The sequence below is a fragment of the Hyla sarda genome, chromosome 10 (genome assembly GCF_029499605.1).
Source record: "Hyla sarda isolate aHylSar1 chromosome 10, aHylSar1.hap1, whole genome shotgun sequence".
In the NCBI taxonomy this organism is placed as follows: Eukaryota; Metazoa; Chordata; class Amphibia; order Anura; family Hylidae; genus Hyla; species Hyla sarda.
Genome location: NC_079198.1, coordinates 11696561 through 11941061, shown reverse-complemented (window position 1 = coordinate 11941061; position 244501 = coordinate 11696561). Strand labels below are relative to the sequence as shown.

At 42.6% G+C, this 244501-nt stretch overlaps 13 protein-coding genes across 16 annotated transcripts in view; 6 read left to right on the top strand and 7 right to left on the bottom strand.

The window, feature by feature from the left end:
- LOC130293927 (chemerin-like receptor 1) overlaps window positions 1–2754 on the top strand; it is a 10472-nt gene extending 7718 nt beyond the window's left edge. Inside the window, exon 2 of the mRNA XM_056543220.1 lies at window positions 1646–2754. Coding sequence (XP_056399195.1) covers window positions 1651–2754 — 1104 coding nt within the window. The 5' untranslated portion in view covers window positions 1646–1650. The remainder of the gene's footprint in view (window positions 1–1645) is intronic.
- A 14661-nt stretch (window positions 2755–17415) lies between these two features.
- Window positions 17416–18674, top strand: LOC130293931 (chemerin-like receptor 1). The gene has a single exon (XM_056543226.1). The coding sequence runs from the start codon at window positions 17438–17440 to the stop codon at window positions 18461–18463; it is 1026 nt and encodes a 341-aa protein (XP_056399201.1). The 5' UTR covers window positions 17416–17437; the 3' UTR covers window positions 18464–18674.
- Window positions 18675–20082: 1408 nt separating this feature from the next.
- On the top strand, window positions 20083–34195 carry LOC130293928 (chemerin-like receptor 1). Its single transcript, XM_056543221.1, has 3 exons — window positions 20083–20122; window positions 26067–26181; window positions 32555–34195. Exon 3 carries the CDS (start codon window positions 32584–32586, stop codon window positions 33664–33666), a length of 1083 nt encoding a protein of 360 aa, XP_056399196.1. The 5' UTR covers window positions 20083–20122; window positions 26067–26181; window positions 32555–32583; the 3' UTR covers window positions 33667–34195.
- A 12901-nt stretch (window positions 34196–47096) lies between these two features.
- LOC130294306 (chemerin-like receptor 1) lies at window positions 47097–57476 on the bottom strand. The gene is made up of 4 exons (XM_056543921.1): window positions 57329–57476; window positions 53829–54352; window positions 51094–51124; window positions 47097–48160 (listed from the first exon to the last, which is right to left on the bottom strand). The coding sequence occupies exons 1-4, from the start codon at window positions 57474–57476 to the stop codon at window positions 47604–47606; spliced, it is 1260 nt and encodes a 419-aa protein (XP_056399896.1). The 3' UTR covers window positions 47097–47603.
- A 15237-nt stretch (window positions 57477–72713) lies between these two features.
- On the bottom strand, window positions 72714–74023 carry LOC130293929 (chemerin-like receptor 1). The gene has a single exon (XM_056543222.1). It carries the CDS (start codon window positions 73987–73989, stop codon window positions 72949–72951), a length of 1041 nt encoding a protein of 346 aa, XP_056399197.1. The 5' UTR covers window positions 73990–74023; the 3' UTR covers window positions 72714–72948.
- Window positions 74024–82204: 8181 nt separating this feature from the next.
- On the bottom strand, window positions 82205–104438 carry LOC130294305 (uncharacterized). Its single transcript, XM_056543919.1, is given in 3 exon segments — window positions 82205–82534; window positions 82537–83259; window positions 103434–104438. Coding segments are annotated over 3 exon segments (2058 nt in total).
- Window positions 104439–110756: 6318 nt separating this feature from the next.
- On the bottom strand, window positions 110757–111785 carry LOC130294304 (C3a anaphylatoxin chemotactic receptor-like). The gene has a single exon (XM_056543918.1). It carries the CDS (start codon window positions 111783–111785, stop codon window positions 110757–110759), a length of 1029 nt encoding a protein of 342 aa, XP_056399893.1.
- Window positions 111786–126659: 14874 nt separating this feature from the next.
- On the bottom strand, window positions 126660–127697 carry LOC130294303 (C3a anaphylatoxin chemotactic receptor-like). The gene has a single exon (XM_056543917.1). It carries the CDS (start codon window positions 127695–127697, stop codon window positions 126660–126662), a length of 1038 nt encoding a protein of 345 aa, XP_056399892.1.
- A 1331-nt stretch (window positions 127698–129028) lies between these two features.
- On the bottom strand, window positions 129029–209706 carry LOC130293934 (N-formyl peptide receptor 3-like). 2 transcript variants are annotated; one of them, XM_056543228.1, is made up of 5 exons: window positions 209201–209706; window positions 175173–175304; window positions 149892–150018; window positions 141472–142191; window positions 129029–129215 (listed from the first exon to the last, which is right to left on the bottom strand). In XM_056543228.1, exons 4-5 carry the CDS (start codon window positions 142158–142160, stop codon window positions 129080–129082), a joined length of 825 nt encoding a protein of 274 aa, XP_056399203.1. In that variant the 5' UTR covers window positions 142161–142191; window positions 149892–150018; window positions 175173–175304; window positions 209201–209706; the 3' UTR covers window positions 129029–129079. The 2 variants fall into 2 exon arrangements, with proteins under 2 accessions (XP_056399203.1, XP_056399204.1); XM_056543229.1 differs by lacking the exons at window positions 149892–150018; window positions 175173–175304; window positions 209201–209706 and adding an exon at window positions 147416–147503.
- On the bottom strand, window positions 151156–152204 carry LOC130293932 (C3a anaphylatoxin chemotactic receptor-like). Its single transcript, XM_056543227.1, has one exon. It carries the CDS (start codon window positions 152127–152129, stop codon window positions 151194–151196), a length of 936 nt encoding a protein of 311 aa, XP_056399202.1. The 5' UTR covers window positions 152130–152204; the 3' UTR covers window positions 151156–151193.
- On the top strand, window positions 176077–185782 carry LOC130294302 (C3a anaphylatoxin chemotactic receptor-like). The gene is made up of 3 exons (XM_056543916.1): window positions 176077–176137; window positions 179390–179462; window positions 184825–185782. Exons 1-3 carry the CDS (start codon window positions 176077–176079, stop codon window positions 185780–185782), a joined length of 1092 nt encoding a protein of 363 aa, XP_056399891.1.
- On the top strand, window positions 205984–218330 carry LOC130293930 (C3a anaphylatoxin chemotactic receptor-like). Of its 3 annotated transcripts, none has more exons than XM_056543224.1 (4): window positions 205984–206072; window positions 214330–214470; window positions 215286–215358; window positions 217366–218330. In XM_056543224.1, exons 3-4 carry the CDS (start codon window positions 215291–215293, stop codon window positions 218321–218323), a joined length of 1026 nt encoding a protein of 341 aa, XP_056399199.1. In that variant the 5' UTR covers window positions 205984–206072; window positions 214330–214470; window positions 215286–215290; the 3' UTR covers window positions 218324–218330. The 3 variants fall into 3 exon arrangements, with proteins under 3 accessions (XP_056399199.1, XP_056399200.1, XP_056399198.1); XM_056543225.1 differs by lacking the exon at window positions 205984–206072 and adding an exon at window positions 210357–210491 and having other exon boundaries at window positions 214330–214453; XM_056543223.1 differs by lacking the exon at window positions 205984–206072 and adding an exon at window positions 210357–210491.
- Window positions 218331–241714: 23384 nt separating this feature from the next.
- On the top strand, window positions 241715–242599 carry LOC130294301 (C3a anaphylatoxin chemotactic receptor-like). Its single transcript, XM_056543915.1, has one exon. It carries the CDS (start codon window positions 241715–241717, stop codon window positions 242597–242599), a length of 885 nt encoding a protein of 294 aa, XP_056399890.1.
- The last annotated feature ends 1902 nt before the right edge of the window (window positions 242600–244501 follow it).

Sequence of the window (244501 nt, the reverse complement as noted above, 5' to 3'; positions counted from 1 at the left end):
CTGACTGCATAGTAGGTGGCATGGTACTGAAGTTCTGTTACTTTGTAGGTAGCATGGTATTAAAGGGTTACTTGGTATAAGTCATGGTACTGACATTCTACTTGGAAAGCGACATGGTAATGAATAGAGTTGAGCGCGAATATTCGAAATCCGAATTTTTACCGCGAATATCGCCACTTCACGATTTTGTGAATATTTAGAATATAGTGATATATATTCGTAATGACGAATATTATGTTTTTAATGCTAATTTATGTGAATATTTATGCAAATATTTATGCGAATATCAGCACATCCTGACTGGACACTGATCCCTCCCTTATTTTAGGAGAAAGATATAATCGCGTATGTGCACTATGCAAATTTCATTACGAACGTTCGCATGAAAAAAAATTAAGGGAACGAACATAGCGAATATGTGAATTTCGCGAACATAGGACGAATATTTGTCCATATATACGCGAAATATCGCAAATTCGAATATGGCCCCTGCCGCTCATCACTAGTAATGAAGTGCTACTTACTTGGTAAGGGGTGGTTAGGTACTGAAGTTTCACCTGGGGATTTAATAGGCGCAATAGGAATATTTTAATTTACCTAGAGGAATACTTTAATTTACTTAGGTGACTTAAAATATTCCTATTACGCCTATTAAATCCCGAGGTGAAACTTTAGTACCTAAACACCCCTTAGCAATGATCAACCCAGCCCCCCTGTTGCACAATTTTCCTGCTTGTTGCAGAAGTTCCTTGTGTCTGTTTTCCCTTCCATAACTCTGTCTCTGTCTTGGGACACATAAAGGGGTACTCCACTGGAAAACATTTTATCAAAATCAACTGGTGCCATGAAGTTAAACAGATTTGTAAATTACTTCTATTTAAAAGTCTTAATCCTTCCAGCACTTATCAGCTGCTATCTGCTCCACAGGAAGTTCTTTTCTTTTTTCTTTTCCTTTCTGTCTGACCACAGTGCTCTCTGCTGACACCTCTGTCCATATCAGGAACTGTCCAGAGCAGCATAGGTTTGCTATTTGGATTTGCTCCTACTCTGGACAGTTCCTGACATGGACAGAGGTGTCAGCAGAGAGCACTGTGGTCAGACAGAAAGGAAATTAAAAAAAGAAAAGAACTTCCTCTAGAACTTACAGCAGCTGAAAAGTACTGGAAGGGTTAATATTTTTAAATAGAAGTAACTTACAACTCTGTTTAACTTTATGGCACCAGTTGATTAAAAACAATAATAATAATGTTTTCCCGTACCCCTTTAACATACACATGCACATAGGATATCTACCGTACCAACTCTACTATTTGATAATATGAATGTTTCGGAACATTCTGGGCAGTGTAGTACTGGACACAACTTTTAAGAGACAACTTTTCATTGTAATCTTTTTTCTATAGTATTTGTCTATATATTATTTATATTGTTCATTGGACAGTATATTGTGTTATTAGACATTATGGTGCAATATAGATATGTAGCAGAGCTGAATGCATCAGTTAAGTCTGGAAGAACCCTCCGAAGCACCGTGATAACTTTGTGTTGTCTGTGCACACATTCAGCTCTGCTACAGCCGAAAATAAATGTCTTTTTTTTCTACCTTAAAATGATCTATACTAAGCCTAAACTTGTCCTGTTACAGACTACATGAGAATGGAAAATTCCACTTTTTTCCCATCCTCACCCAACCCTTTGGCACTGCAGTTGGAGGAGGGAGAAGAAGAGTATGCCCCCATGGAAGACATGCCCTCAGAGCTGGAGACCACACTCCGGTACCTCTCCATTATCATTTACAGCATATCATTCCTACTGGGAACCACAGGCAATGGCTTGGTGATCTGGATTGCTGGATTTAGGATGAAGAGGACGGTGAACACTGTTTGGTTTTTGAACCTTGCCATTGCCGATTTCATCTTCACCTTCTTCTTACCGTTGAGTATCGCCTACACGGCCCTTGGATTCCATTGGCCCTTTGGGACCTTACTATGTAAACTTAATAGCACCGTGGCTTTCTTGAACTTATTTGCCAGTGTCTTCCTCTTGACTATTATCAGCGCTGACCGTTGCGTCTCCATCGTAAGACCCGTATGGGCACAAAACCATAGGACCACCAGGCTAGCCAGTGCCATAGCACTAGCCATTTGGCTGGGCGCCTTTTGCCTCTGCTCCCCATACTTGGCCTTTAGGGATACCATAAGAGATCCCGAAACCAATGTGACCCATTGCTATAACAATTATGCCTTTTCCAATGACTTCGATGACTTGGAGGTGGTGGCCCTCAGATCCATGAGGCACCAGGTGATGATCTCTGTCCGTTTTCTGTTCGGGTTCTTGCTCCCTTTCGGGCTGATCTTGGTTTTTTATTCCTTAATGGCCCTTAAGTTGAGGAGGAGTCAACTCTCTTGGTCCAGTCGACCATTCAAGGTGATGGCCACTGTGGTAGCTGCTTTCTTCCTTTGTTGGTTCCCTTACCACATCCTTTCAGTCTTGGAAGTCGTCATGCACCACTGGGACAACAAAGGGTTGAAATCAGCAGTTCTTATAGGAAGTCCTCTAGCAACGAGCCTGGCGTTCTTCAACAGCTGCCTGAATCCTTTCTTATACGTCTTCTTGGGGAGGGACTTCAAGGAGTCCTTGCGTAGGTCCATCCTTTTGGCCTTTGAAAGCGCATTTAGTGAAGAACATGGCAAAAATAACTATAGCCAAGGGAAGTCGCGATCGGTGTCCGACCAAGAGTCTCAGTTTACCTGACTGAGCCTGGACTCTGTGCCTTGAGTTTACGGTCGGAAGGAATTATAAATTTCTTGACTTATCTCCATATTTCCCTGGTCCGATTAGATCTAGGGATCACAACAGGGTTCATACCAGGCTAGGGTTGCCACCTGGCCATATTTCTCCAACCAATCCTCTAACTCCCAGAATGTTGCATCATATACTATACCAATGTTTCCCAACCAGAGTGCCTCCAGCTGTTGCAAAACTACAACTCCCAGCATGCCCGGACAGCCGTTGGCTGTCCGGGCATGTTGGGAGTTGTAGTTTTGCAACAGCTGGAGGCAACCCTGAATGGAAAACATTGACCTATACTATATACTACTATATAGTCCAACATGCTGGGAGTTGTTGTTTTGCAACAGCTGGAGGCACCCCTGGTTGGAAAACACTGACCTATACTATACACTACTATGTAGTCCAATATGCTGGGAGTTTGTAGTTTTGCAACAGCTGGAGGCACCCCTGGTTGGCAAACACTGACCTATACTATATACTACTATATAGTCCAACATGCTGGGAGTTGTAGTTTTGCAACAGCTGGAGGCACCCCTGGTTGGAAAACATTGACCTATACTATATACTACTAAATAGTTCAACATGCTGGGAGTTTGTAGTTTTGCAACAGCTGGAGGCACCCCTGGATGGAAAACAATGACCTATACTATATACTACTATATAGTCCAACATGATGGGAGTTTGTAGTTTTGCAACAGCTGGAGGCACCCCTGGTTGGGAAACACTGACCTATACTATATACTACTATATAGTCCAACATGCTGGGAGTTGTGGTTTTCGTTTGGGGCAGCTGATGAGCCACAGGCTGTATCAGGGCATGCTGGGAGTTGTAGTTAGTAACTAACTGAAACTCCTGAATTTAATTAAAAAAAAAAGCGATCAAAAAGTCACATCAAAACAAAAATGGTCTTGTTCAAAACTACAGATCACGGCGCAAAAAAGTGACCCTCATAAGGAAAAATAAAAAAGTTATAGGGGTCAGAATAGGACAAAATTTCCCCCACGTATGTGTATCCTGTGATGTCACGCATATATAATTAATTATGCAAATTAATTAATGGAAAAAGGGGAACATGGGGGGGGGGGATAATGGCACAAGGGGATTAAGTATTGGATTAGTATAAAAGTAAGCACACGCCATTATGAAAATAAGTAATGTTATTACTTATTTTGTCAGCGGATACCCGTCGCGTAAGTTTTGCGCAAATTTACGTGCGAGGGGTATCCGGTGACATACTTTCACCCTGTAGGGGTACTGTCGGGAAAAAGGTTGAGACAGGGATCAAGTCCTAAAATAAAGAAGTGCGGGAACTCACCCAAGATTTTCCACTCAAGAGCTGATCCTGCTAATGGGAACAGTGCTCCTGCTTTGGAAAAAGTGCAGGAACTCCGTTCCCATGCGTTCCTGCAGGACTTGAGCTCTAGGTTGAGAACCACTGGTGTAGACGCATGTTAAAGAAGTTACTATGGGGACGGGGAGTTTTCCTATTGGTCATGTCCCGGAGGATCATCACAGCAAGTAAATATGAGAAGCAATTACTGTAATTGAAAAAGGAAAATAACAAAGACTTTAATATAAATATAAATCTTCTTCTTGCTGTGCAGACAGTTGCTGATTTTTGAATAAAGGAAATTATACTGTGGTGTCCAAGTCAACTGACCGTGTCGAGTTTGTGTCTAAGACAAATATATATATAGTCACTGTGTACATACATTACATTACTTATCCTGTACTGATCCTGAGATATATCCTATATTATACTCCAGTGCTGTACTCACTATTCTGCTGGTGAGGTCACTGTGTACATACATTACATTACTTATCCTGTACTGATCCTGAGATATATCCTATATTATACTCCAGAGCTGTACTCACTATTCTGCTGGTGGGGTCACTGTGTACATACATTACATTACTTATCCTGTACTGATCCTGAGATATATCCTATATTATACTCCAGAGTTGTACTCACTATTCTGCTGGTGGGGTCACTGTGTACATACATTACATTACTTATCCTGTACTGATCCTGAGATATATCCTATATTATACTCCAGAGTTGTACTCACTATTCTGCTGGTGGGGTCACTGTGTACATACATTACATTACTTATCCTGTACTGATCCTGAGTTATATCCTGTATTATACTCCAGAGCTGTACTCACTATTCTGCTGGTGAGGTCACTGTGTACATACATTACATTACTTATCCTGTACTGATCCTGAGTTATATCCTGTATTATACTCCAGAGCTGTACTCACTATTCTGCTGGTGAGGTCACTGTGTACATACATTACATTACTTATCCTGTACTGATCCTGAGTTATATCCTGTATTATACTCCAGAGCTGTACTCACTATTCTGCTGGTGGGGTCACTGTGTATATACATTACATTACTTATCCTGTACTGATCCTGAGTTATATCCTGTATTATACTCCAGAGCTGTACTCACTATTCTGCTGGTGAGATCACTGTGTACATACATTGCATTACTTATCCTGTACTGATCCTGAGTTATATCCTGTATTATACTCCAGAGCTGTACTCACTATTCTGCTGGTGGGGTCACTGTGTACATACATTACATTACTTATCCTGTACTGATCCTGAGTTATATCCTGTATTATACTCCAGAGCTGTACTCACTATTCTGCTGGTGAGGTCACTGTGTACATACATTACATTACTTATCCTGTACTGGTCCTGAGTTATATCCTGTATTATACTCCAGAGCTGTACTCACTATTCTGCTGGTGAGATCACTGTGTACATACATTACATTACTTATCCTGTACTGATCCTGAGTTATATCCTGTATTATACTCCAGAGCTGTACTCACTATTCTGCTGGTGGGGTCACTGTGTACATACATTACATTACTTATCCTGTACTGATCCTGAGTTATATCCTGTATTATACTCCAGAGCTGTACTCACTATTCTGCTGGTGAGGTCACTGTGTACATACATTACATTACTTATCCTGTACTGATCCTGAGTTATATCCTGTATTATACCCCAGAGCTGTACTCACGATTCTGCTGGTGAGGTCACTGTGTACATACATTACATTACTTATCCTGTACTGATCCTGAGTTATATCCTGTATTATACTCCAGAGCTGTACTCACTATTCTGCTGGTGGGGTCACTGTGTACATACATTACATTACTTATCCTGTACTGATCCTGAGTTATATCCTGTATTATACTCCAGAGCTGTACTCACTATTCTGCTGGTGAGATCACTGTGTACATACATTACATTACTTATTGTGTACTGATCCTGAGTTATATCCTGTATTATACTCCAGAGCTGTACTCACTATTCTGCTGGTGGGGTCACTGTGTACATACATTACATTACTTATCCTGTACTGATCCTGAGTTATATCCTGTATTATACTCCAGAGCTGTACTCACTATTCTGCTGGTGAGGTCACTGTGTACATACATTACATTACTTATCCTGTACTGATCCTGAGTTATATCCTGTATTATACTCCAGAGGTGTACTCACTATTCTGCTGGTGAGATCACTGTGTACATACATTACATTACTTATCCTGTACTGATCCTGAGTTATATCCTGTATTATACTCCAGAGCTGTACTCACTATTCTGCTGGTGGGGTCACTGTGTACATACATTACATTACTTATCCTGTACTGATCCTGAGTTATATCCTGTATTATACCCCAGAGCTGTACTCACGATTCTGCTGGTGAGGTCACTGTGTACATACATTACATTACTTATCCTGTACTGATCCTGAGTTATATCCTGTATTATACTCCAGAGCTGTACTCACTATTCTGCTGGTGGGGTCACTGTGTACATACATTACATTACTTATCCTGTACTGATCCTGAGTTATATCCTGTATTATACTCCAGAGCTGACACAAACATGAAGTGTCTTTCCAGACGAGCATCTCCAAGTGTTTGGAAACGCGATTCATTCCCTTTCATGCATCGGTGATGAGTTAAGGTTTGACCCAGTAGATAAAGTTCGATCCGAGAAGCATTTATCCATGAACGAGGTCAAGGACATGTTTCCCTCCAACTAAATTTAAAACTAAAGATTATCCAATTATAGGGAGCTCTTGAGGACTGTACATTTTGTTTTGTAATTAATTTACAAATCTGTAGAACTTTCTGGCACTAGTTGATTTATAAAAAAAATCTACTGGTGCCACCGGAGTACCCCTTTAAGTAGTAAACGTTAAACAAACCAGAATATGTTTTATAAATTAGATTTTTCATAGTTGCCCCTTTTTGCTTTGCCCACTCTTCGTATTCTATCAGCTTCATGGCGTAGTCACCTGGAATGAAGGAGTCCTTAGAGGGTCCGAGCAATAGTTGGTTTTAGTTTGCTGTAATTGTGGAGGTCATGTATCCAGGCTATGTTAGAAAAGAACCCCTTTAAAGGGGTACTCCGGCCCTAAGACATCTTATCCCTTATCCAAAGCATAGGGGATAAGATGTCTGATCGCGGGGGTCCCGCCGCGTCACCCCCCGCCCCCGCTATGCAAGTCTATGGGAGGGGGCGTGACGGCCGTCACGCCCCCTCCCATAGACTTGCATAGCGGGGGCGGGGCGTTACGTCACACGGGGGTGGAGTCGTGACATCAAAATATTCCGGCCCCGTGGTCGGCACCCGGCAGTTTCTGAGCTGGCAGCGCGGCGTGCAGCTCAAAGAGGTGGGTGTCGAATGCAAGATCACGGGGGTCCCCAGCGGTCGGGACCCCCGCGGTCAGACATCTTATCCCCTATCCTTTGAATAGGGGATAAGATGTCTTAGGGACGGAGTACCCCTTTAATATAGATTGAAGTCAACCCTTCCAGCCTGTTACATAGTATAGGGAGAGGTATAAGCAGTACAGAGAAGTCATCATGAGTGTATAGGGAGATGTATTAGCAGTGGAGAGGGAAGTGCTTCTGGGTGCATAGGGAGAGGTATTAGCAGTAGAGAAGGAAGTGCTCATGTGTGCATAGGGAGAGGTATTAGCAGTAGAGAGGGAAGTGCTCATGGGTGTATAGGGAGAGGTATTAGCAGTAGAGAAGGAAGTGCTCATGGGTGTATAGGGAGAGGTATTAGCAGTAGAGAAGGAAGTGTTCATGGGTGTATAGGGAGAGGTATTAGCAGTAGAGAAGGAAGTGTTCATGGGTGTATAGGGAGAGGTATTAGCAGTAGAGAAGGAAGTGCTCATGTGTGTATAAGGAGAGGTATTAGCAGTAGAGAGGGAAGTGCTCATGGGTGTATAGGAAGAGGTATTAGCAGTAGAGAGAGGGTAGTGCTCATGGGTCTATAGGAAAAGACATCAGCAGTAGAGAGGAAAGTACTCATGGGTGTATAGGGAGAGGTATTAGCAGTAGACAGGAAAGTGATCATGCCGCTGTACAGAGCATTGGTGAGACCTCACTTGGAGTATTGTGCGCAGTACTGGAGACTGTCTCTACAGAAGGATATAAATACATTGGAGAGAATACAGGGAAGATAAAACTTACCAGGAAAAGATAAAGGACCTTAAAAGGAGTACTGGAGTTAAAAACATTTTTTTTAAATCAACTGGTGCCAGAAAGTTAAACAGATTTGTAAATTACTTCTATTTAAAAATCTTAATCCTTCCAGTACTTATCAGCTGCTGAATACTACAGAGTAAGTTGTGTAATTATTTCCAGTCTGACCACAATGCTCTCTGCTGACACCTCTGTCCATGTCAGGAACTATCCAGAGCAGGAGCAAATCCCTATAGCAAACCTCTCCTGCTTTGGACAGTTCCTGACAAAGACAGAGGTGTCAGCAGACAGCAGTGTGGTCAGACTGGAAAGAACTACACAACTTCCTCTGCAGTATACAGCAACTGATAAGTACTGGAAGGATTAGGATTTTTAAATATGATATAATAGAAACTTTTATATACATAAAGGGAATCAATTGGAGAAGAGGGTATATAACAGAAGAGAAAGGGGCAAAGGTTTCTGCAGTTTCTGAGAGAGTAGTGGATGCATGGAATAGCCTTCCCGCAGAAGTGGTAGCTGCAAATACAGTGAAAGAGTTTAAAGAAGAAGTCCCATGCCCGACAGTGCAGAAAAACTTATCCTCAAGGGGATAAGGGGATAAGTTTTAGATTGTGGGGGGGTTGGGCGCTGTCTTTCATATAAGATAGGGATAGGTATAAGGCTATCCTTCATATAAGATGGAGATAGACAAAAGGCTATCCTTCATATAAGATAGGGATAGGTATAAGGCTATCCTTCATATAAGATAGAGATAGACATAAGGCTATCTTTCATATAAGATAGAGGTAGACATAAGGCTATCCTTCATATAAGATAGAGATAGACAAAAGGCTATCCTTCATATAAGATAGACATAAGGTTATCCTTCATATAAGATAGAGATAGGCATAAGGCTATCCCACATATAAGATATTGATAGGTATAAGACTATCCTTCATATAAAATAGGGATAGGCATAAGGTTATCCTTCATATAAGACAGAGGTAGACATAAGGCTATCCTTCATATAAGATAGGGATAGGCATAAGGCTATCCTTTATATAAGATAGAGATAGACATAAGGCTATCCTTCATATAAGATAGGGATAGGTATAAGGCTATCCTTTATATAAGATAGAGATAAGCATAAGGCTATCCTTCATATAAGATAGAGATAGACATAAGGCTATCCTTTATAAAAGATAGAGATAGGCATAAGGCTATCCTTCATATAAGATAGAGATAGACATAAGGCTATCCTTCACATAAGATAGGGATATGCACAAGGCTATCCTTTATATAAGATAGAGATAGACATAAGGCTATCCTTCATATACGATAGAGATAGACATAAGGCTACCCTTCATATAAGATAGAGATAGGCATAAGGCTATCCTTCATATAAGATAGGGCCAGGGACAATTCATAATATTCAGAATATTCCAATATATATAAAATGCTTGGAAGGGGATTTCCATTAGAAAGTAAATTTTTGCGGTGTCAGGCTTCTAGTGAAATGTTTATGTAACGTTTGGGTGTCTAAATAAAAAAAAACACAGTCACCTCGCCCTATTCCCACGGTGACTCTGGTACTCCGGATCCTGGCCGCACGGTACAGTGATACCAGCCGCTTGCATTGTCCGGGTGACTTTGAAGTGAAGGAACAGGGAGCTGCTGATTCTGAAAGGACAAGACAAGATCCACCGGAGATTTCTGCAGAAGCCAAGCAGAACCGGCTACAGGAACTAAACACTGGTGGATTATTCCTGATCAGCAGTTTTGTTGTTTTCTATTATGCCTTAGTTCCCGGATTTAACTTAAAGGGGTACTTCACTGGAAAACTTTTTATTTAAATCAACTGGTGCCAGAAAGTTAAACATATTTGTAAATTATTTCTATTAAAAAATCTTAATCCTTACAGTACTTATCAGCTGCTATTTGCTCCACAGGAAGTTATTTTCTTTTTGAATTTCCTTTCTGTCTGACCACAGTGCTCTCTGCTGACACCTCTTTCCATATCAGGAACTGTCCAGAGCAGGAGCAAATCCCCATAGCAAACCTCTCCTGCTCTGGACAATTCCTGACATGGATAGAGGTGTCAGCAGAGAGCACTGTGGTCAGACAGAAAGGAAATTCAAAAAGAAAAGAACTCCTTACGTCACACCCCCTCAAAGCAAGTCTATGGGGGGGGGGGCATGACGCCATCACGCCCCCTTCCAGAGGCTTGCATTGAGGGGGCAGGGCATGTCGTCATGAGGGGGTGGGGCTATGAAGTCACGAGCTCCCGGCTCCAGTGTTCAGAACAGTTTGTTCCAAACGCTGAGCAGCGGAGTACTACTTTAAAAGGGAATTTGTCTGCTTTAATGGGTGGAGCAATTACTGGGTGGGAGAGAGATCCACAGGGAAGCAGGGGACTGTAGTTTAAATCACAGAAAAGCATGGAAGGGAGCCTAGCTGTGCAGCAATGGGTGGGGTGGTTGATGTGTGGGAGGGAGAAAAGTGCCCTCACACTTACACATAAGGGATCCTAGGACTTGTAGTTGGAGGGAGGGAACTCCAACAGGAAATAGCCTTTTCACAAAGAGAAAGCAGCAACATTATGTTGAACTCACAACAAAACAAGTATAGTAGCAGCAGTATACAGATAGAGCTGGAGGGGGAGGTATATAACTACTATATATCCTGATCCCATGGACATAGCAGCAGTAGTATACAGATAGGGGGAGATTTATCAAAACCTTTCCAGAGGAAAAGTTGCTAAGTTGCCCATAGCAACCAATCAGATTTGCAGGGGCCTTTTCAAAAATGAAAGTAGTGATCTGATTGGTTGTTAGGGGCAACTCAGCAACTTTTCCTCTGGACAGGTTTTGATAAATCTCCTCCATAGGGTTGGAGGGGAGATGCATAACTACTATAAATCCTGATCATATAGAAATAGCAGCAGCATACAGATCTGGGAGGGGAGGGGTCTGGTAGGTGATGACAGACCTTTTACACACTTTAAGCCAAGTAGCCCTTTGGGGAGGGGAGGGGGTCAGACTGGTGATCACATGATCAAGTTACGCTCATAAAACGCATAGATGCAGCTGTGCTGGAATAGAAAAGATTGTGCTGTATGACTATTATTGGTGAGTGTGCATGACATGGGCAAAAGAGAAAACCGAAGTGCTTCTTTTATGGGGTAAAAAAATTAAAGGCATATTCCAGTGGAAAACTTTTTTTTTTTTTTTAAATCAACTGGTGCCAGAAAGTTAAACAGATTTGTAAATTATATGTAGTATATAATCACTGGCGCAGGGATGGTTCCCTTTTAGGCAGCCAAGATACAACAATGAGGGTCCTGGCTGGGGCCCAAATAAAAGGAATAAGCTCAAGGATAAATTATGTTTGTGTATCGGCGCACATAAAAGGAACACACATATTAGAAAGGAAAAACACTAATGTAAATAACCAAGACACCTCACCCCCCCCCCCCCCCAGAAAATATATAATCTCAGTGAATATATATTGAATAAGGATGAATCTAGCCTATTACAAAAGAGCTTGAAATTTGCCCCCTCAAATACGTTTAATAAATTCGAAGCCTTTGTTGGCATCAAAAAATTTATGCGTAACTTATCTCTAAAAAAATATTTCATTAGGAACCCTGTTAGTATGAACAAAGAAGTAGAACCATCTAAAATCCAACATACTAGCTTAAGCAACAAATCCTTATTTCATCCCTATACTGAATATTCAAACTCATTTAGAGTTTTTGAAAATATGGTCACTCGCGACATTCGGCGGTATAAGGACAAAGGAAATAAGACATATAAATCTAACTTAACAAAAAAAGAACAAAAAGCCATCAGAGCGTTACAAGATAATAATGATATCATAGTCCGACCGGCGGACAAAGGCGGCAGTATAGTTGTACAAAACATCCAAGATTACCATTCTGAAGCACTCCGTCTATTGCAGGATGAAACAACATACAAAAAACTCCCCAGTGACCCCATTTTGGAATATAGCAAAAAATTAGTGGGACTGGTACAAAAAGGGAAAAACTGTGGGATTATAAATAAAAAAGAAGCAGATTTTATTATGATAAAACACCCCCGTATTGCAGCATTTTATCATATTCCCAAAATACACAAGTCTACTACAAAGCCCCCGGGGGACGCCCTATTATATCAGGGATTGACTGTCTTACATCCAACTTGTCGAAGTATGTGGACCTTCAGCTACAAAAATATGTGGTCCAACTTCCAACATACCTGAAGGACACTACACATATTCTCCAGGTACTTGGAGAGATAACCTGGAAACCTGAATACATCTTAGGGACCCTGGACGTTACGTCCTTATATACTATAATAGAACATGAAAAAGGGCGCCAAGCAGCAGAGCACTTTATGTATAGAGACACTTCCCTGCCCCAAGAATAAACTAATTTCATCGGGGAGTGCATTTCATTTATACTCCAACATAATTACTTTTTATACCATGATGACTTTTATCTTCAGACGTGGGGCGCCGCCATGGGGACCAGATTTGAGACCGGGATATTCTAACCTGTATATGGGGTTGTGGGAGAAATCCAATATCCTCCCAGCATCCGGCCTGGCGTCAAATCTGGTCCTCTGGAGGCGTTTTATTGATGACATCCTTTTTATATGGAATGGTCCGGAAAACCTTTTAAATGAATTTTTAACTAATTTAAATAAAAACAAATTTTATCTTACCTTCACGCCCACTATTAGTTGGACAGAAATTAATTTTTTGGACCTAACAGTTTTTATAGAAGATAACCAATTGAGGACAAAAACCTATAATAAAAAAAACTACTGATAGCAACAGCTACATAGACTTGAGTAGTTGTCACCTCCCCAGCTGGCTTAGAAATATACCGAGAAGCCAGTTCATCAGATTGCGGAGAAACTGTACGGATGTGGTCGAATACAAAAAGGAAGCTGAGAGTTTACAAAATTATTTTGTACAGAAGGGATATGAAAAGGAAATGTTATTGACAGTTGCTGAACAAGTAGAAAAAATGGATCGAAGCATTTTATTAACTAAAAAACGGAAGGAAATATTAATAGAGACTACCGAAAATATCAAAGTACCAATTATTACTACTTACAATAATAAGAGTTATCTATTTAAGAAATGGTAAAAAAACATTGGGAAATTCTGAAAGGTGACAGAATTGTGGGACAATTGCTACCAAAACACCCCACTTTTATTTTTAAGAAAACATCTAATATAGGGAATAGGGTGGCACCAACTATCAAAAATAAGCCCTGTAAAGACCAGGTTACGTTCTTCCAGGAAAACGGGTTTTTTCCAGGTCGGTCATGTAAATGTTGCAAAAAAACTGAATTAAAAAGAACTCCAATGCGTGAAGTGGAAAGTTGGGATGGCTCCTTTAGAAGCACCATAAAGTCGCACATAAATTGCAAATCTAAAGATGTTATTTATGGCATTCAATGCCCGTGTGGCAAAATGTATGTGGGACGGACTAAACGCATTTTGTCCACTCGAATTGGAGAACATATTTATAATATAGAGAGGAAATTTTTGGGCCATCCACTCTCTAAACATTTTGTGGAGAAGTACGATGTGTCTTTTGCACAATCTACATTTTTTGGACTAGAAAAAGTAAAAAAACATTGGCGAGGTGGAAATCATGTGGCAAACATGTCAAGAACGGAGAGCCGCTGGATTTTTAATCTAAATACAATATCCCCATACGGTTTAAATATCGATCTAGAACTATTTGCCTTTTTATGATATATTTTTTTTTGAAGAATGTCCAATTAAAAATGAAAAATAAAAATATTCCTTATGATAGTTCGGTTATCTGTCAGAGTGGCACTATTGATATATAGGACATTTTTACCCTTCATTTTTAACCTTTTAATCTTTTGTTTCAGCAACAAATTTTCTAGATGGGAACATGTTCCCACTGTGCGTTTTTTGCTTGCGTTTTGAATGCGTTTTGTATAGCAAAGGTCCTGAAGTATTGCGTATATGAATGTGCAAATGCTAGAATTGGAGCCTGGGACATAGATTGATTAATACACTATTCATAAAGATTAGACACGGTGCATACACTCTACTAGAAACTGGCAATCTGGAAAGTATGGTTGCCAGAGAGGCGAACATGAATACTGGGTCGGCCCGGATTAACATCCATAGTTTGCATAAATACCAGGAGCCAGTAGTGACACTTCATCTCTGACGAAGGTCAGCGTACTGACCGAAACGCGTTAGATGATTCTTTGGCTCCTGCGCCTTGCTGTAGCTGCAATCGTGATGTCCCGTTCAGTAATCAGATCTCCATGCAAACTATCACAGCGTGGTCGCACCGGTGAGACGCTCACGGCCGGAGCAGATCTCCCGGCGCCTTCACCCGCTGTCCACCTGGACTGCCTTTCATACTGTCTCTCTGGGGGCTCCTGGAAGGACTGTGTTCAGTACCCACACTATACCTTTGGACGAACAACGCTCCGTGGATCAATCTATGCAAACCAGCTTTCAGACCACAGGTACCTTTGACCACTTACAGCGCCTAATACATGGTACCATATACAGATTTACACCTTACTATTACTGTTTACATGTAAACATATTGTATTATATACGAATCACTTAATCATATTTATTTTACAAATATATGTAGTGAGTGAGACAGAAGTTTTCCGTCAACTACGGTCATTGAGGTGGGGGGTCGGCACCTATCTTCATCATAGCTCAACACTAACAAGATAAAAGTAAGTTCTTTTGCTACAGTATTTAACAGTACAAAATCGATACAATCCTATGACATAGATACAGTATCTGGATTGTTTACTCAAAAGCCGTCCTTTTAATTTCTCTGCCTAGTGAACGAAACCAACACCAGCTCACTCCTCAAAATCTTCTTATCTCATCCAGATGCTAATAAACCAACTGCATTAGTAAGTTTGTTCCCATATGTGTGTTCCTTTTATGTGCGCCGATACACAAACCTAATTTATCCTTGAGATTTGTAAATTACTTCTATTAAAAAAATCTTAATCCTTCCAGTACTTATTAGCTGCTGAAGACCACTGAGGAATTCCTTTTCTTTTTGGAACACAGAGCTCTCTGCTGACATCAAGAGCACAGTGCTCTCTGCTGACATCTCTGTCCATTCTAGGAACTGTCCAGAGCAGCATATGTTTGCTATGGAGATTTTCTCCGACTCTGAACAGTTCTTAAAATGGACAGAGATGTCAGCAGAGAGCACTGTGCTCGTGATGTCAGCAGAGAGCACTGTGTTCCAAAAAGAAAATAATTTCCTCTGTAGTATTCAGCAGCTAATAAGTACTGGAAGGATTAAGATTTTTTTTAATAGAAGCAATTTACAAATCTGTTTAACCTTATGGCACCAGCTGATTTAAAAAAAAAAAAAAAAAAAAAAGTTTTCCACCGGAGTACCCCTTTAAGCTTTATCTTGTAATCAAGTACTAAATGCCACAATATATAAAATGCATTGAAAGGGGATTTCCATGCGAATGTAAATTTTTGCGGTGTCAGCCTTCTAGTGAAAAGTTTCTTTCATGTTTGGGCGTCTATATATTCGGAGGACTCAGAAGTAGAAATCAGAAGGTCCTGAAGATAAACAAGTAAGTACCCAATGTAAAATACAATGTAGGATTGGGGGGGGGGGGGTGAACAAATTGTTATTATAAACGCATGAGGATAGGTAACAGAGCACTCCAGCCTGGGATGGTTTACCGGGTGAGTGCTCCGTTACCTATCTTCATGCGTTTATACTTACCATTACCTTGTTATTCGACGTGAGCACCTCCCATGATTCCCCGGTTTAGTTACAGCATGCCCCTATAATCCCTATTAAGCAAGCGGGGACATTTTTAGCTAAAACGGTGCTGATTTGTATTCTGTCTACTTCCGTTTGGTGTGGTACAAACCAAATCGTTACTTTTCTACTTGTTCTCCTGATCGTCCAATTTAGACCCTGTCCAATTTCACATTTTTTACATCTCTCTGTGACAAAATGAACCAAACGAAGGGCTTACTTATAAGGAAAGAAACATAGTATATTCCTCTACATAATAAATCCCCCATCAAATCACACTGAGACAGTCTGCGCTTCCGGATGGCCGTTTATGCGATGGCCCCGTCATACAAAAGCATCATATGTTGAAATTATCGTATGTTGGGGCCATTGTAGTCCGGGGGATTACTGTAGTTGTCTGTCAGTGTTTATATGCACACAGAGGTATCGGGAGAAGCAATGGCTTTTTCCAAGTGGTCAAAAAATTCTCCCCTTATTAGGAGCAGCAACAGGTTTTGTGTCTGGAAAGTGAAGAAGCAATGGCTGTGAAACAAGCTGTGAAAAATTATTCCCATTTTGGGACTAAGCTACAGGATTGGCCCGCTAAAAAGTGCTAAAAATTGACAACCCCCCTCCCCCCCTCACAATTAACTTCTAATAAAAACAGATTTTGCACTGACTGAACAGAGGCTGAACGTTCTCTGCTGCTTTACTACATTTATTATACATGTGGCTCCTAATCTTATCTGTATTGTTCACTGTTCACATTCCCTCAAAGAGATCTTCACCTAACACCTTCTATCTCTATAAGCTATATGCATAGGTCTGACATCACCCCTATACTGCCTCCTGATTGCCTATGAGAGCTGTTTGAAAGGCATTATGGGATTCCTCAAGGTCATGTAACCCTATCTCCTCCTTTCTGCCATGGTGCTGTACTTGTTGTTTTTTAAGAAGGTACTACAAAACTAAACTACCTGATGTTTAAGGTCCTAGCTGAACCGAAATTTTAGTGACCTCACCATCTCTAGCAATATGATTTGGTTAGGGGGGTGATTCTACTGTGGGGTAATGTCAACCTAGCACTCACTTTCATGAAGAATAATGGTTAAAATAATAAGGTTTGGCCAATGTTTGGATTTCCTGAATGCTTTATGTAGACACTACTGATAAACCAAGGATAAACAAAATGACTGTAGCAAACAGTTGTCTGACATTACACTGGAACTGATTGATGAACTGTATTTGTTTTTTTTTTATAATTGTGACAAGTTTTCATTTTTATGTTTTTTTTTTCCCAAAGAACTGTTCCACCATCCACTTTTCGAGTCATGGAGAACATTACAGCATTGTATCCAACCTCCAACGTCACACTCCTGGGTAGCACTTCTCGCAATATCACTAAATATGAAGATTACGGCCATGAGGACTATGTAAAATCCCCTCTGGATTACTTCACTTTGGTGGTCTATTCTTTGGCTTTTCTACTAGGGACAACTGGGAACGGCCTGGTCCTCTGGTTCACTATCTTCAAGATGAAGAAGACGGTCAACGTCATTTGGTTCCTTCATTTATCTATCGCTGACTTCACTTTCACCTTGTTTCTCCCCTTGAGCATCATTTACTTGGCCAATGACCTAAACTGGGTCTTCGGGACCTTCATGTGTAAATTGCACAGGACAATATTCTTTATAAATCTATTTGCAAGCGTCTTCCTGCTCGCCGTCATCAGTATAGATCGTTGTATATCTGTAATCTTTCCAGTTTGGTGTCAAAACCACCGAACACCAAGACTGGCTTCCTTCGTTGTCACAGCTGTTTGGATCCTGGCTATTATACTTAGCTTACCATACTTTATATTTCGAGACACCATTGCGTATAATGATGGCTACCGTTGCTATAACAACTTTGCACTTGGAGACTCAGAAGATATTGGTATATCCCGGCACAAGGGGACAATCATATACCGATTCATTATGGGATTTTTAATTCCTTTCACCATCATTGTCACGTGTTATACTGTGATTGGCATGCGTATCCATCGAAACCACATGACCAGCTCCACCAAGCCCTTCAAAGTCCTAGTTGCTGTGATAGTTTCTTTCTTCATCTGTTGGGTTCCTTATCATATCTTCTCCTTTCTGGAATTGTATTCAATTTATCACTATGATGGACATGAGTATGATACAATTAGTGTTGGGATCCCTCTCGCCACCAGCCTGGCCTTCATGAACAGCTGTGTCAATCCTTTTCTCTATGCTTTTATTGGTCGGGACTTTAAGAAAAAATTTTGGTGGTCCATGCAGTCTATATTAGAGAGAATTTTCAATGAGGACCCAAGAGAAGGGTTATGTTAATGTAAGTCTAACTCTCAGGTTGTCTCCTTGAAGGAATCACTATCCTATCTGAAGGTCATTATGGATTACAATGTTTTCCATATGAATAATGCCTGGACTGAATGACTGAATAAGGATTTGAAGACCATTTGAAAGGAAAAATCAGCCCAAAATCAGAGTTTCCTTCAAGGGGTACTCTGATGGAAAACTTTCAAAACATTTTTCAAACCAACTGGTGGCAGAAAGTTAAACAGATTTGTAAATGACTTCTATTAAACATTCTTAAACCTTCCAGTACTTATTAGCTGCCGAATACTACAGAGGAAATTCTTTTTTTTTTTTTTGGAACACAGAGCTCTCTGCTGACACCTCTGTCCATTTTAGGAACTGTTCAGAGCAGCATATGCTTGCTATGGGGATTTTCTCCTACTCTGGTAGTTTTTAAAATGGACAGAGATGGCAGCAGAGAGCACTGTGCTCGTGATGTCAGCAGAGAGTTCTGTGTTCCAAAAAGAATTTCCTCTGTAGTATTCAGCAGCTAATAAGTACTGGAAGGATTAAGATTTTTTTTTTTAGAAGTCATTTACAAATCTGTTTAACTTTCTAGCACCAGTTGATTTAAAAAAAAAAGAAAAAAAAAAGGTTTCCACCGGAGTATCCCTTTAATGTTCTGGTGGCTTCAGGTGTATATTTTTAGGAAGTTTTTTACATTTATTTTATAAAAGGCATAACAAAATGGCAATGACGTGTTTCAAGGGCAATTCCCCCTTCATCAGATTGAATGACATAAGCACAGTCCTGTATAGTGCACTGTATGTAAGTATCCAAAATATAAACAAAGAAAGGGAAAGAACAATAAACCAAGATATTGGTGAATTTATCCAATAAGTAACAAGTGGCTAATTATATATAACCCCAAATGAAGGCCTAATATGGTGACCTCCAAAATACAGAAAACAGAGTAAACGGAGAAAATAATCACAAAAACACAAATGTATAGAAAAAGTAAATGACTAAAAAGGAGAAGATACATAGAAATAGTGACATCCCTGGGGCTCCACAAATGTATATAATAAATGACATATTGTAAATATGGGCATGTATAGGATCACGAATAAAAAGTTAATGAAAGTGACCAATCAGGGCAAAGTGACACAAAAATATAAAGTGCAGAATTGCATGTACCCCATATACCCTAGAATTACAAGGTAATACGTGTACCCAGACCTCAAGGTATATATATGTAGAGAAGGAAAGCTAGTTAGATATGCTTAAAGGGGTACTCCGGCGCTAAGACATCTTATCCCCTATCCAAAGGATAGGGGATAAGATGCCTGATGGTGGGGGTCCCGCCACTGGGGACCCCTCCTGATCTTCCACGCAACACCCCGCTAGTATCAGTCCCTGGAGCATGTTCGCTCCGGGTCTGATTACTGGCGATCACGGGGACCGAGCATAGTGACATCACGGCTCCACCCCCTTGTGACGTCACACTCCGCCCCCTCAATGCAAGCCTATCGGAGGGGGCGTGACAGCTGTCACACCCCTCCAATAGACTTGCATTGAGGGGGTGGAGCGTGACATCACACAGGGGCGGAGCTGTGATGTCACTATGCTCCGTCCTCGTGGTCAAGATGGACTCAGCCTGAGGACCCCCAGCGGTTCCGGAAGCCGCTAAAGGTGGGTGCTGCATGGTAGATCCCGGGGGTCCTCAGCAGCAGGACCCCGGCGATCTGACATCTTATCCCCTATCCTTTGGATAGGGGATAAGATGTCTTAGCAACGGAGTACCCCTTTAAACAATTTATTAGTAAAATACAATTGAAAGTATGTCCAAGCAGGGCCCTTGCTGTGGACTATATACTAATTTGTACTCAAAATTCATACATGAACGAAATGAACTGTTAAAATTATTTAAAATTATTTAAAAGTCATACATTAATTAATGTACATACATTATTAATTAGTAGCAAAGTAAATTCGTAGCAACATTGATAGTTTGTAACAAGAGGCTGGTGCTGTGCACCACTCACCGCACCGCACCAGCCTCTTGTTATAAACTATCAATTTTGCTACAAATTTACTTTGCTACTAAATACCATGGATACAATATCAGCATATTGAACTACTTGCGGGTGGCTGTATTGAGGATTTTTTACAACATTTTTTACAACATATATACCTCCAATGACTTTTAATTCCTTTTTATGTCGTTCATGTATGAATTTTGAGTACAATTAAGTATATAGTCCACAGCAAGGGCCCTGCTTGGACATACTTTCAATTGTATTTTACTAATAAATTGTTTATGCACATCTAACTAGCTTGTCCATCTCTATATATATATACCTTGAGGTCTGTCTCCTCTTTTCTATTGCATATTTTTATTGTTTGGCACGTAAGGTACGTGCATCACAAGTACCTCGGTATATATACATATAGTGTGAGCCCCCCAATCTCTTTTTTTCTCCTAATGTGTGTACCCATTCCCATATCCATCTCACCATTCGGATGCCGATTCACCAATCTACTAATTCATCTATCAATCCCTGAACCTATCCATCTATCCATCTACCCACCCACTCATTTATTTACCCATCCGTTCTACATCCATCACCTGCATAAGCCAAAAAGTGGTGGACTCACTCAGCTGCTAGGCCCAGGAGTGATGCTTGAGGTTTCACCCCCTTTATTGGGTGGTGTGTCTGTCCATTTTGCCATCCAGCTACCCATTCACATATCCATCCACTTATCCATCCAACTACCGATTCATCCATTCATCTATCACTCTACCCACCACCCATCTATCCATTTAACTGTCTCACGATTCACATGTATATTCACCCATCAAGCCATTTATCATCAATCCATATACCTTTTCATTCATGTATTATTTTATCCATCTACCCATCCACTCGTCCATTTATCCATTCATTCATCCATCTACCCACCCACTTATCGATTTACCCACCCATTTATCAATTTACCCATCCATTCTACAGGGTAGAGGATAAGTAGCTGATCTTGTGGCGGGTCCGACCGCCGAGACCCCTCAGTAATCTCTGGAATGGGACCCAGCTCTTAGGAGCGCCTGCTGCAGATGGCCCGCGCTCCAATAATTTCTATGGAAGCACTGAAAAAAGATCCGAGTACAGCACTCGGGCATCACTGTCGCTCCCATAGAATGTATAAAGTGTGTGCCTTCTACAGGTGGACTACACTCGCTCCTCTGAAGTTCTCTTTCAAAGGGGTACTCCGCCCCTAGACATCTTATCCTCTATCCAAAGGATAGGGGCTAAGAAGTCTGATCGCAGAGGTCCCACCACTGGGGGACCCCCTCGATCTCACCTGCGGCACCCTAGACATTCGGTGCACTTCACTCCGTGCTGGAGGTCTCACCCCCATAATTTGGTGGTGTGTCTGTCCATTTCTCCATCCATCTACCCATTCACATATCCATCCACTTATCCATCCAACTACCGATTCATCCATCCATCTATCCATTTAACCATCTCACGATTCACATGTATATTCACCCATCAAGCCATTTATCATCAATCCATGTACCTTTTTATTCATATATTATTATTTCATCCATCTACCCATCCACTCGTCCATTTACCCATTCATTCATCCATCTACCCATCCACTCATCGATTTACCCGCCCATTTATCAATTTACCCATCCATTCTACAGGGTAGAGGATAAGTAGCTGATCTCGTGGCGGGTCCGACCGTGGGGACCCTCAGTAATCTCTGGAATGGGACCCAGCTCTTAGGAGCGCCTGCTGCAGATGGCCCGCGTTCCATTAATTTCTATGGAAGCGCCGAAAAAAGATCCGAGTACAGCACTCGGGCATGACTGTCGCTCCCATAGAATGTATAAAGTGTGTGCCTTCTACAGGTGGACTACATGTGCTCCTCTGAAGTTATTTTTTAAGGGGGTACTCCACCCCTAGACATCTTATCCCCTATCAAAATAATAGGGGCTAAGATGTCTGATCGCAGAGGTCCCACCGCTGGTGGACCCCCTTGATCTCGCCTGTGGCACCCCAGACATCCGGTGGACTTCACTCCGTGCTGGATGACTGGTGATGCAGGGCGGAGGCTTGTGACATCACAACCACGCTCCCTCAATGCAAGTCTATGGGAGGGGGCGTGACGGATGTCACGCCCCCTCCCATAGACTTGCATTGAGGGGCGTGGCCATGATGTCACGAGCCTCCGGCGCTGCATCTGACACTCTAAACAAATGCCGGGTGCAGCAGGTAGATCCTTTGGATAGAGGATATGGTGTCTAGGGGCGGAGTACCCCTTTCATTTTTTTGGGGCTTCCCATCGTCAGAAGGGTATGGTGGACACTTATAAATAGTGAAAGCCCCAATGGAATTCCTATTCTTGTTCATACTCTAATTCCATAATTTTGACCCTGACTTCTTGGCTCTATAGCGGTGTCTCCAAACTGTGGACCTCTAGATGTTGCAAAACTAGTTTTGCAACATCTGGAGGTCCACAGTTTGGAGACCTCTTGTCTATAGTAACGGAAAAATTCTCTGTGTGTGACATGATTTTGTAATAATCTGCGACACCTCACAGCAAGAGCAGTTGGTATTACTGCAACACCGCTGAATACAGAAGTAGCAGAGCCGAGGCTGTCGATGAGCAATATCTTGGGTAAATTGTCTGTATTCCGCCAATGCAACTCATTATAATTGTGCCGAAAAAGCAGCAGTTCAAGCATTACTGTCACTTACTTAAACTTTGGACGTGTCAGAAGTTCAGATTGCATCAGTCCTAAAACCGTCTGTGATAGTAAAATATAACGATCCATAGATTATAATGGAGTGAATCAGACGGATCGGGCAACCGACCAGGGAGTAGACGAAATGTCAAAGGTCCAAATAATTGACAGTGACGCCTTAGTATAGTGTGATAAAGGGAATCCTGCTATAGGTGCACATCCAGTCATCTATACTTGCGTTAGCTGTGGACAGTATTACACAACATGAAGCAAAATAGGAAACCGAAGCGTGACACAATGTCCTCCATGGTGTCGTCAGGCACATGGAACAATTCCAGCATACCGTATGTAGTTGTTGGAGTTGTGTAAGTCTGAGCAGACTTTAGACGAACAACAGATCTTCATAGCATCATACTGTTACTGACCAAATCCTGTATACTGAGACCAATAATACCAATAACACCAGTATGCAAGGAGAAATATTATCACCATACATATTATCATCATACTGTTACTGACCAAATCCTGTATACTGAGACCCATATTACCAATAATACCAGTATGCAGGGAGAAATATTATCACCATACATATTACCATCATACTGTTACTGACCAAATCCTGTATACTGAGACCAATAATACCAATAACACCAGTATGCAAGGAGAAATATTATCACCATACGTATTATCATCATACTGTTACTGACCAAATCCTGTATACTGAGACCAATATTACAAATAATACCAGTATGCAAGGAGAAATATTATCACCATACATATTATCATCATTGAGCAGTGGATGTGAGAATGAGTAAGCAGCAGAACAGGGGGATTTGTGAACATAAAATGACATAAACCATCTGCATGAGTAGGATATAGAAGCTTTACTTTTTTTGTGATATGACAGGAACACTTTAACTTTTTATACAGCACCAAACTTAAAACAAAAAAATAAAAGCGGAATTTTGGGGTTTCTTCTTCCAGTTCAATTTGTAACCCTGACAACAAATAATTTGTTATGATAGGTTACATGCACCCCAAAAATTGTGTTATTGAAAGATACTACTTACCCAGAAAAATAAACTGCCATCAGTGGCGGATCCAGGGGGGGTCCCTCACATTCAGGACATCTCTGTGTCCCGAAAGATCTTTTCGGGACACAAGGATGTCCCGGCTACCTTTCTTCGGCCCCACATTAACTTTAAAAACGTAGGGGCCGCCAGGAGGTAGTGCACGCAGGGACGTCACTGACGTCCAGTGCATATGCCCGTAGGAGCAGAGCGAAGCAGAGCGGAGCAGCGAGGACATGTGCATGGTAAGTATACAGCTCCCTGTATATCGCTGAAGGCTGTATGTCTGTGGGGGAACTATACTGCCAACCTAATTTGGGGAACTAAACTACCAACCTAATTTGTCGGAACTAAAACCTAATGTGGGGGAACTATACTGCCTACCTAATGTGGGGAACTACAACCTAATGTGGGGGAACTATACTGCCAACCTAATGTGGGGGAACTACAACCTAATGTGGGGGAACTATACTGCCTATCTACTGTGGGGGAACTACAACCTAATGTGGGGGAACTATACTGCCAACCTAATGTGGGGGAACTATACTGCCAACCTAATGTGGGGGAACTACAACCTAATGTGGGGGAACTATACTGCCTATCTACTGTGGGGGAACTACAACCTAATGTGGGGGAACTATACTGCCAACCTAATGTGGGGGAACTACAACATAATGTGGGGGAACTATACTTCCTATCTACTGTGGGGGAACTACAACCTAATGTGGGGGAACTATCCTGCCAACCTAATGTGGGGGAACTATCCTGCCAACCTAATGTGGGGGAACTATCCTGCCAACCTAATGTGGGGGGAACTACAACCTAATGTGGGGGGAACTATACTGCCAACCTAATGTGGGGGGAACTATACTGCCAACCTAATGTAGGGGAACTATACTGCCAGCCTAATGTGGGGGAACTATATTGCCAGCCTAATTTCGGGCAACTACAACCTAATGTGGGGGAACTATACTGCCAACCTAATGTTGGGGAACTATACTGCCAACCTAATGTGGGAGAACTACAACCTAATGTGGGGGAACTATACTGCCAAATTAATGTGGGGGAACTATGCTGCCAACCTAATGTGGGGGAACTATGCTGCCAACCTAATGTGGGGGAACTGCAACCTAATGTGGGTGAACTACAACCTAATGTGGGGGAACTATACTGCCAACCTAATGTGGGGGAACTATGCTGCCAACCTAATGTGGGGGAACTATACTGCCAACCTAATGTGGGGGTACTATGCTGCCAACCTAGTGTGGGGGAACTGGGAACTATGCTGCCTACCTAGTGTGGGGGAACTATGCTGCCTACCTAGTGTGGGGGAACTATGCTGCGTACTTAAAAGGGTACTCCACTGCCCCAGCATTCTGAAGATTTTGTTCCGAACCCTGGGTGCGGGCTGCGGGGGTTGGGACCTCATAGCCACGCCCCTTGTGACGTCACACCACGTCCCCTCAATGCAAGTCTATGGGAGGGGGAGTGTCGACCAGCGCAGGATACTCTGATAGTGCCCCTCCCCAGACTAGACACAGCATCCGCCCCTGACTGCCATATGACTACATTTACAGAAAACAACAATTAATTAATTAATTCTGTCTTACTGTGTGGACAAAAAAGCCCCAAATTGTTACATAGTTACATAGTTACATAGTACGGTCGAAAAAAGACATATGTCCATCAAGTTCAACCAGGGAATTAAGGGGTAGGGGTGTGGCGCGATATTGGGTCCTTAACAGCAAAACAGGTTCTGTGGGAGGAAGCAAAAAGAGGATTTCCTATTGACTCTGCGTTCTTGCTGATTCAGGATCCTGATGTAACGTCTGACGTCACGACTCAGTTTCTATATATTTGACGGATCTGGAGAATATTTTTAGAAGCACCTGAAAAGCAAAAAGCCAGAAGCTCCTCAAGATAAGAGAGTAAGTAACCAATGTGTCTATAATAATGTATCTGAGGGGAGAGGAGAGCCCACAAGTTACTATTCTTTAGAGCAGTGGTCTTCAACCTGCGGACCTCAAGATGTTGCAAAACTACAACTCCCAGCATGCCCGGACAGCCAACGGCTGTCCGGGCATGCTGGGAGTTGTAGTTTTGCAACATCTGGAGGTCCGCAGGTTGAAGACCACTGCTTTAGAGTGTTCAGTTATTACAGCTTCTCTTCTATCATACAGGATAATATTGTTACAATGTAACTAGTAGTGACCATGTTTAATGTTAGGTGTAGATATAGCAGAGCTGAACTTGTCATTTTAAGTTTTGAGTAGATAATGCAGTAGGTTTTAACTGCAGTCCTATGTAAGACTGCAGATGTCCTAACACACACTGGGATTTATTATTATTATTCAAATTATTATCATTATTATAATTTATTTTTATTTTTTTTGCCATGCTTTTACTGGTTTTCCAGCCTGACAGTCTGAATTGCTTATTTATTTATTTTTTGCACAATTTTATTTATACTTAATTTATTTATTCATTTATTTGCTTATTTTTTTTTATTTAGTTATTTTTGCAGTGTGCACTCACTTTTTTGTATTTTTAAAAAATTTTTTTAGCACTCAGACTGGGTGAGGCTAGTGAGCCCATATAGAATAATTTCATTTCTCATTTGCATAACAAAAAACAAAACAAAAAAAAAAAAAAAAAACATTTTGTTGAAAAAAATAAAAAAAATGCAATAGGTTTTACCTGCAGTCTAATGTAAGACTGAAGTTGTCGTAACACACAATGGACATTTATCATGGGTTTTGCACATCTATTTTTTTGCTATGCATTGAGAAGTTTTCCAGCCTGGCAGTCTGGATTGTTTTTGCCCAATCATATTTGTGTTTTTTATTTATTTACTTATTTCTTTCTTTATTTACTTATTTCTTTCTTCCTTTATTTGCCTGTTTATTCATTTTTGCAATTTGCACTCAAGATATAATTTTTTTAGTTTATTTATTTATGTATTTATTTATTTCTTTATGTATTTATTTATTGATCATGTATTTATGTTTTATTTTTTTATGTATTTATTTCTTTATGTATTTATTTATTGATCATGTATTTATGTTTTTTTTCTTTATGTATTTATTTATTTATGTATTTATTGATCATGTATTTATGTTGTATATCTTTATGTATTTATTTCTTTATGTATTTATTTATTGATCATGTATTTATGTTTTATTTCTTCATGTATTTATTTCTTTATGTATTTATTTATTGATCATGTATTTATGTTTTATTTCTTTATGTATTTATTTATGGATCATGTATTTATGTTTTATTTATTTATGTATTTATTTATATATTTATTTATTGATCATGTATTTATGTTTTATTTCTTTATGTATTTATTTATTGATCATGTATTTATGTTTTATTTCTTTATGTATTTATTTCTTTATGTATTTATTGATCATGTATTTATGTTTTATTTCTTTATGTATTTATTTATTGATCATGTATTAATGTTTTATTTTTTTATTTCTCTATTTATTTCTGTATTTATTTATTGATCATTTATTTGCTTATTTTTTTTTAGCTCTCAGTTCCTTATTTTTTTTGTATTTTTGCACTCAGACTGGGCGTGGCATAGTGTGCGAAGATCGATTTGTTTCATTTGTCTTCTGTGTAAAAAAACAAAAACACTTTTGCGCGAAACAATTGTGAACCGCTGCTTAAGTGGTGTGGCCTTACCCCCCCCCCCCCCCCTCGTCAGTTTGCTGGGAGTTGCCGGGCATGCTGGGAGTTGTAGTTTTGCAACAGCTGGAGGTCTGCAGTTTGGAGGCCACTGGCCTTCAATACCTAGTCCTGCTTTCAGTTGGAGACAGTTGTATCCATTCTAGGCAATGCCTGATATATTGTTGCAAACTATCAGAGAGATTTATGTTGCTGCTGATGTGTTTAACCTCATTGTCCAGATCATTGTCCAGATCATTGTTCAGATCATTGTCCAGATCATTGTCCAGACCGGATACAGTCACAAGACAAGGCTCAGTATGTACAGGGTTTGCATCCTATGGCTATGATCACACATTTTCAACCGTCCTTTGTACAAAAAAAAATCAGCCTATAAACAATAAAAAAAAAAAAAAACATAAAAAAACACTTTTTCCTATAAAAATAAAGCACACAATGCAAAAAATAACGAAATAATTTTGTACATTGTTTCTGTGTATTTAGCCGGCTTCCTTATTCATATAATTGGCGCACGCCGTCATAAATTTGGCGCATTGCAAACTATTTTCCTGTGGCAAAGTCTCTCTTTTCAGCTATTTCTAAGTGACTATTTGTGTGCCCAAAACACCCTTTTTGGAAAAAAAAATATTCTGGATTACTTGTGAGCCAAAAATGCGTCACTTTTACCTTAAAATTCCCCCTAAAGTAAAATTTTGTAAGGTATTTAGGTTTTTCAGGGAAAATATAATTTTTCTGTTTTTTTTTGTCTTTTTTTTTTGCGCACACATTTTTGTGTAAAAAGTTTATTACAAAAATCCCTTTTATTTTCCCCCATTGTATTAATAGCCACTATTTTAGAAAATTAATTAGTTTTTTTTCGAGCAAAAGGTGACTACATTTAGAAAAAACAAGAGCATAACCCTTTTTTTTCTATTTACAAAAGAAGATGAGACAAAAAAAATAATAAAAATAGCGCAGACATGGCTTGTCTATAAACCAAGAGGGTTTTCAATCGCAGACCACAAATTAGAAGTTGATAATATTAAAAGAAAACAAATAAAAATAAACCCCAAAAATAAACCCCAATAAACCCTCAAAAAATTTGCAGAACTTTTTATTTATACAGAGATTAAATATTATTAATAATGTAAAAATGTTTTTAGGTTCTGTTCACACTTAGGTTCTATTGGTATTTCTATATACTTTTTGATGGGACAAAAAAAGCAGCATTATTAAAAGGAAAACCCACATGGACCCAATTAAAGTCAATACTTTCCATGTTGTAATCGTTCACTAGTGTGAACAGAACCTAAATTACGTACTGACAGCGGATTTTTTCTTATTTGTTATATATATATATATATATATATATATTTATATATATTTTTTATATTAAAATATTATAGTATATTATAAATATAAATATTGTAACTATAAATATAAAAATACCAATATAAATATAATTATAAAAATAATATATATATATATATATATATATATATAAATATAATGGAAATATTGTAAAATAGTTATTTTAACCCCTTAAGGACCAATGACGTACCGGTACGTCATTGGTCCTGCTCTTCTGATATAACGCGGGGTTACACAGTAACCCCGCGTCATATCATGGCGGGCCCGGCGTCATAGTGAAGCCGGGACCCGCCTCTAATAGCGCGCAGCGCCGATCGCGGCGCCGCGCGCTATTAACCCTTTAGCCGCGCGCTCAAAGCTGAGCCGCGCGGCAAAAAGTGAAAGTGAAAGTTCCCGGCTAGCTCAGTCGGGCTGTTCGGGATAGCCGCGGCTAATCGCGGCATCCCGAACAGCTGACAGGACAGCGGGAGGGCCCCTTCCTGCCTCCTCGCTGTCCGATCGCCGAATGACTGCTCAGTGCCTGAGATCCAGGCATGAGCAGTCATGCGGCAGAATCGTTGATCACTGGTTTCTTATGAGAAACCAGTGATCAACATAGAAGATCAGTGTGTGCAGTGTTATAGGTCCCTATGGGACCTATAACACTGCAAAAAAAAAGTGAAAAAAAAAAGTGAATAAAGATCATTTAACTCCTCCCCTATTAAAAGTTTGAATCACCCCCCTTTTCCAATAAAAAAAAAAACACAGTGTAAATAAAAATAAAAATAAACATATGTGGTATCACCGCGTGCGGAAATGTCCGAATTATAAAAATATATCATTAATTAAACCGCTCGGTCAATGGCGTGCGCGCAAAAAAATTCCAAAGTCCAAAATAGTGCATTTTTGGTCACTTTTTATATCATTTAAAAATGAATAAAAAGTGATCAATAAGTCCTATCAATGCAAAAATGGTACCGTTAAAAACTTCAGATCACGGCGCAAAAAATGAGCCCTCATACCGCCCCATACACGGAAAAATAAAAAAGTTATAGGGGTCAGAAGATGCCAATTTTAAACGTATTAATTTTCCTGCATGTAGTTATGATTTTTTCCAAAAGTCCGACAAAATCAAACCTATATAAGTAGGGTATCATTTTAATCGTATGGACCTACAGAATACATATCAGGTGTCATTTTTACCGAAAAATGTACTACGTAGAAACGGAAGCCCCCAAAAGTTACAAAACAGCGTTTTTTTCAATTTTGTCGCACAATGATTTTTTTTTCCCGCTTCACCATAGATTTTTGGGCAAAATGACTGACGTCATTACAAAGTAGAATTGGTGGCGCAAAAAATAAGCCATCATATGGATTTTTAGGTGTAAATTTGAAAGAGTTATGATTTTTTAAAGGCAAGGAGCAAAAAACGAAAATGCAAAAACGGAAAAACCTCCGGTCCTTAAGGGGTTAAATACAATAAAACCATTCTGCATTCAAATGAAGAACCAGCCTCATATAGCAGAGTCTTGCGCACTTTGTGTAATATTACGACAAAGCACAAAGCTTAGTTGCAAAAGAAGGTCCCTAAGACAATATTAGCGTTAGACTCGCAAAAACAAAGAATTTGATGATTTATTACAACAGGTTCCCTAGTAGGAAACTGACACATTTCCCCATAAACCACAAAAGATGTGTTATTGTTTTTTTTTGTTCCATCCACATCCTTTTTCCATCCATCCCCTAAGGTCAGGACTTTAATACAGTGCTCAGTTGATAAAGTCCATTAAATGCTGCCACCTAAAGGCACTTCTACTGCACTGCAATGTCTTGCATAACTTTGTAGCAAATCAATTAAAGGGGTTATCCAGGAAAAAACCTTTTTTTTTTTATATATCAACTGGCTCCAGAAAGTTAAACAGATTTGTAAATTACTTCTATTAAAAAATCTTAATCCTTTTAGTACTTATGAGCTGCTGAAGTTGAGTTGTTCTTTTCTGTCTAAGTGCTCTCTGATGACATGTGTCTCGGGAACTGCCCAGTTTAGAAGCAAATCCCAATAGCAAACCTATTCTACTCTGTGCAGTTCCCGAGACAGACAGACAGACAGATAGAGATGTCAGCAGAGAGCACTGTTGCCAGATAGAAGCTGATAATTATTGCAAGGATTAAGATTTTTTAATAGAAGTAATTTACAAATCTGTTTAACTTTCTGGAGCCAGTTGATATATATATATATATATATATATATATATAAAAAAAAGTTTTTTTTTCCTGGAATACCCCTTTAAATTCATATTCACTGAGTTCTAGTGCCCGGATGGTGACAGACAAAAAAAATATTACATCCTTTTTAAGAACTGCTCAAAGGGGTGTACAGGCACCTCTTAAAAAGCTTGGTAGATTTTTATCTAGCACACTTCAAAGTGTTGCTGCCATTTAAAGGGCTACTCCACTGCCCCATCTTTCAGAACATTTTGTTCTCAACGCTGGGTGCGGGCTGCAGGGGGTCGTGATGTTGTGATGCCACGCAAGTATAGACTTGCATTGAAGAGGCATGACCGTGACATCCTGACCCCGGCAAATTTTTGCACCAAAAAAAAAGGCATGTGCCAAAATGAAAAGATTTCCTCCCAAAGAAAACTGAAGAAGAGCACATAATAAATTCTCCCCATGTTCCCTCTAAAACCCCATAGTATTTTTCTCAGATTTTGTGGGACCAAAACACGTCAGATCAACATGTCCAACATTTAAAGGTGTACGCTTCTGCCCCAGCGTTCGGAACATTTTGTTCTCAATGCTGGGCAGAAGAGTACACCTTTAAATGTTGGACATGTTGATCAGACGTGTTTTTGGTCCCACAAAATACTATGGGGTTTTAGAGGGAACATGGTGAGAATTTATTATGTGTCAGTTCTTTTGGGGAGACAATCTTTTAATTTTGGCACATGCCTTTTTTTTTGGGTGCAAAAATTTGCAACTATTTTTACACCAATTTCCCAAAAATAGGAGTCACTTGGTAGGAGGGAAGGGCTTCCATGGCACAATAGATTTACCATTTACATCAGAAATAGGTAAAAATTTTATCTAAAAGTGACTCTAGGTTTTACCTGGCATAAAGGTTAGTTTAAAGCTAAGGGTGTGTGGACGGCCAATAATGGAGGCGTGCTCTTCCTAAACCAAAAATAAATTACTATATTACCTGTCTGACACTAGATTTAACCTAACCCAAGTTTTTGAATTATTTGTAAATTATTTTTTTTTTTGCATTTACAGTTTTTGTTCCACCATCCACCACTGAAGTCATGGAGAACATCACAGCATCGTATCCAACCTTCTATGGCATTTCCGATCCAACCTCCAATGTCACTTCCAATCCAACCACCAATGTCACTGACTATGATTATTATGACTATGAGGACTATGTAAAATCCCCTCTGGATTACTTCACTTTGGTGGTCTATTCTTTGGCTTTTCTACTAGGGACTACTGGGAACGGCCTGGTCCTCTGGTTCACTATCTTCAAGATGAAGAAGACGGTCAACGTCATTTGGTTCCTTAATTTATCCATCGCTGACTTCACTTTCACCTTGTTCCTCCCCTTAAGCATCATTTACTTGGCCACAGACCTCAGCTGGGTCTTCGGGACCTTCATGTGTAAGCTGAACAGTACGGTAGCTTTCATAAATCTGTTTGCAAGCGTCTTCCTGCTCGCCGTCATCAGTATAGATCGTTGTATCTCCGTCATCTTCCCGGTTTGGTGTCAAAATCACCGAACACCAAGACTGGCTTCCTTCGTTGTCACAGGTGTTTGGATCCTGGCTATTATACTTAGCTTACCATACTTTATATTTCGAGACACCATTACGTATAATGATGGCTACCGTTGCTATAACAACTTTGCACTTGGAGACTCAGAAGATATTGGTAAATCCCGGCACAAGGGGACAATCATATACCGATTCATTATGGGATTTTTAATTCCTTTCACCATCATTGTCACGTGTTATACTGTGATTGGCATGCGTATCCATCGAAACCACATGACTACCTCCACCAAGCCCTTCAAAGTCATACTCGCTGTGATAGTTTCTTTCTTCATCTGTTGGGTTCCTTATCATATCTTCTCCTTCTTGGAATTGTTTGCACTCTACCGAAGGGATGGCTACTTGGTTCAAGAAGTTCGTCTTGGGATTCCTCTTACCTCCAGCCTGGCATTCATGAACAGCTGTGTCAATCCTTTTCTCTATGTTTTTATTGGCCGGGACTTTAAGGAAAAATTCTGGCGGTCCATGCACTCCATATTTGAGAGAGCTTTCAACGAGGATTCAGAGAATAAAGACCTCAAGAGCAAGACCAAGTCTACATCTGACTCCCAACTGTTCTAGTTCAAAGTCACCTTCACATCTAAAATTCATTTTGGACTGAATGGCTTAAAAAGACAATCCATGACTATTACTGTGCCTGGTCTGTAAAGGATTAGTAATTTGGTGTTTGGTCCTGTATTCCTGGTTAAAGGCCCCCATCATATTGTCAAAAAGTGTGAGACACTTTCTAACTGGAAAAATCAAACTTTGAGATATCTTTTAATTCCTACCACTTTAACGCACATACAGATGGGATCATGGACAAGTTGCCCTAATAAAAAACAAAGCACACGGAGCGCTCCCTGTGTGGAATCAACAATGGAAATACACTGGGTGGAGATCTCTTCAGAAACTCGCTCACCTGGCTGTGTTGTGCTGGAGAGGCACAACACTCACAAACGTGTGTGAAGATGATACCGATTGCAGCGGCTTCCCATGCTGGCTAGCAAGCGTGAAGACAGTGAAGAGCGAAGATACACACAGGAAGGTGGAAGCTGAGGTCGCGCTGTCGAGGAAGGAAGGTAGGTCCAGGACTATAGTAGCAATTACTTTTATTCATGTAACATGAGCATGCGACACGTTTCAAAACCAATTCATTTTTTTTTCATCAGGCATCTGCCTGATGAAAAAAACGGATTGGTTTTGAAACGCGTTGCTTGCTCATGTTACATGAATAAAAGTAATTGCTACTATAGTCCTTGACCTACCTTCCTTCCTCGACAGCGCAACTTCACGTTGCCCTGATGGTTGGCGACCTTAAAGAGGTTAGATAGGTTTTCGGATAATAAGCTGCTCACCGGTTGTCCCCCAGCTGTGACATCACGTGATCATGTGCAATTGGTAGAGAAATTAGCAGTAAGTGTTCAATTCCCATAAAGCGCCACCACAGGAGAAACGAGGTAGCACACATTCCCTGTTGATATTAGTGCATGTATGGTTGTGCATGAAGAGTCCTCCAGAGTAACAGACACTGTAGCTGCTTAGTACTCCGGCTGACTGTGTTAAATGTCTGTGATAAATGTTGTGAATGTATTTTAAGAATGCTAAATTGTATAACAAATTAATTTGTTGTACAATTTAGCATTCTTAAAATACATTCACGATTATAAAAATATGTTCTCCTTCTTTTAGATTTTAATTTGATATGATACTTAAACAAAAAAAAAGTGAATACATGATTAAAAAAATATTTTAAATCAAATAATTATGATTTGCTTTTCTTACCTTATGTTCCTCCTGCTATGAAAATCTACCGGTTCCTCGCTGTATATAAGATTATATATGGGGTTTGCACTTCCTCACCTGCTTATCTCGGTGTCTGAGACATTTATCACAGATGCTTATATAGACAAGTTATGATGAAATCGCCATTTTCTTACATTCTTACAGAAGTTTCTTCCCCCAGGAAATCCCTTTTGTAACATCTTTAGAGTCTAGAAAATGTAGGCTGCTGTTACGCCGAGCGCTCCGGCTCCTCCTCCGGAACTCTTGCGGCGTCTTCTGCCCTGCAGCGCTCCGGTCGGCAGCGCTGACCGGAGACACTGCTCTGTTGCGCCCGCTCGCGGATCGCATCCCGTCCCATTCACCTGTCCCGGTCTCCTGCTGGGTGCCAGTGCGCGGGGCCCCGCTCTCTAGGGCGCGTGCGCGACGGGGCTCTCAGATTTAAAGGGCCAGCGCACCGCTAATTGGTGCTTGGCCCAATCACCCTAATTAGCTTCCATCTGCTCCATGTATATAAAAACCCACTTCCCCTTCCTGTCCTTGACGGATCTTGTCGCCTTAGTGCCCTGAGAAAGCGTTTAGTGTGTTCCCAAGCCTGTGTACCCAGACCCTCTGCTGTTTCCCCTGACTACGACTCTTGCTGCCTGCCCTGACCTTCTGCTACGTCCGACCTTGCTCTTGCCTTGTCCCTGTGTACTGCGCCTGTCTCAGCTGTCAGTTGGGGTTGAGTCGCTATCGTATGGAACGACCTGGGGGTTACCTGCCGCTTCAAGTCCATCCCGCTTTGCGGCGGGCTCTGGTGAAAACCAGTAACCCCTTAGATTCCATTCCTCTGGTACGGCCCACACCATCACCACACTGACACAGAGGATCCACCTCCAGTGTCCATACCATACCAGTCCGGATCCTGACAGTAGATCCAGACATGGATCCCGCTGAGGTACCGCTGCCTAGTGTCGCTGACCTAACCACGTTGGTCACCCTACAATCACAACAGATCGCGCAACAAGGACAGCAGCTGACTCAACTGACCGTTATGCTGCAACAGCTTCTGCCACAATTACAGCAATCATCTCCTCCGCCAGCTCCTGCATCTCCTCTGCAGTGAGTGGCTGCTCCCAGCTTCCGCCTGTCTCTACCGGACAAAGTTTGATGGGGACTCTAAACAGTGCCGTGGATTCCTGTCCCAGTGTTCCCTACACCTGGAGATGATGTCGGACCAATTCCCTACCGAATGGTCTAAGGTGGCTTTCGTGGTCAGCCTCCTGTCTGGAAAGGCCTTGTCATGGGCCACACCGCTCTGGGACCGCAACGATCCCGCCACCGCTACTTTCCAGTCCTTCTTCTCAGAAGTATGTAGTGTTTTTGAGGAGCCAGCCGGGCCTCCTCAGCCGAGACTGCTTTGCTGAACCTCGTCCAAGGGAGTTCTTCTGTGGGCGAATACGCCATCCAGTTCCATACCCTCGCCTCTGAGCTATCCTGGAACAATGAGGCCCTCTGCGCGACCTTCAAGAAAGGCTTATCCAGTAACATCAAAAATGTCCTGGCCGCACGAGAAATTCCTGCAAATCTGTCTGAACTAATCCATTTGGTCACCCGCATAGACATGCGTTTCTCGGAAAGATGCCATGAACTTTGACAGGAAAAGGATCTTGTTCGCACCAGGCGGTTTCTCTCCCCGGCTCCTCTCTTCTAACGTCCTTTGCAATCTGTTCCTGTGCCTTCCGCCGAGGAGGCTATGCAAGTGGATCGGTCCCGCCTGACCCTACAAGAGAGGACTCGCCTCCGTAATGAGAATTTGTGCCTGTACTGTGCTAGTACCGAACACTTCCTAAAAGACTATTCCATCCGCCCTCCGCGTCAGGAGAAACGCACGCACCTACTTCACAAGGGTGAAATGACTCTTGGTGGGAATTCTGCCTCTCCACGTCTGACTGTACCTGTGCGGATTTCTCCTTCCGCCAACTCCTCCTTCTCAGCAGTGGCCTTCTTTATTTTGGCCTCTTTCGTTAATAAGTTCAGTATCCCAGTAACCAGTCTCGTCAAACCGCTCTTTATCTCTTCTGTTAACGGAGAAAAATTGGACTGCACTGTGCGCTACCGCACTGAACCCCTGTCCATGAGCATTGGACTTCACCATGAAAAAATTGAATTTTTCGTTCTGCCTAACTGCACCTCTGAAGTTCTTCTCGGCCTGCTGTGGCTCCAACGTCATGCTCCTACCCTCGACTGGACCACCGGGGAGATCAAAGGTTGGGGTCCTTCTTGTCCCAAATGATGCCTCACATCTGCTCCCACTTGTCAAACCCCTGAGGCTCCACCTTTACCGGGCCTTCCCAAGGCTTACCAGGACTTTTCAGATGTTTTTTGCAAAAAGCAAGCAGAGACCTTACCTCCTCATAGACCTTATGATTGTCCCATTGACCTCCTTCCTGGTACCACTCCACCCCATGGCAGGATTTAACCTCTGTCAGTCCCAGAGACTCAAGCCATGTCTGAGTATATCCAGGAGAACTTAAAGAGAGGTTTTATTCGGAAGTCCTCATCCCCTGCTGGAGCGGGGTTCTTCTTTGTTTCTAAAAAGGATGGATCCTTGCGACCATGTATTGACTACCGCGGTTTAAATAAAATTACCATAAAAAAACGCTATCCCCTGCCCTTGATCTCTGAACTCTTTGACCGTCTTCGCGGAGCAAGTATCTTCACCAAATTGGACTTAAGGGGCGCGTATAATCTTATTCGCATCCGGAAAGGTGATGAGTGGAAGACCGCTTTCAATACCAGAGATGGACATTTTGAATATCTAGCTATGCCCTTTGGGCTTTGCAACACCCCTGCAGTCTTCCAGGACTTCGTTAATGAGATCATTCGGGACTTATTGTATACCTGTGTTGTGGTTTACTTGGATGACATCTTGATTTTTTCCTCTAACCTAGAGGAACACCGTCGTCATGTCCGTCAAGTGCTCCAAAGACTTCGTGAAAACGACCTGTATGCTAAATTTGAAAAATGTCTCTTTGAATGCAACAGTCTTCCTTTCCTAGGTTACCTAGTCTCTGGCCAAGGGCTTCAAATGGACCCAGATAAACTGTCAGCGGTTTTGGATTGGCCACGCCCTTCTGGACTCCGCGCTATCCAACGCTTCCTGGGATTTGCCAACTGTTACCGACAGTTTATTCCCCACTTCTCCACCATAGTGGCCCCTATTAAGGCTCTGACCAGGAAGAATGCTAATCCTAAGTCGTGGCCTCCACAAGCGGATGAGGCCTTCAATTGTCTCAAAACTGCCTTCACTTCTGCACCAGTTCTGTCCAGACCTGATCCATTGAAGCCATTCTTCCTGGAAGTTGACGCTTCCTCAGTCGGAGCCGGAGCCATACTTCTTCAAAGAAACGCTTCCGGACGTAACATTACTTGTGGTTTTTTCTCTAAAACTTTCTCTCCGACAGAAAATAATTACTCTATTGGAGATCGTGAACTTCTGGCCATCAGGTTAGCACTCGAGGAGTGGAGACATCTTTTGGAGGGTTCCAAACACCTCATTGTCATTTACACTGGCCACAAGAATCTCTCTTACCTCCAGCCCGCTCAGCGTCTGAATCCTCGCCAGGCTAGATGGTCGTTGTTTTTTGCCTGCTTTAACTTCGAGATACACTTCCGTCCCGCTGACAAGAATGTCAGAGCTGACGCCCTTTCTCGTTCCTCTGATGCCTCCGAATCTGAAGCCCCTCTGCAGCATATCGTACCGCCTGAGTGCCTGGTCTCCTCTGCTCCAGCCTCACTGGGGCAAACACCCCCTGGAAAGACTTTTGTTCCTCCACACCTTCACCTCAAGATCCTCAAATGGGGGCATTCCTCTCACCTGGCTGGTCATGCTGGCATTAAAAAGCCCATTCAGCTAATTTCCCGTCTGTATTGGTGGCCTACACTAGAGGGTGACGTTACTGATTTCTTTCGGGCCTGTACTGTTTGTGCCCGGGATAAAACTCCTCGCCAGAAGCCTGCTGGACTCCTCCTTCCTTTGATCATCCCTGAGCAACCATGGTCCCAAATTGCCATGGATTTCATTACTGATCTTCCAGTATCCCATGGCAATACCGTCATCTGGGTGGTCGTTGATCATTTTTCCAAAATGGCTCACTTAATTCCGCTTCCAGGCCTTCCTTCTGCGCCACAGTTGGCGAAGCAATTTTTTCCTGCCATTTTTCGTCTTCACGGGCTTCCCACGCATATCGTCTCGGATAGAGGCGTTCAATTTGTGTAGAAATTTTGGAGAGCTCTCTGTATCCAATTAAAGATCAAATAAAATTTCTCGTCCTCCTATCACCCCCAATCCAATGGACAAGTAGAGAGAGTAAACCAGATTCTTGGTGACTACTTGCGACATTTTGTCTCCTCCCGCCAAGATGATTGGGTCGACCTTCTGCCCTGGGCTGAATTCTCGTACAATTTAAAAAATTCGGAATCCTCTGCCAAATCCCCATTCTTTGTGGTGTACAGCCGTCACCCTCTGCCCCCCCCCCCCACCCATTCCCACTTCTTCTGGAGTTCCTGCCTTAGATGAAGTAACCCGGGACTTCTCTGTTATCTGGAAGGAGACTCAAAAGTCGCTCCTACTCGCCTCGTCTCGTATGAAGAGACATGCAGATAAGAAGAGAAGAACTCCTCCGGTCTTCGCTCCTGGTGACAAAGTGTGGCTCTCTGTCAAAAATATCCGGTTTCGTGTTACTAGCTACAAGCTACGTTACCTTGGACCATTTAAAGTCAAAAGTCAAATCAACTCTGTCTCCTACAAGCTTCATCTTCCTCCTTCTCTTCGTATTCCTAACTCCTTTCATGTTTCCCTTCTCAAACCTCTCGTTCTTAACCACTTTTCCCCCAAGTTTCCTGCTCCTGTCTCTGGCTCCTCTGATGTCTTCACGGTAAAAGAAATCCTCGCCTCCAAGGTTGTCAGAAGTAAAAAAAAAATTCTCGTTGACTGGGAGAATTGTGGTCCAGAAGAGAGGTCTTGGGAGCCTGAGGACAATATCCTTGACAAGGAGCTCATCCATAGGTTCCTGGGCTTCAATAGGGGGGAGACCAAAGGGGGGATACTGTTACACCGAGCGCTCCGGCTCCTCCTCCGGAGCGCTCGCGGCGTCTTCTGCCCTGCAGCGCTCCAGTCGGCAGCGCTGACCGGAGACGCTGCTCTGTTGCGCCCGCTCGCGGATCGCATCCCGTCCCACTCACCTGTCCTGATCTCCTGCTGGGTCCCGGTGCGCTCAGCCCCGCTCTCTAGGGCGCGCGCGCGCCGGGGCTCTCAGATTTAAAGGGCCATCGCACCGCTAATTGGTGCCTGGCCCAATCACCCTAATTAGCTTCCATCTGCTCCATGTATATAAAAACCCACTTCACCTTCCTGTCCTTGCCAGATCTTGTTGCCTTAGTGCCCTGAGAAAGCGTTTAGTGTGTTCCCAAGCCTGTGTACCCAGACCCTCTGCTGTTGCCCCTGACTACGACTCTTGCTGCCTGCCCTTACCTTCTGCTACGTCCGACCTTGCTCTTGCCTTGTCCCTGTGTACCGCGCCTGTCTCAGCTGTCAGTTGGGGTTGAGTCGCTATCGGGTGGAACGACCTGGGGGTTACCTGCCGCTGCAAGTCCATCCGCTTTGCGGCGGGCTCTGGTGAAAACCAGTAACCCCTTAGATTCCGTTCCCCTGGTACGGCCCACGCCATCACCTCACTGACACAGAGGATCCACCTCCAGTGTCCTCACTGCATACCAGTCCGGATCCTGACAGCTGCTATATAAGAAACGTATATATGAAATATTAATGGGGTCATCATAAGGCTATGTCAGCATGTCCTTCACAGACCATGATATTATGCTAATATACTTAAAGGGATACTCCGCTCCTAGCGCTGATATTAAATCAAAAATGTATAAAAAATAGATAAAATGTATCATAGATGTCAAAAACATAATTGTATGTAGTAAGACAATATCACCAGATGAGGGCGCTGCAGCATATTAAGGCATGTGACAGACTTCTTTTCAGGGTTCTTACATCAGAATTTTCCAAGCAGTGTGCTGGCATTCTGAGAGTTGTAGTTTTGCAACAGCTGGAGGCACACAAATCTTCAGATTTGTAAATTACTTCTATTTAAAAATCCTAACTGCTGTATGCTCCAGAGGAAGTTGTGTAGTTCTTTTCAGTCTGACCACAGTGCTTTCTGCTGACACCGCTGTCCATATCAGGAACTGTCCGGAGCAGGAGAGGTTTGCTATAGGGATTTTCTCCTACTCTGGACAGTTCCTGACACGAACAGAGGTGTCAGCAGAGAGCACTGTGGTAAAGCTGGAAAAAATACACAACTTCCTCTGGAGCATACAGCAGCTGAAAAGTACTGGAAGGGTTAAGATAACAAAAAATAGATACATTCATAGGTGTACGGTGAATAAAAAAAAATATTTTTAATGATATTTACACTTTTTCAGTCCCCATAGGAGAATATTATAAGCAACCATTAGATTGCTTATACTGTACACTGAAACTTAGTTATGACTTGGATCAATTCAAGGCGTTGTATTATGAGTAGAACTAGTACAAGACCTTTAAGTGAAGACATATTGTGCCCATCTCCTTTTAAAGGAGAAGGCTCATGGAAAAAAAATTCCTGTATGAATCCCCGGCTCTCCTCCACGCCCCCTCTATATATCTCTATGGGTAACCTGAAGATAGCTGAACGTCTCTCCCATAGAGATATATGATGGAGGCATGTTAACCCCACTTTGGGGCGAGGGTTGTGATGTGCCGCTATGGAGGAGCGCCGGGGCTCCATACTGGAGATTTTAGGGGGCCTCCGCGGTCTAAAACGTATCCCCTCTCCTATGGATAGTTGATGAGTTTTTTCCACGAGACTTCTCCTTTAATTTTTTATTTTATTTTTTATAATAAAATATGTCTCCAAAACACAAATGATAGCTATTTCTTTCTTTATATAACCTTTTCATTAGCAATTAAAATGCGACTTCTTATGACATGTATCTTTATGGCTGCACATTCTAGTGGCCATATATATATATATATATATATATATATATATATATATATATATATATATATATTAAGAAATACCTACAATGTGTTGTAAAGATGGCTGTAATCCTGTATTATGTGGGTTATGATCCTTTGTTTTATAAGGAATTGCCGTGCGATAGGAGTTAAAGGGGTACTCCGTCCAGGACATCTTATCCGCTACCCAAAGGATAGGGGATAAGATGTCAGATCGCGGGGGTCCCGCCACTGGAGACCCCTGGGATCTCGGCTGCAGCACCCCGTTATCATTACTGCACAGAGCAAGCTCGCTCTGTGAGTAATGATGGGCGATACAGGGGCTGGAGAATCGTGACATCATGGCTCCGTCCCCTCGTGATGTCACAGTCCGCCCCCTTAATGCAAGTCTATGGGAAGGGGCTTGACGGCCGCCACGCCCCCTCTCATAGACTTGTATTGAAGGGGCGGAGCCGTGACATCACGATGCTCCGGCCCCTGTATCACCCGTCATTACGCACAGAGCGAGCTTGCTCTGTGCAGTAATGATAACGGGGTGCTGCAGCCAAGATCCCGGGGGTCCCCATCTTACATCTTATAAGATTTCCTGGGGCGGAGTACCCCCTTTTATGTTTGTCATCATTTTGGACTTCATTTTCTTTCTTTCTTTCTATGTTTACTCAGTATAGGCATACTGATAGGATGACTTCTACCACAGACTTAATGGGGTACTCCGGTGCTCCACAAAATGTTCAGAACGCTTGGAGCCAGGGGGCCGTGATCGTGATGTCACGGCCGCGCCCCCTTGTGACGTCACTTAACGCCCCCTCCATTCAGGTCTATACGCCCCCTCCCATAGACATGAATGGAGGGGGCGTGGCCATGATGTCACACTCAATACCGCAGGAATCTGGCGCTTGTTTATAATGCTGTGGGAGATTGTGGGGGGGCAGCATCCTTTGAATAGGCGATAAGATGTCTATCAGCAGAGTACCCCTTTAAAACATCTTTGGCCCCTCACTTCTGTAACCCATCCCCCACCTTTTTAGTAGCACAACCCCCATCCTTTATATTGCTGGACTGCTTCTACTGCCAATGTTCTACTGTGCCCACTGCTGCCCATATTTGGGTTATAAATGAGGACAGGGATAGAGATAACATTGGGTAGAAACTAACAAACAAAGCACAAATTAAATTCAGACCCCAAATCAGACCAGAAGCCTCCCCGACCCCTTTTAAAGGGGTACTCCGCTGCTCAGCGTTTGGAAGAAACTGGTCCGAATGCTGGAGCTGGTGCCGGGAGCTCGTGGCCCCGCCCCCTCTTGATATAATGCCCACCCCCTCAATGCAAGTCTATGGGAGGGGGCATGACAGCCATCACACCCCCTCCCATAGACTTGCATTGAGGGGGCAGGGCGTGACATCAGGAGGGGACGGGACTATGACGTCATGAGCTCCCGACACCGGCTCCAGCATTCGGAACAGTTTGTTCAGAACGCTGAGCAGCAGAGTACCCCTTTAATACAAAGCTCTCCATTATATAGACTCCTGCTCATGGTCCCCTCTCTCACATAAACTCATGACCCCATCTCTTCCATAGACTCCTCTCATGGTAGCCCTCTCATATAGACTCAGCTGATGGCCCCCCTGTCACATATACTCTGTTTATGCCCCCCCCCCCTTCTAAGGCTAGGTTACCACACCTATCCAGTGTGATATACATCGGCAGCCTAGAAGAATGGAATGCGTATATCACAGCGGGAGCCCACCGGACCCATTCAATAAAATGTGCCAGACATATTCTAGAAGGAATACATTTTGGTACAAGTATTTTGCAAGTTTATTCTCTTTTTTTTTTTTTGTGGGACTCAAAAGCATAGTCGTAGTCAGCCACGCTTTTAAGTCCCACTAAAAAAATATGTATATATATATTTGCAAATATGCCATTTACATTGGGTTTACATCAGGTGGATAGGATCCATGAAAAACAGGACTTTTTCGAAAAAATGACAGTCCAGACCACAAGGCATGTTACTGTAGGTTGGGCTTGGGGCCTCCAGATGTGCTGGACTCTAGCTCCAGAGCCAGAGTCCAGCACATCTGGAGGCCCCAAGCCCAACCTACAGTAACATGCCTTGTGGTCTGGACTGTCATTTTTTCGAAAAAGTCCTGTTTTTCATGGATCCTATCCACCTTATGTCTACCCAATACCGAAGTGACATTGAGCCACTTGAGAAGGACACCGCGGCCAGCTGACCTCCAACCTTGTCACGATCCTATATGCACATCACGGTGTTGTGCCCACAACACAACAAACTCTGGTAAGCAGACTACACACCCATTGGGGGCACCCGCTTACCTCTACACTAGGCGCGCACCGTTGTTTTCTTTTTCTATTCACATGTACATTGGGTTTGACACATTCAAACAACTAGGTGGCGGCGTCCTGCGGTGGTTTATGGCAGCATCCCATTCTCCTAGGCCGTCGACATATACCACAGAAATGTGGGCTAGATTGATGTGAACATAGCCTTACATAGACACTTCACTCATGGCTCCCTATCACATATGGGGGAGATTTATCAAAACCTGTCCGGAGGAAAAGTTACTGAGTTGCCCATAGCAACCAATCAGATTGTTTCTTTCATTTCTGAAAAGGCCTCTGGAAAATGAAAGTAGAGATCTGATTGGTTGCTATGGGCAAGGCAGCAACTTTTCCTCTGGACAGGTTTTGATAAATCTCCCCCCATAGACTCTGCCCATGGCTCTTCTTTCACATAGATTGACATTACGACCCCCATTTATTTCTTAAATAGATTCTGCTCAGGGCCCCTTTCTCTTACCTAGACTCTGCTCATGGCCGCCATCTCATATGGACTATAGCATGTGGGCCCCTTTCTTTCACTGTTGCTTGGTGACAGGGGGTTAACCTCTGGGGCCTACACTGAGCATTAAAATGGATGACAGCCCCCCATTCTTCTTGGCAACATGCCGGCGGTACCAATGTTTGGACAATGTTCCGGCTTTTATCACTTATGCCTTTTGGTTTCCTATCACAATAGCTAACAGTTTGGGTGTCTCTACGACCCTTATAAAATTGCCCCGTGTACACCCAATAAAAAAATTTTTTTTGGTTGTTTTCAAAGTTTTCTTGCAGTTGTAGTGAGGATAACAAAAGGCAGAACTAAATTATCACAAAAAAAAGTTTATTTATATTGATACACATTTCTGAGCTAGGTCATACAACACAAATATTTACAATATTTCCTTTAAAGTAATAGTGTCCCTGTAAACACCTTTTGTAAACTGTAATAAAAAAAAATCTATAATTAAAAAATAACACAAGTTCTATCAAACGTATATCAACCAAAGTTTTAGCATTTGTGTCTTTCTAAGTTTAAGAAAAATTGCATACATTTCAATTAAAGAGGTACTCCGCTGCTAGACATCTTATCCTCTATCCGAAAGATAGGGGATAAGATGTCTGATTGTGGGGTTCCCGCCGCTGAGACCTCTCGCGATCTCCCGCAGCACCCGGTGTTATAAACAAACAGTGGGTTCCTGCGGCAGTGGTTGTGACATCACGCCCAAGCCCATCGTGATGCCCTTTAAGCCTTTTTGACCTGAGTAAAATATGTATTTGTGGTCATGGCATAATATGAAAACATAGCCATTGACCCTCTACCTATCCCTACTTACCTAAAGCTGATTGAAGGGACATCACCATTTAGGACCATCACCAGGTAACCAGAGCAATGATCAGCTATGGACAGTGTTTGTTTCTGGAGGACCCAGCACATCCTTTCATGCGCCTATTTCAATAGGAACGATGGCGCTGCAGGGGAATTAAATATTTTTCGGCTAGGTTCCTCTACCGATTGCAGCTGATAACTTGGGGGTCACAACAGCTGGAACCATTCGAGCCACTTGGTCTATTTAAGGGAACCTGTGACGAGACTTTACAACGTATATAGCATGGCGATGTGTTATATATGGTAAATACTTCTTCCTCACCCTCCCTAGGGGACATTCCTGCCTGCAGGGATGGTGAGAATATTATTTTTGAAAGTTTGCTCCTCCAGCCCCGTAAATGGTCTCCTAGACGGGGAGCTATACTCATCAAGTCCTGCTGCTCCAACTTTAATCACACACCCTCAGCATAATTGATGTAGGGGGATGATTACAGCAGGGGCAGTAAGGTGAGTATAGCTCCCCGTCTAGGGGACTATTTACGGGGCTGGAGGGGGACACTGTCAAACTGCATATCCTAATCATCTCTACTGGCAGGAACGTCCCCTGGGGATGGTGAGGAAGAGGATTATACCATATATAAAGCATTGCCATGCGATATATATGGTAAAGTCTGATGACAGGTACCCTTCAACCTCAATTGATATGGGGGTAATCCCTCCTTGAAAGAACCAAACTAATTTCTAATATTTTAAAGGGAACCTATCATCACTTCCATGCTACCTAAACCATGAGTCCTTGGATGGTCTTCGGTGGCCTATCCTGAAACAGGGACAGATCTTTCTTTTGAGGCCAGTAGGGTGGGAAGTAGCCAACTGGGACCTCCCTGATAACTCATATTTAAGGTAGCATGAAAGTGATGAGGTGACAGGTTCCCTTCAAGTAGTACAAAAGGTTTCTTCCAGTAATGACATGTATGGGAACCTTCAAAGCCAATCCAGAAGTTCCACAGTCCCCCCCCCCCCCCCCCATTTAAGACTCTCATCAGTCAGCCGGAGTACTAAGCAGCTACAGTGTCTGTTACTCTGGAGGACTCTTCATGCACAGCCATACATGCACTAATATCAACAGGGAATGTGTGCAACCTCGTTTCTCCTGTGGTGGCGCTTTATGGGAATTGAACACTTACTGCTAATTTCTCTACCAATTGCACATGATCACGTGATGTCACAGCTGGGGGACAACCGGTGAGCAACTTATTCTCCGAAGACCTATCTAACCTCAGGCCAACCATCAGGGCAACTTGAAGTTGCGCTGTCGAGGAAGGAAGGTAGGTCAAGGACTATAGTAGCAATTACTTTTTTTCATGTAACATGAGCACGCAACGCGTTTCAAAACCAATCCGTTTTTTTCATCAGGCAGATGCCTGATGAAAAAAAACGGATTGGTTTTGAAACGTGTTGCATGCTCATGTTACATGAATAAAAGTAATTGCTACTATAGTCCTGGACCTACCTTCCTTCCTCGACAGCGCGACCTCAGCTTCCACTTTCCTGTGTGTATCTCCGCTCTTCACTGTCTTCACGCTTGCTAGCCAGCGTGGGAAGCCGCTGCAATCGGTATCATCTTCACACACGTTTGTGAGTGTTGTGCCTCTCCAGCACAACACAGCCAGGTGAGCGAGTTCTGAAGAGATCTCCACCCAGTGTATTTCCATTGTTGATTCCACACAGGGAGCGCTCCGTGTGCTTTGTTTTTTATTAGGGCAACTTGTCCATGATCCCATCTGTATGTGCGTTAAAGTGGTAGGAATTAAAAGATATCTCAAAGTTTGATTTTTCCAGTTAGAAAGTGTCTCACACTTTTTGACAATATGATGGGGGCCTTTAACCAGGAATACAGGACCAAACACCAAATTACTAATCCTTTACAGACCAGGCACAGTAATAGTCATGGATTGTCTTTTTAAGCCATTCAGTCCAAAATGAAGTTTAGATGTGAAGGTGACTTTGAACTAGAACAGTTGGGAGTCAGATGTAGACTTGGTCTTGCTCTTGAGGTCTTTATTCTCTGAATCCTCGTTGAAAGCTCTCTCAAATATGGAGTGCATGGACCGCCAGAATTTTTCCTTAAAGTCCCGGCCAATAAAAACATAGAGAAAAGGATTGACACAGCTGTTCATGAATGCCAGGCTGGAGGTAAGAGGAATCCCAAGACGAACTTCTTGAACCAGGTAGCCGTCCCTCCGGTAGAGTGCAAACAATTCCAAGAAGGAGAAGATATGATAAGGAACCCAACAGATGAAGAAAGAAACTATCACAGCCAGTATGACTTTGAAGGGCTTGGTGGAGGTGGTCATGTGTTTTTGATGGATACGCATGCCAATCACAGTATAACACGTGATAATGACGGTGAAAGGAATTAAAAATCCCATAATGAATCGGTATATGATTGTCCCCTTGTGCCGGGATATACCAATATCTTCTGAGTCTCCAAGTGCAAAGTTGTTATAGCAATGATAGCTTTTATTATATTCAGTGGTGTCTCGAAATATAAAGTATGGTAAGCTAAGTGTCACGATGCCGGCTGGCAGGTAGTGGATCCTCTGTGCCAGAGAGGGATTGGCGTGGACCGTGCTAGAGGATCGGTTCTAAGTCACTACTGGTTTTCACCAGAGCCCGCCGCAAAGCGGGATGGTCTTGCTGCGGCGGTAGTGACCAGGTCGTATCCCCTAGCAACGGCTCAACCTCTCTGGCTGCTGAAGATAGGCGCGGTACAAGGGAGTAGACAGAAGCAAGGTCGGACGTAGCAGAAGGTCGGGGCAGGCAGCAAGGATCGTAGTCAGGGGCAACGGCAGGAGGTCTGGAACACAGGCTAGGAACACACAAGGAAACGCTTTCACTGGCACTAAGGCAACAAGATCCGGCGAGGGAGTGAAGGGGAAGTGAGGTGATATAGGGAAGTGCACAGGTGTAAAGACTAATTGGAACCACTGCGCCAATCAGCGGCGCAGTGGCCCTTTAAATCGCAAAGACCCGGCGCGCGCGCGCCCTAGGGAGCGGGGCCGCGCGCGCCGGGACAGAACTGACGGAGAGCGAGTCAGGTACGGGAGCCGGGGTGCGCATCGCGAGCGGGCGCTACCCGCATCGCGAATCGCATCCCGGCCAGAGGCGGTATCGCAGCGCCCCGGGTCCGTGGAACCGACCGGAGCGCTGCAGTGAGAGGAGTGTAGCGAGCGCTCCGGGGAGGAGCGGGGACCCGGAGCGCTCGGCGTAACAGTACCCCCCCCCTTGGGTCTCCCCCTCTTCTTGGAGCCTGAGAACCTGAGGACCAGACTTTTGTCCAGGATATTGTCCTCAGGTTCCCAGGACCTCTCTTCTGGACCACAACCCTCCCAATCCACTAAAAAGAAGGTTTTCCCTCTGACCTTTTTAGATGCCAAAATTTCCTTGACGGAGAAGACGTCCGAGGAGCCGGAGACAGGAGTGGGGGGAACAGATTTGGGAGAGAAACGGTTAATGATAAGTGGTTTAAGAAGAGAAACATGAAAGGCATTAGGAATACGAAGAGAAGGAGGAAGAAGAAGTTTGTAAGAGACAGGATTAATCTGGCGCAAAATCTTGAAAGGACCAAGATAGCGTGGTCCCAACTTATAGCTAGGGACACGGAAGCGGACATATTTGGCGGAGAGCCATACCTTGTCTCCAGGGGAAAAAATGGGAGGAGCTCTTCTTTTCTTATCCGCGAATCTCTTCATGCGTGAAGAAGCCTGTAAGAGAGAATTTTGGGTCTCTCTCCATATGATGGAAAGATCACGAGAAATTTCATCCACAGCGGGCAGACCAGAGGGCAAGGAGGTAGGGAGGGGGGGAAGAGGGTGACGGCCGTACACCACGAAAAACGGGGATTTGGAGGAAGATTCAGAGATTCTGAAATTATACGAGAATTCGGCCCAAGGTAGAAGATCTGCCCAGTCATCCTGGCGGGAGGAAACAAAATGTCGTAAATAGTCACCCAAGATCTGGTTAATTCTTTCTACTTGTCCATTGGATTGAGGATGGTATGCAGAAGAAAAATTTAATTTAATCTTGAGTTGTTTACAGAGAGCCCTCCAGAATTTAGACACAAATTGGACGCCTCTATCCGAGACGATCTGCGTAGGCAACCCGTGAAGACGAAAAATGTGTACAAAAAATTGTTTAGCCAACTGAGGCGCTGAAGGAAGACCAGGAAGAGGGATGAAATGTGCCATTTTGGAAAATCGATCAACGACCACCCAAATAACAGTGTTGCCATGGGATGGGGGTAAGTCAGTAATAAAATCCATACCAATCAGAGACCAAGGTTGTTCGGGGACAGGCAGAGGAAGAAGAAAACCAGCGGGCTTCTGGCGAGGAGTCTTATCCCGGGCACAGATAGTGCAGGCTCGCACAAAGTCCACCACATCAGTCTCTAGAGTCGGCCACCAATAGAAGCGAGAGATGAGTTGCACAGATTTCTTGATGCCCGCATGACCTGCGAGATGGGAGGAGTGACCCCATTTGAGGATTCCGAGGCGTTGGCGTGGAGAAACAAAGGTCTTTCCTGGAGGAGTTTGCCTGATGGAGGCTAGAGAAGTGGAAATCAGGCAGTCAGGAGGAATGATGTGTTGAGGTGAGAGTTCAATTTCAGAAGCATCTGAGGAACGAGAGAGAGCATCGGCCCTAATGTTCTTATCAGCAGGCCGAAAGTGAATTTCAAAATTAAATCGGGCAAAGAACAGAGACCACCTGGCCTGACGAGGATTCAGCCGTTGGGCAGACTGGAGGTAGGAGAGGTTCTTGTGATCGGTGTAAATAATAATTGGGAATCTTGATCCCTCCAGCAGATGCCTCCATTCCTCAAGTGCTAATTTAATGGCTAGAAGCTCTCGATCCCCGATGGAGTAGTTCCTCTCCGCCGGAGAGAAGGTCCTAGAAAAAAAACCACAAGTAACAGCATGCCCGGAAGAGTTTTTTTGCAGAAGGACAGCTCCAGCTCCCACTGAGGAGGCATCAACCTCCAATAGGAAGGGTTTAGATGGGTCAGGTCTGGAGAGCACGGGAGCCGAAGAGAAGGCAGACTTGAGTCGTTTAAAGGCGTCTTCCGCTTGAGGAGGCCAAGACTTGGGATCGGCATTTTTTTTGGTTAAAGCCACAATAGGAGCCACAATGGTAGAAAAATGTGGAATAAATTGCCTGTAATAATTGGCGAACCCCAAAAAACGTTGGATGGCACGGAGTCCGGAGGGGCGTGGCCAATCTAAGACGGCAGAGAGTTTATCTGGGTCCATTTGTAGTCCCTGGCCAGAGACCAAGTATCCTAGAAAAGGAAGAGATTGGCATTCAAACAGACATTTCTCAATTTTAGCATAGAGTTGATTGTCACGAAGTCTCTGAAGAACCATACGGACATGCTGGCGGTGTTCTTCTAGATTGGCCGAAAAAATTAGGATATCATCAAGATATACAACAACACAGGAGTATAACAGATCACGAAAAATTTCATTAACAAAGTCTTGGAAGACAGCAGGGGCGTTGCACAGGCCAAAGGGCATGACCAGATACTCAAAGTGTCCATCTCTGGTGTTAAATGCTGTTTTCCACTCATCCCCCTCTCTGATGCGGATGAGGTTATAGGCGCCTCTTAAGTCCAATTTAGTAAAGATGTGGGCACCTTGGAGGCGATCAAAGAGTTCAGAGATGAGGGGTAAGGGGTAGCGGTTCTTAACCGTGATTTTATTAAGTCCGCGGTAGTCAATGCAAGGACGTAGAGAGCCATCTTTTTTGGACACAAAGAAAAATCCGGCTCCGGCAGGAGAGGAGGATTTACGGATAAAGCCCTTTTTTAGATTCTCCTGGACGTATTCAGACATGGCAAGAGTCTCTGGGGCAGAGAGAGGATAAATTCTGCCCCGGGGTGGAGTAGTGCCCGGGAGGAGGTCGATAGGACAATCATAAGGCCTGTGAGGAGGTAGAGTCTCCGCTTGTTTTTTGCAGAAAACATCCGCGAAGTCCATATAGGCCTTAGGGAGACCGGTTACTGGAGAAAGCACAGAGTCACGGCAAGGGTTACTGGGAACCGGTTTTAGACAGTCCTTGGAACAAGAGGGCCCCCAACTCTTGATCTCCCCAGTGGACCAATCCAGGGTTGGGGAATGAAGTTGAAGCCAGGGAAGTCCAAGGAGAATTTCCGAGGTGCAATTGGGGAGGACCAAAAGTTCAATCCTCTCGTGATGAGATCCGATGCTCATTAGAAGGGGCTCCGTGCGGAAACGTATGGAACAGTCCAATCTTTCATTGTTTATACAATTGATGTAAAGGGGTCTGGAGAGACTGGTCACTGGGATGTTGAACCTGTTGACGAGAGAGGCCAAAATAAAATTTCCTGCAGATCCAGAGTCCAAGAAGGCCACAGAAGAGAAGGAGAAGGCAGAGGCAGACATCCGCACAGGCACAGTAAGACGTGGAGAAGCAGAGTGGACATCAAGGATTGTCTCACCTTTGTGCGGAGTCAGCGTACGTCTTTCCAGGCGGGGAGGGCGGATAGGACAATCCCTCAGGAAGTGTTCGGTACTAGCACAGTACAGGCAGAGGTTCTCCATGCGGCGTCGTGTCCTCTCTTGAGATGTCAGGCGAGACCGGTCGACCTGCATAGCCTCCACGGCGGGAGGCACAGGAACAGATTGCAGGGAACCAGAGGAGAGAGGAGCCGAGGAGAAGAAACGCCTCGTGCGAACAGAGTCCATATCTTGGCGGAGCTCCTGACGCCTTTCGGAAAAACGCATGTCAATGCGAGTGGCTAGGTGAATAAGTTCATGAAGATTAGCAGGCATTTCTCGTGCGGCCAGAACATCTTTAATGTTGCTGGATAGGCCTTTTTTAAAGGTCGCGCAGAGGGCCTCATTGTTCCAGGATAATTCAGAAGCAAGAGTACGGAATTGTACGGCATACTCGCCAACGGAAGAATTACCCTGGACCAGGTTCAACAGGGCAGTCTCAGCAGAAGAGGCTCGGGCAGGTTCCTCAAAGACACTTCGAATTTCCGAGAAGAAGGAGTGTACAGAGGCAGTGACGGGGTCATTGCGGTCCCAGAGTGGTGTGGCCCAAGCCAGGGCTTTTCCAGACAGCAGGCTGACTACGAAAGCCACCTTAGACCTTTCAGTGGGGAACTGGTCCGACATCATCTCCAAGTGTAATGAACATTGGGAAAGGAAGCCACGGCACAACTTAGAGTCCCCATCAAATTTATCCGGCAAGGATAGTCGTAGTCCAGAAGCGGCCACTCGCTGCGGAGGCGGTGCAGGAGCTGGCGGAGGAGATGATTGCTGGAGCTGTGGTAGTAACTGTTGTAGCATAACAGTCAGTTGAGACAGCTGTTGGCCTTGTTGCGCTATCTGTTGTGACTGCTGGGCGACCACCGTGGTGAGGTCAGCGACAACTGGCAGAGGAACTTCAGCGGGATCCATGGCCGGATCTACTGTCACGATGCCGGCTGGCAGGTAGTGGATCCTCTGTGCCAGAGAGGGATTGGCGTGGACCGTGCTAGAGGATCGGTTCTAAGTCACTACTGGTTTTCACCAGAGCCCGCCGCAAAGCGGGATGGTCTTGCTGCGGCGGTAGTGACCAGGTCGTATCCCCTAGCAACGGCTCAACCTCTCTGGCTGCTGAAGATAGGCGCGGTACAAGGGAGTAGACAGAAGCAAGGTCGGACGTAGCAGAAGGTCGGGGCAGGCAGCAAGGATCGTAGTCAGGGGCAACGGCAGGAGGTCTGGAACACAGGCTAGGAACACACAAGGAAACGCTTTCACTGGCACTAAGGCAACAAGATCCGGCGAGGGAGTGAAGGGGAAGTGAGGTGATATAGGGAAGTGCACAGGTGTAAAGACTAATTGGAACCACTGCGCCAATCAGCGGCGCAGTGGCCCTTTAAATCGCAAAGACCCGGCGCGCGCGCGCCCTAGGGAGCGGGGCCGCGCGCGCCGGGACAGAACTGACGGAGAGCGAGTCAGGTACGGGAGCCGGGGTGCGCATCGCGAGCGGGCGCTACCCGCATCGCGAATCGCATCCCGGCCAGAGGCGGTATCGCAGCGCCCCGGGTCCGTGGAACCGACCGGAGCGCTGCAGTGAGAGGAGTGTAGCGAGCGCTCCGGGGAGGAGCGGGGACCCGGAGCGCTCGGCGTAACACTAAGTATAATAGCCAGGATCCAAACACATGAGACAACGAAGGAAGCAAGTCTTGGTGTTCGGTGATTTTGACACCAAACCGGGAAGATGACGGAGATACAACGATCTATACTGATGACGGCGAGCAGGAAGACGCTTGCAAACAGATTTATGAAAGCTACCGTACTGTTCAGCTTACACATGAAGGTCCCGAAGACCCAGTTGAGGTCAGTGGCCAAGTAAATGATGCTTAAGGGGAGGAACAAGGTGAAAGTGAAGTCAGCTATAGATAAATTAAGGAACCAAATGACGTTGACCGTCTTTTTCATCTTGAAGATAGTGAACCAGAGGACCAGGCCGTTCCCAGTAGTCCCTAGTAGAAAAGCCAAGGAATAGACCACCAAAGTGAAGTAATCCATAGGGGATTTTACATAGTAATCATAGTCATAATAATCATAGTCAGTGACATTGGTGGTTGGATTGGAAGTGACATTGGAGGTTGGATCGGAAATGCTATAGAAGGTTGGATACGATGCTGTGATGTTCTCCATGACTTCAGTGGTGGATGGTGGAACAAAAACTGTAAATGCAAAAAAAAAAAAAATTTACAAATAATTCAAAAACTTGGGTTAGGTTAAATCTAGTGTCAGACAGGTAATATGGTAATTTATTTTTGGTTTAGGAAGAGCACGCTTCCATTATTGGCCGTCCACACACCCTTAGCTTGAAACTAACCTTTATGCCAGGTAAAACCTAGAGTCACTTTTTGATAAAATTTTTACCTATTTCTGATGTAAATGTTAAATCTATTGGGTGATGGAAGCCCTTCCCTCCCACCAAGTGACTCCTATTTTTGGGAAATTGGTGTAAAAATTGTTGCAAATTTTTGCACCAAAAAAAAAAAAGGCATGTGCCAAAATTAAACGATTTTCTCCCCAAGAGAACTGACACATAATAAATTCTCCCCATGTTCCCTCTAAAACCCCATAGTATTTTGTGGGACCAAAAACACGTTTGATCAACATGTCCAACATTTAAAGGTGTTCTCTTCTGCCCAGCATTGAGAACAAAATGTTCCGAACGCTGGGGCAGAAGCGTACACCTTTAAATGTTGGACATGTTGATCTGACGTGTGTTTTGGTCCCACAAAATCTGAGAAAAATACTATGGGGTTTTAGAGGGAACATGGGGAGAATTTATTATGTGCTCTTCTTCAGTATTCTCGGGGAGAAAATCTTTTAATTTTGGCACATGCCTTTTTTTTTGGTGCAAAAATTTGCGGGGGTCAGGATGTCACGGTCATGCCTCTTCAATGCAAGTCTATACTTGTATTGAGAAGATGTGACATCACAAGCGTCGTGGCCGTGGCATCACGAAATCACGACCCCCCGCAGCCCGCACCCAGCGTTGAGAACAAAATGTTCTGAACGATGGGGCAGTGGAGTAGCCCTTTAAATGGCAGCAACACTTTGAAGTGTGCTAGATAAAAATCTACCAAGCTTTTAAAGAGGGGCCTGTACACCCCTTTGAGCAGTTCTTAAAAAGGATGTAATATTTTTTTTCTGTCACCATCCGGGCACTAGAACTCAGTGCATATGAATTTAAAGGAAAAAACTTTTTTTTATATGTATCAACTGGCTCCAGAAAGTTAAACAGATTTGTAAATTACTTCTATTAAAAAATCTTAATCCTTGCAATAATTATAAGCTTAAGAAGTTGAGTTGTTGTTTTCTGTCTGGCAACAGTCCTCTCTGCTGACATCTCTATCTGTCTGTCTCGGGAACTGCAATAGATTAGGTTTGCTATGGGGATTTGCTTCTAAACTGGGCGGTTCCCGAGTCACGTGTCATCAGAGAGCACTTAGACAGAAAAGAACAACTCAACTTCAGCAGATCATAAGAACTGAAAGGATTAAGATTTTTTAATAGAAGTAATTTACAAATCTGTTTAACTTTCTGGAGCCAGTTGATATATAAAAGAAAGTTTTTTTCCTGGATAAGCCCTTTAATTGATTTGCTACAAAGTTATGCAAGACATTGCAGTGCAGTAGAAGTGCCTCTAGATGGCAGCATTTAATGGACTTTATCAACTGAGCACTGTATTAAAGTCCTGACCTTAGGGGATGGATGGAAAAAGGATGTGGATGGAACAAAAAAAAAAAAAACAATAACACATCTTTTGTGGTTTATGGGGAAATGTGTCAGTTTCCTACTAGGGAACCTGTTGTAATAAATCATCAAATTCTTTGTTTTTGCGAGTCTAACGCTAATATTGTCTTAGGGACCTTCTTTTGCAACTCAGCTTTGTGCTTTGTCGTAATATTACACAAAGTGCGCAAGACTCTGCTACGGTATGTGAGGCTGGTTCTTCATATGAATGCAGAATGGTTTCGTTGTATTTATTTCCATTATATATATATATATATTTATTTTTTTATAATTATTTTTATATTTATATTAGTATTTTTATATTTATAGTTACAATATTTATATTTATAACATACTATAATATTTTAATATTAAAAAAAAATATATATATATATAACAAATAAGAAAAAATCCGCTGTCAGTACGTAATTTAGGTTCTGTTCCCACTAGTGAACGATTACAACATGGAACGTATTGACTTTAATTGGGTCCATGTGGGTTTTCCTTTTAATAATGCTGCTTTTTTTGTCCCATCAAAAAGTATATAGAAATACCAATAGAACCTAAGTGTGAACAGAACCTAAAAACATTTTTACATTATTAATAATATTTAATCTCTGTATAAATAAAAAGTTCTTAAAATTATTGATGTTTTTGGGGTTTATTTTTATTTATTTATTTTCTTTTAATATTATCAACTTCTAATTTGTGGTCTGCGATTGAAAACCCTCTTGGTTTATAGACAAGCCATGTCTGCGCTATTTTTATTATTTTTTTTTGTCTCATCTTCTTTTGTAAATAGAAAAAAAAAGGGTTATGCTCTTGTTTTTTCTAAATGTAGTCACCTTTTGCTCGAAAAAAACTAATTACTTTTCTAAAATAGTGGCTATTAATACAATGGGGGAAAATAAAAGACATTTTTGTAATAAACTTTTTACACAAAAATGTGTGCGCAAAAACAAAAAAGAAAAAAAAACAGAAAACTTATATTTTCCCTGAAAAACCTAAATACCTTACAAAATGTTACTTTAGGGGTAATTTTAAGGTAAAAGTGGTGCATTTTTGGCTCACAAGTAATCCAGAATATTTTTTTCCCAAAAAGGGTGTTTTGGGCACACAAATAGTCACTTAGAAATAGCTGAAAAGAGAGACTTTGCCACAGGAAAATAGTTTGCAATGTGCCAAATTTATGATGGCGTGCGCCAATTATATGAATAAGGAAGCCGGCTAAATACACAGAAACAATGTACAAAATTATTTAATAATTTTTTGCATTGTGTGCTTTATTTTTATAGGAAAAAGTGTTTTTTATGGGTCTTTTTAAAATTGTTTATAGGCTGAATTTTTTTTGTACAAAGGACGGTTGAAAATGTGTGATCATAGCCATAGGATGCAAACCCTGTACATACTGAGCCTTGTCTTGTGACTGTATCCGGTCTGGACAATGATCTGGACAATGATCTGGACAATGATCTGGACAATGATCTGGACAGTGAGGTTAAACACATCAGCAGCAACATAAATCCCTTTGATAGTTTGCAACAATATATCAGGCATTGCCTAGAATGGATACAACTGCCGTTGGCTGTCCGGGCATGCCGGGAGTTGTAGTTTTGCAACAAAGCTGAGTTTGTGTTTTGACACACCTCTAGAGGGGGAAGGTTTGAATATTGTCAAATATTTCTTTACATTTTCCTGTGTCTAATTTAAGAAATTGTGCATGCCACAATGCAAAATTGGGTGGATTTTTAAAACTGACGAGGGGGGGGGGGGGGGGGTAAGGCATCAATTAACTTCTCCCATCCCACACCACTTAAGCAGTGGTTCACAATTATTTTGCGCAAAAGTGTTTTTTTTACACAGATTTTTTTTACACAGATGACAAATGAAACAAATCGATCTTCGCACACTGTGCCACGCCCAGTCTGAGTGCAAAAATACAAAAAAAATAAGGAAGTGAGGGCTAAAAAAAAGATAAGCAAATAAATGATCAATAAATAAATACAGAAATAAATAGAGAAATAAAAATATAAAACATAAATACATGATCAATAAATAAATACATTAAGAAATAAATACATAAATAAATAAAACATAAACACATGATCAATAAATAAATAAATACATAAATAAATAAATACATAAAAAAATTAAACATAAATACATGATCAAAAAATAAATACATAAAGAAATAAATACATAAATAAATAAAACATAAACACATGATCAATAAATAAATAAATACATGAATAAATAAATACATGATCAATAAATAAATACATAAATAAATAAATTTAACATAAATAAACTAAAAAAAAATTATATCTTGAGCGCAAATTGCAAAAATGAATATACAGGCAAATAAATAAAGAAATAAATAAGTAAATAAAGAAATAAAACACAAATATGATTGAGCAAAAACAATCCAGACTGCCAGGCTAGAAAACTTCTCAATGCATAGCAAAAATATAGATGTGCAAAACCCATGATAAATTCCCATTGTGTGTTACAACAACTTCAGTCTTACATTAGACTGCAGGTAAAACCTATTGCATTTTTTTTATTTTTTTTGCACAAAATGTTTTTTTTATTTTTTTTTTGTTATGCAGATGATAAATGAAACGATTCTATCTGGGCTCACTAGCCTCACCCAGTCTGAGTGCTAAAAATGTTTTAAAAATGTACAAAAAAAGTGAGTGCACACTGCAAAAATAACTAAATAAAAAAAATAAGCAAATAAATGAATAAATAAATTAAGTATAAATAAAATTGTGCAAAAAAAAAAAAAAAAAGCAATTCAGACTGTCAGGCTGGAAAACCAGTCAAAGCATGGCAAAAAAAATAAAAAATATGATAATAATGATAATAATTTGAATAATAATAATAAATCCCAGTGTGTGTTAGGACATCTGCAGTCTTACATAGGACTGCAGTTAAAACCTACTGCATTATCTTCTCAAAACTTAAAATGACAAGTTCAGCTCTGCTATATCTACACCTAACATTAAACATGGTCACTAGTTACATTGTAACAATATTATCCTGTATGATAGAAGAGAAGCTGTAATAACTGAACGTTACTATGAATACAAGGAAACTAATGAATTGATTGGCTGTTGCAGCGATTCGGGATTCCCGATTGTCTGACATGTTTTCCCATGCCTAGACACTGTATTAGCACTACACTGCACTAGCGCGGTTATGGCATTTACATTGGTTCATATTGATGCGTCCGGTGAGTGTATTGTTTCCCCTTCCATTGCAATTATGTAAATATCAATTCGATCTGAATTAATTTGTGGCGAATCGCTATTAAAAATGTCTATTTCCGGGCTACAGGGAGCCTCAATAGGGGTGTAGAACACTTTGCTGTAACACACATAGGGTGTGTGCTGGGTTAGTGAAATAATACTGTTATCCAGTATGACATGCAGATTCTTTTGGAAATGTCCTTTATGCCATGAGAATGTAGTGACAAGAGTTACCTTCCATTCTGGACTTCTTACCTGGATTTTGTATAGCAATAATGTATTAAAATTATATTAAATATTATTTAAAAATTTACAAGTCACTTTTCATAAATTATAAAACATCTTTAAACAAAGTCTGCAAACTGCAAGGCTCTTATAACAGCGATCAGATAAGTTGTTACATGATGTACATTACAGACAGAGCTGTAGCTAGCTCTTTTTTGCTCCAGAGTTGAGAGCAGAATTTTTTTTTAATGTTTCTTATGTAGATTACACTACGGTTTTATGCAGTGACTTACAAATGAAATGTTCACTGATCAGAGTCATTCTCATCAACAATTGCAGGGGGGTGGCTTGCCTATGGAGGAGTGAAGACGTGCTAGCGGTGTCGTATCGATGGAAAGGCAGCAGTGGGGCATTGAATTATATGTTACACTCTGATCCAAAGTTCTGCTTGGTCCCGAACAACCAACTATAGTAAGTGTTCACCTTTACATATGCAGTATTACACTATGGAGCACTCTTTATATCTGTTTAGATAGATAGATAGATAGATAGATATGAGATAGATAGATATGAGATAAACAGATATGAGAGATAGATAGATAGATATGAGATAGATAGATAGATATGAGATAAATATGAGATAGATAGATAGATAGATAGATAGATATGAGATAGATAGATAGAAAGATAGATAGATATGAGATAGATAGATATGAAATCGATAGATCGATATAAAATAGATAGATATTAGATAGATAGATAAATATGAGAGAGACAGATGAGTTTTCTTACCTTTCTATTGTTCAGCACCAGGATCCCTTCCGTGGGTCAGTGAGTATAGAAGATTCTTTGTCTATACCCAGCTCTTCTCTATATATACGTCTCTGACCAGATCCATCTGACATTTCTGCTAAGTGCCTTCAGATAACAAAGTAGTGAATAATTGTTCTTTATTATTACTTATTTAGTAATTAATACCACATCCTCTGAATTATACAGAGAAATTCTCCTTAATGTATTTGTTTATACATAGTTAAAAAAAAAAAAAGTGGTTTCTTGTCTGGAATTACATGGAGTCCAGCACTTGTATCCCAAGCTCCAAAGCTCCTGGGCTGAAATCAGATGAAATCGGCAAAAGACTGAACAACATTATATTTCACCAAGATCCCTGGAGACCAGGCAAATTATGGGCAAAATATGATGTGGTGCCGGGGTGTTGCAATGGTGTAGCAGGTTCTGGTGGTATTAACCCTGTGGGGTAAGGTGTTATTATTTGTGATGCCAGGATGGGGTTGTTTTCTGTATAAGGCCCTGCCGACAACCAACCCAAAAATGGCAGGCAAGAAAGGAATATCCACAGCAGGAATTGTGACATAACTGGAACTTTTACTTAAACGTCTTATGAAACAGTCTTTACAAATATGCAGTTTCTCTAGAGGCAACTTGGATGCAGGATACCTCACAGGCTTGCTGGGACTTGTAGTATTGAGATGATTTATGCCAGCCACTGTGCTACTAATATTATTCTTGAGTTGAGTAGTAGTCACTAGAATTGTAGATAGAGCTTGATAACTCACGTTTTGAAGTGGCTGCAGGTTCCTTTGGCTTTGGCCTAGCTAAGATGAATTTTGATAGTACAGGTATTGTGCTTGCTTTGTATCAAGGAACTCAGAGAGAGAATTTAGAGACAACAGCCCCTTATATACTAGGGAGGCTCGCCTAAAGTCCATTGGTTGCAAAGCCTGTGGTTCCTGTAACGACCTTGGTGCCGCCTGCCACAACAAGACCATCCTGCTTTTCGGCAGACTCTGGTGAAAACCAGCGGCACCTTAGACTCCGCTCCCTGGCATGACTTTCGTCATGATCCACACAGGCCCATGGGATCCACCACCTTCCGTGACCCTTACAATAAAAATTGGAGTAAAGAAGCAGAGATCGTATTGCATCTGTTCTGTCAGCATAATATCTGTTTTCATTGGAAGTTAAATGGTCACTCTTATTCAAACTAATTTTGCTATTGCACTCTTATGATAAATAAAAAAATCGTTCTAATGTACTTTGTTTAATTTGTACTTTATTTGTGTTTAAAAAAGCTGCCACTAGGTGTCTCCCTACTAGTCCAGAGCACATTTCCCCCTATCTCTTGCACAGACTTTGGACTCCTCCTGGCCTGGCAGAAGTCCAAAATCAGGAAATGCAGTCTGGAGTGCTGAGGGTGTGTGTGTGTGGGGCGGTGAGCTGGGAGGATTATACAATTTAACAAGATCATAAGGGTACTCTTTAACCCCTTAAGGACTCAGGGTTTTTCAGTTTTTGCACTTTCGTTTTTTCCTCCTTACCTTTTAAAAATCATAACCCTTTCAATTTTCCACCTAAAAATCCATATTATGGCTTATTTTTTGCGTCACCAATTCTAATTTGCAGTGACGTTAGTCATTTTACCCAAAAAAGAAACGGAAAAAAAATAATTATGCGACAAAATCGAAGAAAAATCGCCATTTTGTAACTTTTGGGGGCTTCCGTTTCTACGCAGTGCATATTTTGGTAAAAATGACACCTTACTATTATTCTGTAGGTCCATACAATTAAAATGATCCCCTACTTATATAGGATTGATTTTGTAGTACTTCTGGAAAAAATCATAACTACATGCAGGAAAATTTATACGTTTAAAAATGTCATATTCTGACCCCTTTAACTTCTTTATTTTTCCACGTACAGGGCGGTATGAGGACTCATTTTTTGCGCTGTGATCTGAAGTTTTTATCGGTATGATATTTGTTTTGTTCGAACTTTTTGATCACTTTTTATTCATTTTTTAATGGTATAAAAAGTGACCAAAAATACGCTTTTTTGGACTTTGGAATTTTTTTGTGCGTACGCCATTGACCGTGCTGTTTAATTAATGATATATTTTTATAGTTTGGACATTTACGCATGCAGCGATACCACATATGTTTATTTTTTATTTTTTTACACTGTTTTATTTACACTGTTTTATTTTTTTTTATGATTCAAACTTTTATTAGGGAAGGGTTTTTGTTAAGTCATTTAACAATGACCTTTATTAACACTTTTTTGTAACTTTTTTTTTGCAGTGTTATAGGTCCCATAGGGACCTATAACACTGCACACACTGATCTCTCATGCTGATCACTGGCGTGTATTAACACGCCTGTGATCAGCATTATCGACGCTTGACTGCTCCTGCCTGGTTCTCAGGCACGGAGCAGTCATTCGACGATCGGACACCGAGGAGGCAGGTAAGGGCCCTCCCGGTGTCCTGTAAGCTGTTCGGGACGCCGCGATTTCACCACGGCAGTCCCGAACAGCCCGACTGACCAGCCGGGATAGTTTCACTTTCACTTTAGAAGCGGCGGTCAGCTTTGACCACCGCTTCTAAAGGGTTAATACCGCACATTGCCGCGATCGGTGATGTGTGGTATTAGCCGCGGGCCCCGGCCGTTGATGAGCGCCGGGACCGACGCGATGTGATGCAGGGTCGCAGCTTCATATCGCGGGAGCCGGCGCAGGACGTAAATATACATCCTGCGTCGTTAAGGGGTTAAGTGTGACCGTTTTTATTTGTTTCACACTAATTGTAAAAAAGCCGCCTTGAGAGTTTTGTGTTACTTTTCTGCACTTTCTATGACGCCAATTCTGTTGCTTCGCCCCAAAATGGGAATGATTTTTTACAACTTTTAAAAAGCCATTGCTTTCCAGGCACAAAACCTGTTGCTGCTCCAATATTGGATTATTTGCGTAACACTTGGAAAAAGCCGAGCTGCGCAAAAATCATCATCCTGCTGCACCTTCTTGATAAATAAGACGCACGCTTGTCAAACCCACCACCCAAATAAATGTGGGAAAATAGATCTACCATAGACATCCTTTGATAAATCTGGGCCACAGTTACACATGCTATATATATGAAGTTAAGGAACATCCAATAAGGCAGTGATGAAAAAATAATATATAACTTTTATTCTGATTCTTTTTCTAAAATACGAGAATTAAAAAGTTCATAGCTAGCAGTATAGTTGGTCAACACAGGACCGTGCTCATGAGATGGGTATGGGGTAACAGGTGAATACCTATATCTAAATAGTCCTACCTCATCCTAGGACTATCCCTCACTACATTTAGTGTGGGTGGGGGTGGGGTTTGGTGATTTCCACTCGCAGGTGGTAAGCTAATTAATCTCTCATACTCCTGTCCAACGCGTTTCTCCCACTTGTTTTAAGGGTTCATCAGGGAACCGAGGAGGGAATAATAGGCTACCAGTATATAATCTTATCACACAAGGGTACATAGAAATAGGTATATATGGACTAAATTCAGATCAGTAGTTAGTCAAGATCAGTAGATGGTCAAATACAGACCAGATAAACACTAGATAGAAGAGATGGATATGTCAGTCAGTCACTGGCAAGTTGGAACCACAGTTGATGTCCAGATTGGTAAGTTTACAGTCCGAAATAGTCATTCAGAGTGATGTGTACACCGTCAAAGAGTCCAGAGTCAATCTAATAACCGCAACCCACCATGTCATAACTTTAAATTCAGTAAAACATATAAATTATCTATATATAACACCACAGCCATATAGGTCCTGTGTTGACCAACTATACTGCTAGCTATGGACTTTTTAATTCTCGTATTTTAGAAAAAGAATCAGAATAAAAGTTATATATTATTTTTTCATCACTGCCTTATTGGATGTTCCTTAACTTCATATATATAGCATAATATTTCTCTCCAAGGGCATCTTTATCAATACACCCTGATAGTGAGAAGTCTCATGGGGAAAGGGGTGTTCTTATTGAAGAATAATTCCCCAGTGATATATTAGTAATTCACAGTTACACATGATAACAGATCAGCAGAGCACTAGGAGCCAAATTAACTTTCATTTATGTGGTTATGAATTTATACATAAAAGTTATCTACATAATTATATAGATCTGTCTTCACTCTTCAGGATGACCATTTGTCCAATCTTCTTCAGTCCTAGTGAAAAGTAAATTAGGGGAAAAAAAAAACATTCTACAAAACATATAAAGTGCTTAAAGGGGTCAATGCCAGAGTTTGACTGTATTTTTAAACCAGATTAATAAAATGAATTTCTTTTTAAATTTCACCGCCACTTACAGTCAGACCTTGGTAAACTTTCTAGACCTCACAATTAGTATTAAAGACAAACAAATCCACACGCACCTACAGCAAACCCACAGATAGTAACAGTTTTATTAGAATGGACAGTTGCCACTTACCTGTGTGGCTGAGAAATATTCCCCGTAGTCAGTTTCTAAGATTGAGGAGGAATTGCGCAGAGATCGAACAATATGATCAGGAAGCTAAACAACTAAAAGAAACATTTATTAATAAAGACTACGAGGAAGAACAATTACTACAAACACAAACAAGAAATATGAGAAATCAATAGAGGAGCCTTCATCGTTACAGAGCCTAAAAAAGTAGAAAATAACAGTGACAGTAAGCAGGACTCCATAAAAATACCCAAAATTACACAGTACGGCAAACACAGCTTTTTATTCCAAAAAATAGTAAAGCGACATTGGCATCTCCTGCATAGTGACACTAGTAGGAGAACTAATTCCTTCTGCCCCCTCGTTCGTCTATAGAAAGGCACAAAATATTGGAAATGACATGGCCCCTACCATTAAACAACCTGGGAGACATTCACAAAGGGAAAATACTACGAAAAAGAACTTTTTGCAACTACAAGATGGATTTTTTTCCATGTAAACAATGTAAGGTGCAAATCTATGAATAACAACATTAAGGGCTCCACATTTTTGGCATAGAAAAAGTTGCTCCTCATTGGAGAGGGGGCAACTATATTGCACAACTTTCCAGGATGGAATCCAAGTGGATTTTCAATTTAAATACAATTAAAACTTTTTTGGCTTCTTATAAAAATATATTATTATCTGCCTAATATCTGAAAAAAACTATTTACTCTAAATCTAGGAAGCTACATATGCATCTTGGGCGATGCAATAAATATACTACAAACTATTAATAAACAGATATGGACCTTTCGCTGAATGTGTACTGAAAGAACATCAAAGGGTTAACACTGAACTTGATCCAACCGAGTGCTATAAGAACACACGACATCTCCACTACTACCATTCCAGATGAAGGAAACCGATGTGTAGTTTCCGAAACGCGTTGAAGGTATTGTGAAGCTTGAAAGCCACCGTAGTGACGTCACTACTCCTTGCCAGGAAGATCAGGCAACACGGACATTGGACGCAGCTTGGTTGAGACCGCACCAGATACCGCAACAGGACTGCAATCAGAACGCAACAAACGAGGAGGAATACCTAGACACAGTCATTGGAGGTACTCATAATAATGTGTATATAGATACATATAGTGCATCTTTTTTTTCTGGCAACAGCTGGAGGTCTCCAGAATATGCATAGCATTGTTCAGTATCTACAATCTAAAGATTGCTGTAAATAGTCCCCTATGGCAGTGGTTCTCAACCTGGGGTACTTAGCAGTTCTCCAGGGGGTACTTGAAAAAAAATCAGAAATGGCAGCCACAGCCACTGGTTACTGGTCCGGAAATGGTCGGCTGACGTCACTGCATCGTGGAGCAGGAGGACAGCAAAGGGAAAACGCGGGCACTGGGCTGCTGTGGGAAGTAACTACCATCAGCTTTGCTGCTCCACTGCCCATTGCAGACCAGGGACCTACTGTTATTAGCCATAGCAATAGGTCCCCAGACCAGAGGAGCTGTGGAGCACCAAGGCAGGAGAGTTTTGTGGCCTACAACTATATATGGGGGCACAGTGGGGGCCTAACAATTTTATGGGGATGCAAAGCGGGTGCTATTACTGTGTGTGACAATAAACATGGGGAGTTTGTAAATAGGTGGGTATTGGACTGCAGAAAGGAACTTAAAATGTTTGTTTGGCTGGTTCTGTGGAGAAGTCTTGTATGGAAGAAAACTTAATGGCGGTCTAGGCCAGATAGTGAAGAAAAGAAAAGTAAACAACTCTGGTTAGAGAAGACGTCACCTGTAAATCGGGGGACAGGGGAGGTAGGGAGAGGAACAGGGGGTCTGTTGTAAAGGAAAGTAAAGCATATGAATTATACTATAATCATTACAAAATGTGGGGGTACAATTTTTTTGGGAATGGGCTGTCAAGGGGTACTCAGGCAAAAAAGATTGAGAACCACTGCCCTATAAGGACATAAAAAGTGTAAATAAAAAAAGTTTAAAACATATTTGGTATCACCGGGTAGTAAAATGTCCAAACTATTAATATATAATGTAAATTATCCCAAACGGTGAATGGTGAAATGTAAAAAAAAGTCCAAAATTGCTGCGTTATTGTGACATCACATTCTAAAAAATGTAATAAAAAGTGATCAAAAAGTGACTTTTTTTCTTTTCTTCTTATTTTCTTCCTCCTTTTTTTCCCTCTCTTTCTTTTTCTCTTCTTTTCCTTTTTTCTCTTTTTCTTTTCTTAATTTTTTTCTTTCTTTTTTTCCCTTTTTTTTTCTTTTTTCTTTGTTCTCTTTCTTTTTTTCTTTAGTTTTTTCATTCTGATCCCATTTTTCCTGCTCAGTGTCGTGATATAATATTAATTGGTATTTTTTTTCTCTGTAGGCTATCTTATGGCACGAAACACTTTTTTCACATAAAGACACTTGTGGGTGATGACATCTAGACCACGCTGACCTGTTCCTGGTGTTTAATTTTTGTATATGTATGTAATGTAACAAATGGCTATATTACAATGAAAAATAATGTTAATTGTAAAACAGCGGTTCCCCATAATCACAAGCCCTGATTATTTGTAGTAATAAAAACCTTTTATTTTGTACTTTTGACCATACCCTCTTTCTTTAGATATAGATAGAAGCATCTAATTCCTATGCATTCTCAGGATCGCATCGTAATGCACAGTTTTTCTGTGACATCGATGTCTGATCCCTGCGCATGCGCATGAACGCTCCGGGATCCATAGCGCAAGTCAGTTACTGACGCGCATGGACAGGAGGCAGTCAGATCAGCCTGCAAGTATGCGGGGAGCTGATGCATGCACAATATGCAGACAAGGACTAGTGAGGGTACGGGCATGATTCCTCCTATCAAAAGGAGGAAGTGAGTGATGTCACATGCGCGCAGGCGCTGTGACAATGTTTACAAATAGGGAGACTCGTGATGCCGGTGAATCGCTGTTACAAACATCATAGGCTTTTAAAACACTTTTTGTTATTATAGCACCAGACACTTTATGATGTTAAACACTTGAGGATGCATCTCTTCATATAATTGGATTGTTGTTAAACTATTGTTCTTACTATGACCACACGATCACATGTGTAAATGAACCAATGAGAATATTTTGGGGATGTGGCTTTTTAATAATTGTAAGCACTTACACAAATGTTTGTACCATATATATATATATATATATATATATATATATATATATATATTGTGGTGAGTAAGGAAGGAAGGAATAGCACTACTTGCGATTGATACAGAAATGATAGGGTTAAACTCCAAACGAACAGCTCACACGGAGGCGGGTCCGAAAAGGCCGTCAGCTATGGTGGTGCTGGGAAGATCCGGACATGGGAGAAAATCAATGTGCATAGAAGATAAGCTCAAAAACAAAATACCCGCACTCACCATTAGGTTAGCGACAGCCGGCTCCTAGGAATATATGATGGTTAGACCAACGGAACGGGGACCATGATGTAACGAGCGCTCAGGTGTGAGGCGATAACCGGTTATTTTGCGCTATATGCGCTTCATCCGGCCTCCATGAGGCCGGATGAAGCGCATATAGCGCGAAATAACTGATTATCGCCTCACACCTGAGCGCCCGTTACATCATGGTCCCGATGGTCCGTTGGTCTAACCATCATATATTCCTAGGAGCCGGCTGTCGCTAACCTAATGGTGAGTGCGGGTATTTTGTTTTTGAGCTCATCTTCTATGCACACATATATATATATATATATATATATATATATATATATATGCATTATGTTAACGTGTTATTCATGTTTGACAAAGGCTAAACTATAGCCGAAATGTTGCACTGCTGGTAACCAGTAAAAGACCACAGCTTTCTTTATATGTTGGAGTCTTCTGTTTCGGTGCTGTGACCAACTTTTGCTTGGATGTTGACATACTGGACTGATTATCCGGACGGTCACTTGCACAACAGCTGTCCTCCACCTTTTCTACAAAAAGTTACATATACGCAAAGGTGGTACCAATAAAGAGTACAGATCACGGCGTAAAAAATGAGCCCCATACATCCCTGTATATGGAAAAATTAGAAAGTTGTAGGTGGTCCAAATAGAGGGATTTTTAACATATTAATTTTGTTTCAAAAGTTTTTGATTTTTTTAAAGCCCCACAATAATAGAAAAGCATATAACATGGGTGTCACGATTCGGCTTACAGGTTGTGGATCCACTGTGTCAGCGAGGGATTGGCGTGGACCGTACTGGTGGACCGGTTCTAAGAGACTACTGGTGTTCACCAGAGCCCGCCGCAAAGTGGGATGGTCTTGCTGCGGCAGTAGCAACCAGGTCGTATCCACTAGCAACGGCTCAACCTCGCTGACTGCTGAGAAGGCGTGGGACAGAAGGACTAGGCAGAGGCAAGGTCAGACGTAGCAGAAGGTCGGGGCAGGCGGCAAGGTTCGTAGTCAATGTGGATAGCAGGAGATCAGGTAACACAGGCTTGGACAACACTAAACGCTTTCACTGGCACAAGGCAACAAGATCCGGCAAGGGAGTGCAGGGGAAGTGAGGTGATATAGCCAGGGAGCAGGTGGAAGCTAATTAAGCTAATTGGGCCAGGCACCAATCATTGGTGCACTGGCCCTTTAAGTCTCAGAGAGCTGGCGCGCGCGCCCTGGAGAGCGGAGCCGCACGCGCCAGCACATGACAGCCGGGGACCGGGACAGGTAAGTGACTTGGGATGCGAATCGCATCCCCGCCGGCAATGTCAGTGCAGCGCTCCCGGTCAGCGGGTCTGACCGGGGCGCTGCAGGGAGAGAGACGCCGTGAGCGCTCCGGGGAGGAGCAGGGACCCGGAGCGCTCGGCGTAACAGTACCCCCCCTTAGGTCTCCCCCTTTTTTTGTCCGGCAACTGCTTAACCTGGGACGAGGACACTGGGAGTGAATGTAGGGTTTCCTCAAAGGCAGGCAGTACAGCAGGAGTGGGAATGGGGAGGGAGGGCAGGGGGTGAAGCATGGCACGGGACAGGGTGTCACCAGGACGGGGGCCATGAGGAGGCAAGGCACAGTTCAGATAAGCCTTGGGGGGACCAGGTGTACGAGGAGGCACTGAGGCTTGCCTGACGGGACTGGGAAGGGGGGAGAGGCATTTCTTATGGCAAGCAGAGTCCCAGTTCTTGATCTCCCCGGTGGTCCAGTCAAGGGTGGGAGAATGAAGCTGGAGCCATGGCAGACCGAGGAGGACCTCAGAGGTGCAGTTGGGAAGGACGAAAAATTCAATAATTTCGTGATGGGGTCCAATGCACATTAAGAGGGGTTTTGTGCGGTAACGCACGGTGCAATCCAATCTAACTCCGTTGACCGCGGAAATGTAGAGCGGCTTGACGAGACGGGTCACCGGGATGCAGAATTTATTCACCAAAGAATCCAAAATAAAATTCCCAGAGGCACCAGAGTCCAAGCAGGCCACGGCTGAGAGGGAGGAGTTGGCAGAAGGAGAAATCCGCACGGGCACCGTGAGACGTGGAGAAGCAGACTTTGAACCAAGAGACGCCACACCCACGTGAGCTGGGTGCGTGCGTTTCCTAGACGTGGAGGACGAATAGGGCAATCCACCAAGAAATGCTCGGTACTGGCACAGTACAGACAAAGATTTTCTTCCCTACGGCGATTCCTCTCTTCCTGGGTCAGGCGAGACCGATCCACTTGCATGGCCTCCTTGGCGGGAGGCCCAGGCGTAGATTGCAAAGGATACTGTGGGAGAGGTGCCCAGAGATCTAAGTCTTTTTCCTGACGGAGCTCCTGATGTCTCTCAGAAAAACGCATGTCAATGCGGGTGGCCAAATGGATAAGTTCTTGCAGGTTGGCAGGAATCTCTCGTGCGGCCAGCACATCCTTGATGTTACTGGATAGGCCTTTTTTAAAGGTCGCGCAGAGAGCCTCGTTATTCCAAGATAATTCGGAAGCAAGAGTACGAAATTGGATGGCGTACTCGCCTACTGAAGAATTACCCTGGACCAGGTTCAGCAGGGCAGTCTCGGCAGAAGAAGCTCGGGCTGGTTCCTCGAAGACACTACGGACTTCAGCGAAGAAGGACTGGACTGTGGCTGTGGCAGGATCATTGCGGTCCCAGAGCGGTGTGGCCCAAGACAAGACCTTTCCTGAAAGAAGGCTCACTACGAACGCCACCTTAGACCGTTCTGTAGGAAACAAGTCCGACAACATCTCCATATGCAGGGAACATTGAGACAAAAATCCACGGCAGAGTCTAGAGTCCCCATCAAATTTGTCCGGCAGGGACAAGCGGATGCTAGGAGCGGCCACTCGCTGCGGAGGAGGTGCAGGAGCAGGCGGAGGAGATGGTTGCTGCTGTAGCAGAGGTAGAAGTTGCTGTAACGTGGCGGTCAACTGCGACAGCTGCTGTCCTTGTTGGGCAATCTGCTGCGATTGCTGAGCGACCACCGTGGTAAGGTCAGTGAGACTTGGCAGCGGCACCTCAGCGGGATCCATGGCCGGATCTACTGTCACGATTCGGCTTACAGGTTGTGGATCCACTGTGTCAGCGAGGGATTGGCGTGGACCGTGCTGGTGGACCGGTTCTAAGAGACTACTGGTGTTCACCAGAGCCCGCCGCAAAGCAGGATGGTCTTGCTGCGGCAGTAGCAACCAGGTCGTATCCACTAGCAACGGCTCAACCTCGCTGACTGCTGAGAAGGCATGGGACAGAAGGACTAGGCAGAGGCAAGGTCAGACGTAGCAGAAGGTCGGGGCAGGCGGCAAGGTTCGTAGTCAATGTGGATAGCAGGAGATCAGGTAACACAGGCTTGGACAACACTAAACGCTTTCACTGGCACAAGGCAACAAGATCCGGCAAGGGAGTGCAGGGGAAGTGAGGTGATATAGCCAGGGAGCAGGTGGAAGCTAATTAAGCTAATTGGGCCAGGCACCAATCATTGGTGCACTGGCCCTTTAAGCGTCAGAGAGCTGGCGCGCGCGCGCCCTAGAGAGCGGAGCCGCGCGCGCCAGCACATGACAGCTGGGGACCGGGACGGGTAAGTGACTTGGGATGCGATTCGCGAGCGGGCGCGTCCCGCTATGCGAATCGCATCCCCGCCGGCAATGTCAGTGCAGCGCTCCCGGTCAGCGGGTCTGACCGGGGCGCTGCAGGGAGAGAGACGCCGTGAGCGCTCCGGGGAGGAGCAGGGACCCGGAGCGCTCGGCGTAACAGTGGGTATCATTTTAATCCTATTGACCCACAAAATAAAGGAAACATGCAATTTTTACCATAAAAGTGTACTGCATAAAAATGAAACCTTTTCAATTTCCCCCACGCAAATAATACATTTTTGGTTGCGCCATACATTTAATGGTAAAATGATTCGATGTCATTAGGAAGGAAAATTGGTTGCGCAAAAAATTAGCCCTCATATGGGTCTGTGGATGAAAATATAATTTTTAGAATGCGAGGAGGAAAAAACGAAAATGCATAAATAAAATTGGCCTGGTCCTTAAAGGGTACCTCTCATCAAATAAACTTTTGATATATTTTAAATTAATGAATGTTGAATAACTTTCCAATAGCATGTTAATGAAAAATATGCTTCTTTCTATTGTATTTTTTCCGATCAGTCCTGGCAGCAAGCATTTCTGACTCACGCTGGAGTCCTAAACACTCAGAGCTGCCAGCCTGCTTTGTTCACAGCCAAACAGGCTGTGAACAAAGCAGGCTGGCAGCTCTGAGTGTTCTCCTTTGTGAACAAAGCAGACTGGCAGCTCGTAGTGTTTAGGACTCCAGCATGAGTCTGAAATGCTTGCTGCCAGGACTGGTAGGGAGACCCCTAGTGGTCATTTCTTCAAAGTGGAAAATTAAATAGAAAGAAGCATATTTTTTAATAACATGCAATTGTAAAGTTATTCTGCATATATTAATCTATAATATATCAAAAGTTTTTTTGATGAGAGGTACCCTTTAAGGGGTTAAGTGCACATAAATACAGTCAAATATACCATAATATATTAAAACCTTTATTTAAACATTATTACATGAAAATGTCTTAGTCACTCTCCTGTGTAAGCGCAAAACAGGTAGGTTTTCGTTTTCTGGGATACCACGATGTTAATACAAGAAGGGAAAAAAATGCTTATAAATCTACATTTTAGTGTAAAAAAGAATACAAAAAAAGTATGACATCATTAGGTGCTGTTCATTCTGTGATTTGATCTTCTTCTCCAACCTGTAGACCTCCAAATGGTGCAGTCTTGAAGGTCCATAGTTTGGAGACCACAGTTCTGCTGTATGTAATGTTACTGTAAACTCTGAAGAGCAGTACATCTTTCTTGTTTCTCAGACGCTGACTTGTCCTCTTCTATAAATGCTTTTTCTAATGTAGCCTGGAAGGAGCCCCAGAATTTTTCCTTAAAATCTCGACCAATGAAGACGTAGAGGATGGGGTTAATACAAGAATTCAGAACTATCAGGAGATTGGTGATTAAAAACCCATAATAAACTGAATAAAAGTCAAACAGACGACCTTCAAATGTAAGGAGAAGGGTAAACAGTCTGATAGGGAACCAACAGATAAAGAACGCGATGATGACAGCCGCAATGGTTTTAAGAGGCCGAGAAGATGCAAAGATGCGTTTCTTTTTGGAGTACAAGACGATCACAATGTAGCAGGAGACAATGATAATGAAAGGTAAAAGGAAGAATAAGACTAAGTCCAACATTGTCTTCATGGCCCAGTCAGATTCGTCTATTTTTAAAGTACATATCATCAGTTCATGAATTTCAGCTATGTCTGAGTATACTATAAAGGGTAACGACAGAGCAATAGAACCTATCCAAATGATCAGGACAATGATGAAAGCCAATCTTGGCCTCCGGTGGTTGTGGCACCATACGGGGAGCATCACACAGATGCATCGGTCCAAACTGATGACTGTGATCTGGAGGACGCTGACAATCAAATTAATACACAGTACCAATTGGGTTAGCTTGCACGTAAATGTTTCAAATGCCCAATATTTCAATAAAATTTGTGTGATGTTCAAAGGAAGCAAAAATGTGAAGGAGAAATCAGCCAGGGCTAAGCTGAGGAACCATATAACATTGACGGTCTTCTGGATCCTGAAGATGCCGAACCAGATGACGAGACCATTTCCAATGATTCCCAGTAAGCAAAACACCGAGTAGACCACCGTTAAGGCTATGTCTTCATATATGCTGGATGTACGGTTTCTATCTTGTACAATGTTTTCATTGAGTAAATAGTTTTTATCATAATTATCCGTAAATTTTGAACCGGTGCCATTTACCAGGGAAACAAAAAGTTTTGTATTCTCCATTATTTGTGTCTTCTGTGTCAAACACGCCTGGAATAGTCTCTGGAACATAAAATACAGCAAAATTAGATTGGCACATTATACTGTGTAACCACACACAGCTCTACAGTGGTTGACTAGTCTTCTGGATAAAAGGACACTAGCCATGTCACCGTGCGCAGGGATTGGTTACATTGTTATTGCACCATGTCCATATAATTGTTGAATGACTCAGATTTGGTTTTAAGAATTAACAATGTGTCCAAATCATAGTCAGTTCCTCTCAAATTCCAAGAAGTAAATTTTTCACCGGAGTACCCCTTTAAGTAGTGCTTATTGAGAACTACATTTAAAGGAGTACTCCTCTATAGAAAAACGTATCCCCTGTCCAAAGAACCACTGGGACCCCTGCTATCTCTCCTCCTGAATGGGGCGTGTCAACCACAGCACAAAGCGGTGCAACATGCCCCCTAACTGCAGCTCTATGGGATCTGCATAAGTTGGAACTAAAATAGTAGCCTGTGCTCTCTACTTACACCATTTAGGCTTAAGCTCTCATGACACTGTTTCCAGTTCACCGGTTGTCCTTCTTTGGGCTGCTTTTCTTAGGTACTAACCCAGCAGAACAGGAATACTCCACCAGAACTGCCATTTTGGAGATGCTCTGACCCGATCATCTAGACACCATAATACCATAATTTGACCCTCTTCAAAGTCACTTAGATCCTGTTCTTCCAACACATCAACTTCAAGCAAGAACTAACTGTTTACTTTCTGCCTAATATATCCCATGACTTGACAAGTCACGAGATATTGCTTTTCATTTCACCTGTCAGTCATTTTAATCTTATAGCTGATTGGTGTATATGATAATACTGCACAAATACTATGAGGCTTGTGGTCCCTTCCAAGTAATATATATTCTTCCTAGGCACTTCACAAAGCGTTAGCCATTACTTTAGTATACAGGGAGCCGAATATGACTGTCCCCATGATGTCATTACTTTCTTACTGCAAGCTTGTGGTTAATCATGTTGTAATGTTCACAGAAATGATTTCCTCGAGACAGCTCAGAGATTTCAGGAAGTTACTTTTTACTTCTTTTTTTAGGAAGAATGTTTTTTTTTTATATTACAATACTTTTGCTATATTATAGATGAATGTATACAGAATAACTTTCCAATAGCATGTTATTAAAAAAATATATTTAATTTTCCACTTTGAAAAAATGACCACTGGGGGTCTCCCTACCAGTCCTTTTTTTTTTTTTAAATATATTTCAGACTGATGCTGGAGTCCTAAATCTCAGACTGATGCCGGGACACAGGGAGCAGTGCTGGCAGGGAGCAATGCTGAGTTTGTCTGTGTCCCGGCTGCAGTCTGAGATTTAGGACTCCTGCATGAGTCTGAAATCTATAAAAAAATTAAAAAAAAGGACTGGTAGGGAGACCCCCAGTGGTCATTTTTTCAAAGTGGAAAATTAAATAGAAAGAAGCATATTGTTTTTTTTTAATAACATGCTATTGGAAAGTTATTTTTCATACATTAATCTATAATATATCATATATATATGTAATATTTTTTTTGATGAAGGGTACCCTTTAAAGCTCCATTTCTAACCTCCAAAGCCCCAGCAAAGGCAAAAAATACAATATTAAGAACATAGAGGACATAAGCTCCATTTTAGCCCAGTGTCTCCTTCTCATTTTTCCCTGCAGAGAAATTCTTCCGGCCACCCAAGAAATGCAGCAACAATGCCCAATTCTGCATCCTTATCCTATAGGCCCCAAAGGTCAGAGCCCCACTAATCATACATTGATTCGATATTAAGAGCTGCCATTACTGTGTAAGAAATAAAGCCCCCCCTTAGAGTGGGTTCACACTATGTTTTGATGATACGGTCACCAGATCCGGCTGGGGGGGGGGGTATACTGCGGTTTTAGGTCCGGTCTGAAAACCGGATAAGGGGCAAAAATTACTCGACTGGAGCGACAATATGACTGCTCATTCAAAGGAAGGAGATCGCGGCCGGTTCCGGCTGGGCAGCATTTTCACTCCCCATCCAGATCTGATGACCGTATCATCAAAACATAGTGGGAACCCACCCTTAGATATAGGAATTTAAGTTCTCTTTGGATGTTTTATTGGTATACTTTGGGGTAACTATGTTGGTGTTACATTAAAACTTGGTCAACAGAGACTAGATATATTTTTGAGGGATGCAGACCCATTTCTGAGGTCTGATGTTACCCTGTTCTTTTCTTCTCCATAACATACGTTGTTTTTATTTTTCTATAGATAAAGGAATCACTTCTAAAGGGAAGTAATCTCTATGTAAATATTACATATTTTTTCCATCTCGCTACTATACTTCACATTACTCAGATGTGCCCACCCTTACCTTTCCTTAAACTTTCCTAGGAATCAGTCAAATGTTTAGGGAGACCACCGTGCTGCCACACAACTCTATGTGAGCAGGATGGTCCCATGACTTACATTGTGAGTCCATCCTGTGACACAGAGCCGTGAAAGAACGAGCTAAGCGTGCATTTCTTTTGGCTCCATCTACTGATTGATCAGGGCCTAAACACTCTGACCCCATCTGATCAATTCTTTTCATATGTCTCTACGAAAAAAGTTTTCCTCATAATGACAGGAACACTTTAAGGAGTTCAAGTTCTCATAAAACCATTTCAACCCAATACCATAACAGAAAGAGTGTCATCAAATAATGTAGGGGTGAAAAGCTTATAATCTAATACCATACAAGTCAGAATTAGTATTCCAGGCAAAACCTTTATATATATATATATATATATATATATATATATATATCAACTGGCTCCAGAAAGTTAAACAGATTTGTAAATTACTTCTATTAAAAAATCTTAATCCTTCCAATAGTTATTAGCTTCTGAAGTTTTCTGTCTAACTGCTCAAGGATGATGTCATGTCCCGGGAGCTGTGCATGATAGGAGAATATTCCCATAGGAACTGCACAGCTCCCGGGACGTGAGTCATCAGAGAGCAGTTAAACAGAAAACAACAACTCAACTTCAGAAGCTAATAACTATTGGAAGGATTAAGATTTTTTTTAAAGAATTCATTTACAAATCTGTTTAACTTTCCGGAGCCAGTTGATATATAAAAAAAAGTTTTGGCCTGGAATACCCCTTTAATAGATAAATTGAGAAGGAACTGATCTGTAAATATGAGCTCCCACCATCCTATATTTTTTTTTTCAGTTCCTGCCTATTGCCAATCTATCCCTAACCCCCTCCCTGCTTTTAATTTTTCTTTTTATTATATTAAAAATAACTTTTTGTCTGCCTAGTGGTGTGCTCGCTACCAGGCAGACTTCCCCAGCAGGCACCACGTCACTGATGCCTGCTGGGGGGGGACTTCCGCCCTTAGCTTATCTACACAGGGTGCCTCCAGCTGTTTCACCACTACAACTCCCAGCTTGCCCTGACATCTATTGGCTGTAGTGAAACAGCTGGAGGCACCCTGTGTAGATAAACTATAAGTTAGTGCCATGTGGCACTACGGCGCTAGCCCGTACCCTCCGTCAAACCCCCATACCCCGTTCCCTCCATCACCCCGTTCCCTCCATCACAACCCCCCCCCACCCGCATATCCCGTTCCCTCCATCCCAACCCCCCCGCCCCGCATACCCCGTTTCCTCCGTTCTGATACCTGCAGAGTCCAGCCACGGGCGTGCAGGGACAGCGGCGGCGATGACAGTGCGGGAGGAGTGGCCTCCCAGCCAGTGGCCTGGAAGCCAATGCGCTCGCTCCTGCCTGTCTGATTGACAGGCAGGGAGCGAGAGCAGCCTAAATGAAAAAGGACTGATTGCCAGGCCAAAATCAGTCCTTTTTCAGGCGTGACGTCACCCAAGGCTGCAGCCGGCCACTAGGAGGGTGACCCCTAGTGGCCGTTTTTTAAACGTAAATTTCACCCTGATAGTCCAAAAATAAATAATGACAATATATTAGAGATATGTTGTAGTACATAAGTACTACAACATATCAAAAAATAAAGTTGGTGACAGTGTCCATTTAAATAATAGCCCCATAATACCAGGGTGATACATAATATTTAGGGGTGTAGCATTAGGGGTGCAGAGGTAATAGCTATACCATGACCCTGATACTTTAGGGGCCAAAAAGCCTCTCTGTTATTTAAGGCACCAACATTCTAAATGGAACATAATAGGTTGGGGTTCTATATTAATTTTACATTTGAGCCCTAACGATATCATTATCATAAATACACAGTAAAAACATCCAACATGATACTCACCAAACCTCTTCTCTTCTCTTTGTGTTACTTAGTACTGTACTCTGAATCCTTTTTATTCTCACTAACTTCTCATTTGTTTTGCTTCCTTATTTTATACATGGAAAATTGTATAATTTGTCATGGGATGATTGCAACAATATATTTTAAGTGAAATTATTTAGGATGTTGCAAGATGTTGTGTATTAGTCAGAGGAACGTTCATTGTGTGCTGCACAGAAAATGTACAGGGAGGAAGATGGTATTTGAATGGGTTGTCTGGTTTAGAATACCCTATTGAACAATACTAAGTCAATAGAGTAGGGGGTATTTCATTTAGGACCCTCATCTACTATTCCAACCAGAGATGTGTCCTTCTTGAGGACCTGTCGTTTTGAGCATTTCACAGTTGGCGTATTGCTCTCAATGAGTACAGTGTAATCATTTATTTGAACAAAGAGTAGAGTACTCCAGCTCACCACTGCACGGATCTGTGCCCGGCAAGACACTCCAATAGGAACAGCAAAAAGATGATCCAGCACTGCGATAAAAAAAAGCTTTATTGAAGATCACTGGACACAGGTAAAACTGACCATACCATTAGACGTGTTCTGAGTTCAAGCGCTCTTCCTCGGTGATGTCAATCTGTCCACAAAAAAAAAATGTTATGCATATTATTGCAAATCTTGTAATCAACCTGTTCCTTGGAGGGTGAATAGTTAATAGGAGAAAAGGTGACGATTTCTCCCACCGTACTAGCATATAAACCCTCACCTGTGGACAGATTGACATCACTGAGGAAGAGCACATGCACTCAAAACACGTCTGATGGTATGGTCAGTTTTACCTGTGTCCAGTGATCTTCAATAAATCTTTTTGTATCGCAGTGCTGGATCATCGTTTTGCTGTTTCCAATAATTTATTTCACCTATGGTGGTGCCGTAGTGTAATTGAACACTTGTTGCTTCTCAGAACACAACTTACCTCTGAGGATGCCATTAGAAGGACACCATATAATCAGCACAATGTCGGGGAGAAACAGGTATGGCTCAATGTGGTCAATGATCAGAAGAGAAATTAGATGACAAATATAGAACTTGTCATAAAAAGCCTGAAATGCTTGTAATTGCTTGGAATTAGTTTTTTGACCGTATTACACATATTACAAATTTAAAAAACTTTACAATTAGTAATAGAGATCTGCTAACTTTATTTGTTCCAGAGAAAAGGACAGCCATCCAGCAACAGTTAACGGGCACCTATGCATCTGCTGGGAGAGCTGTTTAAAAGGGGATTATTGGATTCCCTGAAGACCACTTCTCCTTTCTGACATGTGGTGGATGTTATTTTAGCACCTGGAGTTTGAGTTCTAGCCAAACCGAACTTTTAGCAAAGTTCTGACTAAAACTCAGGTTCCATGGGTTTGATTATCTCATCTCTAGTCTTGATAAAGGTCCGTGTTGAACAGAAACATTGCATGTTCCATAAATCAGCATCATACTTTTCTGCACGACCAGTCGGACAAGAAATATAAATTTTTTTAAATCGATCTTCACATTGACATATGAATATAAAAGATTAAATTTACCCACATAGAGGTGCTGTAGAATTTTCTAGTTAGAACTACACAAGCATGATATGAATGAAACTTTGAAGAATGCTCAGAAGCTGAGCCCCCTTTAAAGCCGGTGAGTAGAAATGAGCGAATTTACAGTAAATTCGATTCGTCACGAACTTCTCGACAGTTGGTGACTTATCCTGCATAAATTAGTTCAGCTTTCAGGTGCTCCGGTGGGCTGGAAAAGGTGGATACAGTCCTAAGAAAGAGTCTCCTAGGACTGTATCCATCTTTTCCAGCCCACGGGAGCACCTGAAAGCTGAACTAATTTATGCAGGAAAAGTCATCAACTGCCGAGCCGAGAAGCTCGTGACGAATCGAATTTACTGTAAATTCGCTCATCTCTATCGGTGAGTATTGGCTGCTATCAGCAGCCAGGACTCACTTCCAATGGCAGTCACAACAATGTCCGGCATTACACCTTTAGATCCCATAATCAACTAAAATGGGTAAAATACAGTTGTTGGATAGTTATGGTGGCTGATCGGGACCTATGCTGTGAAATCACAGTTCCTACTGCCTCTATGCCATTGGATCGGCACTCTAAAAATACTTACCTAATTTTTTTCTGGAAAGATGGTGACTTCACCTGTTCCTTAAAGCAGTACTACCTTCTCCTTTTGTTATATATAAACCAGTATGAGACTTACATTATTTTTTTATATGTTGGCAAACATTTATTGAACTTCACACCTCTTAGAACTATTTCCCCACAAAGTTTCCTCTCTTTTCTTTTACAATAGATACCTTCTCTAATTCATAAACAACTGAAAGTCCTGTTACTATTTATCCCAATAGAAACATTCTCTATGAGTAGAAACTTTGTTTCCCTCTGAATAGACGTCTCAATCTCTTCATATTTATGACATCTAATTTCTTGGTATCAGTGAATCATCTGCTTTGTCATCTCCTTTGGGTGCTGGGTGACATTTATATCGAAGGAAAACATATGTCTGTGCCACGGGGAGCAGACTCCTAGCAACTGGCATTATGGGTATGGGAGGATATGCTCTCGTGCTGTGCAACTGTCCTATTCCCTAAAACAAATGCAGTTTACAGGTGATAGATTCCTGCAAACTGTGTTTTGTTCTATGGGAGGCAGTCACCCAGCACCATCTGATGGGCAGATAAGTATACACCAAGTAGTAGCTCTCATGAACTTTACACATTCTGATTCGGAAGGTCACCAGTAGTGTTTAAAAAAATGTTTTGTGATGTCCAACAGGCCCCAATAAAGATATTAAAGGAGTACTCCAACTTAGTAAAATGCACCCCTATCCAAAGGATAAGTGTCTGATCACGGGGTCTGGCGTGTTGAGACCCCTACGATCTCCTTCCAGGCGCCTCAGCTCCCCCCATGAAATGAAGTGGTGGCCAACAAACCCCCTCCATGCATCTTTATGGGAGAGGAAGAGATACACAAATGCTGCATCTCCGGCTGTCCCATAAAAATGAATGGAGAGGGTGTGTCAACTATCACTTTGTGCTGTGGTTCTCATAGCTCCTTTTATGGGGATAGCCAAGGCACCAGACAGGAGATCACAGGTGTCCCAGTGATGGACTTTAATCTGGAGTACTCCTTTAAAGGGAGTAATGACAGCGGGGTACTGCAGCCAAGATCCCGGGGGTCCCCAGCGGCGGGACCTCTGCGATCAGACATCTTATCCCCTATGCTTTGGATAGGGGATAAGGTGTCTAGTGGTGGAGTACCCCTTTAAGGGGAATTTCTTTTCCTACTGCTTTAAAAGGGCTTTAATGTAGTTGTTTTGGTATCTATACCTGCACTTATCATAGCTGGAAAAAAATGAACCTCTAATAGTGTAAATAATTGCTTTTCTAACCAGCTCAACTACACAGCAATCCAATTGTTGCAGTTTAAAGCATTGGCCTGCTGACAATTGCAGACTGCTGTGGTGTTTCCCAGAAAGAAGCAAAAAGATTTGGCTGTGCACCAAAAACATTCTGCTTCTGTCAGGGAAACCCCATGACTGTTAGCAGAGACAAGGCTGAAGAGTATGATGGTAAGAATGATTTTAGTTCTTTTTCTTTTTTTGTTCACATTTTTGGCTAAGTAGTAGAAGCCATCATCTATTAGCTTCCATGACTAAGCCTGGGATAAGCATTAGTATGTAAAATGGATAATGCTACTATTACTCTAGTACCCACCAGCTGCAGAGGTACTGGAGTATCAGAAAAAGTCCCCACACATATTTTATTTTAAATTGAAATGTGAAAATGAATTATTGATATATTTAGCCAAACTTTATTTTGCACTATTTCTAATTAAGCAAATTAAAAAAGCAAAAACAAGATGTTTAGAAATCTATGATTTTATAATAAAATTCATGTAGCACACAGTAATTGTATGCTGTTCATCCTATTACTTTTTTTTTCTCTGTAATCTTGAGATGACCTTTGAAGAGACGTACACCTCTCTTGCTTGTCATAGATGGACTTGTCCTCTTCTATAAATGCTTTTTCAAACTTAACTTGAAATGAGCCCCAGAACTTATCCTTGAAATCTCGACCAATGAAGACGTAGAGGATGGGGTTTATAGAAGAATTTATGGCCATCAGGAGAATAGTGGTTAAAGAGCCATAATAAAGGACATGATCATCAAACATACATTTTTTAAATACAAGAAGAAGGTTAAACAAAAATAGGAAATAGGAATAGGAAACCAACAGATAAAGAATGCAGTGATGACAGCCACAATGCTTTTAAGATGTCGAGAAGATGCAAACATGTGTTTCCTTCTTATATACAAGACAATTACAATGTAACAGGAGACATTGATGACAAAAGGTAGGAGGAAGTAGAAAACAAGGCCCAATATCGTCCTCCACATCAAGCCATTGTCATCTACCTTTAAAATACATAGTGTCATATTATTATTATCCATCATGTCTGTGTATATTGTGAAGGTTATAGCCACAACAGATGAAATTATCCAAATGACCAGGACAATAATGAAAGCCAATCTTGGCATCCGGTGGTTGTGGCACCATACGGGGAGCACGACAGAGATGCATCGGTCTATACTGATGACGGTAAGGTGGGCGACACTGACGCACAAATTAATATACAGTGACAATTGGGTTAATTTGCACAGAAGTGGTGAATGTCCTAATAACATTTTTGCAAAGTTTAAAGGAAGGAAAAATGAAAAGGAGAAGTCGGCTACGGCTAAGCCAAGGAACCACACCACGTTGACCATCTTCTTCATCCTGAAGATGCCCAACCAGATAACAAGACCATTTCCAAAAGTTCCTAGTAAGCAAAATACTAAGTAGGCTGTCGTGAAGCATATGTCATATATCCTGGATTTATGATTGCCGTCTTGTACATTGTGGTCAGTTACTGTATAGGTTTCCTTATGATCTGTATTTTCCATGATCTTTTGTCGTTTGTGTCAAAAATGGCAGACATTTTTTTCTAGAAAACAAAATATTAATATAAACTAGGAAATTAGATGCACATGTTGTACTGTATAACCACAAACAAATTTAGAGGGATAGCTAGCCTTATGGAGCCTATATGCTAATGATAACACCATAGCATAGCATATTGGCCGTGCTACTGTGCTTCTGTGCTTGGGGACTGACATCATATTATTGATGTACTTGTGTCCATATCAGCACTAACAGATTAAGATTTGGTTCAATGTAATAAGAACTGATGCTGGATACAAATTATTTCAGTTCTTCTTTGATTTCTAATAGTAAAACTAAGCCTTATTAGCATTAAAGGGATACTCCGGTGAAAACCTTTTTTCTTCTAAATCAACTGGTGGCAGAAAGTTAAACATATTTGTAAATTACTTCTATTAAAAAATCTTAATCTTTCCTGTACTTATTAGCTGCTGAATACTACAGAGGAAATTCTTTTCTTTTTGGAACACTCTCTGATGACATCACGAGCACAGTTCTATCTGCTGACGTTATTATAATAATAAGAATAATGCTTTATTTATTGTTGGCCTTAGTGGGATTTGATCCCAAGTCCCCAGCACTGCAAGGCAGCAGTGCTAACCACTGAGCCACCATGATGCCCTTAGCATACATCTGCTATGCATGGTTGCTAAAATGGACAGAGATGTCAGCAGAGAGCACTGTGCTCGTGATGTCATCAGTGTTCCAAAAAGAAAGGAATTTCCTCTGTAGCATTCGGCAGCTAATAAGTACTGGAAGGATTAAGATTTTTTAATAGAAGTAATTTACAAATATTTTTAACTTTCTGCCACCAGTTGATTTAAAAGAAAAAAGGTTTTCACCGGAGTACCCCTTTAACATTTCCATTGGATGTTACCAATGGGGCTGCTTAGTGAAACTCACTAAAAGTCCCTGTGCATCAACTGGTGAGTCAACCACAGCAGAGATGTATGTCCAGCCGCTCATAGAAGAGGGCAGGCCCTGCTTTAGGTCAAATGATCTACGGTACAGCATTATGGTGCAGATGGTTTGAGCTGAATGGAAAATCTCTGCTTCCTTATTTCTTTCACTTGTGTACCCCAAATAAACCCTCTAACTAACCCAAAAAAGAACCCAGTAGATCTTTTTAGAACACTAAATGATATTCATCTAGCCTTAGAGACAAATCACAGACAAATATAATAGAATTGCGATATGGGTACTGTCATTATGTGAGACAAGACTGTAAAAGAATTTCTAAAATAACCCTATGGCCCTTTGGCGGGGCAAAAAAAATCTTAGCTGTGACAGGGAAGATGATAAAAGGAGTTAGATTAAAGGGGTAAAGTCACCCGACAGTGGACCAATGTTTCGGAGTTCTTGCATCTGTCTAATCAGTACAGAAAAGGATGCTGGGTGGTTGCAGAGAGGCCATTTTCATGGCACTAAGAGGATAAAGATTTTCCTATATATACCATGCAGACATTTATAGGGTCTTCCCTTTGTTTTTGTTAGTTTTTTTTAATAATTATGAAAATTAGGACATTTTCACTTTCAGTGATGATCAAGAACTAATATGATTGGTTTTTAGTGAATGTAGTAATGGAAAGGGGAATAGGTTCTAATTTGTATAATACAGTAACCCATAATTAGATAATTATAAGCTCCCCTTATAAATTAATAATGTACTATTTAATGTACTATTTAATAATGTGCTATTTAATTAACTAAATCACTAAAGTCTTATATTTTTTTCTTATATTTTTGTTTAACATATTTTTTACAGGGAATAACATTTTTTTTAACTGTTTTATGTGTCCATATTATAAAGAAAATATTATTTTCCGATGTATAATAGTTGATCTAATAAAATAGGCTTGCATTGAGGGGGCAGAGCGTGACGTCACACGGGGGCGGAGCCGTGATGTCACCATGTTCCGTCCCTGTGATCGCCAGTAATCAGCTGATGCTAACAGGGTGCGGTGTGGAAGATCACGGGGGTCTCCAGCGGCGGGACCCCCGCGACCAGGCATCTTATCCCCTATCCTTTGGATAGGGGATAAGATGTCTCAGCGCCGGAGTACCCCTTTAAGGCAATATCCTCCAAAATTTGGAAGGGTTGGGATAGCTACTCAGGATCAATCACAACAATGTGAGGATCAGTGGAGTGAGTAAGGAGCCGCGTGGGTTCATTCTTTCTACCTTTCTTTGCTCTTTTCCTTTCCCCTACTATATCTTATTGTTCTCTTTCTTTTTTTTTTTCTTTTTTTTTATTTGTCTCTATTATTGGAGCTTTTCTCCAATATATCTCATACTTCTCGCTATCATAATACACTCTGCGGCCACAAGAATCGAAAGGATTACACAAGCTTCCAGGTTACAATATTCTTTTTCTTTTTTCTCAATGGAACATACGACTTAAGACAATCAGATTATTAGGCACAAAGAATACCTAGAGATATTTCTTTTATTTCTTTTATATACCATAGGATAACTATTTTGTTTTTAACATTGTTTCTATCATTTATACAGCTTGGAGACACTTTATTGATGATGGCTAACTGATATACATGTCTTAATTAAGCCTTATTGCTGTTATGTTCAACATGGACAAGTGAAGACGGGAACCTATGAGAACTGTCACCAAACGCCTTATTTTCAATGTTCTCCTGATCTATGTTTCCCCTTGTTCTCTAAATGTTATTGGAGTTATCTGGTGTCTTAGTTTTTTTCTTTGGAATTTTTATTTTTTTTTACATTTTTCAAAAATAAACAATTATATATATATATATATATATATATATATATATATATATATATATATAAAAAGGCACTATCCTCCAAATTGTACAAGAAATACTCTTTAACTCCTTAAAGGAATACTGTAGGAATACTGTAGTGGAATATATGTTATATATATATGATATGTTATAGATTGAAGGGGGTCCAACCACTGTGACCCTCCACAATCTCCTGTATGGGGTTGCAAAAGGGGGGGGCTTCATCCCCGCAAAATGTGCCTGCCGACACGCCCCCTCCTTGTATCCCATAGAGATACATGGAGGGGTGTGTTTGCCATGGCTTCCTCACTATTAGTAGAAAACATTATATTAGGTATTCATCAAAAATCTGAAGAAAAATGAAACAGCCAGTCACTTACCAAATAGTTCTTTCTTCAGGCTTTATTTCATGCCGATAGAAATACTCACATATGTGGGGAATACAAAGGGAAGAGCAGGAGGGTACAGTGGCAACAACCTCGTTTCGCACACTTAAGTGCTTCGTCCGGCCAGTGGCAACAAGCTCCGTTTCGCACACTTAAGTGCTTCGTCCGGCCAGTGGCAACAAGCTCCGTTTCGCACACTTAAATGCTTCGTCCGGCCAATGGCAACAAGCTCCATTTCGCACATTTAAGTGCTTCGTCCTGCCAGTGGCAACAAGCTCCGTTTCACACACTTAAGTGCTTCATCCGGCCAGTGGCAACAAGCTCCGTTTCGCACACTTAAATGCTTCGTCCGGCCAGTGGCAACAAGCTCCGTTTCGCACACTTAAATGCTTCGTCCGGCCAGTGGCAACATGCTCCGTTTCGCACACTTAAGTGCTTCATCCGACCAGTGGCAACAAGCTCCGTTTCACACACTTAAGTACTTCGTCCGGCCAGTGGCAACAAGCTCTGTTTTGCACACTTAAATGCTTCGTCCGGCCAGTGGCAACAAGCTCCGTTTCGCACACTTAAGTGCTTCATCCGGCCAGTGGCAACAAGCTCCGTTTCATACACTTAAGTGCTTCGTCCGGCCAGTGGCAACAAGCTCCGTTTCGCACACTTAAGTGCTTCGTCCGGCCAGTGGCAACAACCTCGTTTCGCACACTTAAGTGCTTCGTCACACTTAAGTGCTTTGTCCGGCCAGTGGCAACAACCTCCGTTTCGCACACTTAAGTGCTTCATCCGGCCAGTCGCAACAAGCTCCGTTTCGCACACTTAAGTGCTTCATCCGGCCAGTGGCAACAAGCTCCGTTTCGCACACTTAAGTGCTTCGTCCGGCCAGTGGCAACAAGCTCTGTTTCGCACACTTAAGTGCTTCGTCCGGCCAGTGGCAACAAGCTCCGTTTCACACACTTGAGTGCTTCGTCCGGCCAGTGGCAACAAGCTCCGTTTCACACACTTAAATGCTTCGTACGGCCAGTGGCAACAAGCTCCGTCTCGCACACTTAAGTGCTTCATCCGGCCATATGGCTGGACGAAGCACCTAAGTGTGCGAAACAGAGCTTGTTGCCACTGTACCCCCCTGTTCTTCCCTTTGTATTCCCCACATATGTGAGTATTTCTATCGGCATGAAATAAAGCCTGAAGAAAGAACTATTTGGTGAGTGACTGGCTGTTTCATTTTTCTTCTGATTTTTGATGAGAACCTGCTATATATTTCTATAGCCAGAGCACCACCAATATAACATTAGCAAGTACCAATACTTGAGAGCCCTTGTCCCGATATCCCCAGCATATAAGGAGGGATAGCAGCAGTGCCGAACGGACTATTTTCTGTGTGTGTTTCGAATTATATAAGGTATACCGATCAATGCTGTAGACATAGATATTGCTCTTACCACTAATAGCAGATATAACTTGAGTAAAGGTTGGGCAGGATGGAATCACCATCACTTATGAGCATAATACTTAATTCCTCCTCAAGAATACATGGTAATTGGGATTTAGAAATGATTTATTGTTCATTACATTTGGAGCGCTGTGGATTTCTCTTTTATTTGCTATATGGATCCTTTTAGTTGCTTTCATAAAGTATTACATTGTTACATTAGTAGAAATGGAAAAAGACATGTCCATCAAGTTCAACCAAAGAGGGGAGAAGATAAAGTGAAACGGTATGAGGGGATGAAGGGGATGGGATGTGATTCCAAATTTCTACCTATGCATTAAAGGGGTTATTTCTGGAGTAGAAAAAGTCATACCTGTTCTATTCCTTCGCGCTCCTCTCCTGCTTAGTAGTTGTCTCGGCAGAATACAGTTCAGAGATGGAAGGGTACAGGGCTACTCACGATCCTCAAGTATGGGCGATATCCTGCCCACACATGGGGGAGATTTACCAAAACCTGTCCAAAGGAAAAGTTGCTGAGTTGCCCATAGCAACCAATCAGATCGCTTCTTTCATTTTGCAGAGGTCTTGTTAAACAGGAAAGAAGCAATCTGATTGGTTGCTATGGGCAACTCAGCAACTCTTCCTCTGGACAGGTTTTGATAAATCTCCCCCATGATGTCCAAAATCATAAAGATGTTGGCACAACATGGGTAACATCATGCAGCCATTGGTCATGGTGTGTGGGAGTTGTTTCATTCATACATAATGATCGTGAGAGGTCCCGTCCCCTTTCATCTTGAAATCGGAATAAAATGTGACATCACAGCCCCGCCCCCTCAATGCAAGTCTATGGGAGGGGGTGTGGCTGCCAACACACACCCCCTCCCATAGACTTGCATTGAGGGGGTGGGGCGTGATGTCACGAAGGGCAGGAATGTGACGTCATGAGCCCCCGGCACCGGCTCTAAGTGTTTGGAACATTTTTCCTCAGGATGATGCTCATCCACACACAGAAAGGGTTTTCCAGAAATGTCTCTGCCAGATTGGAACATCTTCTTGGCCTACTGGATCACCAGATTTATCACCAATCAAGTATTAATGGCAGGTCAACTTTGGCAACCTTATGGGTACATGAACACTAGAACATAAATATTATCATACAAATTGCAAAAGCAAATGGAATAACTTATGTCTATAAATAAATGTCTTATACTGACAAAACAAATGAAATGTGTGTACAAAGATGACATCAGCAACTTTATTCTAATGTATATAGGCACCTTAAAAGGGGGGGGGGTCAAATCAGCTGGTGCCGGAAAGTTATACAGATTTTTAAATTACTTCTATATATAAAGATCTTAAAGGGGTATTCCAGGCCAAAACCTTTTTTGTTTATATATCAAATGGCTCCGGAAAGTTAAACAGATTTGTAAATTACTTCTATTAAAAAATCTTAATCCTTCCAATAGTTATTAGCTTCCGAAGTTGAGTTGCTGTTTTCTGTCTAACTGCTTTCTGATAACCTGGAGCTGTGCAGTTCCTATGGGGATATTCTCCCATCATGCACAGCTCCCGGGACGTGACATCGTCATTGAGCAGTTAGACAGAAAACTTCAGAAGCTAATAACTATTGGAAGGATTAAGATTTTTTAATAGAAGTAATTAACAAATCTGTTTAACTTTCCGGAGCCAGTTGATATATATAAAAAAAAGTTTTTGCCTGGAATACCCCTTTAATCCTTCCAGTACCTATATGCTTCAGAGGAAGTTGTGTAGTTCTTTCCAGTCTGACCACAGTGCTCTCTGCTGACACCTCTGTCCATGTCGGGAACTGTCCAGAGCAGGACAGATTTGCTATGGGGATTTTCTCCTACTCTGGATAGTTCCTGACATGGACAGAGGTGTCAGCAGAGAGCACCGTGTTCAGACTGGAAAGAACTACACAGCTTCCTCTGAAGCATACAGCAGCTAATAAGTACTGGAAGGATTAAGATTTTTAAATAAAAGTAATTTACAAATCTGTTTAACTTTCTGGCTCCATTTGATGTGAAAATATATATATTTTTTTTAAATCTGAAGACCATAGCTTACAGCAAGTGAATAGTGTCATGACATTTTTTTTTGGAAAAAAGGAACAATTCCAGGAGTAAGGAGAAGTCTTATTATTATTTATTTTATTTTATTTTTTGCTTTATTGATAGTTTCTTCTTTACGGTGATTTCTATTTTAAGAGCAGTAAGATTGAACTTTTTTTTAAATGGAACTACGAATTAATAAAAAAAAACATGAATAAGCACATATACCTAAATAAGTACATACGAGATCCTTCGAGCTGATAAATATTTTTCAAACATAAACAATAGGTCCAAGCCCTTTGCTAAATACATAGACCCGTGTTTCCCAAACTTGCAAAACTACAACTTCCAACATTCTTGGATGCTGGGAGTTGTAGTTTTATAAAAGCTACGGGCGGAGATCAAGTCCTGGGGAAAAAAGTGTGGGGACTCACCCACTCGAGGGCTGCTCCTGCAGGACTCCTGATAATGGGAACGGTGTTCCTGCTTTGAAAAAAGTGCAGGAACTCAGTTCCCATGCCTTCCTGCTGGACTTGAGCCTTTGCTACGGGACATCCTGGTTGGGGAACACTGATATAGACTAAAAACATAAATTCACAGACTACCAGATGATATTGCACATTATGCTTTAACACGTGTTCATTTAAAGGGGTACTCTGCTGCTTAGTGTTTGGAACAAACTGGAGCCGGCGCCGGGAGCTCAGGATATCATAGCCCCGCCCCCTCAATGCTCAAAGTTGTCTTTCCCCTTCCGTATTATGGCCCCAACAGTGCTCACTGGAACAGTGAGAAGCTTAGAAATGCCCCTGTAACCAACGCCATTGTTATTGTTTGTTCTTGAGGGTCTTGAGACAGCTCTTTGCTTTTACCCATCATGAGATGTGTCTTGTGTTACACCTCGGCAATAAGAGACATTTTTGTAGCCATCAGTTGGGACTGAAACAGCTGACATTAGTTGACAAGGAGCTGGATTGATTTACATTACTGATAGATTTTAACTGTTGCCTTGGCTCTCCTGGCCTTTTTGTACCTCCCTTTCTTCATGTGTTCAATATGTTTTCCCTGTGTCATTTAACATTATTACACATAACTTAAAGGGGCACTCCGGTCCCAAGGCATCTAATCCCCTATCCAAAGGCGGGGGTCCCGCCGCTGGGGACCCCCGCAATCTAGCATGCAGCACCCACGTGAAAGCACTGCCGGAAGCACTGGAGGCTCTCAGATTTATGCCTCTTGACCACAGGGACGGAGAATCGTGATGTCACGCCCCGCCCCCTCAATGCAAGTCTATGGGAGGAGGCGTGACAGCTGTCACGCCCCCTCCCATAGACTTGCATTGAGGGGGCGGGGCGTGATGTCACACGGGGGCGAAGTCGTGACGTCACGATACTCCGTCCCCAGCCACGGGACCCCCACGATCAGACATCTTATCCCCTATGCTTTGGATAGGTGATGAGATGTCTTGGGGCCGGAGTACCCCTTTAATTTCTGACCTTTTTTTTTTTAAATCCATGTATTATTTGGCGTTTTACACAAATTTGATGAAAATTTCATGTCAATTACATCGGTGAATATATATTTAGTGTGAAAAATTGTGACATCCTTTGGCTGTCCGGGCATGCTGGGAGTTGTAGTTTTGCAACAGCTGGAGGCACCCTGGCTGGGAAACACTGTCCTAAACTAACACTAAAAGCAATAAACCCAGCTTTATAATAATGCTATTATCTGGATATATTTCTCAATCCTCCTGATACTTCTACTAAGTGCATACAGTAAATAATTGTTCATATGTATTATTAATTCAGTTGCTAATACAACATGATTCAAATTATATAGTGAAATGTTCCTGAAATATTTGTCTTTTTAAGCTTCTTATAAACAAGTGTTTCACTCAAGTACTTAAAATTGTGAAATCACGAGAGCATTAAAGGGGTTATCAAGGGGAAAAAACTTATTTATATATATATATCAAATCAACTGGCTCAGGAAAGTTAAACAGATTTGTAAATTACTTCTATTAAAAAAAATCTTAATCCTTTCAATACTTATGAACTGCTGAAGTTGAGTTGTTCTTTTCTGTCTAAGTGCTCTCTGATGACACCTGTCTCGGGAACTGTCCAGAGTAGAAGCAAATCACCATAGCAAACCTCTTCTACTCTGTGCAGTTCCCGAGACAGACAGGGGTGTCAGCAGAGAGCACTGTTGTCAGACAGAAAAGAACAACTCAACTTCAGCAGCTGATAATTATTGGAAGGATTAAAGATTTTTTAATAGAAGTAATTTACAAATCTGTTTAACTTTCTGGAACCAGTTGATATATATAAAAAAAAAGTTTTTTCCTGGAATACCCCTTTAACATAAATAGACATAAATGTATTAAAAACAGGCGTAGATAGGTAATCTATATATGAGAAACAGATGCAAGGCTGTGGTGTTAGGGATCAGAGTTGTGACATGGCTCCTAAATCCAATCCAGGGGCCTACAGATCTATAAGGGGACCAGTTTGTGTGGGGAACAAGGAAGCATCGGTGATAAGCAGGGGCCTGGACCATCAGCATGGCAACTGTAGGGGCTCAGGGTACATAATTATTGTTATATCCAACCCCTTTAAAGGGGGACTCCCGTGGAAACCTTTTTTTTTATTTTATTTTTTTTTATTTAAATCAACTGGTGGCAGAAAGTTAAACAGATTTGTAAATTACTTCTATTAAAAAATCTTAATCCTTACAGTACTTTTTAGGGGCTATATACTACAGACGAAATTATCTTCTTTTTTGATTTCTCTGATGTCATGACCACAGTGCTCTCTGCTGACATCTCTGTCCATTTTAGGAACTGTCCAGAGCAGGAGAAAATCCCCATAGCAAACATATGCTGCTCTGGACAATTCCTAAAATGGACAGCAGAGGTCAGCAGAGAGCACTGTGGTCATGACATCAGAGAAATCCAAAAAGAAAAGCATTTCCTCTGTAGTATACAGCTCATAAAAAGTACTGGAAGGATTAAGATTTTTTAATAGAAGTAATTTACAAATCTGTTTAACTTTCTGGCACCAGTCGATTTAAAAAACAAAACAAAAAAAAAGACGGGAGTACCCCTTTAATGTCCAGGCAACACATTTCAATAGGATTGAGGTTGGTCCTACACTGGGCAATTGCAGCATCTTTATTGTTTTATGTCTCAGCCATTCTGTTGTAGATTTAGTTAATAAAGGGGTACTCCGCTCCGAGACATATTATCCTCTATCCAAGTGTTTTGAACATAGGGATATCTTCAGGGATATCTGGGTTCGGGTGCCCGTGGACACGGCTGGACCCCCGCGATCAGTCATCTTAGCCTCTATCCTTTGGATAGGGGATAAGATGTCTATGGACGGAGTACCCCTTTAAAGGGTACTCCGCTGCTCAGCGTTTGGAACAAACTGTTCCGAACGCTGGAGCCGGCGCCGAGAGCTCGTGACAGTTTGTTCCAAACGCTGAGCAGCGGAGTACCCCTTTAAAACCCTTTACTGGACCAGCACAGGTTTAAAGTGTGGCTCATGTCAGCACATGGGCTGAAGACAGCTAGTTTCTGTTTTTTAAAGGGGTATTCAGGCTAAATACATCTTATCCCCTATCCAAAGGATAGGGGATAAGATGTCTGATCATGGGGGGTTCAGCGATGAGCACGGGCGCTTGAACCCAGTGTTCTGAACATACGGAGCTTGTATCGGGGATAAGATGTCTAGGAGCGGAGTACCTTCAACCAAATCCAGGGCCAGACCGGGAACAAAAAAAGGCCAGGGCATTTTAGACTAAGCAGCCCATGCCCCCTCCATTCATGTCTATGGGAGGGGGTGTGGTGTGATGTCACAAGGGGGCGTTGCGTGACTTCACGTCTCCAGTCCTGGAAACACAGAGGTTTCCGAGACTGGAGCAGCAGCCCAGCATAGAATGCGAGATCAGACATCTTTTCTGAGGCACTTACACCACTGATCAGAGCTTGTCTGACTGATTCTAAAGAGATGAGTGGTGGAAATGACGGTCTGGGTCCCAGATCAGAGTAGAAGCCGTCTATGAGTTACTGAATGCAACTGCACTGTAATCACTTATATGTCGGTAGTGTTAGCGGTATGGGGGTGTTATTTGGGCATTAAAAACCATTGGTCATGTGAATTTCACCTGCTAAATGGCAGACACGGTCTAAAAGGGATTATTGTGATCATTTAAGGCAATCCTAGTGATGAGCAGCATTGCCCATATTCGAACTTGCGATATTTCACAAATGTAGAGATGAATATTCGTCCTATATTCTCAAATTTTGCATATTTGTTATATTCGCATATGCAAATATTCTATATAATCGCGTATTCAAGGAAGAAAACAGTGAGGGGGTGGGCAACTTTCCTATTGGTTGCCAGGGATGTTGTTGATAACCTCTGACAAGTGTATTTGCATCATTCGAATTGGCCCACAAGTGAAAAGAAGGAATATGTAAATATACGCATATGCGGGAGAAAAGTGAATATTCGCAATTTCGAATATATGGCGAATATATTTGCAATATTGGCGAATTTGCGACATTCGTGATGAAAATTCGAAATGCGAATATTCACGCCCAACACTAGTAGTGAATTGAACCTGTTGATGTCCTGAAATGCGCACTTGCATATAAGAACCCCACCCTTGGGAAAAGTTATTTCAATGAGACTACGTGAGCCTATGAAATGGTATAATACCTACACTCTTCCTCGGAATAATATATATAAAAACCAATTAGAAACCGGCAACAAAACTCCTGTACCAAATGCTCTTACAATTGTCACCAAAAACCAGTGAACACCAATAATTGCAAAAATATAAATACATTTTATTAAACAGCTTACCAAAAATCACAATACAAAAAAGGACAGATGACCCCAACCCCTAAAAAAACATGTACCCCAGATATAGCAACGGTACCCTGGTACTGGATTACATTAAATTACAATAACAGGAACAATGCACAATAACAATCAATCCCCCTTAGCAATGGTTTGGCAATGACTGCATCAATGAAATTATAATCACATACAAAGAGAACATAGTTCATTACCTATAGCAGGTATGTTCCCACCAGCCATCCAGGGACACCGTGCACCCTCAACGGACATCGTTTCGTGGGTCTCCCCACTTCGTCAGGAGGTGCTAACATCTCACCATTTTGATCCTTATATATGCCTCCATATTCGGCGCGCCCCGGAACCGGAATCCGGATCCCGCCGCGCCACTGAGTTTCCGCCGTCATGTGACCATGACAGCTTCCACCCATACGTGGCACATGGGGATCCGAACTTCCGCCCCGGAGTCACGATGCGCGCGCACCCAGAGGATCAATGGTTAGTGGAAGTACATATAAGAGTCTATTTCAATGCAATTGAACATAGTTCCCTGGATGGCCAGTAGGTGTCACTCAAATCGCAACCATAATATAACCAATAACATTATAGAAGGAGCCTAACAGGAATAAACATATTACACATGAATCTCAACAAAAATATCACTATAAATATTACCATTTTCCCAAAAAGGAATCACGTGCATATACGGTACATCACAATTCATTAATAATGATACATTAATTATTCTTAAAGGTATAAACAACCAGGTCTATATTCTTCATAATAGAGGGGATATATACAATAAATTAATTAGAGGGGGTAAATCAATTCACATTTTCCATGATAGAAGAGGTATATACAATCATAACAATCTATCAATCTTAATAATTCATAATAATTCATAATACAACTTCACCCTAAACATTACATCCTAAAAATGAATAACCCGTGTGATAATCGGAAATTATACACACCAAAGTAGTATAATATAAAATAAATATAAATATCATAACCCATTTACATTTAATTATATATACACATACATCTACACAAATCACCTACAGAACTGAAATATCAAAAACTATCTACCCCAAACGATATAATTCATGAAAAATGTGACAAATATTACATAATATAAATAAATGTTCAATATGTATAAGTAATCAATCCTCACCTCTAAATCCCATAACAATAATATCATAAACCCCCCCCCCACCATAAGACAACCCAATATCACCACCCTTTCCCAGTTGACCATTCTACAGTGTATACAAAATACCAATACAATATAGTCATTGATAGGATCTAGTGATACCTTAAATATTTAGTGTATAATATAAGATAATGGCATCAATGATGCTCATACAACCGATCAGCTGTCACCCCCCCCCCCCCAGTCAAAACATAACTAAAGTACAAAACCATCCCACCATAAAGTGATCAAGATAATCCAAATAAATTATATTATGTTGTCACTACTAATAGTGACACTAATAAATCACTATTACGAAATGTGTTCCCTCCCCATTAATTGTGCATTAGGAGGACCAAGTCCATATAAATTCATTAGGTAACCAAATAACTAAATATTATAAGTGTATAGGTGTGTAAAACCCCCAAGACCCCCCCCCCCACAAACACACCCCCCTCGCACATCACCCCATACTCACACCATCACCATACCATCCCCCTGTGTCCCATTAACCCACACATACGTCTATATACCAACACAAGTGACACACTCACTCCCCATACCCCGATAGGGGGTATCAGAAGATATTTCCCCATCTCATACCCACGGCAATATCCACATAGAATAAGCCAACTCTTCCATATTATTCCATATTAACAACTTGATGCCATCATTCCTTATTGGAATAACCATAATTCACAACAACACAATATTATATTGATCTCCCGTTATATCCTTCTTTATATCTTTCTTTCTTTACGTCTTTCTTTCTTTTTAGCCATCCGGGATCCTAATCCGGTCTCAAATCCACTAGGAACAAAATAGGTAAGGAATCTCTAGGGTCGTGTCTAGAACGAAAAATAATAAATTAAAATCACATAAAATAACATCTTATAAAAATGCACTGAAGCTCAGGTTCTCATTCAATCCTTTAGGGTTTAATGTATTCAATTTTACGATCCATTTAGTCTCCTTCTGTTGTAATATCCTTGTCATATTATGGCCCCGATTGCCACTATACACCCTATCGATGCCTTGAAACCTAAGTAATCTCCAGTTGTTTTGATGGCAGTCCCTAAAATGTCTCGCAACTGGTTTCCATTTCAGTTTTTCTGGGTCAAGGCGGGTACTGTTTTTGATGTTCCTTATATGCTTCAATATCCTAACCCGGTAGTCATACCGATATAAACCTTCCGGCAAGGACATTGTGCATAATATACCACATTAGATGTTTTACAATTGAAAAAGTGAACAATTTTAAACTTCTGACCACCAGTTCCCTCAAATTCATTAGACCGTTCCATCGCAGTACAGGCCGCACAGTTCCCACAACATACATTACCCCATTTCGGTCCCCTACTGTTAAGGAAACTAGCACAAACGAATGTCCAGCACTTGATATGCGAATAAAATAATCTTCGTTTATTGAAGTTGCACAGGACAAACAGGTACAAGTGGTCTTTCTGACGCGTTTCGCGCTTAGATGCGCTTAGTCATAGACTATGACTAAGCGCATCTAAGCGCGAAACGCGTCAGAAAGACCACTTGTACCTGTTTGTCCTGTGCAACTTCAATAAACGAAGATTATTTTATTCGCATACCAAGTGCTGGACATTCGTTTGTGTTGGATTTACTGTGGAAGCCGGGGCGGTGCCGGCGGGTCCGAGACACAGGTGTGCGCATTGCAGGAGTGAGCTGTATCTTGCTTGGATACGTTAAGGAAACTAGGGTTACTCGGAGGGATGTAGTGACTGGTCACCAACAGATCACGTAGATTGGGTGATCTCTTGGGTGTCAGAGATGGGGTCTCCGGTAAGAATTCACCCATTTTCTTATCTGTCAATAATATAGGCCATTATTTCTTAAAAATGTTTTTCATTGTTCCCCATTGTTTGTTGTATCTAGATATAAATCTCACTCCCTCATTGTCTTTCTGATCTTTATTCTTCTTAACCAATAATGTCTGTCGGTCAACTGTGCTCACCTCATTCCTGGCCTGTCTCAATGCATTCTTATCATAACCTCTTCTTATGAATCGCTGTTCAATATCCTTAGCCCGTCTTTCGAAAATATCCTGGCTCGATCACACCCTCCTTGCTCGTATAAATTGTCCTTTAGGGATTGCTTTAATTACATGAGGGGGATGAGAGGATTCTGCTTTCAAATAGTAGTTTACAGCTGTATCCTTTCTATGAATATCAGTACTGATCCATCCCTCATCATCCACCATGATTTTTAAATCAAGGAAATCAATATCTTTTTTTACTGGATTTGGTGGTCAGTCTGATATTCATATCATTCTGTTCCGAAGAACGATTGGAGGGATTCATCGGTACCCTGCCAAATACACAGGATGTCATCGATGAATCGCCTCCACAGAATCGCCTCTATGAAATGGTAGCTAGCAGTCTCTGAATTAAAGGGGTACGCTGGTAAAAAATAAAAAAATAATGTTTTATTTAAATAAACTGGTGCTAGAAAGTTAAACAGATTTGTAAATTACTTCTATTTAAAAATCGTAACCCTTTCAGTACTTATGAGCTGCTGTATACTACAGAGGAAGTTATTTTCTTTTTGAATTTCATTTCTGCCTGACCACAGTGCTCTCTGCTGACACCTCTGTCCATTTTAGGAACTGTCCAGAGCAGGGATTAGGGATTTTTCCCCCTGTGATCACTTCTTTATCACAACTACCCCAAAAATATGAAAGACGCAACATTTGATCAACTTTAAGGATGTGTTATAATGGGATATGAATAATGATAATATCCATGAGCAACAAAGTGAGTAAGCATGTTGTTTTTTATTTTACATAAATAAATATTATATATTTATATGATATTATATAATAATATTATATAAGTAAATATAATAATTCATAATATTCTGACAAGTCACATTGGATGGCGCAATCTTCTTATATTGTTTTAGTTACTCTTGTACTGAGCAAGCAAATTAAAGGGGTACTCCGGTGGAAAACTTTTTTTTTTAATCCTTCCAGTACTTATTAGCTGCTGAATACTACAGAGGTAATTCTTTTATTTTTGGAACACAGAGCTCTCTGCTGACATCATGAGCACAGTGCTCTCTGTTGACATCTCTCTGTCCATTTAAGGAACTGTCCAGAGTAGGAGAAAATCCCCATAGCAAACATATTGTCACGATGCCGGCTGGCAGGAGGTGGATCCTCTGTGCCAGAGAGGGATAGGCGAGGACCGCGCTAGTGGACCGGTTCTAAGCCACTACAGGTATTCACCAGAGCCCGCCGCAAAGCGGAATGGTCTTGCTGCGGCGGTAGTGACCAGGTCGTATCCACTAGCAACGGCTCACCTCTCTGGCTGCTGAAGATACTGAAGAAAGGCGAGGTACAAGGGAGTAGGCAGTAGCAAGGTCGGACGTAGCAGAAGGTCGGGGGCAGGCGGCAAGGTTCGTAGTCAGGGGAGATAGCAAAGGTACTGGTACACAGGCTATAAAACACACAATACGCTTTCACTGGCACTAAGGCAACAAGATCCGGCAAGGGAGTGCAAGGGAGGAGACTAGATATAGCCAGGGAACAGGTGGGAACCAATTAAGCTAATTGGGCCAGGCACCAATCATTGGTGCACTGGCCCTTTAAGTCTCAGGGAGCTGGCGCGCGCGCGCCCTAGAGAGCGGAGCCGCGCGCGCCAGCACATGACAGCAGGGGACGGGAACGGGTAAGTGACCTGGGATGCGATTCGCGAGCGGGCGCGTCCCGCTGTGCGAATCGCATCCCCAACGGCCATGACAGAGCAGCGCTCCCGGTCAGCGGGACTGACCGGGGAGCTGCAGGGAAAGAGACGCCGTGAGCGCTCCGGGGAGGAGCGGGGACCCGGAGCGCTAGGCGTAACAGTACCCCCCCCCTTAGGTCTCCCCTTCTCTTTATCGGGTAACTGCCTCCCCTGGGATGAGGACACCGGGAAAGGATGGAGGGATTCCTCAACGGCAGGCAGAACCGCAGGAGTAGGAATGGGGAGAGAGGGCAGAGGGCGGGACCTGGCACGGGGCAGTGTGACACCAGGACGAGGGCCATGAGGGGACACAGAAGCTTGCCTGATGGAACTGGGAGGGGGGGAGGGGCATTTCCTGTGGCAGGCAGAGTCCTTAATGACCTTAGGGGGACCAGATACAGGAGGAACCACAGAGTTACGGCAAGGGTTACTGGGAACCGGTTTTAGACAGTTCTTGGAACAAGAGGACCCCCAACTCTTGATCTCCCCAGTGGACCAATCCAGGGTTGGGGAATGAAGTTGAAGCCAGGGAAGTCCAAGGAGAATTTCCGAGGTGCAATTGGGGAGGACCAAAAGTTCAATCCTCTCGTGGTGAGATCCGATGCTCATAAGAAGGGGCTCCGTGCGGAAACGTATGGTACAGTCCAACCTGGCTCCGTTGACCGCGGAAATGTGGAGTGGCTTGACAAGACGGGTCACCGGAATACGGAATTTATTCACAAAGGAGTCCCGAATAAAATTCCCAGAAGCTCCAGAGTCCAGGCAGGCCACGGCTGAGAGGGGAGAGCTGGCTGAAGTGGAAATCCGAACAGGTACCGTGAGACGTGGAGAAGCCGACTTGGCATCAAGAGACGCCACACCCACGAGAGCTGAGTGCGAGCGTGCGTTTCCCAGACGTGGAGGACGGATTGGGCAATCCACCAGAAAATGTTCAGTACTGGCACAGTACAGACAAAGATTCTCTTCCTTACGGCGATTCCTCTCTTCCAGGGTCAGGCGAGACCGATCCACTTGCATGGCCTCCTCGGCGGGAGGCCTAGGCGCAGATTGCAGTGGAGACTGTGGGAGAGGTGGCCAGAGATCTAAGTCTTTTTCCTGGCGGAGCTCTTGATGCCTCTCAGAAAAACGCATGTCAATGCGAGTGGCTAGATGAATGAGTTCATGCAGGCTAGCAGGAGTCTCTCGTGCGGCCAGAACATCTTTAATGTTGCTGGATAGGCCTTTTTTAAAGGTCGCGCAGAGAGCCTCATTATTCCAGGATAGTTCAGAAGCAAGAGTACGGAATTGTATGGCGTACTCGCCAACGGAGGAATTACCCTGGACCAGGTTCAGCAGGGCAGTCTCAGCAGAAGAGGCTCGGGCAGGTTCCTCAAAGACACTTCGAATTTCCGAGAAGAAGGAGTGAACAGAGGCAGTGACGGGGTCATTGCGGTCCCAGAGCGGTGTGGCCCATGACAGGGCTTTTCCAGACAGAAGGCTGACTACGAAAGCCACCTTAGACCTTTCAGTAGGAAACAGGTCCGACATCATCTCCAAGTGCAGAGAACATTGCGAAAGGAAGCCACGGCAAAACTTAGAGTCCCCATTAAATTTGTCCGGCAAAGACAGGCGGAGGCTAGGAGTGGCCACTCGCTGCGGAAGGGGTGCAGGAGCTGGCGGAGGAGATGATTGCTGATGAAGTTGCGACTGAAGTTGGTGCACAATGGTGGACATTTCTGACATCTGGTGGGTTAGATGGGCGATCTGTCGGGCTTGCTGGGCGACCACCGTGGTGATATCAGAGGCAACTGGCAGGGGAACCTCAGCGGGATCCATGGCCGGATCTACTGTCACGATGCCGGCTGGCAGGAGGTGGATCCTCTGTGCCAGAGAGGGATAGGCGAGGACCGCGCTAGTGGACCGGTTCTAAGCCACTACAGGTATTCACCAGAGCCCGCCGCAAAGCGGAATGGTCTTGCTGCGGCGGTAGTGACCAGGTCGTATCCACTAGCAACGGCTCACCTCTCTGGCTGCTGAAGATACTGAAGAAAGGCGAGGTACAAGGGAGTAGGCAGTAGCAAGGTCGGACGTAGCAGAAGGTCGGGGGCAGGCGGCAAGGTTCGTAGTCAGGGGAGATAGCAAAGGTACTGGTACACAGGCTATAAAACACACAATACGCTTTCACTGGCACTAAGGCAACAAGATCCGGCAAGGGAGTGCAAGGGAGGAGACTAGATATAGCCAGGGAACAGGTGGGAACCAATTAAGCTAATTGGGCCAGGCACCAATCATTGGTGCACTGGCCCTTTAAGTCTCAGGGAGCTGGCGCGCGCGCGCCCTAGAGAGCGGAGCCGCGCGCGCCAGCACATGACAGCAGGGGACGGGAACGGGTAAGTGACCTGGGATGCGATTCGCGAGCGGGCGCGTCCCGCTGTGCGAATCGCATCCCCAACGGCCATGACAGAGCAGCGCTCCCGGTCAGCGGGACTGACCGGGGAGCTGCAGGGAAAGAGACGCCGTGAGCGCTCCGGGGAGGAGCGGGGACCCGGAGCGCTAGGCGTAACACATATGCTGCTCTGGACAGTTCCTAAAATGGACAGAGATGTCAGCAGAGAGCACTGTGCTCGTGATGTCAGCAGAGAGTTCTGTGTTCCAAAAAGAAAATAATTTCCTCTGTAGTATTCAGCAGCCAATAAATACTGGAAGGATTAAGATTTTTTAATAGAAGTAATTTACAAATCTGTTTAACTTTCTGGCACCAGTTGATTAAAAAAAAAAAAGTTTTCCTCGGGAGTACCCCTTATAGGAGAACTTTAGCACATTTACATTTCATTTTGTATATTTTAATTAGCTCACAGGGTTATAAATCCGATAAGGGGAAGGGGGCGTGTCCCTACCTTGTGGTGGTGGGAGGTGATTGATGCTCCTGCTCATGCAGCCTTGTCCATGAGTCATCTCTTGTCTATGACTCATGGACAAGCCTGAAGCTGCTGCACGACTGGTTAGTGTCCCAGTAGGTATGGGGACCCCTAGTGGTGGGATTCTGATGAGCCGTTTTCTTGATAAACTACTTGAAAATTGTGAAACAAGCATGTTACAAAAGGTGTCTAATTTGCATCTGTAAAAACTTGTGATTTTTATTTTAAAGTAATAATTTGGATAAACTTGTAAACAAGTATGGTTTGTAAACTTCATTGCACCAAATATCAAGACTTTTAAACATGTCCATCCTAACCATATTGAAAAATGTTTGAAAAAACTAAATATATATATACAGTTATATATTTTTTAAGAAAAAAATTATATATATATATATATATATATATATATATATATATATTTTAGATAACAAGGTGATCTGCTTATATTAATGAGTAATTTTAACAAATTTTTGTAATTTGTGTTTTTTTATGCCACTTTTTTAATGGTGGTGATTTGCGCCATTTTAAAGGAGTTGACACAAATTTTGTGCCTTTAAAAAAAAAAAAATAATTGCATTTTCATAAATTTCTGACCACTGCAAAAACCCAACTCAAAGCACGCATACCACAGCCAAACAAACACGAGTGCGCGTATATGAAAATGTAGAAAAACGGTGCAAAAAACACACTGCGCCAAAATATTTAGGCAATTTTATCCATGAAAACAAGCGTAAAATGCTTCATAAATACCCCTTCTATTCTTTTTAATCTGGCTGTGACGTTTGAAGTACTGTAGACGTTGGCTGGTCGTCTTCCATAAACGCTTTTCTAAGCTTTGTCTGGAACGAGCCACATAATTTGTCTTTGAACCCTCGACCAATGAAGACATAGAGGATGGGGTTAATACAACTGTTAATGACCATCAGAAAATTGGCAATTTTAAATCCGTAAAAAATGACATAAAAATTTAATTTACTTCCTTCGAGTGTCACAAGGAGGACAAACAAATTATTAGGAAACCAGCAGATAAAAAATGCAGTGATGACAGCTGCAATGGTCTTAAGAAGCCGAGAAGACGTAAGGATGTGTCTCCTCCGGACGTGCAAGACAATCAAAATAGAAGAGCAGACAATGATGAGGAAAGGTAGAAGGAAGAGGAAAACAAATTCCAAAATTGTCATCTTTGTTAAGCTAGATTCATCTATTGCTACGATACATAGTGTCCTTTTTTTAATGTAAATTGTGTCTATATTTATTATGTACGGTATGGCCACGGCAAATGAGATTATCCAAATGACCAGGACAACAATGAAAGCCAATCTTGGCCTCCGGTGGTTGCGGCACCATACGGGGAACACGACACAGATGCATCGGTCTACACTGATGACTGTGACCTGGAGAACGCTGACAACCATATTAATATACAGAGTCAAATTGGAGCCGATACACATGAATTTTACCAATAACCATGATGCTATCAAAACTTGTGTATTGTTTAAAAGGGAGAAGAATGCATACAAGAAATCGGCTGCTGCTAAGCTAAGGAACCACACCACGCTGACCTGCTTCTTCATGCCAAAGATACCAAACCAGATGACAATAGCATTGCCAATGATTCCCAATAAACAAAATACGGAGTAGACCGCCATGATGGATATGTCTTCATACAAGCTGGGCTTGCGATGTCTGCCTTGTAAATCATTTCCGGTTACCGAATTGTTTTTATCATAATAATCGGTGTATCCTGATTGGTTGGTGGCATTTTCCAGTGAAACCCAAAGTGTTGTATTCTCCATTATTCTTCTGTGTCAAATATGCCCCGAAATGTTTTCTGTAAAATATAAAAATAACAAAATTGAAGGAAATATCCAGTGCTGAAAAACGTATCCCCTATCCTAAGGATAGGGGATAAGTTTCAGATCGTGGGGGGTCCGACCGCTGGGGCCCCCCATGATCTCCTGTACCGGGCCCCGGCAGCCCATGGGAAGGGGGCGTGTTGACCACCACACGAAGCGGCGGCTGACACGCCCCCTCAATACAACTCTATGGCAGAGCCAGAGCGCTGCCTTCGGCAATCTCCGGCTCTGCCATAGCGCAGTATTGAGGGGGCGTGTCAGCCGACGCTTCATGCGGTTGGTCGACACCCGCTATCTAGCCAGTGAGCTGGGGTCCCGTAAAGGAGATCGCGGGGGGCCCCAGTGGTCAGGCCCCTACGATCTGAAACTTATACCCTATCCTTAGGATAGGGGATACGTTTTTAAACACTGGACTGCCCCTTTAAATTGACACGTGTTACTGTTTAACCAAACACAGCTTTAGAGTTGTCGTTTAGTTGTTTTTTTTTTACTAATAACCCCCTCCCCTACAGTAAAAGGGGGCTATGCCATAATGCTTAGGGTCTGACATATAAATTATTAGTGATTGGTGAGCGGTACTGTCAGTTGAAGTTCCGCTGGCTGTAGATGCTGCGCCCTGCAGCTCGTGGCAAAGCAAAGTCACCAGCCGAGGATAAGGTGCCCTCATAATGGAGCAGCCATGTTTGCTTGGTTCACTCAGTCATCCACTTCATCCCAAGTGACATCCAACACCCCCAGTCAACAGTCAATAGACTGAATTCAAACTCAGACTCAACCCTCAGTTGGCATGGCCCTCATGCTGCTGCTGCCACCTCCAGGCTCTATCATTGTGCCACCATATGGTCTCCTCATGCTGATGCTGCCACCTCCGGGCTCTCTCATTGTGCTGCCATATGGTCTGCTCATGCTGATGCTGCCACCTCCAGACTCTGTCATTGTGCTGCCATATGGTCTCCTCATGCTAATGCTACCACCTCCAGATTCTCTCATTGTGCTGCTGTTTCCCAGGGTTTTTAGTTGGAAATAGGGAGAGATTCCTGTGTGGGGCTGCCCTTTTTAGGGCGAGTAACACTTGACAAAAAGGGAATTAATAGGACGAGAGTGGGGCCTTAGAGGGGAAGTTTTTATCCCCACCTGCTACAATGGACAATACGTTGTTCCCTTCCACCTTTTGGAGGCAAGTGTTACTCCTCCTAAAAAGGGCAGCCCCACACAGGAACCTCTCGTTATTTCCAACCAAAAACTGGACTAATAACTGGAATGGATTAGAACGGCAAGGGGATCAGTCCAATGGCGGTCAAACCATACAGGGCATATGACTCTAGGTAAAAGTCCTTCCTCTGCACCTTGTTCAGACAAGACAAACAGGCCAAAGGCATTTTGGGGTATGGACAAATGTGTGTTAACCCCTTCCTCAGTGGCTAAGATTTGTGGCGCAATGGCTGGGTGAATCTGGACATTTTTAATCAGCATCACCCGCACTACAAGCCTGTGTGACATGTTTAGTGCGGTGATACTACTGACAGATTTCCTTTAAGGACTTCTAGGGCCTCTCTTATCAGGACATATGGCCCCATTTCAGCCTCCTTTGTCTCCTATGACTGAAATAAAGCTCTGCACCATACAGCAACTTTTACCTACATTCCTTTAAAGTTGTTTCTTATATTTTTTATCATAAACATTATAAAAATATTATTATAAATTCACCTACCTTGGATTTTCTGCAGTCCCTTGTAGAACATTTACGTTTGTTCACTCTAATTTATCTAAAAGAGACATATGGAAATAAGGAAATTGTTCTGTCCATGAAAGCTTAATTCCTACAGTAAATCAATATTTGTAGACACAAAGAGAATGTTGGAAATGATATGTCTAAATCTCCTATATAACTTACAGTATGTCTGATAGATCAATAAATAAATAATAAAACATGGAGACAAATAGGAAGCCAGGATCGGTGGATAGATAGATAGATAGATAGAAAAGTAATATATGCGCAGCACACTGTTTCCAGAAAAATAAAAAAATGTGTTCCAAAAAACGTGAGTGTCAGTAGCAACGTTTCGGCTAGCTCACCTAGCCCTTCTCAAGCTTGAGAATGGCTAGGTGAGCTAGCTGAAACGTTGCTACTGACACTCATGTTTTTTGGAATGCATTTTTGAATTCTTCTGGAAACAGTGTGCTGCGGATATATTGCTTTTCTGTATTTACATGGACCCCTGACCCGGGACTGGACTCTGCGTGCACCACTACATGTTTTTGCTTCTTGGAAGTGCTGCTTTCCTACCTATTAGATAGATAGATAGATAGATAGATATGAGATAGATAGATGATAGATAGATAGATAGGTATGAGATAGATAGATAGATAGATAGATAGATAGATAGATATGAGATAGATAGGTAGATATGAAAGATAGATATGAGATAGATAGATAGATAGATATGAGATAGATAGATAGATAGATATGAGATAGATAGATATGAGATAGATAAATAGATAGATATGGGATAGATAGATAGATAGATAGATATGATATATATAGATAGATAGGTAGATAGATATGAGATAGATAGAAGATAGATAGATATGAGATAGATAGAAGTTAGATAGATATGAGATAGATAGATAGATAGATATGAGATAGATAAATATGAGATAGATAGATGGATATGAGATAGATAGATATGAGATAGATATGAGACATACAGACAGATAGATAGATATGAGATAGATAGATAGATAGATATGAGATAGATAGATAGATAGATAGATATGAGATAGATACATATGAGATAGATAGATAGATATGAGAAAGATAGATAGATATGAGATAGATATGAGATAGATAATAGATAGATATGAGATAGATAGATGATAGATAGATATGAGATAGATAGATATGAGATAGATAGATGGATATAAGATAGGTAGTCACATGATGTCTAATATGTCCAGTATAATGTAAGCGTGCCGATACACCTAGTGACCTTCGAGTTCGAGATACATCTTGATAAGTAATAATATGACCTGTCACACAAGTGTAAATTATATACAAAACGTATACTGCCTGAGAAGAGCACCAGTTGTTGGCCCGCTCCAAATATACCATTCATCATACATCTTACTATGTCACTCCAGGAACATCGCTTTAGGTTACTGCCCCACAACCAATATGGTACTCAATAGATTCCTGGAATAAGTCAGAGGGTAGGTGGTACACTCATCTACCTGCCCCGGCCGTCTTCTGTGGGTACTTTCATCCATTCCTGGGGTGATCCTCTTCTCCAATAGAAGGGCAGACAGGAGGACGCCTTGGTCATCAGAGTCTCAGTCTAGTTATCACTACAAGGGTCAGCAGAGTCCAGAAGCTTCTTCTCTATATACTCTTCTCTGACCCAACCCATGTGATGCTTCTGCTAAGTGCAAACGATTATAATATTAATGACTCAAAGTTCTTATTTATTATTTATTCAATAATACAAAATCCTCCAAATTACATAGAAAAATACTTAAATATATAAATGTGTATTTATTTATACATGATTTATTTATTTTTTATTTTTTGTGCCATTGGACCACAAATATTTTTTTGCTTCAGGGCCCCATGGATTGTATGTATGCCCCTGTGTACCAACTGTGATAACATAGAAGGCCCTATATACAACAAGGCCCCAAGAATCCAATAAAAGAATTCCTAATGCAGAGGTAACCATGTTACGCCTCAGAACTGCCTGTGTCGCATTTGAGCTTAGAAGGAAAACAACATTTTATTACTTTGTAAACAGATTTCAGCTAAAGAACCAGATATTATTTGTTTTATCTCCTGCTTATTTCTGCAGCTCTGAATATGACATAGAGCTTACGTTTACTTGTTTATGTTTGTTTATACATTTTTTTCTTTTTTTTGTGTGTTGTATTAGGCTTCAGGGTGTTTTTGCTTCGGGGCCCCATGACTTGTATGTACACCTTTGTGCACAGACCTTAATAGAATTAGGCCCTCAATACAACAGTGTCCCAAGGATTCATTAGAAGAATTCCTAATGTGAAGCTAAACATGCTGCAGCTCAGCACTGCCTGTGAGGCACTTTGAGCTTTGAAGGAAAACATGATTTTATAACTTTGCAAACCTCTTTCAGCTAAAGAACCAAATATCTGCCAACATCTACAGCTCTGAGTATAATATTGACCTTACAATTTACCTTTAAAAATAGTTGGATACATAAATATCAATTTACTAAGATGATAATGAATGTCATGAATACACAGATGTCTTCTTTATTATCTATACGTTACCTGAACAGGTGCTGTGAGATTATTTACTTTTGTGTAGTGTGCAGTAATCTTTGCATCAGTTCATGATTCTCTTTTCTATAATTCATGATATGATAACGTTTTCTGTTTATTAAATGATCCAGACCAAGATACATTTTGTCATTTTCTTCGGTATTGTCTTAGGTCTCGTTCACACTGAGGATATGTGCCGCCTGCAGCAGAGTCTCATTGTTTCCAATTAGATTCTGCAATTCTGCGCACACTGTAGAATCACTGCTGGTGATATGGACGTCCGCCCAAATAATGAACATGTTCTGTTGTTAGTTACTGTTTATAGATTATTAACAACAGACACCACACTGCCATCTAATGGTCAAAAAGTTTACAAGACCGATAGAGCAATTTTTTTTACTTTAGGAAGGCTGCAAGAAAAACAACAACAAATAATAATAATAATAATAATAATAATAATAAGGCAGAGCCGCTGAACTATATACTGTAGTTTGTTTTAGATAATTTTCTGAGACTGCTCGGAGTTGGTGCAAATAAAAAAACAAATTGGTGCTTGAGCAACTTAAAGGGGTACTCTGCCTCTAGACATCTTATCGTCTATCCAATAGATAGGGGATAAGATGTCTGATTGCGGGGGTACTGCCGATGGGGAGCCCCACGATCTTTCTGCAGCACCCGGCATTCGTTTAGAGCTTCGGGTACAGCGCCATAGGCTTGTGACATCACAGCCACATCCCCTCAATGCAAGTCTATAGGAGGGGGTGTGACGGCTATCACGCCCCCTCCCCTAGACTTGCATTGAAGGGGCATTGCCGTAACGTCACGAGTGGGGCGTGGCTGTGACATCACAAGCCTCCGCCCCGCATCATCAGTCATCCAGCACAGAGTTAAGTTCGCTCCGTGAACCGGATGTCTGGGGTGCCACAGCCGAGATCGAGGGCGTCCCCAGCGGTGGGACCCCAGCGATCAGGCATCTTATCCAAAGGATAGGGGATAAGATGTCTGGCGGCCGACTACCCCTTTAATAGCATTTATTTTTTATTTTTTAAAGTCACATTGAAAACAAAAATCATCTACACGGTGACAGCCATGAAGTGCAGTTTCTAAAGTTGCCCTACCTGAAATGTTGCAAATAAAAAAAAAAAGCCCAATAAACTGAATGACTGCAATATTTCAGGCAACAAAAAGCAATAATAGTCTATAGAAGGAGAAAAGGAGCTCAGTTCGCCAGCTCTGGGAGAACTGCAAATTGTAGATGAGGCCTGCAGAGCAGAAATCTGCTGAAATATATGATATATAAGTTATATAATGGCCAGAAATAGTGCTGCTCCTCATGTACACACATGGGCAGTACATCCTGAAAAGTCACCTGAAATGACAGCTACACTTTAAAGGGCTACTCCACTGGAAAAAAAAATTTCTTTAAATCTACTGGAGCCAGAAAGTTAAACAGGATTGTAAATGACTTCTATTCAAAAAAATCTTAATCCTTCCAGTACTTATTAGCTTTTGTATGATCCACAGGAAGTTATTTCCTTTTTGAATTTCCTTTCTGTCTGACCAGTGCGCTCTGCTGACCCCTCTGCCCATTTTAGGAACTGTCCAGAGTAGAAGCAAATCCCCATAGCAAACCTCTCCTGCTCTAGACAGTTCCGGACATGGACAGAGGTGTCAGCAGAGAGCACTGCGGTCAGAAAGAAATGAAATTAAAAAAGAAAAGTACTTCCTGTGGATTATACAACTCAACTTCCTGTGGAGCATTCAGCAGCTAAGTACTGGAAGTATCACGTCTGTTTAACTTTCTAGCACCAGTTGATTTTAAAACATTTGTTTTTCTCCAGAGTACCCCTTTAAGGAACATTTCCCTTGAAACCCTTCTTCCTTTTGCACTCCAATGGCTGGTAGGTAAAATAGTGAAGAATGTCGATACCATATTCATAATGAGAAATATAGATAGAAAATCTGAGATCTTTATAATGCTGATGAAGATTGTCTTCTAGTTCTATGGGTTGTACTAGATATTTCATCATCATCATCATCGTGGAGATCGTTGTGTCCCGTCACCGCGCTTTCTATTCTGTTCTGTAAGGTCTTTGTCTTCACTTGTTGGCTTAGTAAGACGTAGATGATGGGATTAAGACAACTGTTTAAATAGGCAAGAAATAAACATATTTCTTCCTTGACAGCATTCTTCCACAGACCTCTGAAAGAGTTATTAATATCTGGTGTAACTGAAGACATGTGAAAGGGAAACCAACAGATGAAGAAGCAAAGGACCAGGGCAATGATGACTCTGAATGGCCGGTTGGACTTGTGCCATCTTCTTCTCGCTCTTATTTTGAAGACAACAAAACCATAAGAAAGTAAAATGATGGTGAAGGGCAAAACAAACAAGACAATCATTCTGGTGATGTGCTTTTGCTTATGTTCCACAACAAATAGAAGATAACGCTTTTGTAAACACTCTTTAAGAGAACGATCAAATAAATGATAAGCCTCGTACATGAAGCCGCTCACAAGGCAGAACACCCAAATGATTCCTGAAATAATTCGGGCTGGCTTGACCCTTCTGTGTATCCTGGTCCAAAGCGGCCACATGGTGGACACACACCGGTCAAGACTGATGACCATCAGGAAGTAGACACTAGTCATCATGTTTAAAGACAGTATGAAAAAACGTACAGTGCATAAGATGAAACTATGCATCGAAAAGAATGGGAAAGCCCATTCTATGATATATAACAGAAGGAAGAGAGAAGATATGAAATCGGCAACGGCCAAGTTGAGGAACCAAACCGCACTCACACTCTTCATCTTGAATCCGGTGATCCAGATGACTAAGCCATTACCAACCATTCCTACAATGGCGGTGATGGTAAATAAGACTACACGGGATATATCAAAGTATTTCTGCATCTTCAGATATGATTCATATTCAACCGAATCCTCTTCAGTGAAGTTATAATTAAAGTTATCAAGATCTTCATCGGAGGACTCCATGATTTTTAACCTGTGAAAGGATGAAAAATTTTTTTTTAAGATCAAATGCAAGTTATGGGAAGAAGTAGGACCAGGGGCGGACACAGACAGCAGAGGGCCCCTGTGCAAAGAATGTGCCTGCCCCCCCCCCATATGTCTATTGTTCAGGAACCCCCCCCCCCACTGCTATTAACCCCCCCCCGCTCTCTCATCCTCCTTCCATTCACCCTCCATTTCTATTATCCCCCCCTCATGCTTCCATTCCCCCCCTCACTGCTTCCATTCTTCCATTGACCCCCCTGCTCTTTTTTCCATTCACCCCTCCTGCCCCTGCTTCCATTCACCCCCACTTCCATTACTTCCATTACCCCCTGCTCCTTCCATTCTCCCCATTCTGCCCCTCCTTCCATTCACCCACATGCTTCCGCTACCCCCCTGCACCCATTAACCCCTCCTGCTCCTTCCATTCACCCCATCCTGCCCCTCCTTCCTTCCCCCCTGGGCTTCCATTCCCCCCACTGCGCTTCCATTAACCCCCGCTTCTTTCATTCACCCCATCCTGCCCCTCATTCCTTTACCCTCCCTGCTTCCATTAACCCCCTGCTTCCAATACCCCCCCCTCCCCTGCTTCATTAACTCCCTGCTTCCATTTACCCCCTCCCCCTGCTTCCATTTACCCCTCCCCATGCTTCCATTACACATACACCCCCACTTCCCTTAACCCCCCCTGCTTCCATTAACCCCCCCCCGCTCGTTCCATTCACCCCATCCTGCCCCTCTTTCCATTCTATCCCCCTGTGCTTCCATTACACACACACATTTCCATTAACCCCCCCTGCTTTCATTACAATCCCCCCCTGCTTCCATTAACCCTCTGCTCCTTTAATTTAGATAGATAGATAGATATGAGAAATAGATAGATAGATATGAGATAGATAGATAGATATGAGATAGATAGATACATAGATAGATATGATATAGATAGATAGATATGAAATAGATTGATAGATAGATAGATATGGGATAGATAGAAATGGGATAGATAGATAGATAGGACATAGATCAGTGTTTTCCAACCATGGTGTCTCCAGCTGTTGCAAAACTACAACTCCCAGCATGTCTGCACTGTAGTTTTGCAACAGCTGGAGGCACCATGGTAGGGACACGCTGATCTATGCCCAGTCTACCTATATATCTATATATCACAGTGTTTACCAACCAGTGTGTCTCCAGCTGTTGCAAAACTACAACTCCCAGCATGCCTGGACATGCTGGGAGTTGTAGTCTTGCAACATGTAGGCATTTTTGTTGAGAAACACTGCAAACTTGCAAAGCCCTAACTGGCTCATCTTTATAAAGCCCCTCTGCTCTTAAAGCGACAGTTACACTAACGGGGGGGGGGGATGCGGGCCCAGTGTACAGATACCTCTATAGCTATGCCACTGGCGGTGGGCCCCCTTACTTGCTGGGCCCTTGTGCAGTTGGGCCCTTGTGCACTATTTTTGTGGGGAAATTAAAAAGAAAAACGCAATTTTGCTAATTTTGGAAGGTTTCGTTTTCACGCCGTACAATTTACGGTAAAAATGACGTGTGTTCTTTATTCTGAGGGTCAATACGATTAAAATGATACCCATGATAACATACTTTTATATTATTGTTGTGCTTAAAAAAAATCACAAACTTTTTAACCAAATTAGTACATTTATAATCCCTTTATTTTGATGACCTATAACTTTTTCATTTTTCCGTATGAGCAGCGGTATGGGGGCTCATTTTTTGTGCCATGATCTGTACTTTTTTTGATATCACATTTGCATATAAAAAACTTTTAATACATTTTTTATAATTTTTTTATAAAATGTATTAAAAAAGTAGCAATTTAGTACTTTTTTTTTTTTTTACGTTCACGCCGTTCACAGTACGGGATCATTAACATTTAATTTTAATAGTTCGGTCATTTACGCACGCGGTGATACCAAATATGTCTATTAAATTTATTTTTTACACTTTTTGGGAGTAAAATAGGAAAAAACTGACGTTTTACTTTTTTATTGGGGGAGGGGATTTTTCACTTTTTTTTTACTTTTAATTTTACATTTTTTATTTTTTTACACTTGAATAGTCCCCATAGGGGACTATTCATAGCAATACCATGATTGCTAATACTGATCTGTTCTATGTATAGGACATAGGACATCTTCTGCTCTGGTCTGCTCAATCTCAGACCAGAGCAGAAGACACCGGGAGCCGGACAGAGGCAGGTGAGGGAACCTCCGTGCGGCGTTCTGAATGATAGGATCCTCGCAGCAGCGCTGCGGGCGATCAGATCATTCATTGAAATCACGTCCTGCCGCAGATGCCAGGATCTGTATTGATCCCGGCATCTGATGGGTTAATGGCGGACGCCCGCGAGATCGCGATCAGCAGCCGGGATCGGCCGCGCATGACACGGGCATCGCTCCGATGCCCGCGGTTATGTACAGGAGGTAAATGTACGTCCTGGTGCGTTAAGTACCACCGCACCAGGACGTACATTTACGTCCTGCATCCTTAAGGGGTAAAAGGAGCCCAACTGTTTGGCTAATAAATAAACGGACACCAGTATTATACGTGTTAGAAATTTAGGATTGGGGCCAGGAACTTCAAGTCACCCTCCTAGTAGTCACCCTGTCTATTAGAAGAATTGGCGACTTAAAATAAAAATATCACTCATCTACTTCATGAAAAAGAAAGTGACAAACAAAAAATGAGAATGCTGGGACAAGGGGAAATATGTGTAAGGGAGGATGGAGCCTGCCCACAACATGGCCAGACGTTTACCTATTGCTCCTGAGAGTCCTAATATTCTGCTCTCATTCTTTGACGAAACTAATCTTTCTCTCTCTGGGGAATAGTGGTGAAAGTGGCAACTTTTATTACCCAATGTCACTTGCATCCCCCTTACTCTGTCATTACATATACATCTAGTGCTGCCTGTGCTTCACCTCCTACATAAACTGACTTTCCTAATTCTGAGTGTCACGGTGGGAAGAGATTAAGTGAAGCCCTAATATTGTCCACACCCTCAGTCCCTGCCTACTTGTGTAAACAACGGGTCCACAACCACGAGGATATTCCCTTCCTACTAAATTCAGGGACAGACAGAGTCAAAATTATAAACTACAAAACAGTAGGAGTCGGGAACAGCTGGAGGCACACAAACTAACAGAGATACACTAAGACAAACACACAGTCTAGCCAAAAGTCGGTACCAAGAGATAGCAAAGTAACAATGCAAATACCAGAAGAGATGTCAAGAACCAAGCTAAAATAAATATTTGCGAATAAAATTTGCATTGCGAATATTCGTGAGCAACACTAGAACAGAGTACCAAAATAAACAATAGAGATAAAAGGAGTGCTAGCTTCAGTCAACAGGCAAAGCAAAGCACAAGAGAAAGTGACTTCCTTATATATGAGAGTATAGGGGAAAGGAGAATCCTGATTGAATAGGCTGGGAAGAAACCCCAACCATACCCAAGCAGCTCAGGGCATTGTCCCAGTAACCAACATAAACAAAAGAGCTATGCAGAATTAACCCTATGGGTGCAGACAGAGCCAGTTATTACACTGAGTCTATTTTTACCATTTGCCTGTGGATAAAGCAGTATGGTAATTGGGGGACTCTGTGTTACCTATACAGAACCACATCACCATACAAGTGTTGATAGCATCAGAGAGACTGATTGGAACAAACTGCTATACGGCAAAGGAAAAAATGGATCCTCTATCAATCATCAAGATTTCTAGCTCCCAGGTGTCCTTTCTACAGGTAACGATCTGAAATTAGAAGCACTCTCATATAGAGAGTGCTCCTAATCTCAGCTTGTTACCTGTATAATAGACACCTGTCCACAGAATCAGATTCTAAACTCTCTACCATGGCCAAGACCAAAGATCTGTCCAAGGATGTCAGGGAGAAGATTGTAGACCTACACAAGGCTGGAATGGGCTACAAGACCATCGCCAAGGAGCTCGGGGAGAAGTTTAGTTGGTGCCAGCAGTTGGTGCCATTATTCACAAATAGAAGAAACACTAAATATCTGTCAATATCCCTCGGTTGGGGGCTCCATGGAGTTTCACACAATGCAATTCCAGTATACACATGGAGTAATGTAAATTAATCACATCTATTACCCAAGAGCTGACCATTGAAAAAAAAAAAAGAGTTCGTCAAAATTTTTACAGAAAATCTTTAATAAGTTCATCTAAATATACAGAATACACTAAAGTTACCAAGAAACGCTGAGGATCAACAGCAACTTACCTTTACTCTAAATCCTTGAAAGGAAGCAGATTGTCCTGTAGAAGATCTCCTTATATCACAGGCACTTTAGGTTTCCTTCTACTTCTCTTCTTATAGTAAGAATTGTTCTTCTCTTTGGCTCGTATGATGATATATGTAGCGTTGACTTCCTGATGTACAGATGTTACATGTCGTAGATTTGTCTTACTGGTTGTTATAGAGAAACACATGATGGAGAGAACGTTACGATCAGATGTTTAGATAATGTAACTGCACTGGGCTCCGCATATGATATTGTTGGTTTACAGATAGATAGATAGATAGATATGAAATAGATAGAAAGATAGATATGAGATAGATAGATAGATAGAAAAAGAAAAAATTGAAAAAATACAGGGAAAGCAGCACAACCCAAAAATAGCAAAGTGCAAAAAATATGCGTGTGCAGGCAACCAGTTGGACCTGGTATCAGTGGCGTAGCGGGGGCCCCTTAGCCCCAGTGGCGTGCTAAGGGGGGGGGGGGGCGGCCCGCCCCGGGTGCCGCTCACAAGGGGGGTGCCAGGGGTGGACTGACCCGCCGCCGCCGCCGCCACCACTACTGAGGATCCCGGACACTCGTCCCAGATCCCCAGCAGACAGCAGTGCCTTCTCCTGTATGCGCGATACACGCACATACAGGAGAAGGCGTCTCCTCTGTGTGAGCCGCATCTGCAGCTACACAGAGGAGACGTGACCTCCGCCCCCACGCAGCACGCAGTACAGGCGCCGGTGACGTCACTCATCAGCGCCTGTACTGTGGAGGGAAGAAGACGCGGGCCCTGCAGCTGAGGAGATCGCTGCGTGGGACATCAGGTGAGCATCCTTTTTTCATTTTTTTTTTCTCAACTTAGCATACACCTATGGGGAAGGGGGGGGGGGTGAGTTTACTCTACATATACCTATGGGGAGGGGGGGTTACTTTACATATACCTACTATAGGGGAGGAGGGGGGTTACTCTACATATACCTATGGGGGAGGAGGGGGGCGGTTACTCTACATATACCTATGGGGAAGGGGGGGTTACTCTACATATACCTAAGGGAAGGGGGGGGGGAGTTACTCTACATATACCTATGGGGAAGGGGAGAGGGGGGTTACTCTACATATACCTATGGGGAAGGGGAGGGGGGTTACTCTACATATACCAATGGGGAAGGGGAGGGGGGGTTACTCTACATATACCTATAGGGGAGGGGAGGGGGGGGGTTACTCTACATATACCTATGGGGAAGGTGGGGTGTAGCTGCATATATATATGGGAAAGAGGGGGGTGTAACTGCATATACCTATGGGAATGAGGGGGGTGTAACTGCATATACCTATGGGAAAGAGGGGGGGGGTGTAGCTGCACATACCTATGGGAAAGAGGGGGGGGGGGGATAACTCTGCCTATACCTATGGGGAAAGGGGGGGGGGGGTAACTGCCTATACATATGGGAAAGAGGGGGGGTGTAACTGCATATACCTATGGGAATGAGGGGGGTGTAACTGCATATACCTATGGGAAAGAGGGGGGGGGTGTACCTGCTTATACCTATGGGAAAGAGGGGGGGAGATAACTCTGCCTATACCTATGGGGAAAGGGGGGGGTAACTGCCTATACCAATGGGGAAGAGGGGGGTAACTCTGCCTATACCAATGGGGAAGAGGGGGGTAACTCTGCCTATACCAATTGGGAAGAGGGGGGGGGGGATCTGCCTATACCTATGGGAAAAAAGGGGTTTAACTCTGCCTATGCCTATGGGAAACAGGGGGAGGTTTTTTTTTAACTCTGCTTATACCTACGGGGAAAGGGGGGTTAACTCTGTTTCTATACCTTTTGGGAAGGGAGTTTAACTCTGTTGCCTATACCTACAGGGAAGGGGGGCTACCTAACTTTATACCTGGATGCCTAACTACTTACCTACATACCCAGCTACCTAACTATGTACATACCTGACCTTCATACATGGCTGCCTAACTACCTAGCTAGCCCCCTACCGACCTACATATCTGGCTTCCTGATCCACCTACCTAGTTACCTATTTACCTGGCTACCTACCTACCTGCCCGTTTACTGTGCAGGACACCAAGGAGGGCATTATTACAGTTTGTGGGCCTATAGATGGAAAGAATGTGTAGAGGAGGGGAGGGCACTGAATATATGCAGAGTCTGACATGTTTTTCCTGCAGATGTTAAGAGATCCACATGGCGGTCTTATCCGGACGGAGAAGAAAAGGAAAGAGGACGCCGCTGATCAGAAAAGACGTAATTGTGAGTCCCAAAATGTAACTGTAATCACTTATATGGTATACAGATCTTGTGTACAGCTGATATCTGCCACCATATGGTCCAGTATATAATCACTTATATTGTATACAGATCCTTTATAGTATACTGGTCTGTGTATAGTGGTATTATTCAGTACAGTATGGCGGTATTCTCCAGTTATTGTGTGGTGGTATATATTTACTCCTTGTATACCAGTATTATTGATCATGGAAATTTACCTATGTTAAAGTGTTTCTTATATATATAAATTTTAGTTTATTGTGTGTGGGATTTAGGTGGAATAGGGGCGTGGCAGAAGATTGACGAGCTGCAGAGCCTAGCAGGGGCCCTTGCTTTTTTTTGGTCCATGGGCCCTGAGTGTTTTCAGTCCGCTCCTGGGAGGGGGTGTAATTAAGGGGGGGGGAGGGGGTAAATAAAGGGGGGGAGGGGGTTGTAATTAAGGGTGTGTGTGTGTGTGTGGGGGGGGTGCTAAACAAAGGGTCCGCCCCGGGTGCCAAATGCTCTAGGTACGCCCCTGCCCGGCCTCATGAAAGAATTGTGTGCCCAGGCCCGTCTTTAATGCGGGGCAAAGGGGCAAAGGTACATACATTACATTACTTATCCTGTACTGATCCTGAGTTATATCCTGTATTATACCCCAGAGCTGTACTCACTATTCTGCTGGTGAGATCACTGTGTACATACATTACATTACTTATCCTGTACTGATCCTGAGTTATATCCTGTATTATCCTCCAGAGCTGTACTCACTATTCTGCTGGTGGGGTCACTGTGTACATACATTACATTACTTATCCTGTACTGATCCTGAGTTATATCCTGTATTATACTCCAGAGCTGTACTCACTATTCTGCTGGTCAGGTCACTGTGTACATACATTACATTACTGATCTTGTACTGATCTCGAGTGTGTGTGGGATGGAGGTGGGGGTGGGGGACCGGGGGGCCCAAAAAAAATTGCTTGCCCAGGGTCCAATTAAAATTAAACATGGCCCTGTGTGTGCCGCTGGCGCTGCACTGCGCTGCCGCTCGTGGGCCCCTTACCGAGAATTGTGTGCCGCTTCGCTGCAAAAACAAATGTAAGAATTACCTACAGATGCTCTTCATAAGTCCATAGAAAATGCCTATGGCAGTACATATCAGTATGGGCAGAGTAATTTGTGATGGGTGGGATATATTGGTGTGGGCGTGGCATACCTTGCGGGGGAGGAGCTTAGGGGCCTCCTCAAAAAATCTCACTGGGGGGCCCTCAAATGTATTGTTACCCCACTGCCTGGTATATGACCCCAATCCAGATACAGCAAAAACAAGATGGTTGCAGCACTCCAGAGATAGAAAAAATTAAGTGGCTTTTATTCCATTTACAAATACGGTGCAACGTTTCAGCTGCCCATGCTTGAAAAAGGCTGCATGGGCAGCTGAAACGTTGCACTGTATTTGTAAATGGAATAAAAGCCACTTTATTTTTTCTATCTCTGGAGTGCTGCAACCATCTTGTTTTTGCTGTAGATAGATAGATAGATAGATATGGGATAGCTAGATATGAGAGAGAGAGATAGATAGATATGAGTTAGATAGATAGATATATATGAGATAGATAGATATGAGATAGATATGAGATGATATAGATATGAGATAGAAAGATATAAGATATATATGAGATAGATAGATAGATATGGGATAGATAGATATGAGATAGATATGAGATAGATAGATAGATAGATATGATAAAAGCAGAACATCCAAAGGAAATATAAAGATGTAGCAGGTGCATGCAGTCATAGGATTCTGGCAAGGCAATCAATAGTTGATAACTTATGGATATATGCAGCACAAAAATGCTGTATATTCCATGGTGTAGAGATACAACGTTTCAGTAGCCTCTCGCCAGCTTTTTCAAGTCTTCAAATGGACGCGATTCAAAATGGACACATTTTTGCTTTGCACTTATCTTGGCGCAAAATAAAAAATTCTCCATAGGTGATTAAAAGAAACGAAAAAAAAAAGGACCAACAAGCGGAGCCTCGTGTATTACCCCAGGACATACGTGGGAGGTGCAAGAAGCGGGGGATGTCCCCACGGGGCTTATAGATGGCCGCTCACCTCAATATGGAAATAAGAGGCAAGTAACACCGGTGCCAACTATGGTGCGTTGCTGCTGAGCCAAGTGGGTTTGCAGGAATTGACCCAGGTTGTTGTGTGGATAAGATGAGGAGGTGTAGAAAGGAAACCCTTGAATACCGGAGCTGCGACTAAGTCGCAGCGCCGGTATTCAAGGGTTTCCTTTCTACTCCTCCTCATCCATAGGTCATTAACACTTTTTACTACTTTTGCCTGTACAACCTCTACAATGTGCTGTCTGAGCTGTATATTCTCTCTATGCCTTTACAAAGACTTTATGATTGTTCATTATTACCCATCTTTCTGACCTGTGTGCTCTTTTTTCCTTGGTTTCTCTCCCCCTGTCTACTACCTGAGCCCCTTTATAACCCCCCCCCTTTGTTTTATTAGTGGCTCAGTGGTAGAAAATTTCGTATTCAGGAAACATATCAAGGGGTGCCCCAATGGTAGACGTGTTATCCAGGATAGGGGATAAGATGTCTGATCACAGTGGTCCCGATCTCTGGGCCGGCAGCGGGGGGTGTAAAACACGGAAGCTAGGACATCACACCATGCTCCCTCCATTCATGTCTATGGGAGGGGGCGTGACGGCTAGTATGAAGCCATGACACCTCCTCCCTTAGACATGAATGGAGGGGGCATGGCAGCTGTAGTCGCCAGTCATCCGGCACGGAGCAAAGTTTGGTCCATGCACCGGATGACTGGGGTGCCGCATCTGAGATTAGACATCGTATCCCCTATCCTTTGCATAGGGGGATAAGATGTTTTCCGGAGGAGTACCCCTTCAAATCCGTCAGAAAACAAAATATACAGTTAAGGTTAAGAGTCTATTCAGTCTGTATGAGATACAATCATGAGAAAGGACACCTTCTTTGAATTTTATGGTTTTACATATGAGGACATAATAAAGTATGCAAAGTTCATTTCCAGAAGGACAAAAACTTGCTCTACCAGTGCCCCCTACTGGAGGGGGATTCCCTTCAGATCAATGTTCGACCTTAAAAGAGATGAATGATGCACTATGGATACTTTTTGTCAGGGCTGGCCCTACAATGGCCCTACAATGGTTCCCTCGGCACCTTCACATGGGTGGCAAATTGCCATCACGAGAAGAGTTTTAGAAGGCAGGCAGGGTGGCCGGTACATTCGGATGTGGTTTAAGGGCCTGCCCCTGGTACTGGGGATCCAGGATACTTGTCCTTGATCCTCTACAAGCTAAAGCAATTTGCTGTATGTGTGGCTCATGTGCATACAGCTGAAAATCTCCTCTCAGTATGAGCCACATCTGTAGCTTACACTGAGAGGAGACGTGACCTCAACCCCCATACAGCACGCAGTGCAGGTACCATTGGTGTCATTCATCGGTGCCAGCACTGTGGAGGAAGGAAGTTGTGGGCCTTCGGTGCCCCAGAGGAGATGACTGCAAGGGACATGAGTTTTTTTTTCCATTGCTTTTTTTTCCATCCTCCGGGGGGATGAATGTGCACTGGCTACCTACTTGGCTAACTATATACCTGGCTTTTTATCTATCTATCTATCTACCTATCTACCTACCTACCTACCTGGCTAACTACATACCTGGCTGCCTAACTACCTACCTCCCTTGCTAACAATATATCTAATTTACTAACTACCTACTTACTTCCCTGGCTAACTATATACCTGGCTGCCTAACTACCTACCTGGTTAAGTATATACCTGCCTGCCTAACTACCTACCTGGTTACCTAACTTTATACCTGGCTGCATTACTACCTACCTAAATATCTAGCTACCTACATACCTGGCCTACATCATCATCTGTCCTGACTGCTGCTCTAGTCTAAGTTAGACTGGAGCAGAAGTCAGTACAGGACATGAGGGGAGTTCAAGAAGGGAGCATAAAATGAAGCTTAAATATGGTATATTTTTTTACATTTTATATTTGGAAATGTTCTACTAGGGTGAAATGTTCCTATACCACCCCAGTACACCCCCTATATCCCTTGAGGTCATCCCATATTGCATATTTCCCCCCTCTTGTGCAAATACTGAATTGTGCTTCTGTGGCGTTCTGTGATACTGATATGATGCAGTATATTGTGTGATATATTTCCATTGAGCTCTGTGATACGGATATGATGCAGTATATTGTGTGTTATATTGTTGTGGAGCTCTGTGATACGGATATGATGCAGTATATTGTGTGATATATTGTTGTGGAGCTCTGTGATACTGATATGTTGCAGTATATTGTGTGTTATATTGTTGTGGAGCTCTGTGATACGGATATGATGCAGTATATTGTGTGTTATATTGTTGTGGAGCTCTATGATACTGATATGATGCAGTATATTGTGTGTTATATTGTTGTGGAGCTCTGTGATATGGATATGATGCAGTATATTGTGTGTTATATTGTTGTGGAGCTCTGTGATACTGATATGATGCAGTATATTGTGTGTTATATTGTTGTGGAGTTCTGTGATACGGATATGATGCAGTATATTGTGTGTTATATTGTTGTGGAGCTCTGTGATACGGATATGATGCAGTATATTGTGTGTTATATTGTTGTGGAGCTCTGTGATATGGATATGATGCAGTATATTGTGTGTTATATTGTCGTGGAGCTCTATGATACTGATATGATGCAGTATATTGTGTGATATATTGTTGTGGAGCTCTGTGATATGGATATGATGCAGTATATTGTGTGTTATATTGTTGTGGAGTTCTGTGATACGGATATGATGCAGTATATTGTGTGTTATATTGTTGTGGAGCTCTGTGATACGGATATGATGCAGTATATTGTGTGTTATATTGTTGTGGAGCTCTGTGATACTGATATAATGCAGTATATTGTGTGTTATATTGTTGTGGCGTTCTGTGATACGGATATGATGCAGTATATTGTGTGTTATATTGTTGTGGAGCTCTGTGATACTGATATGATGCAGTATATTGTGTGTTATATTTCTATTGAGCTCTGTGATACGGATATGATGCAGTATATTGTGTGTTATATTGTTGTGGAGCTCTGTGATACGGATATGATGCAGTATTTTGTGTGTTATATTGTTGTGGAGCTCTGTGATACGGATATGATGCAGTATATTGTGTGTTATATTGTTGTGGAGTTCTGTGATACGGATATGATGCAGTATATTGTGTGTTATATTGTTGTGGAGCTCTGTGATACTGATATGATGCAGTATATTGTGTGTTATATTGTCGTGGAGCTCTGTGATACGGATATGATGCAGTATATTGTGTGTTATATTGTTGTGGAGCTCTGTGATACGGATATGATGCAGTATATTGTGTGTTATATTGTTGTGGAGCTCTGTGATACGGATATGATGCAGTATATTGTGTGTTATATTGTTGTGGAGCTCTGTGATACGGATATGATGCAGTATATTGTGTGTTATATTGTTGTGGAGCTCTGTGATACTGATATGTTGCAGTATATTGTGTGATATATTTCCATTGAGTTCTGTGATACGGATATGATGCAGTATATTGTGTGTTATATTGTTGTGGAGCTCTGTGATACTGATATGATGCAGTATATTGTGTGTTATATTGTTGTGGAGCTCTGTGATACGGATATGATGCAGTATATTGTGTGATATATTTCTATTGAGCTCTGTGATACGGATATGATGCAGTATATTGTGTGTTATATTGTTGTGGAGCTCTGTGATACGGATATGATGCAGTATATTGTGTGATATATTTCTATTGAGCTCTGTGATACGGATATGATGCAGTATATTGTGTGTTATATTGTTGTGGAGCTCTGTGATACGGATATGATGCAGTATATTGTGTGTTATATTGTTGTGGAGCTCTGTGATACTGATATGATGCAGTATATTGTGTGTTATATTGTTGTGGAGCTCTGTGATACTGATATGATGCAGTATATTGTGTGTTATATTGTTGTGGAGCTCTGTGATACTGATATGATGCAGTATATTGTGTGTTATATTGTTGTGGAGCTCTTGAATATGCACTGCAGCATTTCACTCTTGGACCCAGGCAGTACAATGTCTTAGTGATAGGGTGCTTGTCCTGGCCTATACTTACATGTACATGGCCTGTCCTCTTGGGGTTAAATGTGTCTAAGCTGCAATGCTGCACACAATCTATAGTCATTATTAGAACTGTTCGTAGATAAACATTAAGATCTTCAATTTATTTCCTATAAACTTGTATTCGTGGGCCCCTCAGACAGGAAAGTCTACCACGGAGGTGTCTTTTTGGTAGAAAGTTTTCGCAGTGGTTGGCATAGAGGTTATAGATAATCTCCCACATCCCCTTCTACATCCCCAGTGATGTTTTTTCCACTATTTTATATAATTGCTAAGATACCGCCCCATCCCCCACCATCTACAACCAGGTCCAATTTTCAGGGTTTTGTTAGTATCACGGCTCATCCATATCGAGATGCTTTGGCTTTATTTATTGTCCAAGTTGTATTGAGCCATTGTAGGACACTCATAAGTATGAGGCCATTTGGTGTGTCCAAAATTATAGGAAGGTTTTTTTTATGCTCGACATGAGACACCTGACAGAAACAAAAGACATGGTGCCATGGTCCATCAGACAACATCTAATAGAGAAATTCTTCTTCTATAATCAAATCATGACCTATTGGAGTAACTTGAAAAGTGGAATTAAGGAAGAAGTCTCATGCTCAATGTTACAAAAAAACGTATCCCCTATCCGCAGGATCATGGGGGGTCTGACTGTTGGGGCCCCCGTTGATCGTCTGTATGGTACCCCAGCTCTCCCCCAGATCGGCACACCACACTCCCTCCATATATATCTATGAGAGCCGAAGATTGCCGAACGGCTCTCCATTGAGGTATATTGGGGGCGTGGCAGGCCCCGCTCCAGGTGGAGGTCGTGATGAGCCGCTCTGGGGGAGAGCTGGAGCTCGGTACAGACAATCGCAGGGGCCCCAACAGTTGGACACCCCCACAAGCCCAACCCTCTCCCCCCATTATCTAAAACCTATACCCTCTACTGTGGGTAGGGGATAACTTTTTTAGTAACATTGAGGATGAGACTTCTCCTTTAAAGGGGTACTCCCACCCTAGACATCTTATCCCCTATCCAAAGGATAGGGGATAAGATGTCTGATCTCAGGGGTCCCAGCCGTCACGCCCCCTCCCATAGACTTGCATTGAGGGGACGGGCGGGACGTCACACGGGGGTGGAGTCCTGACGTCACGGACTTCCGTTTCCGTAGTCGCGACTCAGACCCTCCAGCGCTTCCGCACAAAAAAACAGGTGGGTGCCGCATGCAATACTGGGGGGGTCCCCAGCGGCGGGACCCCCGAGATCAGACATATTATCCCCTATCCTTTGGATAGGGGATAAGATGTCTAGGGTGGGAGTACCCCTTTAAGGAACATTTTTCCTGAAACCCTTATTCCTTTTACACTCCAATAACTGGTAGGTAAAATGGTAAAGAATATTGATAATATATACATATTAAGAATCAAAAATGGCTAAATATATAGGTTATCCACACCTAATAAGATATAAATATAGCCCTTGGTAGTAAAAATTATAAAAAGTCCTACAGAAGAAAACCAATGAGGCAAGATATATCCAAATCCATTTACTATAAAACATCAAACCATATAAAACCTCATAGGTCTGTGGTGACCTACACAAAATAAGGGGATAGGAGAAAGGGGTACAGGTGAGGCCCTATTTAAATGTACAATACTAACCCTAACTAACTAAAGAAAATCCCTTCCTATTATACTGTGTGGAATGGGGTACGGGTACAAAAAAATATTTACAATGATATAATATTATGGATAGCTCCCTTATAATTAGAGAAGCAGGTGGAGCAGCACTCTAAAGTTGAACTAGGTGCAGTGGGTGCAGGCTGTGGATGGGCCCTGGTCCTCGGGCCCCGATTAGATACAGCAACCAAGTAAACGCAGCAGCACTCCAGCGTAGTGAAGAATAGTGACTTTTATTTATCACCAAAATGCAATAGCGACGTTTCAACCACCTCACGTGGCCGTCCTGGAGGACGGCCACGTGAGGTGGTTGAAACGTCGCTATTGCATTTTGGTGATAAATAAAAGTCACTATTCTTCACTACGCTGGAGTGCTGCTGCGTTTACTTGGTTGCTGTCCCTTATAATTAGAGAGAAGAGATCGTTAAAATGCTGATGAAGATTGCCCTCTAGTTCTATGGGTTGTACTAGATATTTCATCATCATCATCGTGGAGATCGTTGTGTCCCGTCACCGCGCTTTCTATTCTGTTCTGTAAGGTCTTTGTCTTCACTTGTTGGCTTAGTAAGACGTAGATGATGGGATTAAGACAACTGTTTAAATAGGCAAGAAATAAACATATTTCTTCCTTGAGAACATTCTTCCACCAACCTTTGAAAGTCTTATTAACATCTGGTGTAACTGAAGACATGTGAAAGGGAAACCAACAGATGAAGAAGCAAAGGACCAGGGCAATGATGACTCTGAATGGCCGGTTGGACTTGTGCCATCTTCTTCTGGCCCTTAATTTGAAGGCAACAAAACCATAAGAAGCTAAAATGATGGTAAAGGGCAAAACAAACAAGACAATCATTCTGGTGATGTGCTTTTGTCTAGGTTCTCCACTATCGACGAGATAACGCTTTTGTAAACACTCAAACTGAATACGATCAGAAAAATGATAAGCCTCGTACATGAAGCCGCTCACAAGGCAGAACACCCAAATGATTCCTGAAATAATTCGGGCTGGTTTGATTTTTCGGTGTATCCTGGTCCAAAGCGGCCACATGGTGGACACACACCGGTCAAGACTGATGACCATCAGGAAGTAGACACTAGTCATCATGTTTAAAGACAGTATGAAAAAACGTACAGTGCATAAGATGAAACTATGCATCGAAAAGAATGGGAAAGCCCATTCTATGATATATAACAGAAGGAAGAGAGAAGATATGAAATCGGCAACGGCCAAGTTGAGGAACCAAACCGCACTCACACTCTTCTTCATTTTAAATCCAGTGATCCAGATTACTAAGCCATTGCCAACCATTCCCACAATGGCGGTGATTGTAAATAACACCACACGGGCTATATCAAAGTGTTGCTGCCTCGTGAAATATGAATCTATTTCATCAAATCCATCCCAAATGTCTTCAGTGGAGTTTGTATTATCAATGTCATAATCTTCTTCGGAGGAGTCCATGATTTTTCTCCTGTGAAAGGATGAAGAAAAAAAAAGTTTCAGGCCAAAAGCAAGTGATGGGGAGAAGTGGGACATATTTATAGGAAACTTAGTGGTATCTGGACCCTGGTGCCTAAAGGAGCCCAAGGGTTTGTCCAGTACATAAGCGGACACCAGTATTATACATGGTATATAGTAGGGTGGGGTCATGTTAGAGATCTAGGGGACAGAAGAAGCGTCTGCAGGTGACGCGAAACTAGTAGCCTATCAGTGGTGTGCCCCGCCTCTGAGAGCTTGCCGACTCTCGCTCCCCGCCATGGAACTTACGCTGAAGACATATTCCGGTGTGTGCGACTTCATTCATTTTCTACATTTTCTATAATTTATATAAATTTTTCCTTTACGCTAAACAACCTTTTGTCTTTTTATGGTCTTGTAACCATTGTACTATGCACAATTTGTCTTTTCACCTAGTAATATTTTTTGCATTATTAGGCGTATAACTGTGTTGTGCCTGATGGTCTCCAGCATGTAGCTCTCCAGCCATTGTGAAACTACAATTCTCAGCATGCGCAGATAGACTAATGCTACAAACGAGCAACTTTAATTGGAGAAAGACACTAGCCCATGAAGAACAACTTCTTGAAACCTTACTGACCAGATGGAGTCCATTTAACCACAAGTCCTAGGTCCAATGAAATGAGTTGGAGAGGATTTAAAACTTTAGTGGTGTTTAACTTCTCCCCTATCCGAATGTTTACCCCGTACAGGTGATGGGGGGGCGGGGGGGGGGGTCCCCGGTCCCAAGTTATACACCACTACAGTTTTCCTTTAAATGGTCATTTTATTCCAAAACAGCACAACACCTGTTTCACGCTAAGGTTGTACATGGTATTCCAACTCAACTCCTTTGACTACAATTCATGTCAAAATTGGGTTTTCATAGATCCACAAAAGGACATGATTGAGAGGTCCACCCTCCATCTATACAGAACATTTACATGTCCGCTTCGAATTGCACTGTAAACTTCATTCTTAAATTTACCCACTGACATATCATCAATAACATCTAATAGATTATTTGTAAATTATCCCCTTAGAAATAAACCCTTATGGTAAGTGACTGTCTCTATTGGGGCACTTTGTGGCTCATTTTGATGTCAGATCTGGGGTCCATTGGAGGATTCTATAAACTATGGTGGACCGTCCTCCGTTGGACCCCAGATCTGACCACTTTTCAAAAGTGTTTGTCAATTTTTTTTTATAGAATGTCTTTACTGAGACAATTTAAATATACAGTCAACAAAAGCATAAAAAACGACCAAGAAACGCTGAGGCTGAACAGCAACTTACCTTTACTCTAAATCCTTGAAAAGAAGCAGATTGTCCCGTAGAAGATCTCCTTATATCACAGGCACTTTAGGTTTCCTTCTACTTCTCTTCTTATAGTAAGAATTGTTCTTCTCTTTGGCTCGTATGATGATATATGTAGCGTTGACTTCCTGATGTACAGATGTTACATGTCGTAGATTTGTCTTACTGGTTGTTATAGAGAAACACATGATGGAGAGAACGTTACGAACAGATGGTTAGATAATGTAACTGCACTGGGCTCCGCATATGACATTGTTGGTTTACAGATAGATAGATAGATAGATATGAGATAGATAGATAGATATGAGATAGATAGATAGATATGAGATAGATAGATATGAGATAGATAGATAGATAGATAGATAGATAGATAGAAATGAGATAGATATGAGATAGATAGATAAATAGATATGAGACAGATAGATGTGAGATAGATAGATAGATATGAGATAGATAGATAGATATGAGATAGATAGATAGATATGAGATAGATAGATAGATAGATAGATATGAGATAGATAGATAGATATGAGATAGATAGATAGATAGATAGATATGAGATAAATAGATAGATAGATATGAGATAGATATGATGTGGATAGATAGATATGAGATAGATAGATATGAAATAGATAGATAGATAAATAGATAGATATATATGAAATAGATAGATAGATAAATAGATAGATATGAGATAGATAGATAGATATGAGATAGATATGATGTGGATAGATAGATATGAGATAGATAGATATGAAATAGATAGATAGATAAATAGATAGATATATATGAAATAGATAGATAGATAAATAGATAGATATGAGATATATATATAGATAGATAGATAATCCCAAACAGAACAGCACAACTACAAATTTAAAAATGTAGAAAAATAAATGAAGAGGTGCTCGCAGAGGTCAGAGTCTAGGTGAAGGACTCCTTCAGTATATAACATCCAATGATTCCACAGCACACAGGAGTTTATCCAAAAAAAGAGAGAAGGTGATTTATTCCATTCCCAGTGTTACAAAATAAGTGCTACGTTTCAGCAGCCTCACGCCGCCAAATGAAAATGGCGGCGTGAGGCTGCTGAAACGTAGCACTAATTTTGTAACACTGGGAATGGAATAAATCACCTTCTCTCTTTTTTTTGGATAAACTCCTGTGTGCTGTGGAATCATTGGATGTTAGATAGATAGATAGATAGATATGAGATAGATAGATAGATAGATATGAGATATGTATGAGATAGATAGATAGATAGATATGAGATAGATAGATAGATAGATAGATAGATAGATAGATATTAGTTAGATATGAGATAGACAGATAGATAGATATGAGATAGATAGATAGATATGAGATAGATAGATATGAGATAGATAGATATGAGATAGACAGATAGATAGATATGAGATAGATAGATAGATATGAGATTTATGGATAGGTAAGAGATAGATAGATATGAGATAGATAGATAGATATCCAATAGAAAAGATGGCAGCACACGTAGAATTCCATAAAGGGCAGTGTTTATTGTGTCCTCACAACATAAGGTGCGACGTTTCGGAGACCTCTCGTCTCCTTTCTCAAGCATGAGAGGTCTCCCAAATGTCGCACCTTATGTTGTGAGGACACAATAAACACATCAACTGGTGCCAGAAAGTTAAACAGATTTGTAAATCACTTCTATTAAAAAAAATTATTCTTCTAGTACTTATCAGCTGCTGTATGATCCACCTCTGTCCGTTTTAGAAACTGTCCAGAGTAGGAGCAAATCCCCATAGCAAACCTCTCCTGCTCTGGACAGTTCCTGACATGGACAGAGGTGTCAACAGAGAGCACTGTGGTCAGACAGACAGGAAATTCAAAAAGAAAAGAACTTCCTGTGGAGCATACAGCAGCTGATAAGTATAGGAAGCATTAAGATTCTTTAAGAGAAGTAATTTACTAATCTGTTTAACTTTCTGGAACCGGTAGATTTAAAAAAATATGTATTTTCCCCTTTAAGTACCCCTTTAAGGGACCTGACAGGTTCCCTTTAAGAAAATTCTTGAACTCTTACCCTGGTACTGGATACCATAAGAATTCACGGGCCATGTAGCTTCGGAGTTACGATATCACACAATACTCTTTTTGGAAGTAAGAAAAATTGTTTCCTGTGGTGTTCTCAGTGGGGATCTCGATAAGAGGATGAGATCTATGTCCTCAGTGACAAACTGCTGAGAACATGATGAGATACAATGTCTAGATACAGTAATTGTTATCGTCTACATTAAGCACATTTGCAAACATTTTTGTTTTCATTTTAACTTTATTTATATCGTTTACAAAATTCTCTTTCGATAATACTCTACTGACAAACATCTCCAACACCCCTTCCCTTCTCCTCCTTCATTGAACTTGATGGACATATGTTTATTTTGAACTACGAAACTATGTAACTACTATAATTCTGACAAACATATCATTTACACATTAGTATAAGCAACCACCGGTTGCTTATATTACAAATTAATAACCAATGCATTAGTTCTTGTTACGCCGAGCGCTCCGGGTCCCCGCTCCTCCCCGGAGCGCTCGCTACACTCTCTCCGCTGCAGCGCTCCGGTCAGATCCACTGACCCGGGGCGCTGCGATTCTGCTTCCAGCCGGGATGCGATTCGCGATGCGGGTAGCGCCCGCTCGCGATGCGCACCCCGGCTCCCGTACCTGACTCGCTCTCCCTCGGTCCTGTCCCGGCGCGCGCGGCCCCGCTCCCTAGGGCGCGCGCGCGCCGGGTCTTTGCGATTTAAAGGGCCACTGCGCCGCTGATTGGCGCAGTGATTCCAATTAGTGTCTTCACCTGTGCACTTCCCTATATCACCTCACTTCCCCTGCACTTCCCTGCCGGATCTTGTTGCCATTGTGCCAGTGAAAGCGTTCCTTGTGTGTTCCTAGCCTGTGTTCCAGACCTCCTGCCGTTGCCCCTGACTACGATCCTTGCTGCCTGCCCCGACCTTCTGCTACGTCCGACCTTGCTTCTGTCTACTCCCTTGTACCGCGCCTATCTTCAGCAGCCAGAGAGGTTGAGCCGTTGCTAGTGGATACGACCTGGTCACTACCGCCGCAGCAAGACCATCCCGCTTTGCGGCGGGCTCTGGTGAAAACCAGTAGTGACTTAGAACCGATCCACTAGCACGGTCCACGCCAATCCCTCTCTGGCACAGAGGATCCACTACCTGCCAGCCGGCATCGTGACAGTAGATCCGGCCATGGATCCCGCTGAAGTTCCTCTGCCAGTTGTCGCTGACCTCACCACGGTGGTCGCCCAGCAGTCACAACAGATAGCGCAACAAGGCCAACAGCTGTCTCAACTGACCGTTATGCTACAACAGTTACTACCACAGCTTCAGCAGTCATCTCCTCCGCCAGCTCCTGCACCTCCTCCGCAGCGAGTGGCCGCTCCTGGGCTACGCCTATCCTTGCCGGATAAATTTGATGGGGACTCTAAGTTTTGCCGTGGCTTTCTTTCCCAATGTTCCCTGCATCTGGAGATGATGTCGGACCTGTTTCCCACTGAAAGGTCTAAGGTGGCTTTCGTAGTCAGCCTTCTGTCCGGAAAAGCCCTGTCATGGGCCACACCGCTCTGGGACCGCAATGACCCCGTCACTGCCTCTGTACACTCCTTCTTCTCGGAAATCCGAAGTGTCTTTGAGGAACCTGCCCGAGCCTCTTCTGCTGAGACTGCCCTGTTGAACCTGGTCCAGGGTAATTCTTCCGTTGGCGAGTATGCCGTACAATTCCGTACTCTTGCTTCAGAATTATCCTGGAATAATGAGGCCCTCTGCGCGACCTTTAAAAAAGGCCTATCCAGCAACATTAAAGATGTTCTGGCCGCACGAGAAATTCCTGCTAATCTACATGAACTTATTCACCTAGCCACTCGCATTGACATGCGTTTTTCCGAAAGGCGTCAGGAGCTCCGCCAAGATATGGACTCTGTTCGCACGAGGCGTTTCTTCTCCTCGGCTCCTCTCTCCTCTGGTCCCCTGCAATCTGTTCCTGTGCCTCCCGCCGTGGAGGCTATGCAGGTCGACCGGTCTCGCCTGACACCTCAAGAGAGGACACGACGCCGCATGGAGAACCTCTGCCTGTACTGTGCTAGTACCGAACACTTCCTGAGGGATTGTCCTATCCGTCCTCCCCGCCTGGAAAGACGTCCGCTGACTCCGCACAAAGGTGAGACAGTCCTTGATGTCTACTCTGCTTCTCCACGTCTTACTGTGCCTGTGCGGATGTCTGCCTCTGCCTTCTCCTTCTCTACCGTGGCCTTCTTGGACTCTGGATCTGCAGGAAATTTTATTTTGGCCTCTCTCGTCAACAGGTTCAACATCCCAGTGACCAGTCTCGCCAGACCCCTTTACATCAATTGTGTAAACAATGAAAGATTGGACTGTACCATACGCTTCCGCACGGAGCCCCTTCTAATGAGCATCGGATCTCATCACGAGAGGATTGAACTTTTGGTCCTCCCCAATTGCACCTCGGAAATTCTCCTTGGACTTCCCTGGCTTCAACTTCATTCCCCAACCCTGGATTGGTCCACTGGGGAGATCAAGAGTTGGGGGCCCTCTTGTTCCAAGGACTGTCTAAGACCGGTTCCCAGTAACCCTTGCCGTGACTCTGTGGTTCCCTCAGTAACCGGTCTCCCTAAGGCCTATATGGACTTCGCGGATGTTTTCTGCAAAAAACAAGCTGAGACTCTACCTCCTCACAGGCCTTATGATTGCCCTATCGACCTCCTCCCGGGTACTACTCCACCCCGGGGCAGAATTTATCCTCTCTCTGCCCCAGAGACTCTTGCCATGTCTGAGTATGTCCAGGAAAATTTAAAAAAGGGCTTTATCCGTAAATCCTCCTCTCCTGCCGGAGCCGGATTTTTCTTTGTGTCCAAAAAAGATGGCTCCCTACGTCCTTGCATTGACTACCGCGGTCTTAATAAAATCACGGTTAAGAACCGCTACCCCCTACCCCTCATCTCTGAACTCTTTGATCGCCTCCAAGGTGCCCACATCTTTACTAAATTGGACTTAAGAGGCGCCTATAACCTCATCCGCATCAGAGAGGGGGATGAGTGGAAAACGGCGTTTAACACCAGAGATGGACACTTTGAGTATCTGGTCATGCCCTTTGGCCTGTGCAACGCCCCTGCTGTCTTCCAAGACTTTGTCAATGAAATTTTTCGTGATCTGTTATACTCCTGTGTTGTTGTATATCTGGACGATATCCTAATTTTTTCTGCCAATCTAGAAGAACACCGCCAGCATGTCCGTATGGTTCTTCAGAGACTTCGTGACAATCAACTCTATGCCAAAATTGAGAAATGTCTGTTTGAATGCCAATCTCTTCCTTTTCTAGGATATTTGGTCTCTGGCCAGGGACTACAAATGGATCCAGACAAACTCTCTGCCGTCTTAGATTGGCCACGCCCCTCCGGACTCCGTGCTATCCAACGCTTTTTGGGGTTCGCCAATTATTACAGGCAATTTATTCCACATTTTTCTACCGTTGTGGCTCCTATCGTGGCTTTAACCAAAAAAAATGCCGATCCCAAGTCTTGGCCTCCTCAAGCGGAAGACGCCTTTAAACGACTCAAGTCTGCCTTTTCTTCGGCTCCCGTGCTCTCCAGACCTGACCCTTCCAAACCCTTCCTATTGGAGGTTGATGCCTCCTCAGTGGGAGCTGGAGCTGTTCTTTTACAAAAAAATTCTTCCGGGCATGCTGTCACTTGTGGTTTTTTTTCTAGGACCTTCTCTCCGGCGGAGAGGAACTACTCCATCGGGGATCGAGAGCTTCTAGCCATTAAATTAGCACTTGAGGAATGGAGGCATCTGCTGGAGGGATCAAGATTTCCAGTTATTATTTACACCGACCACAAGAACCTCTCCTACCTCCAGTCTGCCCAACGGCTGAATCCTCGCCAGGCCCGGTGGTCTCTGTTCTTTGCCCGATTTAATTTTGAGATTCACTTTCGTCCTGCCGATAAGAACATTAGGGCCGATGCTCTCTCTCGTTCCTCGGATGCCTCAGAAGTTGAACTCTCTCCGCAACACATCATTCCACCTGACTGCCTGATCTCCACTTCTCCAGCCTCCATCAGGCAAACTCCTCCAGGAAAGACCTTTGTTTCTCCACGCCAACGCCTCGGAATCCTCAAATGGGGTCACTCCTCCCATCTCGCTGGTCATGTGGGCATCAAGAAATCTGTGCAACTCATCTCCCGCTTCTATTGGTGGCCGACTCTGGAGACGGATGTCGTGGACTTTGTGCGAGCCTGCACTATCTGTGCCCGGGATAAGACTCCTCGCCAGAAGCCCGCTGGTTTTCTTCATCCCCTGCCTGTCCCCGAACAGCCTTGGTCTCTGATTGGTATGGATTTTATTACTGATTTACCCCCTTCCCGTGGCAACACTGTTATTTGGGTGGTCGTTGATCGATTCTCCAAAATGGCACATTTCATCCCTCTTCCTGGTCTTCCTTCAGCGCCTCAGTTGGCTAAACAATTTTTTGTACACATTTTTCGTCTCCACGGGTTGCCTACGCAGATCGTCTCGGATAGAGGCGTCCAATTCGTGTCTAAATTCTGGAGGGCTCTCTGTAAACAACTCAAGATTAAATTAAATTTTTCTTCTGCATATCATCCCCAGTCCAATGGACAAGTAGAAAGAATTAACCAAGTCTTGGGTGATTATTTGCGACATTTTGTTTCCTCCCGCCAGGATGACTGGGCAGATCTCCTTCCATGGGCCGAATTCTCGTATAACTTCAGAGTCTCTGAATCTTCCTCCAAATCCCCATTTTTCGTGGTGTACGGCCGTCACCCTCTTCCCCCCCTCCCTACCCCCTTGCCCTCTGGTCTGCCCGCTGTGGATGAAATTTCTCGTGACCTTTCCATTATATGGAGAGAGACCCAAAATTCTCTCTTACAGGCTTCATCACGCATGAAGAGGTTCGCGGATAAGAAAAGAAGAGCTCCTCCCGTTTTTTCCCCTGGAGACAAGGTATGGCTCTCCGCTAAATATGTCCGCTTCCGTGTCCCTAGCTACAAGTTGGGACCACGCTATCTTGGTCCTTTCAAAATTTTGTGTCAAATTAATCCTGTCTCTTACAAACTTCTTCTTCCTCCTTCTCTTCGTATCCCTAATGCCTTTCACGTCTCTCTTCTTAAACCACTCATCCTCAACCGTTTTTCTCCCAAATCTGTTCCTCCCACTCCTGTTTCCGGCTCCTCGGACATCTTCTCTGTCAAAGAGATCTTAGCCTCTAAAAAGGTCAGAGGGAAAACTTTTTTTTTAGTGGACTGGGAGGGTTGTGGTCCTGAAGAGAGATCCTGGGAACCTGAGGACAACATCCTAGATAAAAGTCTGCTCCTCAGGTTCTCAGGCCCTAAAAAGAGGGGGAGACCCAAGGGGGGGGGTACTGTTACGCCGAGCGCTCCGGGTCCCCGCTCCTCCCCGGAGCGCTCGCTACACTCTCTCCGCTGCAGCGCTCCGGTCAGATCCACTGACCCGGGGCGCTGCGATTCTGCTTCCAGCCGGGATGCGATTCGCGATGCGGGTAGCGCCCGCTCGCGATGCGCACCCCGGCTCCCGTACCTGACTCGCTCTCCCTCGGTCCTGTCCCGGCGCGCGCGGCCCCGCTCCCTAGGGCGCGCGCGCGCCGGGTCTTTGCGATTTAAAGGGCCACTGCGCCGCTGATTGGCGCAGTGATTCCAATTAGTGTCTTCACCTGTGCACTTCCCTATATCACCTCACTTCCCCTGCACTTCCCTGCCGGATCTTGTTGCCATTGTGCCAGTGAAAGCGTTCCTTGTGTGTTCCTAGCCTGTGTTCCAGACCTCCTGCCGTTGCCCCTGACTACGATCCTTGCTGCCTGCCCCGACCTTCTGCTACGTCCGACCTTGCTTCTGTCTACTCCCTTGTACAGCGCCTATCTTCAGCAGCCAGAGAGGTTGAGCCGTTGCTAGTGGATACGACCTGGTCACTACCGCCGCAGCAAGACCATCCCGCTTTGCGGCGGGCTCTGGTGAAAACCAGTAGTGACTTAGAACCGATCCACTAGCACGGTCCACGCCAATCCCTCTCTGGCACAGAGGATCCACTACCTGCCAGCCGGCATCGTGACAGTTCTGTTATTTGTGTTATTTCCATCGTCATTGAAGTCACCAGGATCACTCAAGATAATTTCTACCCTTTTAGGTATAGATTTTACAAAGTTTTTCTTAATGCCTTTGCTCAGGAAAACATAGAATATAGGATCGATAGCACAGTTGAAATATGCTAAAATGGTGGAAATTTCGCTCATTAAAAGCTCGGTTTCCCAATTGTGACGCTTAAAGGGATACTCCCGTGGAAAACTTTTTTTTTTTTTTTTTTTTTTAATCAACTGGTGCCAGAAAGATAAACAGATTTGTAAATCACTTCTATTAAAAAAATCTTAATCCTTCCAGTAATTTTTAGGGGCTGTATACTAAAGAGAAATCCAAAAAAGAAATGCATTTCCTCTGATGTCATGACCACAGTGCTCTCTGCTGACCTCTGCTGTCCATTTTAGGAACTGTCCAGAGCAAGAGAAAATCCCCATAGCAAACATATGCTGCTCTGGACAGTTCCTAAAATGGACAGCAGAGGTCAGCAGAGAGCACTGTGGTCATGACATCAGAGGAAATGCATTTCTTTTTTGGATTTCTCTTTAGTATACAGCCCCTAAAAAGTACAGGAAGGATTAAGATTTTTTTTAATAGAAGTGATTTACAAATTTGTTTATCTTTCTGGCACCAGTTGATTTAAAAAAAAAAAAAAAAAAAAAAAAAGGTTTCCACGGGAATACCCTATCAGTGTCCAAGTGTGGTAGGGAAACCAACAAACAAAGAAATAGTTTTAGGAACTGTCCAGAGCAGGAGAGGTTTGCTATGGGGATTTGCTTCTACTCTGGACAGTTCTTAAAATGGACAGAGGTGGCAGCAGAGAGCAGTGTGGTCAGACAGAAAGGAAATTCAAAAAGAAAAGAACTTCCTGTGGAGCATACAGCAGCTGATAAGTACTGGAAGGATTAAGATTTTTAAACAGAAGTAATTTACAAATCTGTTTAACCTTCTGGCACCGGTTAATTTAGAATTTTTTTTTCCAGTGGAGTACCCCTTTAAAGTGTAAGTCCAGAGTCGGTCTCCCATCTGTTCTGCACAGATCGATGCGGAGAGACACAGCTGGCGCTGGGCGATATCGTTTCTGAGACAAATGAACAACGTATAGCGAGTTCCATGAATGAGCCTTATTCTGGCGCACGGATCTTGGGTGAGCATAATATGGTTGCCTTAAAGGAGTACTCTGCCCCTAGACATCTTATCCCCTATCGAAAGCATTGGGACCCGCCGGCAATGGCCGACGCCCGCGATCTCGCGGGCGTCCGCCATTAACCCCTCAGGTGCCGGGATCAATACAGATCCCGACATCTGCGGCAGTGCGCGATTTAAATGAACGATCGGATCGCCCGCAGCGCTGCTGCGGGGATCTGATCATTCATAATGCTGCATGGAGGTCCCCTCACCTTCCTCCGTGCGGCTCCCGGCGTCTCCTGCTCTGGTCTGAGATCGAGCAGACCAGAGCAGTAGATGACCGATAATACTGATCTGTTCTATGTCCTATACATAGAACAGATCAGTATTAGCAATCATGGTATTGCTATGAATAGTCCACTATGGGGACTATTCAAGTGTAAAAAAAAATGTAAAAAAATGTAAAAGTAAAAGTAAAAAAAAAGTGAAAAATCCCCTCCCCCAATAAAAAAGTAAAACGTCCGTTTTTTCCTATTTTACCCTCAAAAAGCGTAAAAAATAAATTTTATAGACATATTTGGTATGGCCGCGTGCGTTAATGTCCGAACTATTAAAATAAAATGTTAATGATCCCGTACGGTGAACGGCGTGAAGTGAACGTAAAAAAAAAAAAGTCATAAATTGCTACTTTTTTTATACATTTCATTAAAAAAAATTATAAAAAATGTATTAAAAGTTTTTTATATGCAAATGTGGTATCAAAAAAATTACAGATCATGGCGCAAAAAATGAGCCCTCATACCGCCGCTTATACGGAAAAATAAAAAAGTTATAGGTCATCAAAATAAAGGGATTATAAACGTACTAATTTGGTTAAAAAGTTTGTGATTTTTTTTAAGCACAACAATAATATAAAAGTATGTTATCATGGGTATCATTTTAATCGTAATGACCCTCAGAATAAAGAACACATGCCATTTTTACCGTAAATTGTACGGCGTGAAAACGAAACCTTCCAAAATTAGCAAAATTGCGTTTTTCTTTTTAATTTCCCCACAAAAATAGTGTTTTTTGGTTGCGCCATACATTTTATGATATAATGAGTTATGTCATTACAAAGGACAACTGGTCGCGCAAAAAACAAGCCCTCATACTAGTCTGTGGATGGAAATATAAAAGAGTTATGATTTTTAGAAGGCGAGGAGGAAAAAATGAAAACGTAAAAATTAAATTGTCTGAGTCCTTAAGGCCAAAATGGGCTGAGTCCTTAAGGGGTTAAGGGTGCAAAATCTAGAAAAAAAAGATTCTGAACCCAACAGTGATCTTCAACCTGCGGACCTCCAGATGTTGCAAAACTACAACTTCCAGCATGCCCGGATAGCCGTTGGCTGTCCGGGCATGCTGGGAGTTGTAGTTTTGCAACATCTGGAGGTCCGCAGGTTGAAGACCACTGGTATAGGAGGCAATACTCCATGTCCCCGCCGCTCCGGACCCGTCACCGCTCGTCACTGCTACCCTGGATGTCGCTCCATCGCTGTTGCCGCATCCCCGTGCTGTCCCCGACGCTCCGGACGTCTTCTTCCCCAGGATCCACGCTCTCCGTCGCCGTCATCACGTAGCTACGCACGCCGCTCCTACTGGATGACAGGACGGCGTGCGCGACGACGTGATGACGTCGAAGGAGAGCGCCGGCCATGCAGGGGATCCCGGCCCGGAGCAGACTCTGAAGAGGCAGGTAAGGTCCCTCCCGGTGTCCTGTAAGCTCGTCACCGCTGCCCTGGATGTCGCCCTCCATCGCTGTCGCCGCGTCCGCGTGGTGTCCCCGCCGCTCCAGACGTCTTCTTCCCCGGGATCAACGCTCTCCGTCGCCGTCATCACGTTGCTACGCACGCCGCTCAGATTGGATGATGGGACGGCGTGCGCGACGACGTGATGACGTCGAAGGAGAGCGCCGGCCGTGCAGGGGATCCCGGCACGGAGCAGACACCGAGGAGGCAGGTAAGGTCCCTCCCGGTGTCCTGTAAGCTGTTCGGGACGCCGCGATTTCACCGCGGCGGTCCCGAACAGCCCGACTGAGCTGCCTGGTTAGTGTCACTTTTGCTTCAGACGTGGCGGTCAGCTTTGAGGGGTTAATACAGGGCATCACCGCGATTGGTGATGTCCTTTATTAGCCGCGGGTGCCGGCCGTTGATGGGACCCGCCGCGATAGGTGTGTATTCGCCGTATAAGACGCACCAACTTTTCCTCCCCAGTTTTGGGGAAGAAAAAGTGCGTCTTATACGGCGAAAAATACGGTAGCTTAGTCGGTAAATAAATAGATACATACATACAATATATTATCGCACAATGATATTATTTATTGTATCCATTGGATGTTATAGTCATGTCGATGACGTCTCTTGGATGCTACAGTAAAGTCACTATGGAAAGAACATCAACTACAGTGGTCTCAGGTTGAATGTGATGTATATCCTCTTGAAAGAAAACTTAAAGGGGTTATCCAGGAATAGAAAATCTGAGATCATTTCTTAAAAAAAGAAAAGAAAAAAAAAACAGCTCCACATCTGTCCCCAGGTTGGGTGCGGTATTACAACTTGGCTCCATTCACTTCAATGGAACTGAGCCGCAGAACCACACCCAACCTGGAGACAGAAGGGGAGTGGCTTTTGAAAGAAATTAGCCCGTTTTTTTCTGATCCTGGATAACCCCTTTAATTTGAAGAGACAAGAAATATTCCCCCCCCAAAAAATTTTAACAAATAGAAAAAAGACAACCATGGAAAGAAGTCAAGAAAACCTGATCGACCTTAACTGCGTGGTCTCTTAGATTATGTCCCTTCTAATTCTGGATATTTTTTTCGAAAGTATAGCTTGTATAGAAAAAGCTTTTTTAAAATGTGGACAAATAAAAATGTACATCAAGGGATATAGACAAGTGGTCAATGATGTCAAGGCCTTGGAGAGATTTAGACCATTGTCAAGAGGAAGATGCAGAAGATTTTCTCCAGTTGTGAATGAAGACAGAAAGGAGAAGACGTGATGTGGAGCCCAACAAAGGCCAAAACAGATCTGGATTAAGAAAATTAGTTTTAAGCTTGTTGTATACCTTGAGGAATTTTTCCTATGATATAACAATCCGGTGATGATGAGACACAAAATGACGATCAGAAATGGTATGAAGAAGCCAAGGACAAATGCGGTGGTGACTATAGACCGGTACTGGACCTGGTCGTTGTCAAGAACGCCATAGATACATCTGGTTGAGTTCTGGCAATCGTATGTGTTTATGAAAAGGAAGTAAGGGACAGAGACTCCGAGCGAGAAGATCCATATGACTAAGACTTGTATAGAAGCCAACTCCTTGGTCCTATAGGGAGTAAAACCAAAAGGAAATAGGACGACCAAGCAATAGTCTACACTGAATAAGGTGAGAATAAGGGCACTCACAACCATGTAGAGATAGACGATAGCATTGTTCAATCTACACAGGAAAGAACCAAAGGGCCAGTGAATGTCTAAGGCAAAGTAGACCATGTCCAGAGGCTGGATTAAGGAGAATATAAAACATGAGACGAACAAATGAAGGTACAAGATTGTCCGGTATTTCTTCTCCATCTTGGAAACTTTAATCCATAGGACGAAGCCATTTACTGTTGTCCCCGATATAAATACCAAAGCACAAATAATAGCGGATAAAACAGTGGTGACATGGACGCTGCGGCCATCTTCTTTGTCAGTGATGTTACAATACTTCATCCAGGTAATATTGATGTCAGGACTTGAGCAATTCTCCATAGTCTTGATGGGAAGGTATACACTTTATACACTGTAGACGATAAAAAAAGAAAGATCAACCATAATATGTTCCAAATAGAATCGGGAGAGGTCAAATGACATTGATTGACTTAATGGGTTAGTCCAGAAATGCGAAGAATGTCTCCTTAAAAATTCCCATGCCTAAACTCATGCGGATGATAGACTACTGGCCCCTATGAGACTTCCCTAGACAGAATATACTTAGCCATGACATAAAGGCCTGGGGCTTAGCTTAAAGGGGTACTTCGCCCCTAGACATCTTATCCCCTATCCAAAGAATAGGGGATAAGATGTCTGATCGTGGGGATCCCGTCGCTGGAGATCCCCGTGATCTCGACTGCGGCACCACAGACATCCGGTGCATGGAGCGAACTTCGTTCCGTGCTGGATGACTGGCGGTGCTGGGCGGAGGCTCGTGACATCACGATCCCACCTTCTCCCATATACTTGCATTGAGGGGGCGTGGCCATGACGTCACGAGCCTCCAGCGCTGCACCCGACGCTCTAAACGAACGCCGGGTGCAGCAGCGGCAGCACCCCCACGATCAGACATCTTATCCCCTATAATTTGGATAGGGGATATAGTGTCTAGGGGCAGAGAACCCCTTTAATGTTCATTTTTACTAGCAGATAGGAGAAACTTTATGATCTGCTGAAACTTCTAGTACTAACAGAGAGAAAAAAAAAAAAAACACTTATGTGCTTGTATGAAACCTGTAGCATAGTTTGTAGAAACTGATGAAAATGGATGCATATACCTTATCCACCGCAAAAAGGGGTTATGAAAAAAAACTGAAAAAAAATAGCAAATTAAATTCCGTTTTTTTCGCCATATAAGACGCTCCGGCATATAAGACGCACCCAATCTTAAAGGAGGAAAATCTAGAAAAAAAAGATTCTGAACAAAATACAATGTAAAGTATAGGACAGTGATCTTCAACCTGCGGACCTCCAGATGTTGCAAAACTAAAACTCCCAGCATGCCCGGACAGCCGTTGGCTGTCCGGGCATGCCAGGAGTTGTAGTTTTGCAACATCTGGAGGTCCGCAGGTTGAAGACCACTGGTATAGGAGGTAATATTCATGTATCCCCGCCGCTCCGGACCGTCACCGCTGCCTTGGATGTCGCCCTCCATCGCTGTCGCCGCATCCCCGGGGTGTCCCCGTCGCTCCGGAATGTCTCTGCTGCCCGGGATCCCCGTTCTCCGTCGCCGACATCACGTCGCTACGCACGCTGCTCCTATTGGATGACGGGACGGCGTGCGCGACGACGTGATGATGACGTAGGAGAGCGCCGGCCATGCAGGGGATCCCGGCACGGAGCAGACACCGAGGAGGCAGGTAAGGTCCCTCCCGGTGTCCTGCTAGCTGTTCAGGACGCCGCGATTTCACCGCGGCGGTCCCGAACAGCCCGACTGAGCAGCCGGGTTAGTTTCACTTTCGCTTCAGACGCGGCGGTCAGCTTTGATCGCCGCGTCTGAAGGCTTAATACAGGGCATCACCGCGATCGGTGATGTCCTGTATTAACCGTGGGTCCCTGCCGTTGATGGCCGCAGGGACCGCCGCGATAGGACATGGTTTTATGTGTATTCGTCGTATAAGAGGCACCAACTTCCCCCTCCCCCAGTTTTGGGGAAGAAAAAGTGCGTCTTATACGGTGAAAATTAAAAAATAAATAAATTATTTAAGTAGTAAGAAATACCTTGAGTGAGTTTATTCATAAACATGTTGCACTTGTTATATCTATTTAATAACTGTGGTGTCTCTCCTGTCTGGTACCTGGGACAAAGATGATGCTGCAGCCGGACAGGAATATGTTCTAGATAGTATGGGGACCCCTAGTGGTCTTTTTATAAGCCATGATTTCTATAAAAACGAAATAACATTTTTCTATTATGAAGTATATAAAAGAGGTTAATGTTTTGCCAAAATGTACAACATAAATAAAGTATTTGAATCTGACAGTGACCACTTAATGGCTTTGATTTAAAGGGGTATTCCAGAAAAAAACACGTTTGTGTTTATATCAACTGGCTCCACAAAGTTAAACAGATTTGTAAATTACTTCTATAAAAAAAAAAAAAAAAAAAAAATATTTATCCTTCCAGTACTTATCAGCTGCTGAAGTTGAGTTGTTCTTTTCTGTCTGGCAACAGTGCTCTCTGCTGACATCTCTGCTTGTCTCGGGAACTGCACGGAGTAGAAGAGGTTTGCTATGGGGATTTGCTTCTACTCTGGACTGTTCCCGAGACAGGTGACATCAGAGAGCACTTAGACTGAAAAGAACAACTCAACTTCAGCAGCTCATAAGTACTGAAAGGATTAAGATTTTTTTTTATAGAAAGTAATTTACAAATCTGTTTAATTTTCTGGAGCCGGTTGATACATTAAAGAAAAAAAAAAAAAAAAAGTTTTTTCCTGGATAACCCCTTTAAGATCACAAATCATTTAGGGTTCAATTCTCAAAATGTTTGCAATGACATGACCACTTCTCCTCTTCCTTGTTACAGACTGTATTGCCGCACACGTTGGGCCCTTTGATGTTGTTATTGTGTCTTCCTTATAGATACATGTGTTCTTCGCAGTCTCTTCTAATGTTATACAAATGTTCCTTTATTCTTTTCTTTATAGATTGTGATGAGCGGCCTACATACTGTTTGTTATATGGACGCTGGACTGAGGCCCGTCCTCCTGCTCCGTCTGATTTTTCATTTTCTGGACGGACCCTCCCTGCCTTTATTTTTTATAAGGGATCAGAGATAATAAATTCCCAGGGTATAACAAACACAATAAATACAGATGTAGCCAATGCCATCTCGATCCCTGATGCATTAAGATATTTTTTATTGCTCTCCTAAAATAAAGATAAATTGTCCTAACACAAAGCAAATATTAACCTTTAACTTTACCCCTATTAACTCCTCATTTACTGGTACCAATGGCAATATAAAAAAAAAAGTATATATATATATATATATATATATATATATATATATATATATATATACATTTATATATATATATATATATATATATATATATATATATACAGTAAATAATAAAAATATAATAATGTTCCCTGGTATATTAGGATATCCTAACGCATTAAGATTAACATGTTAACCCAATCAAGATAATCATGGCTACATCTGTAGATATCACAAAAACAACAAATTTATAAATAAATTAATTATAATAATAAAATAATAATAATGATGATGATAATAATAATAATAAAAATAAATAATGATGATGATGATGATAATAATAGTAAAATACTACTACTACTTATAATAATAATAATAATAATAATAATAATAATTATTATTATTATTATTATTATTATTATTACCGTATATACTCAAGTATAAGCCGACCCGAATATAAGCCGAGGCCCCTAATTTTACCCCCAAAACCCAGGAAAAGTTATTGACTCAACTATAAGCCTAGGGTGGGAAATACATCATCCCCCATATCATCATCCAGACCCCCGTCATCATCCCCGCCTGTCAATCCCTTCATCAGTGGTCTTCAACCTGCGGACCTCCAGATGTTGCAAAACTACAACTCCCAGCATGCCCGGACAGCCATCGGCTGTCCGGGCATGCTGGGTGTTGTAGTTTTGAAACCTCTGGAGTTCCGCTGGTTGAAGACCACTGCAGCCTTCGTCCTCATCCAGCCCCCCCCCCCCCCCCCTTTTGTTTTGTACTCACCTCTCCTCGGCGGGAAGTTAGGGTGAGCTGATCCGGGCCATCTATGCTGCAGGGACCGTCCGGTGGGGAGGATTAGTCGTTGCGGGCTGTCCATTTTCACCAGCGGGACCTCTTCTCCGCACCCGGCCCCGGACTAGTGATGTTGCCTTGACGAGGGGAGGTGAGTACAAAACAAAAATGGGGGGGCTGGATGATGACGAAGGCCGCAGTGGTCTTCAACTTGCGGACTTCCAGAGGTTTCAAAACTACAACACTCAGCATGTCCGGGCATGCTGGGAGTTGTAGTTTTGCAACATCTGGAGGTCCGCAGGTTGAAGACCACTGATGAAGGGATTGACAGGCGGAGAGTTCACTCGAGTATAAGCCGAGGGGGGTGTTTTCAGCACAAAAAATCATGCTGAAAAACTCGGCTTATACTCGAGTATATACGGTATTAATATTATTATCATCATTTATATTATTATTATTATCATCATTATTATTATTATATTCTCTGGTGCATAAGATATCCTTGCGCATTAAGGTTCACTTCACATGTTACATTAACCCGATCAAGATAATCATGGCTACATCTGTAGAGTTGTAGTTTTGCAACAGCTGGAGGCACTCTGGTTGGGAAACACTGCTCTAAATGCCCAAAATAACAAACGCCATAATTAATAGCTATAACAAATACAAGCATATTATAAATAAATGCACTGCAGATATATAATACACATACTTGAGGGAGGTGGCTATGACATCAAGATCATGACCTCCGGCTCCGAGCGCTCTAAACAAACGTTTCAGAACGCTGGAGCATCGGAGTGCCCCTTTAAGCTACTGGAGTACCAGGGGCCCATATGCTTTTCTTGAATCATTTGAGCCCACCCCTGACAATATCAGCTACTTATGACTCCTAGTTTCTTAAAGGGGTACTCCGCTGCCCCAGCGTTCGGAACATTTTGTTCTGAATGCTTGGAGCGGGCGGCAGGGGTCGTGACGTCACACCATGCCCCCTCAATGCAAGTCTATGGGAGGGGGCGTGGCAACCGCCACGCCCCCTCCCATAGACTTGCATTGAGGGGGTGTGGTGTGACGTCATGAGAGGGCATGGCCGCAATGTCACGACCCCACTGTCCACACCCAGAACGCCGAGTGCTGCACAGAGATCACGATGGTCAGATATCAGATATCCAATCCCCTGTCCTTTGGATAGGGGATAAGATGTCTAGGGGCGGAGTACCCCTTTAATCTACATGTCAAAGACTATGTAATGGTCTGGAGCCATTTGTTTTAGGTTTCCTTCATCAACAAAGTTCTAAAGACCCCCAATACCCAAGTAGACCCCATAGCTAAATCAGAAACGGGGCCCCATGTCTATGTAATGCCATTAAGAACACTGGTGTCTTCTTCTGAGAGACCTTTGGGCCCACTCAGGGACCAGGGTCCGGCTGACTCTATTACTTCTGCACCATCCATAACTACACCCCTGCCCATCTATTGATAATACAATGTTGACATTAAGAACAGGACATGTTACCTCTTTGGGTTCATGGAGATTCCATCAGAAGGTGTTGGTCCAAATGTTTTCTTATTAAACATCCATTGGGTGCATGCCTGATCCGCTCGCGCTGTACTATTGCAAGGAGTGCTGTACTATTGTGTAAGAGGAAATCCTCGCGCTGACTGCTCTTACAACACACCATGAAACCCAGGGTCCTAAAGACAGTCAGTAGATGTGTAGACTTCCACTTTTCAAATCCTTTATCCATATACTCTATGTAAGTGTATACTGTATATATATTGACATATGTGTGTGTGTGTCAGGGTATAATCAAACTTCGGATCACCATTGACGGCAATGCAGTCCGCACATAACATGTTTATTCTTTTGGCAGATCGAGTTCCGCAGTGTGAATGGGTTAACAGAAGACCCATGCACACCAATGTTAAAGAGAACCTATCATCAGACCATATTTTCTAAACGAACTCAGATTATATTCTCTTACTACTCCTAATACCCCTCCTGCCCTTAATACATTTTCTGAGCTTTAAAAAGCTGTGTATCATACCTTTCCCCTTGCTCACATTGTGTGAGCTCCTGGCAGGAGAAAGTGGGCGTTCGCCAGCAAGCGCAACATCACTCTAGTCTGCGAGAGCCTCGCCTCGCCATGTCCCGCACACACTTCCTGAGTTTGGTCTCCTGCCAGGTCAGGAGGAGACCAAATTCACTGTTTGACTTGAGCAGGGAACAGAACAGAGCCACCTAGTGGCTGTTTTTTCAATAACATTAAAAACATATAAAGGTTGAGAATTATAACGGCAAGTAAATAGCAAAGTGTCTTATGATTACATAAGGAACAATATATTAAAAGTTTAGTTTGGTGAAAGGTTCTCTTTAAGGTTCATGCAAGTGCAATCCCGTGCAGGAATTCCATAGTGTGAACATACCCTAAGAATGAGTATATGTGTGTGTAGGTCTGTGTACTACGCGTGTCTATTAGTGGCATGTATGCACTGTGCATTAACAAATGCAATCCATGTCCTTCAACTGTCCCGGACTCAGCTGGACTGTCCCAGATTCAAGACAATGTCCCAAATTCCCGGGTGAATCCAAACCAATGTGCTACCAGAGTGAGCAAGTCACGTACACTGAGCAGCAGATCACATACACTGAGCAGCAGGTCACGTACACTGAGCAGCAGATCACATACACTGAGCAGCAGGTCACATACACTGAGCAGCAGGTCACATACACTGAGCAGCAGGTCACATACACTGAGCAGCAGGTCACATACACTGAGCAGCAGATCACATACACTGAGCAGCAGGTCACGTACACTGAGCAGCAGATCACATACACTGAGCAGCAGGTCACATACACTGAGCAGCAGATCACATACACTGAGCAGCAGATCACATACACTGAGCAGCAGGTCACATACACTGAGCAGCAGATCACATACACTGAGCAGCAGATCACATACACTGAGCAGCAGGTCACATACACTGAGCAGCAGATCACATACACTGGGCAGCAGGTCACATACACTGAGCAGCAGGTCACATACACTGAGCAGCAGGTCACATACACTGAGCAGCAGGTCACATACACTGAGCAGCAGGTCACATACACTGAGCAGCAGATCACATACACTGAGCAGCAGGTCACGTACACTGAGCAGCAGATCACATACACTGAGCAGCAGGTCACATACACTGAGCAGCAGATCACATACACTGAGCAGCAGATCACATACACTGAGCAGCAGGTCACATACACTGAGCAGCAGATCACATACACTGAGCAGCAGATCACATACACTGAGCAGCAGGTCACATACACTGAGCAGCAGATCACATACACTGGGCAGCAGGTCACATACACTGAGCAGCAGATCACATACACTGAGCAGCAGGTCACGTACACTGAGCAGCAGGTCACATACACTGAGCAGCAGGTCACATACACTGAGCAGCAGATCACATACACTGGGCAGCAGATCACATACACTGGGCAGCAGGTCACATACACTGAGCAGCAGATCACATACACTGAGCAGCAGGTCACATACACTGAGCAGCAGGTCACATACACTGAGCAGAACAGGAGGCCTCCATGCATGGTTCCTGCTGAGCATAGAAGAATGTCTGAGAAGTTGCTAAGGCTGATAGAGTGAGGCTGGAGCTTGGAGCCTCCTGAACATACTGGATTAAAAAAAGAGGCCATCAAGGGTGCAGTCCAGTTTTTGCATGCCCAGAGGGGAAGCCCTGGTGCTAGTACAGAAACTGTCCATGCCTGTAAAAAGAGAGCATCTGCAAAGAGCAAATAGGGAAGAACACAGCTTCTAGCCAAGGTATGAATGACAGACACAACAGTTCCGGCACTCCGCAGTAAACCATAGTGACTGGACACAGAATATGCAATAACTGTAAGTCCCAAATGCAGGTCGGGGGTGCTCTTACATAGAACATGTCTAACTAAGAAAGAAAAGAACAGGCTGCACAGCACTCACCCGATGGATACAAGGAGGTAAACTTTAATCACTTACAGGAACATATCAGCAGCAGCAGCAGGGAAGGAGAAGAAAGACGCAAGATCAAAGGAGCTCTTGGGTGACGGGTCCGTTTTGCCAGAGTCTGCTTGGTCATGACCACAAACAGGATAAAACCAATGTAGGTGAATAAAAATGTAAAAGGGGAAATAAATTACAAGAAAGCATTTAAAGGGGTACTCCATCCTAGACATCTTATCCCCTATCCAAAGGATAGGGGATAAGATGTCTGAACGTGTGGGTCCCGCTGCTGGGAACCCCCGTAATCTCTAATGCAGCACCCCTGTCATCTGCTGATGCTGAGCGATACATCATGGCCCTGTCCCCTCATGATGTCACACCCCGCCCCTCTATGGGAGAGGCCACCACGCCCCCTCCCATAGACTTGCATTGAGGGGGCGGTGCATGACGTCACGAGGGGGAAAAATTGAAATAAGGAAACAACAGATAGAAGAAGCGAAACTGGAGACAGAAAGATTCATTACCAAAGAGAGCAAAACTAACCTCAAAATGTTCTTTGAAAAGTGGACGGGGATGAGGAAAAAGTTAAGATATTAAACATATTCTTCTCCCTGGGTTCTCCTATCTTACCAAGGAAGAAGTACAGCACCGGTTAAACAAAAAAATAATAATAGAAAAATCACCATGTTCAGATGGCATTCACCCCTGCATTCTAAGGGAGTTAAGTAATGTAATAGACAGATCCCTAATTTCAAATATTTGAGGACTCTATAGTGTTTTTTAGGGAAACTCTAATAATTTTAAGGGCATGGATGATATATCTATGGGTACAGTTTTAAAGATAAAGTAATATCCAGGGATCTGTATAAAGGTATAGCTACGGTATCTTGTTGTTTTATAGCTATACTGCTACACCCCTGCAAAAGGGAGCTATCTTGGTTATCTTTTGATCAATTTTAGTTACAACAATAACGTCAGACCTTAAGAAAATGTAATATATAGTGAAAAAAAGTATTCAGAAAAGCAACAAACAGAGCAACAACACAGTGATTTATTTTATGTAATAATTTCAAGTAATAATAATTATTATAACAAGTCACATAGGATGGTGCAGTCTTCTTACATGGTTTAAGTTACTTATGTATTTAACAAGTTAATACATTATTTTAATTGTTGGCTAAGATAGCAATAAACAATAAACAAAGCAAAACAATAAAGAAAGCAAAAAAAAAAACATATTTTTCTTAGTTTCAGCTCAGAATTTAGATGTTTTCCATGTTATCATCATTGAAGTTGTAAAATTCATCCTATGACTTCTGCTTGTTCTTTTTCTTTGTAATCTTGACGTAAACTTGGAACTGCTGAACGCCCTTCTTGTTTCTCGTAGACTTCCTTGTCCTCTTCGATAAATGCTTTTTCAAGCTTAGCCTGGAACGAACCGCAGAATTTTTTCTTCAAATCTCGACCAATGAAGGCATAGAGGACGGGGTTAATACAACTGTTCAGGACTACCAGGAGCATGGCAGCTAAATATGAGTAGTAACGTACATAGGAATTAAGCAACGTTCCTCCGAAGGCAACAAGAAGGTAATACAAATGAATAGGAAACCAACAGACGAAGAACACGATGATGACAGCCACACTGGTTTTAAGAGGCTTTGAAGAAGTAATAATGCGTTTCCTTCTGGCATGCACAATAATCACGATGTAACAGAAGACAATGATCATTAAAGGTAGGAGGAAGGTGAAAACCAATTCCAAAATTGTCTTCTTCCTCCTCCAGCTGGATAGATCTGACGACACTGAACATACCATCCTTTCATTAACATTAGAAATCTTCGAGAACAATATGGGGAATATAGACGAAGCAAAGGAGATAGTCCAAATGATCAGGACAACGATGAAAGCCAATCTTGGCCTCCGATGGTTGTGGCACCATATGGGGAACACAACGCAGATACATCGGTCTACACTGATGACTGTGATCTGGAGAAGACTGATGCCCACATTACTGTACAGTAAGAAATGGATTATCTTGCACATGTTTTGAAATCCCCCATATCCTAATAAAACTTGCGTATAATTCAAAGGACTGAAAAATGCAAAGGAGAAATCGGCCATGGCCAAGCTGAGGTACCACACCACGTTCACCGTCTTCTTAAGCCTGAAGATGCTGAACCAGATGACAAGACCGTTTCCGATAATTCCCAGTAAACAAAACACTAGGTAGACCACCATAAAGGGTAAGTCTTTATGTATGTTGGATTTCTGACCGCCACCGTGTCCATTGTTTTCTGTTTCTGTATATTCTGAATGACTGGCATTTACCAAGAAAATAAAAAGTGTCGTATTCTCCATTATCTTTGTCTTTTGTGTCCCACACGCCAGGAATACTGTACTTTCTAAAAAATAAAAACAAGCTTTTAAAGTTTTGATGTACAACTATGCACAGAATTTAGATGGATGACTTGTAATGCTCCTTGGTAACTTGACTTAAGACAGACTTGACTTATGACTGACTAGACCAGGGGTCCTCAAACTACGGCCCGCAGGCCACATGCAGCCCGCGGAACGCATTTACCCGGCCCGCCGGGTGTTTTCGGAACACAAGGATGCCTCTGTTAAGTCCCTGCGGCGCTTACTTTAAAATCGCGGGGACCGCCAGGAGCAGGCGCAGGCAGCAACGTCACTGACGTCCCAGATGTCCCATGCGTGCGCCCATGGCAACCGAGCGTGGAGGAGTGGAGAAGCGGAGAAGAAGCAAGGACGCGCACTGGTAGTAGGTAAGTGTTTACCAGCGGCGCGTCTCTTCGTTGTTCTGACCACCTCTTGTCCTGCTATGGCCGGAGTGGTGGTCGGAACACTGAAATGGGGCAGTACACAGGCAAACAGCCTCCAGCCATACTGTATGGCTGGAGGCTGTATGCCTGTGGGGGAACATACTGCCAACATAATTTGGGGGACTATACTGCCAGCCAAATGTGGGGGGACTATACTGCCAGCCTAATGTGGGGGAACATACTGCCAGCCTAATGTGGGGGACTATATTGCACCTAATGTGGGGGAACTATACTGCACCTAATGTGGGGGAACTTACTGCCAGCCTAATGTGGGGGCTATATTGCACCTAATGTGGGGGAACTATATTGCACCTAATGTGGGGGAACTATATTGCACCTAATGTGGGGGAACATATTGCCAGCCTAATGTGGGGGACTAAGTTGCACCTAATGTGGGGTAACTATATTGCACCTAATGTGGGGGAACATACTGCCAGCCTAATGTTGGGGACTATATTGCACCTAATGTGGGGAACTATATTGCACCTAATGTGGGGGAACATACTGCCAGCCTAATGTGGGGGACTATATTGCACCTAATGTGGGGGGACTATATTGCACCTAATGTGGGGGAACATACTGCCAGCCTAATGTGGGGGACTAAATTGCACCTAATGTGGGGGAACTATATTGCACCTAATGTGGGGGGACCATATTGCACCTAATGTGGGGGAACATACTGCCAGCCTAATGTGGGGGACTATATTGCACCTAATGTGGGGGAACTATATTGCACCTAATGTGGGGGAACTATATTGCACCTAATGTGGGGGGACTATTCGGCCAGTCTAATGTAGGGGAACTATACTGCCAGCCTAATGTGGGGGAACATACTGCCAGCCTAATGTGGGGGGACTATATTGCACCTAATGTGGGGGGACTATACTGCCAGACCAATGTAGAGGACTATATATTGCACCTAATGTGGGGGAACTATACTGCCAGCCTAATGTGGGGGACTATATTGCACCTAATGTGGGGGAACTATACTGCCAGCCTAATGTAGGGGACTATATTGCACCTAATGTGGGGGAACTACACTGCCAGCCTAATGTGGGGGACTGTATTGCACCTAATGTGGGGGGACTATACTGCCAGCCTAATGTGGGGAACTATATTGCACCTAATGTGGGGGAACATCCTGCCAGCCTAATGGGGGGGACTGTATTGCCCCTTATGTGGGGGGAACTATACTGCCAATGTAATGTGGGGGAACATACTGCCGAAGTAATGTGGGGGACTATACTGCCAACGTAATGTGGGGGAACATACTGCCGAAGTAATGTGGGGGACTATACTGCCAATGTTATGTGGGGGACTATATTGCATCTAATGTGGGGGAACTATACTGCCAGCCTAATGTGGGGGACTATATTGCACCTAATGTGGGGGGACTATACTGCACCAAATGTGGGGGGAACTATACTGCCATGTAATGGAGGAACTATACTGCACCTAATGTGGGGGAACTACAACCTAATTTGGGGGAACTATCCTGCACCTTATGTGGGGGGAACTACAACCTAATTTGGGGGGAACTACAACTTTTTTTTAACTATAGTCCGGCCCTCCAACGGTCTGAGGGACCGTGAACTGGTCCCCTGTTTAAAAAGTTTGAGAACCCCTGTACTAGACTATTGGCAGACTTGACTGATGACTGACTAGACTTATGACAGATGTGACTTTAGACAGACTGGACTGTAAACTGACTTGACTGGTGACAGACTTTCTAATGACTTATGGCTGTCTTTCCATGCTGGCAACTATCCAGTGAGAGTGCATACTGCAGGGGTCTTCACAGGGGTGGTCCGTGGTACACTTGCAAAGTCTCCCTTTCTCACCTACATTTCGTTGCACTAAGGCACCACTGACCTGGAGACCCCTGACATTAGTCTCTTTGGACAGGTCAGCCTGGAGGATACCTGAGCCCAGTTCTTCTTTTCTAGAGGGCCTGTCAGCTTTACTATTACCACCAAAGCTCTGCTTGTGATGGTTCTACCCATGCAGTGGGATTTGCCAGGAGGGTTTCAGCTTTCTGTAATCTTGGGCTTGGAGGCAAACTCCTACTAAAGGTGTAAAAACTGCAACAGTGAGGTGTTGCTTCTTCTCTGGCTAAAGCCGGACTCGACTGACTAACATGTGCTTTGGGTCCCTCCCCTATTCCTGGGGACTGGGGTAGAGACAAGACTCTGATTGGCTGTAGGGTGACATGTGACAGCTTTTTGCAAAATTATGGGTGCTGACAGTTAACCCCTTACATTATGATTAAGGATTATGCATGCAAAAAACAAATAAAGACAGAATAAAATACATTTTTTATAGAAAGACTTTATAGACGTCGACCTGACTTTGAGCTGGAGACTTTTGAGGCAACAGCCACCCAAACAGTGTTCATGGTAGCACAAGGTGACCCTGCTCTGGAACACCACATACTTGTGCAGGGACGGCGTTAGGGAGGGGCAACCTGAGCAGTTGCCCAGGGCCCCCATCCAAAAGGGGACCCCTGAAAAGCTTTAGGACAATACTAACACTACTGCATTTTTCTGCAATATAACGGTAAAATCGTTGTGTTTTTGCCACGATTTTGAGCAAATTGCTGCAAAATACAGTAGTGTGATTATAGCCCTAAAGCTGTCCGGGCTGCAGAGAGCCTATAGACAGCACTAATAGACTTACTATGGACCTGCTAGGACCTGTGATAACTCCTATAGGCTAGGACTCCATAAAATGTACAGCGCAACAACAACAAAAAAAATTGTAGGGAAATTGAAAAGAAAACCGTAATTTTGTAAATTTTGGAGGATTTTAGTTTGTATGCAGTGCAGTTTATGGTAAAACTGCCAAGTTCTCTTCACTCTATAGGTCAATATAATTTAAATGATCCCCATGTTACACGCTTTTCTATTATTGTACTACTTTTAAAAAACTCAGATTTTTTTTTACAAAATAAGTTTGTTTCAAATCGCCCTATTCTGACCCTAACTTTCTTATTTTTCCACATACAGGGCTGCTTGAAGGCTAATTTTTTTTTCTGTGCCGTGATCTGTAGTACAGTAAGGAGCATGAAGGTGGGCATTATTATACAGTAAGGGGCAGAAAAGCGATATTCCTACAGTGTGGGGCATTAAGAGGAAAACGATTACTGTGTAAAGAATACAATGAGCACTTTTACTGACAAGCAGCACTGAGAAGATCACTGTTATACTATATGTGGGCACTATTACTGACAGGCAGCACTGAGGAGATCACTGTTATACTATATGTGGGCGCTATTACTGACAGGCAGCACTGAGAAGATCACTGTTATACTATATGTGGATGCTATTACTGACAGGCAGCACTGAGAAGATCACTGTTATACTATATGTGGGCGCTATTACTGACAGGCAGCACTGAGAAGATCACTGTTATTGTATTTGTGGGCACTATTACTGACAGGCAGCACTGAGAAGATCACTGTTATACTATATGTGGGCGCTATTACTGACAGGCAGCACTGAGGAGATCACTGTTATACTATATGTGGGCGCTATTACTGACACAGGCAGCACTGAGAAGATCACTGTTATAGTATATGTGGGCACTATTACTGACAGGCAGCACTGAGAAGATCACTGTTATAGTATATGTGGGCACTATTACTGACAGGCAGCACTGAGAAGATCACTGTTAGGCCATTTTCACACGTCAAAATTTCCGTACTGCTCTGTGTCCGCACAAAGAATGAACCACGTATTAGGTTAGCGTTACATAGCAAAAATGGGTTGCACAGTCAAAGATCACCATGGGGGAGATTTATCAAAACCTGTGCAGAGGAAAACTTGCCCAGTTGCCTATAGCAACCAATCAGATCGCTTCTTTCATTTTCAACAAGGCCTCTACAAAATGAAAGAAGCAATCTGATTGGTTGCTATGGGCAACTGGCCAAGTTTTCCTCTGCACAGGTTTTGATAAATCTCCCCCCATGTTGTTCTCCTTGAATCGTGCTGAATCTCAGCTAATTTAAGTAAATGTGGTCACACAGAGAAATCCCGCACAAATCAGTTCTTGCTCTTTAGGTGGTTTATTAAAGGGGTACTCCGGGCCTAAGACATCTTATCACCTATCCAAAGGATAGGGGATAAGATGTCTGACCGTGGGGGTCCCGCCACTGGGGACCCCCGCAATCTTGCATTCGGCACCCACCTCTTTGAGCTGCATGCCACGCTGCCAGCTCACAAACTGCCGGGTGCCGACCAGTTTGTGAGCTGGCAGCGCGGCATGCATCATAAAATGTATGGCTTTCTGTGACCCTGTGGTCTCCTGTGACCTTACATTTTATGATGCTGTTTTGCGCTGGATTTCTCTACATGTGTCTATACAAGTTGCTGTTGCTCCACAGCTGGCCGTCCACTTCGTCCTTGCAAAGGGAGGAGCTGATCTGCACTAAATGGGGTCACATTGCGACCCCCCAAATTACCACAGCCACAAATTCATTCTGGATGGAATTATTACATTTCTCATGTTGTAGTCACAGCCATTTGGGGTTTGTAGTGCAATCTCATTTTCTCCCATTAGCCAAGATGCAGCACAATTCAGGGAGAGTAACCTAGTGATATTTGGTCACGCAATCTGAGGGCCCAATTAAAAATTTTTGCCCGGGGCCACACTTAGTCTATAACTGGCCCGGTACTTTTGTCCATATTAGCATTTCAGTTTTACCTGCTAGAAACACATAATGAAAACAGTCATTACCCAATGGACTCAAGAGAAGGACCAGCCTCCACCAACCAACCTTTCGCTCCAAGGCTTCTTCCGGGGTGTGGTCCATCCTCCAAGCCTTGGAGCGTAACGTTGGGTGGTGGAGGCTGGTCCATCTCTTGAGTCCACTGGCTATTGACAGTTTTCATACTTTGTTGCTATACTTTATTTTACTTTCTGCATTATGCACTTTGCATTTACTGCTGCTATTCAGCCCCTTGATAATGACGATGATTGCTGGGAAAGCAGTATACCCCTGGTATAGCTATTTACATTGTGGTTACATCTTACTGCCAGCCTTCATTTTAGTTCAGTTTCCATCAGTTGTACTCTCCATTGTTATATGTATTTTTACATGCTTTTAAATATTGAGCATTCATGTCTAAATAAAACTATTTTTCTATTTGATCTATACTCCTCTTTTTGTCTTTTGCTGTGTCCAATCATGTAGAGTAAGATGGATAGAATAGCAGTATGGGTGCCAAAAGTTTATGCTAAAAAGGTATGTTAAAAACACTGTGTGAGAACACAGCCTCAGCCTCACTCTCTTCGTTCGGGTCTGGACTGTGCTGTATCTTCATCTGGAGACCTCTAGGGACCATCTTGTGACCCCTAGAGGACGGTTTACAGAAGAAGTATACAGAACAGACAGAATGGAGGAGCAATAAAAGGACATCCCTACCCTATATACAGTAAACATCCTCCTCTATAGATGGCTGTATACTACATAGCTCCCAAAGAGTGAGTTAAGTAGCGATGCTCAGCATCAATAAGTGGCAACTCCTCCCCCCCACCTCTAGATCGGCTGAGCATCCAGCAGAAAGGGAGGAAGTAAGCAATGATTTATATAGTGCTGCTTCACATGGTGGAGGCATGACCTCAGCATACACCCCGCGTGTGCCATCACTGTCTGTTTGCTAGAGCTTGGTCTTAACCCGCTCTTACTTCTGAGGGCCTAGCCAACTGACAGTTATGGCTGAAGTCGGCAGGCTCACGGCAAGCACAGAATTTCAGCTGGGCTTGGAGAGGGGGGGGGGGGGGTGCAGCCACTGTTAGTGTCATTCTACTGTTAGTGTAATTTTACTGTTAGTGTCATTTTACTGTTAGTGTCATTCTATTAATAGCTATTTGCCCATGTTAGCACTTAACTATGTGTCTTCCAAATTCACTGTAACACTAGACACCACTGACCTTCATTACCCCTTAAAATATTCCCATTCTACAAATCTGTCCCAGCACAAACATCAAGGAGTCTCTAGGACTCAGAGACAAAAACAAGGCTGAGCAGCACTAAATATTATAATAAGGAGAAAATGTAAGAAGGAAAAACTGGGAGATTCAATATCAATTACAGAAAAACGAAGACATTCCTGAGCCATAATGGGTTGTCTTCTGTTGGTCTGGCACTGACTCTTGGGCCAGTTGTACACTTCGTCATCTTTTAAAATTTATAAAAGCTAAAACATTTGGATAGCCCGCAAAGTAGATGAACAGTGATTTTTGGGCTAGTAGATAGCACCTGTATAGTTGACCTCAGTATCCCATAGAAATGTATAATACAGAATAGTCACATAACAATAAACTATAGAATTAGTTGTCAATATACCTACCCACTGCTCTGCTGCCTGTGATTGAATTGGTCTCCGTCTCTGTAAGTGCCGGGAAATTTTGCTATCTTAAATAGCATATCTGATTGGCAGCTTCCTTCCTTTCTTCAGAAATACTTTCCATGACAGTTCTTTAGAATCTTTCACGGGGTGGATTGTGGGAAGGACTAGGGGTGGATAAAGGAATATGGTTGGATGAAGAAAAGGGGTATCGAAGGATGAAGGAAGGGGTATGGGTGGATGATGGGAAGGGGTATGGGTGGATGAAGGGGGGTATGGGTAGATGAAGGGAAGGGGTATGGGTGGATGAAGGGAAGGGGTATGGGTGGATGAAGGGAAGGGGTATGGGAGTATGAATGGAAGGAGTATGGGTGGATGAAGGGAAGGGTTATGTGTGGATGAAGGGAAGGGGTAGGGGTGGATAAAGGGAAGGGGTATGGGAGGATGAAGGGAAGAGGTATGGGTGGATGAAGGGAAGGGGTATGGGTGGATGAAGGGGGGTTATGGGTGGATGAATGGAAGGGGTATGGGTGGATGAAGGGAAGGGGCATGGGAGTATGGATGGAAGGAGTATGGGTGGATGAAGGGAAGGGGTATGGAAAGATGAAAGGAAGGGGTATGGGTGGATGAAGGGAAGAGGTATAGGTGGATGAAGGGAAGGGGTATGGGAGGATGAAGGGAATGGGTATGGGTGGATGAAGGGGGGGTATGGGTGGATGGACGGAAGGTGTATGGGTGGATGAAGGGAAGGGGTATGGGAGGATGAATGGAAGGAGTATGGGTGGATGAAGGGGAGGGGTATGGAAGGATGAAAGGAAGGGGCATGGGTGGATGAAGGGTAGGGGTATAGGTGGATGAAGGGAAGGGGTATAGGTGGATGAAGGGAAGGGGTATAGGAGGATGACGGAAAGGGGTATGGAAGGATGAAGGCAAGGGGTTCAGGCAGATAAAGGAGAGGAGTATGGGTGAATGAAGGGGAGGGGTATGTGTGGATGAAGGGAAGGGGTATGGGTGGATGAAGGGGGGTATGGGTAGATGAAGGTGAGGGGTATGGGTACATGAAGGGAATGGGAATGGGTGGACAAAGATAAAGGGTTATGGGTGGATGAAGGGAAGGGGTATGGGAGGATGAAGGGAAGGGGTATGTGTGGATGAAGGGAAGGGGTATAGGAGGATGAAAGGAAGGGGTATGGGAGGATGAAGGGAAGGGGTATGGGTGGATGAATGGGGGGTATGTGTGGATGAAGGGAAGGGGTGTGGGAGGATGAAGGGAAGGGGTATGGAAAGATGAAAGGAAGGGGTATGGGTGGATGAAGGGAAGGGGTATAGGTGGATGAAGGGAAGGGGTATGGGAGGATGAAGGGAAGGGGTATGGGAGGATGAAGGGAAGGGGTATGGGTGGATGAATGGGGGGTATGGGTGGATGAACGGAAGGGGTATTGGTGGATGAAGGGAAGGGGTATGGGAGGATGAAGGGAAGGGGTATAGGTGGATGAAGGGAAGGGGTATGGGAGGATGAAGGGAAGGGGTATGGGTGGATGAATGGGGGGTATGTGCGGATGAAGGGAAGGGGTATAGGAGGATGAAGGGAAGGGGTATGGGAGGATGAAGGGAAGGGGTATGGGTGGATGAATGGGGGGTATGGGTGGATGAACGGAAGGGGTATAGGTGGATGAAGGGAAGGGGTATAGGTGGATGAAGGGAAGAGGTATGGGAGGATGAATGGAAGGAGTATGGGTGGATGAAGGGCAGGGGTGTGGAAGGATGAAAGGAAGGGGTATGGGTGGATGAACGGAAGGGGTATGGGTGGATGAAGGGAAGGGGTATGGGAGGATGAATGGAAGGAGTATGGGTGGATGAAGGGGAGGGGTATGGAAGGATAAAAGGAAGGGGTATGGGTGGATGAAGGGTAGGGGTATGGGTGGATGAAGGGAAGGGGTATAGGTGGATGAAGGGAAGGGGTATGGGAGGATGAAGGGAAGGGGTATGGAAGGATGAAGGCAAGGGGTTCAGGCAGATAAAGGAGAGCAGTATGGGTGGATGAAGGGGAGGGGTATGTGTGGATGAAGGGAAGGGGTATGGGTGGATGATGGGGGGTATGGGTAGATGAAGGTGAGGGGTATGGGTACATGAAGGGAATGGGAATGGGTGGACAAAGATAAAGGGTTATGGGTGGATGAAGGGAAGGGGTATGGGAGGATGAAGGGAAGGGGTATGTGTGGTTGAAGGGAAGGGGTATAGGAGGATGAAAGGAAGGGGTATGGGAGGATGAAGGGAAGGGGTATGGAAAGATGAAAGGAAGGGGTATGGGTGGATGAAGGGAAGGGGTATGGGAGGATGAAGGGAAGGAGTATGGGTGGATGAAGGGGAGGGGTGTGGAAGGATGAAAGGAAGGGGCATGGGTGGATGAAGGGTAGGGGTATAGGTGGATGAAGGGAAGATGTATGGGAGGATGAAGGGAAGGGGTATGGGAGGATGAAGGGGAGGGGTATGGGAGGATGAAGGGGAGGGGTATGGGAGGATGAAGGGAAGGGGTATGGAAGGATGAAGGCAAGGGGTATAGGCAGATAAAGGAGAGGAGTATGGGTGGAGGAAGGGGAGGGGTATGTGTGGATGAAGGGAAGGGGTATGGGTGGATGAAGGGGGGTATGGGTAGATGAAGGTGAGGGGTATGGGTACATGAAGGGAAGGGGAATGGGTGGACAAATATAAAGGGTTATGTGTGGATGAAGGGAAGGGGTATGTGTGGATGAAGGAAAGGGGTATTGGAGGATGAAGGGAAGGGGTATGGGAGGATGAAGGGAAGGGGTATGGGAGGATGAAAGGAAGAGGTATGGGAGGATAAAGAGAAGGGGTATGTGTGGATGAAGGGAAGGGGTATGTGTGGATGAAGGGAAGGGGTATGGGAGGATGAAGGGAAGGGGTATGGGAGGAGGAAGAGAAGGGGTATGGGAGGATAAAGGGAAGGGGTATGTGTGGATGAAGGGAAGGGGTATGTGTGGATGAAGGGAAGGGGTATGGGAGGATGAAGGGAAGGGGTATGGGAGGAGGAAGAGAAGGGGTATGGGAGGATAAAGGGAAGGGGTATGTGTGGATGAAGGGAAGGGGTATGTGTGGATGAAGGGAAGGGGTATGTGTGGATGAAGGGAAGGGGTATGTGTGGATGAAGGGAAGGGGTATGGGAGGAAGAAGAGAAGGGGTTTGGGAGGATGAAGATTTACTTGCACCTTTTGCTCTCGGCTGCCATATCTGGTGTGACGCAGTATGCTAGTTTATTCTTCTACTATAGAATCCCATAGAATGTTCTAGTATAAAGGTAGGGCTAATATAATTAGATCTCTCTATAAACTCAACTTTCCCTCACCACATGGTCTTAAAGGGGCATTCCAAAAGATAGGGGATAAGATGTCTGATCACAGGGGTCCCCCGCGATCTCTGTGCAGCACCCATCATTCTTTGCGGAGATGTGATGTCACGCCATGCCCCTTCCATTCATGTCTATGGGAGGGGGCGTGGAGGCCATCATACCCCCTCCCATAGACATGAATGAATGGAGGGAGCATGACGTGACATCACGTCACATCACGTCTCCGTCTCGGAAACCCGAGACTGGAGCAGCACATGGCACAGAATGCTGATCAGACATCTTATCCCTTCCCTTTGGATAGGAGATAAGATGTCTAAGGGTGGAACACCACTTTAAGGGTTTTTATTCTGTCTGAAGTCTGACCACACCAAAAAAAAAGAGAAAGGAGTCAATCATACATTAATTAGCAAAAAAAATTTTTTATTTTATATTGATCCAAAAATTTCATAAAAACAAAAGGAGAGAGATTATATAGATGATAGAATGACTAGCGACGCTTTAGAATCATCACCGCCACATGTTTATTACAGATAGGATAAATGGAGATATTAATAAACGCAAAGAGACCACTTGGTTGCCATAGAAGGGTAGCGTACAATATGGTAAAAAAAGGTGCCCATCATGTAGGTACCTAATTAAAACCCAAGAGATAACGTCTTAGGATATGTTCACACTATGGAGTTCCGTGAGTAGAAATCCGCAAGTAAAAAGAATAAAGATAGAGGGCAGCGCCTCGTGTAACTCTGTGGGAGTGGGTCCAAGTGGTGAAATGCAAATAGCAAATGGACTCTCACCTTTATAAATACTTGGGTTCATGCGTATCACCCCTAAAGTGGGGTAGCTCTAGATGATGACCTGCTGCCCGTCAGTGCTTGAACTGGTATCCACGGCACGAACCTGTGTGAAGGATCCGCAGGAAGAAGAAGAAAAAGCACACTGGATATGACGCTGGTCAGGCTGGAGTTCCCAGAAGAATGTTCAGGAGACTTGGATATTTTTTAAAGTATCAATTTGGTTTATTGACACTACAAATAAAACAATAACGCGTTTCGAGGGTACAATCCCTCTTCCTCATATTGGCATCGCCATGTTTTGCATTGCAGATTGGCATTGGGATGTTTTATTTGTAAACCAATTGATACTTTAAAAAATATCCAAGCCTCCTGAACATTCTTCTGGGAACACCAGCCTGACCAGCACCATATCCAGTGTGCTTTTTCTTCTTCTTCCTGCGGACTGTTCCCACTGCGGAATTTCAATGGTGGACAATTCTGCTGCTGAAAATGTATCTTGCAAAGAAAGAACATATTCATTCTTTGTGTGGAATTCCGCAAGTATTGCATAGCTTTCAATGGTGAAGACGCAGTGCCCCATGGTCCTACAGCTGAAGCAGTTTTGGCAGCGGCCGCCTTACGGAATCTCCACTAACAGAGGTTCCGTAGTGTGAACATACCCTTTTAATACCAAACAGAGATATTCTATAGGTACTTACCTATCATGCTAAACAGATCATGTGGTTTAGTGTATAAATTGCAACACTTGTAAAGTTCAATATGTGGGTTCTACCACAAGATAGTTGAAATAACATGTCTCGGACACTGTTGAGACCCGCGCACTTGTCGGGTGCGTCAAGACACTTCAAAGTATGCCATGTCGTAATGTTTCCACACTCGAAGTTATACCATTTGAAATAGTGACTCGCCAACCACGAGGTGGGGAGTTGAGGAAGAAACTCTTAGCCAAAGAAGCTTTCTTGATTATCAAACTGGGGACTCGCTCACCGTCACGTTTGAATAATCGCACAGATATAACGTATCATTATTGAATTCTTTGTTATCCTTCGCTTATGATTATATTTTGAATTTTGTATGCCACAAAACTTACAGTGTTATATATATTGTTCTCTCTGACTCCTTTGAGCAAGAAAGGGGTTAATCATGAGCCGTTTGAGTTTCCGGTAATGTGACTGATGGTGGATCCCACTTAGATCTAGTATAAAATCGGGTTAAACATTGTATGCATCATGCCCTGATTAAGGTTTCTTTCCTGAAATGCGTCAGTTTTTTTAGCAACATTTTAATCTCCCCGGTATTTTTGTAAAGGTTTTTACATTGATTAATTGAAGCATTCAAGTTTTACTATATTCCGGAGTTTGGAATGGAGTGCTGGTTTTTCTCCTGCAAGGAAAGTTCTCTCTCAATAATGTGAGATGGAGACTTGAATTACTCACAATTTACTCAAAACTTTATTCATCACCTAGTCCACCACCTTTATCTTCAGCTTCTTTAGCAAGTCAGTGGTTCTTTTGGCTAAGATCAAGTGTAGTGTCTGTTCTTATCAGTTTCATGCTGGTGGCAGGCGACACCAGTGTGGAGCTGGTGGGGATGGGTGCTGCATGGTAGGGAGCAGGTGTACCAGGGCGTTCTGGGGCTGGTTCTGAGGAATCAGACCGATGGCTGCCCCGAAGTGACCTGCTTCCTCCGGGTCTCGCCATGAGGCTGAGAGGGTCTAGAGCCGAGGTACTTTAGTGCCTCGGGGAGTGGTGACCCCGAGGTGCAGAAACTCACTGGGAGTACTGGCTCACTGAGTGGAAGCACGGGCACCATAATCTCTTCAACTTGTGGCACTCACCTCTTGATTCCCGGCCTTCTGGCTAGGATCAGAGAAATGTTTATAGATCCGGCCGGATGTCTGGGCAGTATATATATGCACATTCACTTATTTCTTTCTTTTTGTCTCACTGTGTCACTTTTTGCGTGTTGTGTGTCCACAGTATTTGTCAGGATGCGGTAGCCCTTCTGGGTGTCCCTCCTGGCGGTCTAGGGGAGGTGTGTGTGGCCATAAGGTTCCACACCTCCCTGCAAACACCCCGGGTACTCCTGCTCTGGCAGGGTACCTACCCTTATCGGCTCTGCGGGCAGATACCTTAGCTAACACCAAGGGCGATGCCGGGAGCATTTGTGGTCCCTTAATAGCTTGGGCGAAAAGGGACATCGAACCTGGAACCTCGCAGGTACCTTTTGGTCCGAAGACGAAGGGTAGGTTTGTTGGGGGCCTCTCTCCTATCGGAGAAGGGCTTGAGATAGACCGCATCCTCTGTGCACTTTTTTTTAGTGTAACACGTTTGCACTTTTTCTTGCACTTTGGGTGATTCGAGAGCACGTTCCTCGGCTCTTAGATAAAATTTAAAAAAAGTAGTGGTCTTAGAGGTGTTTGGGGTCATTATCATGTGTGAATACTGCCCTGTGTTCAGTCTCCTAAGGGAGGGGACCATGCTCTTCTTCAGTATGTCACAGTACATGTTGGCATTAATGGTTCCCTCAATAAACTGTAGCCCCCCCAGTGCCAGCAGCAATCATACAGGCTCAGACCATGATACTCCGCCACCACGATTGACCATGACTCTTGTCTTTGTCCTCCTCCCCTGGTTGTCGAAACCAAATAAGTTTATCTTGGTATCACAGTAATCCATGTCCTTAGTCTGCTGTTTGCAGGCATAAAAATCAGTTTGATGCAGTGTGAGACATATGGTCTGAGCACTGACAGGCTGACCCCCACCCCTTAAAGGGGTACTCCGCTGCTCAGCGTTTGGAACAAACTGTTACGAACGCTGGAGCAGGCGCCAGGAGCTTGTGATGTCATAGCCCCGCCCCCTCATGACGCCCTGCCCCCTCAATGCAAGTCTATGGGAGGGGGCGTGACAGCCGTCACGCCCCCTCCCATAGACTTGCATTGAGGGGGCGGGGCATGGCGTCATGAGGAGGTGGGGCTATGATGTCATGAGCTCCCGGCTCCAGTGTTCGGAACAATTTGTTCCAAATGTTAAGCAGCGGAGTACCCCTTTAAACCTCTGCAGTAAAGGCTAACAGGTCAATTTCTTTGGTCGCTCATGGTGAGACTTGTTCTGAGTGGAGCCTGCCCACCGTACAGCAGCTCCGTTTCAGGGTCTTGGCATCTTCTTATAGCCTAGGACATCTTTATGTAGAGCAACAATTCCTTATTTTTTTTATCAGATCCTCAAAGAGTTCTTTGACATGAGGTGCCATGTTTAACGTCCAGTGACCAGTATTAGAGAGTGTGAGAGCGATAACACCAAATTCAAAACACCTGCTCCCTATTCACACCCAAAAGCTTGTAACACTAAGAAGTCACATGACATCAGAGAGGGAAAATGGCCCAATTAGGACATCTTCACTTAGAGGTGCACTTACTTTTGTTTCCAGGGTTTAGACATTAATGGCTGTGTGTTGAGTTATTTTGAGAGGACACAACATTAAACACTGTTATATAGACTGTACTGAATTTTGGCATAAAAAGGCTGCTGTGTTTTATTCATGGTTACTATATATATATATATATATATATATATATATATATATATATATATACATATATATATATATATATATATATATAAATATATATCTTAATGTGAATATTTTTGTATGTGTGTACTTAAATATCTATGTATGTGTGTGTGTGTGTGTGTGTGTGTGTTCCAGCATCACTTCCAAAAAGATATTTTGATGAAACTTGGCACTCATGTTACTTAAATGTAAACTAACATTTAGGATGGTTAAAGGGGTACTCCGGTGGAAAACATTTTTTTTTAAATCGTTAAACAGATTTGTAAATTACCATTATTAAAAAGTCTTTACCCTTCCAGTACTTTTAAGCAGCTTTATGCTACAGAGGAAATTCTTTTCTTTTTGAATTTTTTCTTTTTTGTCTTGTCCACAGTCCTCTCTGCTGACACCTCTGCCCATGTCAGGAACTGTCCAGAGCAGCATAGGTTTGCAATGGGGATTTTCTCCTGCTCTGGACAGTTCCTGATACGGACATCAGGTGTCAACAGAGAGCACTGTGGACAAGACAAAAAATAAATTTAAAAAGAAAAGGCTTTCAAAAAGAAAAGACTTCCTGCGCCTATGCTGAGACCCAGCTCCCCGTGAACCGGACACCGACATTCAGTGGTCTCCGCTGAGCAGTGAGTGCACCTACGTTTTTCTTTAGTGAATCATGCACTATATCTCCCGTTACTATCGCCTGTCACAAAATAACGGCCGTTATTAATAATGTGCAATAATGGGTTAAAACGGCTATTGGAAAAATCCCATGGACTATAATGGGATTTTCTAACGGCTGTTTAACGGCCAATTTTCAAGATGTTTATGACGGACGATCATTACGGATGAATTTTTATAGTGTGAAAAAGGCCTTATTCTGCAAGCTCCGTATCTCTGGGTGAATATGTCACACCCCCTCCTACAAGCCACACCCCCGCAAAGCCATTCGACCTTTTATTTCAGCCTACGATTTTTCGTTACAGCTCAGCCTCACCTGAGGATGGGATATGAGGACAGGATATGAGGTCAGGATATTAGGACGAGATATGAGGTCGGTATATAAGGTCGGGATTTCAGGAACTTCATTGTTGCTTTTCCTTTTCCACAAGGTTTAGGTAGGAAAACCGGGCAACATGGGACCGATGACCTGCACCACCCTCTTTTTAGGACGTGTAACAAAGATAACGTTACAAACACAGTTAGGTGGGAACACAGTAGACGCTCCAAGAAATCAAACGTCACAGGGTGACGAGAATTCAGCTGGGCTGAATATTTCTGCTATACCCTTTAAGACTTATCTGACCTAAAAAAGGGAACTAAAAGGCCTAGCCTCAAACTATTTTTGAAAGAAAGACACCCCAGACATATGACGAAAACATGACTGAGAAAAAACTGATTCTAAAAAAAGAAGAAGCAAACTCTAACACGGCTCTCACTTCTGAACTATATTATTCAAGAATTTTAGAAGCACAGAAAGAATCCCACCGGTGCCCAGCAGCAACATAGAGAGACCATGTCCTGGGGGCCACCGAATTCTTCATATGGTCTTCCATTACTCCCAAATGATGTTTCGGATAGTCCACTCCCACCACTTCCTCTTCGGTAACTAATTCCTTGAACCTGCAGAACTGACTACTGGAAAGAGAATCTGCTATGACATTTGATGGGCCTGGAATATACATAGCCTTATAGGGGTTCTCCGGCCGGTGGAAAACTTTTCTTTTACTCACATGATGCCAGAAAGTTAAACAGATTTGTAAATTACTTCTATTAAAAAAATCTTAATCCTTCCAGTATTTATCAGTTGCTGTATGCTCCAGAGGAAGTTCTTTTCTTTTTGAAATTCCTTTCTATCTGACCACAGGGCTCTCTGCTGAGCAAATCCCCATAGCAAACCTATCCGGCTCTGGACAGTTCCTAAAATGGACAGAGGTGTCAGCAGAGAGCACTGGGGTCAGACAGAAAGGAAATTCAAAAAGAAAATAACTTTTTGTGGAACATATAACAGCTGATAAGTACTGGAAGGATTAGATTTTTAAATAGAAGTAATTTACAAATCTGTTTAACTTTCTGGTACCGTTTGACTTAAAAAAAAATGTTTTCCAGGGAAGTACCCCTTTAAGTCATCTTTGAGCAAAGATTGAAGCAAATGTGATCAGTGGGGGCTTTTAGGCCTCTTGTGGTCATATACAGGCGTCTAGAAAACATCCTACCCATCGGAATTATTGTAGAATCAAAGACCAACATCCCCATTAAAGACTGAAGATCTCTCAGAAACACTTTTTTTCCTCGCTAAGAAAACATTATCAAATGGATTTTTAATATTTGATCAAATTCTTCAAAACTATTATAGAAGGGACAGAAGGAGGCAAAGAAGAAAAATGAAATTGTCAAAAATGAATGAAAATGTTTTACTTTATTTTTCCTACTTTAAAGCTCAATCACACTGAGACAAAAACGAAAGAAAATGTCATAAAAAATGTACTAGATAAAAATGCAAATAAATACAAGACAAGAAAAGATGGAGAGTTGCCCCGACCTCTCAGAGAGAATGTGTTTTTTTTTTATCAAGTTTTTACGTTAAACACTTTTTGTTTTACATTTTGGAGATGTTTTTTTTCAAATTTTCTATTTTAATATGTATATTTTAAAATAATTCTGAAATCTTGCAATTGTCATTTTGCCCATTAGGCCTAAAACTAAGCTGAGGCTTCCTGTACTGTCTGCGACAATAAGGAGGAGGCTGCTGGAAAGTGATTTGTACGTAATGACAGCGAAAGGTGACACTTGTAGATAGAAAAGACCGGATCTTTACAATAGCTGAAGCTTACAGCTCAGCCTCCCCCTCCTCATGGAATAAGCTCTTTAAAGGTCATAGAGAATGCCCAGACATGTTTCCCATTTATGTAAAGGAGACAGCACCTGTCTGTTATTAAAAACAGTTTAGGTAAAATGACAGTCCCCCCATAACAATGTACAAAAAAAAAAAAAAAAAATGAAATAAAGAACATTACAGTAACATAAAATAAAAACAGATAAGAAAAAAATAAACATGTTTCAGTATCTGGTCCTAATAAGTAAAAAAAAAAAAAAAAAAAAAAAAAAGCAATGCATTCCCTTTAAGAGGCATAGTAAAGATTATTCATCTTAAAGTGAATGTTTGCCCTTTAGCACCATTTTATTTTTTTATATAAATAGAACCAGGATTCTTTGCTGATACATTTCATAAGATGTCTTTATAGCAGAGTCCATTGATACAGAGCTCCAAATCCTCTGTATAGATAAATAGTTAAAGGGATAGACTTGCATTAAGGGGGCATGGCCGCCATGATGTCACGAGCGGGGCATGACCGTGATGTCACAAGCCTCCGCCCCACATTGCCAGTCATCCGTCACGGAGTGAAGTTCGCTCCATGCACCGGATGTCTGGGGTGCCACAGCTGAGATCGCAGGGGTCCCCACGGGTAAGACCCCTGCGATCAGACATCTTATCCTTTGGATAAGGGATAAGATGTCTAGGGGAGGAGTACTTCTTTAAATTATTCAATTCTGGCAGCAAGTCACCACCGCTAGGGGGAGTTTAGGAACTTACTGCATACTATTTTATTATTGACTTCAACCTATAAACTGTATGCTGTAAGCTCCTAAGCTCCCCCTAGTGGTGGCTGCAAGCAAGAAGTCTGTTATGTCCAACCACTTTAGACTATATTAAAATCAATTAATGGATCTACTTAGATAAAAAAATAAAAGATGGTATATAAGGCCAGATGTTAGTTTTAAATAATTATATATCATCTATAAGGTGGTCGCCAATGACATATAAAATGGGAAATACCTTTGTAGAAATTTTACCAGACCCAAGTTTTCTAAGAAAAATAAACAGATTATAAGGAATCCAACATACGAAGAACGTTACGATGATGGCTAGGAATATTTTATACGGCCGAGAAGATGTGGTCATGCGTTTACCTCTCATACGTAACACGATCGCAATGTAACAAGAGAGAATAGTGAAAAAAGGAAGAAGGAAGAAGATGAATCTTATAATTCACACCAATATGTTCCTATAAATATTTCTCTGGCCGTAGCAGGAAGACTTATGTCTCTCAGATTTGACAATGAATAAAAAATAAGGTAAAATAAAAGCAACAGAAATAATCCAAATGTTAAGGGCGACCAAGAAGGCCAGTCTTGGTTTTCGGTGATTTTGGCACCATACAGGAGAAAAGACACAGAGGAAACGGTCAAGACTGATGACCATGAGCTGGAGGACACTAACGGAGATGTTGAGGAAGAACAGGAACCAGTACAAGTCACACATGAATGGTCCAAATGGCCAGTGGTGAATAACCAAGTAGGTAATGCTGAAAGGTAGAAAGAGCGTGAAGGTGAAATCAGCCACAGCCAGATTGAGGAACCACACAACGTTGACCGTCTTCTTCATATGGAAGATGCCAAACCAGAAGACAAGACCGTTTCCAATGGTTCCCAGTAAACAAACCAATGAGTAGACCACTTTTCTACAGATGGACAAATCGTAGTAGAGGTCAGGATACTTCTTTGTATAGTTTTCCCCTTTAACTGTGTTAGCACTAGTTATGTTCTTCATTCTTCAGTTTTGACTACACAAAAAAAAAAAAGAAAAATAAACCAAAAAAAATATCATATTATAGACATTCTGTCATTCTATTTAAAGATTTAAAAAAAAAAAAAATTATAGCTATATTGTTCTGTCATTTGCAATATGTGTATATATATATATATATATATATATATATATATATATATATAGTAAATTTGAGTAACCGTATTAGTCCAGTGATGCAAATCATAAAATGTTGCAGTATCCCATAATTGTTTGTACCCCATAATTGTAAGCGCTGCGGAATCTGTAGGCGCTATATAAATAAATAAATAAATAAAATACCTTTTTTATTGGACTAACAGAATTTTGTAGAGAAGCTTTCGGGATTCCTCCCTTTATCAAGTCCAAAGCAAATCTAAGCTCACAAGTAGAAGACACAGGTTACATCTCACACATATGCAGGGGTTAAGACAATAGATGTGGAGAATTCACACTAAGATGGGCCATAAATCGTCCTGTTATGGGAACACAGACTAAATAGATACGAATGAGAAAAAGGAGGAGGGAGGGGGGAGCAGGGGAGAGAATGTAATTAAGCAGGACAAAGTGAGATGCAAAAGAGAATACAGTACAGGTTATAAGAAATTTTGATAATGAGATAAGAAGCTCAAATCCACATTGAGTCCCCTGTTTTTCGAGTCAAAAAACAGTATCATTTTGGCTTCAAATGTCTTTCTCTCTTGTGTGTTTTTGAAATTCCCTCTCAGTATCTTGATTGTAAGGTCATGTATGGAGGGGCCTGTTTGGGTAAAATGGTGTCCAACTGGGGTGCAGAAGTCCTTTTCTTTATGAGTCAAGCAGTCAAGCGCTGATAACACTGATCGCAGGCGTGTTAATACACACCAGTGATCAGCATGAGAGATCAGTGTGTGCAGTGTTATAGGTCCCTATGGTGTTATAGGTTACAGTGTTATAGGTCCCTATAAAAAGTTTAAAAAAACTGTTAATAAAGGTCATTTAACTCCTTCCCTAATAAAAGTTTGAATCACCCCCCTTTTCCCATAAAAAAATAAAACAGTGTAAAAAAAATAAATAAATAAACATATGTGGTATCGCCGCGTGCGTAAATGTCCGAACTATAAAAATATATCATTAATTAAACCGCACGGTCAAAAAAACAAAAGTGCAAAAACTGAAAAACCCTGAGTCCTTAAGGGGTTAAAGAGTACCCTCATGATCTTGTTAAATGTTATAATCCTCCCAGCTCACCGCCCCATCATGATAACCCCCCCCCCCCCCCCGGCCTTTATCTTTATAATGTTTTTGTTTTCTACCTTGGTATCGCTCTGTATTTTCTGCTTAGTCTCAGTTAGATTCACAGTCTGGGAAGGGGCGTTCCCCAGCAGGTGTGACATCATCTGAAGCCATACAGGGGAGAACTTCCTCCCTCACTCTGCTACACACAGCCCAGAGCAGTTCCGTGTGAAATTAGCTATAATTGGCTAAGGCTGCACACACACACACCCCTCAGCACTCCAGACTGCATTTCCTGATTTTGGACTTCTGCCAGGCCAGGAGGAGTCCAAAGTCTGTGGAAGAGATAGGGGGAAATGTGCTCTGGACAAGTTGGGAGACACCTAGTGGTGGCTTTTTTAAACACAAATAAAGTACAAATTAAACAAAGTACATTAGAACGATTTTTTATTTATCATAAGAGTGCAATAGCAAAATTAGTTTTAATAAGAGTGACCATTTAACTTCCAATGAAAACAGATATTACGCTGACAGAACAGATGCAATACGATCTCTGCTGCTTTACTCCAATTTTTATTGTAAGGGTCACGGCAGGTGGTGGATCCCATGGGCCTGTGTGGATCATGACGAAAGCCATGCCAGGGAGCGGAGTCTAAGGTGCCGCTGGTTTTCACCAGAGTCTGCCGAAAATCCGGATGGTCTTGTTGTGGCAGGCGGCACCAAGGTCGCTACAGGAACCACAGGCTTTGCAACCAATGGACTTTAGGCCAGCCTCCCTAGTATATAAGGGGCTGTTGTCTCTAAATTCTCTCTCTGAGTTCCTGGCTACAAAGCAAGCACAATACCTGTACTATCAAAATTCATCTCAGCTAGGCCAAAGCCTAAGGAACCTGCAGCCACTTCAAAACGTGAGTTATCAAGCTCTATCTACAATTCTAGTGACTACTACTCAACTCAAGAATAATATTAGTAGCACAGTGGCCCGCATAGATATTCTCAATACTACAAGTCCCAGCAAGCCTGTGAGGTATCCTGCATCCCAGTTGCCTCTAGAGAAACTGCATAATTGTAAAGACTGTTTCATAAGACGTTTAAGTAAAAGTTCCAGTTATGTCACAATTCCTGCTGTGGATATTCCTTTCTTGTCTGCCATTTTTGGGTTGGTTGTCGGCAGGGCCTTATACAGAAAACAACCCCATCCTGGCGTCACGAATAATAACACCTTACCCCACAGGGTTAATACCACCAGAACCTGCTACACCATTGCAACACCCCGGCACCACATCATATTTTGCCCATAATTTGCCTGGTCTCCAGGGATCTTGGTGAAATATAATGTTGTTCAGTCTTTTGCCGATTTCATCTGATTTCAGCCCAGGAGCTATGGAGCTTGGGATACAAGTGCTGGACTCCATGTAATTCCAGACAACAAACCACTTTTTTTTTTTTTTAAACTATGTATAAACAATTACATTAAGGATAATTCTCTGTAGAATTCAGAGGATGTGGTATTAATTACTAAATAAGTAATAATAAAGAACAATTATTCACTACTTTGTTATCTGAAGGCACTTAGCAGAAATGTCAGATGGATCTGGTCAGAGACGTATATATAGAGAAGAGCTGGGTATAGACAAAGAATCTTCTATACTCACTGACCCACGGAAGGGATCCTGGTGCTGAACAATAGAAAGGTAAGAAAACTCATCTGTCTCTCTCATATGTATCTATCTATCTCATATCTATCTATATATATCTATCTCGTATCTATCTATCTATCTGTTTTATATCTATCTATCGATTTCATATCTATCTATCTAACTATCTATCTCACATCTATCTATCTCATATCTATCTCATATCTATCTATCTAGCTCATATCTATCTATCTCATATCTATCTATCTATCTATCTATCTCATATCTATCTATCTATTTTATATCTATCTATCGATTTCATATCTATCTATCTATCTATCTAACTATCTATCTCACATCTATCTATCTCATATCTATCTCATATCTATCTATCTAGCTCATATCTATCTATATATCTATCTCATATCTATCTATCTATTTTACATCTATCTATCGATTTCATATCTATCTAACTATCTATCTCACATCTATCTATCTCATATCTATCTCATATCTATCTATCTCATATCTATCTATCTATTTTATATCTATCTATCGATTTCATATCTATCTATCTATCTATCTAACTATCTATCTCACATCTATCTATCTCATATCTATCTCATATCTATCTATCTATTTATCTATCTCATATCTATCTATTTATCTCATATCGTATCTATTTATTTATCTATCTATCTCTCATATCTGTTTATCTGATATCTATCTATTTCATATCAATCTATCTATCTAATCTATCTCATACCTATCTATATCTATCTCATATCTATCTATCTCATATCTATCTATCTCATATCTATCTATCTCACATCTATCTATCTATCTAAACAGATATAAAGAGTGCTCCATAGTGTAATACTGCATATGTAAAAGTGAACACTTACTATAGTTGGTTGTTCGGGACCAAGCAGAACTTTGGATCAGAGTGTAACATATAATTCAATGCCCCACTGCTGCCTTTCCATCGATACGACACCGCTAGCACGTCTTCACTCCTCCATAGGCAAGCCACCCCCCTGCAATTTTTGATGAGAATGACTCTGATCAGTGAACATTTCATTTGTAAGTCACTGCATAAAACCGTAGTGTAATCTACATAAGAAACATATAAAAAAAAAAATTATGCTCTCAACTCAGGAGCAAAAAAGAGCTAGCTACAGCTCTGTCTGTAATGCACATCATGTAACAATGTTTAGCACTTATCTGATCGCTGTTATAAGAGCCTTGCAGTTTGCAGACTTTGTTTAAAGATGTTTTATAATTTATGAAAAGTGACTTGCACATTTTTTAATAATATTTAATATAATTTTAATACATAATTGCTATACAAAAGCCAGGTAAGAAGTCCAGAATGGAAGGTAACTCTTGTCACTACATTCTCATGGCATAAAGGACATTTCCAAAAGAATCTGCATGTCATACTGGATAACAGTATTATTTCACTATGTGTGTTACAGCAAAGTGTTCTACACCCCTATTGAGGCTCCCTGTAGCCCGGAAATAGACGTTTTTAATAGCGATTCACCACAAATTAATTCAGATCAAATTGATATTTACATAATTGCAATGGAAGGGGAAACAAAACACTCACCGGACGCATCAATATGAACCAATGTAAATGCCATAACCGCGTTAGTGCGGTGACTGTGTGTACGGCAATCCTGTGCTAATACAGTGTCTAGGCATGGGAAAACATGTCAGACAATCGGGAATCCCGAATCACTGCAACAGCCAATCAATTCATTAGTTTCCTTGTATTCATAGTAACTAGGTCTCAAGGAGGAAACCATGCAGCGCAGCGCTGTTCCCGTTCTTACAAGTGGGTACTACATGCGCTGTCAGCACAATTGTAAGAAAATAGAAAAGATAAAGAAAACGGTAATAACCGTATTTTTCGCCCTATAGGACGCACCGGCATATAAGACGCACCCAATTTTAAAGGTGCAAAATCTAGAAAAAAAAGATTCTGAACCCAACAGTGATCTTCAACCTGCGGACCTCCAGATGTTGCAAACCTACAACTCCCAGCATGCCCGGACAGCCAACGGCTGTGCGGGCATGCTGGGAGTTGTAGTTTTGCAGCATCTGGAGGTCCGCAGGTTGAAAACCACTGGATAGGACGTAATACTCACGTGTCCCCGCCGCTCCGGACCCGTCACCGCTGCCCTGGATGTCGCCCTCCATCGCTGTTGCAGCGTCCCCGTGGTGTCCCCGCCGCTCCGGACGTCTTCTTCCCCGGGATCCACGCTCTCCGTCGCCGTCATCACGTCGCTACGCACGCCGCTCCGATTAGATGATGGGACAGCGTGCACGACGACGTGATGACGTCGAAGGAGAGCGCCGGCCATGCAAGGGATCCCGGCACGGACACCGAGGAGGCAGGTAAGTTCCCTCCCGCTGTCCTGTAAGCTGTTCGGGACGCCGTGATTTCACCGCGGCGGTCCCGAACAGCCCGACTGAACAGCCGGGTTAGTGTCACTTTCCCTTCAGACGCGGCGGTCAGTTTTGATCGCCGTGTCTGAAGGGTTAATACAGGGCATCACCGCGATTTGTCGTGACTCCAGGGTGCGGTTGTTTTCTGTAGAAGGCCCTGCCGACAACCGGCCCAAAAACTGCAGGAATGTCCACAGCAGGAATTATGAGATAACTGGAACTTTTATTTAACCCCTTAAGGACTCAGAGTTTTTCCGTTTTTGCATTTTCGTTTTTTCCTCCTTACCTTTAAAAAATCATAACTCTTTCAATTTTGCAGCTAAAAATCCATACGATGGCTTATTTTTTGTGCCACCAATTCTACTTTGTAATGACATCAGTCATTTTACCCAAAAATCTATGGCAAAACGGGAAAAAAAATCATTGTGAGACAAAATTGAAAAAACCCCGCCATTTTGTAACTTTTGGGGGCTTCCGTTTCTGCGCAGTACATTTTTCGGTAACAATGACACCTTATCTTTATTTTATAGGTTCATACGATTAAAATGATCCCCTACTTATATAGGTTTGATTTTGCCGTACTTCTGGAAAAAATCATAACTACATGTAGGAAAATGTATACGTTTAAAATTGTGCTTGCTTTAGTGTCCAGCAGAAAGAGAGATGAGAGTGAATTTAGAGACTACTTTACCTTATATACTAGGGGGGCTGGACTAATCCCATTGGTTGCCAAGCCTGGAGGTCTGGGAACTCTGGGTACATCACATGACAGTATCACATGACCCAGGAAGGTCCTATACATTTTATACATTTGTACATCATTTATATACACTGAACAATTTACATACATATTGGGGTTTATTTACTAACGTGATACTGACTCTTTTTTGTCCGGTTTTGTCCAAATTGTGTCGCGACCAAAAAAAATCAAAACCCTCCATTTTAGAAGAAAAACCCGAAAAGGGGACGTGACCATGGGATAAAGTGGGCGTGGTTCTGACAAAAGGGGCGTGGCCCGACAGTTTTGAAAAATCCCAACATATTTACTAAGGTTTCCACAGAAAATGTGGTGGATTTGAGTTGAGGAAAACCCGACAGATCAGAACATGTGTAAAAAAAAGCAAAACGTAGGGAAAAGTGCAAAATGTAGGGAAAAGTGCAAAATGTAGGGAAAAGTGCAAAACGTAGGGAAAAGTGCAAAATGTAGGGAAAAGTGCAAAATGTAGGGAAAAGTGCAAAATGTAGGGAAACCTTAAATAAATACCTTGGTAAAATACCTGTCGGAAATCAAAACCCACAAAGAAACCTACACGCCACTCTTAGTAAATAAAGCCCATTATGTGCATATTTATACCCTATGGACTGCAGGGACTCTTCCTGAGGGGACTTAAAGGAGTACTCTAGTGCAGAGTATTCCTGCTACGTCCTGCCCCGGGCTGCAAAAAAAATGAAAATAAAAATAAAATGAAAATAAAAATGAAAATAAACCATCACTCACCTTCCTGGGTTCGCGCGGAGCGCCACTACAGCTGATCGGTCCTCCGGTCCATCTTCTTCATACTTCCGTGTGAACGAAGCATCACATGGCGCTCAGCCTATTGCCGGCCGCCACGATGTTCTGCCTCGGCCCATAATAGGCTGAGCACCATGTGACGCTTCGTTCACACGGAAGTATGAAGAAGATGGACCGGAGGACCGATCAGCTGTAGTGGCGCTCCGCGGGAACCCAGGAAGGTGAGTGATGGTTTATTTTCATTTTTTTGCAGCCAGGGCAGGACGGAGCAGGAGTACTCATTTAAGACAGGAACATGACAAGGTCCTGTACCGAGACACCACACGCATATACATACATTTATTTACTGTGAGATTTGTAATGATATGGATTGTCTTATGCGCTGTTATATATGTTTCATCATATTTTGATTACTTGAGAGCACTTTGGTATTTGATTGATGCCTAAATATATATGAATATCACTACTGTGCACTGCTTGATAATGGCTGGGTGATCCAATCGAAACGTCGCTGCTATTGAAACACTTGTTTACCTTTTAATGGAATAAAACAAGCACTTTTTTTCACCTATTTTTTGTGCTGCGGAGAGATTTCATTTTAATGAAATTTGGAGCTCCTGACCAAAGCTTCAGAAACCCCTTTGCACCATGCACTTTGGATTATATGTTGAATTTGGTTGCGCTACATTAGTAGATTGTTAGATAGATAGATAGATATGAGATAGATAGATAGATATGAAATAGAGAGATATGAAATAGAGAGATAGATATGAGATAGATAGATATGAGATAGATAGATAGATAGATAGATAGATAGATAGATATGAGATAGATAGATATGAGATAGATAGATATGAGATAGATAGATATGAGATAGATAGATAGATAGATATGAGATAGATAGATAGATATGAGATAGATAGATATGAGATAAAAAGATATGAGAGAGATAGATATGAGATAGATAGATAGATAGATATGAGATAGATAGATAGATATGAGATAGATAGATAGATAGATAGATAGATAGATAGATAGATATGAGATAGATAGATAGATAGATATGAGATAGATAGATATGAGATAGATAGATAGATAGATATACATGTATTTGTTTGGCTGTAATTAATTTAATTTCCATTTATTTTCTTTTAGATAAAAAGGTCAGAATGGATCTTGCTCAAAGTCTGCTGAATATGTCTAATGAGTCTTTACATGGAAACGACACGTAAGTTTATATTTCTTCTTCTTCATTATTATTCCACATAATATCAGGTTCGGTTCTGTTCCTTCCTGTATCACAGATATAAATGAATCCTTTAATCTGGATCCTGTAGAGATCAGCTGATATTACGAGAAATGAGGGAATCTCCAGGAATTTGTTTTCGGAGGATTGTCTCATATGGTCCATCAGATTCTATTTAGTTTCGACAGCCGATCCTGATTCATACAGGAACCGAGAATCCTGACAAAGTCCCTGCTGTTCCGCGACATAACAGAAAAAAATAATAATTGTGCGACAAAATTGAAGAAAAAATTCAATTTTGCTACTTTTGGGGGCTTCCGTTTCTACGCAGTGCATTTTTCGGTAAACATGACACCTTATCTTTATTCTGAAGGCCCATACAGTTAAAATGATCCCCTATTTATATAGGTTTGATTTTGTATCACTTACACTAAATGTTAAAATGTATACGATTAAAATTGTCATCTTCTAACCCCTATAACTTTTGAATTTTTCCGCGTACGGTCCGGTATGAGGGCTAATTTTTTGCACCATGATCTGAAGTTTTTATCGGTACAATTTTTATATTGATCTGACTTTTTGATTGGCTTTTTATTCATTTTGTCATGCTATAATAAGTGACCAAAAATACGCTATTTTGGAGTTTGGAATTTTTTTTGCGCATACGCCATTGACCATGCGGTTTAATTAACGATAATGTAATTAATGATACTACATATGTTTATTTTTATTTTTACTTACACATTTGTTTTTTTTTTTTAGTGGAAAGGGGGGGGGGGGTTCTTACTTTTATCAGGGAAGGGGTTAAATGATCTTTATTAACTTTTTTTAACACTTTTTTTTTGCAGTGTTATATCCCCCTCTAGTGGCTATTACACTGCACACACTGATCTGCTACACAGATCATTGCAGTGCATTGACACGGTAAAGATCAGTGTTATCGGCGGTCAATTGCTTCAGTCTTGGAGCAATCAATCGCCAATCGGACGTGACGGAGGCAGGTAAGGGGACCTCCACTCGCGTTCTAGCTAATCGGGACATTGCGATTTCACCTCAATGGTCCCGATCAGCTCGACTGAGCTGTCGGGAAGCTTTCACTTTCATTTTATTTGCGGCGATCAACTTTGAACTGAGCCCTTTTTCACCTTAATTACTGAGCCCATTTTTGCAAATCTGACCACTGTCACTTTATGCATTAATAACTCTGAGATGCTTTTACCGTTTATTCAAATTCTGAGACAGTTTTTTTCATGACATATTCTACTTTACCATAGTGGTAAATTTTCATCATTACTTGCATCCTTTCTTGTTGAAATATCCCAAAATTTCATTCAAATTTAAAAAATTTAGCATTTTTCTATCTTTGAAGCTCTCTGCTTGTAAGGAAAATGGATATTCCAAATAAATTATATAGTGATTCACATATACAATATGTGTATGAAGTGGATTTGAGGGGCTTGAAGTTAGAAATACCCCATAAATTACCCCATTATAAAAACTGCACCCCTCAAAGTATTCAAAATGACATTTAGAATGTTTGTTAACCCTTTAGGTGTTTCACAGGAATAGCAGCAAAGTGAAGGAGAAAATTCAAAATCTTCCATTTTTACACTTGCATCTTCTTGTAGAGCCATTTTTTTTTTACAAGAAGTAAAATGAGAGAAATACCCCCAAAATTTGTAACCCCATTTCTCTCGAGTAAGGAAATACCTCATATGTGTATGTCAAGTGCTCTGTGGGTGCACTAAAGGGCTCAGAAGGGAAGGAACAACAATGGGATTTTGGAAAGTGAATTTTGCTGAAATGGTTTTTGGGGGGCATGTCGCATTTAGGAAAGCCCCTATAGTGCCAGAACAGCAAAAATAAATACCCACATGGCATACTATTTTGGAAACTACACCCCTCAAGGAAGGTAAAAAGGGGTACAGTGAGCGTTAACACCCCAAAGGAGTTTGACGACTTTTCATTAAAGTCGGAAGTGTAAATGAAATTATTTTTTTCACTAAAATGCTTTTTCCCCCCAAATTTCACATTTTTACAAGGAGTAATAATTTCTTCTGGGTATGGAAATACCCCATGTGTGGACATCAAGTGCTCTGCGGGCGCACTACAATGCTCAGAAGAGAAGGAGCGCCATTGGGCTTTTGGAGAGAGAGAATATGTTTGGAATGGTAGTCAGGGGCCATGTGCGTTTACAAAGCCCCCTCGTGGTGCCAGAACAGTGGACCCCCCCACATGTGACCCCATTTTGGAAACTACACCCCTTACAGAATTTATTAAGGGGTGCAGTGAGCATTTACACCCCACTGGCGTTTGACAGATCTTTGGAACAGTGGGCTGAGCAAATGAAAAATTTTATTTTTTATTTTCATGGACCACTGTTCCAAAAATCTGTCAGACACCTGTGGGGCGTAAATGCTCACTGTATCCTTACTTCATTACGTGAGGGGTGTAGTTTTCAAAATGGGGTCACATGTGGGGGGGGGTCCATTGTTCTGGCACTATGGGGGCTTTGTAAACACACGTGGCATTCAATTCCGGACAAATTTTCTCTCCAAAAGCCCAATGGCGCTCCTTCTCTTCTGAGCATTGTAGTTCGCCCACCGAGCACTTTATATCCACATATGGGGTATGTTTTTACATCAGAAGAAATGGGGTTACAAATTTTAGGGGGGCTTTTTTTTTCCTATTTTCTATTGTGAAAATGAAAAATTTAGGGTAACACCAGCATTTTAGTAAAAACATTTTTTTTTCATTTTCCCATACACATTTAAGGAAAATTTGCCAAACACCTGTGGGGTGTTAAGGCTCACTATATCTGTTACATTCCGTGAGGGGTGTAGTTTCCAAAATGGGGTCACAAGTTGGTATTTTTTTTGTGTTTATGTCAGAACCGCTGTAAAATCAGCCACCCCTGTGTAAATCACCAATTTAGGTGTCATATGTACATAGTGCGCTCTCACTCCTGAGTCTTGCTGTGCGCCTGCAGAGCATTTTACGCCCACATATGGAGCATTTTCGTACTCAGGAGAAATTGCGTTACAAATTTTTTCTTTTTTTTTTTCTTTTATAAAAAGCATGGGACAACACCAGCATGTTAGTGTAAAAATTTACATTTTTTTACACTAACAGGCTGGTGTAGACATCAACTTTTCCTTTTCATAAGGGGTAAAAGCCCCCCAAAATTTGTAACGCAATTGCTCCAGAGTACGGAAATATCCCATAAACTGTTTCCTTGAAATACGACAGGGCTCCGAACGGAGAGAGCGCCATGCGCATTTGAGGACTAAATTATGGATTACATAGGGGTGGACATAGGGGTATTCTACGTCAGTGATTCCCAAACAGGGTGCCTCCAGCTGTTGCTAAACTCCCAGCATGCCTGGACAGTCAGTAACTGTCCAGAAAAGCTGGGAGTTATGGTTTTGCAACAGCTGGAGGCTCTGTTTTGGAAACACTGGCGTATGATACGCTTTTCATTTTTATTGGCGGGGACAGTGTAATGGGGTGTATATGTAGTGTTTTACCCATTATTATGTGTAAGTGTAGTGTAGTGTTTTTAGGGTACATTCACATGGGCGGGGGTTTACGGTGAGTTTCCCACTAGGAGTTTGAGCTGCAGCGGGAAATTTGCTGCAGCTCAAACTTAAAGCAGGAAACTCACTGTAAACCCGCCTGTGTGAATGTACCCTGTACATTCACATGGGGGGCAAACCTCCAGCTGTTGCAAAACTACAACTCCCAGCATGCTCTGAAGACCGTGCCTGCTGGGAGTTGTGTTTTTGCAACAGCTGGAGGCACACTGGTTGGAAAACCTTCAGTTTGGTTCTGTTACCTAATTCAGTATTTTCCAACCAGTGTGCCTCCAGCTGTTGCAAAACTACAACTCCCAGCATGTATTGATCACCGAAGGGCATGCTGGGAGATGAAGTTATACAACAGCTGGAGGTACGCAACTACAACTTCCAGCATGGCAAGACAGCCGTTTGCTGTTTAGAGGGCCACAGTTTAGAGGGCCACGGTTTAGACTTACAGGGCCACGGTTTAGACCACCACACAGTGATCTCCAAATTGTGGCCATCCAGATGTTGCAAAACTACAAATCCCAGCATGCCCAAACAGGAAACAGTTGTCTGGGCATGCTGGGAGTTTGAGTTTTACAAGATCTAGAGGGCCACAGTTTAGAGACCACTGCCCAGTGATCTCCAAACTGTAGCCCTCCAGCTGTTGCAAAACTGCAAAACCCAGCATGCCCAAACTGCAAACAGCTGTCTGGGTATGATGGGAGTTGTAGTTTTGCAACATCTGGAGGGCTACAGTTTAGAGACCACTGTAGCCCTCAAGATGTTGCTATGCAACTCACCGGCTTCCGTAGTTTGCACCAGGGAGCCAGCCGCACGTCATCGCCGCCTGCTGCCGCCAATCACTGCCAATGGTAAGTGACCTCTGGCGCAGATCACAGGATAGTTCCCCCGTCATGCCCAAACTACTGTAGGTGGGCAGAATTGGGTAACTGAACTTTAACCCCCCCCGCCCCCAATCTGCTATTGGTCGGACGCTTCTGACTGATCAATAATAGGGATAGGAGGGGTGGCACCCCTGTCATCTCACTCCTATCCCTTCAGCGGTATCGTGGGTGTCTTGGACAGCCCCGATCCCCCTTATTTTCCTGGTCACCGGAAACCTGTATGACTCGGAATTGCCGCAGATCGCCACTCTGAATTGACCGGACCTAAAACCGTGGTTGACCACAGTTTTAGGTCTGGGAAAAAAGTGCATACGGCGCAAAAATGAGCCGACCAGATCGAACGTTTCACTCTGGCCGGCTCATTGAAACGAATTACATACGGGAGCGCATAGAAAGCGTACGGGAGCGCGAGGTTTTAGCTCTCCCCTGCCGTATGCACTCCTGTATGGGAGAAAACGTGATGTGAACCAGCCCTTAGAAAGAAACCGGACCAAAGAGTTTTAATGGTCAAAAAAATCTTAACCACTTTTTAGATGGTATATTAAATGAAAAGCATTTTTTGATACATGCTATCATTTTTGGGGGGTAATTTAAACCCCACCCCCTTCCCTGTACCTTTAAAAAAAATTGGCGCACATGGCGTCAACTTGATGGAATTCATTAAATAATGCATTTTTCTCCATGTAATCTGGTGCAATTTACACCCCACAAAATGTGAATTCAGTTTTTGAATCCCCCCCATCAGCCTGTTCTAGGATGGGGGAGTAGATGATGGGGGATCGGGGACATCAATGTGATCTCTCCCTGTGTAGATATTTATAAAGAAATAAATTATTAATAACTTAATTTTTTATCGTTTTCATTTTTTTTTTTAAGGTCCGTTCAGCAGTTCTATAATCCAGGAGATAGATCTTTACTCCAAAATTTTCATATTATAGAAAATATATCACTGACTTTATACGTCATCATTTTTGCTCTTGGGATTATCGGTAATGGATTGGTCATCTGGATTGCCGGATTCAGGATGATGAAGACGATCAGTGCCACCTGGTTCCTCAACCTGGCCATTGCAGACTTCCTATGCTGTTTTTCTCTTATTCTGAGAATTTTAGATTTCTTATTTAAAAACCGTATTTATTGCGTATCAAATATTATTCTTTTCCTTCTAAACATGAGCGCCAGTGTTCTTCTCCTGACGGCCATGAGTATTGACCGCTGTGTATCCGTCATGTGGCCATTTTGGGCTAAAATTCATAGGACACGAAAACTAGTGAGGATCAGTGCGGCCATCATCTGGGTGTTGAGTGTTCTCTGGACTGTTTTCGTGTTCATGTATTATGATCGTAATTATATGAACTTTACAGAATGGCATGTCTTTGTATGGAGAAATACCATTGATTTTCACTCCGATATATTTCAGCCCATTCTGCTGACCCGGTTATTTACAATGTTTGTGATCCCTTTTCTCATCATCTTGATCAGTTATGTCATCATTTACTTCAAACTGAAAAACACTAAGAGATCCCGGAGATCCCAGAGGCCGTACAGGATCATCACCGCCATAATATTGTGTTTCTTTCTCTGCTGGTTCCCATATTATATCTGGCCATTGACTCCCATGTATTATGAAATAAGCCATAGAGCCTTTATTATTGATATTATTGTTGTTAATCTCGCTTGTTTTAACAGTTGTATCAATCCAATTATTTATGTATTTATGAGTCAAGACATTAAACCTGGTTTCTTTAGATCTATCTCCTCCAGGATAAATGAAGCCTTAAATGACCAACCCAATGACCTGAGCAGAGAAGGAGAGAATGATCATCATGGTTAACACTGTAAAGAAATTCCTCTTATCTACTGTGGGAGATTAAAGGGGTATTCCGGGCAAGAACATCTTATCCCCTATCAAAAAGGATAGGGGATAAGATGTCCCCTGATGTCCCCCGCGATCTCCCTGCAGCAGCCCACATTCTATGCGTAGCTGCGTCTGAAGTTTCGGAAACCTCCGGGCTACCGAGACGGGAACGTGACTTTACCCCACGCCCCCTCCACTCATGTCTATGGGAGGGGGCGTGACGACCGTCACACCCCCTCCCATAGAAATTAATAGAGGGGGCGTGGCATGACGTTACGTCCCCATCTAGGAAGCCCCGAGGTTTCTGAAACTTCAGACGCAGCTACGCATAGAATGTGGGCTGCTGCAGGGAGATCGCGGGGGGTCCCAGCAGCAGCCCCCCCCCCCCGCGATCAGACATCTTATCCCCTATCCTTTCGATAGGGGATAAGATGTTCTTGCCCGGAATACCCCTTTAACTCCATAGAACCAGTCATCACCCGCACTATTATCTGTACAGGGTGGGCCATTTATATGGATACTCCTTATTAAAATGGGAATGGTTGGTGATATTAACTTCCTGTTTGTGGCACATTAGTATATGTGAGGGGGGAAACATTTCAAGATGGGTGGTGACCATGGCGGCCATTTTGAAATCGCCCATTTTGAATCCAACTTTTGTTTTTTCAATAGGAAGAGGGTCATGTGACACATCAAACTTATTGGGAATTTCACAAGAAAAACTATTGATGTGCTTGGTTTTAACGTAACTTTATTTTTTCATGAGTTATTTACAAGTTTCTGACCACTTATAAAATGTGTTCAATGTGCTGCCCATTGTGTTGGATTGTCAATGCAACCCTCTTCTCTATATACTGCTATATACTACTATATACACCGCAGGAGAAATGCTAGCACAGGCTTCCAGTATCCGTATACACTGCTATATACTACTATATACACCGCAGGAGAAATGCTAGCACAGGCTTCCAGTATCCGTATACACTGCTATATACTACTATATACACCGCAGGAGAAATGCTAGCACAGGCCTCCAGTATCCATATACACTGCTATATACTACTATATACACCGCAGGAGAAATGCTAGCACAGGCTTCCAGTATCCGTATACACTGCTATATACTACTATATACACCGCAGGAGAAATGCTAGCACAGGCCTCCAATATCCATATACACTGCTATATACTACTATATACACCGCAGGAGAAATGCTAGCACAGGCTTCCAGTATCCGTATACACTGCTATATACTACTATATACACCGCAGGAGAAAAGCTAGCACAGGCTTCCAGTATCCGTATACACTGCTATATACTACTATATACACCGCAGGAGAAATGCTAGCACAGGCTTCCAGTATCCGTATGCACTGCTATATACTACTATATACACCACAGGAGAAATGCTAGCACAGGCCTCCAGTATCCGTATACACTGCTATATACTACTAAATAGACAGCAGGAGAAATGCTAGCACAGGCTTCCAGTATCCGTATACACTGCTATATACTACTATATACACCGCAGGAGAAATGCTAGCACAGGCTTCCAGTATCCGTATACACTGCTATATACTACTATATACACCGCAGGAGAAATGCTAGCACAGGCTTCCAGTATCTGTATACACTGCTTTATACTACTATATACACCGCAGGAGAAATGCTAGCACAGGCTTCCAGTATCCGTATACACTGCTATATACTACTATATACACTGCAGGAGAAATGCTAGCACAGGCTTCCAGTATCCGTAGTTTCAGGTGCTGCACATCTCATATCTTCACAGCATAGACAATTGCCTTCAGATGACCCCAAAGATAAAAGTCTAAGGGGGTCAGATCGGGAGACCTTGGGGGCCATTCAACTGGATATGCGAAATTTCTACATGATGATGTGTTTGCCTCTTTATGCACTGAAGCTGCACGTTCCCTGAGTTTTTCCAGCAAGATGGTGACCATCAAATTATGGGTGCCAGGTCAGAGCATTCCTAGATGAACAGTTTCCTGGAAAGTGGATTGGTCGTCGTGGGCCAGTTGAATGGCCCCCAAGGTCTCCCGATCTGACCCCCTTAGACTTTTATCTTTGGGGTCATCTGAAGGCAATTGTCTATGCTGTGAAGATACGAGATGTGCAGCACCTGAAACTACGGATACTGGAAGCCTGTGCTAGTATTTCTCCTGCGGTGTATATAGTAGTATATAGCAGTGTATACGGATACTGGAAGCCTGTGCTAGCATTTCTCCTGCGGTGTATATAGTAGTATATAGCAGTGTATACGGATACTGGAAGCCTGTGCTAGCATTTCTCCTGCGGTGTATGTAGTAGTATATAGCAGTGTATACGGATACTGGAAGCCTGTGCTAGCATTTCTCCTGCGGTGTATATAGTAGTATATAGCAGTGTATATGGATACTGGAAGCCTGTGCTAGCATTTCTCCTGCGGTGTATATAGTAGTATATAGCAGTATATAGAGAAGAGGGTTGCATTGACAATCCAACACAATGGGCAGCACATTGAACACATTTTATAAGTGGTCAGAAACTTGTAAATCCCTCATGAAAGAATAAAGTTACGTTAAAACCAAGCACATCATTGATTTTCTTGTGAAACTCCCAATGTTTTATGTGTCACATGACCCTCTTCCTATTGAAAAAACAAAAGTTGGATTCAAAATGGCCGACTTAAAAATGGCCACCATGGTCACCACCCATCTTGAAAAGTTTCCCCCCTCACATATACTAATGTGCCACAAACAGGAAGTTAATATCACCAACCATTCCCATTTTATTCAGGTCTATCCATATAAATATACAGGTAATAGTGCGGGTGATGATGAATATACAGGTAATAGTGCGGGTGATGATGAATATACAGGTAATAGTGCGGGTGATGATGAATATACAGGTAATAGTGCGGGTGATGATGAATATACAAGTAATAGTGCGGGTGATGATGTATATACAGGTAATAGTGCGGGTGATGATGAATATATAGGTAATAGTGCGGGTGATGATGTATGTATAATCATCATCACCTGCACTATTACCTGTATATTCATCATCACCCGCACTATTACCTGTATATTCATCATCACCCGCACTATTACCTGTATATTTATCATCACCCGCACTATTACTTGTATATTCATCATCACCCGCACTATTACCTGTATATTCATCATCACTCGCACTATTACCTGTATATTCATCATCACCCGCACTATTACCTGTATATTCATCATCACCCGCACTATTACCTGTATATTCATCATCACCTGCACTATTACCTGTATATTCATCATCACTCGCACTATTACCTGTATATTCATCATCACCCGCACTATTACCTGTATATTCATCATCACCCGCACTATTACCTGTATATTCATCATCACCCGCACTATTACCTGTATATTCATCATCACCTGCACTATTACCTGTATATTCATCATCACCCGCACTATTACCTGTATATTCATCATCACCTGCACTATTACCTGTATATTCATCATCACCTGCACTATTACCTGTATATTCATCATCACCCGCACTATTACCTGTATATTCATCATCACCTGCACTATTACCTGTATATTCATCATCGTCCATTTATTCACTGCAAGATATTCTGTATATTTGTCAAAGAATTAGAATTAAAACCTAAAATATGTATCTATCTATCTCATATCTATCTCATATATCTATCTATCTATCTATCTATCTCATATCTATCTATCTATCTCATATCTATCTATCTATCTATCTATCTATCTCATATCTATCTATCTATCTCATATATCTATCTCATATCTATCTCATATCTATCTATCTATCTATCTATCTATCTCATATCTATCTATCATAATATACTTGTGAATGGAGACTCTGATAAACAGTACAAGAACTTTCTACTAAGTCAAGGTTTACAAAGTGGGCGGGGCTGTGGAGGAAACTTCAAAATTTGCATTTGTGATAAATAATAAAATATATAAATACAGTAAATAAATACGTATGATTGTTAAACAAGATATGTGAATAAAATGTTCTGAAATATGACTATTGTTTTTTTTTTTGTGTTTTGAAAGTGGATACAACCGTAACCTATGTCTCTCCTCTCTCTAGATACTAATTTCAGAATGTTCTTTTTTATTAACCCCTTCACAACCTGCTAAATTTTGATATGTTGCAATAGTTTTTTTTTTACCTCCTCACCTCTTAAACTCTTGACGGTTTTCTCTTTCCCTCAATGGAGCCATATTAGAGCTTATTTATTTCAGTACAAGATGTATTTTTTTTATCATCACTCTTTTACACTATATACTATATTGTACTGTTTTATACTATAATGTAATGCAAAACAAAACAAAACAAAAAAAAATTGTAATTGCGCAATTTTGTGGGAGAATAATTATTTTTGAGTTCACTGTATGCACCCTGGGCTCTCCAAGCATCACACACAAAAAAAATAGTTAATATAATGCAATGGCGCCTCAGTATGTTCCAGGAGCCGAAAACATGTCTGCAGATGTGTCCACGCCTACTCCTAGCATTGAGGAGGTTTGGTCTACCCAACGGGCACCAACCAAAGTGCCTAGGCCTACTCCTGCTGAGGAGGATCTTTGGCCGGCCCAACAGGCACCGACAATTTGTCCCCCAGTGGCGCAATCTGCTGCGGTCCAGATGGTGGTCAATGTGAGTCCCATCATCACCCATTCAAATGTTTCTAAGGTGGCGTGGAACACCTGAGTTAACCCCATGGAAGGGGTGCAGTCACGTGGTCCCCGCTACATGTCCCAGCTGAGAAAAAGTGCGATTGGTGGGACTGGGATGGGAAATATCCTAGTTAAGAATTCTATGTCCCATTTATTGTCGTTAACTCCAGTCAAGTCCTGAGACTGAAAGTTTTTTCTGGGTGTGAAGTAACACTGTTGTCTACGTTTTTCTTACAACATTTAAGTAACTGTTCGTGGAATTTATGCCATGAACTATGCCTGCAACCATATGCTTAAGCATGTGCCTGGCTTTCATAAAAAAAAAAAAATGACAGCGCCATGAACTTTATAGGACGCTACATTAAATCACAGGGCAAAATGATGAAGTGAATAGTGCTAATGGGTCAAATCTGTACAGAATGTATATATATATATATATATATATATATATATATATATATATATATATAATGTCTATGTTCATATATCCTGTGCCTTATGTCTTTCTTCCTGCAGAATTGTTCGTGCAGGAGGTATCCTGAGCAGGAATACTGGTACCTGGTAGCTACAATTGCACGTAGTCAAATGTACATATTACTAGTCAGTAGTCAAAAATGTATTTAGCGTCAGGAAAATCTAAATGTTAACTAATTTCCTGCTTAGTAAAAAAAAAAAAAGAAGTAAAGTCAGTCATATGTACAATAGTCAGAAATGTCTATGTTTCAAATTGTGTATAGAAAGTGGGTTGACATACAGTATAAAAATAAATGTCTTCAGTCAGGACTGTTACCATAAAATATTTTTTTTCCCTGTCCACTGCACTCAGGGTTCTCTTGTGGCCAGAGAGAGCACCCGGAGAGCGTAAGTAACACGTAACATGTCATTGTCTAACATATTATCAGTATACTCATAATCAAAATTGATTAAAATGATTCTGACTGAATATATTTGTTACCCACCCTAAACCTATTTACCAGTCTGCTACCTGCTGAAAGACCCAGACAAGTTTTATCTTCAATGCCCTTGCTGATGGAAGGAGGCTTTCCCTCAAAATCTCACAATGCATGGCCCCATTCATTCTTTCCTTTACACGGATCAGTCGTCCAAAGCACAACTGAAAGAAAAACAGCCCCAAAGCATGATGTTTCCACCCCCATGCTTCACAGTAGGTATGGTGTTCTTTGGATGCAACTCAGCATTCTTTCTCCTACAAACACGTCGAGTTGAGTTTTTACCAAAAAGTTCTACTTTGGTTTCATCTGACCATATGAAATTCTCCCAATACTCTTCTGGATCATCCAAATGCTCTCTAGAAAACTTCAGACGGGCCTGGACATGTACTGGCTTAAGCAGAGGGACACGTCTGGCACTGCATGATTTGAGTCCTTGGCTGCGTAGTGTGTTACTGATGGTAGCCTTTATTATTTTGGTCCCCTCTCTCTGCAGGTCATTCATTAGGTCCCCCCTAATGATTTTTGCTCACCGTTCTTGTGATCATTTTGACACCACAGGGTAGTCTTGCTCGCGAATATTCGAAATGCGAATTTTATTTGCGAATATTGCATATTCGTGAATTCGCAAATATTCGCGAATATAGCACTATATATTCGAAATTACGAATATTTTTTTTTCACAGTACACCTCACAGTGATCATCCCTCTCTGCTTCCAGCTTGTGTGGTGTAAAGAAGGCTCTAATACTACTGTGTGAGACTGGCGTACGAATTTTTTCGCATATGCGAATTTTCGCTTATGCTAATTCTTGCATATGCAAATTTTAGCATATGCAAATTTTCGCAAATGCTAATTTTTGTATGTGCGAATTTTCACTTATGCTAATTTAATCATATGCTAATATTTGCATATGCAAATTTTCACAAATGCGAAAATAAAAAGTGAATATTACGAATATGCGAATTTAGCGAATATATGACGAATATTCGTCCATATATTCGTGAAATATCGCAAATTCGAATATGGCCTATGCCGCTCAACACTATCACAGGGTGAGATCTGCCCCAGATCGAGGGAGATGATCAGTGGTCTTGTATGTCTTCCATTTTCTAATAATTGCTCCCACAGTGGATTTCTTCACAACAAGCTGCTTGCCTATTGCAGATTCAGTCTTCCCAGCCTGGTGCAGGTCTACAATTTTGTTTCTGGTGTCCTTCGACAGCTCTTTGGTCTTGGCCATAGTGTAGTTTGGAGTGTGACTGTTTGAGGTTGTGGACAGGTGTCTTTTATACTGATAAGTTCAAACAGGAGCCATTAATACAGGTAACGAGTGGAGGACAGAGGAGACTCTTAAAGAAGAAGTTACAGGTCTGTGAGAGCCAGAAATCATGTTTGTAGGTGACCAAATACTTATTTTCCACCATAATTTGCAAATAAATTCTTTACAAATCAGACAATGCGATTTTTTGGATTTATTTTTCATTATGTCTCCCATAGTTGAGGTTATAACCTATGATGGAAATTACAGCCTCTCATCTTTGTAAGTGGGAGAACTTGCACAATTGGTGGCTGACTAAATACTTTTTTGCCCCACTGTATTTCTTTGCTTGTATATATTATTATGTAAAGTTGTGCTTTTATAGTTCACACCCATCTATGTCTACAAGTTCACATTCATTCCATTCGGATTAAACCTATCTGCCATCTTATCAATGAGTCAGGCGCTACATGATGGACCGAGCAGAGAATACAGCCCCATGACAGCCTTATAACGGAACAATAGATTATCATCATTCTCTGTTATACCGGGGATGGTTACTGTATAAAGAGACGTTTACCTTCACGAAAGGAGAAAGAAGCCATTGTAAGGTAATGAATGAAATACTATGGGGGAGATTTATCAAAACCTGTGCAGAGGAGATGTTGACCTGTTGCCCATAGCAACCAATCAGATCGCTCCTTTCATTTTCAAAAAAGGCCTCTGAAAAATAAACCAATTATCTCATTGGTTGCTATAGGCAACTGGTCAACTTTACTTTTCCTCCGCACAGGTCTTGATAAATCTCCTCATAAGGGCTCGTTCACATGGGCGGTTCCACAGCGTATTTTATGCTGCGGATCCGCCAATGATAGACCCCTACAGTGTGTCTCAGATGTGCCTGCTCGGAGCGGCAATCCGGCACTATGAGCAGACACACTGCCATGTGCGAGTCGCCGAGCACATGCGCAGTATACTTGCACACATCGCGGCTGCTCTCTGCCTAGCTCAGAAAGCAGGGGGAGCAGCCGCAATGTGTGCGAGTACACCGCGCAAGAGCAGTGTGTCTTCTCGTAGCGTTGGATTGCCGCTACGAGCAGGCACATCTGAGACACACTGTAAAATACGCTGTGGATCCGCCTGTGTGAACGAGCCCTTATGGGGAGATTTATCAAGACCCGTGCGGAGGAAAAGTAAAGTTGACCAGTTGCCTATAGCAACCATTTAGATCGTTGGTTCCACATTGGAGTCCATCGTCAGCGGATCCGCAACGTAAAATACGCTGTGGATCCACCCGTGTGAATGAGCCCTAAGGGTGAGTTCACAGGTGCGTATTTTTGCTTCAGATCTGCTGCAGATTTTGCTGCCTATTGACTTCAGTGGGCAGCAATATCTGCTGAAGCAAATCTGCAGCAGAAAATATGCATGTGTGAACGCACTCTAAGGGCTTGTTCACATGGGCGGATCGGCAGACAATGGACCCTACAATGTGCCTCCAGATGTGCCTGTTCGGAGTGTCAATCCGCCGCTACGAGCAGACACACTGCACACATCGCGGATGCTCTCGGCATAGCTCAGGAAGCAGGGGGAGCAGCCGCGATGTGCTTGAGTCACATCTGGATGCAACACTGTAGGGTTCATCGTCGGCGGATCTGTAGCGTAAATTCTGTAGCGTAAATATTCAAACTTTTATTAGGGAAGGGGTTAAATGATGTTTTTTAATAGGGGACTATAACACTGCACACTCATTCTTATCCCATAGGGGACTATAACACTGCACACTCATTGTTAATAGGGGACCATTGATCAATGATTCTGCTGCTTGACTGCTCATGACTGGATCTCAGGCACTGAGCAGTCATTCGACGATCGGACACCAGGAGGAAGGTAGGGACCTTCCTGCTGTTCTACAGCTGTTTGGGATGCCACGATTTCACCGCGGACATCCCGAACAGCTCCATGAGCTAACCGGCATTGGTTTACTTTCACTTTAGATGCGGCATTCAACTTTGCACGCCGCGTCTAAAGGGTTAATAACGCGCAGCACCACAATCAGTGCCGTGCGCTATTAGCCACGGGTCCCGGACGTTGTTAGAGGCCAGGCCCGACACGCTATGACACGGGGACTCAGGATTTACCGATACGTCCTTGGTGCTTAAGGGGTTAATCAGTGTTTTTTAACCCCTTAAGGACGGATTCATTTTTTTACCTTAATTGCCAGTTTTTTTTTTTATGTGACCTGTATCTCTTTAATAGGTAATAACTTTAGAACGCTTTTTCTGAGCGGGGCAATTCTGAGACTGTTTTTTCGTGACATTTTTCGTGGTGCATTTTTGTTGACACGTCTTTTATGATGTTCACTGTGCGGTAAAGGTGATGTTATATTTATTCTGTGGGTTGGTACGATTATGGCGATGCCCATTTTATATAGCTTTTTATGTTCTTTTTCCTTTTTCTGAGCAAAATAATTTTTTCCTTTTATGTGTTATCATGTTCCGACAGTCGTCATTTTTTTTTTTTTTCGTCCAACGCCATTGCGGGCTTATTTTTTTGCGGGACAAGCTGTAGCAGCACAGTATAAACTGATCAGGTGATATATACTGATCAGGTGCACACTGTACAGCCTGTGGCTGGATCTAACAGGCTTCCGTAGCAGGCAGACAGGAGGTCATCATCTGACATCACCAACGGCGACCTGCGATCATGTCGCAACGCCGCCCTTGGTGAACAGGGGGCGGCTCCCTCTCTCTGTGAACGGTGATCAGTGCTGCTTTAAGATTGACTGAAGCCCTGAAGGAGTTAAAGAAGTACTCCCCTGGAAAACCTTAATTTATTTTTATTTTTAAATCAACTGGTGCCAGAAAGTTAAACAGATGTGTAAATTACTTCTATAAAAAAAAAATCTTAATCCTTCCAGTACTTATCAGCTGCTATATGCTCCACAGGAAGTTCTTTTCTTTTTGAATTTCCTTTCTGTCTGACCACAGTGCTCTCTGCTGACACCTCTGTCTATTTTAGGAACTGTCTGGAGCAGGAGAGGTTTTCTATGGGGATTTGCTCCTCCTCTGGACAGTTCCTAAAATGGACAGAGGTGTCAGCAGAGAGCACTGTGGTCAAACAGAAAGGAAATTCAAAAGAAGAAAACTTCCTCTGTAGCATACAGAAGCTGATAAGTGCTGGAAGGATTAAGATTTTTAATAGAAGTAATTTACAAATGTGTTTGATTTTCTGGCACCAGTTGATAAAAAAAAAAAAGTTTTCCAGGGGAGTACCCCTTTAACTGTCAGGATCGGAGCTCCGCTCCACTCCTGACAGCTGCGGCGGGTGCCCCAGCCACCGATCACTGCCCGCACACTTGCGGCGCTGGGATCGGGAATGGACGTATATATACGTCCATTTGCGTTAAGTCACAGGAAATATGGACGCATATATATACGACCATTTGTGGCAAGGGGTTAAGTGTGTCTCCTCCTTGGTTTGCAGAGTTAAAGGGTACTCCGGTACTCCGGTGCTCCAGCGCTCTGAACATTTTGTTCAGAAGGCTCAGAGCTGGAGACGTGATTGTGACATCCGTCATGCTCCCTCCCATAGACATGAATGGAGGCGGTGTGAAGGCGGTGGCGCTCCGCCACCGCCTTCACACCGCCTCCATTCATGTCTATTGGAGGGAGCATGGTGGATGTCACAATCACGTCTCCAGCTCCGAGCCTTCTGAACACCGGAGTACCCCTTTAATTTAAATTCAATAGAAATGCACTTTACAGCCAATGGCTGTCCGGGATTGCTGGGAATAGAAGTTTTGCAACAGTTGGAGGCATACTGGTTGGAAAACACTGCTCTAACTGCTGTCCAAAAACATCTCAGGCAAGATGGCTGCCCCCCCATCATCATGCAGAATTATGGGCATAACATGCAGAATTATGGGCGGAACATAATAAGAAAAATAAACTGTTAAAAAAAATTAATGAATACAAGAATATTATCATTAACTGGTTTTGATTAGTAAAAGAGAACACATCTAAACAAAAAAATAAAAATAAAGAAATAAATAAAACAAGAACAAATAAATATTAAACGATACATTCACATTAAAGTCCCATTCCTTTATCTCTATGTGAACCTTCAGTATCTCACATCTAATCGACCGATATGTCTTGTGTCACATGATAAACCGCCATGAGGATACAGCCCCATGAGACCCTCACAGTATAACAGAGCGAGCTGGGATATAGTCATTCTCTGGATGATTGTAAGTGAAGCAAAGAATATGAGAGATCCATAAAACTAAAGAAAACTTAAGGTAAGTGTTTAATACATTTCTAAATTTCTAATTAAATAAAATTAAAAGTATAAATCAAATGGTATATATAGAAATTGTCTGACTCCTCAGGATATACAACAAGGTTTAATGACACACTTTGCAATACAATAAAATTAATTTATTAACCTCTAAAATGCAATCAGGATGGTACTTATTACCAGATCTCCTGTAAAATAAAAATGTCCACATTTAATATAAATACACTATATATATATAAAAATGTACATGTATTCTTGTTGACTATCAAAAATAAAAACAGAAAAACAAGAAAAAATTTAATATGTGAACAAATGTTCACATACGAAATATATATATATATATATATATATATATATATATATATATATATATGAATGTACAGGCGCATGTATTCTTTCTGACAATCATAACAAAAAGAAAAATATATATATTACCAAATTGCCATTAAAAAAAGTATATATCTGAAAACAAAACTAAATATACAGTATATATATAATTTTTTATCTTGAATTTTTTTTTCAGCAAGAATACCAAGAATGCCTGAGGAATCAGCCAATTTTTCTATATATTTGGAAAAAGCAAATAATTGATCAGCAGACAGACAGTATCAGTAATGTCTTTGGAAGAACCCAGAACTATATACAATTATACGTTAATAAAGGTAGTGTTGATTTTGTGAAGTACCATGTCTATGGATAGTACTAGAGATGAGCGAACTTTTGAAAAATTTGATTCGGCCGATTCAACAAATTTTCTAAAAAAAATTATTTTGATGCAAATTTATACGCAGTGAATCTATATTACAAATGGCTATTTCTAGCCTACAGACAGCCTCAATAAGGGTATAGAACACTTTGCTGTGTTCTAACATGCATATGGAGGTAGGGGTAGTGAAATAATACTGTTATTCAGAATAACATGCAGATTACCGGCATCGCTTTTAGAATCACTGTGTGCTGGGGTAGTGAAATAATACTGTTATTCAGAATAACATGCAGATTACCGGCATCGCTTTTAGAATCACTGCAGAGCGGCACAATGACAGAGCCTGGTGGCATCAGTATGAGGAGACCATATAGTGGCTTAATGGCACAGTGTGGAGGTGTTGGCAGCATGAGGACACCATATAGTGACTGAATGACACAGCGTGGAGGTGTTGGCAGCATGAGGAGACCATATAGTGGCTGAATGACACAGTGTGGAGGTGTTGGCAGCATGAGGAGACCACATAGTGGCTGAATAGTACAGCTAAAAGTTGGCAGCAGCATGAGTAGACACTAGGCCTTCACAATCCCTAAGATTATAAAATGAAATCTGAAATTTAAACCGAAGATTTTGGGTAGCTAGTGCTACCATAACAAAGTTTGTTTTCCCAGTCCCAGGCCCAGCAGCATCAGTAAACCATATATTGCCTGAATGACACAGCCTGGAGTTGGCTGTAGCATGAGGAGACCATTTAGTGTCTGAATGGCACAGCCTGGAGTTGGCAGCAGCTTGAGTAGACACCAGGGCTTCACAATCCCTAAGAAAAAAAGATGAAATTTTACATTTAAACTGAAGATTTTGGGTAGCTAGTGCTACCATAACAAATTTTTATTCCCAGACCCAGGCCCAGCATCAGTAAACCATATATTGCCTGACTGACACAGCCTGGAGTTGGCTGAAGCATGAGGAGAACATATAGTATCTGAATGGCACAGCCAGGAGTTGGCAGCAGCACGAGTAGACACTAGGCCTTCACAATCCCTAAGATTAAAAGATGGATTCTGAAATTGAAACCAAAAATTTTGGGTAGCTAGTGCTATCATAACAAATTTTTTATTCCCAGACGCAGGCCCAGCAGCATCAGTAAACCATATATTGGCTGAATGACACAGCCTGGGTACAAAGGACCAAATCTAACAAGGAGTCACATGTCACATGGCAGCACAATGACAGAGCCTAGAGGTGGCATCAGTAGGAGGAGACCATATAGTGGCTGAATGGCACAGCCTGGAGTTGGCTGAAGCATGAAGAGACCCCAGGACTTCACAATCCCTAAGAAAAAAATAAAACCATATATTGCTTGAATGACAAAGCCTGGAGTTGGCTGAAGCATGAGGAGACCATATAATGTCTGAATGGCACAGCCAGGAGTTGGCGGCAGATGAGGAGACAATAGGGCTTCACAATCTCTAAGAATAAAAGATGAATTTTGAAATTTCCATTGATGATGTATGGTACATAGTGCTACCATAAACATATAAAGTAATGTCCTAGGCCCAGCAGCATCACTAAACCATGTAGTTGCTGAATGACACAGATAGGAGCAGTCAACAGCAGGAGTACACAAGAGGATTTCATAACCCCTAAGATTGAAAGATCAATGTTGAAATCTCTATTAAGCATGTATGTAAGCTAGTGCTAAACCAAAAATGTAAGGCCCAAGCCCAGCAGCATCAGTAAGCCAAGTAGTTCCTGAAACACACACAGTCAGGAGCAGGCAGCAGCAGTACTCAAGAGGGTTTCATAACCCCTTACATTGAAAGATCAATGTTGAAATCTCAATTAAGCATGTATGTAAGCTAGTGCTAACATCCAAAAATGTAAGGACCAAGCCCAGCAGCATACCTAAGCCAAGTAGTTCCTGAAAGACACACAGTCAGAAGCAGACAGCAGCAGTACTCAAGAGGGTTTCATAACCCCTAATATTGAAAGATCAATGTTGAAATCTCTATTGAAGAGGTATGTTACCTTGTGCTATCATCAAAGAATTTAAGGCCCAAGCCCAGCAGCATCACTAAGCACAGTAGTTCCTGAAACACACAGCCGGGAACAGGCATCAGCAGGAGTTTACAAGAGGGCTTCACAACCCCTAACATTGAAATGTTAATGTTGAAATCTGTATAGAAGATGTATGTTAGCTAGTGCTAACATCAAAAAATTTTAGGCACAGGCCCAGCAGCATCACTAAACCATATAGTTGCTGAAACACCCAGCCTGGATCAGGCAGCAGCAGAAGTACACAAGAGGGCTTAATAACCATTAACATTAAAAGGTGAATATTGAAATCTGTATAGAAGAAGTATGTTAGCTAGTGCTAACATCAAAAAAATTTCGCCACAGGCCAAGCAGCATCAGTAAGCCAAGTAGTTCCAGAAACACACAGCCTGGATCAGGCAGCAGGGTGCAAAGATAAGAGGGCTTCACAACCCCTCTTGTGAAGTGCTACCATAAAAAAGTTGTAGGTAATATCCAAGACAGTCCCAGCAGCATCAGAAAACAATAGATTGGCTGAATTACACAGCATGGAGGTGGGGAAAGCATAAGGAGCCCATATAGTGTCTGAATGCTACAGCCTGGAGGTGGCCGAAGCATGAGGCGACCATATAGTGGCTGAATGGCACAGCCTGGAGTTGGCAGAAGCATACGGAGACAAAATAGTGGCTGAATGAAACAGCCTGGAGGTGGCAGCAGCATCAGAAGTCCTGAAAGTGACCCGTTGACAGAGTGGTGCTGTGGGTGGCAACACCAGTACCCGGTGATGAAGGTGGCTGGAATGTTTGTATCTGAGGAGCAGTACCTTAAATCTGTTTGGCACTATCCATATTTGTGAAGTGTTGGTGTAGCACCATGGTCAATCTACTCTGATGCATCTGGCATTGGTGGGTGAAAATCCTGGCTGATCCATGCCTGATTCATCTTCACAAAGGTCAGTCTCTCCACATTTTGTGGACAGACGAGTTCTCCTTGGGGTGACTATGGCCGCCGCCGCACTAAACACCTGCTCTGATGGCACACTACTGACCAGGCAGGACAGCTTTTCCAGGGAAAACTCTGCTAGTTGCAGCCATAAATCAAGTTTGGCTGCCCAGAAGTACAGCGGATCCCCAAGGTTTGTTGGCATTGCCATGTCAATATATGCCACCACCTGCTGGTTCAGGTCCTGCTCCATGTCTACCTGCTGCTGATGAGTTACTTCACTATGCGGGTGAAGAAAGGTACTCATCAGTAACTGTAGACTCAGACTGCTGCTGATGGAGCTGGTACTGCTCCTGCCACTCCACCCCTCCTCAGCAGCCATGGCAGTGGAAGGTGAGTGCAGAGGGCCCCCCGAGTAAGACCTGCGAGTGGATGGACGATGGCGGCGATAGGCATTGGCCAACTGACTACATTGGATCTCTCTGTAGTAGGTCAGTTTGTCCTCCCTCTCAGTGGGTGTAAAAAAGGACCCCCATTTTTTGCCGGTAGCAAGGGTCCAATAAGGTGGAGAGCCAGAAGTCATCCCGCTGCCGAATGGTGACAGTTAGGCAGTCACTACACAAGCAACTGAGCATGCATCGTGCCATTTGTGCAAGTGACTCAGAGGGACTCCCTGCCTCCATCTCCACTGCATACTGCCATGGTGTGTCTGGGGTCCTCTGTCTCACCTTCTTCATAACCCTCTAGCTCCTCTAGTTTATCATGCCCCTCCTCTCCTGTCAGATGACTAGAAACACCGTCCATCTCATGAACCTAAACTGTACTCGACTGTGCCCCTCATCCTCCTCCACCAGTTCAGCCCCCACAGGGCTCATGTGGCCATGAGATGTAGGCACCACGTCTCCAGTTCCCTGACCAGCCATAGTTTCCGACACTTTTTGTAGGAAATTAAGCAGTGGAAGGACGTCGTTCATCCCGTAATACTGGCGACTTAGTAATAATGTGGCTTCCTCAAAGGGCCTGAGCAAACGGCAGGTGTCACGAATGAGCTGTTACCGGTTCACATTGAAATCACACAGGGGAGTACACCTATCCGCTTGGATAATCAAGAAATCGGTGATAGCTGTTAGGATTCGGCTAGCTGGATGTGGATCCTCTGTGTCAGCGAGGGATTGGCGTGGACCGTGTTGGTGGACCGGTTCTAGGTTGCTACTGGTTTTCACCAGAGCCCGCCGCAAAGCGGGATGGTCTTGCTGCGGCGGTAGCAACCAGGTCGTATCCACCGGCAACGGCTCAACCTCGCTGACTGCTGAGAAGGCGTGGGACAGAAGGACTAGGCAGAGGCAAGGTCAGACGTAGCAGAAGGTCGGGGGCAGGTGGCAAGGTTCGTAGTCAATAGCAATAGCAGAAGGTCTGGAACACAGGCTTTGGACAACACTAAACGCTTTCTCTGGCACAAGGCAACAAGATTCGGCAAGGAAGTGAGGGGGAAGTGAGGTAAAATAGACAGGGAGCAGGTGGAGGCTAATTAGACTGATTGGGCCAGGCACCAATCATTGGAGCACTGGCCCTTTAAATCTTAGAGAGCTGGCGCGCGCGCCCTAGAGGGCGGAGCTGTGCGCGCCAGAACGTGACAGCCGGGGACCGGGACGGGTAAGTGGCTTTGGATGCGATTCGCGAGCGGGCGCGTCCCGCTATGCGAATCGCATCCCCATCGTGAATGTCAGTGCAGCGCTCCCGGTCAGCGGGTCTGGTCACCGGGGCGCTGCAGAGAGGAGAACGCCGCTTTTCTCTGTTCGTACAGTCGGTCTCACATATGGAGGGTGGAATACCAACATGTGGCAACGTCACATATCAGACTATTTTGTGGGATACCGTTCTGACGCTGCAGCTCAAGGAAGGTGTGCTTTGCGGTGTACGAGTGGCTGAAGTGCATGCAAAGTTTCCTTCCCATTGTTAGGATGTTTTGTAAATGGGGGGAACACTTCAGGAACTGCTTCACAACCAGTTTGAACACATGTGCCATGCAGGGCACTTGGCTCAGCCTTCCCAGTTGCAGCGCATGCAAGATGTTCTTCCCGTTGTCAGTCACCATGGTTCCCATTTCCAGTTTTCATGAAGAAAGCCGTGCTCCGATTTCTTTACAAATTATTTTTTAGCATTTCAGCAGTTCCTCCCCTGTGTGACTCTATTCGCCATGGCAAACCATGTGAAGAACAGCGTGACACCGCCGGGCCCTGCACACATTTAATGCTGAAGGGCCACTGAGACTTGTCTGGGCAGTGGAGGCTGAGGACACGGTGGAGGATGAGGAAGCGGAGTCGCACACTGATGCAGGACCAACCGTCTGAGAGCGTGGAGGAGGAAGCGGTGTGACCTGTCCAAGTTGGGATTGTGGCTGTGCAGGAGCCACATTCACCCAGTGGGCCGTAAAGCACATGTATTGTTCCTGACCGTAGTTTCAGCTCCAGAAACTGTGGTACACACCGACAGGCTCAAGGACTGGACCACATTCTCTTCCACAAAATTGTGCAGGGCTGGTACTGCCTTCTTCACAAAGAAATGATGGCTTGGCACTGTTCTCCCAGGCTTTTTTTTGGTGGTGAAGCATATGTTGACGCAGGGCCGTTGTGCCAACATTGGGACCCTGGCCACGCTTCACCTTCTGCCGACATATCTTGTATGTGGCTATGTGAACCTCCTCCGGATGCTTGATGAAAAACTGCCTCACGGGCAACCTGCAACTCTCTTCTCCTGATGATGATGAAGCCCTTTCTGCACCCGACTCCCAATTGCGATTGGCTTCATCATCATCATCATCAAGTGTCTGCACGTCACTGATTTTCTAATAGCCGTTTGAACCCGTTATAGTCCGTTATTGATAACGGACGTTAGTTTGTGACGGAAGATAGTAATGGGAGAAATAGTTCATGAACTATTTCTCCTGTTACTATCTTCCATCTCAAAATAACATCCGTTATCAATAATGGACTATAACGGGTTCAAACGGCTATTAGAAAATCCCATAGACTATAATGGGATTTTCTAACGGACGTATAGGATTTTGTTACTGCCGTTTTCAGCTGGTTTTCAGACAGAACTTCATACAGATGTTTAAAAACTGAGAATTTTGTAGTGTGAAAGAAGCCTAAGGAATACAGGTGGACTTTTGTTATGTTTTCCTTTGTTCTGCATTTAAAGACTGTTAGCTGTTTGCCAAGTGTGAATAAAACACGGAATTCCTGTTGTTGCTTGGTGGACTCCTGCTGGAGCCTGTTGGTCTCCCGCTGTTTCAAGTTGGCTTCCATGAGCGCTTTTATAACAGCCTCCATTTTGGCAACACTACGGTCACTGGAACACTACTTTGCCTTGACTCTCTGGAGAAAACACTCCCGCTGTTCTGTCACGAGTCCACTGTTGCAAAAGTATTCACCCCCTGAGGGGGTGAATACTTGTGCAACAGTGGACTCGTGACAGGGCATCAGTGTTGCCTAACAACCGACCAGCCCTGTGTTCAACCCTAAACTTGAAATTCTGTAAGGACAAAAAAACACCTGGTGATCCTGGCATTTTTGTCCTTGGCTTGACACATCCACTTAAGGGGGGAATGATCTGTCACGAGACGAAACTTTCTCCCCAACAGATAATAGCGGAGAGACTCGAGTGCCCACTTAATGGCCAGGCACTCTCTCTCCACTATACTATACCTGGTCTCGGCCGGGGTCAATTTGTGGCTGAGAAAGACAGCGGGATGCTCTTCCCTGTTGACTCCCTGGGAGAGTACAGCACCGAGACCTACCTCAGAGGCATCGGTCTGTACAACAAATTCACTTTTGAAGTTGGGTGTCAGCAACAGCGGAGACCCACATAGGGCCGACTTCAAAGCAGAAAATGCCTGCTCTGCCTGTTCGTTTCAATGTACCTTTACAGACTTGCGTCGCTTCAGGAGGTCTGTTAAGGGTGCAGCCACCAGGAAACTACAGGAGGGGGCTGTTAAACCCAGGAGGTCCCCCCCTTGCCCAGGCGGTTGGTAAACCCTAAAGTTCCCCGGGAGGTGTTCCATAAAGACCACGCCCTGTTGCTGTGTTGGGGGTGTCAGGAGTCGGGACATGTCAGGGCCAATTGTCCCCACCAGAGAGAACCCATGGACATTAACTTTGCCCACTGCCCCTCCATGTATGCCCAAAGACTGTGTACCACAGGTATCCCCGAAACTATGGACTATGGTCACCTCTGTCGGGAGATGGTGGGAGATACTGTGGTGGTAGCACTATTGGACTCCGGCAGCATGGTCACTTTGGTGAGGTCTGACCAGGTGGCACCCACTTAGTATACGGACCGGAAAGCGGGGGTCCTGTGTATTCATGATGACTTAAAGGACTATCCCACCCCCATAGTGATTTTGTCCACAGTTACCGGAAAGTGGACTCATGAGGTGGCCGTTGCCACAAAGCTACCGAATGTGCTGATAATTGAGAGAGACTTTCCAGGGTCTTTGTGGCCCCAGGCAAGCGTTCCCCAGACCTGCGAGGCAGGGGTATGCCCAATAGACTGGCCCTATTCAGGGGTGACCTCGGAACCCGAGTCACAAGCACCAGCAGTTGGGGTGACCACCACTATGGTGGAAGAGGAGGTGTCATCTCCACTGAGCGTTATGGTGGGAGATGTGGAGGAACTGCCATCAGGGCCAGAGTTGGTAGACCTCAATGTTTCGGGAGAAAATTTTGGTACAGCACAGCACCAGGACCAGACTCTATCTCGGGCCTGAGAAAATGTATTAATTGTAGTAGGTGCACCACCACAACTGGGAGCCGAGACTGTATACCCCCGTTTTGTAGTCCACCAAGGGATGCTGTACCGGGTAAACCAGGTTCGAGATGAGAATGTGGAACTAGGTTTCTGGCTAGGTGGCAAGGTCCCTACGAAGTGATCGAAAAGGTAGGGGAGGTGACGTACAGGGTACAACAGCCCGGGCGGAGGCAGCCAGAGCAAATGTACATGTAAACTTGTTGAAACCTTGGAAAGATAGGGAGACTAGTGTGGATGACAGCCCCCGGCCAGGTTTGTTAGGGGTGGAGTTTTCTGTCCCTCAGTCTGGTACGAAGGAAGCAGTTGCCACAGTGAAAATTGCTGACAGCCTTTCTTCAGCACAGACTCAGGAGGCCAGGGAGTTTGTCAGTTGGAACACCGATGTGTTCTCAGACCTTCCTGGACGTACTTCTGTCATCCGCCATGATATTGTCACTGAACACCAGGTGAGAATACTGTTGAAACCATACCGGGTACCTGAGTCACAAGCCATCTCGGAAGAAGTACAGCAGATGTTAAAATTGGATGTCATCAAGGAGTCAAAAAGTGAGTGGGCCAGTCCGATAGTCTTAATACCCAAGCCAGATGGTACGTTGCGGCTCTGTAGTGATTTCCACAAACTTAATGAGGTTTCCAGGTTTGATGCATATCCCATGCCCCGAGTTGATGAGCTTATTGAAAGGCTAGGACAGGCTCAGAATTTTTCAGTTTTGGACCTCACAGAAGGGTACTGGCAGGTGCCCTTGACGGAGGCTGCCAAAGAGAAAACAGCCTTTGTCACACCAGAAGGTTTATTCCAGTACAAGGTGCTACCCTTTGGTTTACTCCCGCTACGTTTCAAAGGCTAATGGATATTGTACTCCGGCCACATTGTCGGTATGCCTCAGCCTATCTGGACGTTATCATTATTCGCAGTACAGCCTGGGAAAGTCACCTTCCAAAAGTACAGGCAGTGGTAGACTCCTTTAGGAAAGCCGGGTTAACTGCTAACCCCAAAAAATGTGCTATAAGGTTGGAAGAGACCAAATACATGGGGTATGTCAATGGGCGTGGAGTTGTCAAACCACAGGTAAACAAAATAGAGGCCATCCAAAATTGGCCCCGACCTGTCACTACCCGACAGGTGAAGTAATTTCTAGGAATGGTGGGTTACTATATGAGGTTCAACACCCATTTTGCCACGGTGGCTGCACCCTTAACAGACCCCCTGAAGGGATGCAAGTCTGTAATGGTACGTTGGAACGAACAGGCGCTTTTTGCTTTGAAGTCGGCTGTATTTGGGTCTCCACTGTTGGTACCACCCGACTTCAAAAGGGAATTTGTTATTTGGTACAGACCGATGCCTCTGAGGTAGGTCTCAGTGCTGTATTCTACCAGGAAGTCAATGGGGAAGAGAATCCTTTAGTGAAGAGAGAGAGTGCCTGGCCATTAAGTGGGCACTCGAGTATCCCTGCTATTATCTGTTGGGGAGGAAGTTTCGTCCTGTGATGGATCATTTCCCCCTTAAGTTGATGTGCCAAGTGAAGGACAAAAAGGCCAAGGTCACCAGGTGTTTTTTTTCCTTACAGCATTTCAAGTTTAAGGTTGAACACAGGGCTGGTCGGTTGCTAGGCAACACCGATACCCTGTCACGAGTCCACTCTTGCACAAGTATTCACCCACTCAGGGTTGAACAAAGGGGGGAGGGGGGTATGTGAGAAAATGAAGGGCATTGTGGTTGATGGGCGGTATGTGTCAGCAAGGCTCCTGGCCTTGGTGAAGTAAGAGCCGGTATTTATTCAGTGTCTGTGCTGCGATGCAGACTGACACTGTTGCTATAGTATGGCTGAAAGGCCAATCTTGGACGGCTCTTACTGGGAATGGTCAAGTGTTGGGTGGGGGTCATTCCCCACAATCCAGGCTGCCTTTTGTTGGCCTTAAAGCTAGCCTGCTTAACCAGCTGAGGGGGATTTGCTAGTTGCAGCTCAAACTGCCAGAGAGAGCTGAGTGTGGAGTTCTTCCCTGAGAGTTTGGAAGCTGGTGAGCAGACTGCCTGGAGCCTTGGAAAAGACTTGTGTGATGCCGCATGGCATGGACGCAGGCGTGAACAAACACCTAAGGAATACAGGTGGACCTTTGTTATGCTTTCCTTTGTTCTGCATTTAAAGACTGTTTGCTGTTTTCCAAGTGTGAATAAAACACTGAACTTTGAGTTGAAAAGTCCTGTTTCCGTGCCTCTATACTACAACCGCACCTATCTGCAAGAGCGAATCATCACTATATATATATATATATATATATATATATATATATATTTATACAGAAAAAGATGCAGCACTTCTTATCCAAGTCCACAATGGGTGCAAGCGCTCCAGACCCTATCAAAGTCCATGTAATGTAAAAGTAGAAAAGGACAGCACTCCTCCAATAGGTGCACAAAAATGTGGATTTATTAGCTCACATAGCAGCAGCAATGTTTCTGTCCTACCATAGGACCATTTTCAAGCTTAGTGATACAATTCAATAAGAGGGTTTATATACCTCAATTACATCAAAAGTGCTTCAATCATAATAAAAGTGTACAAAAATTCATATAAACTTCACTTCTATACAATAGTGCAATAAATATCATATGTAAAATACAGTGTTACATAAAGTGCCATATAATAAGGTGCCAAGTGGATTAAAAATTAGCTTGAATATATAATATTTCTACATAATGAAACAATGATCACATGTGCTTACAATCATAATTAATAGATGAAGATACCTGTGTGACGCGCTGTACATACATAGCAGCATGGCGCCTACAGCTTGGGACGCCTCACTCGGCATTCCTTGCTGAGAGTCACGTGACCGCAACCACATCACATGACTTGGTAACCATGGAGCACCGAGATGCTGTATCTCGCGTCTCATGCGCTACATAACAGCGGAATAGTGACAAAAGAACGCTGTGTGTGTGAACAAAGTCTAACAGCAAACTAGTTAAAAAAGGAGAAACGAAAAAAAGAGAATGAAAAATAAAATAATGTGTTAGCTAGAATACAATAAATAGAAATGCAATTAATTAATAAATAAAAAATAAATAAATAAAGAAAAAATAATAATAATGAATGAATAAAATTTTTTTTTTGAAAAGAATAAAAAATAAAATAAAAATACGAGTTGAAATAAAGAAAAAAAAAAAAAAGAAAAAATGATAACCCAAAAGTAATAATAAGTTAACATGTGGTGGAATATTATGGGCATAAATATAGGATGACTCCAAAGTTTGTAGGGTGGCTGTGTATGACCGATGAAAACTGGTTGTCAAAACAAGACCACCAATGGCACATGCAATGTGACGGGGCTCGATAAATGGCCCCTATCACAATAGGAATCACCACTACAGCCAGATAGGAGTGCGCCTGCTGCTTAGCAGCGCAATTCACCTATTCGTATATAAACAATGCAAGGCCTTCCAGTGCACAATATAAAATAATGTCATTTCAAAGCAAAAAATGATAAAGAACAAAAAAATTAATAAATAAATCTGAAAATAAAATAAAGGGAAAGGCAACAATAAATCAAAAATTTAAACAAAATAAAGAAGTGAAATAAATAACATAGATTAACGTTGAATAATGTGGTAAACAGTAAAAAGATTAAAGGGGTACTCCGGTGGTCAACGTGTTTTTCCGTTTTTGACTTACCCTATTTGTTTTGTTTCATTTCTATTCTTGCTGTTTAGGCGACTCTATTTCCGTTCTTTGTTGTCTTTTTATCCCCCACTTTGTTTTCCTATCTTTGCTTCTATTTCCTGTTTCTTGCTGTGCTGAAAACTACAAATCCCAGCATGCCACATGCCTTGCTGGTTTGGGGCGTCTCCTTTGTATGTTCCGCCTTTTACCTCCCCCCCCCCCCCCCCTACTATTTTCCCGGGTCGGCCCCTTATACACAGCACACTAATATAATCAGCCCTGGTTGGGATACACTGCCATACACACACACAAAAGGGACTACAACTCCCAGCATGTGTCATTCAGGAGTCTTCAATCTGTGGTATAACACCAGCATGCTGCCTCTGTAGTCTCCTGGGGGTTGTAGTTCACCACACCTCTATAGGGCATACTCCACAGTTTCCCAACCAGGGTGCCTCCAGGTGTTGCAAAATTACAACTCCCAGCATGCCCTGACAGCCTTTGGGCATGCTAGGAGTTGTAGTTTTGCAACAGCTGGAGGCACACTGGTTGGGAAACACTGGTGTAACATGATGTGTATGCTGACTAGGCTAGAACAGTGTTTCCCAACCAGTGTGCCTCCAGCTGTTGCAAATCTACAACTCCCAGCATGCCCAAAGTCTGTCAGGGCATGCTGGGAGTTGTAGTTTTGCAACAGCTGGAGGCACACTGGTTTGTAAACACTAGCATACACACATGACAGGGACTACAACTCCCAGCATGTGTCATTCATTCAGGAGTCCCCCCCCCTCCCCCTTCACATATAGGGGGAGATTTATCAAAACCTGTGCAGAGGAAAACTTGCCCAGTTGCCCATAGCAACCAATCAGCTCGCTGCTTTCATTTTTATGAAGGCCTGTGAAAAATGAAAGAAGCGATCTGATTGGTTGCTATGGGCAACTGGGCAAGTTTTCCTCTGCACAGGTTTTGATAAATCTCCCCCATAGAGATCATTCCCAGTATGAGATTTCTTCCCCTGCAGTCCATACATCCCCGGCCCGTGCACCTTCTCATCCTCCCCTTCAGATAACACTTCTCTTCTCTATGTTCCTTCTCCTGTGCAGACCTGCGTCCTTAGAATACAGAGCGGGGGGGAGGGGAGGAGCTGTGTACTCAGCTGGATGAGATGAGGGGCGTGGCTTATTCCTCTCATGCAGACAGAGAAAAAAAAAAGCTGTGACATCTTGTCCACAACAGACTCAGAACTGTGGACAACAGTAAAAGAAAACTCTCTGAACTACAGAACTTCCTGCACAACAAACAGGTAAGAAAAACACACACATGCTGCCAAAACATATAACACATGTATATTGCAAAAAAACTAAACTTACAAAGAAGATGCCATGTAGTCAAAAAAAATTACCACTTTAAAATGAGGAAAATGTTTTTTTCTTTAATAAGTTTTTATTGTCTAAATAACTGAAAAATGAGTTGTTGAACAGAATAGCTGATTAGTAAAACTATCTCGTAAAATGGACCAATATCTATTAAAATTTTTTAGAAATGTGATTACTGTGGGCTGAGTAAGTGGCGATAAAGTGAATTCTGGTTCTTTCCCTGGTGGTCCGGAGCTTCTCTCAAACAACAACGCTTCATTTTTGTAAGTGTCTACAATGTTGCTCGGGTAATCACGTTGTTGAACGTTACTTGAAACGTGGTTTAAAGTGTCAACAAGCTCAGACTTGTCATCCACAAGTATATATGTGTGGATATCACTACTGTGCACTGCTTGATAATGGCTGGGTGAGTCCGTTGAAACGTCGCTGCTATTAAAACACTTGTTTACCTTTTAAAGGAATTAAAAGAAACACATTTTTTTCACCTATTTTTTGTGCTGCGGAGAGATTTTATTTTTATGAAGTTTGGAGCTCCTGACCAAAGCTTCAGAAACCGCTTTGCACCATGTACTTTGGATTATAATGTTGAATTTGGTTGTGCTACATTAGTAGATTGTTAGATAGATAGATAGATAGATAGAAAGATAGATAGATAGATAGTTACATAGATAGATGATAGATATGAGATAGATAGATAGATATGAGATAGATAGATAGATAGATAGATAGATAGATAGATATGAGATAGATAGATAGATATGAGATAGATAGATAGATAGATAGATATGAGATAGATAAATAGATATGAGATAGTTATGAGATAGATAAATATGAGATAGATAGATAGATAGATAGATAGATATGAGATAGATAGATATGAGATAGATAGATAGATATGAGATAGATAGATATGAGATAGATAGATATGAGATAGATAGTTATGACAGATGGATAGATATGAGAGATAGATAGATAGATATGAGATAGATAGATAGATATGAGATAGATATGAGATAGATAGATATAAGATAAATATAGATATGAGATGGATAGATAGATATGATATAGATAAATAAGTAGATAGATATGAAATATCAAAGTCAAAAATTCCGCAGCACTCCAAAATAGAACTCTATTTTGGAGTGCTGCGGAATTTTTTACTTTGATTATCTACCTTTAACCCGTCCCCTGGGACAATAGACTGCTGGCACCCATCACCTATTTCTCATTTTTGGTTGTGCTGCCCCACAGTTACTTTTCAGATATGACATAGATAGATATGAGATAGATAGATAGATAGATATGAGATAAATATAGATATGAGATGGATGGATGGATAGATAGATATGATATAGATAAATGTGAGATAGATGGATAGATAGATATGATAAAAATAAATATGACATAGATAGATAGATATGAGATAGATAGATAGATATGAGATAGATAGATATGATATGGATAGATAGATAGATGTGAGATAGATAGATAGATATGAGATAGATGAGATAGATAGATATGAGATAGATAGATAGATAGATAGTTATGAGATAGATAGATATGAGATAGATAGATATGATATGGATAGATAGATATGAGATAGATAGATATGAAATAGATGGATAGATAGATAAAAAATAAATAAAAAAAATTCCAGAAGAGCAGCACAACTAATCAAAGTGCTTGTAAGAGGGTGGTGCATGCTGAAAAAAAGACCTTGGTGAAGGGTCCAACCTTGTAGTACAAATCCAGACTCCAGCAGCACAGACTTGGTGAAAAAAATGGATATTTATTGCATCACCGGTTTAAACAGAAGCAACGTTTCCGCGGCCTCTCGCCGCCATTCTCAAGCTCACGTGCATGACTGAAGGTGCAGTCTTATCTGTGTTCACACAATTGAATAATTACATAATTGGTTGAGAGTGTAAACATATGTATACAAACAGTGTTTACATGAATAAAATGATCACTGCAGTGATCGATCTTCATTAAAGGGGTACTCCGGCGCTTAGACATCTTATACCCTATCCAAAGGATAGGGGATAAGATGCCTGATGACGGCGGTCCCGCCGCTGGGGACCCCCGTGATCTTGCACGCCGCACCCCGTTTATAATCAGTCCCCGGAGCGTGTTCGCTCCGGGTCTGATTACTGTCGATCACAGGGCCGCAGCGTTGTGACGTCAAGGCTCCGCCCCCCTCAATGCAAGCCTATGGGAGGGGGCGTGACAGCTGTCACGCCCCCTCCCATAGGCTTGCATTGAGGGGGGGCAGAGCGTGATGTCACGAGCAACACGCTCCGGGGACTGATTATAAACGGGGTGCAGCGTGCAAGATCACGGGGGTCCCCAGCGGCGTGACCCCCGCGATCAGGGGATAAGATGTCTAAGCGCCGGAGTACCTCTTTAATATTGTGCAGGTTCCAGTGTTCTAGTGCTCTTCATCCCTGTGTATTCCTTCGTGACCAGTGATTCCTAGTGTTCATATAGATGCGCTTGAAAATTTCATAGACACACAGACTGTATATAATAAACGCACTTACCCAACAGAACCGCTGTTTCCACGTGTACCCTTACACTGTAGGAAGCGTGTGTTGTTTCTCAATGCGCAACTGTGAGAGACTCTACCAATCCTGTGCGGGTCTCTCTGACGTTAAACAGCCAATCAGTGTGCGCGCCCAACGTGACGCAATACGCATGCGCATGGAGAGAGTGAGGAGATATCGCCATCTATGTTACTGGCAAATTTGCCCATAGTTCAGATAGAGGATAAAAAGCGGTCCCATGTTCATTTTTGACAGGGTTTAGGCAGATAGAGCTGGCTTGGCTCAAATGAATGTTGTTTAACAGGTTTATGGTGCTCACTTGCATGTGACTGATGAATGAACACCAGTCACTACAAGATGGGATTCATGAAGCCGCAGCTACCATGGGCAGGCGCCGCTCCATACATACCAATCACCTACTGTAACAGCAATCCAAGGTTTCCGTACCCATTGAACAATTTAGACCCATCTGATAAAAAGGGAAACAAAATTAAAGGATAACACTTTTTTCGGATATAAAAAAATAAGCTCCATGCTCCATATGTACAGGGTTTCACAGCAGTTCTGTTGGTGGCTGATACAATATAGATTCAGAATTATCTGCAATTAAACAGAAAAAAACAGATATCAGTTCAGTCAATATTTAAGTGCACTAAAAGCAACATAAAACAGGTTAGGAGCTACATAACAGAGTCTACCTTCTAGTCCTTCTGGATGTGGTCTTGAGTTCTTCATTGAGACCAGAGGGTCTCATTGTGTTAAGCCTGAAGATCTCCATCAGTTCTCTTTTTTTGAGTAGTGTAATGCGATCCCCCCCTCTTTTGAGAGGCGGGATATGGTCCAGGATCATAAATTTAAGATCTTTCTCTTTATGATTGGCCTCCGTAAAATGTTTTGAAACCGGTAGGTCCAATCTTTGTTTTCTAATGGTGTAGCCGTGTTGGTTTAGGTGAGTCTTTAAGTCAAGACTCGTCTCACCCACGTAAAGTTTCATACAAGGGCACCACAAGATGTATACAACGAAGTCCGAATTAAAGGTAAGATAGAACCTAATGTCACATGTGCGATTAGTTTGAGGATGGACAAATTTGGAACCCTTTGCCATATATTCACAATTCACGCAACTACTGCAAGGAAAACAACCCTTAGATTGTATAGTAAGGTATTTTTGCTGTGACTTTGGTTGATTTGAGACGTTAGTTTTGACTATCTTGTCCTTCAGGTTTGGGGCCCTGCGAAAACAACATTAGGGGAAGGTCCCTAAATTCTTCGATCTGATTATAACTGCCTTGGACCAGCTGCCAGTGTTTGCGTACGATTGCAGAGATTTCATGGAAGAAATAATTGTAGGTAGTAATAAAAGGTAAATGATTACTTGTCTTAGTAGATGTTGTAGTACTGGTACCCCCATTGTTCTGTTTTTGTTGTTTTTAATGTCTGAGGTTCCTAACTCTAGTCTTGAACTCTTCAAGAAGTTTAATGGGGTAACGTCTGATAGTGAAGTCTGTGGTCATTTTGTCAAGGGCTTGTTCCAGTTTAGTATCATTATCCATGATTCTTTAAGCTCTAAGCATCTGACTGTATGGCTGTGCCCTAACCATGGCTCTAGGATGTCCGCTATCATATCTTAGCAGAGTATTGCTGCCAGTCGGTTTGTAATAAAGGTCTGTACTCAATTGGTTACCTTGTTTTGTTACTGTTACGTCCAGAAAATTAACCTGTATGCTTGAATGAGTTAATGTGAACTGTATATCTGGTTCCATTTTATTAAGGAACTGATGAAATTCAATCAATTCTGTCTCAGGGCATGTCCATAATAGGAAGATGTCATCGATGTATCGCCACCACTTCAGCACTCGGCTGAAGTGGGGCGATACATAGACACGCTCCTCCTCCAAATATGCCACAAAAATATTGGCATATGTGGGTAGATAGATAGATATGAGATAGATAGATGGATATAAAATTGATAGATAGATATGATACAGATATGAGATAGATAGATAGATATAAAATTGATAGATAGATAGATAGATAGATATGAGATAGATAGATATGAGATAGATAGATAGATAGATATGAGATAGATAGGTAGATAGATATGAGATAGAAAGATAGATAGATATACATGTACTTGTTTGGCTGTAATTAATTTCATTTCCATTTATTTTCTTTTAGTTAAAATGGATAGAGTTAATCTTATTCAAGTGATCCTAAATACATGTAATATAGCTTTCAATGAAAACGACACGTAAGTTTATATTTCTTCTTCTTCCTTATTATTCCACATAATATCAGGTTCTGTTCTGTTCCTTCCTGTATCACAGATATAAATAAATCTTTTAATCTGGATCCTGTAGAGATCAGCTGGTATTACGAGAAATGAGGGAATCTCCAGAAGTTTGTTTTCGGAGGATTGTCTCATATGGTCCATCAGATTCTATTTAGTTTATACGTGTATTTGGAAAGGCAACATAAACTATTTCCCTGGAAATTAAGACATGTCATTATATAGTCCCACAGAATAAAGATAACATGTAATTTTGATCATAAAGCGCACTGTGTAGAAATCTAAACTAATTAGAAAAAAATAGTTTTGGTGATTTTTATTGCAAACAAATTAAATGTTACATTTTATTGACACCTCTGTATATTTTTTTTCTAGTTGGTTTATGTTTCTACACAGTGGCCCTTATTTACTAAGAGTGTTGTGTAGGTTTCTTTGTGGGTTTTAATTCCCTATAATTTATTTTCCATGGTATTTACTAAGGTTTCCCTACATTTTCCACTTTCCCAACACTTTGCTTTTTTTTTTTTTTTTTACACATGTTCTGACCTGTCTGGTTTTCCTCAGCTGAAATCCACCACATTTTATGTGGAAACCTTAGTAAATATGTTGTTTTTTTGTGAAAATGCCGAGAACACGCCCCATTTCATAGACCACGCCCGGCGGCCACGCCCTTTTTTCCGTGTTTTCTTTGCAAAATGGAGGGTTAGGCGTTTTTTTTTTATTCTGGTGCAAATTCTGGCGCAGACAGAATTTCTGGCGCAATGCGACAGAGTCTGGCGCACAACCCGACAAAACATGTTGGGTTTGCAATAGTAAATGAGGGCTAGTGTGCTTTATGGTCAAAATTACATGTTATCTTCATTCTCTGGGACTATATGATTACAATATTGCCCAATTTATATATTTTTGTTTTATTATACTTTTTTATTATAACTTTTTTTTTAATAAAAATAAGCATGCTTAAAATTGCCCTCTTCTGACCCCTATAACTCTTCTATTTTTCTGTATACGGGAATGTGCGAGGTTTTTTTTCCGTTGTGATCTGTAATTTTTATCTATACCATTTTTGGTTTGATGTTACTTTTTGATCGCTTTTTATTAATTACCGTATTTGTCTGGTATATAAAGTGACAAAAAAATCAGCAGCTCGGTATTTTTTTTTCAGTTTATGCCATTTACTGTGCTGTTTACTTAACATTATATTTTAATGCTTCAGACATTTATGCACACGGTGATACCATATAGAATATGTTTATTAAACTTTTGACTGCATACATTGAACAATGCTGTGCCATAGCAAAGCATTGATCAGTGTTATCAGTGTTCTGCTTTCCTTACCTGCAGAGCGCCATCAGGACAGCATAGGGACTACGCAACGGGACTATGGGGAATACAGAAACTTTAACAACTTTACCGACTTTAGATGTCGATCAACTTTGATTGTGGCATCTAAAGGGTTAATGCAAGGCATTGGCTATGAAGTTCACTCAACTTGTGAGTGTGCTTCATACACCCTGACTGCAGCTAGGGTGTACATGTATGCACTTCACCAACTATGGGTTAGAAAGAAACCGGACCAAAGAGTTTTACTGGTCAAAAAGATCTTAACCACTTTTTAGGTGGTATATTAAATGCAAAGCATTTTTTGATGCAAGTTATATTTTTGGGGGGGGGGGGGGGGGGTCATTTCAACCCCGCCTCCTTCCCTGTACCTTTAAAGAAAATTGGTGCACATGGCGTCAACTTGATGGAATTCATTAAATAATGCATTTTTCTCCATGTAATCTGGTGCAATTTACACCCCACAAAATGTGAATCCAGTTTTTGAATCCCCCCATCAGCCTGTTCTAGGATGCGGGGGTAGATCATGGGGGATCGGGGACATCAATGTGACCTCTTCCTGTGTAGACATTTATAAATAAATCAGTGATTAATAACTTAATTTTTTATCGTTTTCATTTTTTTAAGGTTCGTTCGGCAGTTCTGTAATCCAAGAAGTCGAAGTTTACTCACAAAGTTTCATATTATAGAAAATACATCAATAACTTTATACGTCATCATTTTTGCTCTTGGGATTATCGGTAATGGATTGGTCATCTGGATTGCCGGATTCAGGATGAAGAAGACGATCAGTGCCACCTGGTTCCTCAACCTGGCCATTGCAGACTTCCTATGCTGTTTTTCTCTTATTCTGAGAATTCTAGATATTTCATTAGATGACGGTATTTCTTGCGTATCAAATACTATTCTTTTCCTTCTAAACATGAGCGCCAGTGTTCTTCTCCTGACGGCCATGAGTATTGACCGCTGTGTATCCGTCATGTGGCCATTTTGGGCTAAAATTCATAGGACATGTAAACTAGTGAGGATCAGTGCGGCCATCATCTGGGTGTTGAGTGTTCTCTGGACTGTTTTCGTGTTCATGTATTATATTTGTAATGATATGGACCCTACAGAATGGTGTGTCTCTCTATGGAGGGTTATGTATCATGTTCACTATGATACATATCGGACCATTCAGCTGATCCGGTTATTTATAATGTTTGTGATCCCTTTTCTCATCATCTTGATCAGTTATGTCATCATTTACTTCAAACTTAAAAACACTAAGAGATCCCGGAGATCCCAGAGGCCGTACAGGATCATCACCGCCATAATATTGTGTTTCTTTCTCTGCTGGTTCCCATATTATATCTGGCCACTGACTCCCATGTATTCTGAAATGAGCCATAGAGCCTTTATTTTTGATATTATTGTTGTTAATCTCGCTTGTTTTAACAGTTGTATCAATCCAATTATTTATGTATTTATGAGTCAAGACATTAAACCTGGATTCTTTAGATCTATCCCCTCCAGGATAAATGAAGCCTTAAATGACCAACCCAATGACCTGAGCAGAGAAGGAGAGAATGATCATCATGGTTAACACTGTAAAGAAATTCCTCTTATCTACTGTGGGAGATTAATTCCATAGAACCAGTCATCACCTGCACTATTACCTGTATATTCATCATCATCCGCACTATTACCTGTATATTCATCATCACCCGCACTATTACCTGTATATTCATCATCACCCACACTATTACCTGTATATTCATCATCACCCGCACTATTACCTGTATATACATCATCACCCGCACTATTACCTGTATATTCATCATCATCCGCACTATTACCTGTATATTCATCATCACCCGCACTATTACCTGTATATTCATCATCATCCGCACTATTACCTGTATATTCATCATCACCCGCACTATTACCTGTATATTCATCATCACCCGCACTATTACCTGTATATTCATCATCACCCACACTATTACCTGTATATTCATCATCACTCGCACTATTACCTGTATATTCATCATCACCTGCACTATTACCTGTATATTCATCATCATCACCCGCACTATTACCTGTATATTCATCATCACCCGCACTATTACCTGTATATTCATCATCACCCGCACTATTACCTGTATATTCATCATCACCTGCACTATTACCTGTATATACATCATCACCCGCACTATTACCTATATATTTATCATCACCCACACTATTACTTGTATATTCATCATCACCCGCACTATTACCTGTATATTCATCATCACCCGCACTATTACCTGTATATTCATCATCACCCGCACTATTACCTGTATATTCATCATCACCCGCACTATTACCTGTATATTCATCATCACCCGCACTATTACCTGAATATTCATCATCACCCGCACTATTACCTGTATATTCATCATCACCCGCACTATTACCTGTATATTCATCATCATCCGCACTATTACCTGTATATTCATCATCACCCGCACTATTACTTGTATATTCATCATCACCCGCACTATTACCTGTATATTCATCATCACCCGCACTATTACCTGTATATTCATCATCACCCGCACTATTACCTGTATATTCATCATCACCCGCACTATTACCTGTATATTCATCATCACCTGCACTATTACCTGTATATTCATCATCACCCGCACTATTACCTGAATATTCATCATCACCCGCACTATTACCTGTATATTCATCATCACCCGCACTATTACCTGTATATTCATCATCATTCGCACTATTACCTGTATATTCATCATCACCCGCACCATTACCTGTATATTCATCATCACCCGCACTATTACCTGTATATACATCATCACCTGCACTATTACCTGTATATACATAATCACCTGCACTATTACCTGTATATTCATCATCACTCGCACTATTACCTGTATATTCATAATCACCTGCACTATTACCTGTATATTCATCATCACCCGCACTATTACCTGTATATTCATCATCACCCGCACTATTACCTGTATATTCATCATCATCCGCACTATTACCTGTATATTCATCATCACCTGCACTATTACCTGTATATACATAATCACTTGCACTATTACCTGTATATTCATCATCACCCGCACTATTACCTGTATATTCATCATCATCATCCGCACTATTACCTGTATATTCATCATCACCAGCACTATTACCTGTATATTCATCATCACCAGCACTATTACCTGTATATTCATCATCACCCGCACTATTACCTGTATATTCATCATCACCCGCACTATTACCTGTATATTCATCATCACCCGCACTATTACCTGTATATTCATCATCACCCGCACTATTACCTGTATATTCATCATCATCCGCACTATTACCTGTATATTCATCAGCATCCACACTATTATCTGTATATTCATCATCACCCACACTCTTACCTGTATATTCATCATCATCCGCACTATTACCTGTATATTCATCATCATCCGCACTATTACCTGTATATTCATCATCACCCGCACTATTACCTGTATATTCATCATCATCCGCACTATTACCTGTATATTCATCATCACCCGCACTATTACCTGTATATTCATCATCATCCGCACTATTACCTGTATATTCATCATCACTCGCACTATTACCTGTATATTCATCATCACCCGCACTATTACCTGTATATTCATCATCATCACCCGCACTATTACCTGTATATTCATCATCACCCGCACTATTACCTGTATATTCATCATCATCCGCACTATTACCTGTATATTCATCATCATCACCCGCACTATTACCTGTATATTCATCATCACCCGCACTATTACCTGTATATTCATCATCATCACCCGCACTATTACCTGTATATTCATCATCACCCGCACTATTACCTGTATATACATCATCACCCGCACTATTACCTGTATATTCATCATCACCCGCACTATTACCTGTATATTCATCATCACCCGCACTATTACCTGTTTATTCATCATCATCCGCACTATTACCTGTATATTCATCATCACCCGCACTATTACCTGTATATTCATCATCATCACCCGCACTATTACCTGTATATTCATCATCACCCGCACTATTACCTGTATATACATAATCACCCGCACTATTACCTGTATATTCATCATCAACCGCACTATTACCTGTATATTCATCATCACCCGCACTATTACCTGTATATTCATCATCATCCGCACTATTACCTGTATATTCATCATCACCCGCACTATTACCTGTATATTCATCATCACCCGCACTATTACCTGTATATTCATCATCATCCGCACTATTACCTGTATATTCATCATCACCCGCACTATTACCTGTATATTCATCATCACCCGCACTATTACCTGTATATTCATCATCACCTGTTTTAGATTTTTACCTCTCATAGTTATAGGACAGTCATTTTGAGGGGTTAAATGTACAGATTGTGCAGATATGTAACACATAAATTTATTCCAGATTGATATGAAAAACATTTATTCACGACAAGATATTCTGTATATTTGTCAAAGCATGAAAATTTAAACCTAAAATATTTATCTATCTATCTATCCAACATCAATGGACAAAATGATGCTCCGGTCGGCTCTTCTCCTGTAATCCCCTAAAGAGGGGATCGGATTATGAGGAATATAGTCGGACCATCAGGTAATAGAAGAACAAGTAAAATGTATTTAGACAAGAGCACTAGGACTACGTGTTTCGAGGGGAGGGACCCCCTCTTCGTCAGGTCCAGATTGACTGGACCTGACGAAGAGGGGGTCCCTCCCCTCGAAACATGTAGTCCTAGTGCTCTTGTCTAAAGAAATTTTACTTCTTCTTCTATTACCTGATGGTCTGACTATATTCCTCATAATCCGATCACCTCTTTTGGGGATTACAGGAGAAGAGCCGACCGGAGCATCATTTTGTCCATTGATGTGGATTCTACCTCCATTGGCCTGACCAACCCGAGACGAATTTCGGTTGGGAAAGCTCCTGGCTGCACCCCGACTAACTGGCCTGAAATTGGGCGATAGGCTTCTACAGATGTTTTGCGCTCAGTAAAACATCAACAGGGGAGCATAGAACCATCACCTGTCCTTGTTTCCTGCTATACCAGGAGTGACGGCACAATGCTGCACATCTTCTTCTGTCTTTTTTTCTTCCCAATTGAGCATATCCATCTATCATAATATACTTGTGAATGGAGACTCTTATAAACAGTACAAGAACTTTGTACTAAGTCAAGGTTTACAAAGTGGGCGGGGCTGTGGAGGAAACTTCAAAATTTGCACGTGTGATAAATAATAAAATATATAAATACAGTAAATCAATTCATATTATTGTTAAACCAAGATATGTGAATAAAATGTTCTGAAATATGACTTTTGTTATTTTTGTGTGTATTTTGAAAGTGGATACAACCGTAACCTATGTCTCTCCTCTCTCTAGATTCTAATTTCAGAATGTTCTTTTTATTAACCCCTTCGCAACATGGTAAATTTTGATATGTTGCAATAGTTTTTCTTACCTGCTCACGTCCTAAACCCTCGACGGTTTTCTCTTTCTCTTCTCAACGGAGCCATATTAGGGCTTATACAAGATGTATTTTTTTTATTATCACTCTTTTACACTATATACTATAATGTAACGTTTTATACTATAATGTAATGTTTCATACTATAATGCAAAACAAATATGTAATATATGTAATGCAAAACAAAAAAATATATATTTGGGGGAGTAAAATAAAACAAATTGCAATTGCGCAATTTTGTGGGAGAATAATTATTTTTGAGTTCACTGTATGGGTCGGTGCGATTACGACAATACTTTTAACTTTTAACATACTTTACACCTTAAAAACCTGCTGACAGGTCTACCTTAAATTGCTTCTCAAAAAGGACACTTACTGGTAGTTGGTTACTGATACAAGAGCAGGTTAGGCTCCTATTCCCATTATGATGCAGGTCAGTCACAATGCTATATAAGGGGAGGTCGCACAGGAGCAATGCACCCCTGCTCCCCCAGCATCACACACACAAAAGAATGTGGTGACCCAGTACAGAGTCACGTACTCCTCTGTACTTCTGCCCATCCTGTCCATAAGATCTTGCTCAATGTCCATCATGGGTCCCCTCTCCCTAGACCTCTCTTTGTTGCACTAAATGATGTATTTGTTACATAAGAATTCGTATAATGTATTTTATATGCACTGTTGCTTTAAGAAATGTATTGTTGTCAAGGAACCTTTGCTGTTAGGAGAGTATGCAAGGTGAACAGGTGACTTATCTGCCCAATGGGATCTCTCTAAACTGTCCCCCTTATATAGTGAGGTCAGGGTTCAGCTAGCTCTCTTGAGAAGTGTTTGCTGAGGCACAGAGAAGACAAGTCTGAGGAGTCAGTGGAGTGTTCCTGAAGGAGGCTTGAGGCCTAGTCCAGCAACCACGCATCTACTTCAAGTTAACCCCTGCACCGTGGGTGAAAGTCAAAGCCAACAGTAGAAACTAAACCTATTGGGGTGTGGTAGCTTGGGGATTGTAGGGTATGGGGAGTGTAGCTGTGCGGGTATTAAAGGGTTTTTGTTAACCCTTGCTATTCGTGACGCCAGGTTGAGGGCTCCTCAATAAAGCTTTTCCTACCGCCGCCCTTCCCAGGAACGATTGGGAGGTAGATGATAATAGGTTTGAGGTAGATAATAAAGGATTGTCCACAACCGGAAAGCTTCTGTAAAAAGCATTAACTTTTACTGAAGATTTTCTGTACACTTCAACAACACAACAGTCTCTTATCATAACAACAGCTTCCTTAGAAGATTGACAATGGTTGGGACTTTAGCTTTAAGAGTCTTTTAGTCTATAACGCTGTTCCACTGGATTTAGGGGAATTAGTTGCGGTCCAGTAGTCACTCTAGTATTAGCAGGAATTAGATTAGGACTCACGATTTTGGTTCTGCTGAGGCCATAGGTTTTCAGGCCTAGCGTGTCTTTGAAAGTTGTGTAGCACCATCCTGTTAGTCCGGCATCCACGAGAGCAGCAACCCAAGAGAGCGATAATTGGACGCAGCTCCCTTATATGGGCAGGGGCTGGACTAACGCTAATTGGTCCAAACGGATGTCAATCACCATTACAGAGATTTGTGGGTAACACGTGACCCAAGGACCTCCTAAGGTCCTGCAACATACCATAGAGGTTACTAGCATGGTCACATGACCGAAGGTCCTGCGACGCTGAACAAGGTAAGTACTATACACTCCTATATAATATAGATATAAATATTAAATATATACATTTATTCATATTACAACTAGACTTAAGGAGAGGCGACTAGGGGCTGTCCCACCTGAGGAACCCGACCTGAACGTAGTTATTCTGACTTTGTGGACCTCTACACTAGGTACTGAATGCAATACGGTACCGGGACACCACTGAGGATTCTGCTAATTCCAGTCCAAGTAGTCAGTCAAGTCAAGTCTGTCAATTACAAAATTTCAGCATGGTTGCATCAGTCAATGCAATTGCAACTACAAGTCCCAGCAAGACGATAAGCTTCCCTAAGTTCACCCTGCATGTCCTTAGTGCCTATCTGAGCTGTATGGACTTTAACACATTGTCTACCTCAGTAAAGCATACCAGTTAACCGTAAACATGCGTCTGAGTGATTATCTGTCACGATAAGGTTAGTTTCACACACACACACACACACACATATATATATATATATATTGTATATGTATTGATATGATAAACATGAGATGTCAGTGGATATTTTGGCCAAAATACGCAAGCTTGAAACCCACTTCAAGGGTCCTCAGACTCACTTATGGGATATACTGTATATAATGTGAGGGGTGGAGTCACTTATGGGATATACTGTATATATAATGTGAGGGGTGGAGTCATTTATGGGATATACTGTATATATAATGTGAGGAGTGGACTCACTTATGGGATATACTGTATATATAATGTGAGGAGTGGACTCACTTATGGGATATACTGCATATATAATGTGAGGGGTGGACTCACTTATGGGATATACTGTATATATAATGTGAGGGGTGGAGTCACTTATGGGATATACTGTATATATAATGTGAGGGGTGGACTCACTTATGGGATATACTGTATATATAATGTGAGGGGTGGAGTCACTTATGGGATATACTGTATATATAATGTGAGGGGTGGAGTCACTTATGGGAGATACTGTATATATAATGTGAGGGGTGGACTCACTTATGGGAGATACTATATATATATATATATAATGTGAGGGGTGGAGTCACTTATGGGATAAACTGTATATAATGTGAGGGGTGGACTCACTTATAGGAGATACTGTATATATAATGTGAGGGGTGGAGTCACTTATGGGAGATACTGTATATATAATGTGAGGGGTGGAGTCACTTATGGTATATACTGTATATATAATGTGAGGGGTGGAGTCACTTATGGGATATACTGTATATAATGTGAGGGGTGGACTCACTTATGGGATATACTGTATATAATGTGAGGGGTGGAGTCACTTATGGGATATACTGTATATATAATGTGAGGGGTGGAGTCACTTATGGGATATACTGTATATATAATGTGAGGGGTGGAGTCACTTATGGGATATACTGTATGTAATGTGAGGGGTGGACTCTCTTATGGGAGATACTGTATATATAATGTGAGGGGTGGACTCACTTATGGGAGATCCTGTATATATAATGTGAGGGGTGGAGTCTCTTATGGGATATACTGTATATATAATGTGAGGGGTGGAGTCACTTATGGGGGATACTGTATATATAATGTGAGGGGTGGAGTCACTTATGGGATATACTGTATATATAATGTGAGAGGTGGAGTCACTTATGGGATATACTGTATGTATAATGTGAGGGGTGGACTCACTTATAGGAGATACTGTATAGTATAACTCCACATATAATACAGCTATAGAAGGACTGAATGAGTCTTTAGGACCCTTTTAATCTTGTAACCTCCTACACATAATGTTTTATCTTTATGGATGTCTCATCTTGGATTTTGCATGTTTCCAAGATTTCTGTGGTTTTGATTTTTTCTGTAAAATATTATTTTATCTTTATTTCATTCATGCAGCCTAAAATGTCTTTCCTCATATCGTCTCTGTTACTAACAGGATTACCCGATTATTACCCCTCTCAAGCAACCTTAGGGCCAATACAGGAAACCAGTTGATAATTGAGTGTGTGCGGTGCTCAGAATGGGCGATACGTTTGGCGCTGAAGTTGTAGTAGAGGACTGGGGTGTGGTAGTTGTCAAGATTGTGACGCCAAAAATAGGGTTGTGTATGTAGACTGTAGTATGAGTGTATGATGAGGGTTGTGTATGTAGACTGTAGTATGAGTGTATGAGGAGGGTTGTGTATGTAGACTGTAGTATAAGTGTATGATGAGGGTTGTGTATGTAGACTGTAGTATGAGTGTATGAGGAGGGTTGTGTATGTAGACTGTAGTATGAGTGTATGAGGAGGGTTGTGTATGTAGACTGTAGTATGAGTGTATGAGTAGGGTTGTGTATGTAGACTGTAGTATGAGTGTATGAGGAGGGTTGTGTATGTAGACTGTAGTATGAGTGTATGAGGAGGGTTGTGTATGTAGACTGTAGTATGAGTGTATGAGGAGGGTTGTGTATGTAGACTGTAGTATGAGTGTATGAGGAGGGTTGTGTATGTAGACTGTAGTATGAGTGTATGAGGAGGGTTGTGTATGTAGACTGTAGTATGAGTGTATGAGGAGGGTTGTGTATGTAGACTGTAGTATGAGTGTATGAGGAGGGTTGTGTATGTAGACTGTAGTATGAGTGTATGAGGAGGGTTGTGTATGTAGACTGTAGTATAAGTGTATGAGGAGGGTTGTGTATGTAGACTGTAGTATGAGTGTATGAGGAGGGTTGTGTATGTAGACTGTAGTATGAGTGTATGAGGAGGGTTGTGTATGTAGACTGTAGTATGAGTGTATGAGGAGGGTTGTGTATGTAGACTGTAGTATGAGTGTATGAGGAGGGTTGTGTATGTAGACTGTAGTATGAGTGTATGAGGAGGGTTGTGTATGTAGACTGTAGTATGAGTGTATGAGGAGGGTTGTGTATGTAGACTGTAGTATGAGTGTATGATGAGGGTTGTGTATGTAGACTGTAGTATGAGTGTATGATGAGGGTTGTGTATGTAGACTGTAGTATGAGTGTATGAGGAGGGTTGTGTATGTAGACTGTAGTATGAGTGTATGAGGAGGGTTGTAGTATCAAATGGCTGGAGTGGTGCAACCATGTATCACAATGCGGATTCCTGCAAACCAATAAATCTTGGATCTGTACACAGAAAATAAAACCTCTAAAGCTGGGGTTTATGGAGAACAACTTGTACTTCACTCCTGGTGCAATTCAATACAGCAATAAATGGTCCATTCAGTACACAAGCAAGTGGCACTGTACAGAGGATACTGGAAGATATACACTGGTGGTAAAGAAGACCCGGACTACGTTGGATCAAGAATCAAAGAAGAAGAAACCATCTATTAAAAGTTATATAAAGTTAAATTCTGTTGTGACAGAACAAGTTTTGCCCAAACCAAACTTTTTGTTGAGATAAGGCCAAAGAAGTCGGACCGAACTTTAGAAAAGTCTGTATTTCTCTACGCAGGAGTAACCCTTACTTACACCGCGGATATGTCATCCTCTTGGTTTACAGTGGGTCAAAAAATGATTTAATTAGCCACCAATTGTGCAAGTTCTCCCAAATGATGAGAGGCCTGTAATTTTCATCATAGGTATTCCTCAACTATGAGAGACATAATGGGAAAAAAAATTCATAAAATCACATTGTCGGATTTTTACAGAATTTATTTGCAAAATAGGGTGGAAAATAAGTATTTGGTCAATAACAAAAGTTCATCTCAATACTTTGTTGTATACCCTTTGTTGGCAATGACAGAGGTCAAACGTTTTCTGTAAGTCTTCACAAGGTGTTTACACACTGTTGCTGGTATTTTGGCCCATTCCTCCATGCAGATCTCCTCTAGAGCAGTGATGTTTTGGGGCTGTCGCTGGGCAACATGGACTTTCAACTCCCTTCAAAGGTTTCTATGGGGTCGATATCTGGAGACTGGCTAGGCCACTCCAGGACCTTAAAATGCTTCTTTTGAATGGTGTGTTTGGGATCATTGTCATGCTGAAAGACCCAGCCACGTTTCATATTCAATGCCCTTGCTGATGGAAGGGAGTTTTCACTCAAAATCTCACGATGCATGGCCCCATTCATTCTTTCCTTTACACGGATCAGTCGTCCAAAGCACAACTGAAAGAAAAACAGCTTCAAAGCATGATGTTTCCACCCCCATGCTTCACAGTAGGTATGGTGTTCTTTGGATGCAACTCAGCATTCTTTCTCCTCCAAACACGATGAGTTGAGTTTTTAACAAAAAGTTCTTCTTTGGTTTCATCTGACCATATGACATTTTCCAAATACTCTTCTGGATCATCCAAATATTCTGTAGAAAACTTCAGACGGGCCCAGAAATGTACTGGCTTAAGCAGGGGGACACATCTGGCACTGCATGATTTTTGTCCCTGGTGGCGTAGTGTGTTACTGATGGTAGACTTTATTACTTTGGTGCCAGCTCTCCGCAGGTCATTCACTAGGTGGGGGACCTAGTGAATGACCTGCGGAGAGCTGGCACCAAAGTTCTGGGATTTTTGCTCACCAATCTTGTGATCATTTTGAGCCCCAGATCGAGGGAGATTATCAGTGGTCTTGTATGTCTTCCATTTTCTAATAATTGCTCCCACAGTTGATTTCTTTACACCAAGCTGCCTGCCTATTGCAGATTTAGTCTTCCCAGCCTGGTGCAGGTCTACAATTTTGTTTCTGGTGTCCTTCAACAGCTCTTTGGTCTTGGCCATAGTGGAGTTTGGAGTGTGACTGTTTGAGGTTGTGGAAAGAAATCTTGCTTGTTTGTAGGTGATAAAATACTTATTTTCCACCTTAATATGCAAATAAATTCTTTAAAAATCAGACATGTCGTGTTCGCTCCGGGTCTGATTACTGCAGATCATGGAGATGGAGCGTTGTGACGTCACGGCTCCGCCCCCCGTGTGACATCACGCTCCGCCCCTTCAATGCAAGCCTATGGGAGGGACTGATTTTAATGGGGTGCGAGATCGAGGGTGCGAGGGGTGCAAGATCACGGGGGTCCCCAGCGGTGGGACCCCCGCAATCAGGCATCTTATCCTGTATCCTTTGGATAGGGGATAAGATGTCTAAGCGCCGGAGTACCCCTTTAAAGTCCCATTCCTTTATCTCTATGTGAGCCTTCAGTATCTCACATCTAATCGACCAACATGTCTTGTGTCACATGATAAACCGCCATGAGGATACAGCCCCATGAGACACTCACAGTATAACAGAGCGAGCTGGGATATAGTCATTCTCTGGATGATTGTAAGTGAAGCAAAGAATATTAGAGATCCATAAAACTAAAGAAAACTTAAGGTAAGTGTTTAATACATTTTTAAATTTCTAATTAAATAACATTAAAAGTATAAATCAAGTGATATTTATAGAAATTGTCTGACTCCTCAGGATATACAACAAGGATAATAACACACTTTGCAATACAATAAAATTAATTTATTAACCTCTAAAATGCATTCAGGATGGTACTTATTGCCAGATCTCCTGAAAAAAAAATGCTACATTTAATGTAAACATTTAATGTAAATATATATATGAATGTACATGTATTCTTGCTCACTATCAAAGATAAAAACAAAAAAACAAGACAAAATAAAATATGCGAAATAATGTTCCCATATGAAATATATATGAATGTACAGGCGCATGTATTCTTGCTGACTATCATAACTAAAAAAAAAAGAAAATAGCCTGAGGAATCAGCAAATTTTTCTATATATTTGTTTTCTGAGTACTTCTAGGTGGTGCTGGGTCTCGTACAGTCGACTCAGTTGGGTGGGTGAGCCACTGTCTAGTTGTTTTTAACTCTCTATAAGGCTTTGTTCACACGGTGGAATGTTGGCACAGAAAATTTCTGAGCGGACATTCTGCAGACAGCGGGGCACCGACAGAACATGCCAGCACTAGGACCGCTCAGAAATTCCCCGCCTAATAGATGGCAATGCATTTAAGTGCAGACTCTGCAGAAAGAATAGACATGCCTATTCTTTCTGCGGATGCCGGAATCTGAATTTCCGTGCCAGAAGCAGCCAGCACAGAAATTCTGCTATGTGAACAGTGCACCACTTAAATCTATGGGACTCTGCTGCTATGGAATCTCCTTGTGTGAACATAGCCAAAATCAAGTGGAGGCAATGAATTTAGGTTACAAAGTTTTCAGCACACAATGTTCTGTCAGGAGATGTGGTAACTTGCAATCTCATTCAATATACAATAGTAATAATAATTCAATATACAGTACAATAGTAATAATAATAATAATAGAGAGAGAGAGAGAGAGAGAGAGAGAGAGAGAGAGAGAGAGAAAGCAATAGATTCCACAGACCTTTACAATTTGGGGGGGGGGGGGTACAAATTGCTGTAAATTACGTGTTGGCACTGATTGACTAGTAGCACCACACAATGAAATTAAAATGTTTGCATTTAATTTAATGTTTCTCTTCTACTTCTAAAAGCCATAACTTCTTTTTTCCATAGTTTTCTCTATGCTTCACTACTGTTAAGATATGGAGCTGCGCAAGCAGGTGTGGCAGACTTATCAAGGGAGTGCCCTGCAGAGATTGGAAGGGGAACTACTAGGGAGTGGCAGAATTATCAAGGGAGTGCCTTGCAGAGATTGGAAGGGGAACTACTAGGGAGTGCACACACAGTGGCGTTGCTAGGGTTGGTGTCACCCGGTGCGGTAGAAAATGGTGTCACCCCCATACCTCCCCCCCACCTCAGTAAGTTTTTAGCCTGTTGTGACAGACACCACTGTTTTAGCGCATTGTGAGAATTTCCAGTATAATAATCAGATATACCAGTTGCCACAGAATAGGAAAGTGTTAAAGAAGTTTTCACCATTTAAATATACAGCTCCCAGAATTACTTAAAGGGGTACTCCACTGGAAAACATTTTCTTTTATATCAACTGGTGCTAGAAAGTTAAACAGATTTTTAAATTACTTCTATTTAAAATCTTAATCCTTACAGTACTTATATAAGCTGTTGTATTCTCCACAGGAAGTTGTGTAGTTCTTTCCAGTCTGTCCACAGTGCTCTGTCTGTCCATGTTAGGAACTGTCCAGAGCAGGAGAGGTTTGCAATGGGGATGTCAGCACAGAGCACTGTGGTCAGACTTCCTGTGAATCACTTATACAGCAGCTAATAAGTACTGGAAGGTTTAAGATTTTTAAGTAGAAGTAATTTATAAATCTGTTTAACTTTTTTGCATCAGTTGATTTTTCCCAGTAGAGTACCCCTTTATGCAGAGGTAAGGTTATGCTGGGAGTTGTAGTTTCACTCACCATAACTGTAGAACTGACAAGTGACTCCTGCTCTGATAGGACATAGCGAAGAGAATGTACAATGATATCAGTGACTACAGGTGACGTCTTCTCTATAGTGAGGAGAATACACAATGATATCAGTGACTACAGGTGACGTCTTCTCTATAGTGAGGAGAATGTACAATGATATCAGTGACTACAGGTGACGTCTTCTCTATAGTGAGGAGAATACACAATGATATCAGTGACTACAGGTGACGTCTTCTCTATAGTCTTCCATTATCTAATTCAGATAGTACATACCGCCTGGTCCAGCTAAAACTTCTGTCTGTAGAATGTGACGCCCAGACGTCTCCTCACTATGTCAGCGCATTCTCATCCTCTATATGAAAACAATTATTATTATAAACCTGCCAGACACTATATCCTCTAAATATAATAATACTATACACTACACTTTTTGATTATAAACCTTCCATACACCGTACCCACTGAATATAATACTACCACACACTGTACATTCTGAATATAATACCAACACATACTGTACACTCTGAATATAAATCTGCCACATACTGTACCCTCTGAATATAAATCTGCCACATACTGTACCCTCTGAATATAAATCTGCCACATACTGTACCCTCTGCATATAAATCTGCCACATACTGTACCCTCTGAATATAAATCTGGTGGTGTTGCTAGTGGATGATGGGGGTGTTAGTACTGGGGGGGGGGGGTGTTGCTGGAGGATGATGAAGGTGCTACTGGCCATCCCCCCTGGCAGTATCACCCCCATCATCAATCGGCAGGATCATCCTCCTGGCAGGAGCACCCCCATCATCCATCATCAGGATCTGCTGATGGAGGTGCTGCTGCTAGGGGGGGTTTGCTGGTGGATGGTGAGGATGCTACTGCCGGGGGGAGCATTAGGTAGGCAGCAGTTCCCCCACTTAAGGTAGGTAGCAGTTCCCCCACATTAGGTAGCATAGATTCCCCACATTTGGTACCAGTTACCCCACATTAGATAGCACAGATTCCACACATTAGGTAGCACAGATTCCACACATTAGGTAGCACAGATTCCACACATTAGGTAGCAGTTTCCCCACATTAGGTAGCACAGATTCCCCACATTAGGTAGCAGTTTCCCCACATTATGTAGCAGCTTTCCGAATCCGAATCCGTTAAGAATTTCATGAAAAATTCGATTTGCAATTAATGCAAATATTGCTGTCATGCTATTGCGCGAACTGCTCCATTAAACTCCATTTAGTGCAGTCCAGGCTCCAGGGCATCTAAAATGGCGGATCCACATGTGAGGACATGGGGCAAGGAACTCTGGGAAGGCGGAAACAATGGTAGGGGCATAGAGCTGTGTGTTGCCTCATACATTTGAACAAGCTGCCTCAACTTCATAAACCTTGGTAGAAGATGGAGGAATAATTTTTCTGCGCAATTCTGTGTCCACAACAAATGGTCTGCTGGTTATACTAGTCTGTATACGGTATAATACATACCCAGCAGTCGGTTCCTAATAGTCTTTGACAGAGTGCAATTTTGGGTTTAGTACACAGCAACTTTGTGCAGCAGTCGTGTACTGCTGGTGTTGTGCTAAAAATACGTTTTATAAGGGTACTGTAGTGCATTTTTCTGTGCATACCACATACCTACATCTAAGTAGTGTAATATTTTGTACCTATTAATCTGGCAAGGGCCTAGATACTGTGAAAGTCAAGACAAAAGTAATCACTGGCTGGTGTTTTACTCGAATACGTTTTTTTAAGCATACTGAAGCGCATTTTTCCGCCCTCCCAAGTGCATACCACATACGTACATCTAAGTAGTGTACTATTTTGTTCCTGTTAATCTGTCAAGGGCCTAGATACTGTGAAAGTCCAGGTAAAAGTAATCACCGGCTGGTGTTTTACTCTAATATGTTTTTTTTAAGTGTACTGTAGCGCATTTTTCTGCCCTATTTGTTCCACAACAAATGGTCTGCTGGTTATACTGGTCATTAGACGGTATCATACATAACCAGCAGTCCATTCCTAATAGTCTGTGAGAGAGTGCAATTTTGGGTTTAGTACACACCGACAGTGTGCTGTAGCACTGTTGTGTCCTGCTGGTTTTGTGCAAAAATAAAAAAAATTAAGCGTACTGTAGCGCATATTTCTGCCCTCATAAGTGCACACCACATACGTACATCTAAGTAGTGTACTATTTTGTACCTGTTAATCTGTCAAGAGCCTAGATACTGTAAAAGGCATGGCGAAAGTACTCACCGGCTGGTATTGTACTCAAATACTTTTTCAAGCATACTGTAGCGAATTTTTCTGCACTCATAAGTGCATACCACATATGTACATCTGAGTAGTATACTATTTTGTATCTGTTAACCTGTCAAGGGCCAAGATACTGCGAAAGTCCAGGCAAAAGTGCTCACTGGCTTCTGTTTTACTCAAATACTTTTTAAAGCGTACTGTAGCTCATTTTCTGCCCTCATTAGTGCTTACCACATACGTACATCTAAGTACTGTACTATTTTGTACCTGTTAATCTGTCAAGGGCCTAGATACTGTGAAAGTCCAGGAAAAAGTAATCACCGGCTGGCAATTCATTTGTTTCCTTGTAATTATAGTAACTAGGTCTCAAGGAGGAAACCATGCAGCGCAGCGCTGTTCCCGTTCTTACAAGGGGGTACTACATGCGCTGTCAGCACAATTGTAAGAAAATAAAAAAGATAAAGAAAAAGGTAATTAATATATACAACTCTGCCATGTTATTTCAGCTAGAACATACAGGAGTCCACACTTATTACCACACTCATACATATACACAGGCATACTTCTAGTGGTGGTATGATCGCAACTTGGTTAAACCGCTGAGGTGTCTACACCATGGAAGCCCAGACTCCCCAGATTACCGCCTTTCAGCAGTCGAGGAGACCCGCTCACCTGTCACTCCACCTAGACCCTCTCGGTCATTATTGTACACAGACCCATGACTCCAACTTTTTTATTTTCTTTCAATTGTGCTGACAGCGCATGTAGTACCCGCTTGTAAGAACGGTAACAGCGCTGCGCTGCATAGTTTCCTCAAAGTTTAGTTTTCACATAGATTTTAAATATTTATTGTACTTTACTTGCACTGTTCACTTTATTTGTGAATATGCAGTAAGATTTGTAATTATATGGATTGTCTTATGCGCTGTAATATATGTTTCATAATATTTTGATTACTTGAGAGCACTTTGGTATTTGATTGATACCTATATATATATGTGTGTGTGTGTGTGAATATCACTATTGTGCACTGCTTGATAATGACTGGGTGAGTCAGTCGAAACGTCGCTGCTATTGAAACACTTGTTTACCTTTTAATGGAATAAAAAGAAACACTTTTTTTTTCCACCTATTTTTTGTGCTGCGGAGAGATTTCATTTTTATGAAGTTTGGAGCTCCTGACCAAAGCTTCAGAAACCGCTTTGCACCATGTACTTTGGATTATAATGTTGAATTTGGTCGTGCTACATTAGTAGATTGTTAGATAGATAGATAGATAGAAAGATAGATAGATATGAGATAGATAGATAGTTACATAGATAGATGATAGATATGAGATAGATGATAGATAGATATGAGATAGATAGATAGATAGATATGAGATAGATAGATAGATATGAGATAGATGATAGATAGATATGAGATAGATATGAGATAGATAGAAAGATATGAGAGAGAGAGATAGATATGAGATAGATAGATAAATAGATATGAGATAGATAGATAGATATATGATAGATAGATATGAGATAGATGATTGATAGATAGATATGAGATAAATAGATATGAGATAGATGGATAGATATGAGATAGATATGAGATAGATGATTGATAGATAGATATGAGATAAATAGATAGATATGAGATAGATAGATATGAGATAGATATGAGATAGATGATTGATAGATAGATATGAGATAGATAAATAGATAGATATGAGATATATAGATATGAGATAGACAGATATGAGATGGCTAGATAGATAGATAGATACAGCAACCAAATAGACGCAGCAGCACTCCAGCGTAGTGAAGAATAGTGACTTTTATTTATCACCAAAATGCAATAGCGACGTTTCAACCACCTCACGTGGCCGTCCTTGAGGATGGCCACGTGAGGTGGTTGAAACGTCGCTATTGCATTTTGGTGATAAATAAAAGTCACTATTCTTCACTACGCTGGAGTGCTGCTGCGTCTATTTGGTTGCTGTATCTAATTGGGGCTCGAGGACCAGGGCCCATCCACAGCCTGCACCCACTGCACCTAGTTCTATTCGAGAGTGCTGCTCCACCTGCTTTTCTAGATAGATAGATAGATAGATATACATGTATTTGTTTGGCTGTAATCAATTTCATTTCCATTTATTTTCTTTTAGATAAAAAGGTCAGAATGGATCTTGCTCAAATTGTCATGAATATTTGTAATATATCTTTCAAAGAAAACGACACGTAAGTTTATATTTCTTCTTCTTCATTATTATTCCACATAATATCAGGTTCGGTTCTGTTCCTTCCTGTATCACAGATATAAATGAATTCTTTAATCTGGATCCCGTAGAGATCAGCTGATATTACGAGAAATGAGGGAATCTCCAGAAGTTTGTTTTCGGAGGATTGTCTCATATGGTCCATCAGATTCTATTTAGTTTCGACAGCCGATCCTGATTCATACAGGAACCGAGAATCCTGACAAAGTCCCTGCTGTTCAGGTAAAGCCTACCTCCAGTTATAGAGGAAATGGATTATAGTGCAGGCATGTGCACAATAATCATTTTTCTAAGGTTTTCTCTTTTCATCAGATTCTTAGTTGATCCCATGGACCTGCTGTGCTCTGTGCTGCTGATCACTAGGTTTTAGGAGACAGAGGTGTGCGGGGAGGGAGTGCAGCTGTGAGGTGACCAGATGGCGGATGGCAGGAGGAATGTCACCAACAAGAAGCAGTCGCTGTGCGTTATATAGTGTGGCCTGAACAATGTGGTGATGAGTAGAGCGCGGTGGGATCAGAACATACTGGAGCACACACTGCATCATCCTCCTATCCCAGCATACCCTGCTCTGCTCAGAGTCTACTGAGGGTGATGTGGGGTGAGGGGCACGGAGCCCAGCCCTGCTGTAGTCAGTGTCATCTTTATTGACCATCCCTGGAGCGGAGGACTGTTCCCTGCAGGTCGGGGTCTAGCAGGTTAAGAATCTGCAGCAGGGAAACACTTACTGGAGTCAGACACATTCACTGTGATTGGCGCTCTATAGACCAGAATGGCTGACACATCGAGGGTAAGTGGTGATGTATAAAGCATGGTCACTTACCTCTGGGCAGCACATTCACTGATCTGGGTGTCTCTTTGTCTGAGCCAGTGACCCAGTGGTGTACAATGTATGTCTCACTGCTCAGAAAGGACAGGAGGGACTACTGTCTGTGACAGGAATTAATACTGACACATCTATAATACATAACATTTGGTTTAAGTCAATTCTATACAAACCAATTTGATGATATCTAATGATGAGATCTGCTGAATCTACAGTCTAACAATTATGTTGCATTTGAACAAAATAGCATAAAATAACACACACAAAAAAAAAAGTGAAAAACATAAACCAAACAAAACAAACCTACAAGAGAACCCGGGAATGGACAGCATGGGGATGGAAGGGTGCATGACAGGGGACATATCAGCAGCGTGCAGGCACTAGGGGGTCAAGTACAGGTCAGGAAGGGGAATGGGAGGAGCATAGGAGAGGTGAGATAAGGGGCAGTCAGGGAGAATGGGGTCAGTTTGTGTGGAGAATCAAGTGAAGAGGATTTGCGTGCTAACATACCGTGCATCATGTTCCCATGACGGATTCCTCAGAAGATTTGCTCCGGCGTGTCTGGGAGGAGGCTAGGGTGTGCGGGCCAGGGTGGCTAGAGGCTCAGCTGCTTGATTCCCCGGACAGCAGGGCCCCGAGCGGTTCAGGAGCCCTGAGCTCCAGTGCCCGCAGGTCCCGCCTGCCTGCACGCCTCAGTCCTGACGTGATCCCCTGCACCTTTCGGCACCATGGGAGCCCCGCTCGGGACCCTCCTGCTGCCTCAGCTGCCTTTCATCCTCCGGGTGATGGAGAGGTGGAGGGGAGGAATCCTGCAGGTGGCTGGCGGAGGGGGGCGGCATTGGACCTACAGTCGGCAGCTGGGGGCAACGGGAAGGAGCGGGCTGACACGGCATCCCCCTCCTGGAAGACTGTCGGCGGTTTCTTCCCAGAGAGGCCACAGCGCATGAAGAAGTTCTGTCCTCCACCTCACAGGCCGCCGTACGCTGGTCACATGCGCCATGCCGGGCTACTGAAGAGACGCTTTGCCTCCTGCTTGTCCGCCGGGCTCCCCCTGCACTCCGGGCCTCAGTGCAGGGGGAGCCCGGCAGACAAGCAGGAGGCAAAGCGTCTCTTCAGTAGCCTGGCGTGGCGCATGTGACCAGCGCACGGCGGCCTGTGAGGTGGAGGACAGAACTTCTTCATGCGCTGCGGCCTGTCTGGGAAGAGACCGCCGGCAGTCTTCCAGGAGGGGGATGCCCCGTGGGCCTGCTGTGTGGCAGCATGAAGGACAGAGGACGGGCCCACCTCCTGTGCGTCTGAGGTGAGCTCAGGGGAGCTGTCAAGTGACGGAGAGGAGAGGGGCCCGGAGTCTCCTGCCCCAGTGCCTGTTCCGGTGGCGGCATTGTCTGTCAGCAGAGAGGGGTGTGGTGGTGCCGCCTGCCCTGACCGTGGCCGGCGGGTCTTCATGTCAGGATGCTTCATCTGGATCTGCTGTTCAGGGATGTCCGGATCAGCAGGGAGCTCCGGCCGGGGCCAGAGAGGTTTGGTGAGTTGACCACCAGTCCTTGTGTCGGGGGTTGGGGGGGGGGGGGTTATGGGATGGTTTGCGTGGTTTGCTGCAGGAGGTGAAGTGTTTGTTGCAAGTGTGGGCTGGGGCTAGTGGGGGTTCCCCGGCGGCGGTGTGGGAGTCGGTGGCTGGGAGTGGACAGGCTGTCGAGAGTGGGGGAGTGCCAGCAGTAGCGCCAGGTAGTGGGGACGTGCGGCTGGCGGATTCAGCGAAGGAGGAGGTGTATGTGTGTTTCGAGGGTCCGTTGGGTGCTCATTTGAAGGCGGAAGTCAGGGAGAAGATTTGGGAGAACGAGTATGTGGACAGGGGGAAGCCAGATGAATCCAAAAAGGAGGAGGAGGAGCACAGGAGGTATCGGCTGATACATAGGTTGTTCGCCAATTGGCTACAGGCGTTTGCCATATTGGCCAGCATTATAGGGGAGAAGGCGCCCAAGAATTGCTCGGGAGTCGGTGGGGGAGGCTTACCAGGTTTATGTGGGTGCCACCTGGTTGCGGTACAATGAACAATTCCGGCAGTGGAAGGCGGTTCAGCCTTCGTTACGCTGAGATCACAAAGATATAAGTCTTTGGATGAAACTGATGGCGGCGGGGGGGGGGCAGTCCTTTTGGGACAGCGCCGGCCTGTCCGGATCTGGTTCCGGTCGGCCGGCAGGGGCAGATAACGGTTGCTGTTGGCAATTTAATGAGGGAAAATGCAGATTTGGAGAAGGGTGCCATTTCAAGCATGAGTGCTCCAGTTGCGGGGGAACCCATAGCTTATCCGAGTGTTTCCGGAAGGGAAAAGGCCAAGGATTGGAGACTGATCAGAAGAGGGGAGATGCCGGTGATAGTGACAAGGATTGTGCCGTTTCTAGACCGGTATCCAAATAGAGGGGATGCTGCTTTGCTGAAGGAGGGTTTTGGTGTGGGGTTTTGACTTCCATGTACCACTTCCGGCCCTCGAGGAGGGGTGTGGAATCTTACCTCAGCATTCCGCTATCCTGAGGTGGTGCGGGAGAAGTTGATGAAGAAAGTGGGTTTGGGTCGGATGGCAGGCCCGTTTGCCAATTTGCCTCTGCCGGACCTGTGTGTGTCCCCGCTGGGCTTGGTGCCTAACAAGAAGCTGAACAAGTTGCGGCTCATTCATCACTTTTCCCATCCGCTGGGTGGGTCGGTGAATGATGGCATAGACCCCGCCTTGTGTGCCGTGTCATACATCTCGTTTGATGCGGCTTTGGATTGGGTTCCCAAGTACGGTCGGGGGACGCTTTTGCCTAAGACTGACATAGAGGCGGCTTTTAGGCTTCTGCCGGTGCACCTAGATAGTTTTGTGTTTTAGGGGTGTTGTTCGGAGGGGGAGAGTTTTGTGGACCCATGGGTTGCCCATGAGTTTCTCTATTTCTTGCTCCCTGTTTCAGTGATTCAGGCATTTTTGGAGTGGGTGGTGGACTCGGTTTTGCACTACCTGGACGATTTTTTGTTTATCGGTCCGGTGGGGGGGTCGGCAGACTATGGAGCGGGTGGCGGTCTGCTTTGGGGTGCCGCTGGTGCCTGACGAGACGGAGGGCCCAGCCATGCAGCTGAAATTCTTGGGCATAGTCATAGACACGGTGGCCTTGGAATGTAGGCTGCCGGAGGATAAGGTGTGGGAGTTGCGGGGGGCGGTGGCGGCTGCGGCCAATGCACGCAAAATGCAATTGAGGGACCTGCAGTCATTGTTGGGACAGCATATTTTTGCCTGCCCAATTATGTCGATGGGGCGGGTGTTTTGTTGGCAGTTGTCGGCAGCGACAGCAGTGTTGCAGAGGCCAAGGCACTATGTGCGTCTGACGGCCGACCTCCGAACTGATTTGGCAGTTTCAACGGAATTTCTGGAACACTACAATGGTAGGTCGGTCATCATTGGGCAGCAGGTGTCTAACTGGGAGTTGGAGCTTTTTACTGATGCGTCGGGTAGCCATGGGTTTGGGGCGTATTTGCAGGGTCAATGGTGTGTGTGGGAGTGGCCTGAGTCTTGGAGGACGGCAGGTTTGGCGAGGAACCTGGCTCTCTAGGAATTATTTCCCATTCTGGTGGCGGTGGGGATTTGGAGGGATAGGCTCTGGTATTGGAAGGTGTACTTCCGGTGTGATAATCTGGGTGCAGGCTATCAATGCGCACACGGCGCATTCACCACCAGTTGTCAGCTTGTTGCGGCAGTTGGTCTTTCTCGTTTCCAGTGGGACCGTTTTCGGGAGTTGACACCGGAAGCAGAGGACCGTGGGATACCTTGCCCGGAGGAGTTGTGGAGAGTGGTTTGATGACAGCCCTGGCTCTGGTCCACAGGTTGGTCAGTGTGAGTACGTGGGCTGGCGATGCTAGATGCTGGGGGGAATGGGAGGTGTTGTTGAGGGGTTTGGGTGAGTTACAGTTGGGAGGCAGCTGTGTTATTTTTCGTAGGTAGGTTGTTTGGGGATGGGGTTTCGGCGGCCGAGCCCGATCGCAGGTTGGCGGCCCTAGCCTTTCGGTTTCAGGTGAGGGGTATGCCGGACGCCACTAAGGCATTTTTGGTTGGACGGGCTGCCAGGGTTTTTTGTAAGGGGTCAGTAGTAAGGGAGGCCGGTATCCTTTGCTTTGCGGGAGGAGTTGTGTGGGACTTTGCCGCGAGTTTGTGTCTCGCGGTTTGAGGACGTTTTGTTCCGATTGCATTCTCTCTGGCCTTCTTTGGGGCTTTCAGGGTATCTGAGTTGGTCTCGCCCAGTAAAGTGTCTGGGGGTGGTTTATTGATGGGAGATGTGAGTGAGGACGGTGGGGGTTTGGCGTGTAAGGTGCGTCGGTCTAAGACCGATCAATTTGGCCGGGCATTTGTGGTCAGGTTGGCACAGTTGGGGGCTTCTAGTGTTTGTCCAGTGAGTTGTTTCCGACAGTTTTGGCTCTTCGGCCTCCAGGGGATGGGTTGTTGCTGATACATGCGGGGGGCGAATTTTTGTCCAAGTTTCAATTTGTTCAGGTTTTTAGGATGGGTTTGGGGAAGGAATTTATGGAATAATGGAATTTAGCTCTCATTCTTTTAGGATTGGGGCGACCACGGAGGCATCTTGGTGGGGTTTGGCTCCTGATGTGATTCGTAGGATTGGGAGGAGGGAGTCTGATTCTGGTTCAGATTGTATGTTCGTCCTCATCTGTTGTCGGTGTTGCACATTAGGGGGTTGTCTTCATTGTTCTTATGAAGTTTTGTTTTGTGCTTTGTACCTTTAAAAAAAATTGGCGCTCATGGCATCAACTTAATGGAATTCATTAAATAATGCATTTTTTCCATGTAATCTGATTCAATTTACACCCCACAAAATGTGAATTCAGTTTTTGAATCCCCCCATCAGCCTGTTCTAGGATGGGGGAGTAGATCATGGGGGATCGGGGACAATAATGTGATCTCTCCCTGTGTAGATATTTATAAAGAAATAAATTATTAATAACTTAATTTTTTTATCGTTTTCATTTTTTTTAAGGTTCGCTCAGCACTTCTGTAATCCAAGAATTAGAACTTTACTCACAAATCTTCATATTATAGAAAATACATCAATGACTTTATACGTCATCCTTTTTGCTCTTGGGATTATCGGTAATGGATTGGTCATCTGGATTGCCGGATTCAGGATGAAGAAGACGATCAGTGCCACCTGGTTCCTCAACCTGGCCATTGCAGACTTCCTATGCTGTTTTTCTCTTATTCTGAGAATTCTAGATATCTCATTAGATGACGGTATTTCTTGCTTATTGAATATTATTCTTTTCCTTCTAAACATGAGCGCCAGTGTTCTTCTCCTGACGGCCATGAGTATTGACCGCTGTGTATGCGTCATGTGGCCATTTTGGGCTAAAATTAATAGGACACGTAAACTAGTGAGGATCAGTGCGGCCATCATCTGGGTGTTGAGTGTTCTCTGGACTGTTATTGTGTTCATGTATTATAGTCATAATTTTATGCCCTTTACAGAATGGTGTTTATTTCCATGGAGGGTTGCGCATGATTTTAAGTATGATACATATCGGACCATTCAGCTGATCCGGCAATTTATAATGTTTGTGATCCCTTTTCTCATCATCTTGATCAGTTATGTAATCATTTACTTCAAACTTAAAATCACTAAGAGATCCCAGAGATCCCAGAGGCCGTACAGGATCATCACCGCCATAATATTGTGTTTCTTTCTCTGCTGGTTCCCATATTATATCTGGCCATTGACTCCCATGTATTATGAATTAAGCTTTGAATCCTTCATTATTGATATTATTGTTGTTAATCTCGCTTGTTTTAACAGTTGTATCAATCCAATTATTTATGTATTTATGAGTCAAGACATTAAACCTGGTTTCTTTAGATCTATCCCCTCCAGGATAAATGAAGCCTTAAATGACCAACCCAATGACCTGAGCAGAGAAGGAGAGAATGATCATCATGGTTAACACTGTAAAGAAATTCCTCTTATCTACTGTGGGAGATTAATTCCATAGAACCAGTCATCACCTGCACTATTACCTGTATATTCATCATCATCCGCACTATTACCTGTATATTCATCATCATCCGCACTATTACCTGTATATTCATCATCACCCGCACTATTACCTGTATATTCATCATCACCCGCACTATTACCTGTATATTCATCATCACTCGCACTATTACCTGTATATTCATCATCACCTGCACTATTACCTGTATATTCATCATCACTTGCACTATTACCTGTATATTCATCATCATCACCCGCACTATTACTTGTATATTCATCATCACCCGCACTATTACTTGTATATTCATCATCACCCGCACTATTACCTATATATTTATCATCACCCGCACTATTACCTGTATATTCATCATCACCTGCACTATTACCTGTATGTTCATCATCACCCGCACTATTACCTGTATATACATCATCACCCGCACTATTACCTGTATATTCATCATCACTCGCACTATTACCTGTATATTCATCATCACCCGCAATATTACCTGTATATTTATCATCACCCGCACTATTACCTGTATATTCATCATCACCCGCACTATTACCTGTATATTCATCATCACCCGCACTATTACCTGTATATTCATCATCACCCGCAATATTACCTGTATATTTATCATCACCCGCAATATTACCTGTATATTTATCATCACCTGCACTATTACCTGTATATTCATCATCACTCGCACTATTACCTGTATATTCATCATCACCCGCACTATTACCTGTATATTCATCATCACCCGCAATATTACCTGTATATTTATCATCACCCGCACTATTACCTATATATTTATCATCACCTGCACTATTACCTGTATATTCATCATCACCCGCACTATTACCTGTATATTCATCATCACCCGCAATATTACCTGTATATTTATCATCACCCGCACTATTACCTATATATTTATCATCACCTGCACTATTACCTGTATATTCATCATCACTCGCACTATTACCTGTATATACATCATCACCCGCACTATTACCTGTATATACATCATCACCCGCACTATTACCTGTATATACATCATCACTCGCACTATTACCTGTATATTCATCATCACTCGCACTATTACCTGTATATTCATCATCATCACCCGCACTATTACCTGTATATTCATCATCACCCGCACTATTACCTGTATATTCATCATCACTCGCACTATTACCTGTATATTCATCATCACCCGCACTATTACCTGTATATTTATCATCACCCGCACTATTACCTGTATATTCATCATCACCTGCACTATTACCTGCATATTCATCATCACCTGCACTATTACCTGTATATTCATCATCACCCGCACTATTACCTGTATATTCATCATCACCCGCACTATTACCTGTATATTCATCATCACCCGCACTATTACCTGTATATTCATCATCACCTGCACTATTACCTGTATATTCATCATCACCCGCACTATTACCAGTATATTCATCATCACCCGCACTATTACCTGTATATTCATCATCCGCACTATTACCTGTATATTCATCATCATCCGCACTATTACCTGTATATTCATCATCACCCGCACTATTACCTGTATATTCATCATCACCCGCACTATTACCTGTATATTCATCATCACCCGCACTATTACTTGTATATTCATCATCACCCACACTATTACCTGTATATTTATCATCACCCGCACTATTACCTGTATATTCATCATCACTTGCACTATTACCTGTATATTCATCATCATCACCTGCACTATTACCTGTATATTCATTATCACCCGCACTATTACTTGTATATTCATCATCACCCACACTATTACCTGTATATTCATCATCACCCGCA

Coding starts and splice junctions, on each gene's coding strand:
- LOC130293931 (XM_056543226.1), top strand. CDS start 17,438: ATGGAGAACATTACAGCATTGTATCCAACCTCCAACGTCACACTCCTG.
- LOC130293928 (XM_056543221.1), top strand. CDS start 32,584: ATGGAGAACATCACAGCATCGTATCCAACCTTCTATGGCATTTCCGAT.
- LOC130294306 (XM_056543921.1), bottom strand. CDS start 57,476: ATGCCTGATATATTGTTGCAAACTATCAAAGGGATTTATGTTGCTGCT. Junction 51,125..53,828: donor CAAGACTTGCTTCCTTCGTT/GTCTCATGTGTT, acceptor CTGTCTTCCAAG/ACTTTGTTAATGAAATTTTT. Junction 48,161..51,093: donor GAAATTTTTCGTGATCTGTT/ATACTCCTGTGT, acceptor GCATCGTGACAC/TTAGCTTACCATACTTTATA.
- LOC130293929 (XM_056543222.1), bottom strand. CDS start 73,989: ATGGAGAATACAAAACTTTTTGTTTCCCTGGTAAATGGCACCGGTTCA.
- LOC130294304 (XM_056543918.1), bottom strand. CDS start 111,785: ATGGAGTCCTCCGATGAAGATCTTGATAACTTTAATTATAACTTCACT.
- LOC130294303 (XM_056543917.1), bottom strand. CDS start 127,697: ATGGACTCCTCCGAAGAAGATTATGACATTGATAATACAAACTCCACT.
- LOC130293934 (XM_056543228.1), bottom strand. CDS start 142,160: ATGGAGAATTGCTCAAGTCCTGACATCAATATTACCTGGATGAAGTAT. Junction 129,216..141,471: donor CATAGGAAAAATTCCTCAAG/GTATACAACAAG, acceptor TATAACAACCAG/TAAGACAAATCTACGACATG.
- LOC130293932 (XM_056543227.1), bottom strand. CDS start 152,129: ATGGTGGTCTACCTAGTGTTTTGTTTACTGGGAATTATCGGAAACGGT.
- LOC130294302 (XM_056543916.1), top strand. CDS start 176,077: ATGCAGCGCAGCGCTGTTCCCGTTCTTACAAGTGGGTACTACATGCGC. Junction 176,138..179,389: donor CATGCGCTGTCAGCACAATT/GTAAGAAAATAG, acceptor ATTTTCTTTTAG/ATAAAAAGGTCAGAATGGAT. Junction 179,463..184,824: donor TCTTTACATGGAAACGACAC/GTAAGTTTATAT, acceptor TTTTTTTTTAAG/GTCCGTTCAGCAGTTCTATA.
- LOC130293930 (XM_056543224.1), top strand. CDS start 215,291: ATGGATAGAGTTAATCTTATTCAAGTGATCCTAAATACATGTAATATA. Junction 215,359..217,365: donor GCTTTCAATGAAAACGACAC/GTAAGTTTATAT, acceptor CATTTTTTTAAG/GTTCGTTCGGCAGTTCTGTA.
- LOC130294301 (XM_056543915.1), top strand. CDS start 241,715: ATGACTTTATACGTCATCCTTTTTGCTCTTGGGATTATCGGTAATGGA.